This window comes from Coccinella septempunctata, chromosome X (genome assembly GCF_907165205.1).
Source record: "Coccinella septempunctata chromosome X, icCocSept1.1, whole genome shotgun sequence".
Classification (NCBI taxonomy): domain Eukaryota; kingdom Metazoa; phylum Arthropoda; class Insecta; order Coleoptera; family Coccinellidae; genus Coccinella; species Coccinella septempunctata.
This window is the reverse complement of record NC_058198.1, coordinates 714,317-995,675: the sequence shown is the minus strand read 5'-3', so window position 1 is coordinate 995,675 and position 281,359 is coordinate 714,317. Positions and strand designations below refer to the sequence as shown.

The window sequence follows — 281,359 nt, the reverse complement described above, 5'->3', positions numbered from 1 at the left end:
GTTCCTCCGGACATTCTGATAACTGATGGTGAGTTACCTATACATTAAAAACCGATAAATGATTGTATCTTGGAAATGGCTATCGCAGAATGCGAACGGATAATCCAAGAACGCCTAATAACTTCTTGAAACTTGTTCTGTTTTATCTGTCTAATGATTACTCTTTTTCCACTTTGGTTTTACCTGGCCGAATTCTTCCGAAGTTCCTCATCGTTGAATTTCATTTTTCCCAGAATTATAGAGTGCAAAATTCGCCGGTTTGTGTTAGTCCCCCTCGATCGATACTCTTTTTAGATATTCATAGGTAGAACGAATGCAAGCGATCTTAGGGAAATTCCAGGAAAATAAAAAAAAATTGTTGAATTGACTTCAAAATCGTATAGCAACTCTAATAGGGTAAAAAATTAATAATCAGCCGAAGGCCCATTAAAAATAAAACATAATTTTAAAATCGTCTCTGTATGCAATAATCGTAATAAAATTCAGAGTCTATATATTCAATAATTTCGTTGAAATTGAATAATTCTTCTCATGTCTAGAAAATAACATAATGCGTCAGAAAATTATCGGAAAATTGCAAACAATTATACGGATTTAGTGTCGTGTTGTCCAGTTTATCTTTATTCCTGAAATGTAATTGTAGAAAATTGTGCCTGAAGTGATTAAACGAGAAAATGAATTACTTTCAATTTAATTATTACTGACTTGGTGCGGTCGAAATCACTATTTGATCGGTCGATGCGAGGCCCACACAGATTTTTCACCAATTGCAAAACAAATTTTAAACAATTTAACGCGAATTTTTCAAGTCGAAATCTATTGTGCGAGTATCACACTGATTTTCTCATCTAAAAAATATCGCCTTCGCTCGTGGGAATTGAATCTCAGGTGAATACAAGGGAAATCCATTGTTTTTCACGAAAACGCTCAACGAAATTTAAATCTTTATGTGTGGTATGGATGAACGAATCAAGTTTGTCGTTACAATAAAATTTTTTTGCAAAATATGAGGACAACTTATCCACTTGATTCTACTTTGTGGTGTGGGTTGCAATCATTCTCACAAAATACTTCAGTATGGATTCTATGTAACCATCTTCAAATATTTTGGCGGGGTGTATTCGAAAGTGAACCAACAAAGCTTGACTAATTTTTTTTTATTTGCTATCATAAAAAAAAATGAAGCGGAAAATTTTAATTTTTGTGAACTACTGATATAATTGGAAGGGGTTGAAAATGAAGGGTGTTATAGCAATGATTGAAATGAGTGCGATCGGGTTGAATGAAAAAAATGATTGAAATATGAGAGTGGGAAAAAAATTTTGATGTGGTTGTTACCTGTGACGAAATGTCTGAAATGGAATGGCCCTTGGCAGCGACCCATGCTTCGGCGAACGTTTCCATGGCACTTTGAAAGTCCATGTTTCGGAAAATTGAAACTTGACACGAACGAAATTAATATGGCATTATCGTAACGTGAACGTAAACAACGTGACTGAGGCTATCTGGTGAGGAGCGTCACAGACCCTGCCCGTGCAAGGACGCGTTTCAAACTGACGCTGAGCCGAATGAATCTCGCCGCGACGACTTTGCGCCACCCCCTCATGCGCTGATCGTGCAAAACTCTCTTTGGGACTTTAAAAAACCATCATCTGCACACTTTTTCTTAATGACTTTGGCCAGCCCACTGGCCAACCAGATCTGCACCGAATCTTGCTCATCAATATTTCGGAATAAATCTAACCTGGCCGAACTCTTCCTCGGCCACCCCTCTATCCTCCCGCAACCCCTAACATCGATCCCTACTCCGGGATCTCTGAGAGCTATCTCATAAAATCTACTTTTTTCGCTATATAGGTCAATTATTTCCAAGCTCCGGAGGATTTCTTAAAAGTTTAAGTTATTTAGGCGCTTGCGCTCGCCCGACGGAGACGTCTGGACGCTCAAATGAATTGAACTGGAGGCGGAGCTGCAACGTCTTTATAGGCGTTACTCCTGTCGGTATGTCCCACGCAGAACAAAGGGTTCAAGAAAATTATTCATCCCCGCAGATTTCCTCATAAAACGAAATAAACCCTGCCCAGACAAACGTGTTAACTATTTTTCCCCATCTGTGTCTTCCAGGTATTTTTCACATTGCACCATCGCCCAAACGAAGAACTCAACAATTTTCTTCAGAAACCCACGAAAAATGAACCCAACGATTAGGTTTTGCGAGAATTGAATGAAAAAGTTTCCTTCCTCTTCTTTCCCTTCATGTTATCCTTTCCAATACGCCCCCGATAAAGTAACTGTCACCAGACAGATCAGAACAACTTTCGATCTCAGAAGGAACAATTTGCCTCTTACATCTTTTTGTTTCTTGGACTCTTCTAGAGAGGCTCTGGTTCAAATGCTAACCAGCACCTTCAAGGTATTTCTGACAAGGCGTTTACAATCTGCTCTTAGGATCCTTGTAGTTCATGTATTCAGATGATGAACCCCAGGTGATCATAAGTCTTTGCTTTTGCCTCTTCTCATATATCTGATTCTCGACCATTCAACAAGATCTCTGCATGGTTTCCACCTAGTTTTTGAGAAAATGCTGTCCAATGTTCACAATCTGCTCTTAGGATCCTTGTAGTTCATGTATTCAGATGATGAACCCCAGGTGATCATAAGTCTTTGCTTTTGCCTCTTCTCATATATCTGATTCTCGACCATTCAACAAGATCTCTGCATGGTTTCCACCTAGTTTTTGAGAAAATGCTGTCCAATGTTCACAATCTGCTCTTAGGATCCTTGTAGTTCATGTATTCAGATGATGAACCCCAGGTGATCATAAGTCTTTGCTTTTGCCTCTTCTCATATATCTGATTCTCGACCATTCAACAAGATCTCTGCATGGTTTCCACCTAGTTTTTGAGAAAATGCTGTCCAATGTTCACAATCTGCTCTTAGGATCCTTGTAGTTCATGTATTCAGATGATGAACCCCAGGTGATCATAAGTCTTTGCTTTTGCCTCTTCTCATATATCTGATTCTCGACCATTCAACAAGATCTCTGCATGGTTTCCACCTAGTTTTTGAGAAAATGCTGTCCAATGTTCACAATCTGCTCTTAGGATCCTTGTAGTTCATGTATTCAGATGATGAACCCCAGGTGATCATAAGTCTTTGCTTTTGCCTCTTCTCATATATCTGATTCTCGACCATTCAACAAGATCTCTGCATGGTTTCCACCTAGTTTTTGAGAAAATGCTGTCCAATGTTCACAATCTGCTCTTAGGATCCTTGTAGTTCATGTATTCAGATGATGAACCCCAGGTGATCATAAGTCTTTGCTTTTGCCTCTTCTCATATATCTGATTCTCGACCATTCAACAAGATCTCTGCATGGTTTCCACCTAGTTTTTGAGAAAATGCTGTCCAATGTTCACAATCTGCTCTTAGGATCCTTGTAGTTCATGTATTCAGATGATGAACCCCAGGTGATCATAAGTCTTTGCTTTTGCCTCTTCTCATATATCTGATTCTCGACCATTCAACAAGATCTCTGCATGGTTTCCACCTAGTTTTTGAGAAAATGCTGTCCAATGTTCACAATCTGCTCTTAGGATCCTTGTAGTTCATGTATTCAGATGATGAACCCCAGGTGATCATAAGTCTTTGCTTTTGCCTCTTCTCATATATCTGATTCTCGACCATTCAACAAGATCTCTGCATGGTTTCCACCTAGTTTTTGAGAAAATGCTGTCCAATGTTCACAATCTGCTCTTAGGATCCTTGTAGTTCATGTATTCAGATGATGAACCCCAGGTGATCATAAGTCTTTGCTTTTGCCTCTTTTCATATATCTGATTCTCGACCATTCAACAAGATCTCTGCATGGTTTCCACCTAGTTTTTGAGAAAATGCTGTCCAATGTTCACAATCTGCTCTTAGGATCCTTGTAGTTCATGTATTCAGATGATGAACCTCAGGTGATCATAAGTCTTTGCTTTTGCCTCTTCTCATATATCTGATTCTCGACCATTCAACAAGATCTCTGCATGGTTTCCACCTAGTTTTTGAGAAAATGCTGTCCAATGTTCACAATCTGCTCTTATAGGATCCTTGTAGTTCATGTATTCAGATGATGAACCCCAGGTGGTCATAAGTCTTTGATTTTGCCTCTTCTCATATATCTGATTCTGGACCATTCAACAAGATCTCTGCATGGTTTCCACCTAGTTTTTGAGAAAATGCTGTCCAATGTTATGACAAAAGATCTTGGAGCTGTTGAACCCTATCTGGCACTGGTTTTTGGGCATAAGAGGCCCTTCGTCTCTCCAGTGTACCTGCTTCATTGCCCAATCTAGCCTTTGAGTGAGTGTAACACTTCTCTACTAGTGTTTCTGACATTTTCTGACTGTGCAGAAACACCTGCAGCATCTCCAAGACGTTGACCTGCCTTTCTGCTGAGTGGCTTCCTTTTCACCGAAAGGGTGAAACTGGCTTTGTATCCCATGGTTTATCGAGGGCATTTTGTGCGAGAATTCAACAAAAAAAGAAAGAAAATAGACATTTTTTCATGAACACATGATCCATCAGTGCTCTATTCTCCGAATTTGAGAAATCATTTCGATTTATCAGAGAAAAATTTGCCATTCATACAATGGGTATCTGAATTGAATACAAGAAATGACGAAGCTTATCCGAAGCAGTTTCTTAAACGTGATAAATGAGGCATTTTCTGCATACACGAGTGACAAGTAATTCATTGAATTCGATTCCAGACTTTTATTTCCATTCGGAAAAAAACACATATCGATTCACAGTATTCGCATGTGGTAGCTGTCAGGTGCAGTGGACTTAAGATAGTATTGGGTAGGAAAAGTATTGTACTCTATGAGTACAATCTGTTCGTTCAATATTTCGTACAGAATGAGATATGTCGATTATTTCTGATTGGTGTTCCTCGAAATCTTGAAAAGTTGAATGAAGTTCTCAAAACGAGGGCAGATTTCTTTACATCTTGGGAATAATAATAATTATAATTGAATTATTGACTTAAGTCCTTCAGCCAAAAAAACTCATTTCACCTAGTGTATCAAATTACAGAAAATTTGGAATAAAATTCGATAATTCAACATAATTTATAGGCGAAATTGATCGAAAACACAAAAAACTAGAATTGCCTTAAATTACATGTACGTCTGGGTGCAAAACTTGTTTTATTAGACAGAGAACTCCGTAGAAATGATTAATACCAATCTAATTGAAAACAATTCGTGAAAATGACTAAAAAAATCTTCGTTAATTATACGAGTTATAAATTTATAATGCTTGAAAACTAGTACGTTTATCTGTGAGAAGAATCCAATTTGGATTCATTTAATGCGTCGTGTTAAAAGATGAATGAACATTTCTAAGTACTGATATATTTTCGATACTTAATACCGAAGCCAATCAGGAATTTGTAGAACTGTTTTGAGATCCTTAACAGTGAACAGTCAAGGTCGAAATATTCACTGTCGGTATATATCAAGTAATGAAAATTTGAAAAAATTATTTTTTTTTTGGGTAAACACAGAATTCCCCGAACTTGTTGTTCACATTTTTATTTTTCGTCGTAGAAGATCTTTTGTGAATTGTAAGAATCCCACAAGGTGAATTAATTTTGCTCTATTTAGAAGATGCATAATTGAAATTCATATTGAATTGATTTGATGCAAAAAAGAATCCATTTACACTTCCTCTTTTGTCAGATCATATCTACCGTCACAGAATTTCTAAAGAAGGTATTTGGAATAGTACATAAATCTGCTATAAATCTATCTAGTTGGGAACAAAGCAGCGGATCAACTCATCATATTCATTTAGGAGGAATTAGTCCATAGTCAGTACTTTGCGGAAAAATATCGTTCTATATTATTTCGTTCACATAATCGACAATCAAACATCGTAAAACAATAGAAATCCGTTTGGTATGATCCCGCTTTTGAACAATTTGTCTACCATCATGTCCTCCACAGTGTACGATATTACCAAAATAAATATTTGTCGAGTTTATCCGTCCCTCCAATTGAATAATTGTATTTAAATCGACATTTAACGCTGTGATTTCAGATCTGGACGATTATTTCTTTTGATCTATCCCGTATCATATCTGATTGAGAGCTAAGCTAAAGATTTAAATGAAAAAACGCCAGAATCGATGGATTTATCTATCGTAATTTCTATTTATTTATCTATAATTCGCAGATAATTACTTATGATATAGATCGGAATCTCCAGCATTGTTCGCGTAATCAGAGTTTCCATTTCTATCATTCATTTGGGCAAGACTAATACAGCTAATTTCGTCAGTGAATTCTGTACGTTTATATCATTCTGGGCATCACTCGGTAATATACCCAAGGGTCCTTGGAAACAGAAAAACATAAACACAAGAACCAAACAATTATTCATCATTTTCTGACAAATAGAAGACGTTCAAATACTTAATGGAAGACTATAAAAACCCCTTATGGGCTATACGAACGGCAGTTATTAATCTTGTTGGCTACCATTCGAAACATGACGGTAAAGTCAAAGTATCTTTCTGATTACCAATCGGTCGATTGTGTTATTGGTACCTTCACAATTATCCATCCAGTTTTGCAAACAAAGATTATCAAATTGTCGGCATATCGATAATCTTCACAGGAAATTCGATATACAATCGGTAAACAACTGGATATAGTAGTAGTTCTGTAATTAAGGTAATCACGAAAGCATGTTTTTCAGATTCGATAATATTCTAAATGTAGATAAGTATTTTTCTTCTCTCTGATGATTCTGATTTTGTACTCGAATGATACTTCTATAGTATGGATAATATTTTATCGGTTCACGCTTCAATACAGATTACAGAGTGGATATATATATTCGTGAAATGACGCCAAAACAACAAATGTACTCAGATCAAATCTATCAATACACATACAAGGCGGAGTTAGAAATAAAGCTTCCCTTCTGTCAGGAATCCTTTCGACGCCTATGGTCGGATCGATTTGATAAGGCGAAATCAAAAGCTACGGCAAGGTATATTCGAGAGATCGGAAACTGGCCCCCAACTGTCATCAAGAAGTGAAGACACAAGTCAACCCTTCTTAAAATCCATTAGCCCTCAATAATAATGTCCAAGTCTCACAAAGAGCGATTCGAACCTTCTAAGAGCTATAGCGGGACTTATTATCGTTATATGCTATGCAACAATTAGTTTCGAAAGCTAAGTATATTACCCACTACTTACCTTAGAGCTTTAACTCTAAACTCAATTTGCGTATCCTGCTTCGAAACTTCGACCTGCCCTTTGCACGGACAATTTACCTTTTTCGTATCAACAATGCATTTCGAGAAGGACTAAGGACTGTGAAATAATACAACTCGATGATTCGTTTATCCTTGTATTGAACCGGTCAATATAAATCGTGAAGGTAACGGTTGTTTTGAATTGTTTCAAATTATCATATATTTTAATTGATAATTTTTCAGTTATTCCTTTTTAGAAAATTCAATTCGGTATTTCAGAAAAATCTCAATATCCAGTAAGAGTAATGTCTAAAATCGAGATGTACAAGCCTTGTTTTTAGATCTAATGATCCAATTCGAATATTGAGAATTTCTTATCGAGAATATTGGGAATATGATAAAAAATCGATGGGGGATGTTGCAAGAGAAGTATTTCGAGCTTCGGAGGACAAGAAAGTGGAGCCAGTTAGGGGGCACAATCTGCATTAGCGTTCAATTATGTGGCATTCATAACGCTCGAAACGCTCATGAGGTTTGACAGTTATATTTACTTAAACCATTAGGCAGTCAGTATATCAGACGATAAGGTTGTTGCATCTGAAAACGAGATATACACAGATCTGCAGGGACATTTGGGAAAGCAAACTTAATTAGACGGAGGAGTATACTGGATGATGTCTTGAGTAAATAGGCCGTTAGGATTTGGAAAACGGCAATTTTATTGATTTATGTCTTACAAAGAAGCGAATCGATGTTTGGGTATGTTTGTGTACTTAAGGATATCGTGGCCCCTTTTACTTTTCATCATACGGCTTGGCATCCCTCGAATGTGATTCAATTAGCCAAAATTGATATTGACCATATCTCTCTGCGTCCAGGTGCGTGAAGTCAGGATGCTTCTCTGATGCTTTTAGCGCTCTAATTAATAACCTGAAACTTTCCTAAATTTTGTCAATAAAATTACAAAACTGATATAGCAGTAGCGTAGAGCTGATGAGTGTCTTGTATCACAACTTCGAAATGCTGTAATTTGTCATATAGAAACACCTTTTTGTTCATTTGAAAATGCCTTTTCAGTTAGATATAACGCGTTTTTCAGTAATTTCGAATCTTTAAATTATTTGTTGATTGTTTTATAGCCGTATAATGAATGAATCAACAGGGAAATTCATACAGTAAACAATCAGGAATATGGTTGAGCTTTTCAAAACCTTAAGATATGCTTGGAATTCAAAATATCGTTTTTGTAGGAGATTCTTTTCAAAGTTTCCTTCAAATGACGTCTCCAGTGTCTCCTAGTTTGAAACATTTGAACATTAGCGCATTCGCCTTTTTGCAATTCTCATCTGATTGTTATTATTTATTGCAATTTTATCTTCGAAATTTTTCACTTCAACGCACGAAAAACGTGAAACTATTTAAATCCAAGTCAATAGTGAAATTGATGAGAAATATTTCATCACCAACGTGGAGTTGAGTGTTAGGACGCCTATGGTTAACGTTTCCCTAACCCTTTAAAAACCATCCTCCTACAGCCTATCACCCTACAACTGCCACTTCTTTGATATACTGACAAATCCATTATATTAATTTGCTGAAAGTTTATTCACCGTACCACTAATGCAATTATCCGTCCCAAAAAATAAACACATGTAGAAGCTACTTGCTCACTCAATAAATCAATTATTGTAAAAAGCCTTAAAACATCTTGCTTCACGTGGAATATGAAAGGAAAGACGGAGATAATAACGAATTTTCGTTCACCCTCTCGTGCGATGCTCAAATTATTGTAACTGTGACAGTCTATAGGAGTATTCTGCATATACATTCAGTATTTAATGGGTGGTTCAAAAATTTTTGAAACATTCATCTTGATGGTTTTCGTTTTTTTCCCATTTCTTCGGAAATATACTTCTTTGAATAGTTTTTATGATATTGAAATTATACCATTCGGAATGCTATCGTTATTCTGTGTGCTTTTTCTAACGCAACTTTCAAATCTTTTGACCAACTGTACAATAAATTCTCTAACCGGTGCATTCGCCACTTTGCAATACATTTCAAAGTAAATTTTCAACTTGTCCAAATGAAATTTATACTCACCTTTAAATCGAATTATGCATTCATCCAGTAGTAGATTCGATCCAAGATACAAAAATGTTGTAGTTCCTATTTGAATTCATGCCGTAAAGGTGGAATTTTTTCATTTATCTCTATTTTCCCGATATTCACGTTCAGTTCTTAGGGTATGAGCAGTAAATAAAGCAACTGATGTAGAATTAGATCAATTGAAATTCAATGTGTACTTGTAGGAGCCATAACCATATTTCAAACATTTAGCGATACGTGGAGTAAGATTATGTGGGATCGAAATGATTTGTTGGTTCGAAGTATTATTGCCTTTCTTAGATAGAAGATCTAGCACCCCTGGGCCCAATTTCGTCAGTCCTATTTACATTTTATTATATTTTGTCCTTCGAACACGAAGTCCTGAAGAAACATATGCAGTGTCACCCCCCTCCGCTGTACTATAAGGAAATAAAAGGGGTCGTTATTTGTCAGACTGTATTCGAAACAATGCTGAACTTGCATTGAAGTATATTACTGTTATTTTCATATTAGTTCCGAATCTTTTTTCAGTTCCGATGTCTTATCAGGTGAAACAAGGAATGTAAATTGTATGAAGGCTGTCATAATTGATGAATTTATTCGAAGCCACCGAAGAGTTTTTAGGTATCGTCTATTTGTAGGATTTCCCTTTTTAAAATATCTAATTAAGGAACCGTGACTGGTTTCTGGAGAATTTTCATTCCCTGCGGTCTTACTTTTGCCGTATTTTACTAAGCTAAGCCTCGGAACCTTCTGAGGTGAATGGGGGGAGGGTGATCAGGAAATTCTTTATGAAGATCAAATAGGTAATTACTCATTATAGAAATGTATCGAAAGATTAGGGCTTCTTTCAAGGTATGAATATATTTTTTCGAGCAAATCGGATTTGTTATAATACGAATTAGGAATGCTAAATGGCGCGAAGCACTGAACTGAAATCTTAGCAATTAGTTCTTTGAAGAGAATTCGGTTCACGCTTTGTGAGTGCGCTTCGTTGTCGTCGGATTTTTCTGATTCACGGGCATATCATTAGTAAGGTTTATCGGTGATTATTTGTGACGCTTTGAACTTCTGAGGAAAGCATTATGCAGCAGTAGAGCTTCTCGGGCTCGGATGAAACTGCACGATGAAGAAACGTTGAATTACTGCTTAGACGCAATTAATACTGGTGCATCGCTCTACTACCTATATGATACCAATGCATTCTAGATTGTTCGGGGAATATTTGAACATTGAACTCGACGAAAATTTTAAAATTGTTCATTTTCATCGGAATCCAGCTAATTAGGTCGGAACAAAATAAAAAATGTTAGGAAACAAAGGTCGATTTTTAATTTATAGATCGTCACCTTAGAGGACTCCGGAAATCTGAAATTCTTCTTGTTTCTTCAAAATTGATATAAGCTTTTATCGATTTTTCCATTTGCTTGTTAAGAGAGGTTTGTAGAAGTACAAAATCCAGAAAAAGGATGAAATTGTTAGGAAGACACAAGGTGCAAAAAGAACGGATGCAGTTTGATAACGATATAACCGAGAGAGGGGGCAAAACAACGGGCAAGAGGGTTATTTATTAAATCGCGCGTATGAAAGATTCCGGCATCTCCAGAAGCGGAGTATGGCTCAACTCTTAAGACTTTCGACTTAAATATTGCAGCAATTATTCTAAATACGGCTTTAAAACCATCAAGATGGTTATTCTTTCCAGGCCACGGCCCCGGTAATGCCGTATTTCGGGTTGGAAATAAGGCGAGTACAAAAGATCTGCCAGACGACACGGAAAGAACTCTTCTGATGAGGATGAACGCAAAGTCCTCGCTCCAAACAGGTGGTGATTTCGAGCGACTCCCGCTTTGCATAACAATCGCCGGTTAAGTTGAGTCGATCAACGTCAACTCCGCTTCTTTTTGGGCTATTTACGCGGGAATATTAGAAAGCACTAAAACTGTCACAATGGAACGACTTTTTAATCTCTCGCCGCCCTGTCCTCGTCTCAGGATTAATCTCGCGGACGCAAAATAAATGAATTCCAAGAATGACTTTCTCTTTCTCCCGTCCACCCTCTGCCGTTATTTACGCCCTAAACTTTAACCTTAGATTCGAGCCGAACGACCAGTTACGCTATGGAACACACCAACTCATATTTGTATTTGTATATTCCAACATAAAAATGGAAAAATCTCATTTGAGATAAAAATCATCATTATTCTGGATATATCTAAGGAATTTCGATTCACTTAGGACTACCCTCTTGACTTCACCCTCTCCAGCCTACTATTTACAGGGGCTTTTGTATTTGTACGAATATCAAACTGAGGTTCGACATATTGAGCTTATTTTTAATGAGGTTTTCAAAACTTTCAATCAAAATCCCCCTCCTAAACCATGTTCTCTGATCCAAGCATCTTTTATCGACAGCTTAAACACTCCTTTCATTTTGAAATGACTGTGAATCTTTCAGTAAAGCTGGAGAGTCCACAGATCATGTGGACTAAGCTTTAAATCCGTTTCCTTGCTTGTCTTTGGCTTCATCTATAGGGCACCTCTAAAAGTTAAATCGAAATTATCAGAAGGATGAGGAACGATGTATTGAAAATATAAAAATATTTTTCTTCTCCATATTCACACTAGAGTGTAGATCAGTTTTTTCGAGGTACAATATATCGTCAGAAAGTTCCGACTATCGTGATAGGATAATAAGAAAATATGATATTGAGCCGCTTCTGCAACCCCTCCGCAACGCCTTTTGGATCCGCAATAATAAAACCACATAAATTCGAAAATATTCGTTGGAAATGAGGAAAGTTTTTATGTGCACGTGTTATTCTCAAAACAACACTCCGAATATGTAAAAATATCTGATAAATGTTACCCAATAAATTGAATTATGACTCGGATAATGAAGCAATTCATTAGATATGTTGTCCATATATGTCCAATATTGATTCTTATTCTTTTCATAATATTTCCTCACATTTTGAATGATCGTCCTCTCAAATGCAGAAGACTGTACTCAAAGGCAGGGTAGAATATCAATCCAATAGCATATATTGAAATATCTCCTGAATCATGTCCAGGTACATCTCCCAAATTCATGAATAAGCTAGGTTACAGGCTCAATACTTCTAGTTTCCCTGAGGGACGCTTTATGCTTTGAGGGGATTATTTAATTTCTGAAACACTTAATACGATAGTTAGACATGCGGCATAAAGGATCCTCTCCTACCCTTATTTTCAACCCATTATCATGTAATATTTCCTTACCAGACAGCTATTTGATGTTCGATTCCTGACTATGAACTCTCAATTCGAAGATCCTCCAAGACGATCCACGCATACCATCTTCGAGATTAAACAGAAAAATTGTGTTTTTAGTCTTTTAAGAACGAGGACTCATCCAGCTAGTGACGTGGACGATCAGATAGTTCGAGTACCAGGAGGATTGTATAAATAAACCATACATATTTCAACGATATCTTGCGGGAATAATGTTCGCGACCCTAGTTTTATCGCTTGTTAACTGACATATGCTGATTTACTGAAAAAGTATATTCTAACTTCATCCCTATATCAATATTATCGCATAATATTCATACGAGATATATGGAAGCGGGATTCCAGCTGATGCTATAGAAGCAGTATAAGATTGTGTGATTATAGAGAAAGACGAAAAAAGCTCTGTTGGAATAATGGTTCTGAATTTTGTATTCGGGCATATAAAAACAATTTTTTCAATTTATTCATAATGTTGATCATAATTCTGAATGATTCATCAATTGAAATTACAGATCATTATTTCTCCATAATGTGAGTCCCACATCATATCATTATCTTAGAGGATAACCCCCCTTACCCCATGAAAAATAGCTGTTTCCGCCCTTAACCCAACGATAGTCGGTTTTTCCTTCACCACTTTCGACATAGGTACCATCATACATTCAAATATTGGGCATTATTCTTCTTCGAATTCCCTCAGGGTAGTTTTCAAGGGCCGGGTATCAAGATACCCTTGTCTGCAGCTTTTTTTCGGAAAAAGTTTGATTTCTAGTGTCGAAATCCTCTCCCTCGATATGGGATGGGATTCTCGCACCTCGCAGAAATTCTAAAGGGTGAACGGGAGTGTTTCAAAATTAAGCAGCACACAATGGCTGAGCCGCAGTTCGACCTGATCTGCATCCATTCGATAATCCGCTTGTGGCATCCGCTGAACCGCTTTCTAAGACGCAGGACGACACGCAAGGAAGTGGGTTAAGACATTCCTACTGTTCCAGACAAGGTATGAACATGCTAATGCTTTTGCTCTGCTCCCGCACCGCAACGAGGCTAGAATTAATGCAGCTGAGCTGCGTATTATGTGTAATATGCGAAAACACATTTGGCTTATTCCAAAAAGACATGCGATATCAGCAAAGACGTAGACATCAGGGGTTAGAGTAATGCGAAGGGTAATCAAACCACTCTCTCGCTGATACCCTATTTGCACTTTTATGATTGCTGCGAGACGGAATTCCCCCCTGCACTGCGAAGATGTGAACAAATCTATCAACTGGAATAACATTCCTTATAGAAAGGACTGACAGACTGGAGGATTTCCACGCATAAGTTCATTAATTTGAAACATTTCGAACACGAAGAGGTTGTTGTCGGAATGACAATACTATTTTTACTCAAAATGGGAATAGAAGGATATGGATGTAGGAAAATTCTCATAAACGACTGAGTTTTCCTGAAGACACTTCCGAATCTAGAAAAGGTTCTGGGAAAACACGTCGATGGGTGTGTTCTCTTGGTGAACTTCTTGCTAGGCCAGGTTCTAAGTTCTTCTTATCATATAACATATTCTTCATTGCATTATGGTAGTTATTTGGGTAGTTAGGTAAAATACCTGATAATCACCAGACTCTTTCTGAGGTTTGTGGCACCTTGAGGGGTGATTCAATCTATAATACCTAGAAATATTGTTCCGATTCAACTCGTATAGAAAGTAATATCCCAATGGATGGAGATGAATGTATATTTGTTTCGGAGAAATAACCCCGCGCGCCACTGTCGATTTTGCAGCCGCATTGGATTTTCCGGGTGCCGGAAAAGCGGCTGACTATTAAATTAAAACACTCGTCTGTTCTGCTTTATACGTAAATGTTCTTAGCGTGAAGAATTCACGGAGCTCTCAGTTCATTATCAAATGCCGCCGAACTGAGGCACAAGAATGAGGTTATGCAGAGTTAATAAGAACGGAATGATGTGCGTTAATAAGCATCGTATTTATCAGTGATTACTTGGGAGTATAAATGATCATTTGAATATTTTCGAAGACACTCGTTATTTCTGTGGAGAAATGAAGGTGTTCGAATATTTTCAGATGTTCAAAAGGTTTCTCCTTGATAATTGACGATGCAATTTTCCGCCGAGTATCATAGTGACATGCAGGCGGCTCTCGAAGCTATAAATATTAATTCAGAAATTCGACCAGACAAGGTGGGGTAAAAGAAGGTTTCCGAGTTGATCTAGGGAGACCTCATTAACAGATCGTCTCACCTTTTCGAAACGAACTACCATCCTTCATTACGTGCCGAGATCAAGCTGCGCACGTGATCAGATTTCCTCCGAGTCGATACGGTGGCCAAATGGGGTGGGCCAGCAGCATTCTGCAGTTATTTCACAGCCCCATTATAATTTTTAAGCCCCAATCTACACCATTATACATTTAGCTCTAGTTTCTGAATCGCAATTTTTACCGTTAGAGCACGTCTTAGCAAGCTCAATATCTGGGGAATGCTTAAATCAACACGAAAAATAAGTTATTCAAATTAAAAATGTAATTTCAGCGTTATTACATTTTAATCCTCGACCCCTGATTCGCCGTCTAAATGCGAGCCTGTTAAAAATACTAAGCAACCGGAACTAATCGGCCCACCAAGAAAATACTCCCTGAATACATTAGACGATCCAGAAGGAGAAAGAGTTGCCAGATCCCGGCCTTCGGTAGAATTATACAACCATTATACGAGGATTACGCCAAATCACGGAGCATCCTTTCCGTTCTTTTGCTCTCCGCATTGTCTCGGACAGAATCGTTCGGAAAAACAAATAAATATAACAGACACCAGCCTCCAGGGCCCTCTCTTTACGTCTTACCCTTTCTCCTCCCGCTCTGCAGACTTAATCGCCCGTTTTTATTTCATTTGGCCTAAGCCCCGTCTGAATTTATGATTACATTCGCTTTTGACTCAATGCTCGTTGCATTTCAAGGGCTGGTCATAGCCTTCCTAACCACCCATTCTACATTATATATATTTATAAATAATAATGGTGTAATGCACTTATTCATAATGTCGAAGCCCATTTGGGGTTTTTGTTTTATACTTATGAAACTCGTAATTCCAAGTTTAATTGAATGAAAAAAATGAATCCATTCTACGTCTCCTTGATGAAAATACTTCGTCACTCCACTAACTCCACAAATAATTCCCTCAACTGAGATATTCCATATTTTTATTCATCTTCGAATTACCAACATTTTGACGGCTCTAAATACATATCAAGATATCTGAAATCTCCTTCCCTTCTATAAACACAATTCCAGAAAACGATATTGTATTTCCAACAAAACTTGGAAATGGAAAGAAAAACCTCCAATCTCCTATAGCCTATCCGGTTGAACGCAACAGTTCCCATTTATTTTTAATTCCATTCCTTTATTGAAAGTGCTCTCTTTCTCCGCACTCTCCTCTTTCTGTCTGTACAGATTTGCAGCTTATGTTTTATAAAAACAGGAAGGAATCAGATAATTGAAACTGCACTGAGAATAAGATCGTTATAATCCTAGTTTATGCTTTTATCTTTTAGTAATAATAAGATCGTCAACAAATTTCATTTTATTCTCAATTTTCTTACCTTAGTAACCAAACTCTTCCATAAAACTAAGTCACATTATTTTTAAATAATTTATTTCTTGAAGTAGGTTCCAAACATATTTCTGTTCATGTTGACATGAAGAATGCAGTCATTTCGTTTTCTTCTTCACAAATGAGTCTCTATTGATTTAGGATTATGCATGATTATCGAGTTATCTGTATCACGGGTGTCCTCTGTCAGATCCAAATGTTGAGAGTCTTGATCGCCATCAAAATAATCAGAACTCTCACTCGCATCGGTTTCCAAATGGACAGAAGCAGCTCTCTTCGATGAAATATCGCTATTCTTTCTGTTTTTTCTTATTCGTGAAGGTTTTTCGGGTCCATCCATTTTCGTGGCTAGCAGAATCATCTGTGTTACAGTTCCTATGAGCATCAGCAGAATAGTTGCATTGAAAATGAACGAACTTAGCTGTGGGGAGTATATTCTGCATTTTCCAAGATACCAATGACGACAAAGTTTCTCTATTAATGGAACAAAAAAAGAATAATTGAGAAAAACTGACAAACGATCGATCTAGGGGACATACCAGCGACAATGTGATACACCCATTTCACCGGTAAAAATGGTACCAAGCTCAGAAGTGACATTTCTAATCCTAGAGTGACGGATTGATCAGTTACTCTTACTATGCTCAAAACAATGACTATATTTGTGATAACTGTGGTTGCTAATAGTCCCCGAATAACAATATTGTTCATTTGCCACATCTGGTACTGAAATCCACAACTGTAGAAATGACAGGAACCTTCTGTTGCCGTTCCTTCGAATGATCCACAAGTGCAGTTTCTATAAATCTGAAAGATTCAGTCGAAGTGGCATCTGATGAAACAAATAATATTAGTTTTCTACCTGGTATTCCTCTAACCTCTCTATTGTCCGACAGCCAGCATGACAAGGCGAATAGTATGTTCTTCCCTTCAGACAAACAGGATTGAAAGTTTCATCGAGGGTACAATTACAGTCAACACTACATGAAGGTACCAATTGCGAAATATCTTCGTATTCACACTTGGTGAATAAGTTTCCAACAAACAGTATGCTGGCAACGGAATAAATGGCAATGTTCCATAGGATTAAGTATTTCACCTTAGCTTTTTTTCGAGAAATCACCAATCCAGCTATGATCAAACATGAAATAGTGAGTGGTTCTTCCATTATATTTGCGAGAAAATTCAGAGAGAATGAACTGGTGAATCCGAAGTTGTCGAAATTGTCTGATATAAAGAATCTGGATTGTTTGAAATAATTCTCGAAAATGTCGAAATTTATCAGAGCGGATTCCATAGCAACTGCTGACACGATGCTCAGTAAAATGATCCTGTTGCGTACTATTCTTCTTATAGTTGAAAAAAATCCTACAAAGGGTCCTGGATAATCAAATGGAATTATACCCCCACGCACTTCCAATTTCGTAGATTTCACATCCTAAAATCTTACCATCTTCCTGAGGCATCACCTCTTCGCTGGTGGATATTCCGCTGGCAATTTCTAGTAGGGAAGCTGCTAATTTTTTTATAAGTAACGACGGTAAAACTTTCGGAAACATCGCTATTCCAACAGTTAGTAGAAGGTAGAAGACACAACATGATTGCCAAACTGAAATAATTATTGATCGGTTAATATTCGTTCTAATTATTTTTAATAATATCGATTGTACTGTGGATTACTCACCGAAGCTCTTGAATATTAGAGAATTGTTGAACCAATTCGGCAGCCAAGCAGCGTAAACACCAAATTGTTGACCTGACAACTTTGACGCTAAAGCAATCGCTGGAATAATATGGCATCATCTTTTTGTCGTAGAAAATTATGTGGGTACTCTCTATCTGAGAGCATTTTTATTCACCTAAAATTGTCGGCTTATTCCTAATAATATTATCATTCATATATACCAATCCTAGAGAATAAAATGCCACAGAAGCTGTAGCACCAAGAAGCTGATAAATAATTATATAGCTCAAAGCTGCAAGATTAGTGTCTTCATGCGTTTTTTGGTATCCATCACCGCAGAGTAATACTGTAATCAAAACACAACTTACATTCATTGTTGCTATTTAACGATATTGTTGTAAAATAGAGTTAATTATTTTAATCTTGTGTAAATTTATACTTACCACTTGAATTTGGAACAATCATCGCCTTGGCAAATATTCTTTCCGGTATGAACATAAAAATAGAGAATGTTCCATGACAGAACGTAATAAGGGAAATCCACTTAATTTTATGCGTTATGGAGGCCCAATAAGAGATTGGTAGAGCAACCAAACCAATGAAGAATTCATTCACGTATATAATCCATTCTGAAAATCAAAATTGAACCTCAGTATCCGGGAAACCTGAAGATTTCTTATTTGGCATTTGAGCTCAATAATTTTCACCTATATAATTAATTCTCACCTGTGGTTCCCTTAGATATTCCATACTGTCTGGACCATATTTCTGAAGTATTCCTGAAATAAAACAGCAAAAAGCCTTGAACGAATCCAATCAAGGATAAGATTGTGGTAAACAGCCATGGTCTGGCAAAAGTTTTCCAATTAAACAGTTTAGCCAAACAGGGGAAAATATATATACCCCAATCATTATCACTTTGTCCCTGCAAATTTAGTGGTGCAGTAAACTGCTTTGATCGTGAGTCAGATCTCAACAAATCACTCGGATGGATCATTAAAGAGAATTGAAAGTCATGTCTAAACCGAATCACCACTCTGTCTATATTTTCTTATTTCGTAGGAAAGATTACTGCAACGAATTTAAAAATAACAAACTTGTATATCTATAAAATGAGTAACAGAAGATAAGCTGATCTGATTAGATTAGTCCCAATTTCATAACCTGAAATATGAGAATCTGCGATACCCATGTATAGTATTTCCCTTACTTTTTATTTTTTCAATAATCTAGTACATAGTATAACGTAAAAAGGCAATAGGGAAAGCTTGTGCAGTATTTTGTTCACACTTAATTTCATCGAAACAAAATTGTTTCATACGAACATCTCACAGAACAGCTTCATTCATATTCACCTTGTATTCATGAACATTTCATTTCATTGTTTTCCCGATGAGCATTATCCATATGATTTTCCAGTCAGATTGCTATTTACGAAGTGTTAGGTTTTTCCTAATACAATCAATCAATAATTAAAAACAATGATATAAGTGTCCATATATGATTTCGCCATTGTGTAAGGACAACATTTGTCTTGTCCTTATACTACGGTTCAACCACCGTATAAGGATGAGTATTTTATTGTCCTTATACAAGGAATATACATGCTTGAACAGACCTCTCACATTTATATTTGTGATGTCGGTAACAGAGGGCAGCAGGCAAAAACTGTAGGATTTAAACTTCGTTAGGAAGCCATTCGAGAAATGGGCAAGAGATGTCGCAGCTTTTGCTATCCCAAATAGATTTTTTAGTTTGAAAAACGAGCAATATTTGATTAATGAAAAAATTTTTATTTTATTTCTACGTAATAAAGTTCCTGAGAAATAATCCACTATTTGTTTTACCAGATCGACGTTCAATTTCATCATAAACAATTTCGGACTTCTAAACAAGTAACGGGTTATGAATAACTGCTAAATCGATACTGTTTTCCAAACTTTCATCATTTTCCGAGTGGTATCATAAAATTATTGTGGTGGTCGTATAAGATAAAACCATCATGCTTACTCAACTTTCTATTTTCAATAAGTTTTGGTTTCATTCGCTCTCGAATCAGTTTCATTCCGGTGTTAGTTATGAAGAATTTGAGTGTTTTTGTTAATTTTACACAAGGAGGCTCATACAATTGTGAGTAGTACCAGATGGTTCTTTATTGAGTTCAAAATTATTGTATATATTCGAATTCAAATTGTTACCAATTTCTTTTTCATTTGGTCAGATATTTTTCTTGAATCTTATTCAAAAAAGGGATATTGGTGATTCGAATATATTGAATATGACTTCTTTCTTGCTTGAAACTGGTTGATTTGGTCAAGCATTTTCGAATAAAAGTATCGAATAATCCCTCGTGGTTCTAAAACCAGCCCTTCCATTTCAGTTCATCAATCACCACCCCTCGAGCATGGTAACCGTCAGGGTCGTACTTATGGACCACTTTTGAATTTCCTTCTAGCGACTTTTCTAACGAAGGTGGTTGCAAAATATGCCGCTTCCAGTCTTCTTCCTATATCCCATCAACCCTGGTTCTCTAATAAACCCGTGAACTATCTTTCATTCAATCAAATTCACCAACCGAATCAAATCTGGAAACCAGCTAGTCCTTATCTTCATGGGCTCACAGCATTCGCAGCAGAAAGCTACCCCGACCGATATTCACCACCCGATCCTTTACAAACTGATGATCATCATTTAATTGGCAATGGAGGGATACACGAAACTCCAACAACTATCGATGGACATTCACATCCAACGGAATATCATATGGTTGACACAACTATTGAAACTCCTGAAACTGTCGATCAATTTCCATCCCAATCGCAATACAGTTTTAGAAGACAACCACCGCCACACAGGTGGCCTTATCCTTCCAGAAGGAATTACCCACCACCAAGGAGAAACTATCCGAATAGATATCCTAACGATCAAAGGAATAGAAACCCTTCACATCGCTTCGGAACGACAGCATCCTATTACGACTATTATGATAATTATGATGATTTGGCTACCTGGCGAACGCCTCACAGAACGAAGCGACCACTGATAAGAAGAAGGCCCACAACAGAAAGTTACGATTATTATCCTCATGATAACTCGGAATACGATGACTCGTCGTATGATGATTATTTCGATAAAACCACTAAATTCTATGAGGCAACAACAAACATATATAAAAGAAGAAGGAAGCCAACCAAAAAAACTAAAATCCGAAAGAGAACCGATGAGATCGAAGAGGATATTGGCAGTAATGAATCTGCGGAGGAGCTGGATGAAAAGAGCGCAGAAGAGAAGCCGACAACAAAAGAAAAGGAATTCAAACCTAAGCAAAGACAACAGGCATCCACAACAACTACAGAGTCCACTACAACAGAAAGTACAGAATCAACAACAACTGAATCTTCTACAACTATGACTACAACAAAATCCAGTACATCAAATCCAGTTCAAAATGTCACTCAGCCCAATGGATATGGCCAAGGAGGAAATTATGACCACATAAGGTTCACGTATGAACCACCTAATATTGTGCAGCAAAATTATGGCCCACCATATGCTCATCACACCGGGTATGGGCCATCCAGTATTAACGAGAGGATTAGCATCACCCAAAAACCGTCAACATTCCCTTTATTCTATCATAATTTTCCATACGCTAACCTATTTCCTCAAGAGTTCACCAAGAACGCCATCGTTCAGAAAGTTCAAGATATTGTAGGATTTGGTCATGATTACCTTCACAGGGAATAAAATTGTATTCAAAACGATGAAAATCTCTTGCGTTATGATATATAAATAAATCATTCATCAGTTGAATTCGATTTCCATACCTCCATTCGTTTTATAACATTGCAAACGGGCAAATTTAAAAGTCCACACAATCAATCATATTAATTTCACAATCCTAGGCACACTCGAATATATATGTGAAAAAAGAGTTAGATATTTTTGAGCATTCGTGCTGTAGTTGTTCCTGAGGGACGGTTTTATTGCTTCGCGAGTTTTGTTTTCCTTTCAAACAATGTGACAGCTGGCTGTAATGAGTTCGATTTTATTTTTAAGCACAGGAAGAAGACGGAGGACCCGTTTTTAGATTGTCAATGCGCATTCCAACCAATAGGATCTCGTTTTAAAAGAAACGAACGCTCTGAAAAATATCTCACCTATCCTTGGCTAGACGCGGTGTCGAAATAACTTTTTTGTCATTAATTAATGGACTTGATCCCAAAGAGATTGTTCACTCTCGGGAAGAAGTGTGTTAACTCGGTCCACCATGAAGAAATAATCCCCTATTCTTATGTCACTTAGTATATCTAATAATGTAATGTGTCATTTCAATATTTTTCTGGAGATTTTATAAATTATGCACTCCTAAATGATCTACCAACAAGAAAAACCAAGCGAATAACGAGTCTCATAGATAACTGTTCTCAACGCCTCAGAATCAACACGCAAAACATTAAGTATTGAGGGGGTTGCACGAAACAACCCCAACAGTTACACTTAAGGCGGGTCGTTTATGGTTTTTTCATTAGTTCGAGAAATGCCTACCATTTAAAAGGCAATTATGAAGAATCGAATTTTTTGCTTTCACGAGAGCTTCAATTTGTACAATGGCGTCTGAAAGAAGTGAGATGAAGGATTTTTTTCCGACTGAAAAAGTGAAATAAAAAGAATATTCGACCCCATATTTTCCATATCTGAAAAGTTCACTTTTTCTGTCATTATCGAATTTTCAAAACCGAAATATCTCTGATAACTTTTATTCCCCACGTTTTGAAACATTGCTTTGATAAATTTGGACAAGAAATTTTAATTGTATCTGGAGAATAACAGTTAGGGAATAAAAGTTCATTGTTGTGGATCACTTTCGTCTTCTTTTTCAAGGAAATTCAATTAACCAAAGTTAGTACCTATGAGCACAACACGAGTGGTTCTCCTATTTTGTAACATGTGTTCTGTATTTCGATATACCTACCCCACGTGAAGATCTGACACTTGCTCAAGATGAAGAATGATCATTTTTCGTCGAGATACAACGCAGGAGGTTTAGTTTCAACTATTCTTTGAATTACTTAATATTTAAATGAAACATTTTATTCAGTTTGAATCTGTAGTTGCATATGCGTATAAAAATTGGTATATACCTGTAATTTTTTCTAGATATTTACAATCTGTTATAGATTTCTGAAAATGTCGCGTAATATATAGATGAGAATAAACGAACGAATACTCAATCTCAAAAGTCATTTGGCACGACGTGATATGCTAAGAAAAATTCATGCACGCATCTTTGATTTATATTTAGGTAATTAATGGACTTTACAGCGCTAAAATCTGTTCCAACTATCGCAGACGAGTTAATATATAAGTTTTCACATTTCCAGTGGATATTTGTTGGTAGAAATTTGTAGGTTGCTATTCAATTGTCAGGTCCTAGACACACGGATGTCATTGAATTAACCGATAACGTATATTCAATAATATGTGGTGAAGTATATAAACTAAGCTTGATCATCTAAAATTCATACATAATGATGGTATTGGGAATAATTTATTTCGAAAATGAAAATTAATGTGTATTGAAGACAAAAAAAGGGACAGAACATTGAAAGGGTCGTATATTTAATACTAGATTTTCATAGCGGAATTAAACTGTTTTGATTTAAAAATCGATTATCATCACATCAATAGACAACCCATTCGTCCCATTCAATAGCTCAATGACAGTCCACCGATTTATCGAACATGAAAATATTCATTTCTGGGATAGAATTCGATGAAAAATCGCGAAATTGGGATATGAGCAATAACTACGCTTCACGTGAATATGACTTGATATAGGGGTAACGAACTCATCAGAAATCGTTGGCTTTTTCCTGATACTATCCTGTTAACTAAAACGCGTGCTATGTTACTTGCTCACAGCTCACATCTGTCTCCGGTATGTTACTCCTCCCTATGGTTCATTGCTTGAAACCATCAACACTGATAGCAAAATGGAATTTCATTTTGATATGTAGCCTTGTCCGTAATATAGGTACATATAAAATAAATAGGTAAGGTTGGCTAGAAGGAGAACAAAATCTCATTTTATTTGTCTATTCAGCCAACAAGCAAGAAAAGCTACGGAGAAGATCTTGCATATTTTATTATTACCACTAAAATTTTTCTCATCGTTATAATTGTATCGAACCATTTTGAAATTAAATTCATAATATAGGTCGAAACAGTGTCTTTCGAATGAATTGAATATTACCATTATGAAAAATCGTACCAATGAAAGAACACGCCATAGTAGGTACTAACAGAGAGGGTGCGTTCATTTGGTGAGAGGGTGCCCCTTACCCTTGCCAGGTGTGCGACACAGCGAGGCGTACTTGGTAGACTATTGTATTGAGGGTACCCATGAACAGGAGTGGACTAGTGGTAAATTCATCAGAGGGGAGAAAAATGTCAGCTGTGTGAAGAATGACTTTTTTTTGATATTTTTTTTATCATATCAAGATGCAAGGTTTATCAGACTTTAAACGATTGTTGTTTTCTAAAGAAGATGAATCTTACATAAATAATTCTTAGGTCTGGATAAAAATCAATTGAATTATTTCCCTATTATCAAAAATAATTCCATCTTAATAATGTTTGCAGTCAAGGCCCAAATAAATTTTATATCTCATTGGGGGATTGAACAAGAATTTATCATTAGATCAAACTTATATACCGTTTACTTATATTCACAAAATAGCTGGGATCTAATCTCAATAGATAAATCGATTATGTCATTCTTGGATGATTTTTGGTTTAAAAAACTCCTTCCCTCTTTTAATCGAGTAAATAATCGAGAATTTTGCTTCAATGATATAATAATAGGTCCAACTCGATAAACATGTATATTCAAAGCCCATGCGTTCAATATTTAATCCGTAAGGGACTTCTGTTGAAAATATTGTACACACATTTGAATTTTTTTGTTTCCTGATGAATTTTCGTACTGATCAAGCTCTTTCAAGCAAACTGCGGAAGGCAAATGACTCCATTTCAGCTTCAATTGGAATAAAAAGGAAAAATCTATTATGATGCATTAAGCCGATCCTGCACAACGTCTTTAGTCCCGTGTCCAGAATAGATGAGAAGCTATACCGTTAAAATCGCAAAGCTCTGCGTAAGTTTGGGGTCTAAACAAATGGATACCATATGATCATCCCCTCCACGCGGTTAGCATACAGCAAGGCAGGGGTCGAGCAGTGTGGTATGTGTCATAAAATTCGACAGAAGAAAGCTGAGCGCAAAGTTGAACGTTCATAATCCGAGTACGACGCGTGTGGAGCAGGGAGTTATTCCGTATACTTGCTGGAATCATTGTCAGTAGTTGACATTCACATGTGTGATATTACGCGTTACTCTAGTCGGTTTCAGTTAACCCTTGGTGGTGAATCGGCATTCCCTTCAGTGCGTAATTGAGTTCAGACGTCGTGGACGACAGCTGCGTCCACAATCTAAAATTAGTGTTCTTACACCGCGAGAGCTGAACAGACGCTTTAAACCAACGCACGATAACTCTGATAATCGGTTGTGCTGAAAATCGAATTTTCTAAAACTTTATGTTCAATTCCGCTTACCTATGCGAGATCGTAGAAGTACCTTCACCAAAGAGTATATAAACACTATTGTTAACCCCTTAGGAACCCGTCCACCAAGACAGATAGAAAGCCACATCCATAGAGACCGCGCGGCACTACAAGAGCCCGCAGAAGAAAAAACCCAAAAAACCATGTTGATGCCTACTGCAGGCCTTGGTGCTTCCGCTGAAACAGAGAGCCTGGTTGGAAGCCTGAGCTCTTTGGGCGTCCTCAGCGCCGGAAGCCTGAATGGCACCTCGGTACAGAATAAAGATACTACCTGGACTAAATTATTTGTCGGCGGTTTACCCTATCACACAACAGATAAATCCCTGAGGGATCATTTTGCCGTCTATGGCGAAATTGAAGAAGCCGTTGTGATAACCGACCGGCAAACTGGAAAAAGCCGAGGTTACGGATTTGTGAGTATATTTGGAAGTTCATCAATCTGTCCGTTTTTTATTATCGATATGTCTCATCTATTTCTTCGGCGAGTTTCGAACACAAGACCTGAAAGCGTGATACTAACTTACTTAGTGATAACAATTACATATTCAAACTCTCGCAGTCAACAAATTTATATTTCTCATTCTATAACATTAAGCTTATTATACATGCACAGTTTCTTTGAAAGTTTTTTCTCAAATTTCATCCTTTACCAATTGAGGTATAGTGGACCAAATTTCATCTCCAGCATTTGGGCGATGAAAAATGGGACAATGCTTCTCCCGAAATATAAACTGGTTCAATTTTTATTCATGCTTCTTTTTCGAAGGTATATACCGAAATCGTCACACGTAAAATGCTGAACATAAGAAACTAAGGCGTGTTACTCCGGCAATAATAATGTTTCTAGTCTCAAAATAGAACTGATACGCGTTTCCGATTTATTGCATAACGAGCAAAAGAGTTTTTTGCTAAAAGGAACTCAAGAATAGTAAACATTGCATCTACTGATTCCAACTGATGGTAAACTCATGTTCAATAAGGTACAGAAGTTAGCCATTGACATCTTAATAAATACGTTGTCATGACTTACATTTTTTATGATAATTAACCTTCATTATTCAACGCGGAAAAACATAACTCATGAAATTTCCACAATTCACGTTTTACCCACAAAATATGATCGAAATAATAATGGCTGAAAATTTTCTTAAGTTTATTACCTATCTCCTCGGTATCTTTGATATTTTAGCTTAAATTTGCCATAACATTCCATTTCAGATTATGAAAATATATCTGAAATAGTTGCAGCTTTAATTTCCTACGAATAGGAATCTGTTATTATATTTGCGGAGCTTGAAGCATATATCGTTTCGTTTCATTGCATCCCTTCGATCACTATCTTCCGAACAAGGACTAACCGAGGGTTAGAAATGGGGGATGTAGTTCATTCATTTTTAGGGGACGATGCACCCTCTGCCCTGGTCTTTATGCATCATAATACAACAGGCTGCTGCCCTGCTATCCGAATACATTTCATTTGAACCATTTCTAATGCAGGGTTGGACTGACCTGATATTCTGTAGATATACTCTCTCAATTGTTAACATAGGTAATGGAAGAATGATGCTAAAATAAAAGTCGAACAACCGCGAAACTGAATGTTTGAAATAATTGTAAAATTATGAAAATGACTTCAACAAATCGGTACGAATTTGGATGTACACACGTTTTATTTTTAGTTGCCATATCATGTCAGTGAAGAAACTGAAGTAAATTATAAAAGAAGTCTAACAACCCAACGTAAACATTAACAACAGTTCTGACGCAAATTGTACGTTCAGATCTCCAACTAGATCAACGAATACAACTCTTTGTCAGTTCATTGTTTGCGAGAACGAGAAACATTCACATGAAATCTGGGAAAATATATCACAAGGACGTTACAAATTAGTTTTCGCTATTGGAATTTGTAAATACATTGTTTCTCATTAAAAGTTTGGCTAGGATCTTTTTCAATAATTATCAAAAATGCTATGAATACTCAAACATCGTAGCGAGGATATCAATGACGAACATAACCGATGAGACTTATCTATAAATGTTACCATTTTTTGTGAAAATTTGTTCGCAACAAAAAGTGCACGGAAGAAATATTAATAAATACTTCATCTCATAGGTTGTCCAATAGATTCCGATTTTTTCAGGTGATAATGGGAGATAGAACCTCAGCCGAGAGGGCATGTAAAGATCCGAATCCCATTATTGATGGTCGTAAAGCGAACGTCAATTTGGCTATTCTAGGTGCGAAGCCTAGAGGAAATGTACAGGCTGGTGAGTGTTGTTAATCATTTTCCCTATGAACCTTGTACAAGAATTGTATTATACAAAAATTTACAGATCCGGAAGCTAAATATCCCAAGTATGAACCGTCCAGCTTTTTCTTGCGAAAAATTATCTTCGTTGCTGAAACTATGCTATTTTATTCTTGTCACCTGCTTATATAAAAAATTATTTGATAAGGAAATACATTATTCATTCGATAAGAGACTATTTACGACTGTCAGGGTCGGATAAACTTACCTACTTTGAAAGAAAATATTCATGAATTTGTTATCGGATTGTTTTCAAAGTCTGTTTACCAGAAATACTATTACTGGCTTGGTATATTTTGCAGTACTCGACAAAAAAAAAGAAAATGAATGGAATTTTCAGAATATTCAAAAATTGATCGATATTGAATCGCGTGAAATTGGAATTTTAACAAATAGTCCAAATGCTAGAAAGTAATTTCATCGAATTATCAAACTGGATTGTATAGGAACCATGGTTGTTGGTTTCACCAGGTGTCCCAGCCATCAGCTACCAAGTGGTTTACCGGAAAGCAATGACCATAACTTGGATTCTCCACCCCCTTGTAACTGTTTCCGGCTTTAGTTTTCCACGCTTCCGGACAAGTTGCACGACCAACAATTCGTTTACCCATATCGGATGTGGTAATTTACCAGAATGAGGTTTCAGTGAGAAGCACGCTCCTTAACCTCCTCTGACCGAATTACAGGGGTTACAGAAAAACAATTTCGTAATGAAACTGCGAACGTTTCCATCAGAATCTCGGAGAATTCATTATCATCCCTGAAAATACTTGGAATATAATTTGCAAGCTTTTAATAATAATTGAAGGTTTGTCCCTTTCCAGTGAAAATAAATTTAATATTTGTTTGCAGGCTTTCCGTTCCCTGGAATAAGAACGGGATATCCGACACTTTTACCCAGTCAATACGGGTAAGTAGACGACCTGATTTAAAGAAAAAAAAAGACAACAAGCACGTTCAGTACGTACTTTCAGTGTTGTTAATACCGCCAACTGAATATTTCGTTATTTTTCTAGCTAATGTCACGAAGGCACTGCTGGCGTATCATTAAACCGTGCAATTGCCGATTTGAATTTGGCAGTCTTGAACCAGCATTATACAAAGCCTCGATACAAAAATACAGTAAACAGTTAGTTATTTCGATGAGTGTTTGTTGTGTGTGTGAATTTTATTTTATTAGTATTGAACTTCACCTATTAAAAAAAGACACATTTATGGTCCTCCTCTGTCTTCCCCCATCCTTCAAAATTTTTCGCTTTACGTTTTGAATTTGAAAACAATATATATCTTAAGATGTCAAATGGTCAAAATAAAAAGCGAAGAATTTAAGCAAATACCTTTGATTCCTTCCTATCAGATCAGAGTACCATATGTGTCATTTGCACGAGTCCAAGTAAAAAAGTATTTTACTGAAGTAAGATCGGTAGTTAGTGATTTGGAAGGATTCATCCTTTTTGTCTTATGGAAATCTGGTAGTTCAAGATTTATTCTAAGAAAAACACTTATGTGTTACGTCCCGGAGTTACAAATTCTACTGCATAAGTATTGTAAAAATTCACCACACTTCAGCCCTTGAACTTGAAAACGTTCATCAACATGGCAGTATTTTTATTGATCTTATTTTGGTAAAGTGTTTTGAGTACCCCTCAGTTTTCTGTCTATTGAAGATTGAACATTTTCCGGTGAGCTGAGAATTTGCAATTTATTTTTTTTTCAATAATTTTTTAAATTTGAAGACGAGGGGTGTTTATTCGGACGCTCTTTTATTGTTTTGCTATTGTTGATTTAGTTTCTCGATGGGCTGATTGTTCCATAAATGATCCTACGAAAGTTTAACAGAGTTTATGGTGTTTTTTGAGCGCTAACTTTCACTTTACAGAAAAAAGATATTTTTAGTGATTCATTAAAAAAAATCTGGGAAATTTTCATATGCACACCGCGTGAAAACATTGCTAGAATTCAGAACGACTCGTTTGAAACAAGTAACACTATGTGAAAAAGCGTTTCATACTTGAACAGTGAATACCAGTATCTTCTTGCTGTAACTTTGATACGCTTTGGTAGGACATCTTGTAACTCACGACTGCAGTGTAACACTAACGTAACACTAACCTCTCAAATGATCGATGTTGCTTGATTGTTATATTTACTGTGGATGTGTTAGTGTGCAAAGGATTTTCATTCTGAAGTTCAGTCGACAATGGTTTCCTACAATGTATACAATCAAAAGTTCTCAATTTCACCATAAAAATATATATTGTAGAAAACCCATGAACTGAATTTGGATTGAAAATCCTTAGGCGTGTTACAATGCAGCCAGTGGTGATGGGTATTGTGTGAGTGAGTGTCTGCTTGAGCGGAAGCACAAAAAAGCTCTTTGAAGGGATGGTACTTTTTGAAACAAATCGATTTCCGTGTAGGTAAAATGAAAAAAACGCTATTAATACGGGATGTGGGAAAATTGAGGTTTTGTTTCCGAAATTTTTGTCGACATAAATTTTTTTTAGACTGCTTATTTGGGTTCTTAAATCCACCATTTGGCACTGGGATATTTCGTAATATTAAAAAAAGGCACGAAATATCATCAATTCGAACTCGAGAAAGTTTCCACGTAAATTCGAATGCGTCAGAAACATCTGAAAATAATCTTTCGGCATATATTGGAATTGCTTACTTTTGAACCGTTTTCAGTAGTCTCTTCGACACGAGGTCTTAAAAATAAAAGTACCCTACTGTTTCCAAGGTAATACTTCTTTGCAGCAGCTGTCGTTAGTTCGTTTTCCTGTCAACATTGGTGCGACACCTACGCTATTAGAGCGGTGCCAAATATCTTCACGGCCTAAAAATATCTAATGAATAAACGCAGGGTCACCTCGTGTACAGGATAATTAACAATAGTATAGAGAAACGCTAGAATATTCTGTCGGAAACATAAAAATTATTGAAGATTACGCATGTCATCTGTTAGGGACAAGCATCAATTGCATTTCGTTGAAAGTATATACCATCGGGTTCAGTTACATACTGTAGGCATTGTATACAGACTATACATATATACGATGCTTACAACTAGAAGGGCTGCGACTTGAAATTGGATTTCTTGTTAAGAGGACTTTTGGTGGGCTACTGACTCTTGTAGACGATCACCAAGACAGCCTTTCACGCGTCTCTTTGAACTCGGAAATCCATTTTTTACCGTAGCCATTCTATTTAGCGGATTTGCATCAAGTCGACCATGTGTAGGATATGATGGGAGGGAGACTGGCCACTTTTCAAAATTCTCCAAAGACTCTTGCACAGTCAATCAGCCAAGTTTCTTGAGCAGGCATCGAACCTTTGTTCACTTAGCTTCGGACACATCATTATTTTTTTCGGATTTCATTCTTAATGTGAACTTTTGAAGTTGAAGAAGTTATTCTTGCCAGGGTGAGACCTGTTGTCACTGAGTTCAATTGTATCAGCTTTGCAATTTTGAATATTTCTCGACCGATGAGTTTACGATTGTTAATTGAAATCAATATTTGCTGTATCTAAAAAAAATAGTGTTCAGGTGGTGCTATTGTTGTTTCCTAGCCGATCCTCGATTTGTCGAGGTTCGAAGGAAAGGTTCGCGTGGGAGGAAGTCCACGGGTCAATAGCGGTCCCGGAGTCCGTACTCCGGGACGATGGCATGCAGCGCAAACGTTATCAACCGGAGACTTAGCCCGGATTTGCGCGCCAGATTATCCAATGGCACGCTCTTATCCGCCTTGGTTCCCGCCCTTTCTTTCCGCAAAATTGTTTTCACACACGTTCTTGTTTTATCTAATAGGTGGACTGGTCTGATAAGGAGCTGCAATTGTGTATCCGGTTCCTTCACCCTAACCAATCGCTGTACATACCCGAACAATTGGTTCGCACCAGGTCTCAATAACAACAAACACGATTTTCGACAAAAATCTCTAATCAGAGTGCCAAAAAATATATCAACTGCCTTGTATAAAGCCGCTGTCAAAAATTCTGGAAGCGTTCACAACCATATTCAGCAGCGATAAAATTGTCTGTTCTCTCGATCTTCAATAAATTTCATACCACACCAATCGTTGTACTTGGAACTAGAAGAGTTAAAGGGTTCATACACGAAGGCGGTTCGTTAAAAAAGGATATTATCAATTAAATGCACAATTATCCAGCATATCGAACGTACGCCAGTAAATGTACATGCGACCTTTTCCGAATGGCGATAAAAACCTCATATAGAATTCATGATATTTTCTAATTATTTCTGTTGTATAGATAGTAATGGAAACAAAAGATAATGCATCTATATTTTTCACATGAACTTTTGACGATAATAGAAAATGGACACTGTATATACAATAATAACTTCAAGCTTCTTTCTTTTTGTCATTTAGCTTAGGATAATACGAACCTAAGGCTGCGCATACTGAAAAATGTCCGTCAATTGTCCACACAGTGCACGATCAAGTCCGGTGAAAATATTCGTAGATAAAAAAATCATTTCGGTCATATTCGAAATCAGAAATTAATGATGATAATGTTAACATTGCCATAGGATGAATTAAAATTGAACCTTGCGGCCGATCAAATCTAAATTGCCTGCGATTATTCCGGTTCGAATTATCTTTCATTCAAAATATGTATTTATTAAAATATAGCTGCTATATAGAGTGAGATTTTATCGGATTATTGTATACTTTGAAATTGTACATGAAATGCTATCAAAGACTTCATCCATACGAATGTTCCTGTCGACCATTTTTGACAATCTTTCTATGTCCGCAAGGCGTGGAAAATTGCTCCATACACGTGAAGGTGTATAAAATATTCATTGTAGCACATTCGGAGGTATGTTTGACGAGCATGTTGCGAGGTATCGATTGACGGGTCCAACTTAAACTACTCCTCATTATACACCCCAGTGGGACTAGTTTTATTCGACCATAATATTTTGACATGATTCTCATCATATAACGATAATGACCAAAGGGTAATATCGGAAGAATTAGAACATATTTTAGGCGGTATCATAACATATGGACTACTTCCTTATCATATCTCTAGTTTGGGAATCGAAATAATACATGAACATCTAATTATAATATAATTAGGTATGGTGGAATAGAAAACATTTTGCTAGAACTTCTTCTCAATCAACATTCTATTTCTAAATCGAAATACGACAATTATTAATAAATACCGCTAGGAAAATATGTCATCTTCTTCAATTATCATATCTTTTGAACGAACACTTCAATAAATATTCCACTCTGACTTCGACATATTGCCTTCCACATGGAATGAATCGGCATTATGGTAATTGTTCATTTTCTATACTGGATTATCGATCCAAATTGGAATATTAAAGACCAATTTAGAGTAAAGCAATTGTACAAAGTGTTTATGCGAACGCAAAGGGTGAAACGTTTGTCCCATTAAGGGCAACTTACGGAACATTAGTGATAAGTAATTTTGTTTTTCGAAAACTTCGACAGCGATCATCCAATATGCATATCGGAATTATACTGAATAAGCTCGACGTTGAAGAGCAGGAAACTTTGAAAAATGAACTTGAGTGCTAATCCACCATTTCGTTTAGAATTCAGGTTGATGTGCAACGAAGCAATTTTCCACCTATTATTATCGTTAGAACTCGTTCATAATTTTGAATAATTCTTTGAACGCTCACATACGACTTTTGTTGAAAAAAAATACATATATGTATCACAATCATTTTTTAAAATAACCAAGACCATCTACACTGTTTTGAATGAAGTACTATAGATCTATAAAATTCATTTTTGGAAACATTTCTTTCTCTTCAAAATTGAGTTCTAACTTATTCATTAGTAAAAACTAGTATTAGGTACATGGCGAGGATTCTCAATATGCTATTTGGATCCCTTTGATCTTTCGAATTTTTTGGCCAGTGTCCTCGAAAATTGTCAACATAACTAATGATTTGAATTAGTTCGACTCTTTCTGATTGGTTGGCTCATTGTACGTTGACTATTTCCAAGTAACAGATAAAGAAAATGGAGAAGATACCGCGGAAGCTTTTATTTTTGGACAGATTCTCGTCGGCTGGAGACAGTGCCAAGTCTATTTCAGTCGCCCTATTTATCGTCATGGCGCATTTTGACTACTACGTTATTTTTAAATGAACATTCGACATGACGGTCCAGGCACATTTCGCATGGCGCATGGGATATAAGGCCGAAAATACATATTATTGAGGTTTCTATCTGGCTACATATAATCGAACCATTAACTGGATCGATATCAGAATATTAGTTGTGAAAATGAATGTAGTCCCCTTAAAAAATTTCCTTACTTCAATATAAACATATACATATATCTTGTACAAACCCCCATAATATGAAAACTACTAAAAATCATGATACGGAATAAATGTATCCAAGCATTTGTCGCAAAAAAAAGCGTTCAGGAAATAATTGAGTAGGTCCGGTCAGGAAGTCCATTATTTGTAATAATTCAATCGGAATAATCGGTCATACAGTCCGATCCTGGATGCATTACCGTCGACTATCATTTGGAGCGACATACAAACCGTTGTCTGAGTGAAATATTTTTCATATAAAATCAATTTTAGGTATCATGCAAATGACTCCAACACTGCTCGTACGTGTATTACTAGCCCATTTGTGTGACATATTCCGGTACGCCAATTATGTATTAGGGTTCAGGGTAGGTTCAAGCTATCGATTGGAATATATGCCTATAGAATGAAATTCTTCACTGGTTCATTAGTTTCTCGAAGATTTGACATTCATAAAAAACTCGATGTTGTTTTGACGAGTTATATATGGGATGTGAGAAAATTTATATTTGACAATGGAAAACACAATACACATTTTTTAATCGAAAAATATAATATACCTCTGTCGATCAATCAAGATTAAAGGTTTTTGAAGACAACGAATGTTCCAATTTCCAATACAAAATTTCAGCATCTAATAAATCTAACAATAAGAAATTATTTGTTGATTAAAATGATTCAATCGAATTTAAAGCATTCCTCTTAGTTCGGAATTCAACTATTGCTCATACCTAATATGAAAAAAGTGACATTTTTACGTATTTATATTTGATTGCGGTTAATAATGGCTCAAGTTTTCTGGTATAGGTACCTACTGATTTCGTTTGCTGTGTTATGAAAGAACTTCACTAAAATAACAATGTTATTCCTAGAAATAACTGTTTTGATGCTAAGAGTTGGGGAATTTAGTTTGTCTGTTTTCGTTGTAGAAAATTTATAATTTATGTCTGCTTCTTCTCTAATAATCTCACTTTTCCTTCCAGTGTACCACCAGGATATGTTTATCAGTCTCCCTATTTAGCTGCGACTGCGCCAGGTAGTTTAATGCCTTTGCCAACATCTCCTTTGTCGCATGCGGCTGCAGTAGCTGCAGCTGCAACGTCACAATTTTATGAATATCAGAACGCAGCCGCAGTAGCGGCTGCTGCTGCAGCTCCTTACACAGGACAGTACACAAATGGATTTGATGCATACACTCCTTATACTGCTGCTGCAGGTAAATATTTTATCTGTAGAATTCATCTTCATTGATTAAATGATGCATATTTATGATTTATCCATTTGCATCAGTTAGTTATTGGGCTAAACATATTTGTCAATTTTTGGCTTCATCAGTAAACCTATGTAATTGGGCTTAGAATATTAATAGCTTTGATTTATAATTCACCTATGCTTGAATATGGCCCGATGTGCGTAATGAAAAAATTATGTTCTAAAAAAAAATTGAAATAAATGATTAACATTCATAATGGATAATCTGCGATTGAAAGCGACTTAGTTGGAAAATTAATTTTTTTTTACAGGGACTGCTAGTTATATGCCTTACACTTACGCAGCATTACCACAGACACCTGGCTTACCAACTGCAACAGCCGGTGCTTTCCCAGCAATCCCTTACCAAACAGCAGCTCAAGCGCCTGCTTTGCAAGAGGCTAGACTCCAATAGGGCACAGTGAAATCTGCCGATCTATTTTGTTTAATGACCAAAATTCCCAATCGTGTCGGAAGATAAGAATATCATGACAAAGCAGATTATTGCTAATAATGTCCATAATCCATATCCTTCTTAGAAAATTTCAGAATACACTCACTGACGCATCACCAAATCTTATTTTCTTTACGTTTTTCTCGAATGATAATAAAGAAAAATGTGGCAAATTTTCAACAAATTCCTAGCATAAAGTCATTCGAATAAGCTGATAAAACTAACGTCACACGAGGCTTTCTCAAGTTCCTGCATATAATTAACGTGTCCAAAAAAATTTGCATTATTTAAAGCTCTTATACTTTTTGAGGATAAGAGACAGGCATTACTAGTTAATAGTCATGAATTACATGCATGAATTCTCTTCAGAAGCCATTTCAGTTAACACAAAAATTCCACATTATTCTTAGTTACCAAGATGAGTATATTTTTGCTCAATATATAAAACAGACTTTAGTTGCTCCTACTTTTGCAGATAGTTTTTGTTGTACTGCAAAAGAAGTGCAATAAAATTCTATAAGGTAGTAAATTATGAATCTGATAAATAAATAAGTCTAGTCTTGTATAAAAGTACTTAAAAATTAGTGTTTACATCTATATCTTTTAATGTAAAGCAATACGAAAATCTTTTTTTAAGTTGTTAATATTTCGGATTCAGTACGAAATACTTAAAAAAAGAATTATTTATTTATGTTTCTCACGAGAACATTCAGTTTTTGAGGAAAAATCATGAAGCCGAAGAGGAAACCAAAAGATTTTTACTCAACTAGGAGAATAAGTAGGTGATTTATGTTATCCACACAATATACATATTATTTATTCGTGAAATTGTTGTTCCTTCTGGTGCAAGCAGTAATGAGATGTTTTTTCAATATTTCAGGAGATCCTTCGCGATGAAGTTGAACATTTCAAAAATCCTCCCAGAATGTTTAGATATCATCGCATAATAAACTTTATGTAAATGGATTGAAGACTAAAAAATTTGCGAGGAGGTTCCTTCAAAATATTGCGCATAGAAAATGTCTAGTCATAAACGGTTTTTGTAATTCCGTCCAATCAAATTGTGCCTTCGTAAATTGATAGAATGTTGTCGGGATCTTCTCGATGAAAATATCGATGTTCGTATTTTTTTTTTTGTTTTTTTAAATAGAGAATAATAATTTGTGTTACAGCTAAGGAAAATCTTCAATCGCAGCTGCTCATTACATAAAATGATTATCTTTTATCATATCTATGAAGTGAAAACCGCCCTGATAAAGACACAAAATATCGAAGCTACACTTGAATATGCTGAGGTACACACATTTTTTTATCTTATTATTTGTATAGTATTCTATAAGCTATCACTGAAACGAAAACAAAGGGTTTGATCAATCCATTTTTCAATTGGGAAAATCCAATCGCCGAACTATGCTGAAATATTTACTTCGGGCCAATTTATCGGATAGGCACAACATTCTTTCCAGCTTGACTGGATCTCTGTTGATGTGTGAACTCATGCATCTTGTCTGTTTCAAACAGCAACTAAATAGTGAATGTAGTCATTAGAATAAGTGTTTATAATTTCCTCCTTTTTAATATTACAGTTCGAGAGACTATCAATTACTGGTGTTATGTCCAAAAAGCCAGTATTGTCACTTGAATAGTGAATATTGTTATTATTCTAACTTAATTTATTTTGTACTTATACAATTTATATTGTATAATATGTCATACGGTTAAAATAAATATTTCTATATAAATTCTATTGTGATTAATTTGATATACATTCTTCAGTCCTAACAGGTAAACAGAGTTTCCATTAACATCGAACTAAAGTGGAGAAAATTTTCAAACACTAGGATTTAAAATGCAAACAGTGAAGAATTCAGGTATCCCAAAACGTAAACTGAAAACTGCGTGTATTACCTACTGCCATTATTCTGTCGATTTGTTGTGTAAGTGTAATAAATTTCTGTTTTTATAGTCTTAAATGTGACACTCATCTCCACGCTTCTGTTTGATCTGAATATACATATATTGCGCGGCCTAACCATCTCTCTTAGCAATGGGAAATGTTAATTGCGATTCAATGAAATGGTGATTAATTAAATAACCTAAAGTTGATAAATTCTTTATTCAGAATTGATAGGTATGTCACGAAAAATATCTAGAATATAAAGCTGCATTCACTTTAGAAGCTGTTGGTCGGTTAATAGCAGTTGAAATGAAATTTCCAACCGCAATTAGTTTTTTCAAATCTACCCCAGTATTCACTTCCAAACCATGAAGCATATAAACCAAATCTTCTGTAGCCACGTTTCCGGTAGCCCCTTTTGCGTATGGACATCCACCTAAACCAGAAACCGAAGAATCAATCACAGATACACCTAACTCAAGGGCGGTACAAATATTCGTAAGGGCTTGCCCGTAAGTGTCGTGGCAATGAATAGCCAAATTTTTCGGTTCTGTAGTATTCAAAATATCCTGTATCATGTTGTAAATAGTTTTTTTTGTGCCAACTCCTATAGTGTCCCCCAAAGATATTTCGTAACAGCCTAGCTCGAGCAAGGCATTCACCGCTTTAGTTACAGCCAAAGGCTTTATGAAACCATCGTAAGGGCAACCCACCACACACGATATGTAACCCCTGATTTTCAAATTATGTTTTTTTGCCACATCAACAATTTTTTTTATCCGGTCTATACCCTCCTGTGCTGAACAGTTGGTATTTTTTCTTGAGAAGGACTCGGAAGCCGATGCAAATACTGCTATTTCCTTAACACCTGCCTTTAGCTGGAAAAGAATTTTTTATTGAACAAAAACCATTGATGAATATTTCAAGTTTATTTGAAATATTTATGTCCACGATTTCCACTGAATGCTTACAACTTACTGCTGATTCGAGTCCAACGACATTAGGTACTAAGACAGGGTAACTGATATTATCTTTTTTTAAAATTCCTGTGTATACTTTGGTATTATCCGCCATCTGTGGAATCCACTTCGGACTAACGAAGCTAGAAATCGTTTTAGTGAACTAACCAATAAAGTGGGAAATCTTGAAAGTCTCACCTAGTCACTTCAATGGCCCTTAATCCCGTTTCTGATAATTTGTTTATAAAATCGATTTTTACTTCTGTTGGTAAGTTAACTGGTTCATTCTGTAAACCATCTCTTGGACCGACTTCCACAATTTTCACAGCAGTTGGCATATCCTAAATAAATCCTTATTACTAATTACTATTTACAGAATAGAATTAGGGACTAAATTACCTTATTCCAAGTTCTCATCTCTTTCCCTTTTCCTAAAATTTTTAGAAAACTACACGGTAAAGATAAACGCACCATGGTTATTTAAAACTGTATTATACCTATAAAGATAATGTGGTGAACAATCAACATTAGGTACAAGTATGATCAGCTATATTATGCATTGACCTTGTGTTATCACTGGAGATGATCTTAGGCAGTTCAAATCAATCTGTATTCGGTTTTTATTTCACAACCTTTTCTATCTACCGCTATTCGTGAACTATGATTTTTTAATTAGAATGAAATATTTCGTAGAGAATCTTCGAAACGTTTAAACACATAATAATATAAGAAGAAATTAATTTTTCTCTCGAAGAATCTCTGAGAGTTGAGTCTAATTTTAAATATCCGCGTTTAGGATTCAGTTTTTCATACTCTCTTTTTGGTTCATAGCAATTCAACTTGCCATTGTTCTGTACTATCCATATTTATCGATTTCATATAAAATAATAAATATCAGATGAAACAGAAGTTGAAGAATCCATTATACCTACTAGATACATTTTTTCCTAATTTTATAATAATTCTTTTGGAATTATGTGATTTATTTGTGTTCATTTTGTTTACCAGCAAGTCCTCTTTTGAATCAAAAATGAAGTAGTTAATTGAATTATGCGTTTTATCGCGACTTTTAATTAATATTGATTCAATATATAAATCAGTTTTCTATCAAATATACATCCGCATTATTCCATTCATACTTACATTTATAGATCCTAGAGGGCGCTCCTTGTTTCATCTCGAAAGAGGGCAGTGTGTCACAGGTAGCAACGCACTGAACCGAGCCACTGAAGAGGCACTGCGCAGTTGCCGATGCAGTATACATAAGATACGTTTTCAAAATTCTGCTTTGGAAAAATCATGAAAGGGAGCAAGTTATTGAACAAAACTGAGTAAAAATATTTCAGTGAACACGGAACACGATGGGGAGATATGAGTGAGAGATTTCGCACTCTCGATATTGATCACCCTCTGGAGCTCTCTAATGCCCTAATCTATTGATATTTGTTGGGAAACAATGACCAAGATCATCGAACTGTCAAAACCAAGGGGAAAAAAAAGGATCTTATATTTTGCTCAAAAATTGGAGAGTAACAATGTCCTTTCCTTGGAGGAATCTGTTACTAGATAATATGAATTCTATTATCATGAACTGAAAATCTGTTTTTTGTAGTTTGAAGACGAAATACGTGAGTTGATCTGGTGATTTCAAAACTTTCAGTCTAATCTTAGGATTTTAGGTTCAAAATGAGGATCAATTCTACTAAAATGACTACACCTATAGAAGAAAAAGTGGACCAAAAACTAAAAGTGAGAACAGGAATGGTATCTGTCAGCGATGGTAAAAGTAGACCTATTCCAGTTAGACTGCATTTGTCCATGGAAGTTCTGAGGCTACAAAAAGAAGAACTTGTGCCTCCAGAGAAGCCTTTAACTTCAAAAGTAACTATTACCTTCTCCTTTCAGACATTTATTAATTTCCATATTTACTTCTAGGAGCGTATGGTACAAGTTCATAGACAGAAAATAGGCGGATTAGGTCTTAGTATCAAAGGAGGTGCTGAGCATAAACTTCCTATCTTAATTTCGAGAATATATAAAAATCAAGCAGCAGAACAGACTGGGGAATTATTTGTAGGGGATGCAATTATTAAAGGTAACTAATCTTTCCAACCATTAAACTTTCAATTTATATAGTCTCCATATTTTAGTTAATGGTGAATACATTACTGCTTGTCCTCATGATGACGCTGTGAATATATTGAGAAATGCTGGGGATTTAGTTGTTCTCACTGTCAAACATTATAAAGCTGCTACACCATTTTTACAGAAACAAGGTACATTTTCATTTTATGTATTTCTTTCTGAATGATATAATACAGCTTTTCGAATTACCTACTGCTTGAATCTGATTTTCAGAAGGAAAAGAGCAGCAAGACAGTAGTGAAGAAAAAGAGGTGTTAGAGAAAAGTCTTGAAGTTACAAACAGTTCAGAAAACAAACCTCTTTCGCTATATTCTGAATCAGAGCAGGAACCATTAACACGATGGATAGATGTTGTAACTTTGCCTCTCATGATGGCATATGTAACTAGATATATTTTTGGAACTGATAAATTAAGACCAAATTCATTTGAGGTTAGAGGTCTGAACGGAATTAGTACTGGAATTATTCACTGTGATGATACAGCAATACTATCCCAATGGCTCAAATATATCACTGACAATATAATTGGACTCACAAATTTACAAGTAAGAATATGTAAAATATCTGTGATTAGGATTGCATCACTTTATCAAGTAGATGATGAGCAGTTTTTTTTTTGGTATATTTTGTATGTATGTTTTTTGTATGTGTATGTAGTGAAGAATGAGAAGTTATAGTTCAAAGAGAGAGGAAAGGATTCATCTCTTCAGAAAATTGTTTTTTCCCATTATAAAACAGCTGGGTATAATGTTTGAATACTACATTCGTATGGTTTCAATTCTTTGAACCAAAATTATAGTATTATGAAAGGGCGTTAAGTATTCCATTGAAGCCAAGAGGAAGCAGTGTTTCATAAAACAATTCTAGGAATTTTTTTCCAGATGAAACTTTATAATAGGAACTTCATTGTATCAGACAAAATAGAATATATGGGATGGGTAAATGAAGGTGTACTTAACAATAATCAGCCTTGGCAGAATTATAAACCTAGATTTTTTGCTCTCAAAGGCACTGACTTGATGTTATTTGATACTCCACCAGTAAGTGCATAATTGTATAAAAGCCATTAAAAAATATAATCATCTTATATTTTAGTTGAGTACAGTGGATTGGGGAAAATGTACATTAATGTTCAAAGTATATCAAACTATGTTCAGAGTCATCAAAGATTCAGAAAATGTTGATGAAAGACAACATTGTTTCCTTGTACAAACGTCTGGACAAGACTCAAGATATTTCTCTGTAGAAACAAGACAAGAACTGCTAAGAATAGAAAATGCTTGGCACTGCTCTGTTGTTACAGCTGTTATGAAGTTGAGTGTATGTTGTTTCCAAATAATCTCTGCATATTTTGAATCTGAATTGAAAATTTCTTTCAGAATAAAACTTTCACAGTAAGCTGCAATGGAAAGACAGCTGGACTAACATTAGATTGGAATTTGGGATTTTCTCTTTATGAAGGTGACTCAAAAACTCCAGCTTGGCAATATAAATTTTCACAATTAAGAGGTTCATCAGATGACGGTAAATCAAAATTGAAATTGCATTTTCAAGACTGTGAAACCAGAGCTATTGAAACTAAGGTGAGTCTTACTACAGGAAAATTCGAATTGTCAAGGGAATTTTTTTGCAGGAATTAGAATGTTCTATACTTCAAAGTTTACTATTTTGCATGCATGCTTTTCTCACAGCTAAAGTTGCTTCAGTGGATCCTGGATTTTTGTGTTCAATGATACCGTAACCTCTACTGGAGTTTTATTAAGTATACAGAGCAAAATATAAAAATCCTCAATGATTTGGTGACATTTTATTGAAATTTGAAATATGAGGATATTTATCAGGAGTTGAATGATTGTGCAATTAGAGACAGAATATTGTAATTCTTCATTCGACGAGATTCATGAAAATTGAGCCTTTCCAAAAATTATTAAGGTATGTTCAGATTCTTTTTGCTCATATTTCCCAAGATTTTTCACTTGATGATATAAAATGAAACATATTTCAAGTCGAAAAAAATTAATCAGTGTTAATTGATTTGTAAAATAATTTTAAAAAAAGTCAAAATTTGACATGACTGATATAAGAATTGGAATATAAATCTATTAAGTTCGAATCTGCGATGATAATTTTTAATTTCTTAGAAACTGTACAGTCAATGTGTAGTATCAAATACCTGGAATAGAGTCGTCGTGCGTTACCGTTTTTCTTCAAAAGTCAACAATGCATGAATAAACCTTACCCTCTTTTATACTCATTGAATTACTTAGCTAGACATTAAATCCTAAACTTTTCTCTTCAAAGAATTTCACGTAATGTATGAATTAAGTAAAAAGCACAATATCTACCCTACACATGTAGATAAAAAGTAGTGACCATGTCTCAGTCAAATAATTTGAAAAACACACCATAGCTGGGTTATTATATATTAGTATAAATACCACAGCTCGTTTTTAAAATTGACCACATCTGGTCCTTACAAATCCGAGCCAAAGTACATGATCTATTTCTTCAGAAGATGAGAACAGATATTTCTCATCCTGTTTTTCAATACTACATTGGCTCGAATTGATATATATATATATGTGTCAAAGGCCCACTTGAAGAAGTTGAAGATTTTTATTGTAGGTACAGAATTTCTTATTATTATTATTATTATTTTTCGAATACTTTAGATCACTTCATTGTTCTTCATGCGAAAAACGAACGAACATAAAGAGATTTCTTGTTTGAATTTTGAAAGAAATGATATAAACTCAAATTTTTATTCCAATCACAATGAGAAATAGGAAGATGTGTAAAAGGGTAGCCTCTCAAGAAATATATATGTATGGGGTGTGAGGCAAATGATTTGATTTCACAGTTAGTTACAAATTGTTTGGAATAAACCATTCAATGATCACTGCCCTGACATAAGAAGAAACAGTGATCATTGAATGGTTTATTCCAAACAATTTGTAACTAAATGTGAAATCAAATCATTTGCCTCACACCCCATACATATATATTTCTTGGGAGGCTACCCTTTTACACATCTTCTCAATGTGATTGAAAAAAAATATTAGAGTTTATATCATTTCTTTCAAAATTCAAACAAAAAATCCCTTTTTTTTTTTTTCGCATGAAGAACAATGAAGTGATCCAAAGTATTCGAAAAATAACCTTCGCTGTTATAACCACTGTTAATACTATTCTTCAAATTTTAGTAGGACCAGTTGACTACTTACTTGTTACTTAGTTCATTGTTGAAGATTTAAAGGAAAATATTGAATTATAAGTTTCATATACATGTGTATATATTGAATTTCAGATATGAGTTTATCTGTGTATAAAATGTATTTGCAAATGGTTGTGAACCTATTTTGTTTTCATGATGCTAGTTCGTGTTCTATTTCAGACCAATATGCAGCATATCTTAGAAAAGTATAATTTATTATTATTGACAATACGATTAAATTTATCTGTTGGGATATTTCCCTTAAATTTATGGTTTTTTTTTGAACCTCACTCCTCATTGGAAAAACTGTCCCACTTTGAATATACCTAATAACCTACAAATCCATCAAATACTAGTATCACAACAATCAAGTTTAATTTCCTTTAAAGATTCCTCAGTTGCAACTTGTTGACAATCAGTTCAGGAAGAATGCCAATAAAATATACAAAAATTAAAAAACTGTATTCAAAAATACTGACAGTTCATTGAATCCAAAACAATGTTTGAAATATTGAGGACGGACATCATTATAATAATTATTCTTAAAAGTATAAAAATTCATCAAAAAATACATAACAGTACATAATATAAGATCAAATCTCTATAATCCTAATATTTTTCATAATAATTAAGGCCACAATAATTCGATATTTGGTGATTGCATTTCTTCAAATACCTGATATTGCGAATACACAACCAGCCAACAATAAATCTGAAAAAATGAAAAGGCAATAAGGATTGGCGATGCAAGATGAAATTTGACTACTCACATTATAGGCCATCCAGATCCAATCAATAAAGGCATAGAATGTTGCATCCAGCTGAAGAAGTCAGTTTCATATTAAGATTCCATAAAACCTCATGTTTTCAAGCGTTTAATGTAGAAACAGTAAAAGTTCTTGAATTATTTGGAACTGGGAATTTTGTTAATGATTCAATCATGTCAAATACGTTATTTGAAAATTAGGGTTGTAAAAGCAAGAAATTTTACTGTTAGTGTTCATATCGAAAGCTTGAACTAAAACTAAAATTTTCCTAAAGAGAGCATAATAAAATACTTACGTAAATATAGTATCCATAGATGAGCCAAATGCCGAAAAGTAATTGGAATAAGATAGCTATTCCGAATAATATCAACCATGGTAAGAACAATCCTCTAGTCATTCTTCTAAGTCCTACCACAAGAAGTGCAGCAGAAGATATTAATCCTAACAGATATACCAGCATCAGTACACCATAAAATATCATAGCTGTAAAGAGACTTATATTGAATACTGTAGTTAACTGATAAACTTTCTGTCAAATGGAGATTATGCTTCCCTAGAGAGATGTTAATACATATACCGATAAAAGTTGTGACTACAAAATTGGATACTCACAGCTTCTAACATCTGTTTCGAATAATGGATTGTACAGCTGAGTAGAATCACCTCCAGCCATATCGAAACTAATAAAAGTCATAAGGACCACGGACATGGCCCCTGTATAGAAAGCAATAGCTTTGCATCCTGTCTTCAAACTATCCGTCCATATACATGGAGACCAACAAGAAGTCAATATTGCCATTTCAAGGGTTTGAAATTGGAGAAGTTATTTTGAACTTATTGAAACTAACCGATTATCGTTTCATTTTGTTGATAAACATTGACACACCCTCACGTCTCTCTTAAAAGAAATTGATCCAATTATTAACACTATTAACAGCGAAACTGACAGTGACTAATTAATTATTAAATATGACGTTATTCACATTAGGAACTTAAGTTCTTATAAAGATGTCTTTAAAATCAATGAACTGAGTATTAGCTTCGTACATTCATTCATAGGTGGCCGTCAGATGGCGGCAACTGTATTACTGATTGCCTGCCTCGACTGAATAATTAAGCCTTTCGCCATTTTGTCCCCCTTTAGAGTTTCATTCCTTTGAAGAACGGTTTTTCAAGTGATTATCTTCCTTTTTACAAGCTTTTCGTACCGGAAAAATTCGTGACTTTTGAAATTTTTCGCGTTTTCCGTGTCGCATAATACTCAACAGTTATTCCGACTCATCGTTTATAAAGAAGGTGAAAATATAGAATTATTGGGATCACAAAGTTGGGCCGGTGGAAGAGGCCACTTCGATGGGGTTATTTTGTTATTGCTTATTTGCATTGGCAAAGTAAGTCCATCGATGAAATCATAGATAAATTACTACGGATCTTAGATCGAATTTATCTATTGATTGCGACTTTGTGGTCCCCCTTATAGGGGGGTTTTTTCCCCCTATAGGGTATTACCCATGCATGTTTCTCTGACATATTAAGCCTACATTACAGTAATAACCATAAATTATAATATTATAATTCTAGAACAATTAAGCTGCCATTACACAATGCAGATGTGAGTTGTTTATCATAAGATATGAACACCTGCAAAAAGTAGTGCGCAATTAGACTATTGAATTAATTCTTTTGTAGTTTCAACGGAAGGACGTGAAAACTGAAGTTGAACGGAAGAAAAATCAAGATTGTTTTCAAGTGAGTGTGAATAAATTCATTTGTGAGGTTCAATTGAATAATTAACTCTTTTCTTTTTTTGCAGTTTCAACATGAAGTCGTGAAGAAATGTAAAATAGTGGAAACTGTTGTTCATCACATCCGGTATGGATTGCAACGAAAACAGATTTGAGTTTCTTCAATGTAAGTAAATTCATATGTAACGTGTAAAAATATTTCGAGATTCCAAAAATTTGATGGTTATGTTTGAACATATGCTGTAGAGAATTCAGTACGTACATAAAATATGGTAATGAAATAAGTAATGAGCCAGGTCAGTGAAAAAAATCTTTACTCTCCAGTGATCTGATTTCACTTACAAACTCTGAAACACGTGAAGGAATTTTCAAAATTGATGTATTCATATGAAAACAAAAGAACTAAAAACTCATTGAATTGCTTTGATTGTAGAAGACTGACAAGAAAGAAAATGAAGATGATCAGGATCGATGAGTGATTCAGGTGAAGAATTCGAAGATGTAGGAAAATTCAATAGCGGTGAGTTGAAGGTTTGCATGAGAGCTGCAAGTTTCTTATGATATTAATATCTTAAATAAATGTTGATTCATGTCATTCTCTGTTGTAAATTGGGTAATATTTTTCAAATACTTTACAAAGTCAGATGTCATTCTCTTTCGTTCATTCGGTAATATTTACAATGAATATTTACAATGTCAGATGATTGAAGAAAAAGCATTAATGAGTAGGATTTATATTGGAATTGCTCTTTGATTCAACCAAAGATTCATATTTCTTAGCAATGTATTTATATGAAAATAGGAGAACTACAAACTCATTGAGTTGTTTTCATTGTAGGAAACTGGTGAGAAGAAAATGCAGATGATAATCAGAAGGGTAAGAATACATAATCAATGAATGTTAGGTGAAGAATTTGAATTTGAAATTTGTTATGAATAGGTGACCACCAGGAAGGTGAAGATGTAGAAAGAGTCCATAGCGGTGAGTTGAAAGTTTACGTAAACTGGTGAGTTTCTTATGAAATTAATATTTTAAATGAATGTTGATTTGTCATTCTTCGGTAATATTTTTCAAATACTTCACAATGTGGTATGAAGAAAAAGCATTAATGAGTGAATGAGTCATTGGCCAATATTCTAAATTCTCGAATTACTCTCGGCATCATCCAAAGATTTTTACTTCATAGAGTAAAAAATCTTTGGTCCAGAGACCATAGCATACTATGGTCTCTGGTTATACTGTCATTTCTGTTTCTGTTGTGTTGATTTGTTTGCTCTAACTTATTTCTTGTGTTAAAACTAGTGCTGTGTGAGTACATATTTTGATGTTAGGAATAAGGCCTTGTTTATGCTTGCCGGTAACTCATTCCCTAATCTCTTAAACACCTGTTTACACCAACTTATTCAATATTGATTTCTATTGATAAAACTAGTGCAGTGCAAGTATATATTTTTTGATGTCTACTATAATCATTCCAAAAAATATGTCAGTAATGGAATTCACTGTAATAGAAAATTTAATTTGTGGATATTAAGTGCACATTATAAAAACTGAGCAATAATTTCTAGATATGCTAATTATTCAAATTTTATGTAGAAATTGGAGGACCAAATAGGCCTTAACGTTAAGTCTGTTGCAGAACGGGAATTATTGAAAAGAAAAACAACAATTTCATTTTTTTTTTTGCAGTAAGTTGGATAATATAGACTGAATCAAGTTGGATGAATGGATTGAAGATAGGCTACAATGAAATTTAATGTCCACCCTCTGGCATCATCTGGGTAAGAATACTGTTTCAAGCATAAGACAAATCTCTCTTATGAGAACTGCAGGAACTCAACATTGCATCTTCGAATCCTTCAATCTTCATCATTAAAGGTTCATTAGGCAATCCAATCACCTGTCAAAATATTTCAATATGGCGGTTGGTTGGCAAACAACGTTTTCCTTTCCTAATTTGGAACTTTCGGAAGCTTTTTCTGAATATTTGACATTGATTGGTGTTAAATATCGTTTAGTTTTTTTGATATATATAGTGAATAGTGAGAACTAAGTTTTATTCCGAAAGAAAAATGCCTGTAACAAGTATTATGGTTAATTGTGGAAGTCGTGCAGATCGGTACCATAAGGATTTTTTCGTATACCTACTGTGACAAAATCTGTGCATTACCTACATATTAACGAAGAAGTGATATGATATGTGGTTAGCAGCTCAAGAGAGAAGATCATTTCATAACGGGTAGGTACCTAAGAAGAATATCTATGTGTCTGTATTCATATACCTATAAGTGAAACTGAATATACAGTGATTTATTTCGAATACGATTTTATAAAAGTATAACTTACTAAAAATATGTAAAATTTTCTATTCATTTTTTAGTTTAACGAAGGAAGTGATCTGGGTGATACAGAGCAAGCACAGCAAAGCAGATTGAGAGGCTGTGCTAAACAAACAGACTTGACAATGACCATGTTGAGTACACAAGTTGAGCAGCTCAAATTTGCCAGCAGAAAAATAGAAGACTTAGAAAAGAAAGTTGAAAACACTCCTCGGTGACTAATGGACAATATCAATAATGTATTTTTGTGGAAGTATTATTGTGGGTTTGATCATAAATTCATTAAAGCAGCTATTTTTCCAGAAATAGAACCTCACATTTCATCAACATCAACAACAGTACTGAGTCCTATCAATAAAATGTTACTCACATTAGTAAAATTGATGTATGTTTGAATAATAAAAATATTTGAGAGAAACTCAATTGTGTTGATCTGCATTTATTTACTATACTAAAAACATATACATAGATATATAAATTTTATTGTACTTCAGTAATTAATGAATACAGTGCGTGCAAGTTTGCATGATTTATTTCCATTAATCAAATCGAACGATACCAAAATGGTAACATTCAATGAAGAAATTATAGAGAGAAATATTTTGATTATTCGACAGAAGGTCCTACATAATGAAAAGGATCAAACAGCGAAGAGCATTAGGTGAAAAAACACCAATGATGTTTTGCTCTGATCTCATGAAACCGATAAAATTATTGAATTTCAATTCATGCAAGACAAAAAAACCTTTTCTAAATTATATATTGAATGAATAAGAACGTGACCTTAGTGTATATACATTATCTATAATAACCATTAAGAAATTTAAGTGAAACACAAATCTCTGTTTGCCAACCAGGCGCCAAAGTCACATGGTCTGGATTCCCTAATTTACATGAGGCTATTTTATCGCCTGTTTCTGAATCATGCAGGATAAATACATAAGATTCTCGCTTTTACTAAATCTAACACTATCGTATTCCTTTTCTTCAATTATGGATAAATTGTCTCGGGATTGGAATAAGTTTAAATGAGAGTTTCGCAATTTTATTATTTCACTCCCAAGACAATTTATCCATATTATTGTATAAATAAATTAAATAAAATAAATAAGCTTCTTTATTTCTAAGAGTTACATGAAACTGCAAGAAATTGTGTCAAAAAGAAAAACATAGATCTTTAATTTAATTTGAATTCTTGTATTGTATAGGGTTCTAAGTCGATAAAGTACTTCCTGAGCTCTCGTTTGAAGGTTTTGTGTGATCTTAGTCTTTGTAGCCTGTAGATTATTGAAAAACTTGATGCATCTATAGTGTGTTCCCTTTTCTGAGAGTGTAAGTCTATGAATTGGGTACATGATGTCGTTGGTTCTCGTTGGATAGCTATGGCTTTTTTCGGTTTGGAATTCGCTGGTATTTTGTGAGACAAATATCAAGCACTCATAGATGTATAAACCGTATATGGTGAGGATTTTGTGTTTCTTGAAGACTCCCCTATAACTTTCTTTAGCTTTCATTTTTGTAATGGATCTTATTGCTCGCTTTTGAATCACAAAAATATGCTGGATATCTGAGCTGGACCCCCAAAATACGATACCATATTTTGCTATGGCTTCAAAGCAGGCATAGTAAAAGGTCTTTGTTGTTGCCTCATTCATGTGAGTGGATATACTTCTTAGAGCATATGTTGTTGAGTTTAATTTTCCTGACACATACAAGTGTTCCCCCCAATCTAGGAACTTGTCCAGGTAAACTCCAAGGAATTTTGATGATCTTTCTAGCTTTTGTATGCCGTATCCTAGGGTAATCTGTTCTGGTATTTCCGCCTTTATTTGTTTTGTCCTGAAAAGAATAGCTGTTGTCTTTTCCTTGTTTAGGATGAGTTGATTTGTGTTGAACCATTTTTCAATCTTGATGAGATGTTGGCTTGCCTTGTTCTTTTCCCAGGATAAGATGTCATCGGCATATTGAGTTAGGAGGGATTCTATATTCTCTTCTGTGTTGATTATTTGTAAGTTTATTGGGATTCCCTTCGTATTTCAGTTCTTCCATTTCTGTAATATCTTCCGTGTTGATTATCTGTAAGTTATTGGGATCGAATTCCAGTTCCTTCATTTCACGTTGTTCTGTTAGATAGTTCTCCAAGTCATTTACATAAGTTATGAACAAGAAAGGGCCCAATATACCTCCTGCTCTATACCTAGTTGTTTCCTTCAGATAAGTTTCCAGCCATTTATATGCTTGACCTCTTATTCCGTACATCCAGAGTTTGTATTCCAAAAGATCTGAAGCTAGTTCTTCCAGTGCTGCTAGTGGTTATTCAGTAGTTATTCATTGAAAAAACGAGAAAGAAATTCAAAAAACTTCTGACAATTATGACTACAATGACAATCGTATAAAGAAGCCATTAGAACATTTATTAGTAGACGTCTTTAAAATCAATGAACTGGTATTAGCTTCGTACATTCATTCATAGGTGGCCGCACTGCCGCAACTGTATTACCGATTGCCTGCCTCGACTGAATAATTAATCCTTTCGCCATTTTGGCCCCCTTTCGGGTTTCATTCCTTTGAAGAACGATTTTTCAAGTGATTATCTTCCTTTTTACAAGCTTTTCGTACCGGAAAAATTCGTGACTTTTGAAATTTTTCGCGTTTTCCGTGTCGCATAATACTCAACAGTTATTCCGACTCATCGTTTATAAAGAAGGTGAAAGTATAGAATTATTGGGATCACAAAGTTGGGCCGGTGGAAGAGGCCACTTCGATGGGGTTATTTTGTTATTGCTTATTTGCATTGGCAAAGTAAGTCCATCGATGAAATCATAGATAAATTACTACGGATCTTTGATCGAATTTATCTATTGATTGCGACTTTGTGGTCCCCCTTATAGGGGGGTTTTTTCCCCCTATAGGGTATTACCCATGCATGTTTCTGTGACATATTAAGCCTACATTACAGTAATAACCATAAATTATAATATTATAATTCTAGAACAATTAAGCTGCCATTACACAATGCAGATGTGAGTTGTTTATCATAAGATATGAACACCTGCAAAAAGTAGTGCGCAATTATGACTATTGAATTAATTCTTTTGTAGTTTCAACGGAAGGAAAGTACGTGAAAACTGAAGTTGAACGGAAGAAAAATCAAGATTGTTTTCAAGTGAGTGTGAATAAATTCATTTGTGAGGTTCAATTGAATAATTAACTCTTTTCTTTTTTTGCAGTTTCAACATGAAGTCGTGAAGAAATGTAAAGTAGTGGAAACTGTTGTTCATCACATCCGGTATGGATTGCACCGAAAACAGATTTGAGTTTCTTCAATGTAAGTAAATTCATATGTAACGTGTAAAAATATTTCGAGATTCCAAAAATTTGATGGTTATGTTTGAACTTATGACAAATATGCTGTAGAGAATTCAGTACGTACATGAAAAATATGGTAATGAAATAAGTAATAAGCCAGGTCAGTGAAAAAAATCTTTACTCTCCAATGTTTTGATCTGATTTCACTTACAATCTACAAAATTCATATTTCTTCGCAATCATGTATGGGCAAGTGTGACAATATGATAAAATACACTCTGAAACACGTGAAGGAATATTCAAAATTGATGTATTGATATGAAAACAAAAAAACTAAAAACTCATTGAATTGTTTTGATTGTAGAAGACTGACAAGAAAGAAAATGAAGATGATGACGATCAGGATCGATGAGTGATTCAGATGAGGAATTCGAAGATGTAGGAAAAGTCAATAGCGGTGAGTTGAAGGTTTGCATGAGAGCTGCAAGTTTCTTATGATATTAATATCTTAAATAAATGCTGATTCATGTCATTCTCTGTCGTTCATTCGGTAATATTTTTCAAATACCAATGTCAGATGTCATTCTCTTTCGTTCATTCGGTAATATTTACAATGTCAGATGATGAAAAAGCATGAATGAGTAGGATTTATATTGGAATTGCTCTTTGCTTCAACCAAAGATTCATATTTCTTAGCAATGTATTTATATGAAAATAGGAGAACTACAAACTCATTGAGTTGTTTTCATTGTAGGAAACTGGCAAGAAGAAAATGCAGATGATGATAATCAGAAGGGTAAGAAAAACATAATCAATGAATGTTAGGTGAAGAATTTGAAATTTGTTATGAATAGGTGACCACCAGGAAGGTGAAGATGTAGAAAGAGTCCATAGCGGTGAGTTGAAAGTTTGCTTAAACTGGTGAGTTTCTTATGAAATTAATATTTTAAATGAATGTTGATTTGTCATTCTTCGGTAATATTTTTCAAATACTTCACAATGTGGTATGAAGAAAAAGCATTAATGAGTGAATGAGTCATTGGCCAATATTCTAAATTCTCGAATTACTCTCGGCATCATCCAAAGATTTTTACTTCATAGAGTAAAAAATCTTTGCTCCAGAGACCATAGCATACTATGGTCTCTGGTTATACTGTCATTTCTGTTTCTGTTGTGTTGATTTGTTTGCTCTAACTTATTTCTTGTGTTAAAACTAGTGCTGTGTGAGTACATATTTTGATGTTTAGGAATAAGGCCTTGTTTATGCTTGCCGGTAACTCATTCCCTAATCTCTTAAACACCTGTTTACACCAACTTATTCAATATTGATTTCTATTGATAAAACTAGTGCAGTGCAAGTATATATTTTTTGATGTCTACTATAATCATTCCAAAAGGAATTCCAATGGAATTCACTGTAATAAAAAATTTAATTTGTGGATATTAAGTGCACATTATAAAAACTGAGCAATAATTTCTAGATATGCTAACTATTCAAATTTTATGTTCTGTAAACCAGTGCAGCTCTAGAAATTGGAGGACCAAATAGGCCTTAACGTTAAGTCTGTTGCAGAATGGGAATTATTGAAAAGAAAAACAATTTCATTTTTTTTTTGCAGTAAGTTGGATAATATAGACTGAATCAAGTTGGATGAATGGATTGAAGATAGGCTACAATGAAATTTAATGTCCACCCTCTGGCATCATCTGGGTAAGAATACTGTTTCAAGCATAAGACAAATCTCTCTTATGAGAACTGCAGGAACTCAACATTGCATCTTCGAATCCTTCAATCTTCATCATTAAAGGTTCATTAGGCAATCCAATCACCTGTCAAAATATTTCAATATGGCGGTTGGTTGGCAAACAACGTTTTCCTTTCCTAATTTGGAACTTTCGGAAGCTTTTTCTGAATATTTGACATTGATTGGTGTTAAATATCGTTTAGTTTTTTTGATATATATAGTGAATAGTGAGAACTAAGTTTTATTCCGAAAGAAAAATGCCTGTAACAAGTATTATGGTTAATTGTGGAAGTCGTGCAGATCGGTACCATAAGGATTTTTTTGTATACCTACTGTGACAAAATCTGTGCATTACCTACATATTAACGAAGAAGTGATATGATATGTGGTTAGCAGCTCAAGAGAGAAGATTTAACTGAATCAGTTATTAGGAACCAAGGAGTATGTAGCAGACATTTCATAACGGGTAGGTACCTAAGTAGAATAACTATGTGTCTGTATTCATATACCTATAAGTGAAACTGAATATACAGTGATTTCTTTCGAATACGATTTTATAAAAGTATAACTTACTAAAAATATGTAAAATTTTCTATTCATTTTTTAGTTTAACGAAGGAAGTGATCTGGGTGATACAGAGCAAGCACAGCAAAGCAGATTGAGAGGCTGTGCTAAACAAACAGACTTGACAATGACCATGTACACAAGTTGAGCAGCTCAAATTTGCCACCAGAAAAATAGAAGACTTAGAAAAGAAAGTTGAAAACACTCCTCGGTGACTAATGGACAATATCAATAATGTATTTTTGTGGAAGTATTATTGTGATCATAAATTCATTAAAGCAGCTATTTTTCCAGAAATAGAACCTCACATTTCATCAACATCAACAACAGTACTGAGTCCTATCAATAAAATGTTACTCACATTAGTAAAATTGATGTATGTTTGAATAATAAAAATATTTGAGAGAAACTCAATTGTGTTGATCTGCATTTATTTACTTTACTAAAATCATATACATAGATATATAAATTTTATTGTACTTCAGTAATTAATGAATACCAATGAAGAAATTATAGAGAGAAATATTTTGATTATTCGACAGAAGGTCCTACATAATGAAAAGGATCAAACAGCGAAGAGAATTAGGTGAAAAAACATCAATGATGTTATGCTCTGATCTCATGAAACCGATAAAATTATTGAATTTCAATTCATGCAAGACAAAAAAAACTTTTCTAAATTATATATTGAATGAATAAGAACGTGACCTTAGTGTATATACATTATCTATAATGACCATTTTTTTAAGAAATTTAAGTGAAACACAAATCTCTGTTTGCCAACCAGGCGCCAAAGTCACATGGTCTGGATTCCCTAATTTACAGGAGGCTATTTTATCGCCTGTTTCTGAATCATGCGGGATAAATACATAAGATTCTCGCTTTTACTAAATCTAACACTATCGTATTCCTTTTCTTCAATTGTGGATAAATTGTCTCGGGATTGGAATAAGTTTAAATGAGAGTTTCGCAATTTTATTATTTCACTCCCAAGACAATTTATCCATATTATTGTATAAATAAATTAAATAAAATAAATAAGCTTCTTTATTTCTAAGAGTTACATGAAACTGCAAGAAATTGTGTCAAAAAGAAAAACATAGATCTTTAATTTAATTTGAATTCTTGTATTGTATAGGGTTCTAAGTCGATAAAGTACTTCCTGAGCTCTCGTTTGAAGGTTTTGTGTGATCTTAGTCTTTGTAGCCTGTAGATTATTGAAAAACTTGATGCATCTATAGTGTGTTCCCTTTTCTGAGAGTGTAAGTCTATGAATTGGGTACATGATGTCGTTGGTTCTCGTTGGATAGCTATGGCTTTTTTCGGTTTGGAATTCGCTGGTATTTTGTGAGACAAATATCAAGCACTCATAGATGTATAAACCGTATATGGTGAGGATTTTGTGTTTCTTGAAGACTCCCCTATAACTTTCTTTAGCTTTCATTTTTGTAATGGATCTTATTGCTCGCTTTTGAATCACAAAAATATGCTGGATATCTGAGCTGGACCCCCAAAATACGATACCATATTTTGCTATGGCTTCAAAGCAGGAATTTTGAAGATCTTTCTAGCTTTTGTATGCCGTATCCTAGGGTAATCTGTTCTGGTATTTCCGCCTTAATTTGTTTTGTCCTGAAAAGAATAGCTGTTGTCTTTTCCTTGTTTAGGATGAGTTGATTTGTGTTGAACCATTTTTCAATCTTGATGAGATGTTGTCTTGCCTTGTTCTTTTCCCAGGATAAGATGTTTGTGTCATCGGCATATTGAGTTAGGAGGGATTCTATATTCTCTTCTGTGTTGATTATTTGTAAGTTTATATTGGGATTCCCTTCGTATTTCAGTTCTTCCATTTCTGTAATCTCTTCCGTGTTGATTATCTGTAAGTTATTGGGATCGAATTCCAGTTCCTTCATTTCACGTTGTTCTGTTAGATAGTTCTCCAAGTCATTTACATAAGTTATGAACAAGAAAGGGCCCAATATACCTCCTGCTCTATACCTAGTTGTTTCATAGCTATTTGTGAGAAACCTTTTATTCCATCTTTCTCAACTGCTACATATTGTCTTCTTTCCTTCAGATAAGTTTCCAGCCATTTATATGCTTGCTTGACCTCTTATTCCGTACATCCAGAGTTTGTATTCCAAAAGATCTGAAGCTAGTTCTTCCAGTGCTGCTAGTGGTTATTCAGTAGTTATTCATTGAAAAAACGAGAAAGAAATTCAAAAAACTTCTGACAATTATGACTACAATGACAATCGTATAAAGAAGCCATTAGAACATTTATTAGTAGACGTCTTTAAAATCAATGAACTGAGTATTAGCTTCGTACATTCATTCATAGGTGGCCGCACTGCCGCAACTGTATTACCGATTGCCTGCCTCGACTGAATAATTAATCCTTTCGCCATTTTGGCCCCCTTTCGGGTTTCATTCCTTTGAAGAACGGTTTTTCAAGTGATTATCTTCCTTTTTACAAGCTTTTCGTACCGGAAAAATTCGTGACTTTTGAAATTTTTCGCGTTTTCCGTGTCGCATAATACTCAACAGTTATTCCGACTCATCGTTTATAAAGAAGGTGAAAGTATAGAATTATTGGGATCACAAAGTTGGGCCGGTGGAAGAGGCCACTTCGATGGGGTTATTTTGTTATTGCTTATTTGCATTGGCAAAGTAAGTCCATCGATGAAATCATAGATAAATTACTACGGATCTTAGATCGAATTTATCTATTGATTGCGACTTTGTGGTCCCCCTTATAGGGGGGTTTTTTCCCCCTATAGGGTATTACCCATGCATGTTTCTGTGACATATTAAGCCTACATTACAGTAATAACCATAAATTATAATATTATAATTCTAGAACAATTAAGCTGCCATTACACAATGCAGATGTGAGTTGTTTATCATAAGATATGAACACCTGCAAAAAGTAGTGCGCAATTATGACTAATAAATTAATTCTTTTGTAGTTTCAACGGAAGGAAAGTACGCTGGGACTGAAATTGAATCAAGGAATTGTTTTCAAGTGAGGTGTGAAATTCATTTTGTGAGGTTCAATTGAATAATTAACTCTTTTTTTTGCAGTTTCAACATGAAGTCGTGAAGGGAATGACTTCAAAAATGTAAAATAGTGGAAACTGTTGTTCATCACGTATGGATTGCAACGAAAACAGAATCGAGTTTTTCTTCAATGTGAGTAAATTCATACATGTAACGTGTAAAAATATTTCGAGATTCCAAAAATTTGATGGTTATGTTTGAACATTGAGAATTCAGTACGTACTGTTTGAACTTATGACAAATATGCTGTAGAGAATTCAGTACGTACATTAAATATGGTAATGAAATAAGTAATAAGCCAGGTCAGTGAAAAAAATCTTTACTCTCCAATGTTTTGATCTGATTTCACTTACAATCTACAAAATTCATATTTCTTCGCAATCATGTATGGGCAAGTGTGACAATATGATAAAATACACTCTGAAACACGTGAAGGAATATTCAAAATTGATGTATTGATATGAAAACAAAAAAACTAAAAACTCATTGAATTGTTTTGATTGTAGAAGACTGACAAGAAAGAAAAGGTGAAGAATTCGAAGATGTAGGAAAAGTCAATAGCGGTGAGTTGAAGGTTTGCATGAGAGCTGCAAGTTTCTTATGATATTAATATCTTAAATAAATGTTGATTCATGTCATTCTCTTTCGTTAATTCAGTAATATTTTTCAAATACTTTACAATGTCAGATGTCATTCTCTTTCGTTCATTCGGTAATATTTACAATGTCAGATGATGAAAAAGCATGAATGAGTAGGATTTATATTGGAATTGCTCTTTGCTTCAACCAAAGATTCATATTTCTTAGCAATGTATTTATATGAAAATAGGAGAACTACAAACTCATTGAGTTGTTTTCATTGTAGGAAACTGGTGAGAAGAAAATGCAGATGATAATCAGAAGGGTAAGAATACATAATCAATGAATGTTAGGTGAAGAATTTGAATTTGAAATTTGTTATGAATAGGTGACCACCAGGAAGGTGAAGATGTAGAAAGAGTCCATAGCGGTGAGTTGAAAGTTTACGTAAACTGGTGAGTTTCTTATGAAATTAATATTTTAAATGAATGTTGATTTGTCATTCTTCGGTTATATTTTTTAGATAATTCACAATGTGGTATGAAGAAAAAGCATTAATGAGTGAATGAGTCATTGGCCATTCTAAATTCTCGAATTACTCTCAGCATCATCCAAAGATTTTTTACTTCATAGAGTAAAAAATCTTTGGTCCAGAGACCATAGCATACTATGGTCTCTGGTTATACTGTCATTTCTGTTTCTGTTGTGTTGATTTGTTTGCTCTAACTTATTTCTAGTGTTAAAACTAGTGCTGTGTGAGTACATATTTTGATGTTTAGGAATAAGGCCTTGTTTATGCTTGCCGGTAACTCATTCCCTAATCTCTTAAACACCTGTTTACACCAACTTATTCAATATTGATTTCTATTGATAAAACTAGTGCAGTACAAGTATATATTTTTGATGTCTACTATAATCATTCCAAAAGGAATTCCAATGGAATTCACTGTAATAAAAAATTTAATTTGTGGATATTAAGTGCACATTATAAAAACTGAGCAATAATTTCTAGATATGCTAATTATTCAAATTTTAATTTTTGTAAACCAGTGCAGCTTTAGAGGACCAAATAAGCCTTAACGTTAAGTCTGTGCAAACAGGCATAAGAGTCATATTTGTTTTTTTCAATTGCAGAATGGGAATTATTGAAAAGAAAAACAACAGTTTCATTGTTTTTTTGCAGTAAGTTCCTGGATAATATAGACTGAATCAAGTTGGATGAATGGATTGAAGATGGCTACAATGAAATTTAATGTCCACCCTCTGGCATCTGGGTAAGAATACTGTTTCAAGCATAAGACAAATCTCTCTTATGAGAACTGCACGGATTCAACATTGCATCTTTGAATCCTTCAATATTTCATCATTAAATTGAAGGTTCATAAATACATAAGATTTGCTTTTACTAAAACTAACACTATCGTATTTATCGTATTCCTCATCTTCAATATGGATAAATTGATTGGAATAAGTTTAAATGAGAGACGTTAAGTCATTCCTTTAAGCGACGTTTCGCAATTTTATTATTCCACTCCCAAGACAATTTATCCATATTATTGTATATTTTTTTTTGCTTTGATGTCAACTATAATCATTCCAAAAAATCTGAAGCTAGTTCTCCCAGTGATGTTATAAACTGGTGCACTGCATATTATAAAAGCAGCAATGATTTCTAGATACCCTAATTATTCATATTTGATGTTCTGTAATCCATGTCAGTATTATACATCTACGATAAATAAGGCCTCATTTGTAGAGTTGTAATGGAACAGGTAAATTCAGGGAACATTTCCGACCTGTTCTGTTCTGTAACGCGAACCTTCCCTTTTGATGATGGGAACAGGTTCCGTTCTTCGAAAAGAACAGGTTTGCGAAGCGGTTTGTTCTAACAAGTTCTAAAGGATCTGTTCTGTTCTTTTCATAACATTTGTGTTCTGTGGTTATGGGACTGACACTTGACGCTCTCTGTCTCTTTATTAATCTTTATGGAGATGCAGTGAATAGTTTGAATTGGATTTTGAGAAAACTTGAATATTTTTGCTAAGAGCTTACATTTTATTGACCGATTTATTTTTCTACTTTGACTTGATGACATTTAGGTGCTCATATGAATCGAGGAACCAATTTGTAAGTTGATTGATTTTGCAATTTTTTGATCATGTAACAAAATACTTGGGGAATCTTCAAAAGTGATATATCTATATGAAGACAGAAGAAATGCAAACTCATTGAATTGTTTTATTTCTAGATGACTGGCAAGAAAGAAAATGAAGATGATGACAATCAGAAGGGTGAAGAATTTGAAAATTTGTTATGAATGGGTTCATGACTACCAGGAAGGTGAAGATGTAGAATAAGTCGATAGCCGTGAGTTAAAAAGTTTGAAGTTTGCATGAGAGCGGTGAGTTGATATTGATTCATGTTGTGATTTTTCTATGCGAGATGAAGAAAAAGCATTAATGAGTCATGCATTTCAATGAGTCATTGGCAATATTCTAAATTCTTCAATTCATTCAATGGCATTTGCTGTAGTAGAAAAGTAAAACTGGTGCACTGCATATTATAAAAACAGAGCAATAATTTCTAGATTTCCTAATTATTCAAATTTTATGTTCCGTAAACCAGTGCAGCTTTAGGAATTGGAGGACCAAATAAGCCTTAACGTTAAGTCAGTGCAAACAGGCATTAGAGTCATATTTGTTTTTTCATTTGCAGAATGGTAATTATTGAAGTGAAGAACAACGATTTCATTCCAGTAAGTTTGTACATGTGGAGTTTCTGGACTGAATCAATTTAAATGAATGGATTGAGGATCGGCCCAAATGAAATGTTTTGTCCACCTTTTGCATGTGGCCATATGGGTAAGAATATCTTTCATTTTAATCATTAGATGAAAGGCTCATTTACATTAGGTTTCTCGCCTGCTATAGCATTCTATTCTTGCTTTGGGATCTGAAATTCAACTATGATTATGTTATGCGATATTCACGATGTTTCTTCTTTTTGCAAAGAGAACTCATAGTATAGTTGAGTTGACAATCATACTTGACAAATCTTCTTTCAATTTTATTAGTAGAGTCAATTCTCTCCTGTGTTCTTGAAGACGCAAGGGTTGAGACAAAAGGGATTTTTTCCTCGAACTTACCACACCTAACCATAGCATACCATAGTTAACTACTATTTCTTCGCCGAGTAGTTATTAATGACGTTAAATTTTACCACACCAATTAACACCAAACTATAGCCCAGATAATGGTTACCTAAGTAACCTAAGTGATGAACTTTGACTACTCGGCGAAGAAATAGTAGTTAACTATGGTAAGATGTGGTAAGCTCGAGTAAAAATCCCTTTAGTTAGGATCATGTTTTAATGAAGGTTATTTCTGAAACTAACATACAGGGTGTTTTATGAGTAAACAGACAAAGAGGGCATTGGTCTGAGTTCAAAAACACCTCATATGCAATATATTATTATCCTGATTCTCCTTATGTACCGAAGACAAGCATCCGTTGTACACGGGGGTTTACAGACATTTCGTTTGGCCATAACATAACATAAATTATTCCCATAACTTATGAATTATTCGAGGGAAATTTTTCATTAAGCTTGAAACATTCGAGAAAAATCAGGACTGGACTCAGTGAGCCTTCATTTAACTAACATATAACACATAAAAAAACACCCTGTTTGTAGTTTTTCAGAATTTTCGTTATCTTGCATGTATGAATAAAGTTTTGTGGTCAGGCGCCTCTAAGAATAAGATTAATTCTTAATTACTGTTGAATGTATTATATATCATACCATATTCGGTCATTCAAAATGTTTTTTAAATGATAATATACAAATATGGAAGGATCAAAACTTGATCTTCAGAATAAATCTTATCTATGGATAACTTGGCTCATAACTGCTCGTTTTATTACATGAGGATTTCGTAAGCATTGTTCCCTTATCAGGATATCTGTTTAATAGAACTTATTAGCCAAATAACCCTATGGAATTAAATCGAGGGGTTCGTCCATCTGCATATTTTCTATTATTAAGTTTTAGGGGCATTCTGAGAATTTTTAAACACTTGACTTGATAAGGGGACCTGAAATACTGTGAATATTCGCATTTTCAATTACAACCCTAAACTAAAAGGGCGAATGGGTGAAACTTCGAAAAAGTGCTAGAAATAGCGATTCATTCTGAAGATATCAAGTTAAAATTATTTTTTTATTCTACCTTTGTTCATCTACAATAATGAATTATCAAAAACTCAACAAGCCAAATTATGAGAGCGAAAAAAGTTTTCGAATCCATTTTTATGCAGGGCTGTTTTCCAAGAGGCGTTTTGACCATAAAACAATTATTCATTAAATATGTATATTGTGAAAAAATCTTTAATCTGTCGTTTAGAATCAAATAACAATCCTGAAAAATTTCCAAATTTTTATTGACGAGGTTCTGCGTTTTGACCCTCGATGTGTGATGATCCATTGATTTGATTTTTATATTCATTTTTGAATGAGGTAGTTCTGAGTAACAACTTTTTTGAGATTCGCCTGTCTCGCGCCTGTCTCGCCCTTTGAATTTTTTTTTGGACTTCTTCGCATTTGTCACTTGCCGCACCATTCTTTTTCCATATGGAGGTCAAAACGCAGGACTTTATGCTAAGATAGATAATGTTCAGTTCAAAATTTTAGCGGCAAAACGCAAAAAACATGCCTCTTGTTTACATTCCAATTTTACAAGCATACCTCGTAAATGTAATTATTTCATGAAGAGAAAAAAATAGGACTTCTATAATTAGAATTCACAAAAAAATCTTCACCTGTCGTTTAGAATCAAAATAAAACAATTTTGTTTTGGTCAATAATTTTATTGGTCTGCTGTACAATTTTGTTATTTACAAGTTACTGGTGGAAATTTATGATACCTATGTAAATGAGCCTCAGGGTACCAGCAATGAACATTTTTAATGAATATTTTTATTTATATTTCGTGATTAATTGTATTTGAAAAATAAAAAACAATAAGAGTGGGTGCACTCGGGCGATTTTTCTCAGCGAGCTCACCGCGATTTAGCAGACCAAGGATTCCAATGATACGATTCACACGTGAACAACTCTGCTGCGTGTGAATCGTATCATTGGAATCCTTGGTCTGCTAAATCGCGCGAGCTCGCTGAGAAAAATCGCCCGTGTGCCACCCAGTCTACACATTGGACAATAAACGTTGGACTTAGAAAAAATTAAATACTGACAGAGAGAGACAGAGAATGACAGACAAAGAACGCTGGACTTAGAAAAATACTTAGAAAAAATTAAATACTGATAGAGAGAGACAGAGAATGACAGACAAAGAACGCTGAACTTAGAAAAAATTAAATGAGAGAGACAGAGAACGCTGGACTTAGAAAAAATTAAATGAGAGAGACAGAGAATGACAGACAAAGAACACTGAACTTAGAAAAAATTAAATACTGATAGAGGGAGACAGAGAATGACAGACAAAGAACACTGAACTTAGAAAAAATTAAATACTGATAGAGGGAGACAGAGAATGACAGACAAAGAACACTGAACTTAGAAAAAATTAAATACTGATAGAGGGAGACAGAGAATGACAGACAAAGAACGCTGAACTTAGAAAAAATTAAATGAGAGAGACAGAGAATGACAGACAAAGAACACTGAACTTAGAAAAAATTAAATACTGATAGAGGGAGACAGAGAATGACAGACAAAGAACACTGAACTTAGAAAAAATTAAATACTGATAGAGGGAGACAGAGAATGACAGACAAAGAACACTGAACTTAGAAAAAATTAAATACTGATAGAGAGAGACAGAGAATGACAGACAAAGAACGCTGAACTTAGAAAAATACTTAGAAAAAATTAAATACTGATAGAGAGAGACAGAGAATGACAGACAAAGAACGCTGAACTTAGAAAAAATTAAATGAGAGAGACAGAGAACGCTGGACTTAGAAAAAATTAAATGAGAGAGACAGAGAATGACAGACAAAGAACGCTGAACTTAGAAAAAATTAAATGAGAGAGACAGAGAATGACAGACAAAGAACGCTGAACTTAGAAAAAAACTTAAATACTGATAGAGAGAGACAGAGAATGACAGACAAAGAACGCTGGACTTAGAAAAATACTTAGAAAAAAACTTAAATACTGATAGAGAGAGACAGAGAATGACAGACAAAGAACGCTGGACTTAGAAAAATACTTAGAAAAAAACTTAAATACTGATAGAGAGAGACAGAGAATGACAGACAAAGAACGCTGAACTTAGAAAAAAAACTTAAATACTGATAGAGAGAGACAGAGAATGACAGACAAAGAACGCTGAACTTAGAAAAAAACTTAAATACTGATAGAGAGAGACAGAGAATGACAGACAAAGAACGCTGAACTTAGAAAAAAACTTAAATACTGATAGAGAGAGACAGAGAATGACAGACAAAGAACGCTGAACTTAGAAAAAAAACTTAAATACTGATAGAGAGAGACAGAGAATGACAGACAAAGAACGCTGGACTTAGAAAAAAACTTAAATACTGATAGAGAGAGACAGAGAATGACAGACAAAGAACGCTGAACTTAGAAAAATACTTAGAAAAAAACTTAAATACTGATAGAGAGAGACAGAGAATGACAGACAAAGAACGCTGAACTTAGAAAAAAACTTAAATTCTGATAGAGAGAGACAGAGAATGACAGACAAAGAACGCTGGACTTAGAAAAAAAACTTAAATACTGATAGAGAGAGACAGAGAATGACAGACAAAGAACGCTGAACTTAGAAAAAATTAAATGAGAGAGACAGAGAACGCTGGACTTAGAAAAAATTAAATGAGAGAGACAGAGAATGACAGACAAAGAACGCTGAACTTAGAAAAAATTAAATGAGAGAGACAGAGAATGACAGACAAAGAACGCTGAACTTAGAAAAAAACTTAAATACTGATAGAGAGAGACAGAGAATGACAGACAAAGAACGCTGGACTTAGAAAAATACTTAGAAAAAAACTTAAATACTGATAGAGAGAGACAGAGAATGACAGACAAAGAACGCTGGACTTAGAAAAATACTTAGAAAAAAACTTAAATACTGATAGAGAGAGACAGAGAATGACAGACAAAGAACGCTGAACTTAGAAAAAAAACTTAAATACTGATAGAGAGAGACAGAGAATGACAGACAAAGAACGCTGAACTTAGAAAAAAACTTAAATACTGATAGAGAGAGACAGAGAATGACAGACAAAGAACGCTGAACTTAGAAAAAAACTTAAATACTGATAGAGAGAGACAGAGAATGACAGACAAAGAACGCTGAACTTAGAAAAAAAACTTAAATACTGATAGAGAGAGACAGAGAATGACAGACAAAGAACGCTGGACTTAGAAAAAAACTTAAATACTGATAGAGAGAGACAGAGAATGACAGACAAAGAACGCTGAACTTAGAAAAATACTTAGAAAAAAACTTAAATACTGATAGAGAGAGACAGAGAATGACAGACAAAGAACGCTGAACTTAGAAAAAAACTTAAATTCTGATAGAGAGAGACAGAGAATGACAGACAAAGAACGCTGGACTTAGAAAAAAAACTTAAATACTGATAGAGAGAGACAGAGAATGACAGACAAAGAACGCTGAACTTAGAAAAAAACTTAAATACTGATAGAGAGAGACAGAGAATGACAGACAAAGAACGCTGGACTTAGAAAAATACTTAGAAAAAAACTTAAATACTGATAGAGAGAGACAGAGAATGACAGACAAAGAACGCTGGACTTAGAAAAATACTTAGAAAAAAACTTAAATACTGATAGAGAGAGACAGAGAATGACAGACAAAGAACGCTGAACTTAGAAAAAAACTTAAATACTGATAGAGAGAGACAGAGAATGACAGACAAAGAACGCTGAACTTAGAAAAATACTTAGAAAAAAACTTAAATACTGATAGAGAGAGACAGAGAATGACAGACAAAGAACGCTGAACTTAGAAAAAAACTTAAATACTGATAGAGAGAGACAGAGAATGACAGACAAAGAACGCTGGACTTAGAAAAATACTTAGAAAAAAACTTAAATACTGATAGAGAGAGACAGAGAATGACAGACAAAGAACGCTGAACTTAGAAAAAAACTTAAATACTGATAGAGAGAGACAGAGAATGACAGACAAAGAACGCTGGACTTAGAAAAATACTTAGAAAAAAACTTAAATACTGATAGAGAGAGACAGAGAATGACAGACAAAGAACGCTGGACTTAGAAAAAAACTTAAATACTGATAGAGAGAGACAGAGAATGACAGACAAAGAACGCTGGACTTAGAAAAAAACTTAAATACTGATAGAGAGAGACAGAGAATGACAGACAAAGAACGCTGGACTTAGAAAAATACTTAGAAAAAAACTTAAATACTGATAGAGAGAGACAGAGAATGACAGACAAAGAACGCTGGACTTAGAAAAATACTTAGAAAAAAACTTAAATACTGATAGAGAGAGACAGAGAATGACAGACAAAGAACGCTGGACTTAGAAAAATACTTAAATACTGATAGAGAGAGACAGAGAATGACAAACAAAGAACGCTGAACTTAGAAAAAAACTTAAATACTGATAGAGAGAGACAGAGAATGACAGACAAAGAACGCTGAACTTAGAAAAAAACTTAAATACTGATAGAGAGAGACAGAGAATGACAGACAAAGAACGCTGAACTTAGAAAAAAACTTAAATACTGATAGAGAGAGACAGAGAATGACAGACAAAGAACGCTGGACTTAGAAAAATACTTAGAAAAAAACTTAAATACTGATAGAGAGAGACAGAGAATGACAGACAAAGAACGCTGGACTTAGAAAAATACTTAGAAAAAAACTTAAATACTAATAGAGAGAGACAGAGAATGACAGACAAAGAACGCTGGACTTAGAAAAATACTTAGAAAAAAACTTAAATACTGATAGAGAGAGACAGAGAATGACAGACAAAGAACGCTGGACTTAGAAAAATACTTAAATACTGATAGAGAGAGACAGAGAATGACAGACAAAGAACGCTGAACTTAGAAAAAAACTTAAATACTGATAGAGAGAGACAGAGAATGACAGACAAAGAACGCTGAACTTAGAAAAAAACTTAAATACTGATAGAGAGAGACAGAGAATGACAGACAAAGAACGCTGGACTTAGAAAAAAACTTAAATACTGATAGAGAGAGACAGAGAATGACAGACAAAGAACGCTGAACTTAGAAAAAAACTTAAATACTGATAGAGAGAGACAGAGAATGACAGACAAAGAACGCTGGACTTAGAAAAATACTTAGAAAAAAACTTAAATACTGATAGAGAGAGACAGAGAATGACAGACAAAGAACGCTGGACTTAGAAAAATACTTAGAAAAAAACTTAAATACTGATAGAGAGAGACAGAGAATGACAGACAAAGAACACTGGACTTAGAAAAAAACTTAGAAAAAAACTTAAATACTGATAGAGAGAGACAGAGAATTACAGACAAAGAACGCTGGACTTAGAAAAATACTTAAATACTGATAGAGAGAGACAGAGAATGACAGACAAAGAACGCTGAACTTAGAAAAAAACTTAAATACTGATAGAGAGAGACAGAGAATGACAGACAAAGAACGCTGAACTTAGAAAAAAACTTAAATACTGATAGAGAGAGACAGAGAATGACAGACAAAGAACGCTGAACTTAGAAAAAAACTTAAATACTGATAGAGAGAGACAGAGAATGACAGACAAAGAACGCTGAACTTAGAAAAAAACTTAAATACTGATAGAGAGAGACAGAGAATGACAGACAAAGAACGCTGGACTTAGAAAAATACTTAGAAAAAAACTTAAATACTGATAGAGAGAGACAGAGAATGACAGACAAAGAACGCTGGACTTAGAAAAAAACTTAAATACTGATAGAGAGAGACAGAGAATGACAGACAAAGAACGCTGGACTTAGAAAAATACTTAGAAAAAAACTTAAATACTGATAGAGAGAGACAGAGAATGACAGACAAAGAACGCTGGACTTAGAAAAATACTTAGAAAAAAACTTAAATACTGATAGAGAGAGACAGAGAATGACAGACAAAGAACGCTGGACTTAGAAAAATACTTAAATACTGATAGAGAGAGACAGAGAATGACAAACAAAGAACGCTGAACTTAGAAAAAAACTTAAATACTGATAGAGAGAGACAGAGAATGACAGACAAAGAACGCTGAACTTAGAAAAAAACTTAAATACTGATAGAGAGAGACAGAGAATGACAGACAAAGAACGCTGAACTTAGAAAAAAACTTAAATACTGATAGAGAGAGACAGAGAATGACAGACAAAGAACGCTGGACTTAGAAAAATACTTAGAAAAAAACTTAAATACTGATAGAGAGAGACAGAGAATGACAGACAAAGAACGCTGGACTTAGAAAAATACTTAGAAAAAAACTTAAATACTGATAGAGAGAGACAGAGAATGACAGACAAAGAACGCTGAACTTAGAAAAATACTTAGAAAAAAACTTAAATACTGATAGAGAGAGACAGAGAATGACAGACAAAGAACGCTGGACTTAGAAAAAAACTTAAATACTGATAGAGAGAGACAGAGAATGACAGACAAAGAACGCTGGACTTAGAAAAAAACTTAAATACTGATAGAGAGAGACAGAGAATGACAGACAAAGAACGCTGAACTTAGAAAAAAACTTAAATACTGATAGAGAGAGACAGAGAATGACAGAAAAAGAACGCTGAACTTAGAAAAAAACTTAAATACTGATAGAGAGAGACAGAGAATGACAGACAAAGAACGCTGAACTTAGAAAAAACTTAAATACTGATAGAGAGAGACAGAGAATGACAGACAAAGAACGCTGGACTTAGAAAAATACTTAAAAAAAAACTTAAATACTGATAGAGAGAGACAGAGAATGACAGACAAAGAACGCTGGAGAAAAATACTTAAATACTGATAGAGAGAGACAGAGAATGACAGAAAAAAAACTTAGAAAAAATTTGAATTCTGAAAAAGAGAGAGAAAGAATGACAAAAAAGAACTTAGAAAAAAATTAAATTCTGAAAGAATGACAAAAAAGAACTTAGAAAAAATTTAAATTCTGAAAGAAAGAGAGAGAGAGAAAGAATGACAAAAAAGAACTTAGAAAAAATTTAAATTCTGAAAGAAAGAGAGAGAGAGAAAAAATGACAAAAAAGAACTTAGAAAAAATTTAAATTCTGAAAGAAAGAGAGAGAGACAGAGAATGACAGACAAAGAACGCTGAACTTAGAAAAAAACTTAAATACTGATAGAGAGAGACAGAGAATGACAGACAAAGAACGCTGAACTTAGAAAAAAACTTAAATACTGATAGAGAGAGACAGAGAATGACAGACAAAGAACGCTGGACTTAGAAAAATACTTAGAAAAAAACTTAAATACTGATAGAGAGAGACAGAGAATGACAGACAAAGAACGCTGGACTTAGAAAAATACTTAGAAAAAAACTTAAATACTGATAGAGAGAGACAGAGAATGACAGACAAAGAACGCTGGACTTAGAAAAATACTTAGAAAAAAACTTAAATACTGATAGAGAGAGACAGAGAATGACAGACAAAGAACGCTGGACTTAGAAAAATACTTAGAAAAAAACTTAAATACTGATAGAGAGAGACAGAGAATGACAGACAAAGAACGCTGGACTTAGAAAAATACTTAGAAAAAAACTTAAATACTGATAGAGAGAGACAGAGAATGACAGACAAAGAACGCTGGACTTAGAAAAATACTTAAATACTGATAGAGAGAGACAGAGAATGACAGACAAAGAACGCTGAACTTAGAAAAAAACTTAAATACTGATAGAGAGAGACAGAGAATGACAGACAAAGAACGCTGAACTTAGAAAAAAACTTAAATACTGATAGAGAGAGACAGAGAATGACAGACAAAGAACGCTGAACTTAGAAAAAAACTTAAATACTGATAGAGAGAGACAGAGAATGACAGACAAAGAACGCTGAACTTAGAAAAAAACTTAAATACTGATAGAGAGAGACAGAGAATGACAGACAAAGAACGCTGGACTTAGAAAAATACTTAGAAAAAAACTTAAATACTGATAGAGAGAGACAGAGAATGACAGACAAAGAACGCTGAACTTAGAAAAAAACTTAAATACTGATAGAGAGAGACAGAGAATGACAGACAAAGAACGCTGAACTTAGAAAAAAACTTAAATACTGATAGAGAGAGACAGAGAATGACAGACAAAGAACGCTGGACTTAGAAAAATACTTAGAAAAAAACTTAAATACTGATAGAGAGAGACAGAGAATGACAGACAAAGAACGCTGGACTTAGAAAAATACTTAGAAAAAAACTTAAATACTGATAGAGAGAGACAGAGAATGACAGACAAAGAACGCTGAACTTAGAAAAATACTTAGAAAAAAACTTAAATACTGATAGAGAGAGACAGAGAATGACAGACAAAGAACGCTGGACTTAGAAAAAAACTTAAATACTGATAGAGAGAGACAGAGAATGACAGACAAAGAACGCTGGACTTAGAAAAAAACTTAAATACTGATAGAGAGAGACAGAGAATGACAGACAAAGAACGCTGAACTTAGAAAAAAACTTAAATACTGATAGAGAGAGACAGAGAATGACAGAAAAAGAACGCTGAACTTAGAAAAAAACTTAAATACTGATAGAGAGAGACAGAGAATGACAGACAAAGAACGCTGAACTTAGAAAAAACTTAAATACTGATAGAGAGAGACAGAGAATGACAGACAAAGAACGCTGGACTTAGAAAAATACTTAAAAAAAAACTTAAATACTGATAGAGAGAGACAGAGAATGACAGACAAAGAACGCTGGAGAAAAATACTTAAATACTGATAGAGAGAGACAGAGAATGACAGAAAAAAAACTTAGAAAAAATTTGAATTCTGAAAAAGAGAGAGAGAGAAAAAATGACAAAAAAGAACTTAGAAAAAATTTAAATTCTGAAAGAAAGAGAGAGAGAGAGAAAGAATGACAAAAAAGAACTTAGAAAAAATTTAAATTCTGAAAGAAAGAGAGAGAGAGAGAAAAAATGACAAAAAAGAACTTAGAAAAAATTTAAATTCTGAAAGAAAGAGAGAGAGAGAAAAAATGACAAAAAAGAACTTAGAAAAAATTTAAATTCTGAAAAGAGAGAGAGAGAAAAAATGACAAAAAAGAACTTAGAAAAAATTTAAATTCTGAAAGAAAGAGAGAGAGAGAAAAAATGACAAAAAAGAACTTAGAAAAAATTTAAATTCTGAAAGAAAGAGAGAGAGAGAGAAAGAATGACAAAAAAGAACTTAGAAAAAATTTAAATTCTGAAAGAAAGAGAGAGAAAAAATGACAAAAAAGAACTTAGAAAAAATTTAAATTCTGAAAGAAAGAGAGAGAGAGAGAAAGAATGACAAAAAAGAACTTAGAAAAAATTTAAATTCTGAAAGAAAGAGAGAGAAAAAATGACAAAAAAGAACTTAGAAAAAATTTAAATTCTGAAAGAAAGAGAGAGAGAGAGAAAGAATGACAAAAAAGAACTTAGAAAAAATTTAAATTCTGAAAGAAAGAGAGAGAGAGAAAAAATGACAAAAAAGAACTTAGAAAAAATTTAAATTCTGAAAAGAGAGAGAGAGAAAAAATGACAAAAAAGAACTTAGAAAAAATTTAAATTCTGAAAGAAAGAGAGAGAGAGAAAAAATGACAAAAAAGAACTTAGAAAAAATTTAAATTCTGAAAGAAAGAGAGAGAGAGAGAAAGAATGACAAAAAAGAACTTAGAAAAAATTTAAATTCTGAAAGAAAGAGAGAGAAAAAATGACAAAAAAGAACTTAGAAAAAATTTAAATTCTGAAAGAGAGAGAGAGAGAGAGAAAGAATGACAAAAAAGAACTTAGAAAAAATTTAAATTCTGAAAGAAAGAGAGAGAAAAAATGACAAAAAAGAACTTAGAAAAAATTTAAATTCTGAAAGAAAGAGAGAGAGAGAGAAAGAATGACAAAAAAGAACTTAGAAAAAATTTAAATTCTGAAAGAAAGAGAGAGAGAGAAAAAATGACAAAAAAGAACTTAGAAAAAATTTAAATTCTGAAAGAAAGAGAGAGAAAAAATGACAAAAAAGAACTTAGAAAAAATTTAAATTCTGAAAGAAAGAGAGAGAGAGAGAAAGAATGACAAAAAAGAACTTAGAAAAAATTTAAATTCTGAAAGAAAAAGAGAGAGAGAGAAAAAAGAACTTAGAAAAAATTTAAATTCTGAAAAAGAGAGAGAGAGAGAAAGAATGACAAAAAAGAACTTAGAAAAAATTTAAATTCTGAAAAGAGAGAGAGAGAAAAAATGACAAAAAAGAACTTAGAAAAAATTTAAATTCTGAAAGAAAGAGAGAGAGAGAAAGAATGACAAAAAAGAACTTAGAAAAAATTTAAATTCTGAAAGAAAGAGAGAGAGAGAGAAAGAATGACAAAAAAGAACTTAGAAAAAATTTAAATTCTGAAAGAAAGAGAGAGAGAGAAAAAATGACAAAAAAGAACTTAGAAAAAATTTAAATTCTGAAAAAGAGAGAGAGAGAAAAAATGACAAAAAAGAACTTAGAAAAAATTTCTGAAAGAAAGAGAGAGAGAGAGAAAGAATGACAAAAAAGAACTTAGAAAAAATTTAAATTCTGAAAGAAAGAGAGAGAGAGAAAAAATGACAAAAAAGAACTTAGAAAAAATTTAAATTCTGAAAAAGAGAGAGAGAGAGAAAGAATGACAAAAAAGAACTTAGAAAAAATTTAAATTCTGAAAAAGAGAGAGAGAGAAAGAATGACAAAAAAGAACTTAGAAAAAAAGAGAGAGAGAAAGAATGACGAAAAAGAACTTAGAAAAAATTTAAAAGAGAGAGAGAGAAAGAATGACAAAAAAAGAACTTAGAAAAAATTTAAATTCTGAAAAAGAGAGAGAGAAAGAATGACGAAAAAGAACTTAGAAAAAATTTAAATTCTGAAAGAAAGAGAGAGAGAGAATGACAAAAAAGAACTTAGAAAAAATTTAAATTCTGAAAAAGAGAGAGAAAGAATGACGAAAAAGAACTTAGAAAAAATTTAAATTCTGAAAGAGAGAGAGAGAGAAAGAATGACGAAAAAGAACTTAGAAAAAATTTAAATTCTGAAAGAGAGAGAGAGAGAGAAAGAATGACGAAAAAGAACTTAGAAAAAATTTAAATTCTGAAAGAAAGAGAGAAAGAGAGAGAGAAAGAATGACAAAAAAGAACTTAGAAAAAATTTAAATTCTGAAAGAAAGAGAGAGAGAGAGAAAGAATGACGAAAAAGAACTTAGAAAAAATTTAAATTCTGAAAGAAAGAGAGAGAGAGAAAGAATGACAAAAAAGAACTTAGAAAAAATTTAAATTCTGAAAAAGAGAGAGAGAAAGAATGACGAAAAAGAACTTAGAAAAAATTTAAATTCTGAAAAAGAGAGAGAGAAAGAATGACGAAAAAGAACTTAGAAAAAAAGAGAGAGAGAGAAAGAATGACAAAAAAGAACTTAGAAAAAAAGAGAGAGAGAGAAAGAATGACGAAAAAGAACTTAGAAAAAATTTAAATTCTGAAAAAGAGAGAGAGAGAAAGAATGACAAAAAAGAACTTAGAAAAAAAGAGAGAGAGAGAAAGAATGACAAAAAAGAACTTAGAAAAAAAGAGAGAGAGAAAGAATGACGAAAAAGAACTTAGAAAAAATTTAAAAGAGAGAGAGAGAAAGAATGACAAAAAAAGAACTTAGAAAAAATTTAAATTCTGAAAAAGAGAGAGAGAAAGAATGACGAAAAAGAACTTAGAAAAAATTTAAATTCTGAAAGAAAGAGAGAGAGAGAATGACAAAAAAGAACTTAGAAAAAATTTAAATTCTGAAAAAGAGAGAGAAAGAATGACGAAAAAGAACTTAGAAAAAATTTAAATTCTGAAAGAGAGAGAGAGAGAAAGAATGACGAAAAAGAACTTAGAAAAAATTTAAATTCTGAAAGAGAGAGAGAGAGAGAAAGAATGACGAAAAAGAACTTAGAAAAAATTTAAATTCTGAAAGAAAGAGAGAAAGAGAGAGAGAAAGAATGACAAAAAAGAACTTAGAAAAAATTTAAATTCTGAAAGAAAGAGAGAGAGAGAGAAAGAATGACGAAAAAGAACTTAGAAAAAATTTAAATTCTGAAAGAAAGAGAGAGAGAGAAAGAATGACAAAAAAGAACTTAGAAAAAATTTAAATTCTGAAAAAGAGAGAGAGAAAGAATGACGAAAAAGAACTTAGAAAAAATTTAAATTCTGAAAAAGAGAGAGAGAAAGAATGACGAAAAAGAACTTAGAAAAAATTTAAATTCTGAAAAAGAGAGAGAGAAAGAATGACAAAAAAGAACTTAGAAAAAAAGAGAGAGAGAGAAAGAATGACAAAAAAGAACTTAGAAAAAAAGAGAGAGAGAGAGAAAGAATGACGAAAAAGAACTTAGAAAAAATTTAAATTCTGAAAAAGAGAGAGAGAGAAAGAATGACAAAAAAGAACTTAGAAAAAAAGAGAGAGAGAGAGAAAGAATGACGAAAAAGAACTTAGAAAAAATTTAAATTCTGAAAAAGAGAGAGAGAGAAAGAATGACAAAAAAGAACTTAGAAAAAAAGAGAGAGAGAGAAAGAATGACAAAAAAGAACTTAGAAAAAAAGAGAGAGAGAAAGAATGACGAAAAAGAACTTAGAAAAAATTTAAAAGAGAGAGAGAGAAAGAATGACAAAAAAAGAACTTAGAAAAAATTTAAATTCTGAAAAAGAGAGAGAGAAAGAATGACGAAAAAGAACTTAGAAAAAATTTAAATTCTGAAAGAAAGAGAGAGAGAGAATGACAAAAAAGAACTTAGAAAAAAATTTAAATTCTGAAAGAGAGAGAGAGAAAAAATTTAAATTCTGAAAGAAAGAGAGAGAGAGAAAGAATGACAAAAAAGAACTTAGAAAAAATTTAAATTCTGAAAAAGAGAGAGAGAGAAAGAATGACAAAAAAGAACTTAGAAAAAATTTAAATTCTGAAAAAGAGAGAGAGAGAGAGAAAGAATGACGAAAAAGAACTTAGAAAAAATTTAAATTCTGAAAGAAAGAGAGAGAGAGAGAGAAAGAATGACGAAAAAGAACTTAGAAAAAATTTAAAAGAGAGAGAGAAAGAATGACAAAAAAGAACTTAGAAAAAAATTTAAATTCTGAAAGAGAGAGAGAGAGAGAAAGAATGACAAAAAAAGAACTAAGAAAAAATTAAATTCTGAAAAAGAGAGAGAGAGAAAGAATGACAAAAAAAGAACTTAGAAAAAATTTAAATTCTGAAAGAAAGAGAGAGAGAAAGAATGACAAAAAAGAACTTAGAAAAAATTTAAATTCTGAAAGAGAGAGACAGAATGACTGACAAAGAACTTAAAGAGAGAGAGAGAGAAAGAATGACGAATAAAAACGAAGAATTAGAAAAAAAATTGAATTCTGAAAGAAAGAGAGAGAGAGAGAAAGAATGACGAAAAAGAACTTAGAAAAAATTTAAAAGAGAGAGAGAAAGAATGACAAAAAAGAACTTAGAAAAAAATTTAAATTCTGAAAGAGAGAGAGAGAAAAAATTTAAATTCTGAAAGAAAGAGAGAGAGAGAAAGAATGACAAAAAAGAACTTAGAAAAAATTTAAATTCTGAAAGAAAGAGAGAGAGAGAGAAAGAATGACAAAAAAGAACTTAGAAAAAATTTAAAAGAGAGAGAGAAAGAATGACAAAAAAAGAACTTAGAAAAAATTTAAATTCTGAAAAAGAGAGAGAGAGAAAGAATGACAAAAAAGAACTTAGAAAAGAACTTAGAAAAAATTTAAAAGAGAGAGAGAAAGAATGACAAAAAAAGAACTTAGAAAAAATTTAAATTCTGAAAAAGAGAGAGAGAGAAAGAATGACAAAAAAGAACTTAGAAAAGAACTTAGAAAAAATTTAAATTCTGAAAGAGAGAGAGAGAAAGAATGACGAAAAAGAACTTAGAAAAAATTTAAATTCTGAAAGAAAGAGAGAGAGAAAGAATGACAAAAAAGAACTTAGAAAAAATTTAAATTCTGAAAGAAAGAGACAGAGAGAAAGAATGACAAAAAAGAACTTAGAAAAAATTTAAATTCTGAAAGAAAGAGAGAGAGAAAGAATGACAAAAAAGAACTTAGAAAAAATTTAAATTCTGAAAAAGAGAGAGAGAAAGAATGACAAAAAAGAACTTAGAAAAAATTTAAATTCTGAAAGAAAGAGAGAGAGAAAGAATGACAAAAAAGAACTTAGAAAAAAAGAGAGAGAGAGAGAAAGAATGACGAAAAAGAACTTAGAAAAAATTTAAATTCTGAAAAAGAGAGAGAGAGAAAGAATGACGAAAAAGAACTTAGAAAAAATTTAAATTCTGAAAAAGAGAGAGAGAAAGAATGACGAAAAAGAACTTAGAAAAAATTTAAATTCTGAGAAAGAGAGAGAGAAAGAATGACAAAAAAGAACTTAAAAAATTTAAATTCTGAGAAAGAGAGAGAGAGAGAAAGAATGACAAAAAAGAACTTAGAAAAAATTTAAATTCTGAAAAGAGAAAGAGAGAGAGAAAGAATGACAAAAAAGAACTTAAAAAATTAAATTCTGAAAAAGAGAGAGAATGAATGGAAAAAATTTAAATTCTTAAAGAAAGAGGGAGAGAATGAATGAATAATGAAAATTAAATTACAGTAATTCTTGACATTTCTCTTCTTATTACGGCTTGAACCATTTTTTCATACCGTTTATTATAACAGCAACTACACATTTCTCTTCTTATTACAGATACAACCAACCACAACTCTGCAGAAGAAACAACAAAACAGAGCTTCTTGAACCACCACCTGGAAAGAGAATACTAGCAATAATTAATTAAATTACAATATATATATATATATGAACACCACATCCTCAGATAAATATAAAAATAAACCAAAAAAACACTACCACCGTATCTTTCATTTCACCTTAAAATCAAGAACCGTACCCCAATAGGGGGGGGGGGGGGGGGGGGGGGAATACAACCATTACCACCACCGTATCTTTCATTTCACCTAAAAGACCCGAATCATCAAAGAAAAAAGAAACCATCCCATAAAGCGTATAAAGCAGCTCTACAAAAAGGCAGCAATGTTGCAAACGGGCTTAAAACAATAAGAAACATAATTCATAATTGGGCAAATACACCCATAAACCAACCATTACCACCACTGAATCTTTCATGTCTGAACCGTAACACGAATCACCAACGAAAAAAAAACTATTCATAATTTGGGAAATACACTGTTCAACCATCCCGTGAAGCCCGTTTGCAACAACGGAGAATTCTCTACAAAAAAACAGCAGCAATTACTTTGTACGCAACTGAACAGAGAATTCTCGGCTGTTGCAAACGGGCTTAAAACAATAAGAAACATAATTAACAATTTAGAGGAGTTTATAACCTTATCGCAAATGAATAAACCCCTCTAAATTGGACCTGATGGATTTAAATGAAAGTCAAAAACTCACCTAATCCATTTCCTCCTTCTGTCATCTTCCTCTCAGGTTCAGATATATCATGTCTGAAATTAAAATAAATTTAGATCATGACATGTTTCAAAGAATCAGAAGATGAACAGATTCAGGACAGAAATTGCAAACCAGTTGCTTGAATCTACAGTTACCACGTGAAAATGAAGGTAATATCCAGTCGCCCCAGTTAAGACTGTAGTCTTAAGAAAGTAAACATAGGGGAATAAATAAATATATATAATGATTTATCCCCCTATATTTACTTTCCTCTTGCCATAAGGAATAGCAAAAGTGACCTAAGCTACAATTCTTCTAAAAGTAAAAATGCGATAAAGGATATATATATATATACAGTAGAATCCGATTATAATGACATTGAGGGGAAATGAAAAGGGGTGAGGCGGCTTGAGAAAACGATCGAGATGTCACAATAACGGGAGAAATTTTCTACAAATAATGTTGTTGTATCTGAAATCATGTCATTATAAGCGAATTCATTAAATCCGAATACTGTTGATAGGAGTTTTGAATGAAACCAAACTTAACAGTACAATTGCGTCATCATAAGCGATTGGTCAATATAGCCGGCGTCATAATAATCGGATTCTACTGTATTGTCAAAGAGTAACAAATGGTGCGTATATACACTTTCCTTACCTTTGAATAACACAGTCCAAATCTAACTCTTCCATGAATAGAACTACCAACACTGTCCTCCTCCGTACACCTTTTTGCTATGTAACACCAGACCTAAATCAAAGTTATCTTTTGAATTAACAAAATTTATAAATTCGATTGCATTCTAACAAAAAACACCCAAAAAAAAAAAAAAATTTCTATGCTTGACCATGGAGGTACTGCCCATTCACATGATGATAATGGTTAGCTAGCTTAAATAATATAGCTACTATAATACTGTTCACATTAATTCCATCAAAAATAAATTTTTATTGTTTAAGCGTTAACATCACTGTGAATGAACAGGTAATCCAACGTGAGTCCAAAAATATGAAAATTTTAACGGCAAAAACAAGGCCTAATATGGATAACCCCAGTGGCAGGTTTGGTTTGTCTGTCCAACACACCCAGCAATCAGTAAAAACTATGGATAACCCAAGTCAAAACTTACCTTCTTAATTACCGATGCAATACTCATGGCCCATATGTCAAAGGTGTCATTGAAGCCGATCCTCAATCCATTCATCGCTTGATTCAGTCTATATTATCGCAACAAAAAAAAAATTAATATGTTGTAATACATTCAGCAAATGAAAAAACAAAAAAAATGCCTGTCTTTTTGCACCGACTTGATTCTCTGATTTCTAAAGCAATCACCATAGCAATCAATGAAATAAATACTTACAGCGTTTTCTATTGGTGAAGCTAGTGCTACAATTGATTACGGAACATCAAATATGAATAATTCGGAAATCTAGAAATTATTTATAATATGCAGTGCACCAGTTTTACTAATGGAATTTTTCTACTACAGCAAATGCCATTGAAAGATTTAGGCTTCAGATCTTTTTGAATGATTAAAGTTGACATACAAAAAAAATTCTTGCACCATGTTTTAAAAATTCAACAACTACAGAGACAGAAAATCAAATGACACTATGACAGATTGATTGAAGCAAAGAGCAATTGGAGAATTTAGAATATTGCCAATGACTCATTGAAATGCATGACTCATTAATGCTTTTTCTTCAATCTCGCATAGAAAAATAACAACATGAATCAATATCAACTCACCGCTCTCGTGCAAACTTCTTTAACTCGCTATCGACTTATTCTACATCTTCACCTTCCTGGTAGTCATGAACTCATTCATAACAAATTATCAAATTCTTCACCCATTCAAGTATTTCCTACCCTTCTGATTGTCATCATCTTCATTTTCTTTCTTGCCAGTCATCTAGAAATAAAACAATTCAATGAGTTTGCATATCTTCTGTTTTCATTCTTCAAAGTGGTGTATATAGATACACCACTTTTAAGAATTCTCCCCTCTAGTATTTTAGCACATTATCAAAAAATTGCAAAATCAATCAACTTACAAATTGGTTCTCCGATTCATATGACCCTCCCCCCCCCCCCACAAATGTCATCAAGTCAAAGTCGAGAAAAAAAAACGGTCAATAAAATGTAAGCTCTGAGCAAAACTATTCAAGGTTTTTCAAAATCCAAGCCAGACTATTCACTACATTGGTGTAAACAGGCCATGATTTAAAAATTCAGAACTACAGAAACAGAAAATCAAATGACAACATTACTATGATAGATTGTAGCAAAGAAAAAATAGAGAATTTAGAATATTGCCAATGACTCACTAATGCATGACTCATCTCACTTGAAAAATAACGACATGAATCAATATCATGAACCCATTCATAACAAATTTTCATATAGATATATCTATTTCTCCTGTCTTCATATAGATATATCACTTTTGAAGATTCCCCAAGTATTTTGTGACATGATCAAAAAATTGCAAAATCAATCAACTTACAAATTGGTTCTTCGATTCATATGACCACATAATTGTCATCAAGTCAAAGTAGAGATAAAAATCGGTCAATAAAATGTAAGCTCTTAGCAAAAATATTCAAGTTTTCTCAAAATCCAATTCAAACTATTCACTGCATCTCCATAAAGATTAATAAAGAGACAGAGAAAGCGTCAAGTGTCAGTCCCATAACCACAGAACACAAATGTTATGAAAAGAACAGATTCTTTAGAACTTGTTAGCACAAACCTCTTCGCAAACCTGTTCTTTTCGAAGAACGGAACCTGTTCCCATCAGCAGAAGGGAAGGTTCGCGTTAAAGAACAGAGCAGGTCGGAACTGTTCCATTACAACTCTACAAATGAGGGTTTATCGTAGATGTATAATACTAACATGGATTACAGAACATCAAATATGAATAATTAGGGTATCTAGAAATAATTGCTGCCTTTATAATATGCAGTGCACCAGTTTATAACAGCATTGAAAGAACTAGCTTCAGATCTTTTGGAATGATTTTAGTTGACATCAAAACAAAAAAATATACAATAATATGGATAAATTGTCTTGGGAGTGGAATGAAAAAGTTGCGAAACGTCGCTTAAAGGAATGACTTAACGTTTCTCATTTAAACTTATTCCACTCCAAGACAATTTATCCATATTGATGAAGATAAAGAATACGATAGTGTTAAATTTAGTAAAAGCAAGAATCTTATTCCATCGCGCATGATTCAGAAACAGAATGAAAATTGAAGGATTCGAAGATGCAATGTTGAGTCCCTTCAGTTCTCATAAAAGAGATTTGTCTTATGCTTGAAACAATATTCTTACCCAGATGCCTGAGGGTGGACAATAAATTTCATTGTAGCCTATCTTCAATCCATTCATCCAACTTGATTCAGTATATATTATCCAGGAACTTACTGCAAAAAAAAATGAAATTGTTGTTTTTCTTTTCAATAATTCCCATTCTGCAATTGAAAAAACAAATATGACTTTTATGCCTGTTTGCACAGACGCACCTGCACTAGTTTTATCAATAGAAATCAATATTGAATAAGTTGGTGTAAACAGGTGTTTAAGGGATTAGGGATCAAGTTACCGTCCAACATGAACAAGGCCTTATTCCTTATCCCTTAAACGGTTTTTGGCTACTCAAATAATATAAAACCTTTTTTATGTTTTCTCTGAGCACCAGCCGCTGTTCTCCGAGAACAGTTTATTTGACATAACCTGATACGAAAAGGAAGTAGTTTTGGAATCTACCTCTAAAATCTCTTATTATTATACGAAATATCACTATCATTAACACCTTACAAATAAAAAACACACCTTTGAATAATATCAAATTAACGGTAGAAGTCTGTATGAACTGCAAATTGAAACTGTTTTTAACTGACGACAACAAAGAAAACTTGGAACTCACAGAACAGAACACTAATATCACTGGAACTGTACGAAACTGCACAAGCAACAATAAATTAGCCTCTAACAGGGTTCCTTCGAAAGTTAGAGCGGGACATAAGCTTTGGTGATAGATTGGTTCTTTGCGAATAGAAAAAAACAACTTTCATTCATCTACCACGAACAGTTTAGATTTTATGATTTTTTCCGCGAAAGTCCATGTGAAATATACTGTGAAAAATTATCATGATTTTATACAAAAATATCTTATAAGTGAAAATATTCCGCTCCATGAGTAAACAATATTTTTAACTTATTTCAATATAACCAAGGACCATGAAACTCAAATTCTCTTCAGACTTTTCTTTTAATTTCCAGTCGTGACAAAATTTACGTATGATCTTCAATTCACTTTTCATATGATTAAGGATCATGAAAGCAAATACTCTCTCCTCAGACTATTCGAAAACATTTCGTCATGACTAGAGGAGAAGATATCGCTTGATGATCTTCAATCCTTTTCCATGTGACCGAAGATCACGAAATCTTAGACTTGATGACTAGACACAATGTTACTATTTTTTGATCTTCCATCCAATCTCCATATGACAAGGATCAAGGTAAGTAAATATGCTATCAGACTTTTTTGAAAATATTTTATCAGGACTAGAGAGTTCTTCCCGATCTTTGATCCAATTGCAACCTAATCTTTATATATAACTTATACACTTAAAGACGAAGAATTAATCAATAAGATTTCCTTGTTAATAAGGTTTCTAAGATTCTCGTGAATCCCATGCATTTAGAATAATCTCCTATTACGCACTTTCCCTGTGCAATTGAAATAAGTTATTTCAATTAGCTAGGGCGTCGAAACAAAAAGCAAGCTTGTAACATGTAACTTGTGTTTAAATGGATTAGGGAGAAGTTACTGGTCCCACCAAAAAACCAGGTTCTTTCCCGTTCGCTACAATCGTGAGAAAAATTATTAAGTCAATAGAGTACGAGGTACAATGATGATGGAGTAAGTATACCTATCACGCAATTTGAATTATTCGTTTTTACATGCGAAAAGATTCGTTCCTAGAAAATGTTGAATGCATGGGCTACATGCAACAGATTACTCTCTACGGCGCACCCTTTGGGAACCCCTAGATTAGGATTAGGCTCTGATTAGGCTAGTATAAACCAGGCCTAAGGTGGACAAATTATCGATTGCTATCCGACATACTCGTATAAAAGGGAATGGAAATTTCGTCATATCTGCAATGGATAGATCCTTAAAATCTTTAGGTACCGCGTGAGTGATATTGATTATATACAATCTAGCACTTTTTAGGGACCGTGCTGGAACCACAGATCCGCTGATATGTATATGTATGGTATCTTTTCCCCACCAACTGATAAATTAGGTACATGCGTATTCTACAAGATTGCTGTATTTTGTTGTCATGCCTAAACATTTTAATATCCAGGAAAAGTTGTGTGATAAATCTCTTGAAAAGTTTCAGGAGCCATATTGCTCGTCAGTGTTTTGAAGTGATATCAATTAAGACAATAAATTCATATTACATTATTTATGAAAATCGAAGAATGTCTTCTCCAAGAGCTGGAAAGAGACGTCTGGACACAGATGTTATCAAGCTGTATCCTTTGTGTTATTATTGTATATGATGTTTCTTTGTATCAGCTGATCCTTGATTGGCATTTAGCAGATGATTTCATCTTGATCATTGTGTATGACATTGCGACGCTGACACTGTTGTCTTTCAAATAAATTATTTTCATTAATAGTAAATGAATATGAATCAATTTTCATTAGTTTTATTTGTAATTAAAGAAAAATTCTCAGAATCGCTACAAATACCTTCCACAGTGAGAATGTATAATAAATTCTTCTTTTTCCATATGTACTAATTTTGAAATGCTTTGATTTGGAAAATGCTTCATTTGCGACGTTTTCAAGTTTTAATTTTCCACCTTTTCACCGCCTTCCCCTCTACCCATGTATGATTCTACTCGTTATTGCGTCAAATCTTTTCACCTAATTATTTATAGAAATAGAATGAGATATTTATTTACCTATTTGAATTCTTATACACTTCTCCAGATAATGACCTAAATGAATATTCCACTGACTGTAGGTTGTTGAATAATAATAATTGCAATTACTTGAAAATATACCTTGAACTATTATTGTTCTAATCTATTATTATGATTCACTTATGTTGTCATTCGATTCTAAGAAAACAAGGTCATTAATTTTCAATGAAATTCATCCTGGATTAGTATTGATTCCCAAAATTTATCCATTTTTTTCCTTAATTTTGTGAACATTTAAAAGGAGAGTCAAATGTATTCAAATAAAAATTCCAAGAAACTTTCACAAAACTTTTTCCTTAATAAATTAAAAGTATCGAAAGCAAGCATGAAGTTACCATATTGGGTGGATTGAATGAATTTTGTGTGAAATTTCATGGACCTAGAGGAAGTAAGCCTATTATTATATGCAAACTTCGCTTTTTCTTAAAACAATTTTTTTACAGCACCATATGAAGGAGGTGTTTGGAAAGTGAGGGTGCATTTGCCAGAACACTATCCTTTTAAATCTCCAAGCATTGGATTTATGAACAGAGTGTATCATCCTAATATTGATGAAGTGTCTGGCACTGTCTGTTTAGATGTTATTAACCAAGCGTGGACTGCTTTATATGGTAAGTTTGAATTAAAAAACTAAATTTACCTTTGGAACATTCAACCACAACATTGCTTTTTGGTCAATTACTGTTTGCTTTTTTAATGTCCAAATAATGTAATCAGCATTAATATAGAGCTTATTTTACAAATGCATATTTTTTCAGTTTTTCAAAACAGGAAATTTTTTTTATTTTTAATATTTCTGCTCTTAAAATTGGATTTGCGTTGACCTTTTTACTTATTCTCTTGTTGACTAGCAACGTTTTGGCCACACAGTTAACTAATCAATAATCAATTGTCTCAATTGAATTGAATAAATTTTTTTAACCGGATCGGGTACCGAATACGCGAATATTATAAATATAAAAACATTACTATGTGCTTTTTTAATTTTCCTATTCATTTTTTGAGACAAAGTGTGTCATTCGGAAAATTATTGATTTAAATTAGGGGTGTTTGGAATATTTTTTAGGGCAAAACTCCAATGAGAGTCTACGAGTTTATCTGCATCTGGTTTGTCATTAACTGATCCATAAACTCTATATTATTATTATTATTATTATTATATGTATTTATTGAGATCATGGGTGTTTCGCCTATTTCTTAGGGCAAGACTCCAGATCTAATGATAGTCAAATTGTATTGCTCTTTAAAAAAATGAAATTTCACTTACAGATTTGTCGAATATCTTTGAATCATTTCTTCCTCAATTATTAACCTATCCTAACCCAATTGATCCCTTGAATGGAGATGCTGCCGCCATGTATCTTCATAAACCTGAGGATTATAAGAAGAAAGTTTCAGGTGGGTAAATGAAAAAAATTTTATTGATATTTTTGTTATTATTTGATATAAAACAGCAGAGACTGAAATCCTCATAACGGGAAATATTTGATTCATTGAAGGTAATTATTTTCTTTGTTTCTTTAATTTATATATAATTTTACTTGGTAAATGTTTTTTAGTATTTATATTTTTGTGAGAGTTTTCAAATTTATTTATGTATACTGACATCCAGGTCATTAACGAATAATGCACTGAACAATTTGATCAGTGATCAAATTCTTTTTTCCGGGTACTAAATCGATTTCAAATCAAATCTATTCAATCTATTATGGAGTACTTTTTTTTCCAAGCAAATTTTGATATCTATTTAATTGCACTTTTCCAGAATATGTGCGGAAATATGCAACAGAGGAAGCATTGAGAGGACAAGAAAATGTTAGTTCAGACAGTGAATCAAGTATGTCAGATTTTTCTGAAAATGAAGCGGAAGATATGGAGTTATAACGTATGCTCCTCAGGAGAAAACTGTTCGCTCAATATCTCCACATAGATTTATATTTTCAGATTACATGTGATGTGCTTACGAGAGTGTATTTTGGGTGTCCATATTCTTTTGCATTTTAAGAGTTTTCTTGAATGATATTAGTACTGATTTCAAATTATATTTATATTTTCATTAAAATTTATTGTTTAAATAGTCAGGTGTAAGTTACATAGCTTTTATCGATATTTCAATGATTCTTTTAATTTTATTCTTTGACAACAAAAATGTCAAAAGATTGTTACAGGTTTTCGGAAATTAAATTGATAGAACCCAAAAAATCGTCAGCTTAATTTTTATATATTACATAAAACTTTTCTACCAATGAAGATTTAAGCCATAATAGTTTATATAAAAGAGGGTTGTATCCATTATTTTCATTTCCCAATATGCTTAAAATGTTGACGATATAGTTGTATATTTTGTTTTCAATTTTAATTTAATTCGTTGAGGCCATTATGATCTCAACACACTATTGTATTCAATTCACTATATTGCGTTTAGCATTTTCACTATTTTTGATCTTGATAGTTCTCAAAAAATATATGGATTTTCAAAAATATCAAAATCCATTTCACTATCTGCTATATTTCATGTTTTTTTCTTCTTCCTTAACTGACTTTTCTGATGATCAAGTGCAAGACGCAAAAAATTGTAGCGAATGCACCTGTAAAATTTTAGGTTTATATATTTAATGCTGTATTTTCAGATGAATGGGTTTATGAATAATTGAAGAAATTCTTAATTTAATTGGGGTTAAACGATATTTTCTTTAATCATTGGTTCAATTCTAATACCCCGTATTTGCATAAATTTGTAATTTCACATGAGAAAATTTTTTACTGTAGAAGCTTTAAATGACAGACAGAAAGATCTAGACACTCTGCTAATATATCGATTTATGCAGTTGTGGGACGTTTGGAAGTCAATGTAAATCTAGAAATTAATTCGAAGATCTATGATTTACTGTTCAAATTCACCTTTTTGAAAAATCATTGTTTTTATAGAAGTATTGAAGTGAACAAACATACAGCTCTGCCTATATTGGCTGACATGAACTATAATTAATTCCCTATATGATGAAAGTAAGATAATATGGCACATTCTAATGTTTGTGAAGGAATTATATGCAATTCTTAGCTTTCTGAAGAAAAAAATGCATGTTGTTTGTATATCTGATACATTTTAGTCAGGATGACGATTATACCAACGGCTTTCTCTGTGAAGAGTATGAATTTATTTTAAAGGAACTGAATTCTTATTTTCACGAGATGATTTTATTGTGATCAATATAATGTGTTTGACATAAGTGTTCAGCCTCATACATAGTTTAGTCTAAAGCTATATTTTGAGAAGCGAAAAATTTTACTAATGTTCAATACTGCAAAAAGGCAATTTGATCAATCAATTTGATGTTTTGTGAGTAGCTAGTTCTCCTAGCAGCTCTTTCAAATAAACACTTTTCAAAATTATAGCCAAAAGGCATTATTCAATAGATAAATGCCTTTTCCATCCGAAAATGATTGAGGTATGAAATAGTTCAAATGATTTCAAAGATGTACAAATATTAGATCATCATTAGTTGGTCGATAAATCTCATTTGAATACATTTTATTTTGCTTCAACATAGATTTGATTTTAACATTGGTTATGTTGTAAATCGACTATTTATATAATCTACGTCGTGAATTAAATGAGCTGAAAAAGTTATGCAGTCTAGATGGAACAGGGTCCTATTTTTCATTACCTGTTCAAAATGGATTGTTCCTCAAATAATTCAATCGTTTTCTATAAAATTTTGCATCACATAACGACGTCATCAGATCGTCATTCATAGACAAAAATATCGAATCAAAATACTCAATCAATTCTTCACTTACAGAAAAGTGGTTGAATCATGCATAAATAGGTATGTTCAACACTTGTTGATAAAATATGCAAACTATTTTAATTTTGAAATTGGATACACTGCATTATTTTACAAATTATTTCTGAACAGGTGAGATTTTGAATTATGTATTTGATTTAAAATTTTAGAAATTTGTACAAAGTAATTTAACAGTTTATACAATTAATGTTATGTTAAGTCATTAATATAATTGTAGTTTTAAATGATAGGATTTTATTTCCAGTTAAATACCTTTCCTTATATTATCATCCTCGTTATTTATAATTCATCTATTGCACCCTCATTTGGGATTTTAATATAGGCGAAGAATTTCGCAGATTATTTATTTTCTCAAAAATGTTTCGTAAAGCGAGGTACACGCATTTAAACAATTTCGAAACCTAGGTACTTTCTGACGGAAAAATTCTAAATTATTTGTTTGCTCTCCAATTTATGCTGCGATGGCAAATAAAAATATCATCAATGATATAAAACGTGCTACTATATATAATATAATAATACAATCACGCATTGGTACTGCGTTGATCTATATGCTGTAATGAGTGGGATTATGTGCCGCTTCTGATTAGAAGATTTGTACCTTGAACTAAATATCGTAGAATCTTTAAATTACACCTATATAAGACACTCTTTTTAATCCATTTTAATTCCGAAATAATTAATAGAAGCGCACTACTATGATGACAACGTTTCTGTATTTGACTTCCAAGGACGAAGAACAAAAAGTTTCTACTACTGTGTGAATAGATTTTCTCAACAATTAAGAACATAATTAGTCCATCTTCTGCCCTTCGTCCAGAAAATCTATTAAACAGTGAACAGATGAGGCGTAGAAAGGTAGGGGCAGATAGGTTGTCTCTGGGTAGTCACGACCTTCCCTCCCCAAAATTCGCGGTTGCCTCAGTGCCCCGCCGACCAGACAACCGACACTTGAAATTGATATAATTTTTAAGCAACAACTGTTATTAATCCGATAAAACTACATGAAGCTTCATATAGACCTACCTAAAAAAATTCTTGCTACAACGCCAGCCAGTTGAGAGAAGTAAAGCAAAAATTTATATTTTGCGTAATAAAAGCTGGACTGGTGAATTTCTGTACACTATACATTAATTATATATTAATTCCGAATGTATAATTTCTGCTCTTTGTCCGTGATAAATATTGATTAGTTATAACACCCGCTGCACCAGATAATCTTTGAGTCAACGAACTCATATATGTTTCAAAAACTTCAACGAAATACGAAAAATTATAAGAATATAAAGTTTCAAAAAATGAGGCTGTGGTCAAAGATTATAGTGTTATCTATAATCTTTGGCTCTGGACATGGGCTGTTGGTTGGCGTATGGTCCGTATATACCATTGAACTCTTTGAGTTCAATGTTATACACACATTTGGTAACCGAAAGTTACCAGAGGTGTTACTCTGGTGACAAATATTGAACCGAATTGTCAGGAATTCGACATATACGGATCGCTCATTTACTAACCAGAAGAAAGTAAGTAAGTGGGCGGTTCGTAATTCGTATATGTCGAATTCCTGACAATTGGGTTCAATTGCTGTATTCGGGTTCTGCTTTCGGACAGTCCGAGAATGGTTCTAGAACTGCGCAGAGGATTCGATACCAGAGATATAGAAGGGTAACCGAAAGTTACCAGAGCGGTTACTCTGGTGACTGATATTGAACCGAATTGTCAGGAATTCGACATATACGGACCGCCCACTTACTAACCAGAAGAAACCAAAGTGTATATACGGACCACAGCCATAGTTAGAAGGGGATATAGATATATCTCTGTGTTTTTCTCACCCCTACTGCAAAGTGTTCTGTGCTGCAAAGGTAGTCATGAACACAGAAAACACCCTTGATTTACTTTATGGTCATGAACAGAGACAACAAACAGAGACCACAGTGTTTTCTGTGGTCTATGTCTATGTTATTAACCATCACAGATTACAGATGTAATCTGTGTTAACCATAAGTTTCATACCCAAAATTTTATGAAAATCTTGATTTGATCCTATTTGATGTAATAAATTTATGTTTACATTTTTGTTTATTCCTTGGTTGTAATAAATAATAACACCATGAGTAAAGTTGTGATACCACCAATGGCTCGCATTCCTAAAAAGACACCGATTACAGATGATTATGAAATTACAAAAAGTGTCTTGGGTCTTGGTATCAATGGAAAAGTTGTTGAATGTTATTCGAAAACGACTAGAGAAAAATATGCGCTTAAGGTGGGATTATTAGCTATTAATTCACTCTGAGCATTATGCTTGTAACTTTACCAAATAATAAAATTTCTAGATATTGAATGATAATGTTAAGGCACGACGGGAAGTTGAATTGCACTGGAAAGCTAGTGGTTGTAAGCACATTGTAAATGTTATTGATGTTTATGAGAACAAACATAAAAATACTACCTGTCTTTTAATGGTCATGGAATGGTAAGTGTTTTAGAGGATGAACCATGATAGCCTATTGATCACATTGTTTTAGTATGGAGGGAGGAGAACTTTTTCAGAGAATCCAGGATAGAACTGATGGTGCCTTTACTGAAAGAGGTACGTTAATATTAGTACTGCAAAAAATATATATGTATATCTCACTTAAAAGAAAGAAAAACAAAGATTTTGATCATTTTCAGAGGCTGCTCAGATAATGCATGAAATATGTATTGCTGTGAAGTATCTTCATGATAATAATATTGCGCACAGAGACTTAAAACCAGAGAACCTCCTTTACTCTAAAAAGGGTACTTATGGTATACTTAAATTAACAGATTTCGGATTTGCAAAGGAAACCCTTAGTCAAGATACTTTACAAACTCCATGTTATACTCCATACTATGTTGGTAAGTTTTTTTCCACGAATGGACCCTACTGAAAGACCTTATAATTTGTGGATTCATCAAGTTACAATAATTATGGGAAGACAAAATAATTCATAATTAATTTCTGTTAATTTTCAGCTCCTGAGGTTCTGGGTTCTGACAAATATGACAAGAGCTGTGATATATGGTCCCTTGGTGTCATAATGTATATCCTGTGAGTATATATATTACCGAGTCCTATCAGAGAAAGATCTAAGGGTTAATAAGCTTACATGATTGCTTTGTATCCACAAAATCAACTTGTAACGTAATCCTTTGGTGTATACAAATACAATTGACACTTGAGTTATTTTCAGGTTGTGTGGTTTTCCGCCTTTTTATAGCAATCATGGAATGGCAATCTCTCCTGGAATGAAAAAAAGGATAAGAATGGGTCAGTTTACATTTCCAGATCCTGAATGGAAGAATGTCAGCCAAAATGCCAAAGATCTCATAAAGGGCATGCTTAACATTGAACCAACCAGCCGTTTGACAATATCACAAGTGATGAGTAATTGGTGGATAGCAGTGAGTATTTCTGTCCGGAAAGTGAACTAAAAAGAAAAATAGAACCATTTATTCTTTCACCATGAGGTTTGAGTGCTCTAAATTTCTTTCAGCAATATACAACTGTACCACAAACGCCTCTCCACACTAACAAGATGTTAAAAGAAGGAGAAGAAATGTGGCCTGAAGTACAAGAAGAAATGACTAGATCTTTGGCAACCATGCGAGTTGACTATGACCAAGTGCATATTAAATCAATTGAGGATTCAAGTAACCCTCTTTTGAATAAACGTCGTAAGAGATCAATAGTAAACAATCAAAGTGGTAAATAGTAGGACAGTATTGAATTGAATGGTGTTACATAACACAAATTTTCATTGAACAATTTGCTAATGTCCTGTTTCAGAAATCAACTTCAATGTGCAATATAATATTTTTATTCAGTCAAAATATTTTATATTATATATATCTTTTCTGTCTTTGAATTGATCACCAGCTTTTTTCTTGAGTTCATCTGCAAGACTCCCGAGATTTTTTTTTCATTTCATTCTTCTGAACTGCTTATACACACTGCATCTTACACTTCAGTTGTTTTTTAGACAACTTTTTGCCAGTACTCATGCAGTACATTATTTTGTACACCGTTTGCAACAAACACTAACTGAATGTTTTGTAAGTCTCATATCAACTTGGGAGTTCTTCAAAAGAATAAAAAAATTAAATAAATTATTTTAATAATGATTATAAACGAATTAATGGACCTGTTCAATCAAATATTTAGTGAACTAGAACTCGTTTATAAAGTCATTATCAAAAGGTTAGTACAGAACTGAAGTTGTGGATAGGTTGGTGGTGAAATTACAACCAAGTGAATGAACTTTTAATTATAAACATATATAATATATATATATACAAACAAAATCTTTTGTGTCCAAGATTAATTTCGAAATTTGACAATTCAACTGACCTGGCTAGGAGAAGAATACTAAGACCTATGCTTTATATTTAGCACAGACGTGATACTAGAATTATTCAGTTTCCAGACTGTTAGAACTTGAAATTTTGACTGGATATTTGTTCATTTGACAACTGAATTTGTAATTTGAGATGTTGGTAATATTTTATCATCATAAATAAAATTCTTGTTTTTGTAAAACTATCATGTTACGATTTGTTAGATTCTTCTTTTTAGAAAGTAGGGGATATCTAGTTCGCGAAAATAGAAATTAACCAATTTGCAATGTATTGGAATATTATTATGATTAACTTCTTCGAGTTTTTCTGAAGAAAGAATGAGAATAAACATGTTACTGAAATAATAGTGTTTATTATTATGGAAAACCAACAATATGAAAGAAACGGCAATTTTATTAAAACAGAACATTTATTTCAAAGTGTTGAGGTGAACCCTAGCAACAATTAATAAAAACATAGCACGAAAAATCGTGAATTGAACGTCAGTTCTAACAATACTAATATATTGGAAGGAAATGCAATTCCCACTGAAAAAATTCAAGAAAGATATTATGAAGTAGCTTCGTTTACCCCGGATTTCTAATTGAAATTGTGTGGACACACTTCTTTGTTTGCGATTAATATATTTTGTATGTCTTCTTTAACTTGACGATGAATCACAAACCTTGGAACAATAATTTCATTTTGGAAATTTCAACACGACGCTTCTGGCTTCAAAACATGAATGAAAATACCGACGTTTCCGAGTAATTCGTTCCTTTCTCAAGGCTTATTTTAAATTTAGTTCGAACTTTGAATAGCATTAATTTGAAACTAATATTTTCCTTGCCAATCTGGAATGTTTTTACTGTTGGCAATTTTTAAATAAACATTATTAACCCAAAACCGTATTTTGGCCAAATTCCAATAATAAAAGCCTAATTTAACGATGGACGTTAACACCAACGAGAATAATTACTATGTTAGGAAGAATTTAAAAAAAATTAATTCTGCTTCTATTCAAAAAACTTAATCAATAGAAGATAATAAACTAGAGATTTATATTAGGCACTTATACTCAATTGAAAAATCAAAATTTCAAACTTCTTGTGGCACCTTCAATTTTCAAATACTGTGAACAAATTTCAATATAAAAACCGGTCATACAGATGAGAAATTATGTTATGAATTTCATAGATGAGCATGAATTCAGTATAGTACTATTCACTTTTTTAGTCAGTATCTTTGAGATCTGGAGTAGCCTTTTTTTTCAAGCTTAAATGTAAGTTAGATGCTGATTTTTAAAAAAGTGCAAAATAATTGTACTATTACAAAAAAGATGATTTTTTTTCAAAGGGGACCAGATCATCACTGCAAAGAATCAAATTACTTATATAAGAGATCACCACTAATTCAGGATGCCTTCATCAATGCACCATAGACTTGGCACACTCTGTATACAACACCAAACATTTTCATATGTTCAAACTGTTTTCCACTTCCGAGTGCGTTCTTCTGACTAACCTAAATGGTAACAATTGCAAAAAACCATGTTGGTTGGCATATATTAGAATATAATAACAATACCTTCTTGTAATAAGTACAAGTAGATATCAGAAAAAAATTAAGTATATTTATTTTTTCGCTGCCCTCGTTTTCTTTGCTCTTTCTCATCAAAACAAAGTTGTATGATTTTCTGCATCTGGACAACATAGAAAGCAGAAACGAAACGAATCAATCCAAGTATGGCTGATTCAAAGATAACCTGACGGAAAGACTTGAATGGGCTGAATCCCTTGCATAATGTTGTAAGAATGAAACCATTGAATCCAATATAACTGAAAAAATTTCCATCCTAAAAAAATATAAAATCTATTAGTGTTATGAGCCTGGAATGCACTCTCAGAAAAGAACCAGGTAATCATAATATCAGGAACGTATTATCAGTACGGTAAGTATTTATTGAATGAATATACTAAATTGTTCATGATAAAACTTATATTGTTATGACTATGGTTTAGTTCATGAATAGAATGATAAGAACACAAGTATAATAAGTCAATTATGATAATGATGGATTATCAGGTAGGATACTCACACAAATATGAGACAAATCAATTAAATTAAATATCGTTGATTGAAGTATTGTTTTGTATCAAATACTTCAATCAACGTTAATACAAAAACTGAGTAACGTCGAACTGCCATGGGTTTGACTGCTCACAATATTTGATCAATAATTTAAATTTTAGATTTCATCTGCATAGAAAATTTTACTGTAATTATAATTTTACTGATCAAATATTTTTTTAAATTTTTTATTGAGCTAGGTTAACGTATGAAACTGGTTAGTTGAATTCAATACGGTATTATTTTTTGCTGGTTGGTTAAAATTTATTGTATATAGTAGATAAATCTGTAGAGAAGATCAAATAACTGAATTTTTTTACCAGAGCATCTCGTAAAATTTTCTCAGCTACTTCATCAGGTTTATAAAGAGTGCCCATTGTCGATATTTTTGATGTTTCTATTGGTTTGGATTTATTTTCCTGGTGAAAACCGGGAGTGTCTGTATCCGGAGGTAAAGCTAATGTAACAGTTACACCAAATGGTTTCAATTCCATATGAATGGCTTCAGCAAGACCCCTCAGTGCAAATTTGCAGCTGGAATATATTGAATATCCATACATTCCGAAAAGTGATACCAACGATCCAGTTAACACAATTATACCTTCTCTTCTTTGTTTGAATTTTGGGATTATTGCTTTGACGGGGTAGATACTTCCCAAGATATTTATGTTTATTAGAGATTTAATTTCATGTACTGAAAATCTTTCCATTTCGCCACAAATGGCAAATCCGGCACAGTTGACAAGCATATATATGGGGCCTATGGTCTCTTCAATTTCACATAAATTGTTTTCAATATCTTCAAAGTTTGTTACATCTACTGACACATAACTGATTCTCTGTTCAGCTGGATTCACGGAACACTTTCGTATGTCTTCTATTGCCTGAGCCAGTTTGTCAATATTTCTTGCAATTATCGTCACATGAGCATTCTTCCTTGCTGCCAATTCTGCGATGGATTTGCCAATACCGCTAGATCCTCCAATAACAACTATGTGCTTATTGGCTATATTTTTCACTTCCTTTCTAACTAAAAACTTTCGCACAAGCATAAAAATAATAAACGGAATCAAGAGAAAAATAACCATTGTGGACGTTTGGTCACAACAGAGTTTCACTTGATGAGAAAATAAAAATATTTAAAACCGGCAGAATAATCGCAACCACTTGATCATAACACTAATTTAATAGGAATCAAAGAATTACACACTCACAAGGGGTTCAATAGAAATTTCATGATAGAAAACGAATTTGTTTACTTTTAACGGTAGACATCTATCGGATAGTTGACAAACATTGAATTCACAGATGGAAGAGGTCTTTGAGCACAGAACAGAACTACAGAACACTATACTTCCATTTTTAGCATTCCAGTCAGGGGCGTACTACCATTGTTTAAAGGTCTTTTTACAATGGTACTACCACCACACGTACTACACTGTACAGTGACTCTAACAAGACAGTGGCGACAATTATTGTGGTCTCGTTTTTCCGTAGATAGAGTACCGGTTTCGCTCTTGTTTGAGTTCGTCTTTTGGTTGAGTTATGCGATACCAAACAGAAAGTTTGTCTCTGCCAAAGATTAAGTTCCTCTTTGGCGATACTGACGAGCTCAAACAAGAGCGAAACCGGTCTATCGTAATTCACTTCCGATGTCGGCAAGTTCTCCATGGTATACTGAAAGATTAATGTAGATTTCTGTCAGCCCGATTTATTCAGTTCAATTTCGTTACTTACCTTTGGGCCCTTGGGCCCCGGTTGACTAGGGTACGCGGGGTCGTCACTGCCCGATAGCATTGAGCTACCCTGCGTATAAATGTATGTACCTTATGAGTTTTTTAAGCGTAATACAAAATTTTACAATATAAAAACAATTAAGAAGATGTAAAGATTTATCGACTCGAAACAGATCCTAGAACTTGCCCCCTATTCCAGACCTGAGTGTAAGCAGAGACTGGAGAGAGAGGCAAAATGTCAACGGGGTACCATGTATAATACATATCTCCGAATTATAAAGGAAAACATTGCTAAGAATTGGATATTTTGCATGGACGATTATTAGAATGATTCATATTAATGAGTTCAGAAAAAAAGAAACGGTATGTTGTTTAATGGCACGATGGCATAACACACATAACAAAACAATATACATAATATTCATATTCTTTATTCATTTTTTGGGAAAAGTTCTACATTGAAAAATATATGTTTGCGTTCATCACGAACGTTATGGTCTCTAATACGTATAAAGAAGTAGATTCTATTATTTGATTAACGTGCCATTGAGTATTAACTCATGAAATATAAAAAAATGGCCTTCGGAACGTTTCAACAAAGGGTAACAACTGTTACTCTAAGGTTTCAACTAAGGTCTAGATTAGCTTTCGAAGTACACTGCTGCCCATTTTTTTCAATCGCCCTGAAATCTGTAGATCCTGAACCTGGCTTTGAGACGGTGACGACAGATTGAAATATACGAAACAGTTTAGAATAAGCCGATCGATACTGACGGTTGCTTGCTGCGTAAATGAAAGGGTTGACGACGCTTGATGCCCAAGCCAGAATTGATGCCAAAACGTGGAGCGACGGGTAAGCAACATCATCATCAAATACGTTCATCATCATAAGTGGTAAAAAACAGCACAAGAAACAAACAAATATTATAAGCATTAGCTTCGTCAGTCTATTATCATCTTTTTCTCTCTTCTGAGTCATCCTGTCTTTTTTATTTACGGACCTGGAACATTAATTTTGAATAAAGGACTATCTTAGTTTAACTGAATTCACTTACTGGTGCTTCAACAAATTTAATCTCGACATTCTAACTTTCCAATATATACAAGAATAAGAAATTATTATAACTACGCAAGGCAGAACGAAACCAATGAGGAATAGTACTTTCTTTGGTGAACTTCCATCCTTTTCTAGAATTGTACACGAAAAAGTCGAAGGGTTCAGTCCCAACCTACCCCAAATTTCCAATGAAGGAGGTAACTAAAAGAAAGAAAATAAGTAGGTATATTTCAGCCAACTTTTTGTGACTATCATAACGCAGCAGTTTCTGCAGGAAATTCTATACTCCTACAACCTATGCCATGATAGAAAAAAGTGTACATTTTCCATCATGTGTAAAATGAAATAGACAACATTTGGACGATTTCATTTTCAAAAAATCGATTTAGCACTCACCATTATAAGGATTGCAATTCCCCAAACAGCTATAATTTGAACCCATATTGCAGTCTTGGAATACAGTTGCTCATAGTATTTAGAATAAGCTATAAGAATGTATCTGAAACAAGTTTTCGTTGAAAATAGAAATTTTTGGTAAAAAGTAATAGATTCTTTACCTGCTTAAAGTGATAGCCACCATGTTAAGAAGCGATACAGCAACATTCCCATAAAACAAAACTGGAAATAGTTTGCAGAGAGCATCTCCAAGTGTCCATTCTTCATTGATATACCTAACTGTTGTAAGTGGAAGATTTACAGAACAAAACAGTAAATCCGATATGCATAATGATAATACGAATGCAGTGGTTGCATGCGACCTTAGTTTGGGACATCTGCATAAAGCCAATATGGTGACAGAGTTTCCTGAAATGTATAACCATTCAATATAGATGAAGATTTATGTACATAAAAATAATATAAATAATAATGAGAACGGATTTAATAAACATAATCTAGCCGCACATTTGCGATTTCTTTATATTCTTTCAGACCATATATAATATCTAAGGAAATATGAAGAAGAGTTCTGCGCTATTTTTATGAAATAGAGAAAAAATGATCTGGAAAATAAACCTAAGTACTTGGAAGAGATCGAAAAAGTACGAATTATTTGAGGGGTTTTATTCAAGTATAATTGGATTTTAACAATGAATTATAAAAAAACGTAACTACATATAGGTATAGGTAACTCCTGATGCTTCATTCTGCGAATTCTTTTCAATGAACATCGTATAATTCTACTTTTTTCAGTTTCGATTCCCACCCGTGTGTATTCTGCTTGCTTATCGAAACACCTTCCCGTCATTGAATACCTGATAAGTTCTCACCTAAAATTACCTACTTATCACTTGAACAAAGCCCATAGCAAATAAGACTTTATCAATTTTCAAGAATTTATTTCAACCAGCTGCCAATTCGAACGTCCGCAGTATTCTCACATAGTTATAATCGGTGTGTACTTTGTATTGTCATTGTATAATGTCCTTATACAATGACGCTTGAAAAACATATGTTTCGACAACTTGATTCCAGAGACATGTTAAATATGAATATCTAGGGTTACAAATCGTTCCAGAAAGTATATAAGATCCAAAATGTATCAATGCAATTCGAACTCATCCTCTCAAGCTTCTATTTTAAGAGAGACAGAGAGTCAATGCACTCGTTATCATCGGATCATTAAGAAATAATAAGGGGTCAAATGATCAAAAATCAGCAACAAGAAGTAGGCCTTGTCCATAAAGAATATCATAATAATTCATCAATAATAATTGAACCGGAATAAAATTCTTCTAAATATGAATTTTCGTTATTCATGAGTTAATTTCAAATCGAAATTTTCGAAAGATTGAAATATTGTTTCGTTTTACATTGAAAGCATAAGGTTCTCCTGTATAATTTCGTAAAAATATATTCCCTAAAATCCTAAAATTCCGATCAATTCAATCACACATGAATGAACCGCACACAGTTCACATTCATTCATATCATAAACGATATACAGGATAATTACATAGGTTGCGATGATTTGACTTCCTAATTTTTTTCACCTATCCGTAAATGGGTAATTGGATTTGATTAAGTAGAACAGGATAATTAAATAATGCGATAATAATTCATTTCATAGAACCATTCCCAAAGAAGAAGCACAATCAATAAAATAATCATAACTAAATAAAAGCAATACATGGAAAATAAACTTACCTATAACACCAACAACACAAAAAAGAATGGAGCAAATTGAGGCAACCACTGTAGCAAATTTGGGATACTTGATAACAGTTATGTCGTCAGTAACATTGAACATGCTTGATTTTTCGCGATTATACCATCATTCTCGAATGAATTTAAAAAACACTGTTAACTAGAGGTTTATAGGTCCCATTTATGACAGGCACGATAAAAAAGATTCCCATGATAAGTATTGATCAAAACAAATTCATTTAGTAAATAAAGTGACTAAATGCACCTATCTTGCCGATGAGTCAGTACCATACGTTAATAAATACTCAGATGCGATCCGTAATGTTCTTCGTATTATTCAAAACATCAACAAAAAACACTCATTCAAAGAAATCGCTCCAGTGGTCGATTTGAAGATATTTCTCGCGGTTGTAGATTGCAACTGCATACTGCATCTGTGTAGTTTCTTTTGAGGCAATATTCCTTCCAACTTTCGAACGTTCTCTTTGACAGTAAATCCATTCATCCCATGTACTTTATTCGATTTATCGTGAGATGAAATACAAAGAGAGCTTGCCTGGAGGCCTGGACCATTCCACCTAGCCCTATGAAACGACAATGCTATTGGGTGAATGTAGGGGGAATATTTGTTTATTTGGGTCGGTGTCAACAACACCCGGTGTTGTCGAGCTGTTTCTTTTTTAGTTTTATTGCTTGTGGAATAGTTTTCAAATGTTGTTAAAAAAAATTATTGAGAATTGAATAAAACGCGTTTTATCTGAGAATCGATAAGTTAGGAAAATATTACGATACCTAGGTACCGTAAGTTTGGTTTTACCAGTTAGTATTCCGAGTTTTCGTAATCAAATACGCAGTTTTTTCAAATTCTGAAAACTAACCTCCAGAAAAGAATTTTTTTGAATATAGAGGCTATCAAATATTGAATATGATATACTCTCCAGAAAGTTATATAAGAGATACGAGAACTACAAATCAAGAATCTTCATTGGTAACCTGAAAATAAAGAAAATGGAACAAAAATGTTTTTGGGTTAATGATAATAATAAATTTTATAGAATTTTTTCCCACTAGGAGAAATTTTTTCTGAAATATTTACTGAATTTGATTTCGAGTAAATATATAATTAATGAATAAAAATGTAGCAGGGGAGTTTTAATTCTTGAATTGCATAAATATCTGATATGATTGCTTTTAGACCAATAAGATGTTTTTATCCTCTTCTTGATTCAAAAATGTGGTCCGATATGAATTTCCAGAGAGAATATTAAAAAAAAAAACAGATCTTCTGCAATAAAATTCATTGGTTACATGATCTTAAATCATTCATGATATATGCTAGTTGATCAGACGAGGATTTTCCCGAACACTCGACAACAATGTAGACTAGAGTTCTTTAATAGTGAGATGCTACTTAAAAAAGCATCGAGGTACAGACTTATTGAACCCCTCGTATATTTAGGTTTTTTCTGTTCCTCATTGCTCGAAATTCGTTATTTTACGAATATAAAACTTACGGAAAATTTTATCAAATAATATTGACATATTGGATTAGGTGAGCATATCTGCTAGGACACAGGCATCTAAAATGTACAAAACAAAGGCTCCTAGAATTCTGGGGAAATATCTGCCATATTATCTATTAGCTTTTATTTGACGTCGAAATATTATAATATTATTGGGATCCATAAAAAAATATGATAATTAATCCAAGTTAGCCTTGGCATAGAAATAAGGAATATGATTGTGGAGCATGAATGCAATAACCGAGACTGGTGCGTTACTCTAAACGTCTAAACGAGCACTTGTTGTCCTTATAAAATGGCTGAGCAGTACATAAAAGATTTCCATCATTACATTTCGGAATGAAGAAGAAAAAATGTAACTAGTTCTTTTGATCTTTAAAAATTATTCCACTTCCAGATAACGAGTTCAATCGATTATTCTTCAGAAGTACCGATTATAAAAAAAAAGGAAAGTTGATATGTTTTCTTAGGTACCAATATATACATACACCTTTATGTCTTCATCGACAGAGACGGAAAACCACCCTTTTATAATGCCGATTAAATAATGTATATGATTTTCACTAATTACTTACAGCTTAGAAAGTAACTACTATAATTACTGAGTTGAGTAAACCGTTACCCTATGAAAGTTTATCGCAAAGAATTGTGAAAATTTCTTCGTGTTCTACCGCAAAATTTTTTATTTTTATCTATGCATGAAGAATTATAATTATTCATTTGAATATAAGACAATTGGGTAGTTTCAAAAATTCATTATGCATATATGTACCGTTTAAGTTTCACTGCTGTTATTTGAGAGCAGGTGCAACTTTTGCAGATGTTGAAGCAGCTGCGTTACTTTTGAGAGATTGCCGAACAAAAAGATTTTCCCACCCTCGAGGTTCTTCACAATACTATTGTTGGTTCAGTTTTGCAAATAATAAACCTACGTAACCAGCACGAAAAGAAAATAACATAAAATATAATAGTTAAGTAAGGATTTGGAACATTCCGAAAAACACAACCCATGCGTCTGGGAAGGAAACATTGTGTGTGCCTTCCAGAAGAAGTGGATACAATATCGAATATTTTGAATATTGTAAATTGGAAAACATGAAAAACATTCATATCAGAAACAGAATTTAATTCTTCACATGGGTGTAGATAGGTAGGGGCCAGGGTGGGCAAGTCCCTCCCCCTTCTTTTCTAAAATGTGCCTATGACAAGAACTGAAATTTTTTCTGTGGTGCGAGAGAGATTCCCTTAAACCCTTGTTCATTTAAAATTAATGCACTTTTCTCATTGACTTTTGTCCGAAGACGCTTATCAAGGGTTCTACAACCCTTAAAAAGGACTTTACGATAATCGGTTTTTCTTATACATAACGTCTTAAAACCGAAAAGGGTAGCATGCTTTCACATGATTAATACTCATACTTAATGTTCAGAAATCAGAAACCCACATTCTTCGAAAAATACCCTAAATGTTACGCAAATAAATCGTTATTTTTTATTGTATTCCGAAAGTTATGTAGGAAAACCTAAAAACTTATTTTCGTTAGGCTCTACCTGAGGTTGTACGACTCTCAATAAACGGTTTCGGACATAAATTCTCAACATTGGTTGAGAAAAACTCGATCGATCCGAATTATATATTGTAGCGGCTAATACTAAAAACTAGTTGATTAACTGCATTCCCGATAATCATAGTTTTTCCTTTTTTGAATTTGCAGATTTTTTTTAAGAATGGAAACGCATAAGTCTATTCCAAACCTTTCAAATAAGTTTGTTTTTCTGTCCACCTTGCTGCGGTTTACTTATTCACTGCAGTGAAATGCCACTTCCTATGCGGTGGGACATACGAGCAGACGCGCGATCCGCTTCAATATAGTTCAAACAAAGCTTTCGCAGCTACCGCATCCCTCCCTTATTAAATTTTTGTTCATTATACATATCAAATAGAGAACATTTATTTTTTGAAAAATATGAAATTGCTTATATTTACCTCATACAGTTTATTCGCACTCACGAAATTTGCAGGTGAGTTTCATTATACAAGAGAAAAATATTCAAATTCATCCACATCATTGCATGTTTACCACTTATTAACTTTTCTTCGACGGGAAACTATAGACATTGAAATAAACAAAAAGTTTCTGTTATCCTTAAAAACTATGAAAATTTGATCTTCCGGCAATTTCTGGTAGTTGAAAAAGAATTATTCTCTTCTGAATTATATATACATAAAACTAACTGTTGACACATTAAATTACAGAGGAATTGGTCCCCATATTTTATTACTTTCATAAACCCTGAATTTATAATACATCGAAGAATCGAATTAATTCAATAAATTTTCAGGTTTTTCCAACGCGCTTCTTTTCTCCCTCAATAATTCCAACTGATGTGTGGTTTTCTTATTGAGTCTATGACATAACAACTTCATCCGATTATTAGCCAATTGAAACATGCTGCTTTCGGACTGATTACACTATTAAGTTATTGAAGTTGAAAGGCAATCAAATATACGATCATAATTGATGAAAAATTTGAGCAAATGAGACAAGAAACTAAATTACATTATTCCCAACCACAAAAGTATCTTTTTTCACCAAAAAAGTATCGTCGGCATCAATTCAAAATTGAAACTGAACTGAAAGTGTCCTTGTAATTGTCACAACTGGGATCGAATCCAGCTTTATTTTGAAGGATTACATTATTTCTTTTATTACTTCACACATATAACCCGAACAGCTTAGGAAGTCAATTAGACATCGTAATAAAAACAACAATAAAAAATAAATGATTGATGGAAGATGTTCATGATCACCATTTTATATTCGATATTATCGAATTATTATATGCGGCCATATTCGCGATGAAATTTTCATACATTCGAATCGATTATTCCAGAATTAAAATTTTCGATTAATTTTTTTTACCGATTGTATTGAATTTCATCGTATTCACTTCAGACATGGATTCGTCTAATTCTTTCATCTTTTTTGATATCACGAAATATCCTGAGCCTTGTTTTATGAAGCAGGACAAACGTCATGCACATTTTTCAATTACGTACGCGATAATAATTCTTGTTCAATGAGTGAAAAACAGAAAAATAAAGAACTACTACATCAAGAGAAAAAAGTATTCAATTCATGCAAACGTTACAGCCCGTATTTTTATTCCTTCTGATCCCTGAAAATAATTTTCCACACCCTTCACCAGCTGCAGTAATTAACAGAAAGTAATACATCTAACATTGCGTGTTTGCGGCAAGCGAAAATTGATTTTTGAAGCGTGTTTCGAAACGCAGATTTTTCAACTTCAGCGGCATGGTTGATGAGTAAGCATAATAAGTTATGTTTGAGCGAAAATAAAACAATTGATGATCGAACCAGAATTATATTTTCAATAAAAAAATTAATGATCAATAATACAGAGATTATTTGTTGACCCTTTTTAGACTAGAAACATCGGCCCACATATCATGTTTTTTTGGACGCCTGAAAAATAACATGACGGCTTCTAGGTGCTGTTGAAGAGGACTGCACAGACTTTCAAGGGAACACTATAGCTCATGGGTTATACTATGTACCGGGACCAGCTGTATGCACTATGTGCGTATGTTATCACTCAGAACCAATGTGGTGTAGAGCCATTTATTGCGATCCTCCCTATGTGAGTCCCATTTCGTTATCATATTACAGTTTCATATTTTTTCCTACGGTAAAAATTGGAGATAAAACTATGCTTAATTTTCACCCTCAACAATTTCTAGAAAAAAAAAAAAACAAGAAAAATATTTTTGAGTAACCTTGAATTCTCAAATGATAACTTCCATCGCCAGTTTTCTTGAATGAAAACTTTCATGGAGCTGAAAACTAAAAAAATTAAAACTCTCTTGATGACTTAGCGTAACTCTGACCAGTTACTTCAATACCATACCGTTATTCATTTGGCGTGAAGGTTTCAATTTTTGCTTCTTCTGAAAACGTTATATAAGGGATATTTACTTCTAGACCATCATTATCATTCATAATCATTATTAATATAACGCAACTAGCACTGTAGTTTGGATGCTACATTCAGCTAATATATTTTATAAGCATGGCATAAATATATGCAATGACTAAAGATGTAATTATTATTCAATAGAAATCAAAAGAATTAATTGATTTTTTCAGTTTTGTAAAAAATTCCGAGTTGGAGAAACATGCTGCGAGTTCATTTGTTTGGAACCTCCAGGCGACGAAGCTGCTAAAGCATTAGAAAAATACAGGCGGAACCTGCAAATGAATGCCCAGGAAATGATCAAATCATCTGCCTTGATATTATATATCACTCTTTTGCAGGTTCTACTCACACTAAACCAGTAATGAAACGTTTGCAGATACATTCAAGAAACTATTTTGAATAAAGAAACTATTTGACGTGAATTAAAAAAAAAAAAAGATTCTCAGAGAATTTCAGCCTAAATAAAAGATGCAATAAACAAATTTCAGCCATGTCTAGCTTTCTATTGAGAATAATCATATGAAGATAACTGTACTGAAAGAATGAGCTTTGGCTTGAAAAATATCCTACTGAAAATTGAGCTTATATTTTATATGGCAAAATTGAATTTGCCATCCAAGTTTGTGGTCAATTTACACTCTATTAAAATTTTTGAATGTAAACTTGTTTTATTTCTGAAGAATTAAATCATAACTGGAAAATTAACCAGCTTAATCAAAAACACAGAAGATATGTATGTAACAACCAAACTTAATATCGTTTGGTGTTTGATCAGGGATGTGGTTTATACCAACTACATCACATTCGTTCTTATAAAAAATTTCCATTCATACCAGACTGAATTTGTAATTACTGAAAACGTTAAGAGATCCACAAACGGACGGACAAACGTATCGTCTAGCTTGAATTCCTGTAGCTCTTTAATTAGAACGAACTGAGTATTCAATTTGAAGCTTCTTCAAAAAAACCGTCAGATGATATAGTTAACTTGAATGTTGATTCACAAGTAACTTTTATTTTTTCTAGTCTGGAAATGTAGATCTGCCTTTTTTTTTTTTGAACAGACAGTGAAATTTATAAGAATTTAATAGTAGTCTGATGAGTAAGAAGTATATTTTACGACTTAAACTATATTCTTAATCCGGTTTGAAGATTTGAGCAGTACATCGAAAAAATATATTTCTGATTTGAAACGATATAATAGAGGTTACAATAATATAGCGATAAATATTTTCGACCAGCAATTCGATGTAACTCATCTCAAATTGGTATTGAACTGTCACGTACCTACGCATTAATTTAAGAAAAAAAAAATATATATATATATATCCAGTTACGATATTCGTATACCTATATATATATATATATATATATTGTTATCAAAATCACAATAACCATGAAGAAGATTCACAAGTAACAGAGTGGGCCAATTCCTTAATTGAACCGATATAGAGGTTGTTAAAACCACAAAGAACTTTATGTTTTTCACAATATTACAAAAAACAGACGTCAATAAGTGATACAGCAAGATATACAGAAAACAAGCACAAAAACTTTCAGTCTTCAGCTGAGAAAAAAAGAGAATTATCTTCCAAAAAAAATAGCTACTGTCTCAAGCTTTCATATAACAATTGATTATTATATTCAACTCATTGTATAGTGTATTATTAACATCAAATTGTTTATCAAAGAATATGGATTTTTCATTGCCATGTAGCATCTAAATATTCATAAAATTTCATTCAAATCAAGGGCTCAGTCAAAAATTTTCAAATTCTCATGGGGAATAACATTAGAAAACAGTCAACCAGGTGGAGGTTTTAGAGCATACATAATTGGCTTTGAATAAAATTTCCAAACAATTTGCAAGATAAAACCGAATGGTGAACATATGTGGAGAATGCTACCATTGTCGATTTCAATATTATAATTCTATAGCAGGTTGAACTAATAAAAAATCATCATCACCAACATCTGCCCCACTAGTAAATTTGTGTAACTGAAGCAAATCAATAAGAAATTATGAAAAATGATACACAATCCATATTCTTCCCTAAATGAGATATATTTATACATTAATATGGAATCACAGCCACCCCTCATTCACGCCCAATAAAAAGAGTTCAGATCACAGTAATTCACAATCGATTGCAAGGCACTGGCTATTAGTTAGTCTCGTAGCTAGTAAGTAAAGCAGCATCTACAGGTTCCATGCAGCTGGGACAAGTGAGACTCCTCATGAGCCAGTCATCGATACATCTCATGTGGTATGTATGCATGCATGGTAGGTAACGCAAAGCGTCACCTACCATGAACTCCCCCATACAAATAACACATTCTCTGGTCTTCTTGCAGCCATCGTATGTACCTAAAAAATTGGTGCCTCTAGGTTTATCTTAAAAATATGCAATCAATATTAAGTCAATTGAAGTCAAACTTCTTTTTCTGGTTCATATAAGGATTCTTCGCACAAGCTTTGTATCATTCTCACTAAACTCACCAGTGGGAAGATGTTGAATCAATCCAATGCGTTTAGCTATCTTAATTTGTTCCTCTTCGGTCAGTTGAGCTACCGACCTTGTGACGCTAGGAGATGGATGATAAACTGGAAGAATTGCTGGCTGAGACGATAAAACTTCCTGTAGAAAAGAGTATTAAAAAATGATGGGAACATATTCTTCCATAAGTATGTTGAAGAATTCAAGAATGACTTCCTTTCAAGGTCTCAGCATGAATATAAGGAAATTTCCCATATTTTGGTAGGAGTGGGATGAATTGATTGGATGAAAGCTTGTTGATTTATTGCCTGTCCATAAAGGGAACAGGGCATAATTTTAAATGTCATTTGTGCCACTCAGATAAAGTTTTATCTCCTTCATGAATAACAGAATATTAAAAAAAAGGAATCTCTGTAATTAACAGTGTTTCCAACAAGAAAGCTAGGTCTAATTATAAAAAAGATAAAAACCATCAAATTGAAAAGGGAGTTGTTTGGAGCTTTATATTTCTTCTGTGAATCTTATACTCTTGTGAGGATTCCAACTAGCTGTGAAGACATATCACAACTTCCGATATGTAATATCTTGTTTATAGGTTGATTCTTGAATTGAATAACTTGTCAGGGGCCAATAATGGAACCCTGACATAAAGCAATTAGTAGTTTTCTAGATCAATGGTAGAAGGAGCATACCAAAGCATTATGAATATTTGCATTTGAATTGGTTTCGCTCAATGAATAAATGAATAAAAATAAAAAGTTATGCTCCCAAAACCAGCAGTGAAACAAACTAAACTGTGGGTTTTACTTTTATCATATTATCAAATATAACATTCTGAAGGTCATTCACACTTCATTTTGTTTATATTTCACAATCACAGTTTTAATAAGAAAATCATTAACAAATCCTTAAGACTGGAAATGAAATCATTTATTTCCGTTTATTAGGGGGTGACTTTCATGATTTATATTCATAAGAAATAATAAGCGAAAGGAAAAATATATTAGAATGATCATTTTTGATTCTGTTTCTACAGATACCATAGTTGAATGAACATTGGAAATGAAATAGTAATTAACAGGTAATCATTTTGAAGATTTCCCAATAAACAAGGACTACTATCATCATCAATCACTCTGTCTGCATGCAATTCGGAATTATATTGAATAAAAAAGAATCCTTGAATTAAGTTGAGGCATTGAAATCGTAATCAGGAAAGTAAACGTCAAAATATGAGTACAAATAATTATTTTCACTCACTTGGTAATTCGGTGGAGTAAGTTGGTCCGACGATGATTCTCTAACACTGTCGTTACCCCTCAATAGAGAAATATCATCAGTGGTGGATCTCTTCAAACAATTTCCCATATTTACCCTTTTCAATCAAATCACAGCAGCAACTTTTTCGGATATACCTCTCATAACAATAGAAATATTTTATTTCAAACATTAATTTTTAGAAGTCCACGATAATAAACAATTGGAGATACGATACTATTGCTGAAAGAAAATATAGCAATTACTTTATAAGTAACTCAGATTTTCGAAGAATATTGAACAGTTTCTACTTTATTATTTGCATTTTCTTAATCCGAGATGTCACTGTCACAATAACATGTCAAAATTCTCGATTCAGGAACTGACATGAGGAGTAGAAAACAAGAAGCATTTTAATCAACAATTTCAATTACCACAACATTCATGTGATGATAGATACTAATTTTGAATCAACGTTAACCAAAATAATTCAACACTTATATAAAACAGTTTCAGCGCTGTTCTAAAACGGTATCACAGAAAACATAATGACTTTTTATGCACTGCTGCCATTGAACACAATGACTGGTGCATAGGCACAGTTGTTGGAGTTAGGTTAGGTCAGAGACAACTGTCAGTTTGACAGTGTGCAGCAGGGATAGTAGGATTGTCACTTTAATTCAAATTAGTCATAATAATAATTAATATTAAGGAGATACATTTATTTGGCACATTCTGAAGAGCAAGTTACGCGTGAAATATGGCAGGTGTTAGAATTCAAGATGATATACCTTTAGCCGATGACGACCCCCAGGGTATATTGGCGACGAATTATTGCTTTGTTCTTATTGAATTATTGATGCTTTTGCAGTTATTATCAATGACGAACCAGAGCAAAATTCAATTTCTGAAGGCAACTACTCTTCTAGTCTGATGCATGGAAGAAGTATGGATTCTATTCAGTCAGCATTCACCAATGGTAGTTCCAGTCCACAACCAAATAGTTTAGAACCAGACACTAGTCCTGATGAGCAGGAAGAAAAAGCACGTCTTATATCTCAAGTTTTAGAACTACAAAATACCTTGGATGATCTATCTCAAAGGGTTGACAGTGTTAAAGAAGAAAATTTGAAGTTACGTTCAGAGAATCAGGTTCTTGGTCAGTATATAGAAAACCTGATGTCTGCATCTAGTGTATTCCAGTCCACCTCACCTAAAATAAAGAAGAAGTAAAGTTTCTTACCTTTTGCTTTTATTATTTATAAACTTAGTTTTTCAGCAGCATTTAAATTAGAAGGGTTATTGAACTGATCTAGATAATAACAAAGTAAAAGATTGAGTTGAAGATTGGAAAGTTATAATAATAGCATTTGATTTATCTACTTTCTAGAACTTGAATCACTTTAACTTTGCTAGTTGAATTTTTATCTATAAGCTCACCTGTAGTGATGGGCTTAATCACCTGATAAGTATCTTCAGTCATACCAAAGAATATTGAATTTTTAGTGTATCAAGAATGAAATGTTCTTCACCAAAAGTATGTTGTTTTCTCAACTTGATCCCTATGAATAGTGTGATACAAAATAATGCATTTAACATTTGTAACAGTTTGTGATAGATACAAATACTATGATTATAAAAAAATTTTCAAGCTGTATATGATGTAATGTTAAATGTTTAGCACCTTATCGATTCTGAAACTAAATGTAAAATGAGTGAAACAGTATAAGCAAGCATTTTGTTACATGAATTATTGAGTAGGTTTCATTATATTATCAATATTGGTCTGCAACCTTTCTTGAATATGAAGATTTTCTCAATATCAAAAAGCCTTTCACCATAACCATGGCCTGCCTAAATGTTGCTTTCCAAAATGCACACTTGAATGCTTTATACATATTTTCATATACTTTTCTCTTTTGTAAAAAAAAACATTAGTTCCCAATAAATTCAAGCAAGAAATTTGGCCTTCTCACTGAGATTGACACATGTCCCTAATTTATGAGAAACATTTTTTAATATAAAATACCGAATTATGCCTTGTCTAACTTGCAAATAGAGGGGATGAAATTAATGAGAATGATGATATCAATATATGCATAGACAATAGCTTTATTTGCGTTTGTTCTGCTGGTCCTAATATCAGTGGGAATTCTGAATTTCCACTGATGCAAAAAATTCATACCAGCCAACATAAGATTATTTGTTGTCAATTCATATTACAGCAATTCCAAAAATACAATCACCATCGACAATTAAAATTCAGGTACACGTAATGTAATGACGTTACGAGGAAGGTTCAAGCCGTTAACTCAATTAACCAATCTTTGGTCGAATCGAATTTTGAGGAATTGGCCGCAACGCAAATACACCAACAGAACAAAAAATTGGAAAAAATAAACAGTATTGGATAAATTTGTACATCATGTATTTCCAAGTCTGTTCAATATGAACAACATAAATATTCAAAATAAAACTTTCAGTTATAAAATATTTGGTTACAAATATGCACATGTATAAAAGTACATAAAATATAATACATAAAAATAACAGTTTCAAAGTCAACAACATAATATTATACTATCAGTTTGAGTCTTATTGTTAATATTTTTCGTATTTCCCGTTTAGTATACCATAACTGTACCATGTGAGTAAAATGCAATATACTAGTTCTTAGATATAGGTACCAAAATAATTGCACCATTTCGATAAAATAAAATATCAACTGTGAAGTTACCTCAGATTTAAACATGAAACTAATAGAAAAATAAAATCTTCCTAAAACTACTTAATTGTTTTCAGAAATCGTTTAAGTAGGTATATTCGACATGATTTCAAGCTGAAATTTTTGTTGGCTCCCTATTCAGTCATAATAGGACTTATCGTCACTTAAAAAGTCTTGCTTATGATGTATATTAGCAAAAACATGATTGCCCCGTTTAACCGTGTCATAATCGTAACACTTTGAAGATTTTATCGTTCCACTATGGACGTTATTGAGTAAATTGTTTGAGGTAGATGCACTATTTTTTTTCGATCTATTGTGTAATGGCACTGTAACGTAGGGATTTTGTTTGGCGTTAATGTAGTGAGGAGAGCTAGGAATTTTTGTTTTCTTTTTCCTCAAATGAATATGAACACATATCACACCACAAGTTACACCTAGGATAGCCCCAATTATAAGATAGGCAATGGCTAGACCAATAGGTATGGATGCTGATTGGAGTTGTAACTCGCTTTGGCCACAATCTGTAATTCGTTTAAACATTGGAGACATTTAATTCATTAAGACATTTTGAAAATCATTATAAATGCACATACATAATAATGAATGGAATGAGATAATTGGTCAACTCACCGTTTGGTCCACGTGTCACACATATTCTAGTTTCGAACGAACTACCCTGACAAACACCTATAGCAGGATTTGTCGTCCTGCATTTTCTCTTCCGATGTTGTTCATAATTTTCATCACACAGCGACCACGCAGACCAATTTTCCCAACCTAATAGAGCTGCAACATATTTGTATAGAAAAAAAAATACAAAATAAGATGAGGGATAGCTTACATTCACATGGTACTTGTTCACAAGGCTGCATCTCTTTATTAATACCTTTACAGTTTTGTGTCAAACACGATCTCGTTCTAGTCTGAACACCCCAACCGCAAGAAACGTTACAAGGCGACCATTCGGACCAACAACTCCATTCTCCTGAACATGGGGGTCGTGTGCACTGTCTTATTTCAATACTAGAACCTTGACAAGCTCTGCCATCACAATACCTGGTACGGTTTTGGGTTCCGCTACCACATTCTACAGAACATTCATTCCATGGAGACCAAGCACTCCATTTTTGTTTTTGTATTATTTCCGATTGGTAGCATTTGTCTCTGCTGTCGCAAATCTGAACTTCTTCCTTGAAGTTCAGACGGATATCACTCACTTGACCAACATTTGCTCTACATACAAACCTGAAATATAACTCAATCAATTGGAGTACTTCATGAACGATCCATTTAGAACCTCACTTATATCTCTTTTGGATGTAGCTTCCTTTTCCAGTGTTTTTATCTTTGATCCACTCTGTAACATGATGTTTCCTATGTTCCTCACATTGATCTCCTATACATTCCTCATATTCGATGTCATTTCCTACACAATGTTGACCTCCGTCCTTCGGCCTAGGATTGTTACATCTTCTTCTCCTCTTTCTGAATCCAATGCCACAAGATACAGAACAAGTGTTCCAAGGCTCCCATTCGCTCCATCCTCCATTCTTAGGTTGTATTGGACAAGGTAGAAGCTCTGAACAGTAAGCTTCCATCGTGGATTGACCAACGCACACCCTACCACCAAACACTGGCGCAGGATTTGTGCAACTTCTCGTTTTGATTTTTGTTGCTTGGCCGCAGGTGGCAGAACAAGCAGACCAAGATGACCAGTCGGACCAACCGCCGTGGACTGTGCAGTTTGTTACAGCCAGCGATATGCCTGTACAGTGTTTACCTCCGTTTGCTGGTGCTGGGTTATTGCAATATCTCTGTTGGCACAAACATGTGTCTGATGGATCCTCTGTTCCTTTCTGAAGACAGTAGTTCCAAGGCCCCCAACTACTCCATCCTAAAGCAAGAAACGAAAAATTATTTTTGATATTATTGTCTTATATAGTAGAGAGTACTCACCTCCATCCACTGGTGAATCTAGTACAGGACATGACACAACTGATTGCTCCCAATATTTGTCGAGGGGATTGCCATCCGGCGGTAAGGAGCAGGTCTCGTCTCTTTCGTTCCACCCGCAGTAAGGATCCATGGCGTTTAGACAGCTGTTTTTCGAAATATGTCTCTTGCACTGATCAACAAGTATTCGAAATATTTTTTCGTCTGTTGTGAAATAAACCGAATTGGTTTGCTTAACGAATCTCATATTTCGCACTGGAGTCCGTACGTTTGAAGAAGTTTCCCACACTTCAACTGTACAAGCTTGCAAAGTTCTTGGTAGCACAGCGATTTTCTTCACCAATCCATCCGAGGTTACCACATATAATACGTGGACACTTTTGTGTAATTTCGTAGACACTATGTCTGTAGTGATATGAGTATACCTATCTTTCTCGGCAATATGTACAGGATCTAACGTCAAGGGCTGGACTGCTGAGTCCATTAACTGGTATTTGGTAGTCTCTATGAGATGCCTGCTGGTAGACGACTTGCATTCCAAATGTTCTCTATGGGGAGTAGATGATGCGTGCCAAGCTGCCTCCATGCCTTCTTGGTACTTGAAGGGTCCGTTAAAAGCGTCGTTGATAGCAGTTAAATTAAAAGCGCAAATGGCTGACCCCCCAATGCCGTTATTTGGTGTGGTAAAAACTGCATACATCAAATTTTCCGCTGCTTCATAGGAAATGCTCTGTACTTCGTTAAAATAGAAGGGATAATCTCCGCTTATTGAACAATTCAGTCTTGCCTTGATGAAAGTAGTCCATATATCGCCGTACAAATTATGAGCACCCATGTCGTTTTTACACACTCTGGCTATCCTGGAATATATTATCTTTCCGCAATTCATATATTCCACAGCGGCTTCTCTAAAGACGAAATACACAAAGTCATTAGTCTCGAACGAACCAACGAACTGAGGCTGGTTAAGCCACAAGGGGTTATATTGTCTGGTTTTAACCGTGTGGTGAACTTCCGTTGTTTTCGACAGCAAGGATTCGGAACCAGAGAAATCGGTCGGTCCGCCATAGTAATAGTCACCGTTTTCCAGAATAATGCTTGTGTGGCTCGACAGAGGACTATAAGGACATTTGGCGACGCCACTCATCCATTCAGTAACGAGCGAAATATTGTCAGTCTGGAAATAAATCATTGAAAAAATAAGGACCTGCAATTCTAAAAGCATGCAAATTGAGAAAAAGCCGCGACTTCGAAATATTATCCCAACTCGGACCTAGTAAAATTGGAATTGAACTGAACTGAATATTTATCGAATGCAATATAATTACAAATATAATATTGTAAATGAACAGAAACATCTTATTCCACAATATAGGTACTGTAAAAAATAATTATCTACCCACCTTTCTCCAAGTACACTGTGGAAGGAAAGCATGGGTTCCACAAGCTAATAGCTTGTTTCCTTTCTTATGCAAAATTTGAATATAGTTCTGACAAGAATTTTCCGATTGACCTTTGGCAATACATTGAGAGATATTTTTAGGGGAAGCTTTCCATGATTCTTTTTCCAGTAAATCTAGCTCTTGAAGTGTCAGGCGAAATATGGAATTCCTAAAAAAAAACTAATTAACATTACCTACGTTGAAACTTAATGCTTTTCTATGAAAATGCGAGAAAACGAATCGAACGACATATGATTTACTCACTTGGCACTCACGATGACTTCATTGCTCGAGATATCAAATAACATTTGAAAGAAATTGGTGGTCCCTGAATCAATAAATGTTGTAATCGTAGGCTCCAAATCTACAAAAATTCAATTATTGAATTTTATTCTAATGAAATCTCAATTAAATCCTTAAAACAAAAAATAATCTCATATCAGGAATTCCTTTATAAGCAGTTAATATTCAGAATGAAACAATTTGGTACCGAGATTGTGAATCGTGGTTCTGTCCAACGGAATGGAAATAAAATCAATTCTATAGAGGTACCCCTTCTGAAATTGCTCGGGGCGGAAACAATTTTTGCTCTCATATTCCTAGGAACGAGAGCCTCAGATATTGAACTGTTCATGTTTTCAATATTTCAATGAAGCGTTATCATATAGGCCAAATGTCCAAAAAGTATTCTTTTTTCACGAAAATCGAACGTATATTTTTTTCCGTGCGTACGTGATCTCAAACCTATACTTGTAATCTATTTATGATGATTCTTCAACTTGATTCCACCTTGTATAGTGAAAAAAATAAAAATATTTACTCGCTGATAAGTAGAGTTCAGGTAATATTTATTTTACACTTGTAAAATTCATGAAACGGTGTACTCAAGGTGAAAAAATAGATTATTTCAAGTATCTCGTTTCATTTATGTCTATCCAAATTGAGTTCAACCATGTTTGAAGAAATACGAAAAGTAACTTAAATTTATGTAATTATTTTTCGCCTTTCAATATTGAAACACACCCTACACCAATGAATTGAAAAAATGATATGATTATTAATAATTTTCATTATTAAATTGAAAAATTGCAACAATGTACGATTTATTTTTCATGAATGTAAACCCTTTCAACTGAAAGTGTCGTGACTTGAAAAAGAGGGCAATGCCTTCGAATTTACAGATTGTCCGACTGCTTTTTTTATTTGTCCTTAGTTTTTGTTCCATCACCATTTATGTAAACACGTTGGTTCTCTTGTCGATAGGTTACAACTTACCACTCTCGAAATGTTGATGTAGGAATTATAAATACTCCTGTTTCCCGTCCGAAAAACTTATAATATATGGGGGAAAAATCCCGCTGGTCTTGCACGAATCACCCTGTGTTTTTAAATGTATGCTTCAAAAGGACAACATTGAATTTGCGTTTTTCATAATTTTCCAACATAAGGCACAGAAAATATTATTCCACAAGTGATTTCCACAGTGTATGTGTAGATTGCTACATTTCTAACTTACCCTGTCGAGATATGAAGCGAAAATCGTGATGTGATGAGTGCACTATTCTTACGAGCTGAAATAGCATAAAGATGCATAGGTAGACTGAAGCCATTCTTCCATTTCCTGTACGATAAAAAATCGGTTTAGATTTGAGCGAGTTTAACCATTATCATCAATACAAATACACAAAATAAAAATGTAAAGGGTTACGGAAAATTTGAGAAGAAGAAAGAATGACTTAAATTGCCTCTACCTGTTTCGACTTCTTAAATTCTTCAATCAAAATCCCGTTGATTTCCAAGTATTTTGAATTTGAGGCAGTGGAGGCTGTTTTGAATAACATCGAAATATCTTCATTCATTCTAGATTATAGCCGAACAAAGAGTCATATTTTCCAACTTAACACCCTACATGTAGTGGCCAGTTTCCTGACAGGGCTGTACAATACCTGAGTATAGGGAAATGATTTTTATTGTTCGAGGGAAGAAAATTCTAGTATTCAGAGAATGGCGTCTCCTAGGCTTTAAAAAAAAAAGTGATTTAAAGGCACCGTTTCCCCATTACATTTGTAAATTTTTCAGCTGGTTTTCTCTCTCTCTCTCTCTCAAAGCATCTCCTACCTATTACAAGGGATTTACGGAAGATCGACTACCTGCTCGAAAACGATTAGGATGAGTTTTGTTTTCTGACCTAAAGCGACTTTTTGCCTTCTTCTATACAATGGTGGTACTTTCACACTTAACATTCTTTCGAGAAATCATTGTATTCGAATAAATTTTAGGTATTCTTCACAAAAATATGCAATCTTCTAATCAGTACAGTATGTTTGAAAATATACGGTCAGAGAAAGAATGTTAATAGCGTAGCAACCCATGCAGGTTATGACTTCGGAAAAAAGATAATTATGATCGCAAATAAAATAAGTAGCGCTAGTAGTATGTGGTAATAGATATCTTATAAAATTCGCACAAATTTCAAAAGATGAAAAATTATAATGTGGACTGAAGCACTCATAAATGAAGAAATAATTCACATTCTCTGAAAAATTATTCGGAAACTAGCTCCTGATAATAGAAATGCAATATGTAACTTCCAATAACCGAAGAGAAAAAATCATCTCAAAAAAAACTAGAATCAGTGAGAATTTCTAAATCGCAACAAGACAAGTGTCTGAAAATACTATGTATATGTATAAGTACATAGGCAAAAGTTGCAAAGCTGTGTTATCCGTATTGTCGTTCTTATGAGATTTTTTAAGATAGATCCAAAAGGAAATAGAAGCATTTAGAAAGCTTATGAAAGGCGTACTAATTATTGGCGCTTCATTTCATATGCGTACTAATCATTAAGGAGGAATATTTTAACACAAACTACAATAAATCTTTACTAAATTGACCAATAGATAATCTGAACGATTTCAAAATATTGTGTGGGCACTTAGATTTTCAATTAACCGGTCTCAAAGACTTATTCTCTCGTTACGACTGTCGCTATTCAGTAAGCAGAAGAATTTTTATATAGAAAATCCCACATAGAATATCTATTCGAAAACGAGTTATTAACTTTTCATGTACTTGTTGTATAGTAACCGATCGCAATTTGAATCATGCATTCGAATATTTTTGAACAGTAAATTTTTTTAGTTCATTTTTCCAGTTTCGAGACAAGCAGACTCATTCATTTGTTTATGTTATCACATTTGACCGAAAAAAATCTTTATTATAGTTAAGACATTCGTTTTTTTCTGGTAAAATATTCGATAACAAAAAATCGTACAAGTTTGATTATCTTATCGGGCCTGGAGAAAAAAAGAGAAAAATTGTGTTCTCTATAAATATCCGAATATGTTACAGATTGTGATTGGCTCAGTTTGACACGGTACTGAAGAAATGGGTATTAATTTGAATATTTGAAGATCAATATTGCCGACTATTCAAATAAGATATAAAATTTTCATGTAACTTAATGAAAAATGAAATGTAAAATATCGATTGATAATATAGAACACTTAATTCTTCAATAAAACTCACAGTTGCTAATTTCTAGGAACTTCATTCTTGTTTACGTCGAGGAGCGGCCAAACTTGCTTCAGCTTTCCACTTGTTTTAAAATCTGTCGATATTATTGCTAACATCTCGTTGATTTTCCATTTTCAGACACAAACACATCCATAGTCACTTAAAATTGCCAAAAATTAATCGTCACTGTTTTGAAAACCAGTCGGATGCAACTTGTTAGATTGGATTTCTAAACGACCTTGACTACGGATCTATAAGGTTGTTGTGATGTAAACATTCATCTCAAGTTCTGAAGTAAAACGCCTCAAGGGTCACGGCATAGGCGCACGCGAGAATGAAGTACCACTCAGTACGCGTTCAATCTCTAGGAACGTAGGTAGGAGATATACATATTAAAATTGTGTAATGAAACAAATGTTACGGGACTAGTTCTGGTCTATAAATGTCCACTAAACCCAGATCAGAGACAAACTTGTCTCAGATGATAGAACTCGCGGCCTGTATCGCGCAAGTCCATCTTAGAGTACCGATAGTATTTGCATTCAAAATGACGGCATTTTGGCGTTAAGTTGATGGATCCCAGGATTACAAAATTCTCTCTATAATCTTTCACCCAAATTTCATTACAATTTCAAATAAGTAAACTCAAGTAAACGGATTTCCAAAAAAAAACTTATGGTGAGATGCACGGGTGGAATCTGCATGCGTGGGTGGAATATGAATGCGTGGGTTGAATATAGATGCGTGGGTGGAATATGAATGCGTGGGTTGAATATAGATGCGTGGGTGGAATATAGATGCGCGGGTAGAAACTGCATGCGCGAGTAGAATCTGCATGCGTGGGTGGAATGTGGATGCGTGGGTGGAATGTGGATGCGTGGGTGGAATATAGATGCGCGAGTGGGATATAGACGCGCGGGTAGAATCTTGATGCGCGAGTAGAATCTGCATGCGTGGGTGGAATGTGGATGCGTGGGTGGAATATAGATGCGCGGGTAGAATCTTGATGCGCGAGTAGAATCTGCATGCGTGGGTGGAATGTGGATGCGTGGGTGGAATGTGGATGCGTGAGTGGAATATATATGCGCGAGTAGAATCTGCATGCATGGGTGGAATGTGGATGCGCGAGTAGAATCTGCATGCGTGGGTGGAATGTAGATGCGTGGGTGGAATATAGATGCGCGGGTAGAATCTGCATGCGTGGGTGGAATATGAACGCGTGGGATTATAGAGTTCTCTCTATAATCTTTGGATAGATTCTTTCTATCTCAAGTACTTTCACCCGTATCTATATAGCACCTTACCGAAACTGTCTGACATATACATCAGCCAGGTACCACCTGTTCTCGGAACGATTTATGGGTTATAAATTTTGTTTTTCATGTTATGCGATTATTAAATTGAATACATTCTCGGATCTAATTTTTCAGGGAGAAAATCCTCAAAGATATATTTACGTTTAGTACTTCTACATAGGGAACGTATTAGCTCACGGCTATAGATTGTCTATAGTTTTTCGAAATTATTCCCATTGCTTTATTATATTTTGTGAAAAATTGTTACATAAGGGCTATCACGATATTCACTATTGTTTTCTGGTTTATGCTGGTAGTAACTTGTTCGCTAATCCCTAATCCTGAACGGTTTCTGGTCTGTAGGAAAAAAATTAAAATTTAAGATTTTAAGGCTGGTTAATGCTGGGGTTAATGCTGGCCGTAACTTTATCTTTTATATGCTACAATAGACCGTTGGTCGCGGTGGCAGGTTTGGGTTAGTCCGTCCAACACACCCAGCAATCAGTAATCAGTAATCAGTAGGTAGTTTTACATCTAAAAACATGCAAATTTCAAGTTGACTTTAGGGATAGGGAATAAGTTACCGGCCAGCATAAACAAGGCCTTAAATGGAATCGTAATAAAACGTCGATAACTTTAAACCTAGTCTCAAACTGAAGACGAATAAATAAGTTTCTAAAATAAACAAGAATTGTTGTATCTTATGCCATCTTGATTAAAGGACCCCACACAAAACATTATTGAATGAGTTGGCTGGGAATGAGAGGATGTTGACTTATATTTACTACCAAATGTGTTTACGTTGAACTGAATGCGGCGAATTCAACGATAAGAGCTGAGAATATTGTTTATGCATCATTAGGCTTCAAAATAAATGCAGTCTCATAACATTTTTTCTAAGAATGCAAATCAATATCTTGTTCTTTCCTTTGAGATAAGACATAAAACTCATTATTTCATTCTCAAGACTACATTTAACATAAATAATTTTGACGGAGTATTATGGTCATAAAAAGACGAAATACATACCCCACCTGGAATTCAATAGTGATAGATTAATAAAAATCTTACCATTTCGAATTAATGCTTACTTGTTTTGAGATTCTTGGCATTATTTCATCCTTATTCACTTTCCCAAGTGGAAATTTGTGCTGTAAAAAGAAGTTTTATGAACTGCTTCAGCATCTAAAACATGAAAATTGTGAAAGCAAGAACTTATTAATCAAATGAAATAGCAGGTTATGCAAAAGAATAAACCATATCCAGAAACAAAACTTTCCATGTATTATACTCATTTTTTCCTTGCTAAGCCGATAAAATCCTCAATGTTTCGAAATATAACTTGTAAAGAATTTCTTCATAAACTTTTTAGGGTTTTCACTTCCAATCTCTGAAACAAAATCAATTAAAAATGAAATCAACTATTTGCTCCTGCGTAAATTCTTGCACTAATTTGTCAGGAGCAAATTAACTAGAAAAAATTGTTGCCTGACAATGAACTGAAAATAAATAACGTTGAAATTATAATTCCCATTGAAAAAAAAAATTTCAAGGTATTTCAAAAACAGCACCTGGTGAATTATTCCTTCCAAATCAATTAACGAGAATCTGATTGCAACCTGCGATTAAAATTGAATGTAGCTGTGAAAAATAGAATAAATGTACTTAATGAATTTTAAAAGTTTATTCAGTCACATATATAAAAAAAAAATCAGTACAATTCACTTAGTCACCCATACTTTCATTCAGTCACATAAAAAATGGTATATATTTATATATATCACAAAAATTACTCATGTCATTAATGGTTGAGATAACATGCTAGTATGAATGGCAGTCAGAGACTGATGTATAGCTCTGAAACTAGGTCTGTCGTTAGGTTTCTGAGCCCAACATTGTTTCATAACATCATAAACAGCAGTGGGTGTGTTTTCAGGGCTAAGAAGAACTTCTCCAGCTTTCAAGAATTTCACCACTTCTTCATGTGTCATTCCGAAATAGGGCTGTAAGGCAAAAGAAAAGATTTCCCATAAGCATACTCCAAAAGCCCATACATCTGATTCAGGTGTGTACTTATTGTATAAAATACTTTCTAATGGCATCCATCGCACTGGAATTGCATCTCTTTCACTACCCTTGTAGTAATCCTACAAACATAACATAATAAAAAACATTCCTATTTCTCTTCTTTGTATTAGCAAATCAGTAAACTTTGTGTGTATGGCTGAGGAAATAATGTCATATTTCCAGTAGCAATACTAATACTTGTGGAATGCAAACCAGTTGAGAATTGAAAAATGAAAGTAAGTTGTCACCTGTAAGTAAATTTTTTGTGAGAGTCCGAAATCAGCAATTTTAACCACCATATTGTCATTTATCAAACAATTTCTTGTTGCCAAATCTCGATGTACGAATTTTCTATCAGAAAGGTATACCATGCCAGATGCTATCTGAAGAGCAATGTTGAGCAGATCTAAGTGTGACAACTGATTGTCCTTGAATATTTCCCTGTTTTCAAATTCAGTATCTACAGCATTTCTCATCATATACTTAGTTGGTGAACACTGCCTAATAAAGGAGAGAAACTATCATTATTCATTGACAATTACATTGAACTTAAACTTCACCTCAAAAATTCATTCAGATCTCCTTTACCCATATATTCGAATAATAAGCACATTGGTCTTCCCATAGCACATACTCCAAGAAGTTTAACTATATTAGGGTGATCAAATTCAGCCAGTAAACAAGCTTCTTTTTCAAAATCATCTTGCATATCTTCTGAGGCATCATCCTTCAACATTTTCACTGCTACCACTGTGAAGTCTTCGCCAGATACCAAACCAGGTGCTTTAGCTTGGAATACTCTCCCAAATGCACCTTGACCCAGATCCCTTATGTATATAATATCGTTTCGTGGAAATTCTAGTCGTTCCAATTTGGGATTCAGTGTAGTCCCATGCCTGTGATAAGCCATATTGCTAGGTAACTTATTGAGGTCAATATTAACTTCTGTGACCACAGCAGGGTTATAACCAAGAAACCGTTTATGCATACGATGGCATAGAAGGACCAAAAGCATTATTACCAGTATAACCAATAATCCACTAACAGAAATAATGATAAGTTTAGTTGGAGTCAAGTTATCCATCATTATACTTATATCCTCTTTATCAATAGCAGCTGAGTTTGGACATCGTGGTATATCACAATACTCCCATCTTTTGAATTGGTGTGAAGTATAACACCATGGTCTCACTTCTTCACCACCTGCATTTCTACAGTAATTTTCAGAGTTTTCCATCTCTGGAAACACATTTGGAGGAGATATGTGGGAATGAGGAACCTGGGAATCCCATCTTTGACAAAATACTCCACTCTCAGTAACATTCACTTTCCCTTGATAAAAACGACCCCTTCCTTTTACACAATCATCTGAAAAATATTATGAATGGATGTTCAAAAGAATGAATTCGTACATTTACTCACAAGTAATTTCATCCTTTTTCATTTCGATAAGACCTGTGTAAGCACAAGTTTTGGTATCGTTCATAACTCTATATTTTGGCAATTTTTGGCAGTCTGGTAATCTAAAGTGTCCTCTGGACTGGAAAAATACTCCTTTTTCCTTCTTATCCTCAATTATTGCCCATTCTTTGTAACAGAATAGTTTCTTTACAGCAATACAATCTTCGTAACATAATGGAAGAGGTTTTGAAATGCCACATTCTGGGAATGCATACGCACAGATGAAGACCTGCAATACAATTATGTGAGAGAATTTTGATACAACATTCATATTCAACTCTCACCTCTGCCGCACTTCGGCAAGGTTCTTTGAACGTTATTATCATTTCATCCCAAAGTCCAACAGTAATTTCTTCATTGTACATGGAAGTGTTGTAATAGACCATTTTATGGTCATCAATGTATTTCTTACATATTTTTCCATAATAAAAGCCACAATGACCATCGTACTTCTCAGAGGAAGTCACAGTGAATACTACGATCAAAACGACAGCAATATACCTAATATCCATTGAGGTACATTCCAATTTTCAATAACGTCTTCGAAGATCTGCTTCATCAAAGGCAATTGCTACTATTTGATCATGCCGTGAAAGCAATTATAGTAAGTGAGATTGAATTAATATATCATGTTAGTGATGAAGATAACGAAGCAGAGGTTTGTCAGGAGAAAACATTTTATTGACAAACAATATCAGAAGAGCGAGGTAGTGAGCAACAATCCACATTAATGATAGTGACGCAGTTTGATCAAAGAGATAATCTTTGGTTGGGTGTAGGTAGTAGCAAGTAGTAGGTTGTAGTGTTCTGTGGGTGTAGGGTGTTAAACCAAAGACCAGTTAAACAACTGTATTCAGATGTCTCTGACTGTATTTTTGTTCTCCTATAGTGGCTAAACTGGCAGAAGGGGGACATGTTCCAACCGCGAATGACATAAATAAGAGACAACACATAAATGAAAAAGGAACTCAACATATTGATATTAGATCACACCACCCATAGACAAACTACACCACCTACACCAATGCATCATCAATTCAATGAAAATTCCCATTAAAATTTTGCATTTGAAACCATGTTTGTGAGTCGATAATCATTTTATGTATTAAACACTGATATCAAAAAAAAATTAAATCTACCAGTACTAACCTGAAAATAATTTTTAGAATCCTGGTGCAGGGGGTTTTCCTGTCCAAGTAAACACAGATACCTTTCCAGCTCTACCTACTGAACAACCCTTCACCTATGCTGCAGTTCCCCAAGTTTATGGAACTGCTACAAGCCCTCAACCAGGGATAAGTCCCCAAGTTCAACAGTGGTTTCAAGCAGTAGATAGAGATCATTCTGGAAAAATTAACTGGCAAGAATTGCAATCGGCTCTTGTGAATGCTCAAGGACAAAACTTTTCTGAAACAGCATGTCGATTAATGATTGGAATGTTTGATAGAGACAAAAGTGGCTCTATTGATATCACTGAATTTTCCCAGCTCTATATATATATCACCCAATGGCTAAGCGTTTTCAGAAATTATGATAGAGATCAATCTGGGAATATTGAGGAAGCTGAACTTACTCAAGGTGATATCTATTGAATTATTATTTCTGGTAAAATATTACATGATCGTACCAATAAAACATCATTTCTCTTGTTGCCTAGGTAAATGATATTCTCCTAAATAGTTCACGATTTTTTGGTCATCAACATTCAACTCAACTCAAGATTATAGGTCTCAATATTATATATTATTCATCTTAACATTTATACATACAGCAATTTTTTATCTAGTTTTCGCACCACCAATTCAATGATATAATTACATTTTTTTTACAGCCTTCCAACAGATGGGATTCCGATTTACACCGCAATTCATCAGATTCCTCATTGAACGAAGCGATCCTAAAACCCACAACAGAATGTCAGTTGATCAATTCATTGTTGTGTGTGTGCAGATACAACGTTTTACTGAAGCATTTAGATCACGTGATTTAAATCAACAGGGACAAATTACAATCCAATTTGAAGATTTTCTCAATGTTGCTTTAAGTTGTTCAGTTTAAGCAGAGCTGCAAGCAGCAAGTTCTTCTCGATACTTCAAGCTTGATGTTTTCGTAACAATGAGGAATATTTGCATGAAGTTAGTGATAATAACTCAACTGGACTTGATACATAATTTGCTAGATGTTCAATTATTCCAATTTAAAATATGTATCCAAGATTTTATAATTTTGGAAAGTTTTCCATAATCTGGTGTACATGTAACAATCTATTAAAATCATATTTCTCTTAAGCTTTAATATTTTTAGACATTTTCTATGGTAGGCAATAAATAATGGTGAATTATAATTGCTCTGTTATTTCACTTTTACCTTGAAAACTTTCCTTATAAGATTTTAAGTTAATCTGGCAGTTCAAGTGAAGGCTTGATTGGCAACATTGCATTGATAAATGGGGAAAATCTCAAAGCACTAGATTTTATAACCAAGATGAAGGGTAGTAACAAGAGGGGTCTGAGGTAGGGGTTTCCTTATTGGTAGAAAAGGACCAAGAAGAATCTTCTAGAGGACCACCAAGAATTTTCACCTTTCATATCAATGAAGCTTAAAGTTTCAATCTTGGTAAAAAATTTGTTAATCAATATACAGCTATAATTTTATGAATGATAACAGAGAAGGAATGGAAAATTCTCCTACAGATGTCCATAGCAGGTCTAGTAAAGGTAGTATAGAATTCCATGGTGGAGTAGCACCTAATATTAGAAGCTTGGACAAGTGTAGAAGCAGTGCAAGTCTTAGAGTTGAGAGGAATGTAAATCATGCAAAGGAAGAACATGATAATCAAAGAGGCTCCATAGATAGTACTTCAAAAGTGCCTAATAAAATCATATCCAATTGGAAACATGCTTGTGATAAGACCAAAGATAAAACGAAAGACCTCCTTAAACGATGGAGAACTTTGCCTGAGATCGAGACCGAGCCATTAAAAGCTCTTGAAAATGGAGGACCAGAAAAAGTTCACACAGACAGTGGTTGGAGCGTACATGTTTGGAGTAAGTTATGCATAATGCTTATCATTTCGAAAGGGCTACAAATTACTGGTTTTTAGCTACTTGGGTAGACCGGTATAGTATTGATTCTACAGAGGTAGCAGAGAAGGATAGCAGCTATCAGTTAACACCGACACAGAACAATAAATTTTCTCATTTCTTTTCTACCTTGTTGGATCGGGACAGAGATGATCTCATTTGGAAGCAAGATTTCGAAACTCTTATTGAAGTAAGTTTCAATAGATCAATGTTAATTTCCTACGAAGAGCAATCAGAGTATGTATAATTCTCTCTCATCCCAAACATATTGAAATGTATTCTTTTTCACCAATCAATATCTTCTTTCATGCTTTCCTGGAAATAGAGATTCAGGCATTTCGCTGACTGGTCAATGAATTCAGCGGAGTTCAATACACTTAGAGAAGTAGAACGTGGTTTCATTGAGACTTTCTTAGTTGATATCTCAAATGAAAGATGGGGTAAATTACTAAGTATTTTGATAAGCACTCATTTCCCTACAATTATTAACCTTTTGAATAGAAACTAATACCCAAGCATCCAAATAGCATTATCTTAAATTCAATTTCCGTATTTTCACCCAACCTTTGTGTGCCTAATTGTAATATTTCTCCTATGTGTTTCATATTGCAACAGATACACATTTAGTATAATCGATCAATATATCAAAAAATTTAATAGCATTGATTCAACTTTAATTCACAAATCCTTCTCCTATAAGGTAACCAGGGTTTCCAGTGGAACAGTACAGTTTATATATTCATATATGTTTATTGTCTGAAGTAGTTCATCTTATCTGAAAAATTTGAGAAGTAAGATTCATTAATCTTGTTTTAAGGTTTTCAGTTAAATAATGAAATCTATTTAACGAAAGAAGGATGGCTTCAAAAATGGGGTGAATTGATTTGCGGATCTAAAAATCTCAACGACTTTCCTGTGTGGTTACAAGTATTCTCAAAAGTTCTGTTTCAAGTCATGAACAGGAGCGGTTAGTAAAATTTTTTTGAAAATAATTCAATTTTTCATTCAACTTTTTTAGGTAGTGGCATAGTTACTAGAGATGAACTGGGCTCATTTTATTCTTCAGTTTTATGTTTGAATACTCTTGAAGTTGGTAGAATTCTGGACATCTCATATCGAGCGATGACTTCTGTGAGTAGCTGAAATATAATGTACAGTAGTTCAAAATTTGCTTGCTTATTGAAAACTCACCTTTACAGAAGAATACGGATACAAGCACTTATCACCAATACTTATCTAAATAGAATGAGAGGCCATTTGTATCATGCAAGAAATGCCCTAAAAAAAAAAAATATGAATAGGTCTTACAATTGACTGAAATATTGAGTTTTTCTTCTCTAGAATGGAGATCATCCTCTGATGTATGAAGCATATCGTCTATGTTTCGCAAACTATTTGTTGGGTAGGTTTCCCAACGGACCTGGTCAACACCTACTTGGAGCGCCACCCAATGAAATGTCATCTGCCTTGTTTCCTATCGACTACTCTGCCTTAAACTCACAACCCGAAGATTTGGAACAATACACTCTTGACCAGGATTCCAACAGATGGAGTGTTGTAGTTTAATCTTTTTCTGATATAATGATGGCTAGACTATCAATTAGAAATTTTTTACCAATGAGATGCACTACTGTATGATGCTGTAAAGCCAGAGGACAACCATTGATAAATTACATTTGGTTGAAATTATTCTCAACATTATCAGTCAATATAGAGTTAGCTGCATCACAAATCAGCACACTGTTTCGAGAATATGGTCCAAAACTGAGTGGATATTCAGCTCAAATATTGTGCACGGCTTATTATTAGTTTCACACAAGTGCACAGACAAATATTTCATTCTAAAATATGTGATATTAGGTGTTTTTTTAAAAACTGTTGCACAGTATTATTGTCTCATGACTATTTGCCCATGGTTGAAATACTTCTGAATATTCAAGATTGTGAAAAATTACTCATCATAAAATCCATAGTTTCTTCACATGATGGATTTGTTTCAAAATAAATTTAATAGTTGTTATTTACATTTCACATATTGTTGTTCATTCTTTCAATAGCAAGAAATTGTCGGCCAATGAAATTTTGCCCACACTATTAACATATCTGCTTGAAGAAATATCATAATATAAATTATACAAAATGCTACACTAGACCGCACAAAAAAGAATAAAATAAAAGATTTGATTATATTGTTGGTTTTATTGAAACAAAAAAATGTGGAAAAAAGATTCCTAAGTGTGAACGTAGCTTCTGAGGCATGAATATTCTTCAATACAAGAGATATTTTCAAAAGTAATATATTGTCGGAATGGTGGAATATCTTTCAGTTCCATTGTGGACAACATAAGACATGACTAAGTTGGATATCCATATTGTGTCACACTGCAGCTGAAACAGTAGAAATAATAAATATTTCGAAATTTTGAAATAGAACTCCATAAAGGAAAGGAATACCTGTTTTGTGTACCAAAACACGAATATGAAAGCTCTGTAGATATATTTGTACATTTAATCATAAAAAGCATGTATATTTATTCATAATAAAAGAATTTCTAATTGTGAATCGCGGTGTTTTTCGCGAGAAGACCTAGATATATGAGAACTAAATGGGTAACATTGTGAAGAATAAATGAACAAACATATTTTTTCCTCATCATGCAACAATAAAACAGTATACTTACCACATCAGATTTTATCAGAAAAGGAATAGATATTGATCGAAGAAGCTAATTCCAATAATATGAAAAGAAATTCTATGCAGACAGTCCTTTGACACCCAGGAAAAACCTTGAAATTCAGAATCCCATATAAAAAAGTGGACAATGAAATAATCTGGAGCAAATGCGATGGAACCCAGTATTATTAGGGAAGGATTCGAAAAGTTGGCTTGGGTTTTGTTGACTCCAACTCAATGTAAACGTAGCTTTTATACTTTATTATTATCGAGTTTTCAACATGGAAAAGTACAAATATTGCATTACATCGACTTTTAGCCTGGAATACACAACAGTATCTTGTTATTCGTTCTAGGTTTTCGCAACAAGACCATTGGTTATTGATTGTTGCATTTAAAAATTGGCTAGTTTCTAGGGTTATTTTTCTTGACTGAGCCAAGACTTTAACCTCTAGAGCTTAACTGGTAACCATCCACAGTAAACTCCAACGTTCACTATCCATCCACAATAAAGTAAATCTGAATTTGAATTTTTTATAGAAAATTGCTCATAATATAGTTGAATTTTTGAATCATTGCGCCTGCAGAATCCATGAAGATTATTTTTGGTGTTCTGAAAAGTGACTTGCTTCTTTAATCCTCAGGGAACAATTTGCTGCAATTTTGTTCAACTTGGGGCAAACAAGGATTTTTTTTTTTTGGAAAAAATTAATATTTGAGATTTTATGAAATATTTCCATTATGTACAATTCTTGTGATTCGGAGTAGAAAAGTATTCTTGAGCAGACTTTTCACCTGATTAAATTACAGAATGAACTTTGGGGTCTACCTGAATAGGAGCTTTACACCAGTTTATCGGTATGTACCAGTTTCTAGCTTCTAGATTAAATGAACTCGTTAACAGAACAGTAACCGATCTTCACAATCCAACAAGCTGATATCCAGCTTACACAGCCTTTCCAAACTAGAGCAGACATCTTTCACATGAAACTCAAGAATCTGAACTAAATAATGTGATCAGTCTACTATCAGATACATATATACTTAAATCATAAGCATCGCTACACCCGTAACTGTAAAAACTGATCAATTTCACTTCAACACATGGACATTATTTTAACAACACTGGGGCTCAATCACTGACAAAAAAAAAACCGTAACGAAGTTTTGAATATCATACACTCATTATTTATATTACCTAGCTTTAATGAAGTGAATATCGTGCAAGCACATATTTTACAAATAATAACTTTATCTAATGCTGGTAGGAAATTGAACTTTGCTTTTTGTGTGTTGATCATTAATTCAGCCAAACATGATTTATGCATGATAATATCGACAATGGGTGCATAACTGCAATAGCAAAAAAATTTCAAACATTATTATTCAGTTCAGTTTCCTCGATTGAATATACCGCTCGCGCCTTGAACATCACCTAAGAAGCATAAGCTGATATGGTAACTGCTTTAAGAGGTTCAAAACACGAGTTAACGATACGGAGATATGTGCAACTGTCTACTTTGACTTAGTTTCCTATTCACTGCCATAATTTGTGAGATATCCCATTTCAATTAGAATAGCTTAAAAAAAGTAATATATCCGATATGGTTCAAACATTTCTACAATAGGCAAGAAACAAAATTTCTATTGTCATATTTCTTGATAATGCAAGAGCTTTGTGAAAAGGGGATATCCCACGTTGTTCAATGAGAGTTGAAGAAAAGGTGGCATTAAATCCAAAGAAATTCTTTTCCCTACAAGGTACTGTCAGAGGTCGTCACTGTACAAACCTTGCCCATAAAGTTTTTTCAATTATTCTAAAGCTAGGACTTTTGTTAATAAGAAATTTCTTATAATAAGTTATTGCATGAATTACAGTTGAGGTACTGTACTTCCTAATATATAACCTCTGTACATACACATTTTGCATTTGTATTAATAAGTTAAAAGTATAATAACCACGGTGCACTATCCAATTAAACGTTCTGCCCAAAATTTGGATGTCCACTTGAAAACATGACAAATCCACCTATATAATGAAGAATTAAGAATTTGCATTATTGCCTTTTTCTTATTTCTCTGGTCACAGCCACAGGCAGGTGAGATTTATAAAAAAAAAACAAAAATTTAGCAACAGCAAAGCAAAACTTTGATTATACTCGTGCTTACCGATTGTAACTGAATCGAAAATATGAATCTGTGATCAATATGAAAAAGATTAATGCAATAATGCTGCGATAAACAAGTGAAACTTCCATGTGGATACTGACAATTTTGGCCAGCACGATCTTAAAGTGGTTGGCGCATACAATGCCGCCATTGATGAGTTTCCTTAAATAATGGAATGCATATCTCGTCACAACGATATTTTGAGCTATGGGCCTCTTGGGCACCAGGAGTGGACTGAGCTGAATAGCACCGTCCAAAGCAGGAGAACCGAAGGAGCTCCCTGAGAGTATCAGTTCCCTTGCCCGCAACACAACAGCTACACACATGTAGAAAGTATTTAACCGAAGAAAATATATATGTTTGTAATGTAACATAGGTACTGAACTATCTTACATTTATACTATAGATCTACACAATACACAAAGAGATATTCCTTATGTCGAAAAATACGTAATACTTGTACGTAATCATTATAATACATCTGAATTGTATCAATTAATATCATATACATATCAAAAGAGACAAAAGCATTTATCTGAAAGCGTAATAACGGCTATTAATTAGTTTAAATAGAAGCCTAGATGTTAAAACAAGCAATGTAGTGATGCCCACATATTTGGTAATTAATAATTATCATTTTTATAGATCGTTGTTCTGTAAAATGGAGTTACACTATATTTTTACCATTAGGCCAATTTCACCTTTCCACCATTAATTATAAACAATTCATTTAATAAACTGTTACCTAACAAATAAATATCAAACAGCAAAAAATGACGATGTTCATATGGGTGACTTCCGCTTTGTCAAGAAATGACCTCTCGTGTCTTGCATGTGTCTTTTACAATTTCTGGATGCTTTTAAGATTATTCTTCAAACAGAATCCACAATATTCCTTTAACTTTTGATATGGGCTAACTTTTTCCAAAATTGCACGTTTTATGACTGAAAAATCAAAGATATTCACTCCAGCGGAATTTTCATTCTACTCGTTCCTTGTTTATACCATTTACTCTTTTTTTTATTGTAGTCTTTTTGTGCTTTCCATTTCCTCATTGATTTTACACCACAATAGCTGCATTTGTATATCTTATCTGTAGATTCGTATTGAACCTATGAATACTACTGAGAAATTTTAATCCAACAATCTCCATTCAACAATAATGTGAAAATGATCTGAAGATAATAATAACACAATATCCGATAATTTTTGTTCAGGTTTTGTATCATCACAGTTCTAATCGTTAGGAGATAATCTCTAACAATGCAAATGTTGCACATTAACGGTTAGTGGAAAACTCTTGGTCCAATCGTGTAGAAATTGGACGGTCATTCTAACTTCTTCAGATACAAGGATTATGTACGCATATCACTTCACTTTCGATCCACCATTTTCTTTCACAATTGAGCTGTTGCAAAATGATTATAAAAATTCGGAGTTCGGGAGGTCTTCTTCCAATTTTTTGTAATATTGTAAAATCGAGAATACTTTTAAAGATGCGTAATTAACCAATACGAGTTTGAGAATATCTATAGAGAATCTTTGTTTATAACGTTTCTGTGTAGGGGATTCTGATATAAAATAATTTCTGTAGATCAGGAAAATGTGCGTATCATTTGTGCATGCACAATAGCGCCGATATCAATAAACAAATTGCGAGCCAACGCCTGGAAAAATAATTTCGTTAAAGGTATAACTGGAAAAAACAAGAAAAATCAAATCATAAAAAACTTTAATAATTACGAGTTGAAATAATAAACCAAACATAGTTTCTATTAAGTTAAATAAATAATGAAAAAAAAAATACAAATCCTGCAAATTAAATTTAAAAAAAAGTGCGATATGACGATCGAAATAAAACAAAAACTTTGAATCAAAATGAAATAATAAATAAAGATGATCGGTCGTACGTTTGGTAAAAAATAATGTAGTTTTCAACTGATCCTGATGAGAATTGAATAGTTCAGTATACGCCTTGGCCTCATCGAAGCTTTGTTAATTATTCCATAACATATATCGAACGAAACCGCAGGTATAAGCAAGTGAAATCAAGAAAAATCACAAACACACTAAGAGGGTAATAGAAACACGATTCATTGTAACATAAGGATTATTTCGATTGATCTGTTTTTGAGTGAGAATATTTCAACTCCGGTTCATTTTTCTCTGATTTAAAGAATTGACATCTAGGATGAAATTTCAGAGATCCTGCTTTATTAAAAAAAAATAGCCCTGCATTGGGTAGCAATACCAGCATCGCGATCTATGAAAAATAATCCGTAGTATCAAATATAAATATATATTTATTCATATATGTATATATATTAATCTATATATATATATATATATATATTTTCCCTTATCATGGACTGACTATAATCTTTGGTAGTTTGAAACATTGGCAATTTCAAATCACATTAGTATTTCATTATTTCTTGAAATAAATGTTAAGTTTTCAAAATTTTAAATCGACCTGAGTATTTTCCTAACACATTCCGTGGTAATATGACAGATATGGAATCCATTGTGTTACAATGTCCGTCCACAAAGCGAACACAATAAGACTTGAGTGACAACATGGCTCAGCCCATCAAGCTTGATAAAGAATAGAACATTTGAGGGTTCAGCATGAAGTCACACTACGACTAGCTCATTTTGTAAATACTCGTTAAATTCCACAATTCACTACATATAAATACATAAATTATACTAAACTGATTATAAGTAATACACCATGATCTTACACAGAGTGCAGTTATAATAATAAATACTATACGAATAATTAAATGTTTATATGTATATAATAATACTTAGTTTTCTTTGGGTAGTTTTCGAAAAATGACAAAAATCGAATGGTGATGGCACAATGATTACAAATCAGATCTAATAACGTTTTGCTATAGGAAATGCGAATGCACTTTTGACTAGTTTCGTAGGTAAGTACTTAACTTAAGAGTAGGGATGCGTTGGAGATCGTCGCGCTTTCTCGTTTTAATTATATTTACTATTTATGACATTTCATTTTTTTTGTGCCGATCTGAAAAACTAGAAATGCTCGGATTAAACTGTACATATCAAATCCGAGTTGAACATTTGATCAAATGCTAAAAAATATGAGAATGCCTGGGGTCTAAGAGTGACATCCAAGTCCCCATTGGAAACATGATCACAATTTTTCAATAACATTCTAGCTGCAACAGTAAAACATGCTAGGATATCAATAAACAGCTGAGCTATAATTGTCGCATAGATTTTAGCACTGGACAACTCAAGTTAATGGGTTTTCTCGAGAATACGCAACGATTAAAAACGCATTGGAGACGGCCTGACATTTCTTTATTGGCCAATCTATGTTGTCTTGGTCTTGTTCGTTTTGAAGCTAACCTGTAACACACGGTTACCAAGCGTGTATCCATTCAACGACTGAATGGCAACTACTGCTTCATCGTAGTTTGTCATTGTAACAAAGCCGAATCCTTTACATTTGTTGGTTTGTAAATCGCGGATGACTTTTACGCTTTGTACGGCTCCGAATGGGCCAAATAATTGCCAGAGGACATTTTCCTCTGTTTCAGGGGCTAAATTATATACGAAAATACACCACCCTGAGCCATTCATGGCATTGCCGGGCAACATTGAATTGGTTAAGAGATCACCCGCCAAAGGAGAATATCTGGAATGGAAAAACAAATTAAGTGGCCATCCCATTTGAGCCAACAGTGAACAAGCACTAACGAGTTAAAACTCCTACTATCCTAAGAAGCCAGTAAAATAAACACCCTTGCAGACATAAAAATTGACATCGACAAAAGAACATGCTGGAAATCTGTGTGAAAAACAAATTCAAATACCAATGTAGGCCAGTTAAATGAAGGAAGAGCTGTGGTGGTGATTTTCAATGCGACTATTTTTTCCCAGTATACTTAATATTAAATTGAACTTTCTAACATGTACATACTGTTATCAATAGGCTGTACGTAAGTTTCGCACACAGTATGTAAACTTGCAATTTATTGACCAAGCTTCAGATCTGCGAAGACCAATGTGAGATTATGTTACTATTTTGAAAAATCATGAAAGTTCATTCAATATTTCCCCTTTATCCTAATATAAACCATCTAAAACGTTGGAAAAGTGCATTTTTTAGAATTCACGCTAAACTATCGAGGCGATATCCATTTTATTGAAGTGTTTCACATTAAAAGCCACAAAAAACCGACTCAACATAGAAACCTCCTCAAACTAATCAATAACGATTTCTTAGACTACACCTTTTCAATTTTAAGAACTTAAATGTAACATCAAATTCCCACATGAAGTTTAGCTTTGTTTATAATAAGGCTACAGAGAAAGGAAAGAATTGCATTACAATTTGTTGACTAAGTCACATGCAAAAAAATATCCAGTTACCTGAATCGTCCGGTAGGATGATGGATGGGACCGGCGAAACGTCTTGTGGTTTGTGGAGTTAGGTATGCTGCTAATGGCGGAATTGATTTGTTATTGTTGCTAGGGTTATTTGCAAATTTAACAGTTATTGGTTCGGTGGAACCTTTAGGTATTGTACCGTTCAGTTCCTGGATTGCACGTTCAGCTTCTAGACGTTGATCAAACCTTATGAATCCAACCCCTTTCGAAAGACCTGGATGAAAACAAACATTAGAATAAGAGCTAGAAATGGCCCCAAAACCATTGCTTCTCATATGCTCTAAAATTAAGTGTCCTTATTTCAAATGTGAAATCATGGTAGTGATCACTGTTAGCAGTAGAGCATTCAAAAAGCATGTAGAAAAACAAGGCTACATTTTTCCAGAAGAGATTTTCCATCTCTCTGCCACCACAAAATAACTGAGAATAAATATATTTTATCAAGACAATGAGCAAACTACACAGGACTTGTCGCCCCAATCTACATTTAATGTATATTTGAACATTTTATTCTCAATTGAGCTAATACAAGCTTTCAAATGTCTAGTTTGAAACTTTTAATGTATGTGTAGGAATGTAAGGTGATTGCTCTGCTCTTTTAACTGAAAAAAAATTAGCAAATGAAAATGACATGCTATGATGCAAATCGCAGATCGTGTATTAAATTAATAAAAGCCAATGTAAAACTGAACGAAACAAATAAAAAGACAATAAAATATACAAATTCAATAAGAAACAATAGGATAAAATCTTACGAAAACAAAATTTTCGTCACTTTATTATTGGGGGTATAGGAGTGCATATTTCAATGTTCGAATGTTCAGCTGGTCAAAAAATTTCAATTTTGAATATAGTATAAAATGAAGTTATTTTGACACTGAACATCTTATAATGCACTGGATTTTGCGTTCAGCCTTAACACTTCCTTTTATTAATTTTCCAGAAACTAATTTTTTTTATTGGCCTGTTTTCTTGCAATCTTTACCAATTTTTCTCAAGAAGTTCTGCTTGAAGGAAAACATTTTTCAGAAATCCAATGGCAACAATCCTAATTATGACATTTCACGAAAAAGAAATTACGAAAATAAGTTTTCAGCAACAGATTGCTAAAGGTCAATACATATCTACACAAATGTCCAAAAAAATCTCCATTCATTCTGATACCTTCTTATTAGAGTACATATCTTAATTTTGGGATTTCAAATTTATGACCGAAATATTATTAGCCCACAATTTTTTATCAAGGTTGTTTCACTTTCGATTCCTTGGAAAGCAAAAGTAGGCTCCAAATTTGTCTTTTACATTCATCCATTAATAACCGATTATTAAAAGTAGTGAATGGGAAATTTATACGTTAAAAATATATACTTTCATAACTATTATGGCTATTTCAATCAAATTTTCGGTGAAAAATATAAATGAATATTACAAAATGTCACCATTTGATTTTCTCCACAATAAAGGAACTTTCTTGAGAAATACTGAACTGGCCTTACGAATTTAGCTTCCAAAACAGAACAACCAGAGTGATTGGTGAAAATGAGTGGTGTTGAATTTTAAGTAAATGTGTTAATTAAATTGTAGAATTATGGGTACGTACCAGGCAAATTTTCTCCGTCCCCCATGACAAACTGACGTACTAGGAAAAAGAAGAAAAAACGAAAAATATAGGTACAGTTGACAAAAAAATGAAACGACTCCAAATACCTTGGTGAAAAAAAACACACCTAGTGTTCAGAGTCGCTATTTAAATTTGCAATAATAAGAACAACATCAAATTAAAACTATGCATGTAGAAAAATATAAAACAAGAAATTAATTTACTTGTGAGACTGGACAATGTTATGTTTACTGTATGTATGTTACTTGGAAGTGAAAATCTTGAGGCTCAAATTTTGAGCAATAAATTGCACCTTGAATTATTGAATAAGTTTTTGATTCGTTAAAGACTGAGAAACTTTATTACCCAAAAGTTTAGCCTCAGCTCTTTATGTATAGCTTCAAGTGGTAACATAGATTCTTACCAGTGATATTATCACACAATATACGAGAAGTGATTATGCGACCATAAGGGCTGAACAAAGTTTCTAGATCTTGCTGGGTCATATTCTTTGGCAGACCTGATACATACAAATTTGCACCTTTGATTGCTTCCGAACTGGGCCTTGCAAAGGAAACCTAGAAACGAAACTGACGTTAGCAGGAGGGCTATAACCCATATATAAATCCAAAACAAGATCGAAATACGTATATAATCAAATTACAGCCGCCTGTCTTCGCCAGGTTCAGAAATTCGAAGATCCATGGTTTATACGTAATCAAAATCTTTTGAAGGCTTGAGTAAGTACAATGCTAAGTCACTTTGAAATGAGAAGAAAACTAATTTATACATATAACAATGAAAAACCTGAAGTGTCTTGGAGAAGAGCGTAAATTGAGATGATGTTGAAAAATAGTTAGTGCGGGAAAATATATGAAGAATAAATATACCACAATTCTATTAAATATTAACGAAATACGTTGTTATTATAAGATGCCCTTTACCGTTGATTTTTATGACCAACGAAAAGGTTCATTACTTCATCTCTGAACTAATGAGTGAATATCGGTCTATGAAATAGAGAAAGGCATTATTTATTGATATTCATCATTCTAAATTTGGCTAAACTTGCTTTCCCAACGCAAAAGAGTATCTATGTGTCGTTATGCATATTCATAAATTTATTGTCAAGAAGATCCAACATGAAATTTTTATAGAATGCCTTCGACGAACAATTCATCATCAAGGTTTCATTTCAAAAAATTGGTTTTCCGCAAATAATTTGGTTCAGGCAATCCTCGCAACAATGAGTGAAATCAGGCAGTCAGGACATGTAACTTTTTTATAAGTGGGGGACGAATTATAAGAAAGAAATAAAAAGATCGATTGTCAAGTCTGTACAGATTTCACCGACGTTCAAACAAACCTGACAGAATTAATCGGGGGAATATAATATATAAACTTCAATACGCAATCAGAACATTTACCGGTATTATGGCTCAGTTGACCGCCATTTTGTCAAAATAATAACAAATTATATAACCAACGGAATAAACACTAAACAAAGGTGATAAGAATTAAAAAATATTCAATTCATATTACAAAATATTCATAATCCATAAATTATCAGTAAGTAATGAAAATCAGTGTCTTGAAAAATAAAACAATAAGTAATAATAAAATAGAAGTCTATACAAGGTACTCTCGTATTGCATTATGCTTGAACAGACTTACATAAATAATTTTAAAAAAAAGTAATATGGCGGTACTTGCCTTGATGGTTTTGTTTTGCAATCTCAAACCGTTCAGGGTATTGATAGCTTTTTCTGCATCTTCAGGTCTATGGTAATTCACAAATCCATAACCAAGTGATTGTCCTGCAAAGTACAGGTCGTAACTTCAGACAGGTTTCAAGTTACGAAAACCAGTGGATCATGTATAAAGATCAATGTGTCCGGAAATAATAGGAAGAATTGAAACATTTCAAATCATATGTGGTTATAAAGATCCTGATAAATAAATTCTCGATCCATTTAACTCAACGTCGATTTGAATAAATTATAGTAATCGGCGATCATTCGAATTAGGGAAAAGCATTGGCAGAAAAGACAAAAAGAATTGAATTTGTGATTTCTATCTCTGTATTTTCCGAAAAAAATTAACCTCCAAAGCTCCCACGCCAAGTCGATTCCGTCTCAAAGTTTCATATTTTATAGAGCGAAAAATAAGAAATGGTAACAATTCGAACGAGCATTACTGATCAGGTATTTCTAGTTCTAAGTTCACATTTCCTAGACTGCTGTTCCTGAGGCGAAATAAATCGAAACGTTTTTATTTATAGACATTATAATGTATACTGATCGTCTGCCAAAAATGTTTTCTCTATGGATTTTGCGACTTCTATCAGAAAGTAACTTACTATGAATTTCTATTGCCAATTGCTACAAAAAAAAAACAATAGTTTCGTCCTATCGACCCTTTAGGAATGTTCTCAAGTGATTTAATGAAAATATTCAGAATTCCATCGAAAGAAGTATAAATAAAAAAAAGTAAAATTGCTGACCGATTGAGAAAAGACATCGGATGGATAACATAACATGTATTAACTAGATGATCATTATAATGCATTATTCACGTTTGTTTTGTCATCGCCGTGTGTGCACCCTAATGTGATTCCTGGAGAATCTATATTTTTTGTGAGACTTCTTTGTTTGACATCAAAAGTAAGATAGAACTCTCAGCAAAATCTGTCTCTCACTCAGATATTCAAATGAAAGATGCTATGTTATAATATATGTTGAGGTTGAGTTGAGGTACCTAGAAAAAAAAACACTCACCAGTAACTTTGTCCCTAATCAATTTACAGCTTTCTACTTCTCCTATACTTGCGAATAACGATCTGATTTCTTCTTGTGTCATGGTTTGCGGAAGGTAGTTGACTATAAGATTGGTTTTAGATTCTTCTTGACTTCCGACTTGATTAACATTGCCACCATTTTGTTGACCAACCACGTTGGAATCCAAGCCGTTTGACATCATTTTGCACTAATTTATTTAAACAGTCGCACTTTTAAATAAGTACACCTCAGAAGTTGGCTGCCTTCGTTCCTTTCGTTAAAACTCCCCTTCTTTATATCCAATGAAGCGAGCTTTCTGTGTATACTTCTTTCAAAATTCTAAATTTATGGTTCTTCCTTTATTCTTCGTTTGTATATAAAAATCAGGTTTTTTTAAAGCTTTCGTTTCTCTTGTTTAATTTAATCACGACTTGTTCGCTTTGATTACAGAAAATAACCTGGAACAAAAAACAACACTGTTAAAACAATTCGAAAATATTCCACTTTGAAATTGGGCAAATCCTGTGGAATTGAATTTTCCAGATGAAAGCAGCTCGAACAATAAAATGACGCCTTCATTTCCAAAAAATAATAATAAGTTTTTTAGAAGTAGGTAATCCTGTTTTATCTGGGTTTTGGTTTTCTAATGGATCCTTATTACACATCTCATTCATTCAAACATGTTGAAAATTGGGTTGATGTTGATATACAAAAATGGAATATCTCTTGGAACATTCATCATCATGATCAGTTTGAAAAACCAGTAAGAATAGTTGTTTCCGTCAAAAACAAATTCGCCAACCTTGGATTCAATTAACCATTCATTCTGAATGCAGAGGAAACCATACCTTTATCCAAGTGTTCTCAAACTCAGTTTCGCAAAACGGAAAAAATTGCCTGCAAAAAGTTCACATTCAAAAGTAAAGAATATGCAAAATTTCCCGGCCAATAACGAATAAACGGGATCCTTTCGAATAATTAATCGTGTTTTAAAATTCATTCAAGTCCAGTTTATTTGATGATAATATCGCATTACGTGCATGTTTTATCCCAACGCAGAACAAAGGATCAATTTAATCATTTCACTTCACATAATATATCGGAAAAGGCATCCCAAAAATGACATTCTGAAAATGATTTTCGATGCTAGAACAGGAAGTTCAACAAAACTATGTAACACTTCATTCATCAATACTTCGAAACCTGAAGGCTTGGAGTTGGAAAACAGCCAAGTTTTGTGCAACGTGCATAATGAGCGAGATGTTCGAGGATATAATTGATTTATAGCAATACCAGAACGACACGAGGAAAAAATTGGAAAACTTTAGTTCGAATAAAACGACCTTTAGAAAGAAATGGCAAAATTGTCATCATGGAAATATCTCAAACTACTGAAATAAATGTCGGACCACTTGCCTGGTTCTTCCTCACAAACTAGGAAAGACCCCCATTTTAAAAGAAATGGCTTTGATTAGATGTACTGGCTAGAATGTCTAGACAATGGACTTGGCTGAATGTACAGACACAAAGGTGATACCTAACTGTACTGTATTCATACTTGCATGGTACCCTAGTACCATGCCCTAGCTAGAACACCGTTTCGCCATACCACCCCATCCGTGTGTAAAAAATTGCATGAAAAATAATTGAGAAACTGGATATATAGAAACATTCTGTTGCTGAAAATACCATTGCAACGTGAAGGTCGTGAAAATGATACTAAAATGAATAATTTCTTATTCATTTCAATGGTACGGCCGAAGATAAGTGTATGGTCACTTATCAGGTGCGATAAAACTGCTGAGCATACAGTGTACAAAATATTGTATGTTCAATGCACGTGTTATAGTACAAAAGCCACGGCCAATAATTATAAATCTGAAAGATTAATTAATATTAGCCACGATAGTGCGGTAATATTTAAAGCACTGTTCGGAATCCAACAAAATAATTTGTGCCAATAATGTATACGTTTAATCACAACCGAAACCTTTCAATGTTAATAGTTATGAACATTCTTCCTTCATGATTAGTTATTCATATCATAGATAGATGCTAACATATAAATAGTTAATGCAATAGGGGAAAAATGAAAGTGAATATTGACTTTGCGACGTACTGATATACCTGTCGATAAATATTGAACAGTGTGAGGCAAAATAAGAAAACAATATATAGTCATTTTAGGTCCATTTCCATGGGTTAATTCATAAAGCATCTATTGATTGGGGTAGGGTGTCTTTAGTTCAATGATTCGGTAGTTACATTCTTCGTCAATATCATTAAATAAAAGCCTCTTGCTAATCAGCTTCTTCCCACCTTTTCCAACTAGTCATTTCCTAAATGCTCTGAGACCTTCTGAGTAAAATGAGTTAATATAATATGAAAAGTAACTTAACTTAAGTAATGCTTTTTATGTACTATTCCACCAAGATAATTTTAATTTCCTAATTACATTTGCTTTGTCTTATCGTGTCAAAGAACAGGTGAAACTACTGATATGATAAAAAATAAGCTTCTGCATATATCGAGTGAAGAAAGAGTATTTGGGCAATTTCACTTCCTCATTTCCATCGATAGATAGATATAATAGTGAAATCGTTCCTTATCTCAAGCTGTGCTTCAGCTATCGCCTTTTTACTGATTCTTCAATTCTTTACGGAACACGAAAAATATTTGATTGAAGATTATTCTTCAAATATATACAATTATCCTAATGGGGCTAATCATACAATTCCACTAAATACTGCGGAGACAAGGCAGACGAAATCAATTCTGATAAAATTCAAATTTAGAAGAAGGAAAAAGATTTCAGGTAACAAACATTATTTCGAGAATTATAACAGAATTTTTTTTATCGAAATGAAGAAATTCAGAAATTGTTACTTCCGTAAACACTCATACTCATAAATAACTCATACTTTGGAGCCAAGAAAGGAAACAAGGTTGGGGATTGGCCTTTTATCTCGCCTTTTATTATTGTATTCTGCAAGAAGTAAATCGTGAAATTTGCCTATCCGAGAATATCCGGCTAATTTAATTTGTTGGGTAATTTTCATTGGTACGCCAAAATTCAAAGTTCCTTTCCTAGTATCATTTTATGTAGAAAATTACAATGCAATGCAAAAACAGTGAAGAGATGAAACATCACTGGCAATGATGATTAGTGAACTACAGAGTGAGTGCAGATCTAGTTTATTTTGGAAGTTGGTTCAACTTCAGGATCAGATTTCCAAATATCGAATAGTTCCTTCGATTCCCGAATGTAATGTTATCCAATGAAATAAAGAAGAGATTTCAATATATTCCAACCATTTCCTTGGCCCCTTATATAAAAATATGTATGAAAATTTTCGGAATTCTAAAAAATGAAATAATTACGAAAGTAGTAATTTCATTAATAGCGTCCGTCATTGTTTGAAATCGATCAAGATAGATTGAAACCGATTATACCTTTGGTTTGGTGGATCTATGTTCTATTTGAAATCATATACCGAATTTTGTATCCCGAAATGTGGAATGTTGGAGATTGTAGGGGAAGAATCAATACCCTAAAAGTTAATACGACCAACCTGATAATATCTCAGTGTTTAGTACACATCAATACGATAATAAAGTTTTGTGAGATAGGTAAACTACGGAAAATACGAAAACTGTGTATGATAGGTTATACCTACTATTGTATCATCCTCATTTCAGGTCAAAGTATACACACTCTATTTCTGAAGAAAACATCACCGGCACTGTTCTAACGCCCTATATAGTCTAAAAATATACTGACTGCTCAAATTATGTATAGGAAAATCAGGAAGTCGACTTTCAAAACTTAGACGCTTCGTATGTTTACAACACAAAATGAAGTACAGGTTAACATCTGATACCATTGAATAATGAATTCATTCTTTATTCAATGTCTGATTCACCACATATCAAATAATTTATGTTGAATATGAAGCTTTATTCGAAAATAAGGATCATTCGGAACCTATTTTTGATCTAAAGCAATAAAAAGATTGCATTTGTATTTATTTAACGTTGACCAAAACATTTACTAGTCGTATATACGGAAAACTATTGTCACGCAGGAGTTGAGCAATAAAGTTAGTAATCAGCTCAACTTTTTTTGGACTACACGAGTTTTAGAAATATTTAGTTCCATAGAAAACATAGAAAAATAATATGGAGGATAAGGATGTAAACACTTACCCAAAATTTGACATAAATGAACCATATGATACAACACAAGGAATGAAGCAATATAAAGAACGAACTGAAAAAATAAACTAAACAAAATGAAAATAAAAAGAAAAGAAAAAAACACCGGCACGCACCGTCAGTATCAAGTTCTAGTCCACTACTAACGCTACATACTCGATCGTTATATTAAATTACGCATCTCTGAAACACAAACACGAGTAGACCGAGACCCAGTCGCGTCGGGTCGACGTAAATACTCGAGCTGGGGTCGCGATCAGGCAAATTTCCACATCCGTCAATTGTCGGGAGAAAGCGGCTTGCGGTAGCAGGAGTCGGAACCGGGAACGTCATGGCAAACTCTGGTATAAAGTTCTGTGATGATGATACATGGGGTTAAATTATTATACGTTTTATCCGGAAAATATGTGTATAAATTATCTCTGGCCAAATTTCACAGAGTGAATCTACAGGCAACAAAAAAGGTCCTTTAGAATATGGTCCATTCTTTACCGTTGTGAAGTCATTCCAGATTCAAATATTGCAATGTTTTACAATTTTTCCACCAACAACATAGCATAACATGAAGACTATCATCTTGATCAAAATTTATCTTACACCGCAGAAAGGATTTCCGATTAGGATTATGGTTTTCAAGATATGCCCTGTTTGAGTGAAAATATTGTGAAATGTTATAAAATATTAGAATTTGGAATAACTTTCAAACAGAAGGATAATTGGACTATACTGTATAGGAACTTTTTTGTTGCAAACGACTGAAATTTTGCCATAGGTACCTAACACAACCTGTATATTTAAACCATGAAAATGAGTCTGTCGGAGCCCAAATCTAGAACGAACGTCGCAATTTTCGTACTGAATTTCATCGAGTTACCTCTAGCCGTTTGGGAGGAATAGTCCGGAAGCAGAAGGCACTTTTTTTTTCGTTTCGGCGGGTTGACTTTTTCTCGATACCGAAGGGTTATTATTAGAAATAATAGATAGATAGATGATGAATCATCAATGAAAATGAACACGAGAAAAAAGAAACTTTCATGTTCAGATAGATACACATAGATCTCGTTCTGAGAAAAAACGCGTAAATATTAAATAAATTGACACAGGATTATCATTCCGATATCGTACATAATCATGGAAGCACAGTGCAGAACACACTTAAAAAATAAAACCGGTACTGAATTCAGAAAAACCACAGCGTTTATTTTGAAACCTTGCTCCCCTTCCGAACAGAAGCAGCTGATCCCTTTTCGATCACAATAGTATCCTTTTTTCGCTGGCGCGTGTCCTTCCATGAAGGATTGCAATTTCTCGTTTGTATTCAAATTCGACCTCCCGACTGGAATGGACAGGCAGGAGAAACGATTGAAACCCTCCATTCAATACAAGTAACAGTGAATCCCTTCAGTTAAAGGATGATATATAGATTAAGATTGAAGAGATTTTTTCTATTTCAAATTATTCACACTATTTGAACACAATGTTACCCCATTTGTCTTAATTACAAATCCAACTAAGAAGTTGAACTTTTTTACGAGAAAACTTGATTCACAACAAAACTGCATTACTTTTCTAGCTATATTCATATGGTGAAAACTGCCAGATGAAGTATCATCTTAAGAATTTTAAGTGTCAAGTGTCCATCATTCACACTTACGGAAATACGAGAATATTTCAGGGGGAGTGACATTTGCACTTACGAAAAAAGGTTTCAATTTTGTGTTCTCGAAGCCTACTGAGCTGCGGCTTCCAAATGATTCATAAATACAATAGAAATCCATCCACCTACTAATTTCCTACTATTTCCGTCTGTCTTCAAAAGATCCCTGTCATCAACAAAGTAATTTGCATTCTGCATGAAAAAATCAAGCAATTTTTTGAAAGGGGGATGTTAGCACGTGATAATTTCGGCAACGCCGCAGCAATATGAGAGGGTGAATATCTAATTTAGCCAACTGCTGTTTAGATAGAATCATAGGGACTAGGTTCAACTAACACCTGGACAATTTCTAGCCAGATGCAGTGGAGGCCATTCACCCTGTCTCCTCTTTTGTGTGTTATTTCAATTTTCGGACCTCTCAGACTAGACCGATAAAACACTTGTACGTCTAAAATCAGGATAATAAATGAAGGATATGGATTTTTTTGTCTTGTGCTTTCGATGATCATATTTCGAAATGTTATGAAATAAAATCTAAATCGACAAACTCTCTTCTGAATCATTTCCATTTACGGAAAACTGAGGATAATGGCTATTGCTAATGAGCAATTTATTTCTGCCTGATTGATATAACAGAAATTATATATTGCCAAGATTTCCGAATTACGAAAGAAATCCCAAAGGCATTTACTGTCTTAGGTGAATGCATTTCTTGACTGTAGTAATATTTTTAGAAGAAATATCGAGAAATAAAGACATTTATTATTATTATTATTATTATTATTATTAAATTTTGTCTGAAAAGAAACTCATTCTATGAACAATAATTCGATAAAACTGGCTGCTCCCCTTATTATTTGTAGAAATTAGGCAAAAAATTTATGTTTCGAATAAATTCACAATGGAAGCCGATAAAAACACATGAAAATTTTCCTAATAATGGTTTCAATAATGTTCGTGTCATCCTCTAATTTCTTTAAAGATAAAACAATGATAAATAACCCCCCGACACAGAAGACCAACATGAAAATTTAGAGAGTGGTGGTATCTGATATCATTAAATCTAACAAAGGGGTATAAAATTACAAAAATGAACTATGTAAATAATGGAAAGGATATATGTTTCAAGCGGAAGCCAGGTGAATATTCGTTACGCTGCTGATTCTCACCCTCCAGTGGCGTGTAGTGGAGTAAATACGTCTGGAGGGCATGAATGTGAGCCACATTTCTAGGGGTCTACCCTTTCCTGGTGGATGCAATTGTGAAGCTGTTAGCTGACGATTTTTGCATGAAGCAGGCTGGGATTCATGCAGGATTCATCATGTAACATATCTTTATTGATTATTTGCAGTAACGAATCTTCGAAATACAGGAAAAAATTTCAGATTATATTTTGCTCGGGTAAGAAAATTGTGTAGTGAAACATAAGAAGAATTGCCTATATCAGTGAAAATGTAGAAGCTAGAAATTATCAGGGAGAAAAACTCGAAGGCCTTGATCGTTTCTAATTGAAAAGCCTGTATTTTAAAAGATAATGGAAGATGGATTGAATGACTCAGACCTGAAACATACATTGGCGTGACACTTCCAAATGGATCCCTACTCCCTACTCTATTTGGTATGTCAATTTGTGATATAATATGGAATTTATCCTGGAGTAAGTTTTGACTGTGGAAATCATTTGAGATGATAATGGTTCCGTTTCAAAACCAATTCTGGAAAGACGTCAATCCCAAGGAAACTGGAATGAAGACCGAGATTTACATAGAGAATATAACTTCAATGAATACCCTCGTTAAAATTTTGCAGGTACATACATATATGTCATGCATACGAGATAAAAGAGCAGCCATTATTGTTTTATCTCTGTGGGCCTTAATGTTTTCATTATCCACAGGTAATAATTACTAAGCAAACCAGCATTATAGATCATAATTGAATAAATAGTTTCACCAATAGATTCATGAATTCTGATCTCATAGTGAATACAGCTTCATTCATGTTTGACCGATCGATACCGATGAATGGAACCGGATCACATTCGGGAAGAAAAAAAATGAGAAAATTCGGTCGAGGTTTTCCAGGGATTTCTCTTCATTGATGACAAAAGGTTAAGGAAGCTGCATTATACCATGAAGCAAGCAGGAACGAACGAACTAGGTTGGTACGCATCCTGGACGGCGAAAGTATTGATCCACAACCCACTACAGTGCTCCCACCACAATTTCCAACCCTCGCTTATATCTGAACTCCTCGTGTTGTGAATTAAAAACCCCGAAATCTCATCTAAACAATGAACCTTGCAGGATAATCAGCTCAGAATGTCATCAAATCATCTATACATCTTCGACCTGAATTTGATAAAAATCCAAGCAATTTGCTTTCCTGCAGGAATGATGAATCGAAAATTATAAAAGGGAAGGCTATGAAGAGAATAAATAAAAATTGCGTTTGAGCATACGGAAAAATGAAGGACACCATAGGCAGCAGGATTTGTTTAAAATCAAAATGGCGATAATGCATTGAGTGTGGAACTGAATGAGTGGGTTTAATCGGTACGAAATGTTAATTGATCAGTTTTTTGACCCTAGATGTGGATTTGTCTGAAACAGGAAGGACTAAGGAAGTAGGTCGATCAGATATGCGGAATTGGAAAATGATCAAAGGTGTGATTAATAGAGAGTGTGTAGAGGTACTTACCAAAGCTAAACTGAATCCAAACCTGAGATAACTGAGTTAAAGAACGATGAATGAAACTGCACGTACCACAATAAGTGCTTGACGAAAAATTCGATAAACCGGAAAAAGTACTCAAGCGAGATTGCACTTAGTTTTAAATATCGTATTTAAGTAATATAACTTCTAACAATGCAGGATTATCAAGCAAACCTAAATTACGACAAACGAAAACAGAAAATAATCTGTTAATGAATTTCAAAATTATTTCAATATTATAGTACTGGATTAAATACAGTAGCAAGAATTATCAGTAATAAGTAATTATGCAAGGAATGATATTATTACATAACGTACACTACCAAACGTAACACAAGTGTTATTCAGAGAGTGCAATAACTAAATGGCGTTTTCAGGCGCTGGATCGGAGGGTGTAGGCTGGCTAGGGGTTGCTTGGTGTTGCCGCCGGTCGATAAACGCTGCGCAAGGTCCACCCTGCCCTGGAACGACGCTTACACACACGCTGTCAGTGGTCGCTCACCCCGTGTATCAGCTCACGTGTTTCGTTCAGGAAAAATCATACAAGGGAAAACTAGAATGAGGAGACACTCGCGAATATTCAAGGGATACTTTTATCTGAATAGACACACTTCATTCAGTCCTCATTTATGATAAACGATTTCTCTTCGAATTTTCCGGTGTTCGCACGTTTTTCCAGTGTTCCTGCGGGCGTTTTTGGCAGTAGAGGGGGTGGGATCGGCCTGATTCCAATGTTTAGGAAGTGAAGTTTTGGGTGGCCTATAATCCGAGAACAGTCAGGGCTAGCTGAATGCGATTTTGTCGCAACGGTATCGTCCAATCCGTGCACGGATTCAGCGGCGCCGGAAGATTCAATTTCCACCATATGAATTTAACCCTTCAGTTCCAGTGAAATCATTATTATTCGAATGATGTTTCATTCAGTGGGAAATATTTTTTATTTAAATAGTGAAACACCAAATTCGAATAGGAACAGGAAAAATCGAATGCAAATTCAGGATCTGTTCATTCTAGAGTTTTTCCGCTTTATTCAATTGACCCGATCTCGCAATGATTTCAGAATATAGAATAAAGCCATATCATCATTATTAATATTTTAAGCATTAAAATAACTGAAACGCAGTGAAATTATCGAGTTGATGTGGCCCATACTTGATGAAAATTCATAATTGAACTAAATAAAGCACAATTTTTACTAACATGTGTTGGGGTGTGGGCGAAGTTTACCTTCACCCACCTGAAGATGCTATTGTGATGGCGAAACATATGTGTCGTGGTTTACAAACTCATGTTTTAGTGAAAATCATTCTTTTTTTAGTGCAGGGAAATGCCATATAAATATATTATTTCCTTCGGGCATACCAGAAATAAAACACCTGATTTATGTGGATACATTTATGTGTAAGGTATTTCGCGTAAAAAAGAATCAGTTCCAACCAACAATTTGACGCAGTATTCCTTCAACACAGAGGATTCTTCAAACTTCATTCATTTCACACTTGACACTGTGAAAGATTAAACTTAATATCGAAGGATTTAAGGCGCATATTTCTCATTATGAAAATATTGTTCTAGATTTGCATTGAGTTGAATTGGGTATACAAGAAAGAAGTGACTGATCTGAGATCCTATACCTAATGCCTAATGAAAAATGAAATGATAATTAACGACTCATTATTCGATGACCATTTCAAGATTATACAATCGAAAGAAATTGTACGAAATGTAATCCTCAGAAATCCTGAATACTCTAGAAATCGAGAATGTATGAATGAAATCTTCTACAATCAAAACCTGTATCGAAGAATGACTGCCATCTATAAATTGCGTTCGTAAACGAACTTGTGCTTGTAATATTATGGAGAAGGAATAAATAGATAACATCTTCGGTAGAAGCAAAACCCCTTATACCAAGGACAACAACGTACCTATACGGTGCTAATTGTAGAAGTATATAATGAAAATGATGAAGAACAACTACATAAATGTAGAGTAATGTCCGAGAAGGGAGAGTTTCAAATGAATTCAGAATGGCGAATAATCTTTAATATAAATATTAGATCACCAAAACTAGTTTCTCCGAATCCTCGTCGATTGATCCTCATCAAAATAAGGTGAATCATAATGATATTTTCTTTTGACATCAGAATAGATTCTTTTTTCTGGATTTTTGGTCACGTCCCTCACATTTATATCTGCTGAAACTATCATGGGGTGTTGGAGTTCTTCGTTTCTGGGATCCCTGTAGAATGCTCTTTGATGTTTACTCCCAAAGTAACTCTCCTCGACTGGATCTTTGAATCTTCCCATTTCTCTGAATCTGGGTGGGTTTCTCGTTATTTCTGGAAGATTTGCGTAATAAATTATTCTTCTATCTCTATTTCTCGGATAAATTCCTAGTGATCTAGAATCTGGCCTTTGTTCTACCAAATCTCTCTCATAATATCTTCCTCTTGGAAATCGATACGGATATTCTATTGGACCATCGAAATTTCTCGGGATGAACATTTCTTTTCCCCTTCTTACATCCATTTCTATCTTTTCTACCCTTGATTGATCTCTAGACAGTGTAGGCTGATCATCAACTCTACCTTGTCTCGAGTTCGAGGAACCTATTGATGGGTTATCAACGGCAAACTGTTTCTGAGTGATGAAATGAACCCTTCTCGGTTTATTGAAGACACTCGAAGTAGCGAAAGAGTCCTCAGATTTCTGGGTTCTCTGAACTGGATACGGGAATTTCACCCACTCTTGTGTACTCAAACCACGTGGTCCCCTATTATTTTGCACATCGAAATTTTCATTCTCCAGATCGAAACGTTGGGATCTACTGTTGCTGCAAAAAAAAACGTGGATAATATTTGAAATTTGCAGAATAAATATTAATTCATCTGTAATTTTCAATCAAACAAAATAAAAGGAAAAAAAATTCAGTAAGGATATGGTGTAACATGAATCACTACTGAACAGCGCATCCACCTAATTCTCAATAGTGAATTAATACTGAATTTTCCTCATAACTCTCACCGCCTTGTATAGAGTTATTCGAAGGTAAAACTAAATGAAAATCACCTTTTAGATTCATTTTCGCCATTCTCAGTGTCCTCGTGCGCCTCCTGAATCAGTTCTCGTCTGAATCTTATGAAATCGTTGATTGGTATGAAATTGGTTTTAGCATGATTATCTTCCATTCTTATTGCAGTTGTTGGAGGAATACTTTCAGTTGATACTTTAAGAGTTTCTTGAGTACTGACTTCTTGTTGCTGAGTGCTAATTTCTTTTGCTATATCCGTATTAATTATAACAGTTCCCGCATCGATGTTTTCTTCATCTATTTGTCTTCTATTTCTATCCGATAGTTTCCCTTCAAGAGAGGATCTAACTATATCATCTGTAAGAAACGCTTACTAGAAAATTCAATTTTTTTATCATTTATGTATTCACCTGGCAGTTCTATCCTTGAAAAGAATTCCTTTTTTGGGTCATTTAAATCTTCATATCTAACAGTTCTCCAAAACGATCCTTGTATATTTTGGCGATCAATGGTGTCGCCGCTAAGGTCTTCAGCATGATCCTTTTCTAATGCTTTTTCTTGTTCAGATAAAGTATAGTTTATATTTAGCATTAAAAAAAAGCATAATGAAATTGCAGTCCACATCTTATCTGAAATAATTGTTAACAGTACATTTTGAACCCATATTTGAAATATACACGGTGTATGCTCAATTGAAAATTGTAAAAGAAAATCAATGAATCTATTATGAATGGAATTCTAAAACAAAAAAAGGCAATGTGGCCAAAGGAATGATTTTTCTTTTTTTACTTTCTTTGCTGAACATTCAGGGTATATATTTTGAATTGGGAAGTTGCTTTTTGACTTACCATTCTTCATACTCATCACTTTGGGACATACAGAAAAACAATACTGACTATGATGGGTCACTGATCTGGTCTGAATTGTTATGTTATGTGTATTGAACTCCCAGAAGTCGATCTACCTTTATTTAATACATTTCCACGGTGGGGTGAGTTAACACAAAGAGACGGATGGATGAGGTCGTACAGCATTTGTACCACAATAATCAATTTTCTATCTCTATGTTATATCCACAAGTAGGTTGTATTTTTTTGTCTCTGTCGAAATCGACTAGATTAGGTGTGGATAAATTTTAATGAGGTGGAGCTCATTTCGAAATGTGACGAATTTGAGCTAAGAGATGAAGAGGCTATTGGAACTATATTCGCTGAAACCTGTATCTGACTTTTTGCCTTCACAGACTACTGATTTGAATTTAAGAGAAGGAGGTTTTTTGTCAGTGCAGTCAAGTTCGTCAAAATAAAATATGTTCCACTATTTATCCGAACGTATATTGAGATCAGGTTGTTATAGACCAACAAAAGAACAATGTGAGGGGAATTGAATAATGAAATACTCGGACCATTCAATCTCGAAGAAAGAAACCAGGGGAATGAACAATAATAATATCTGACAGCCTTTTGAGAAAGATTTTCTTTGATACAAAAACATTAATTGACTTACAGGAAGTAGAGAAATAAAAGAATAGAAAACAAAGATGGAAGGGATAAGGAATATACGGATATACTGAAAAAATTTTGGGTCTAGATGGTCAAAGGAAGTGGAAGTTGCTGGGAAAGTTGATTTAAAATATGAATTGCAAGAAAATCGAGAATTACCTCTCTGACAACAACCGATTGGTGTGTCAGCTTGTAATAGGTCTGTTGAATGAGATGCTCAATCGTCATTTCGATGGATATTAATGGTAGTATCTCCGATAACGAACTCATGATTATCTATATGCTGACGTACTTCAGCTTTAATACGAGATATGTATGGAATTCTTCCTCTGAAATGTGCGCTAGACAATATTCAAATATACATTTTATAATAAGAGGAAATCCGAAAAAATGAGATATTCGATAAGAACTTAAAATGAAAAACAGCACCAGCTTCATTAACTCGGGAAAAACATCGCAATGCCTCGCTGAATGTAAAGTCGATAAAATGCGCATTCTTGCATTTTAAATGGCATGAAGATTCCTCTTTTTAATTTTAAACGTTGATAACAGAAGATAGCATTTTCAGAAATATTGAACTAAAGCGATTCTACGAATGATCAGCATTACCAGAACAGCTGAAATTCAATAGGGACCGAAAGGGCTGGATATGTTGATTGTTGAACCTTATTTCCGTCTCCTGGGAATATGCTGTGGAACTTATGGGCAGAAAAATAAATAAAAATGAAATGAGTTCGAAAATCGATCTCATCGTGCACAATGGGCTGGGAGGTGCGTTCGTGTACTGAGTAAAAGTATTATGATTTTGTATCTATCCTTAGTAATTATGACAGAAAAAAGGGAGCAGTGACTTTTTATGCTTTTTCAGGGTTTCCTGAGGGCCAGATGATTTTGTTTTGCCTATGTTTTGTTCATCATTGAGTTCAACCAAATCATTCGAGAACATTTCCCTTCAAAAATAGAAAGTAACAGGCAATTGAACAAAATAATAACGCTCTCGTTCTTATATAGGAACAAGGGCGCAAAAATTATATCAGAAAAGATTGATGGAAAAAGTAATAGATTCATCATCTTGCATATTATATACAACGGATAGATAAGAGCTGATGTTTTGGAGGCTCTGGTTAATTGAGATTCTGAAAATTCACAATCATCCTCGAGGGACGAAACATTATATCGGATATACAGAAAACAAACTTGTGCTAAGCAGCAAGTGACACCACCGATGTTAAATCATACAATTCCAGAAAAGGTCCCTTGGGTATTGGTCCTAATGTTATAAATGGAGCCGAAGCGATCCATTCAAGTATTATCAGTTAATTGAGCGACTTGACGACTTCTACCATGTGCTGTTGGTGCGCTGTCGAAGCTTGAATAAGAGGTTTTCATCAAGTGAAAATTCACGTAAGTCTATAGTGTTTTTCGAGCATCATTTTTTTCAACATTGCCATGACAAGTTCAAAAATTGTTCGTTTGTGAAGAAGAATTTAGAGTTCTTATTCCTTAGGTGTTTTTCCCAAAAAATTGAATTTTTTCACTAGATAGTTGTCTTTATATAATAGTGCAGCTAAAATGTGAAAAATTTTGAAATCCGAAAAAGCATCTGAATGGTAACTGTTCAGTTTAATCTGAACTCCCACGTCTTCCTGTAGAAAGCAATGCAAAACCATTCCCCCCTAATTTGATTCTGTAGTAGATTTATCTAGACGTTCATCTTGTATCACTTGTGCCATTGACAATGGTATTCAATGAATAATGTTGAGATAAATGTTAAAATCATGTCGAACAATCATTTTTAGTGCTGACTGATAGAAAAACAAATGCATTCAATTTATTCTGAGCTCTGTGATAAGCTGACGAGGGGCTTCTATTCCCACAAAAATTCTGGACAAAAACTATAGGCAAGTCAAAATAATATAATTCTCAACAAATAGAAATCTTCGACAGGAAAAATCATACTCTGGTTATTATATCTGATTATGATTTCACCAATGTTTAAAGAATTCAACATGAAATTAAAAGATTTTGTTGCTTATTACGTAAAAAAAGGCTTTTTCTTGTGCGTTCTGCTTGAAATGTTTCATATTCGAAATTCACCTCATTTCTGCAATACATTATGATTCGTAATAAGAATTTCAGATGGAAACAATGATTTATTATGAACTTTTTTCAACCCATGTTTATTTAATGGTATCATATTTTTATAAGGAAAGTTATAAAGTAATGATATCATTATATAAAAATTTACGTTTTGAATCAAAATTTAGAACCATTTATGGACTTTTATAATAGGTAAATCACGCTCCACCCACAAATGTGATTGTCAACTTTAGAAAATCCTGAAATTGTATCTTTGTTATTACCATTCATAAGTATTCAAAATTTAATTCAAGAAAGGTCTAACGCGTTGAAAAATTCAAAGCGAGCAAAGCCGCATGTAGAAGGTATTATTATTAGGAGAACATCAGTTATTTTTCATGAACATCCTGTTTGGCTGTCTATGCAGAGCCACGTTCAGGTATAACTCATGATTTTCTCTCCTTTCGGTTATCTCAGTAGATCCATTTTCCACAATCCGTTACTATACTCTATTTTATGTCTGGCGAAAAGCATTTCACACTTGCAAAATCGACTTCACTACATATTATGAAACACAATCGCCTTGTTTTGGAATCATTTTCAACGGAGTGAAATGAAAAAATATGTGATGCTTCTCACCATAGGCTGACTAAAGAATTGCAGTCATTTCTTAACAATTTTGGCGGATAAATTCCCTGACCTATTTCAATGACTTTCAAATTTACTCTTATTTCATTCGCAGGTCGGAGATGTCACCTGGGGAATTCAAGGAGGTTAATTATGGAAACATTGACCTATCATCTTTATCCAACTTATCATCACCAGCAGAAGATCACACAACAGCAACCAAGGATATTTTCAACGATTTTGGAGGAGATACATTGAGCGAATTTATAATATTGGAAAACGCAAACACACTCAGATTCCAATATGAAGATATAAACGAAAGCAATTTCTGCATAGATAACTTCATTCAAATAATAGATGCTCAAAACGATGCTTTTTTGCCAAATTTGCACGAAATTTCAGATAACCGACATGACAAAACATTCCTGCCCAACTCAACCACCTCATCGGATTCTGATGAAAACAACTCCAGTTTCTTTCATGGTAATATCTCAGTTCTCGGTGTAGATTTGGATTTGTATAATGATTGTCTTGATTCGAATACGGAAAGTGTTCTTAGTCCCGAGTTGGATAACTTAATAAACCAAACTGTGATGGATTTGGGACTGAAAGATTTCAATTCGAGAGTAGAGGATCTATTCGAAAATAATCACTTGGAACTGTTGGAAGGCGATGTACCAGCTGAATCTTTCATAAAGCAGCCATCCAAGGAAACAGGCACTGCTCAGGCACTACCTATTTTTGAGATGTTTCCCCACATTAAAGACGAAAAAAATAGGAGGAGAAGATCTCTCCTGTACGAGAGCTGCTACAGAACCGACAGTTTGAATCTGAAGAAAATGAAGACTGAAGAGGTGAAGTCCTTGCCGAAGAAGAATACAGCACTGCTCAACCACGATTACGCTCAGATAAACTCGGAAGACACCAACTGCTTTCCTTGTCCGATCAGCAATTGTAATAAATTCTATACAAAATTATCTCATCTGAAGGCTCATTTACGGAGGCATTCTGGTGAAAAACCCTTCGCATGTAACTGGATGAACTGCAAATGGAGATTTTCTAGGTCCGATGAACTTGCCAGACATAAGAGATCACACTCTGGAATTAAACCTTATAAGTGCGACCTATGCGAGAAAGCATTCGCAAGATCTGATCACTTGGCGAAACATAGAAAAGTCCACAAGAAAAAAATGGCCTTATATGGTAGCCACAACATCAAGAGAAGAGTCAAGTATAGCTGAAATTGAATTGAGATTTGACAATGGAAGTGAAAAGTTTTAATGGAATTTTACATATTTATATTTTGATTTAAGCTGATGAAAATATGTATAAATGCTCCCGAATAAAGCGTTCAGACATTAATTTGGCATCGACTTTCTTATAGACTCAATATAATAACTGACATCGTCGATAAGCCTAGAAGAAATTTTTTTTTTCAATTTTACACCGATGGGAATCACCCATTAGAAATGGCGGAGGTGTCAATGAAATAATGAATTCCTAAATATTCATTGCCCAAACAAATTTTTCTATTTTAATGAAGTTAGTTGTCAGGTATCTTTTCGAACACTCGAATTTTATAGCTAGAAGATCAGGCTCAACAAGTATATACCAAGCAAAAAAAAATTTGGATAATACATCGTCAAAGATATTCAGAATGCACATGATTCATTCGTTCCTCCCACATTGTACGCCTATGCCTTCTTTACAACTGAGCACACTGTTTTAACACCTTTCATTTCGTTCATAACGCGCATGCTCCAGTGGGTATATCTCACTCAGATACAGGTTTGAGACAGGTAAAATAGGTATTATCCACTATCTATCAGTTTTGGTTCAGTTCAACCAACTCGACTACTTGTGTACAATACAGTTGTGTTGTTAAATATTCATTCGAGGCACTGATAGTGTTTTCCTTTTCCAATATAATCCCGTTTAAGAATTTCGCGTTTGAGGGACGTTACGTGCGAAGTGTTTAGACTTAAGTGGATTTGTGGAAAATAGGTATGTCGAAATTTTCGCTATTTCCGCAAATAACTCTTTGACCGGTTGGAATATCGATGCTAGTTTGGTAGACACCAAATGGTGATGGCCACGGTGGCTTCTACGTATTCTGGTTTACTTAGACTAGAAGTTTTTTATGTTTTGCCAATAATGAAGATGTTCCACTTGAAAAGTGACGATGATAAATAATCTTTCCGTTTTCTCATCTGATATCTACCATAAATTTTCATTGTCATTCCTTGTTAAAATAGGAATCAGAGAGGAGAGATCTTTGTTCCACCCCTTTTTCGATGACAAAATATTGAAATTTTCCAATATTTTACCTTCGAATGAGGCGATAACAGTAATTTTGTGACAAACATTTCATAAAAAAAAATTATTTTCTCTAATCCCAATTTGTTTGATTCTTTGCCTTTTCATATGGCTATATAAAAGTAAAGATAATCACCCCGAATAAACAAAAACAATAAGAAACAAAAAGTAGGTACATGGAGCTGAATGCAATGTTACATTCCTTGCATTCCATCACATAGAGTAAGGTGTGGCTAGCCACGCATTATCATAAGCAAACTCAGAATTTATAATTAATGAAATCTATGGCCAGAAAAATAATGACCAGAATGAAGTCAATTATGGGTTATGCATAAGCTTATTTGCTTATATATATATGTATTCAGAAAAGGCTGAGATGGTAGTCATATGCAACGAAATTTTCATTTGGCACCATCATTATGTTTTTATTCATCATCTATTGCTTCATTATATTACGATTTCACATCGAATAAGCAATGTGTAGATTTGCCTCAAAATTCTTATGCTGTCTGTTGATTCTACCTACATCTGTTGATAATTTATACATTCGCTGAATAGAATCTTTATAACGTATTTGAATTCTGTAATTGCAATATCGGAATAATTCTACATTAACAAACGCAACTTCAATTTATTCATCGATTTTTGACGAAAACATCATATATTCCGCACTCATGATCTCAAGATAAAAGATAATTTATAAAAAATGGAAAGAATGCAGGATGGATGGATGGAATAAACCATTGTTTCAGCATGATGAAACTAAAAGATAAAAGCAGCCGGACAATTTGAATTTCTGATAATTGATAATTTCTGTAGGTGTATAAAACGAGATATTTCCACCTACTTTCACCTAGGATATTCTAACTTCTAGAAGAAAAATAGAAACTGTGTGTATCATGCTTGTTAAAAGGTAGAATTTTATCCCTCTCACAAAATCACGTACTTTGCTGTTAAGGTACAGACGCACTACTACCCTTATACCTGTAGTAACAAATGTTCCTTATGTTATTCCCGGCACATTTTTTCCCTCTATTATTTACGATGGCGATGGCATACTATCTGAGTATACTCAGAAATAGTTCTGAAAGGGTCTATTCAATCCCCAAACAAATATTATAGAGTCTTCAATCTTTGTCCCCAAATTCTTGAATTCTTAATCGGGAGTGGCCAAATGCCTCTATATTTATTGGGCCCAATAAGATATAACTATGACTCTCTGCTTTTGTTGGGCATTTGGCTACCTTATTAAGGAGTGTCATAGTTACATTGCCCATCAAAGTATAGAGAGTAGTTACATTTGTTGGCATTTGGCTACCTTAGGGCTGAGGAGAGTCATAGTTACTTTTTATAACTATGACTCTTGAGGTAGCCAAATGCCCAACAAAGTATAGAGAGAAGTTATATTTTATTTTATATTTTATTAAGCTTTTGTTTACCGCAACTCGAAGGCAGGAAATAAATTTACCCTAACACTTGGACTATTGAACAGAAATGAACCTGATTCTCGGTTATATTGCTATTACTTCCTACTCAATTAGCTTGATTTGTAGTTTTACTATTTGCCCACTATCTCGGAGTTCAAATTCTCAAAATTTGTTCCACACGGGTATGGCAGATCTGAAAAATATGAAAAAATTTGATACCATTCCAGTGTTGATTCGAAATTCCGATGTGAAGTAACCAGAAGGTATATCGAAAGTTATTGAAGGAAATCACACTTTTCCTTTTAACGTTTTTTTAATTAGCGGCGAAAATTAGATTATAATTGGTTTCGTAATTTGCTGCTTCATATTTCGATAACTAGATTCGGCATTCCTCCGTAAATCATTCTTTTTTGTGAGGTTACTTCCTTTCATTTTGCCATAAGTTTCAATAAAATTATGCATTTTGTTTAGTTGGAGAAAGAGCAGAATAATTATTCATTCTTTTCCAACTGTTGGTAGAGGGAGAATTACTGCGCAACAACTGATTGCATTGTTGAGGAACCTGATAAAATTGATTGATCTAGGGTTCGATAATGTTTCTATGTGCTCGAGATTCAAATAATAGTTTTCCTATTTCCGTTGAAGCACCTGAATAATAATGTAAGCAATATCAGACCATTAATCCGCCCACGAGGAAATGAACCCGTTTTCCAAAATTTACGATCTTTATTGAATGCGACATAAAATATTAAAAGAAATTAGATATTGCAACCCAATATCCCCTCAAAGTGCATAAGTCATAATTAAAGGTATTGTGAACTGTTAATTATCTTGAAAATATAAAATCTTGTCAATATTTCGCACTTTTGGGTTGTTAACCTGTGAATATTAATCTGCATTTCCTTATTTCATTTCTGATAAAGATAACAATTCAATCTTGCATATTATTCGTTCTGAACACTTGCCAGGTGTTAGGGTATAATATATTATTGTGGCATTGCCTTAATTATAGCCTGATTCAAATTGAAATGCTAGACAAGCCCTACAGAATATTCAGATTGATGTTACAAATTTGATACATTTCATTATGTTATTCTTTTCTGTCAGAGTTCAGCTCAACGAGTTATATCAAGGGATAAAATTACATATTACGAATATGAAATGCCCGGATAATTTAGTGACAGTGAATGTACAGGCCTCGAGCTTTTGAAATAATGAACCTTCATTTAAAATTTCAAACGATTTTTTTTCAGTTTACTCACGATGATGAAGATTTAATAGCGTTTATCTATTGATGCACGAAATTTTTCAATAATGGCGTACCGTTCAGAATTTCCTGAAGACATGGATCGCGAGGAAAGGACGGCGGAGGGGGTCGAAAAACCCACCCATATAATGGAACATTTAGCGACGTTCACTGTAACCAAAGAAACTGGAATCATCTACCCAGCAGATGGTATGAGAAGATTACTTCAACTGGAGAAAACCAACGGGATTTGGTCGCAGAAAATGCAACTGTGCCTGGACCGCTCCTGGGTTCTCATCATGGACTATGAGACAGGGGTGAGTGAACATCATGTATTTCTTCATTTCATCAATTCCTGTTTGTTGTGAAAGTAAGAGTCATCATCCAAGTGAGTCCGATAATCTAAGTGGCGTGGAAAATAATTTTTAGTCTACGCCCTTTCATTTATATACCTTCCCCCCTCACAATAATCTGAACAACTAAATATTTTCCAGACCATCATGGAGAGGTTTCCAGTTAATTCGATTCAAGAACCTACTGCCTTTACTAGTCACGACCCTATGGAGATGTACAACAACATTCTGGTTTTCATAGTGGCGGACTCAAATCAGACACATCCGCCAGAAATGCACATTTTCCAGGTGAGTCGCTCGTCTAATAAGTCAAGCAAAGTGCACTAAAAAATATTTGATTTCAGTGCCAAAGTATCTCAGCTCAGGATCTCGTAGAAGATTTGAAGCAAGTCCGATTGGGAAAGTCCATAACGAAAAGTAGGAGATCAAATGTCCCTCCGCCCTCGCTCAAAAGTCCTCCAAACATAATCAACCCCGTACGCGATCATCAACGCGACTATGTAGGATCAGATTCCGAGCAAGTCAACGATGATGCTAGCTCCACAGCAAGCGAAAAATACGAAAGAGACGTCACCATTTTAAATCACTGTTTTGACGATATCGAAAAGTTCATAGCGAGACTTCAACACGCCGCCGCAGCTGCTAGAGAGCTTGAGAGAAGAAGAAGAAATAGAAAATCTAAGAAGAGGGACATGGGAGATGGCATGTTGACCATGAGGACAAAACCACCACCAGAGAGAGAGTTTATTGATATCTTCCAAAAGTTCAAGCTCTCATTCAACTTGCTAGCGAAACTAAAGGCTCATATACACGATCCAAATGCTCCAGAATTGGTTCATTTTCTTTTCACGCCGTTGGCTCTTATAGTGGAAGCTGCGCATGATACTTATTTCGACGCACACCTGCCTCATAAAGTTGTTTCACCACTTTTGACTAGAGAAGCCATAAATCTTCTCATGAATTGTGTTACTAGTAAAGAAACAGAATTGTGGCATTCGCTAGGTAATGCTTGGTTGATTCCTAGAGATCAATGGAAGAGTCACGTTCCGCCTTACCATCCAGTTTTCATGGATAAATGGTCTCCAGAATATCCTGTCAGCGATGAAATTGAAGAAAAACATTACAGGGAGTCGCACAGTGAACCACAATACAGTACCGAATACAATGACTACGATCAGGATAACATGTTTGATAGAGGCTATGAACCTCCACTTGAAAGAGAATCGAAAAGGGAACCGCAAAGGGAAATACCCCCTATCAGAGATACAAGGAGCGAAATCTCCGTTGACTCCATTGAGAGAACTGGGGAAGAATTGAGTTTCACGAGAAGTCAAGAATTATTTTTGGATGAACTTCAAGCCAAAGGGGCTCATATTGTACAAGTGACCTATCCCAGGACTGCCAACAATGACAAAGAGATGACTGTTGTTCGTGGGGAATTCCTAGAGGTTAGTCAGATAATTAATCGAATTCACGTTTCACCTTAATTGAATTTATTCATTAACCATATCTCTCGCAGATATTAGACGATAGTAGGAAGTGGTGGCGTGCCAGAAACAGTAGAGGACAAGTTGCATATGTTCCTCACACCATAGTCAGTCGTTATCAAGGCACTAATGATGTTTTTAGCAATCCATTATACACACATAACAGCAGTTTCAGTAAAAACTCCAACAGGGCTGTGAGTATAATTGTACCAACTAGATATAGTTGTTAAGATACTTCTAATATTAACCTATTTTAACATATTAAAAATTTCTCTAGGATTCACCCTCTGATCAATTCACGATGAGCAAGGTTACCAATCATAGTGCAGCACCATCAATTTCAACATCTGCCGACTGGGTTAGAAACGAAAGAATCGGTAAAAAGGGAGAATTTCGCTACTTCTGAATGTTGTTGTCCATGTTTGCAATTGCTTCCTGTTGTTGACTATTTTGTTTTGTTTTTATCAGTTAATTTTCTCCCTAATATATGTGGGAATAATTTAAGGACACAAAAGTTAGTCTTAAAACTATATGATCATATATACTAAATTTATTAAATATGAAGAATGGACATGTGACTTCGGTAATGAATTAAAGAGAGTATATTTATACAATGTATGTAATTTAGAAATGTTAGGTGCTGTATATTGATTCCATGATTGATAAGTCTTACCTAAAGTGAAGTTTTCAAAAGAGCATAATCGCTAATTCATATTTACATCGCGAAAATATGTCCTATTTTCAAGATTCTGTATCGAATATAAAACTGTTGTTTTAATTGTGTGTTTCATTTATGTTGTGTACGTCTTTGGGGCTTTTGTGTTGTAAGATTGAAGTGTCAAGTGTCTTATTTGTCCTCCGAAAATTTTGCAGGGAAATGCTAGAGGCATTGTATAAGTTGTCCTTATACAATGCTAAAGATGATGGAATTCGACTAAGAGCCAGATGTATCGCATATTAAGTTCCTTTTAGTAGTGGTTGCACGACAAAAATAATTACAGATTACACTATTCAACACACACTCTTATGATTCATTATTTTTAATAATGAACGTTATGAAATTCGAAATATCTATCGCCGCAATATAGTAGGCATAGCTCAACTGGCCATTGAGTAATGGAAATTCGAATTTCGCGTTCGAAGAGAACTTTGTTATATATGTTTCAATTCAAGACTTACGAATAATTGTTGGACTAGACTCGCTGAGCAGGCTCTTACCTAGTCGAAGCTTTGACTATTCCAGGATTAGTGAAGCGTAAAGACTACAATGATGTCAGTGGCTCCCAGTCATACCTAACGAAAGACATTATCAGTTATTCTAACAATAATCTACATAACTAAAAAAATCTCACTTTCTTCACGCTTCCCATTCAGGTCCTAGCATTCCACCGCCTCCACCCCCGCCATGTTTCATTAATACAGAAAGACAGGCATCTCTTCCGGACCAAAGGGCATCACCTGAAAACGACAGAGAAAGAATTCGTGAGGAACTTTTCAGAAAGTTGAACTTACAAAATCCTAACAAGAAAAAAATGGGTATTAGAAAGACGGAAGAATCCTTCATAAATCAAAACAGTAGCCCTATGGATTTGCAGGAATGGTTGAAAGCGAAATGTTTCGGAGTTGAAATTCGCGAAAGACTCGAGGGTATTAATGGACATTCGTTATTCACCGCCACAAAAGCTGATTTGGAGAGTATTTGTGGGGAAAAAGAAGGAAGGAGATTATTTTCTCAATTGAATCTACAAAAGAGCTTCAGCGGCGTGAGTTGACGAAATATGGTAATTACAATAAGTTTCATTACAGGAGATTTTTTATTTCAGTTCAAGACCGTGCGTTCAACAGAATTACAGAGTGTACTAGCCAGGGCAAGGCAGAAGGTGGAATATGCAGACAAAGAAAGTTGAATTTTATTTTTATATGAAAAAAATTATAAATTTTCTACCCATTTCACATTCATATGTATTCCATTATCAATTGAATATTAGTTTTTTGGGAAAATAAAAAAATTATTCATGAAATGATTATTTATTCTTTATTTTTATTCATTTTTGGGATGCTCCTTATAATTTATACAAAGTAGCCCAAACCATTCAAGAAGATTGACATGTTTGGGGTATTTCTAATTGAACAGTTTTGGTGACTGATTTCTCGCTGAAGTCAGGACTTGCACCATTGTCGATCTGAGTTTTCCACAAAGATGCCACATTTCGGCTTTGAACACAGTGAACTTCGATGTCCTTGTAAATGGATCCCTGTTTTCTACAATGAGGTTTGCAAACAGTCAAAGGTCTAATTGTGAAACAGATTTGCCCGTTCTCAACCACGTAGCGAGTCTGGAATTTGGTACATGATGTACTGGTTGAAGATGTATATTCTTCATTTTGACTGATGTAATTGACGTAGATTGGAACTCTCTTGTAACTGCAGTGGTTCTTCTGTGAGCGACTCTTGAGATCCATGATATGGGAGTTGTGTTCGCCTTCTTTCAATACGGTGTAGCTTGCGATGAATTCTTGAGGATCACGAACTACACAATTGTTCGGGGTTGTAAAATCGTCAGATTTCTGACCATCGAAAGTTCCACAGAGTCCACGAATCCTGTTCCTTAAATTCATGCTGAGAGAAGTGACCTTCACACGGGTTCCGTCATAAATAACGTAGAAGGCATTGTGGACCTTGACGTAGATTTCTCTGTTTGGAAGACCAAGGATGGATACTTGGCTCTTATAAGTTTCAGAATCTCCATTTTCCCTGACACTGATTTGTTGGCCATCAACGTATACTTGAGGGTAACTGCCACTTGCTGGTTTCAGGGTGACTTCAACTATTCTTCCTTGAGTTGCTGGGGTGGAAACCACAATTTTAACGTCCTTGTTGTTTGATCCTTTGCTGCTTTGACGAGCAAGTATCACGTAATTCTCGAGTTCGTGTTTGAGTTGTTCTTCAACAGAAGTTTGCGAGTCGTCAGATGATCTAAATGGTATGTATTGTAAAACAACAGTCCAGAAGTTGTTCAATGTTAAGGGATATTCACTTCCGTCGAAAGAGTATGCTGCGGTCTTATCCATGGTGCAAATTGCTATAACAAAAAACATATCTTTCTCATTTCATATTTCGAAAACAAATAGGTAATGAAATTTAAGAAACCACGTATCAATAGAACACTTACGTTTGTATGTTTTTTGTCCATATAATTTTCCTTCCAAACGGTCCATAGCATCGAACACTGGATGAAGAACAAGCACGCGCTGTGCCCATTCGTGGACCTTAGTGTTTTTCAAACGAAGTTGGGCGTCTTTGCTGGCAACTGTGGCATTCACATAATGAAGATCGGGAGAGAATCGCACCTTTGCATTGAATTCTCCTTGCTTGAGTTTGGATTGTCTTGTATGTTCAACTTCTACGCGGCCAAAGTATTTCTGACAGAAACTCATAATGTTCTGCATGTCCTTTGAGTGCATGTTGTGGTAATTGACCTTGATGTCGACTGAGTCGAGGAGACCTGCCATTTGTGTGACATTTGCACAGGCAAGGAGTTGTTTGTTACCTTGTTGCATCTCATTGTAACATTTGTGATAGGAAGGTTGCTCCATCAGGTAAGATTTACGAGCATCACTCCTCTTGAATTGGGCATGGAATTCAATTTGGTTGTCGCTTGGGAGTTTATCGTCGAAGGCAATATCTACATAAGCGTGGGAAGTAAGATCTGTCTTCATGACGTAGTTCATGTCAAGCCCAGAGTATCTCGCCTTATCGTACTGACCACATGCAGCAGCTTGGAATGGTTTGCTTCCTGAGATTTTGCTCTGTTTTTGGACGTATGCCAACATACGAGACTTCGAGTTTTCCTGATTTCTTGCATATGCCCAGGATACTACGTAATCAACGTTCTGATTTCCAGAAAACTGAATTTTAGAATCAAAAACATCAACATCGGCATTCTTAATACCAAATGGAGCATATTTCATGAGTTCAGCAACGCGGGCGTTCTTATCAGTTGGCAATTTAGCCAAATAGTTCAACATTGTCTTCCTGTCAATTGATTGGTATTCTTTCTGTTGGCCCCTCATGTAAGTGAATGTTCCCTTCAGCTTCTTGTTTTTGGAAAGTTCAGGAACGTATTCAACATCGAGGAACTCATGTTGGGTTCTATCTTCGTATAATCCTTTGAACATAGATTGAATATTAAGACGGGAGTCATCATTTTCGTATTTGACACGGAAAGCCATTCCTACTGCTTTGTCACCGAACACTGCTTCGAATCTCTTCTGAACAGGCCTGTGAACTTGTTCAAGAGTGTTCCTCCTTACAGTAGATTTCAAATCGAGTATGTCGAATACAGAAATGTGTGGCCAGGAGCTCAAATGGAATACTTTAACTTCTTCCTCATTTTCCAAAGGTTCAACTTCGTATTCAACATTTTTGCTCTTAACGTCGATTGTTACTTTGGCTCTGACAGGTAGATACACCTGAACGTTCTTGTCGTATCCTGCAGAGTATTGACGATGATTGAATGGAGCGAAGAATCCAAACTCGTCTCTTTCTTTAGCTGAAAGAGTGATTTTCAAGTTAGCTTCCATTTGAACGGTATCGGGAATAGTCAGTTTGTTGCCGGACGAAATTTTCGGTTCAGAAGAGGTTTTCACTGATCCTTCGATATTGATGAGAATTGGCAAATCATGAGCTGCGACGAATGGAATACCAATTTCAGTAGGGAAAGCGAGTGCCCAATCACCATTGTTGATCAGAGTTGTGTATTTAATGTTTTTCCCGTTTTCGAGGGTTCTCAGAGCCTCTTCCAGAATTTGGGGTAATCTCTCGATCGAACGGTTATTGAAGATAAAATGCTTTCTCAATTCACCAAGATGTACGAACAGACCTCCTTCAAGCTGTTCCAGTTCAGGAGTTTGGAAATTCAATAAGCGAGCAATATTGTAACTTCCCCATGAACAACTTTCTGATTGTTGAGAAGATTTTTGTTGGCTCTGTTGTTGGTCGTACCATGTTGTTTGTTTTTGCAAGACGTAGAAGAGGTTGCGGATGTCGGAAACGACAGATTGAAGACTGAACGAATTGTATTTCAAACCATTTCCTTTTCCGCTGAAGCTGTAGTAGAAAGATGATGGAATTCCGGATTCTTCGGAAACAACTGTTTGAAGCACGTGTTTGTAGTAAGATTCCCAGCTATGGAAAGCTTGACTATATGAGAACTCTTGAGAATCCTGTACTCCAAAGTCTTTCTCGGTGAGGAAGTGAGTAGCAGACTCTGCGGCTGATCTCCTGAAAAGAAAAAAAGCCAGTTATATAGAAGTATTTTTTTATAATAATATAAAACTTACAAGCTGGCGAAATCATCTCCTTCCAAATGAGCAGCGGACAGTATAGCCGATTTAACAGCTGCGCACACTCTGTGGTTGGATTCAATTTTAGTGTATTTAGCAATGCGTTGGAGCATTTCTGCGGAGGGTGATGTATACATTAACATGTACACTGAAGCAACTCGGATTTCAGTGGTTTCACCAATATTCTGATAGATGCGGTACAACACAGATCTCGCTAATTTGGGTTCAACGATAGACACTCTGTATAATGACAAGACCATCAATAATCTTTGGAATTGGGAGCAAGGTGTTTTTCCTTCAAGATATGGTTCGAATGATTTGAATATGTCAGGATGTCCAATTTCTCCCAATGCGTGGATGTATGCATAAATTTTCTGGGAGTCTCCATCCTTGACAGCATCTCGTAAGCTCTTGGTGAAGTATGGTACAACTTCATTCTTGACGAATTCTTGTCCTGACTGAGTATCGAATCTTCCAAAGCTATGAGTTGGGTACTCTCTGTGTGAGTATTCCGAATTAACATATACTTTATGAACAAGACTGGAAAAGGTGAAAAGCATAGTTTCATTCAACGATGAGTGGTCATTTGGTTTTTCGAGTTGATTCTTGACCAGTTCATAGAATGCTCTGATATATTCTTCGGATGGTACTCTGGTAGATTCCGCCATACTTATAATAACCATGGCAGCTTCGTTTCCATGTATTTTCTTAGATTCAATGAAATATTTGATGACCATGAAAGCTGGTCCAGTACCAGTCTCAGCAATAGAGTCCCTGAAAACAACCCAGGCATTGTATTTGGGTCCTTGGGTTTCTTGTGTGTACAATCTTTGAGCAGCTTGTTTAAGTTCATCTTCATTCATTGTACGGAGTACTGCAGTCAGTATGGCATATTTGGACAGAGTTTGTTTCTTAGGCAGTTCTTGGGGAGTCTCAATATCTTGTCCAATTTCCTGAGAAATGCTGTAAACGTAATCTACGATTCTGATCTTTGGTGATTTCACAATGGATTCTCCCTTGTTTCCAACGAAGTATGGCAATAGGGGGAATCTGGGAGAGTCGCTCAAATGGGATTTGGGTTCAGTCCATTGTTCTTGAGATTCAATGGAGTTGTCAGAGTCATACTGACGAACCAGAGATCTGGGGTGTCTTTTGTGGAAGTTGCTGTAATATTGATCCCTAGATTCAGATGAACTCTCGAAACCTGATTGATATTCTGAGGCTCGGTACATTTTTCCCTCTGTAACTTTGTTACCGCTCTTTTGTTTTTCGTATGAGTAAACTAGGCTGCCAACATGGACTGGGCTTGAGATTTCTGGAAATTGGCTGTTTTGCTGTTCAGCATTCACCAATTTTATTCTCATCATACTGTTGACTGATCCACGTTCAACACCTTTGACAGAGAGAATAACTTCGTTGACGGTTTCGGAGAACTGAATGGTGAATCTTTGGAGTGTTCCAGTTATAACTGTCCTTCCCATGGAATTCCTATGTACGAGTTGCCCCATTTTATTACTTTGAGGTTCGTAATGACCAGCTTTTCCAAAACGGAAATAGTAAGATGGCAAATCGTGTCCTCCAGTGAAGTTCTTGTTTTTGACGATCTCAATGATAGATCCATCTCCCTTTAGATGGGGGTAAGGAGCCAAGTAGGGTTTGGATTGAAGCATATACTCGGGCATTGGGTGAATGTCGTAGTTGGTTTCAGTAATACCAGTCACGGTATCTTCCAGAGTTTTGAATACAGCATTGTTTGATCCCTCTTTCGGGAGAATGTTGTTCTCACAAGGTTTCACATTTTCTGCTCTAGTATCCAACTGAAGCTGACTGACGAAACTCTTGATGATATTGGCTTCCCATTGCTCTACATCATGTTCCATGACGAGATCCTTGACCACTCCATTTTTCAGTATAACATCGAAGGGTTTCTGAGATATTTCCAATGGCTGATAGCTAACTTTGCTATCAGAGATATTCGACATCCATCCTTCTGGCATATGAGACTGAATTTCGGCATATTCAGGATTAGAGATCTTACATCTGAGGTTACCGTTATCCTGTGTTTGAACGATGAATTTCGCTTTCAGTAGAATTCCAGTGTATTTGTCGGAAATTTTCAAGCTAGATAGGGATCTTCCGTAAACCTCATATGTGTATTCGGTATTTTCTTTCCATGCTGGGCTGTCTTGACGGGCGAAAGAAAGCCCCACTAAAAAAGATAATCAGTTGGTAAGGACTGATTTATTTACAAATCGAAGTTTTATTCCGTGTGTATAAAATCGAATATTCTCAAAATGACCCATGGAATATTTTTATAAAAGTACAATATTTCTCGGAGAAATCAACTAGCAAAAAATTACTTTAGTTTGTACATTATCAAAGGGTTTTATTTCTACATAAAAAAATTCAAACTCACCTAAGAAGCACAACAGAAACTTCTTCAACATTTTGAAACCGATTGCGAATTTGATCGGCTCGACAAGTGTGCTGATCCTCCTGCATCTTCGAGCTTATATATTCGAAAAATTCAGACCTCAGCAGAAAAATTGATAAGTCTATTGAAACACTATCGAAAGGTTATCCATTTTCGTGAATTGGGTTAAAAATTGAGGATGTGTTGTTACAGATAGCGAATGCTGCATTTTTTGAAGATTTTCATGACTAGAGAGAATGAATGAATTGCGCAACATCAGTTGAGTGAATGGAAATTGCATTGATAGTTTCTCATTTCCGAATTTAGTTAGTTGAGATATGTGTGTTTCTAGTGAAACATTCCGTAAGTGTGAAATGGATTTATTACATTTATTTCGCAGTATTCGATTGGAGTCGCTGAGAAGAGATATTCAATTCAGAAGAATTTTCACCCAATATACTCCAAAATATTGGAGAATATAGGAAAAATCCAACACCACCTTATAGGAAAATGGGCATATTTGTAGAATATTTGGAAGCTAAATGAAGAGTAGGTAGGTATTGTTCACAGATGCTTGAAGAGTAAAATTTAACTCCTCATTTACTCATCAATTAATTCAATTCGTGCATTAATCATATTATTAAGTCAATTGAATAATTATTTTTGTGAGTGTTATAATTGAGCATTAAAACTTTACAATACCCAATGTTATTATTAATAGTTGACTCACAATGTGAAAAAAATTAAACAATTTATTGTGGAAGTACTTATGGTGACCATATTTTAAAAAATGGATTTCATGGAGAAAGTATGAAGCCCGAACAATTTTGTATGTGTATCTGAGGAAATATCAATTCATCAGTTATTAGTTTAGATGGAAAAAGTATTGATTTGATATCAATATGAAGGCATCTTTTTCGAATATGAGGAAAATATGTCATAGGTTCTCGATAGAATAATGGTTAGAAATAAGAAGATAGAAACAGACGAACGAACAAAAAATGAGGAAATCTGTTATTTATGTTAAATTGTACTGAATAAATTAAGATATAAAGAAAATTTATATGCTTGATTTCTTTCCCTACCACCCTTTTACGATATCAAGACACTGAAGAATTTATGAAATATAGTCCATTTTTGATGATTAAAAGTAAGTACTTTGATTTCCTTTTCATCTATTCTCTCCCTTTCATAGTTTCATGTCGGATGAAGAAGCAAATTGAGGCACATAATGATTTATCAATATTTCTCAGACTGAGTCGATTTGAAATGCTTCAATTGTCATAATTCAACGTATTCTCAAACCCAGCACACCATACAGTCACTGTTGTTCATTCTTTCAACATGAATGGGTTGTCAACCCATGGCAATGCCATTCCTCTATATTCTGCCTCTGGAAGATGAAGTTCGCTCTGTTCAACCATACTTCCACAACTCCAATTTTCTTTTTCGGATCCTAGAGTAGCAGTTAAAACATAGTCTCCTTATCTTCCTTGGTTTCTTTTTCTTTGTGCTTGTCCAAAAATCGAGTTTTTTTTGAAGGACCTGCGTAGCTCATAATCGAAGTACTCAACTCGCTGAGAATTTGGTACATCTCCTAATCATCACACGCCGTATCAAAGAATTGATACTTATTGGCATTTGAGACGATAATCCTCCAAATCCAAATTGCATTGTGTAGGCTTTCCTATAATGAGAGTACTCAAATCTTCGACACTACTGTTTAATCACGTGTCCGTGAATGTAGCACGAATATTTCAGTGTCATTGCATTGCATGGCAGTGAGTTTTCCCCCAATCCCCTAACATGAGAAAATATAACTGCAATTACTCTCCGTTGACACTTCATTGCAGTATCTACTGCCACTTGATTAATCGATAAAAATCACCTTTATTGGACCTTCTGAACCTGTTCTATAACTTCCTGTGTTTAATATTCCTGTTCCATCCAACCTCAATTATTTTCAATTTCAATTATCTCCACCTCAACTTCGTTCTTTATTTACTCTGTATTTTTGTCACGTCACCTCTCCGATTATTTTTTCCGCCAAATTTTTCCTCTCATACTTTTGCACCTTGTAGCTTTGATTCCACCTAAATTCCAATGGAACCCATTTTGAATATATGTTCTTATAGTCGTTTGATGAAGAGTTTCATTTATTTCGAATCCCCACCAAAGCTTCCAAAGTATATTGAAATTGTTGGATTCTTCGATGAACTGAAACTGGTAAAATCAAAATGGCAGTATACAGAGTATCAAACAATCAATATCAACCAAACATATCTTGAATGCTCCTTATCTCAAAGCTCAAAGCAAACTGAAATAAACGCATCTTTTTCTAAAGAGAATATAAGTGCGAGAAGAATTGTCTTCATTCAGATATGTCGCTATTGTAGTTATTGTTATAACACTATTTTTCATTCCTAAATTTCGCTATTTGAAATAGTCGATCGATTTCTTGAATCAAGGACATATTTTTTAATGATTGTTTCCCATTCTGGACGTTTGGAATTGAACTCCTCGAATTCTATAATCGGAAAAATATCAGGAAAATAATTTTTCGATTATAAAGTTATCTGTTCGAAGAAGTCGAACAGAAAAATGTTCAAGGATAGAATAATTAAATAAAGAAGATATTGCAATAAAAAATTTTATTTATTTTTTTAGCATTTTTGGGATGTTCGTCGATTTTCTATCTATGGTCATAAAAATTAAGCTGATCTACAGGAGTGGGGTACTCGGAGTTGAACACTCTTGGTGACGGGCTTCTGACTGAACTCAGGACTTGCTCCCTTGTCTATTTGAGATTTCCATAAGGTAGCAACATTCCTGTTCTGTACACAATGCACATCAACGCTCTTGTAGACGGTGTTTTCTTCGGTACATTCAGGTCTGCAGACATTCAGAGGCCTGATGGTGAAGCAAATCTGTCCATTTTCTACAACGTAGCGTGTTTGGTACTTCATACAGGATTGTTCGGATTGCGATTGGTGATGCGATGAATCCATGCTTTCTTCCTGACTGTTGATGTAGTTGACGTAAAGAGGAACTTTTTTGTGGACACATCTGTTCTTCTGAGTATTCTTCTTGTACTCAGTTACTTCTGGGCTGTATTCTCCGTCTTTCAATACCGTATAACTGGCAATGAATTCTTTGGGGTCGCGGACGACACAGTTGCTGGAAGTGGTGAAATCGTCAGAGCTGAAACTGTTGAAGTTTCCACAGAGACCGCGAACTCTGTTACGCAATTTTATACCAAGCGAAGTAATTTTAACACGGCTTCCATCGTAGATCACATAGAAATCATCATGCACCCTTACGTAAACCTCTCCGTTGGGCAGGCCAAGGATGGTCACTTGTTTGTAGTAGGTATCGGAATCGCCATTTTGTCTAACGGTTACCTGTTTGCCGTTTACGAATACTTGAGGGTATTCACCACTACTCTTTGGTTTCAAAGTGATTTCGACTGTTTTTCCTTGAGTGTGGGGTGTAGATACAATTATTTTAACATCTTTGTTGTGAGATCCTTGGCTGCTACGTTTGGCGAGAACAACGAAGTTTTCGATTTCGTGTTTCAGCTGTTCCTCTACCGACGAGTAAGAGTCGTCAGATGAACGTAGGGGAACATATTGCATGAGGACGGTCCAGTAGTCATTCAAAGTGAGAGAATATTCAGAGCCATCGAAAGTGTATGCCTCACTATTATCCATAGAACATATTGCTGTAGAAATAAAATATGAAAATTAGATATCAGGGAAAAGATTCTAATCTGAATTCTACTTACGTTTGTATGTTTGAAGACCGTACATCTTTCCTGCTACGCGGTCGAATACGTTGAAGATCGGGTGAGCAATAACAATTGGTCTTGTCCAGGGGTCAATTTCCTTATTTTTCATGTAAGCTTGAGTATCTCTGCTAGAAACAGAAATATTGGCTCTTTCCAAATCGGGAGAGTATTGTACATCAACGCTTATTTCTCCTTGCTTATGTTTGTGTTGTTTCGATTCAATTTCGAATTGATGTTGGGATACAATAGAGTTGTATGTACTCAAAACGGTGTATACGTCCTTGGAACTCATTTTTGGATATTTCATCTTGATGGAGATGGAATCGAGAAGACCAGCCATTTGGGTCATGTTAGCACAAGCCAAAAGTTGTTTGTTTCCTTGTTGAGTTTCACTTTGACACCTGTGATAGAAGGGTTGTTCCATCAAATATTGCTTACGAGCATTGCTCCTCTTTAGTTTAGCCTGGATTTCAAATTGGTTGTCAGTTGGGAGTTTTTCAGAGAATGCTCCATCAATATAAACAGATGATTTCAGGTCAGTGTTCAAGACGTAATCCATATCGAGTCCAGTAACGCGTGCCATGTCGAATTTCACAGATAAAGCCCCTGCAAATGGCCTGCTGTTAGACGAGTGTTTCTTAACGTATGCCAACATGCGTGATTTGGAATCCTCTTGGTTCCTGGCATAGGACAATGTCAGTGTGTATTCGACGCTTTGGTCCCCTGAGAAATGAACTCTAGTATCGAGCATCTGCATTCTAGAATTCTGTATACCAGCTGATGCGTATTTCACAATTTCAGAAACACGTTGATCCTGTTGGCTTGGGAGTTTCGACATTTTTTCAAGCATGGCTTTTCCATCCTGCTCTTCGCAATCCTTCTGGTTCTCTTCTTTATATATGAAATCAGTAGTCAATTTCTTGTTGCGAGAGAGTTCAGGGACGTACTGAATTTTGAAATGCCTGTAAAGGGCATCGATTTCGAACAATTCTTCAATCACACCTTTCAATGTGGGTACCTCATCATCACTTTCGTACTTGACGCGGAAAGCCATTCCAACAGATTTATCACCAATAACTTTTTCCCAGTGTTCTGGATATTTCTTTCTGATAATATGTACGTTCTTTCTTTCTGCTTCAGCATCCAGGTCCAAAATATCTTGCTTACATATATATGGAGTGGTAGTGATTTGGAAAATGTCGATGTCTCTTTCAGTTTCGAGGGGTTCAGTTTCAAAGTGGAGTTTCTGGTTTTTGAAATCAATAGTTACTTCAGTCTTGATTGGCAAATATACTTGCATATCGTCATCACGTCCTGCGAAGTATTGCTGGTGATTGAATGGTGTGAAGAAGCCGTATTTCAATTGCTGTTTGGCTGAAAGTGTAACTCTAAATTCTCCATCCATTTCCATTTTTTCCGGAAGTGTGAATTCCCCATTGGAAACGAGGTGTGGTTGAGATTTGGCTTTCAAGTTTCCTTTAACATTCACTAAAACTGGGACATCGTACTTAATGAGGAAAGGTAAACCAATCTCAGTAGGGTAAGCTATTGTTCCATCCTTATTGTTGATCATTTTGGTGTATTCGAATTTCTTTCCATGCTCCAAGTCAGACAGGAGTCGTTCAACAGCTTCTGGCAAGCTCTCGATGGTGTGATTGTCGAATATGAAGTGTTTCTTCAATTCGCCCAAGTGTAATGAAATACTACCCTCAAGTTGTTCGAGTTCCTCAGTTTGCAAATTCAAGAGACGTGCGATGTTTGAACTAGTCCAGGTAGACTGCTCTGATTGTTGGGCTGATTGTTGTTTCTTCTGTTCTTGCCTGTACCAGTGAGTCTTTTTCTGGAAGACTTGAACAAAGTTTCGTATATCAGAAACGACTGATTCAAAAGTGAAAGACTTGTATTTGAGACCATTTCCACGACCTTCGAAAGCGAGATAGAAAGAAGTGGGCATTCCTGATTCTTCAGAGACGATAGTTTGGAGAGCGTGTTTGTAGTAGGAATCCCAGCTGTGGAAAGTGTAACTCTTCAAGAAGTCTTGCGAATCTTGTACACCAAAATCTTTCTCGATCAAGTAATGACTGGCGGATTCAGCAGCAGATCTCCTGGAAAAAAAAAGAAATTCAGTTAATTTTACAGTTTTGTACACATCGTTTTGAACTCACAATTCCGAAAATTCACGTCCCTCAAGACTGGCGGCAGATTTGATTGCTGATTTAACTGCAGCGCACACACGGTGGTTAGATTCGATTTTGGTGTATTTGGCAATACGTTGAAGCATGTCAGCGGAAGGTGATGTGTGCATTAACATGTAAACGGCTGCAACTCTCATTTCGGTGGTTTCCCCGATGTTCTGGTAAATTTTGTATAGCACTGCTCCAACAGTTTTGGGGTGAACTCTAGCCACTTGTCTCAATGACAAGACCATAAGCAACCTTTGGAATTGGGAGCATGGCACCTTTCCTTCCAAGAAGGGTTCGTAAGAGTAGATGATCTGGCGATCTCCAATTTGTCCTAAGGCACGGATGTAAGCATTTATTTTGCGGGAATCACCGTTGGTAATCGATTCTTTCAATTGTTCAGTGAAATATGGAATAACTTCGTCTTGAACGAATTTTCTGCCAGCTGTTGTGTAGAATTTTCCGTAAATATGGGTCGGATATTGCCTGTGAGAGAAGTTCCTGTTTACGTAAACATCGTGGACAAGTTCACTGAAAGTGAAGAGCATAGTTTCATTCAACATTGACGTATCCTTTTGGTTAACAAGTTGTTTTTTGACCAATTCATAAAAGGCTCTCATGTATTCTTCGGACGGTTGTCTGACAGCTCCACCCACGGTTGAAATAACTTCAGCAGCTTCATTACCTCGGATCTTGTCGGACTCGATGTAGTATTTGATCAACATGAAAGCTGGTCCAGTGCCGGTTTCAGCAACAGAGTCACGGAAGACAACCCAGGAATTATATTTATGTCCTTGAGTTTCTTTGGTGTACAACCTTTGGGCAGCCTGTTTCAATTCTTGATCGTCCATGATACGAAGAATTGATGTCAGAGTGATGAATCTAACCAAAGTTTGTTTTTTAGGCATTTCCTGAGGTTTGTCAAGGTCTGATGCGATTTTTTCGGCGATACTACAAGCTTTGTCAACAAGTTGCATTCCAGGAGCATGTCTGATAGAAAGACCCTTGTATCCAATAGACAAAGGAAGCATCGGGGCATAAGAATAATGGTTCAGTTTAGCTTTGGTGACGGTCCAGTCTTCCTGGGATTCAACAGAATTTTCAGATGATTCGATGTCCTTCGAAAGAGATCGTGGATGTCTCTTGTGTTGGTAGTACTCTTGGCTATATTCGGAGTTTTCCATTTTTTCCATGTACTTCGAAGGTTCGAAGGTGTTTCCTTCGCTGACGCGACCGTTATATTCTTCTTTTTGGTATTTGTATACAAGGCTTCCAGTGTGGACTGGAGAAGACAGGGTAGGCAATGGAGAACTTTGCTGTTCAGCGTTAACTAATTTTATTCTCATCATGCTGTTCACTGATCCTTTAGTGAGATGTTTCAGAGGAATGACAATTTCATTCGATGTTTCGGAATACTGGATTGTGAATCTCTGTAGGGTACCTGTTATTACAGCTCGAGAGAGAGAGTTTCTATGTAAGACACCAAATTGGTTAGCAGTTGGCCTCCATTTTCCGGCTTTTCCAAGATTTGCGAAATATGCAGGAAGCTTGTGTCCTTCAGTGTAATTCTTATTTTTGATTATCTCAATAATGTTACCATCTCCTTTAAGGTGAGGGAAGGGTGCAAGATGAGGCTCGGACTGCAATATGTACTCTGGCATTGGGTGAATGTCGTAGCTAGTTTCAGTAACTCCAGTCACTGTATCTTCGACTGTTTTGAACACAGCGTTGTTAGATCCATGTTTAGGAAGAACGTTGAAATGCGATGGGACGGCATTTTCTGCTTTAGTGTCCAATTGGAATTGACTTACTAGACTCTTAATGATGTTAGCCTCCCATTGTGGAACTTCCTTTTCTACGATCAGGTCTCTGACAACACCGTTTTTGAGCACTATTTCGAAGGGTTTGTCTGTCATCTTCAGAGGCCTGTAGCTGAGTTTGCCTTCAGGAAGTTTAGACATCCATCCTTCCGGAAGGGTAGTCTGAATTTCGGCATATTCAGGTTGGCTTACTTGACATCTGAGTTTGTCGCTGCCGTGAGGTTGAACCAAGAGTTTTGCACGTAAAACTATTCCGGTATAATCGTCAGAAATTCCATTGAAACTAGCCAAAGATCTTCCATAAACTTCATAAGTATATTCTGTGTTTCCTTTCCATGCCGGATTGTTTTGTTGAGCAAGGGCCAAGCCCACTGGAAATTATTAGAAAATCTCGATGAATTTTCGTCCAATGAAGTGTGAACTAGTCAATAATATTAAGAAAAATTAAATTCAAAGTGATGAGAGGTAGACATGTTATATTTTTTAAGTCTTGAATTAATTAATAAAATATTATTTTTGTACTCACCCAAGAAACAGATTAAATATTGTGACCGCATATTGAAACCGACCATCCCAATCGGTTGAAGTGTGGATTGGAAAGAATTGTTCCAGCTTATATAGACCAGAAATTTGGAAACTCAGCGAAAACTATACGGAAAGATCAAAAGTTTGCACGAGGTTATCATCTTGCATTAATTCGAAAAATCAGATGATTCGCTATTGGCATTCAGTTTTTAATTCAGTATGCTTCTAGAAATATCACTATGGATTTTTACACGTCAGTGTTCCATCAGATTATACATTATTCGATTAAACAAAAAATTCCCTACTCCGTGTCGCGATTTTTTTCAAACCACTCTACGAAAGATAGATTCTATCTATAATTTAGGATTCACATAACCGAAAAATGACATCCAACACATTTGTTGGTTTTACCAACATTTGTATACCCATATCAAGCACTTCAATGGGTACCTATTGAACATGTCACATTAGATTTTCAATAGGTGTGGATTTTTTTTAATAAAGAATAATATGGTTAACATAACGTCCAACTTATTTTCATTCTGTTTGCACACATATTTTATTATTGACCGATATTCATTTTGGAAAGTGTTCGAAAATTGAAATTGGAATTTTGTATTGCTCAATCGTCACTTTATATAACACTTTTTTCTTGATAGCTCAGCTTTAGTATTTTCGGCGTAATGGAAATTCGAAAAACGTTGTATGGTATATCACAGCTAACCATTAGGGTAACTATGAATAATAACATGGCTCGTTTGGCTTATAGATATAGCCTTAAAAAAATTACAGGAAAACGGTTGTCATTTCATATTTTATACAACATTTTCTCATGAGGAAAATAATATAGAAATTCCTTTCAATGAAAGAAAATTTGTTCAATTATCACAGAGAATCGACAGAAAATCTTCCATCTGCCTATCAATATAATTTTTCAATTATGAACAGGTAACATTAGATATAAGTATCTAATGAATCCAAACAGCTATAATTTCTATTAAACAGGACTTGTGAAATCAAGATTCAACAGTACTGTTGCGATGGTAACGTCTTGCATGTAAGGATAATGAAGAACGCTGTATTAGCAGTTTTGAGATGATATTGTTTCATCACAATAAGTGGTCTGATCTTCGTGTATCGAACTGATAATATCATACAGGATATTACTAGGGAGTGAGAAAATAAAACGATCATATATTCAGAGTTTTATAGTTGAGTGCTCAACTCTGTATCAAATATAAGAATAATAATAAGCAGAAAATCCATGAGAATATATGTTTCTTTTGAGCACACAATTCGTACTACTAATTATTATTGACAAGATTCTTGGCCTTCCCTCATGTGAATTAATTCTTCACCATACGCTTTGTATTATTTCGAGGGGAAACGAAAATTCCCCAAATGAGTGTTAATGATGACATAACATGGAAACGAACATGGATAATAGCGGATATGATAATTAAAAATCAATCTAACTGATTGATTAATCAATAAAACTGCTTAAATCGATTCAACTTTGACCCGCATTACGATTATATTCATTCATCAATTTTAGTCAATGAAAGATACATATCGTCCTAGTCTGCAACATTGTATGAAGTGAACCCGTTGCAAATTTGCTCATATCTTCAGGCGATTACTTCTAATTATTGCCAAATGTTCATATATTTTATCGGAAATATTTCTCAATCTCAATTTCAAACGGAAGTTTCAGGGCAAGTTTTTTTCCACGGTAACTATGTGTAAACGAGAAGCGAACTTAACTAGGATAATGGATAATGATCCTTGGGACAAATTACCAAGTTTTTAATTATTCCGATCGAAAGACTAGATGAAACAATCGAAATGTTTTGACTGTCCCCGAGAAAAATAGATAAAAAATTCATATAATGCTCCCAAATTAACTGAAAATTATCAAAGTCTGTCCTGGTGATACCAATTTTCGTGGGTTTTCGATTGTTATAATTTGACTCCATTAGAATAGATAATTTAGCGAAGATATTGTCGCCCCCGTAAAAGATTATATGTGAGTAATATTCGCTGCGACTTTCGCGTCACATTGATGTGAGAACAATCTAGTGTTCAACATGAATTTTTGGCTGACAACTTTCGCGACATTCTTGTTTTTCTATTGTACTTTGGGAATTTCAATAAGGCCAGGTGAGAAGAATTGCTCAAAATAAAGCTTCTATTATCGAAAAAATTCTACGACATCCAAAATTTTCTGGCAAAATTATAAAGTGAAATAGTCACCGTGATGAATTTCGAGAAAAAGCCAGGGATATTTCAGTTTGAATTTTTGGGAGATACCAATGAAATACTCCTTTTCTTGATTAAATAAAATTTTCTGCAGGTTCGAAAATAGATGATGATCGTATTCTTATAAATCGACCTAAACCAGTGCTGAACGACGACGAAATCATAAACAGAGATTATGTTAGAAGGAAGAGATATTTGGGCTTGAGTAAAACATATAAGGTATGTCCCCGTCTTTATACCAGGTACATCATACGAAAAAAGCTGACGAATATTCTTAATTTAGCTAAATAGAAGGTATCAAGAATGTGTAGCTATTGGTGATGCTAAAGGACACTGTAAACATATAGATTTCTGTCCGATGAAGGTCCTGAGCAACGCACCTAATGTTCTGAACTATCTTTGTGTTATAGAAAAAACGTGAGTGACGTAAAATTATGAAAAGTCCGGCTAGCGAAACATTGTTCAAATTTTAGGCATGTTGGTGTTTGCTGCCCCGACGATATTGCTTTGAAGGGTTACGAAGGATCTCAAATTATACAGGATTTACCAGGCGGTGGAGATGACTATGAAAATGAAAATACCACAGGTGAAGTTGAATATATACTTTATTTTAGTAGCACATTGCATTATCTCAGTTGAAATGGTTAATTTTAATCCATTTCAAATCAGCACTTCTCTTTCTTTCTCTTCTCTTGTATCTTCTGCTTTCCCTCTTTCCGCTTGTTTTTCCTCCTTATATTTAGTTTTCTTTCAACACTTTTCTGCCACTGGCATTCAAAATCATCAAATTGGTCTGAATGATATCTAATCATCGGAATTATATCCATAACCGTTGTCTCCGTCTCCTTGTCTGCCCCTTTCATGGCATTTTTTTGTTAAAACTGATTTCTTCTCGAATTGAGAAAATATCATAATATAAACGACCATTTCATTCGAAAAACACGTAAACAGAGCATTATAAAATGTTCGATTCAGGCTGCGGCATTCCGGGGGACAGAAGAATAGTTGGAGAACACCCAGTCCAACGTGCTTCAGTGCCAGAATGGCCTTGGCTCGCTGCCATCTACATGCCAGGAGATCCGAGTGGACAGCAAATATGCGGAGGATCGCTAATAACCGATCAACATATATTAACTGCCTCACATTGTACCGAAGGGTAAGGCTGCGCTTGAAATTCGAAAGAGAGTTGACTCATACATCTCGAAATGATTTTTCCAGACTGAAAGAGCACGAAATTCGCGTACGACTTGGAGAGTACAACTTCAGAACGAAAAATGAGACCAGAACTGCAGATTTTGCTGTAAAAAAAATAATTATGCATGAGGAATTCATACTGGCAAGTTATACCAATGACATAGCTATACTGAAGTTGGATCGACCGACTAGTTTCAATACTTACATTTGGCCAATATGTCTTCCTCCAAGAGACCTAACATACGAGGGAAAAAATGCGGTAGTAGCTGGTTGGGGAAGGCAGTCTTACGAAGGGGAACTGAGCCCTGTTCTTCTCGAGGTAACCGTGCCACTTTGGACCCATAAGGAATGTGTTGATGCATTTTTAGAGGCTGTCACCGAAAATAATATCTGCGCCGCTGCCTATGAGGGAGGAAAAGATTCATGTACCGTAAGTATGAATACGACGTTTCGAATGGCCGTTCGTTTCTGAAGAAAAATGTATTTGATCTAGGGTGATTCTGGTGGACCCTTGAATTATAGGCTGGAAAATGGAAGATGGGTTATTATTGGAATTGTCTCTTGGGGTGTCGGGTGTGCAGCTAAAGGAAGTCCAGGAGTTTACACCAAGGTCGCAAACTATCTACCATGGATCATCAAGAATACCATAGCAGAATGAATGAGTTTGAATCGTATATCTTTATTAGTTTTTGAAATTACATTCTTCTGAATAAAATTATTTTATATCTATCAACATATCATAAAATTTATAATCGAATGATGAAAAAATCAATAAACGAAAGGATTCAAATTTTCGTTATTGTTCGTTTTTCTCGTGAAGAAAATGACTTATGATACATCATTTTCACAGCAGAATGGGCGAACATACAAAACGCTGTATTTTTCCAAATGATGACATCATTGTTTAATATAATATAACAAGAAATAAGTTAACATTTATGTAGATCTTGGTACATTTACACAACTATCAGTTTGAATATACTCAACAAAACAGTAGCATATGGCATATATTGGGTCAAGTAATATGGCGTTCAAGAAATCAATAGAATCGAAAGGTTAATCTGTTTCTATGGGTAAGGCGAATTTTCCTACAATTCTAATGAATATCTTTTCTCTGATGATGAGGATTCGAGAAATCCTGTCATATGAAATAAAAAGGAAAGTTATCTAACCGAGCTCCGAAGAGTGCCAAATTTTCTCTGGTGTGAATGAAAAATTGAAGAAAATTTATAAAAATGGTCCATTAAGGGTCTTCAACAACACTTCAACTAATTAGATTTCGAGGAAAATAGTTTTTATTTGTTTCGACTCTAGATTAAGACTAGGTTGGAACAAATAATGCAGGTGAAATTTCCCTTGAAATCGTATGATGATCGATGACTAAGGATACAGTTGTTCCCATTGACGTTTAGGTAACAATTATCAGCTTTCTTATGCTATCAACACATAACAGCAGGTTTGCCAGGATCATACATCTGTGAAAAAAAGATCAGTTATTGTTATACTCAGAACATTAGAAAAATAGCCAGATGATCCAAGTTGAAATAATAGTTGTTGCTTTTCTTCACATCCAATGAGCTGAAAAATAATTTGAAAACAATCCAATTCAAAATTGGATTGCTACAAAACCAGTTAATGGCATATGCGATAAATTAACTTCCCTTACCAATCTGATTTTGAGGTGGTTATAGGTTTTTTGCTAAATATTCAAACGTGAGAGGCATCGTGGCTGGATAGAAGTGGAACACTAGGTCCATCATCATGTATTTCCAGGTCCGCCACGTTTCTTATATCTTTAATACTGTTGGGTCGATTCAAGAAATCAGGGTCAGAAGAAGATTTCTTCAGTGGAAATTGTTGTTCCCTAGATTTTTCACCCACTAGCCAGTAGGTCACCATTGTACCTTTACCCTGCGAAGAAGAACATATGCATGTAGTGTTCCAATTTCAGACTGGAAAGAGCGTTTGTGAAAATCGATTATCAAACTAGTCACTATAAAGGCAGGGTAAACTGTTCCACATTTAATAGGATTATGAGATGAAACGAACAGATTCGTAAAAAGATCAACCTTGTTTTTTCCATTGAAAAGAGGATCGGTCGGAATCAACGCGGAATTTTGTATATTTGAATTCAAAATTTAATTCTTAATGGGTATCTACCGAGTCGAGAGAATGACTGAAGCATTAACTAACATGTCAATTAGTTCGAGACATAATAATTCTATCTCTCTACCACATTGTTCTGATTTCATTGACGTCAACCGTGGCAGTTAAGGCACATTTAATCCAAATGAAGATTATAGAGTCTGCTATGAGGAGAAGATATGCCGGCAGCTAGCTAAAAATTAAATTAAAGGAATATCAACGTCTGTTGCCTTCGGTGGCATGTTTGTTCACATGTTATGCATACATTCCTTCTTAGCTGGTATACGTGATTTGTGGGTTGAGCAAGGCATTGAATGCCATTAGTTTAAGCTTCTATAAATTCGAAACATGCTGATAATTTCTGATGATGGATTTACCGGAAACCTACTCTTTCTTTCGAAGATGTTTTTCACGATTAAGTGGCTAAAATACTTTGAAAATTGATCTCATCGGAAACTGAGTTTAAATTTTCATAAGATTTAATTTGTTATGTCTAATTTTTTTTTAATTATTCGCCATTCTCCGGCAAGGTATGCGGTATTCGACATCAACCACAATTTCTACTGATATCTGCCGTGTATGTTCGTGCATTCAAAGGAATTCCAAATTTCAACACACGAACTTCGCGGATTCATCTTTCCGTACTAATTGTTTTATTAACGCATGCCGGTTTCGTCCTAAAGCGGAACCCTACATCAGCATGAACTCATGAAGTAATGAATTTCGGTGATAGTGGAAACGTCGGAACTTCTTGAAATATCAACGAAATCTGCGGCTCTAGCAGAAAGTTCAATATCAATAACGGGAAGTTCGATGAAACTTCCGCACAAGTCCGGCAACCATCGCTTTCACGCCTAAATTGAATCTTCTCAGCCACCCCGAAAAATTAGGACTGTTTTTCACCGAGACAAGATTATTTCGGGAGAACGTACGTAGTTCGGTGGAACAGATTCATTAGTCTGTATTATTTACTATTGTAAAGTTTTCCCTCGAGTGCTCGCATTTCATTATGTTCGGTAGGGAGCACCAGTCATGATTTCGCTTGCGTGGTTCGGGCAACTCCACCAACGGAGCAAGAATGTTTGGTTTGGCTGTCGATGTAGCAATTTCTGGCCTTTCATTCATTTCTCGATTTGGATAAAGTGGAGGATATATTTTGGGATCGATTGTAAAGGTTTATTTTTCGAAATAATGAACCAAAACAATCTTCAGTACCAGAAATACATCAGGCTTGTATTCACCGTTTCATACCACCCTACATATGTATTTCTAATCACTCAAAATCGAAGTGAATCCAGTCTAATGGTGCACGAAATAGACCATTAAATGAATCGGCTATGAAAACAACCCGGAATATTGATTTTACAAAGCTTTTCCAATCTGAATCTAGATTACCTCCAATGGTTCACCGTGTAACTCCTTGATAGACGAACGTTGAATTAAATTTATGTTAGTTTTGGACCGGATTTTCAAAAAAAAAGCAGTCATTCTTAGAAATTGCGCTGATGATGTAAACTTTCACATACTGACCTTCATTTCAACCTTCCCCCTGCAAACCAGATCGAAGGTATTGAAATAATCCAGAATCGCCTTCGTGACATGGCTGACGTGAATTTTCGAGGGTTCCCCTGTCGATTCCATCCTGGACGCTGTGCAAACCGTGTCGCCGAAGAGACAGTATCTCGGCATCTTGAGTCCAACCACGCCGGCAGCACAAGGCCCGGAATGCAGGCCAATTCTAAGCCTGAGCTGATCGTTCGGACGATGCTTTATCTTAAACTTGCGGACTTCGTCCAGCATCGCGAGCGACATTCTGGCTATTTCACGGGCGTGATTGTTGCCGTTACGCTCCGGCAAGCCGGAAACCACCATGTAAGCATCTCCGATTGTCTCAACCTGAAAAAAACAAGTCGACACCATTGTCACCGATCGATAAAAAGATGAGTAGGCCCGGCGAAATGATTTATTCGAAGCAATAGGACCGTACCTTGTAAACGTCAAAATTCTCGATGATGGAATCGAAACAAGTGTACAAATCGTTGAGGAATTCGACAAGTTCAAAGGGGGTACTTTGAGCTGCCAACGTAGTGAAGCCAACGATATCGCTGAAGTAGATGGTAACACTGTCGAAATTCTCGGCCTGTACTTCGTGACCAGTAATAAGTTGTTGTGCTACACTTTTTGGTAGCAACTGATAGAGCACCTCCTCGCATCGTCTTTTTTCCTCCATATAGTCTACGGTACGTTCTTCGACGAGCACCTCCAAATTATTGGCATATTGTTCCATGCGCTGCAGAAGGTTATTCACAAAATTGCCGTCGCAATCCCTGGAATAAAGAGCGCATTTTGTTTGACATACATATTAACCGATCTTCTAGAGCAATTAAACTGTCACATACACATATGTGACCTATGATATCTGGTAGAAAATCGAATGACGTGCATGTACCAATTGAATATACCTGATAAATAAAAAAAAAATAGAAATAGAGAAGAACAAGAGCAAAAAGGCAAACGTACAGCGGCAGAGCAAAATAAATTATCCGATTGGATGTACCTCAAATTGGAATCCGAGGAATTTCGAGGGTTTTTCGAAACGCTATCCCGAATCGATTTCGATTTATATTGATAGATGGAATCAACTGAACTGGAATTTTCCCCAAAGTCATTTTCGTTTTCACATAACCACCATTTTCTATTTCGAACGGAATAATAATGTTTGATTATTACTGAATGAAAAACGTTCATTTTTCCTCAATTAAAACTGAAATTTGATGTTGCACATCGAATTTTAGGCGTTATCGAATTCCAACTGGATATTTGGTGAAATGGTTATTGATATTCGGCGTTTGTCTATAATAAAGTTAAAATTAATTTGTAAGAATTATTGCTTATTTCAGGAGAGCGCAGCTATAACTATGGAATGAAATGGAGAAATTCGATGTGGATGATTTGAAATGAGGGATATCTATCATGTTTTCCCTTAGATCAAATTCAGCCTAGTGTAGTCAAATCAATAGTCGATAGGTAATTTTTTTCACATTCGAGATAAACAACTTTTCCTTAAATTCAGATATCGAGTTGTTTTTGGAATGACAGAAAGCTTCCTCGGTTATTTTCAGGTGGATATTAGAATCAGGAAAGAATATCAAGATGGAATGTCACGCGTCTCTTGACGTGGAAAACATAAATTGCTAAATATTGTCCTGAGCGATTCTCTAAGAGAACAGAGAAAGTAACACGTGCAGATATTCACTCACTTGTTCATCGTTTTCAGTCTATTTTTGATATTAGTGAAGTTTGGTCTATCTCCAGGGTCCTCATTCCAACATTTCCTCATCAACTGTGCAACTTCATCGTCACACTGGGCACTCTCCAGAGATGGTCTTAAAAGTTCTCCATTATTGTTGCTGCTTGAACCCTTGCGTACATTCTCAACGATTTCTAAAAATCATGAAATTGAGTTATCGAAATGAAATTCAGTGGAACGAACGATGGCACTTATATTTTCATTCCAAGAAACGACTCTCAATATTTTAAATGTGAGCAAAACTTTTTTGAACATCTAACAAAGAAAGCGTGAGTATGAGATGAAAATTTTTAGCAAAGTAGTGTAATGAGTGTTTTTTAAGTGTATAACACATTATAATGATCCAGATTTACGAGCCCATAAAATCTATAAATCACTGTTCAGCGTCGTTTCGTGAATATTCGGCGCCAGAAATCACCATGAATACTTAACATTATCTCTCACATTATTCGTAATTACTTTCATTTAGGCTATTAGCACATTCATTTTTCCGACAGATATTACCACACCACAGTCGCTTTGTTGAAACGACATCGAAAATAAGTGCTAATCAGAATTATCATAATATAACGAAGACTGAATTCTCGACTCTTGTTTGAGTATGTGAAGAATATTCTGATCTGAAATTACCAGAATTATCTTATTGAACATGGAAAAAACGATAATAGATTACACAAGAACAAAAAAGGACATTGAGATTAAAAAAAAAATATGCCTTCAAAGGCAAGAATTTCAATGAGAGCCAATAGAATATTTATGTTAGGAATGCGTGCAGAACAAATGATCCCCTGATGAGTTTCGACTCGAATTCCAGTCATGCAAATTCATTTGATAACCGTACTCTCTTATTCATACTTTTAAGACTTCATCAGAGGCTATTTCCCATTCTCACAAAAGCTGAGAATAAAGTGTCGGAAAAATTTCTTGGGAAGCGGAAAATTCCAAAGTTAATGCTATCACGTGTTCCTGCGACATTCCGCGAATGTATATTGTTCCAACGAAAGAATTTCTCCTGCTGCTGACGTGAATCCCATTATCCTTTTCAAAAGAACTCCTTTTGATTAAAGCACTTGCTGGAACATCACATCACAAACAATGCAAAATTTTCATGAATCATGTTAAGTGAGGAAGCGATGTTCAATGATTTCTCCAGAGAATAATGATGGGAATTTCTCACCTCTGTCACAAAATGAATGTAAACGAGGGGATGAACCTGCTCTGTGTACTGTTTCTTTCTCGAAATCAATGAAAAGAAGGAACTGATATGTCGTACGAATCACGCCAGGAAAAAATGTGCAAAAATTCATATTCAAGGAATAAAATGTGATTGGAATGAGCAGAACGTTTCGTGATCCCAATAAAGGTTCAGTTTAAAGTCAATGTTTTGTTCCAGAGTTCGAACCATTCCTAAGGTAATGGTATGGAGATTACATGATTACGAATTACTCAACAACTTGAATTTAGTGAGAAATGTGGGAATTATTAACGTTCCTATGGGGCGAACTACATATTGCATTCGATCCCAGTAATTATACGGTCGGGGTGTAATCGTATTACCTAACTAGTTTTCAAATATTCATCATCGCTGCATCGCACCAAGCAAAAATAATTTCGTGCAAGAACAACCTCGCATTTTCAATTCAACTACCTATTTCGTCTTTCGCAAATCGTACCAGGGTTTACTCGAAATGAAAATTCATTCCTCGAATTTGTATTTGTGTAATCTGATATGATCATTCGGCAAACGAAAATACAATTTTGAAAAAGATTTTACGAAATCGTGCTTCAGCTCAAAAAAGGACCAAAAGTACAATCGCACTTTTCTTCCCAAGTGTTGAACTATCGAGTTCAAAAAGTCGATCACTATGCATTTTTTACAATTAACGTCATAAAGTTCGTGCAATCAGAAAACGAATACCAATCAGCATCGATCAATCAAGTTCATAAAATGGGAAGTTTCAATCGCTACATTTTTTATGAATTCAATACAGTCATTGGACTCGATGCATGAAGGGTGAAGGGATATAGATTGAAATATCGAGAGGATCTTTCTTGATACCCAGATTGACGTATAGGGTATGTTCAATCGAATTCTCATTATATTTAACTCAGCATTTGCATGAGAATTACAATTTGATTACCGATGCGATTTGTATGGTATTCCATGGGAATATACAGAAGGCTTTCTGATACGTAGAATCCTCATGGTAGATTAGGGTGGAAACTACTGTTTTACGACGTTGGAAGAATAAAATGAAAATTTCAACTAATGTTAGTGAACAAAACAAAGTTATAAACAGAATTTCACGTGTAGTTTTTGAACTTCTGATAAATGAATATCAAGAAGCAGCATCCTTTGGGATAATTCAGTTATGTCATTGGAGACTGTGGGAGGCGATCAGACTTAGGAGCACTCAATTAGAACACAAATTCTCATATATTTTGTTTATTCCGAGTTAATACGGTTTATTCGGACAGTCGACATCTGACTCGACTTTATTCGATCTAATTAGCTTCGGTCCTAAACCTTCTAAGAGGATTGATGCATTTATAGTTAGTGAAGATTATTTATTATCGAAAAACTCAGGATATTGTTGCTTCTGGGTTGCAAACTGGCGAATGCGTCGCTTAAAAATTTCTGTGCAAATTAGGAAATTACAACGTTCGATCGATAGCAAGAACAACTGATCAATAATTTCTTAAAATAATTCATATTGTATACATATGAATTCATTAATTCTCCTTTGCGATTATGAGTTCGGCATCTTATTCCATCAAGAAATTGCCCGATTTATGAACTTGATGATCTCTCAGGCAGCACGAAGGGAGCCTGAGTCCTCAGGAAGGATGAAAATTAGATGAGATGAAGGGTTTCAAATATTGATTTCCTTCTGACATAGGCAGCGTGACGTCTTTGTCGAAGTTCTATGATTCAAATTTCATGAAAATTAGATTTCTGAGCGGGGCTTATATACGAGTGAACCCACAGAACGATCTCCGATGCCTGTATAATGACGGATATCGGCATTGTCTTCGACAGAGATACCTACTGGGAAAAACTGATGCGAGAACTGAGAAGCCGCATATTCAGTCAGTCGAGATATCTGGAAAACGGGATTGTTGTAAACTGCACGTTTCCTGCAGTTCACTTATCAATTTAGATTTCTACACTTCGTTGTTATTGTTGTAAACTTTGTCGGGCGTAGGATGTCATGCTTTAATTTAGAATGGAAGCTTTAGAATGTTTATTCGGTATCATGTCACTGCTCAATTATCGAAATTTCATATGAATTTATGGTATTTCTAAATTCTGGAAAATACGAACTACACACCGTTTTCGAATCACAAGGAATAAAAACGAATCGGAAAATTTGTTCTCCTTTTATTTTCCAGAGTTCTGTATACGATAGAAATTTAACATAGAATTAATTATCGAAAATGCGTTCAGTATCATCATATGAACTAAAGATGTTTGTGAAGTTCAGTGACTCCTTCACCATTTTGTAACATCCCGAGCGGTTTCACGATTGAATTCGCGCGATATTGTGAGAAGGTTCGTGAATTTCATGAGAATTCTTATTTTCATAATCATACTTCTACCAAAAATTCGAAATTCCATTACTTGAAAACTACTTTAGCTAGACTCCAGAAAAGTATTGTCCATACATTCATCAAATTTCGAGATATCAGTAGTAAGTAACATTTTTGAAAATATTCCATCAATATTTTCCGACAGATAGCCGTTTTTTCAATTCGTTTTCTGAAATTTATATGTCTCAAAACAAAAAATTCGAAATTTCAGGTGAGGTGAAAATTCTATCCCCGATGCTCGATTCCAAAGGTTCATTGTTGTTGATTTTCGTAATAAGATGGAGGAATTGGAATTGTAGAATAATATTACATTCATTCAATCAAGAAAAATGATCACAAGTTGTATTTTTTTCACCCAACAATTGCCAGAGTTCTCTCATTCCAATTAATCCATTGGATTCTTGAAACTTGAATGTTATTTGGCAGACTTTGCCACTGCACCACCCGAGAGTTTCAGATTTGTTGGAAAGAAGCTAAATTTCACTGTTATGAGAAATTTAAATTTCATCACCAACGAGTTGAACGATTTGGAAGTGCGCAAACAATAAAAAAGCAAGTTGGTAACTGAAAAAAAAGATTCAACGAATATTTGTACTGTTGCGAACGTTTCTTACATGAAAACGCTTCGTAGCACGCTTCATCCATCATGATTGGCTGTTGGATACGTGCGACAATGCAGCATAAGCACGTGCTACAGGTACACATCTAACCTCAATCTAAACGAAATGAAAATTTTCATGCATTCGAATATTAGTGAACATTACTTATGTGCTTGAATCTTTCCTCCAAAATTGCATTACAGTTGTCGCAATTCAGGGTGCAGTGAGGTCTTCGAACTTCCAATAAAGGGCTGACGGCCCTTCTGGGAGACGCTGAAGTTCCCACATCCTTCCCCCCTGAAGTGTCGGAAGGAAGGCACAGAGATATGGGGCTAACTGAAGACATGGCACGACAAGCTCAGAGCATTGCTCCCGAAACTCGAGGAGATGAGGGAGAGCCGCCCTAGCGCACAGAAGGGTGAACGAAGACTGAACCGTCGACTGAACTGGAAGCGAATATGTTTCCAATGTTGCCGTAGTACGGCTCAAATATTTGGCCTCCTCCATATACGCGCGTACCAATCGCAGGCCCTATTCATTATAAAAAATTAATACACTTCTATTCTGAGCGAAAATTGCTTCACATTTTCCGACCCGTCCACCCGATGTATCGTGCATGGAAAATAATTTTGTATAAATCGAGCGATTTTTTTGTACCTCGCATATCGACACTGACGGTTGTCAAATCACCTCGGTCAAACAAAGTAGTCCAGGGAAGAATTGGACAGCAGAAGGTCAGCAGTTAAGATAAAATAAAAGCTGTTACTACTTTCAGCATGTTGTAGCCATATGCGTTCATATTACCTCTTAATAAAAGCAAATGAAGCATGCAACCATAAGACACCACACTATAATTTCAACAGTGTGGTTCAAATGCCTTTCCACACAAAATAGAGGACTCAGTTTTCCTCTGTGCTTTCCACAACAATCATACATTCCCCATACAGGATCGTGCCCAAAGCTTTGTGGATTGCTTTCATACTGATCACCATCTGCCCATTAGTTCCGATCCTTTCTAAGGTCTTGGTTCTAAACAACGCTGCATGAACCCACTCTTAGTATATTCTGCGATATGCATACGTATATAAATGGGCCATTGTCTGTTAATAATGGATCCTCATCCTCTATCCATCTCGAAAGTATGCTTGACAAGCATAACGTAAACTGACTTCTCTCAAAGCCATTATTGGACATCTATCGAACCACTGAGTATTCAACAATACTCAAGGATCGAACTCTCCGAAATGTCCCCTTGTTTAACGCGACGTTATAAAAAAGCCAACAGACGACAACCTACATTTGAAAATGACGAAAATGGTCAAAATATTCCAACTTTCACCTAGTGTTAGGTGACCCATTAAGATAGGTTACGATAATTAGAATTTTCAGGCAAAAACAGTGGTTAATTCATCTCATTCATCAATATCGGATTAACTGGTGTTCCCTTTCAATTTACTCTTTCTCGTATGTTGATTTACGCTTGTTCATTCTCCGCAAATTCGATCACTGAATTGGTAATCAAATTTCTGTTTGGAAAATACACCGGAGGAACGAACACACATTTTTTTTAGAGTTGAACTAAGGTTCTGATTAAGAACAGCAAATTCGGTTCATTCGTCCATCGTAGGAAAATATTACGGTTACTTTTTTTCCGAATGGGAATTATCTTCATTTACAAAACGTCTAAGTCTGTTGTTAGTACACCCTTAATCCCTAGATAATCATAGATCATCAACCGATCAAATGGTTCACAGTCAGAATTCAATTAAACGGAGACTTGTCCAATTAGGCAAATCATACGCAACGGTAGGCATGCAATTGCGACGTAATTGTAAACTGACCAATACTGTACTTAGTAGTACGTATAGATTGAAAACTTCAAAGCATCTCATTTCCCGTATATGGAAATTTTATTCTCATATATCGACATTATGTCATCTTATTTATCACGATGAATTTATTGGTAATTTTTCAGCAGTACACGCGTCTCAAATCCTATTCGATATTCAATTATTTCAGAGGAATCTCTCTCTCAATCCTGAATAAATAAGCTTGTTCCATTTTCTGTAGAATTAGCGGAGATTGGAGCTTATCATAAGAATTTCTCAATTCTAGACTGGCTAGCCAGTGAAATTTCTCCACTGCAACCTTCATGTTTGAAAGCTCAATTATACAGGCTTTCACGGAATCCGGAATCAATAGAAAATCCTGAAACACCTCATGGAAGAGCTATCGAGCACTTTTTTGTTCAAAATAACGATTTTTTTCAACACCGACTTACGTTTCTGGGCACCACGGGCGGGGACTGAGGGGAATCTAGTTTCTAGACACTTTGTATACCCCAAATCGAACGAGTTTGTGTTTTGTAAAACAAAATACGATCAGTAATCAACGGAGCAGCCAGTAAAAAAGAAGAAGAGGAAAGTAAAACCGCGACTCTCAGCGATCATATTATATGCTTGTAATCAAAATATGATTGGGCTTCGAGCTGTGGGCTCAAGTGAAATCGGTTGATCTCAGAATTAATGAACTTGTCGGATATCAAAATCGTTTGTTTTCCCGGATAATTATTGAGAGAATTGACCCATTTAACTGGAACGACAACAGTGTTTTTAAAATAGGATACTCTTGAAGCCTTGACCGCAAATTACGGGATATTCTCAATTGGATTCTGGGAGAACTAGAAAATTGATGAAATTTTTCGTACGTTGAGAACTTGTGCAACTTCTAGAGCGGATAAGAAGATTCGCGAAGGTAGGTATAGGAAAAGTGTGAAATCCATAATTCACCGCTAGAATTAGGAGAAGGATAATTCGAAGGGCTGTAATTGCCTAGAGAAAATGGAACCAAGTAGATAAATGTGGAAAGCGAAGAAAATATGAATCGTCTATTCGGAAAGTCCGATCGACCTTCTCGAATTCCACGCTTGTTCTGCACCAATTTGCTCATTATTTGTCCGTTTCTATCGCTACGAAGGGATAATAATATGGTGGAGATGTCTAATGCTCAACAGAACGGATGATAAGGCCGTTTCAGGCCAGTGACTTCTCTAGAGAAAAACATGTCGATTCTGGTTGAGCAGGGGGAAGGTGGCGCTCTTTATTTATTGCCCAAGATCAGACAACTATCAGAAAGCAATTTTTGAACACGTAATGTATACAAAAATTTCAAAAACTCTTTCAAAGAGCCTTTGATACTATAATGTACTAATGTACCACATCTTAACATCACAAATTATAGAGTTAACGTAACTCTATTATCTTTGATTAACATATATGTCGAAGAGGTTGGACCATCCCAAAGTTTTTCCGTTCCTTCTGATACGAGTGGTGAGTGGTAGACTGATATTTTACGGAAAACAACCTCGTTAAAACGAGATTAAGAGGGAGAAAAAAAATCTTTCCGTCCAATATGAAGTTGCTTCTGACGAGCTTACAACTAAAAAGGAAATCTCAAAGAAATCTTATGTGCTATCAACATGAAAGGAGAACGATGAAAGAGACAACGTTTATCCGTGATAAGCTGGAGGAATTTCGCCTTTCTGAAGTTTGTCGGACTACCGATCAGAGAGATGTTTCAATATTCCATGTAATTTATAGATATAGGTAGAGAGGGCATTATTGTTTTTTATTCGAAACAAAAAACCAAAGTTAATTAATTATCAACCACATATTCTTGAAATTAGAATCAGATTTTATCCAAACCTAGAATTATCGAATTTTCTGAAATTAATCATCAAAATTGAGAGATATTTTCGACTTGTTCGTACTTGACTTACGTGTTATTCAAAAAAAAAAAAACAACGAAAGTGCAGAACTACCTCTGAAAGTAACAAACGCGATTCATTTTGCTTATTCATTTATGCAGTCCCTAAAGTCGGAACCTTCAACCCCGCTGTATATAATATTTCATATTTCTGGAGTACAAAGCCCACAGTTTAATTCAGGGGACCCTTTGTTTTCTCAACTTCCAATTAGTTGGAAAACAAACTTCTGAAAATTCAGGAATACGGAATTATCTGAAAGGAAACTATGCAAAAGTCGAGATTAGAAAAATAATTTTCAAATGCCTTGTTCAAGTTGTTTTTCGTTTTATCGAATAAGTGATATTACGGAATTTCTGAAAGAGGGCAAAAGCTAACACGGAAACCACGATGGATGTTAGATAGGAAACAATCCTTCGGCTTGCGCAAGCACATCGATTTTTCAACAGCATAGTTAGATTTTTCTTCGAGCGTGACAGCCGTTCACTACGAAAAGAGGATGTTATTTTATTCAGATGAACGGAAATATTGTAAGTGGATCACTCTAAATCCATAAAAATAGGAACATTTTACTTACTCGATCCTTCATCGCTTTAGTGGCCGAGGCCATCGTTTAGTCGAACGACGTGATGAAAATTATAAAAGAATTCAAATGACACCATCCCACCTCCTGCGACAAGCATACGGAAGATAAAATCGGTTTAAGATCTCGCATTGGTGAGAATTATATGGTCATATAAGGAAATATCCCCAAGATAACTAAGAAATTGTACTGCAGTGGTAGCTGACTCATACAACGTAAAATTAACTTCAAGAAAATAACCTTATCCCAAATAGAAACCATTAATCTCACCTCTCACAGAAATATTATTATCTTCCTCCAGGTAGAAGGGCTCCTTTCCCGTCACTATTTCATGCATTATTATGGAGAAGGAGTAAATGTCCCCCTGTTGAGTACCTCTTTCTCTGGGAGCCCTGAGCAACTCAGGAGCGGTCCATAGAAGACCTGAAATTAATCATTCATACGGTTTATGAATAATTTCCTTACGAGACCGTTATTGCTAAGAAGTCAAGTGTGTGCTTTCCAATTTCAAGTTAAGGTGGTTTTGATAGTTTAGTAAAAATAATCAAGTTATTCTAATGAGAGTAGTTTCCGAGTTCCCCCAAGATTAAGTGACATGGAGATTGAAACACCCAGTAGTTTTTGGAATATTTTAGTCATATCAGTCAGGAATCGATCGATAATCCCATAAGAAGTAAGCTCAAGACATGATTGGTATTCTTCAGCTCTTTGATATTTGCCTTAGAAACTTGCATAGCAAAAATTATCAAGAAAATTCAGGTGTTCTCCTCTCGATGTTACCTATTATATTTACGTTCGGGGTATATAGAAATGGGGATGGAAAAAAAATTCCATTAGACGAAACTCACGAAACAGAGGAAAATGGAATACTTACTTACTTTTCCAGTATGAATGGTGGGTATCGTCTTGCGAATTGTTATCATCAGCATAATTTTCCAGACTCCTGAGCCCGTAATCAGATATTTTAACGCTGAATCTATTGTCGACCAGACAATGGGTTGAGCTCAACGTGCCGTGTGACTTCAGGGATGACGAGTGTAGGTACAGCATCCCTCTGACTATATCCATCAGAAGTGATATGCGAAAAGATAAGTCATTCAGTCTGATATTCTCGTCATGAATGACATCGTAGAGGGTACCCTTCGAACAATATTCGTATAAAACACAATTATGTCTAGGATCCTCGAAGCAACCGCCATAAAATTTTACTACGTTTTCATTCGATAAGTCGTGCATGGCTTTCAGCTCCTTCAAATGACATTTATTCAACTCCATTTTGATGTTTTTGTACCGTTTCATGTAGGCCTTTTGCGACTTGTAAATTACGAAACCTTCCTTGCCGTATAGCTCCCCCGCTATGCTTATACCTTCCAGAGCCTAAAATGAAGCATGATTTCAACGAAATATTTAAGAATCTAATTGAAGATTGTAAATTTCAATTCATAATTTGCAGTTTCAAAGAAATCCAACATTTCATTCGTGTTTTGAGTTACAGTGGCTAAACAGGTGCATTCCAAACAGTTTTCCCGTCATACACGATGCAATTCGATCTGGTACATAACTCAGAAATGCGTACAGAGTTAATTTATTGAAATATATGTACGATTAATTAGGACAATTTTGCACTTGCATACAATCAATTAATCGACGTATGTATATAACTTCTTGCGAATTACATGATCTTCTCATTAACGAATTTTATGAACGTATCAAGGTTTATGAAACTCGTTGTAGTGTAAATAATTCAATTTGGCCGATTATGAAGTGTCGGACACATTCATTCAATCCTAAACGGTGTAACTTCTACTCACCATTCACGAAAGACGTATGATATCAGACCTATTACAATTACAATTTCCGTTTTGAGACATGTGGAGCAATAAAAAAACTAAGAAAACCTCCTCGCGAATAATGAAATCAACATTTTCCTACCCAATAGACATGAAACCTATTCATCATATTCCATCAATACTCCCCAGCAGTTATAATGAAGCTTGTTATGCAGTTATTCATCAGTTTCAAGTAGAGCCAGGGATAGATAATTTGAAAGGAACAAATTCCCGTAGGATGCACTATTCACGACCCCTTAAATGTGGTGTAACAGAAGTATCCGTAGGCGATTTGAAGAAATAACCGAGTTGATGGAAATTTTCATTGATTTCACCTCAAATTTGAGGTTGTTTTATACGTATTCCGTCGAGTTCAATAATTCTGCTTCATCGAGCACAAAGAAACACAAATACATTCCCTGAAATTTTCAGTTAACTTTTGATTGACAGAACGACAAATTTTCACTCACCAGCAAACTTGCTTTTCTCATTGAGAAAGCGGACTGAAAGCTGAATCTTGGCATTTCTGGTACAACAATGTCATCGTAATTTATTTTCCAGGCCAAAGAATGGATTTCTTTTTTGAATTTGAAATGTCTGCAATTATAAACGTTATATGAAAATCATAAAGGATCGTTCCATGACGTTACCTATAAGCAATCCCTCCAATAAGAACAATTCCAAGGCACAATACCGAAACCAAACTCAACGCCAGGACGCTGACAGGATCAACTTCTGTAAAAGGAATCTGGTGATTTATACACGATGCGTAAATTTTGTTATTGGAAAGGCAGAATAAAAAAGGTGGAGTTCTTAAGTAAGCTCCCTGTAAGGTATGAAAGAGCCACATACAGAGAATTAAAAAAATTTTACTCACGCGGGCATAGTGACTTATCATATCCACATTTTGGAGTGTCTGATGGTATTTCGTCGCCCGAAGGCCATTTCACGTTCCAATTCGAGATCTTTTTTTTTGACGCATCGTATATTGCAACAGTCTCGTACTGGCCAGTCTCGTTCACGTTCAACAAGGCGAAATGATTGATCCTCTGACCATTACAATTCGTTCTCTCCGTTCCATGTCTTCCTAGAAACATGGTAATGAAGTAACTCTAATTACCTCAATCATTATCAGTATACTAAGTGAAAAAATTATGGCGGAACACGAAGCATTGAGAGAGGAAAACTTAAAGGAAGACGCGGTAAACAATTTCCTCAGTTTAACACATCCTCCATTTACTCCAAAATCAGAGCCGACTAGGTTTGATGGGATATTTTTATTTATTTACCTGAATAAGAAACCCCTATCATGTTTTCGAAAATTTCGTATCCTTTAACCCCTTCTCTCATGTCGCCAAAACGGTATTTATTCAAGAGAGAACTGTTCAATGCTTGGCTATAGAGCATCATCCCATCGTACAAACCGTCGATATAGATAGATCCTCTGTTTGATTGGTTTTTGACCATATCAAAGTTGGTATGCATAAGTGGAGTGAATGTGAACATCGATCTGTAAGCAGCCCTAGCTATTTCGTTGTTTTCAGCTGTATCATTAGATTCGAACCATGGTTCCATTGGATATTCTGCACTGGAAAAAAGGTAGCATCAATGGAATCGGTAACAGCCAAAAATTATTCAAATCATTATTTTCTTTTTACGTTCAACTTACTCGTTGTACATTTCGAAATTGAAGAATATGTATTCTCCCAATTCCATCATATTCAGCTTATAGGCTTCCATGATTATCTTCCTAGCCTTCTGCTGATTGGTGCAAATAAGAATAACTGGAAAAAGGAACGAATATTATGATTAGCATGGCAGTTTCCTGAATAAACTCCACGAATTCGTACATCTGCTAAGGAGTTTTCCGCTAGGCAAAGACAAGTGCCCCGTTCAAAAAACATTACGTAATCATGAAATCTATATCGGGGCGACAACGCTATTACTTATTCATGAATTCGAAGAAGAATATGAATTGAGTTTTCTTCTCATTTCAATAATATGTACTGGAAATTCAACATTTCCTCATTCTAGTTCAGTTTACATTATGTATTCATTGCTATATAGGCGCCTTCGAAAAGGAGTCAGAAAATGAATGTTGCACAGATCTTAAAATTTCAGTTCGTAAACAATGCAGGTATACACCCACATATTTACATCTAGACAATCAGTATATTGAATAGAGGAAACTCGACTGCTCTGAACTGATAAAAGATATAATTAATTAAATCACGTTTTTCCCGCTTGGAATGTACAACTAAGTTTCCTAGCTCATTCTGCGGAACGAAGAGAGCAGGTTAAAACATTTTTCAACTTCAATATCGATTTGGAATGAATTGAAGTAGAATATTTTTAAAGTTTTGGATTTTTGGAGAAATCCCTTGTATAGATTCAAAGTATTCATTTTAATTTTATTTATGTCACCCACTTCCATATTTGACGCCGACGATGTTCTGGAAGAATTCCGTATAGTTCATCTGTGTAAGATCGAGATCTCCATCGTAAAAGTCCAGTTGCGGAGTTTCCCTGAGTTCGATGATGATGGATTTCATCAAGAGTTGACAGCCATCGTCGCCTGATAATTCGTTCTGTTCAGTTTTCTCATACATAAGAGCTATTTTTCCCCATTTGTATCTGTAACGAAGATCTACACAACTATTGCGAATTTTTGAAACAAAACAATATCATTCAATATTAGAAAAATGCATTCATTTTGAGAAATGCATCAAGTGAAAGAAATTCAGGAGAACAAATTCTGAAAATGTTAATCCTAAAACTAATTCTTAACACTGTTGGAAAGATACTGCACTGAAAGTTATTCCGAAATTCAAAACTCTAACGAAAGGTGAAATGGAACGAGCTGATGCGTCCATGAGAGAGATAGACGTTGGATCCACTCGATATATCCCAGATTGAAAATTAACGTACCGAAATTTCTCACCAAATGAAGGTGCAAATTCGAAAAAAATCGAGCGACACTCGATTACTTCCTCAATATCGATTTCCGCACCTATCTGCGATATATCGTTTTTCAACATGCCAGCCAAATTTATCTCCTTTCCATTCAACTAAGTGAGAATTCGAACTGATATATCGGTGTTTCATTTTCGCGTTTGCTTCTTCCAAAGAAACGGATATCAACTCAACGAAATTCATTAGAATTCTTCTCTGACACGGATATATATTTGTTGCAATAAATTTAACGAAACTCTCCCGAAAGGCTGGAATATAGGGTTCGAGATTTCATCGAATAGGAGATAAACTTCGACCGACTTTGATGTTAATTCTCAAGAGTTACATTTTTGACTTCTCACAACAAGGGCAAAAAACCAGGTCAGTGTCATAAATTCCTGTTCTTCTTCTAAATATTTTTCGTTGAATTATTCTGTTAAATATTTACCTATCCAGTATAAGATGAAAGAACTCTGCAAATGATGCAAAATCTGCCGGACCAGAATTCACCAACATGTAGAATTCATCTTTGCAAGTTGTTTTTTTCTTCGTGAAATCAAAGCTAAACCCTCCGGGTGTTATGACGGGCGTTCCATAATTGCCAATATATTTTGCCACCCTTCCAACACTCGCTAAAAAGTTTGTATCACGATAATATTAAAATACGAAAAATACTACTCTGTTTCAATCTAATTGAATGGATAAAAAAAATCGTTACTCGAAAATACATACTTACCAAGGCAATAATCGCATATCGGCCCAAAAATTACATTCGCACAAAAAACTGCAGTAGCTTGGAACACTTTGATCGTGGCATATTCTTGGGTACAGTTGTCATCGAAAGTTTTGTATTCCATTTTAATTCCATCATGCAAAATACTATGTTTTCTTGCATCATTTACTGCTGATTCAAGCACGCTGACAGCCTTTAAAGAATTTAGGCATCATGTATATTAGCATTAAATTCACCATTATCTTATATTCAAATAGAAACTTCGAAAGATCGAGGATGTTATACATCAGGATTATTTAGAAAATAAATCTGGCATATATAAGCCAAGGGGTTTTTGGAAAATTTAGGGCTAAGAACCTTCAGCGATAACTTTCGACTCGATGAAAATAATAGGGATGGAGAGGCCAGGATCCAGAACTATAATTTCAGTAATATCATTAGAACCGAAACGAGAAAATGTGTTTATCACATCAATAATAATATCGAATCATGAAATAATCACTTGAAATCGGATATTTTTATAGATCTCCAGAGTTACCATCTGTGATGTGTCGTTCCTCATACCAACCTCGTTCAAATTCACGATGTAATTCGTAGATTTGGGTAGAATGATTGCAACTTTGATGGTACAATTCATTCCATCGGAACACATATCTACATCACAATAATCGTCTTTTTCCTTTCTACAAACTTCAGTTCTGTGATGGCAGTTGTCAGTTTCGAAGCTGGGCGTGTTTAAAACGCTCAAATTCCAATTAAATTCGTCGTAACATCTCACTAAACCGAAATACAGGATGAAGAGCTTCAGCAACATCATAAAGTGTAGGGGTTGAAGGTTTTACACCGTTGCTCTCATTTTCTAGACGTTTACTGGAGATATTCACACTGTACTAATTCAATATCTCGCCCTTGGAGATAAGACTATTACTACTAATCAATGTGAAAATAGATATTATACGACATCGATTTTACTGTGTCAGATGAAGATCAGATAAGTGAATTCGATGTAATCGACTACTTGCACTTTCTCTGTACCTAATGAGGCGAAATCTGTCCTGATTATCTAATACATTTGTTTACATATCTCTTTCCAGGGTGCCGGAACATGTTCAAAAAGAGTCTTGTTCGATGTTTCATCAGAAAAACACAATCAGAAAGGGAAAGAATTTAGTAATAACAGACGAAAACGTATTCCGCGAGAGGGATTATATTTCTAGAATATTGAAACCCCAGTGAGGAATCTTTCATTCTTCGGAATTATCCACAGAATTTTAATAGATCTTTAACGTTAATCAAGCAATAATCTAATCTAATTTCCTCCATGGCACGTGGCTGTGAAAAATAAATGGTTCTGAGATTTATACCTTATCGGTTCTTGATATTATGACCCAAATGACCTTTTAAATTTCAAAAGAATTTTCTACCTTCAACGAAGTGATATAAAGGATTTGGATTGAAGGTTTGAATTACATAATACAGATATTTCTGAGTCTACACATTTAATATCAATCAACACTTTCCTTAGCTGTATGTTCCTACACTTCGTCTCCAGCTATCACAGCCTCATTGACGTAACCATCACATCTTGGAGAACTAGAATTTAATTCAATACTCTTTCGGCGACCTAACTTTTTGTGCACCCTCTTTTTGAGCAAATACATGAGGAAAAAAAATGTTTGTAGAGCGAAGATAAATATCCCAACTCCAGCACAAACTAGGAGAGTTCGGAACGGCAACTCCCATTTCAAAATAGGGTATATGTAGTCGGTTCCATCTCTGGAAAAAAGGTTCGAAAGTTCAGTCGGTTATTATGATGGAGAAATGAAAAAAACAATGAATATACTGACCTACTTGTACCTCCTGCTAAGTAGTAGATGACAGAGAATATTGCATAAACAGTTACAAACATCATGGGATAAATACAATGAGCAATCCTTGTTGGGTGCGAAACAAGCCAAAAATCAAATAACATTAACACCGTGTTCATACCGTGAAGGATAAAATTCATAACATCCAAAGGATTTTTTGCAGCTGAAAATATAAGAATCTTAATCGGAATAATATATCACAGTAAAACTCCATAATTGAGAGGAAAATTCAAAGAATTCCTATTATTAGATATGCCGAGATAGAATTAGAGCAATACTCACGATTGTATATAAATGACCAATATACAATAGTAATCACACAAGCTAACACAGTAGCAATGGTGTTGAAAGCCCAATAAAGCTTATAACAAGTGAATGCCCCATCTTTAGAAGGCTTGTATGGTTTCTTCTTGTGTGCTAATACACAGGAGGTTAGCATAAATGCAGCCAAAAGGGCCTGGAATGTACAGGTTGTGTAGCCCCAATGGGTAAGATATATAAGCCATTTCAATTGATAACTATCAGTCTTAGTTTTCACGATTAATATTGATAATAGCCATGTTGTGATGAAATATATCACTACCAGCCATCTGTAAAGCAAGTACCATATACTCGGGGTGTTTTTATGTTGCCACTGAAACAAAAATATTTATTCAAAAACAGAACAAACTTAAAACAGCTGTCAAATGCTAATAGCCGAAACGTTGGTGATAATATATTATTATGCTTTCACTTCCTTCGCAGACATTTCAATTTTTTTTCAATTATTACAGAAGCACAAATTGAATGTAACTGTTATTTATTTTTTTGGTATCTAGAAAGCGTCTGGTAAAATTATAATAACTAATCAACTACCTTCAAGCCTAAAATTCATAGAAATCTGGTTGAGTAGCCCAATTTGAATATTTCCCCCATATCCAGCGATTTACAATGCTATTATTGTGTTGATACGACACTGAGTTTGATATTGAAACTTTGTTTACTCATTTTTCTTTCGTCCTGAACTATTTACGTGGGTAGGTAGTAATTTTAGCTCCTTTGCGAAAAGTTCACAAAATAATCAACCGGTCAACCGATAAATATTATTCAAGTTTTGCAGGAAATCTGAGAAGGATTTGAAATTGACGTTATTCCATTCAACAAAAATAGTTTCTTGGCAAATCAAAATATGCACAGATGCATTCAAATCGCTTTTAACTTTCTTCATTATATAATGATACGAGACAGTTCAAAATATAACCGACTGAGGTTAAAAAAACACTACAACACTCAAAAAAATTCACATACTCACTTGACATATCACAAATATCTCAGGATCCTTATGAGTTAATCCGAATTCTTGCGAAGTGAATTTGTTTTTCCATTTACTCAGCATACCGTCTGACGATATTTTCGAGATCTCGCTGTCGATCCTAAGTTTTTGACCCTTTTTTCAAATCTAGAAATGTAATAATTAAACTGACATAAAATTTACATCGAATATCATCGAATATGAACAGCCAATTCATAAAAACAAATTAAGACCGAGACAATGGAGAAAAATTTTGCAAGGTAAAACTTATTCTCGAATACCACAGTTAAGTTATATTTTTAGTACTAGCGACGAATGTAAATCAGCTTAGCATCTGATTTGCATCCCGAAAAATAAACCAGAATCTTGACAGACCGACTGGCGGGCCACATAATAATTAAATCAACATCACTACTCACGTTACATACACTGAACTAGAATGAGAGTGTATTCACGAATCAATTTTTTTTCGTGCAGTTAAAATACTCGTAACCAGCGAATAGTAGAACTCGATTGCAGTCGATAACTGAATTGACTGTAAACATACTTACACATTTACGAGCGAAAATAATCTTCTTAAAACGCTCCTGATACTATGAGGTTGCTGAAAGGGAAAGAATGAGATCAAATAGATGGAAAATCACTCAATCTTTTCTTTGGTTTTCACGCGTAAAGCCAGATTAGATTTATTCTATTGTAAGTAATTATAACGATCGGTGTGATGAAATACTGGGAAAAACTTAATATGTATCGATATTGATTCTTTTTGTTTGTGACGTGGATACATCATATTATTGCATTGTGTTCTACCAAAGGTTGACTGATTTATGGCTATGTTATTAAGTGCACATGAGTTTTATCGAATTCCCGTGCCAATGTATCTTTGACAATAAATAATTATCGCAGGAGCCTTTCGACGACATGCAATGGGATGAATGATTTTTGACAATAAACGTTGCATTTTCAGTTAGTGAGAATCAAATAATATTCACCAAAAGCAGAGTACGTTTGTTGTTGTTATAAAAAAAAGTTCGCCTAACTCAACTCAGCTGAATCAAAGCACATAACTCTTTGTTTGAGTGTTGAAAAAACTACGGCATCGCATACACTCAAACTATACTCACTAGAGTTGCCGTTCGGTATTTCATCAAGACCATATATATGAACTAACTCTAATTAGTTAGAACCGTGGCAATCAGTTTTGCGTGATTAGAAAAGCATGAGGATAACAAATAACTTCGGTTGAATAGCTTCTGTATCTTTCAATTCCTAATTCGCTTACTCTGTAATTAGCAGTGTTAATTTTGAGTTCTTAAAGTGGAAATATCTATTCTACGCTAAAGTATAGTTACATCATTACGAGGAAGTTCAAAACACTTGTTATGCGAATGGATATTAATATCAATAACCGCCAGTTTAAATAAATATGTCAGTGCGAACGCCATAATACATAATAAACATAGAAGTTACGTGAATAACGCAGAGGAAATCATCAAAAACAAATAATTAACCGAATATTTCGAAATCAACATCCATAATGATGATTATGAAGCCTTTATATATTTTTGATGAATGAGCAGAAAAATCTAAAAATTTAAACATTTGCAATTCACCTGATTTCAGATTTTGATGTGAAATTTCAGTAACTTTTTTTGTTTATTGTGGGATATTCATTATGCTATTTCGATCAATTGGCATTAGCCAGCCAAAAAAGTCCTTCAACACCTTTTATTATTGAAAGGATAGTTTTGGATACCAGAGTAATGCCGATCATTATTGAACCATATTTCACATGGGACTCCTGATATTCTTTCCGACCGAAAACCTCCAAAAAAAGTGTTGGAAATCGCAAGATACACGGGCTTTTTCTGACATTCAACAGTCAATACATGATATAGACTAACAATAAGATGATTTTCCCTGAAGATACGAGAACAGAGGTCATTCGTATTATTAAGTATTAAATTATTTATACTCAATGATGGTATATAACTCCTCTGGTTAATATATAATATATGGGTACTTATTCCATCATAGAATTTTCGAAGTGAAGTAAAGGGAAATTATGCAAAACGCATATTCCTTGAAATAAAACGTAATCAACAGGGTAAAACTAATATATATATATATATATCAATAAATATCATTTCTTTCGTTTAACGGCTATATATTCAAGGCTGAATTTCGTTCCAAGAATTGCATTGGGAAATATTTGTTTTGATATGATCGAAGACCGCAATATTCGATAAGAAATATTCCGATATACGACAATGCAAACAACTAGATCCCACATCGGGATAAATTTCTCAAAAAATTAACAAATTATTTTTACGGTGAACTGAACCATGGAGTTGTTTTGGGTTATTATTTCGAGCCGGACATCGAGTATAAATCTTCAGTACAAAATGCAGCAACTGATAGAAAGGATAATTACATGGTATTGGTTCACAGCTTATTGGATGAAAAAATGATGGGGGTAATAATATAAATCCCATCATTGAGTATATTATTTTCCATTTTCAAAAAATACACGAATTTGCTCTGTTTCTCACTCTTATTTCCTTCTAACAATAACAAAAATTAAAAATAAATTTTGTGAATGAAACAACTGATATTTTTATTTCTAACTGCTATAGGTATCATTATTAGTAAAGGTAATAATAGTAAAAACGATAATATTGTTTTCTACTATGCAACTTACCAACATTAAAAGGACAAATGTGCATCTGGAGCACTGTTTGTTTTTGTTTGGCGAAAAATGTAAACAGAACCGCTTAATACATACATACACATAACAAGCAGTTAACGAATACCTATGTTCACCACCGTTCAGTTATGTTATATAAGAATAACGAAAGCGGCTACTCAAAATTCTTTCACCATCATACTAGAAGTCCATGTATTGAATGTCTTGTCTAATCAGATCATTCTGGTAGTCAGATTGAAACGAGACTCAGGTTAGGAACTATATGTTTAAATTTGCGGCAAACAAATTACACAGCCTGGCCTGCCACTATTTGTGGTAGGGCTTGTGTCCATGAACCAAATTTATATTTCATACACTCTCGAGGAAAGCCAAACCGAAACACAGCAGTGGATTCAAAATTAAAGGGATATTGGCCGGTTATTATCTTTGGAAGGAAATAATTGGAATCGCGTTATTATCGTGTTGATTCTTTCAGAGTTCAATAAAATCAAGAAATGCAGTTCTAGTGAGGGTAATTCAACGTGATACTGAAAGTTGTCAAGCTGTGTGAAAGGCAGAAAGTAACAAGAAATTGTTAATCTTTAGAAAAGATGTGCTGCAAATTTCCAGTTGTTCGTTTTCTGGAGCACGGTGAATTATTTACTTCGTATCTATTTTTGGAGTCATCTTCACAGAAAACACCCTTGATTTACTTTATAGTCCTCATAGCTTATGCTACTATCGAAGACTTATTTAGAGCTTAGGAGACGTAGGAGGGGAACATAAAAAAATCATGATTCCGAAAATGTTATTGTGCTCTTGAAATTCGAAATACTTTCATTACTTAATAAAAACTTTTTGCCGCATGAGATTAGCTCAGTTAGTTTTCCGGTGATGAAAATCCAAATTTTTTTTTCGCGAAATATTATTGGAACAATTTTGATAGTTCTAAGTCGAAAAGATTGATTGGAAAGAATGCTGAAGGATATCACTATAATATTGAGTCGATAAAATTATTTCAATATTATGAGTAAGCAAATGTTCAGCTTGAGTGGTTGTCCAGACCTCACTATAAACATTATGAAGCACCTGGCAAAGTTCGAAGCTTTTTAAAATTGTGATTTCAAAGACTGGAGTTGGAAAATTTCGATAATTTCGAGAATTAGCAACTTCGGAATGAAATTTTCAGTTCTTTATTCATCAATCTAAGCTTACGATGAACGGATAAAACACGCAGAAACTGTAAAGTACATTTAAATAATCCTAAACTGTCAAAATCCATATAGAGATAGAGAACACACATCTAGGGAATGGTTAGAAGAAAAACTACCTACTTCCAGCAAAGAGTATCATTAATCTTTGCTCTTATTGACCACCGAATTTTCAAAATAAACGTATGTAAATCCCCATTCCCAGTTTTATTCCTCAGACATTCGTATTATTGAATTAAGAATTCTTCAGGTCGTTTAGTCGAATCAAGGATGATATAATAAAAATTGGAAGCATAACACATTACTCTAAATTGGCAAAGAATGAAATAGTCGATTAATCTAAAGAGTAGACCTCAATTACGGAAGTAGGTTTTTTTTTAACTTTGAATTGAATATATTGAAGTTTATGATACACCACAAATAGATACTAAATTGATCGTAATGGCCGTAAATAATCATCAATAAATCATTATTGGCGTACTGAATGGAATTTTATTAACATACCAGCTTCATTCACTCTTCCTTAAGATAGGGAATAATTAAGTCGAGCGCTAAATTCTTGAATGTGTCCGACATAAGGAATCTCCAAAAACAAAACAAAATCTAATTTTTTGAGGTAATTATATTTTCATTCGAGCTCTCGTTGCATTCATTCTTGAATCGTGGTTAGGAAAATCCAATAACAAGGATAACAGGTTCGAAAAAGGTTCATCATAGCAAGAAGATATGAAACGTAATATATATTTTCGAAGAAAACTAAAAAGGCAAATTTTCTAATTATTTATTTTAAAAGCTGTTCCTCATATATCATCAGAAAAATCATTTCATATAAATAATATTCTATTGCACAAAAATCAATAAGTAAAATCATATATGATACAAGCTTGTTCTGAAAAGTAGAGTATTAAAAACCACAAGCAATCAGATACAAAATATCAATTGAACACTTCAAATATCTTTCAAAAACTGTTACAAATTATGGAATGGCATACACGATAATTCTTCAATACTTCAAAAAATTGTTTTCGATAAAATTCAACACATTGGGAAATAGTATAGTACACTAGACAATTCACTGTATAAGTAGATATAACTTCAATTATTATCAAATCTTTGATTATCAATGAACCTATCAATAAATTCACTATCATCATCTAGGTTATAGAAAATTATGATTATCTGATTGGCAACGTATATGTAGCTACACATACTCTAGGAGTGTAGTAACCACGAATAGGAACTAATTCAGACCAAAACTCAAGGGGATATCACCAAGGTGATCTCAACACATGAAGTTTTCGAATATTGTTACCTTCAAACATTAATTTAATTATTGATTTAACTAATACTTTAAGATGAATTAGACTCATCAACAAGAAGAAATCTATCTATCCAATGTTATCAAGATAAAATAACAGTAGGAGTACTCCGGCAGTACACCATTATTATAAACTGAACTGATAAGCTCCACTATAGTAAGAAACAAAAATATGCACATCAATTTTCCAACTGGTCAAATATTGAAACATTCTCTCCTCAATTACAAAATGAAAAAAAAATGCCACCTTCACAGATATGAAATTATTAAGGCATCTTTATTTTAGATTATTACATCTCATGCCCAGAAAAAATTTGCATACTGAAAAAACTCAAAATCACCTGAGCTTGAGATGAAATAAAAACTTCTATTTTATTACCCAAAGTATAGATTGAATATATATATTATTTGAAAATAGTCATCATGACAATGCAATAAGAAGTGTCAAAAAACACTCCTTCTACCTAAAAATAGTATGCTCAATCATAAAAATAAATTCAAATCTTTAGAGAGAACATAAAACAATAAGTAATGGTACAAAAACATCATTCCATTGAAATTTTTCTCCCAAATAACTTTGAAACCATCTTTTCCATGTACATGTAAGATTCCTGCATCAAACTCAAGCAATGTCAATTTTACCGAAAACAATTTTTTAAGAATACCATAAAGAAAATCCACTCAGTTATTACATAACTTGAAGACTTTGGCTTGCTTCAAAAGCAGTACCTGGTTGAAGTACTATAGGATGTGTCACTCTACCTGCCTCCACACATAACATGTTTGGCCACTCTTCAGGTCCAAAATCAGGCAGTTCTTTTGCCTTCTCAGCCCAAGGATTCCAAACTACTGTGTCTGGAAAATTATATTTTTGTATGCGCATTTTACGCCCAGATACCACATTCGTAATAATATGCTCTTGTGATGTATTCCTGTAGATCCTGTCTGTTTGCTCAGTTACAACTACAGCATCACGGTTTTCATGGTAAATGTTACAGTCACGCAATTTGTCGACGTATGTGCAACCAGAAAGTCCAGTTATCTGGCAACGACGCACATCAGGAACTTTAAAGTACGTGTGTAATAAGAGGGTAAAATAAAATGAAGCCTCTTTGTTAGTATTGAATACATTTACATTAAAATGAAGCTCTTTTTCTCTCAAAATCAACCTATATGTAAGCCGAAATCTGAAAAATTAATAATGATGTTCAAAAATTTTTGTGTCAAGTAAAAACACTCACTGATAATTCCACATATTCCTTGTAAATGGGCTGTCTGATAGTGAAAATACCACTTCTATATCTCCACTAGCCATTCTCTCTGGGGCTTTCTCCAAATTCCAGCGCATAATTCTCCCAAAGCCATGTTGAGGTCCCAAGGGCCATTCCCCAAATTGTGCTGTATGTTATGAAAACCATCAAAATACATTGGTATATCTTTTGAGTTATTTTTATAGTTTAAAAGTTTTTCAATTAGAAATCGGATAACTTAGTGAGGAATAACTTGAAGGCTTAGACCTAACAAATATGATGAAAATGGGAAATACTCACGGAAAACAAATGGTATACCACCTCTGATAGCTTTTTTGCCATCAAATATGGCTTCTTTACTGAAAAAATTCAGGAATTCTGTGAAATTTATCTAAAGATAGGCTGAGAACATGTGATATAACATAAAAAGCAAATAAGGGAAAAATATTTCATTTTCTGCAATATAATCTACGAAGAGAAAAATTTATTCTGACTCCACGAGTATGAATTGAATTAGATTTATTGGTTCATTTTTGCATTCAATTCCTTATTTTCTTGATAAATTCTAACAATAGACTTTGAGGTCATGGTGTATTGAAACTACCTGACAAATATCAACTATTTCATAATGAAAATATGCGCTCCAGAATAAATGCAAGTAATTGAAGAGAGCATTTAAATTATATAACTTCAGAGAATCCCAAGCAATCAGATAATTAAAACGAATTATCGTAAATGTACTTGAATATCTGGTTATCAAACAGTGATTTTGATTAGAAATTCGACCATGGACGTAAGACGTAACACAGGTACATGCTGGCAGAAATTCCAGAGATCTAATGATATTTAGAAGTTCGAACTCACCTCACAAAAAGTTGCTCTTGATTGTTCACTCTCCAAGAGACTACAGTGGCACCTATAAATAAAAACGTAAACAAAAAAGATAGGTTATGTAATTTTTTTAAGGTTAGGCTTTTTCAATCACTTTTATAAACACCAATGAAAAGAGATAAATTATTACCAACTTACCGTGCAAATTTATTGTACATGTCGTATTATTACCTCTATCCATCAAAACGCAGCTTGTAGCCGCCATTGTAAATTCTTCGGTCTTTGACCGGTTTGTTTATCTTTGAAGAACAAAATGTTTTCTTCTCGTGCTTTGGATCGATCTACCGTATTCTCACTTTACCTGCGCGGTAAACCGCAAGTACAAATTCCTCCTGTAGATCTTGTAGTTGATCAACACTTATCTATAGATAACTATTCGATAATTATTTCTGATAAATTTTGTTAACTTATACTACATTCAATAGCAGCAACAACGTAGAAACAGGTAACAAGCGGATCTAAGCCACGGATAACTGGGATTCTGAATTTCATAAAAAAATTGAAATATGCTATAAGAGCTGCCATCTATCCAGGATATCGCAAACTTCGATTTTATTATTTAGGGGAAGAGTTTATTTACCGTCATGAAAATAAATCTGATTTTTTTTTTAAATGGGCGAATATTTACTTGAGTTATACTGTATATATAACTTCTTGGAAAAGCATTATTTTTTTAAGTCGGTTGAAAATCTATACTTGAGGCCCATTAGGTAAAAGTAGGTTCTAGGTACCTATCCTATCGTGCTATCGTTCAATATTCTGTGTTCTCGACTGATTTTCATGAATTTACGATCTAAAAATACGGAAAGTTAAACTGTTATTAAATTGTGCATCACTCATTTTGCTTAAATAAAGGGCATTGTAGATAATAATTGAATGTTCCACGAATTTGATTTGTGTAATAATCTTATTTTTCAAACTTGTTGCTTGCAATCTACAAATATTGCATTCATGACTATGATGAAGAATTGAATTTGTTTACTGTTTGGACAGCTCAACCCTTCTTTACATTTCACCATGTTTTCAAATTTAAATAAGAGTACCTTTGGTACATCTGCTCCTAGTACTTCATTTGGTGAGTCAATATACCATTTTTTCGTATACCTGAAAACATTTCTTCATATTTCCTTTATAGGCCTTGGAGCTTCAACGTCAAATACTACTAGTCCTTGGGGTAGTACAGGGAATAATCAACTTTTTGGTAAACCAGCTACACCAGCTTTTGGTCAGCCAGCGTCTACTTCATTTGGTCAACCCTCTACGTCTTCCAATTCAATGTTCCCCTTTTTCTCTCAGTCAAATACTTCAGGTTTTGGATCTGGCACTTCTAATCAGTCAACTTTCGGTGAGTAGAATCCTGATTTTATTCCACTTAATATAATAGCACCAGAAACGTTCATGAATGAGTGAAAAGTTCATCATGACCAAGGTCAATGTTACAGATATATTATTATGATGTTAATAGGCCATTATAGAGAAAGATTGAAAAATTATTAATATTCTTTGCTATTATACTCATCCATTCATCTATTATCAAAGCCAACAGTTGCCTATAACCTTTATTCTATAATCAAATGATAATCCAAAGAAAAATTGAAAAATTTCATGAACTGACTCCTAAGAAATAGAATATATCTTAACAAATTAAAGAAATAGAGTTCCCTGAGCTTTTACTAAAAGAGGTCTTTTGATGAAGGGTCAAATGTGTTTGGCCAACAACCTGCCACCACCAACTTATTTGGTTCCAACACCTTTGGACAGCAAAAACCCACTGGTTTTGGGTTTGGCACTCAGAATCAACAACAGCCGAATCTTTTTGGACAATCTGCCCAGCCTCAAAGTTCTCTTTTCCAAACATCAGGCACCTCCAACCTCTTCAGTGGAGGTGGTGCCTTTGGTTCTACCTCAACCACCATGGGTACAGGTACCACTATTAAGTTCACTCCAGTAACTGGCACTGATACCATGCAAAAGGGTGGTGTCACCACTAGTATTAATACTAAACATCATTGTATTACTTGTATGAAAGAATACGAAAACAAATCTTTCGAAGAACTCAGACTGGAGGATTATCAGGCTAACAGAAAAGGTAGGTTTAGTAGTTTGGGTTGGTTATTACCAAATACATATTTTGTAGGTAACTCTTGTTACTAGCCATCTTCTCTGTCTGAAATTTGGTTCCATTTTTATTTTTTACTTATTATTTTTAACTTAGGTCCCCAGTCACAATTCACCTCTACTCCATTTGGAGGCACCTCGTCAATGTTTGGTCAGACAACTGAAAACAAACCAGCATTCGCTCAGCCTACTGGTTTTGGGCAAATAGGTGGTGGAACTACCTTTGGTCAGCAAACAACTGGTTTTGGTTTGAATACTCAGCCATCAACATCTAATAGCATATTTGGAAAACCCCCAGCTTTTGGTGCTACCAGCTCTACCACCACAACCTTTGGAGGATTCAATACTCCTGCCACTACTAGTGCATTTGGAACAAATCAGAATAAAACCTTTGGTGGCACTGGCACAACCTCATTATTTGGTACCACCCAGACACAACAGCAATCTACACCATTTGGGAGCAATATGTTTGGGCAAAATAATCAGGTAATCATACAATTCCCTTACTGTACAATGCTATATCCCAAATGAAAACAACTGGTGGAAATAGTGTTTATCAATAATTTTCACACTAGAAGAGAGAACTTTCCATTTCATATATACTCAAAACGGTCCAGAAGTGAATTTGTATTTCTATACAAAAATTTGGTGTGAAATTTGTTGAACCAATACTACTTACTCTGGTTGCTTAGCGACTCAGTATTATTCAGCTTTAGATGTTTATGATTCAAATTTAATTTTCTGTTTTGGAGTAGCAATTGGTGTATTATTCCAATTTTTTTTATTTATTTCTGTATTTGACCATGACATTTTATCAGAAGTCAATACCTAGTTTGCGGAGTTACAGTACAATCATCTTTGATGATATGTGCCAGTTTAAAATAGAAGGTAGAATGGTGCATGGGAATAGGCTGACTTATATGTACATCAATGCACTCTCTTCTTTCCAATACTAGTCGAAATACTTCCCAATATTGCATTTGCAGAATACTACTGGGAGCTTCTTCAATAAACCTGCACTTACGACAGGTGGCTCTTCTGGGGGATTTACTTTTAACCAGACCCCTGCCACTACTCCAAGTAATCTATTTCAGCTATCGAAACCTGTGTTCGGAGGTTTAGGTCAAACAAGTACAGCCAGCACTTTTGGACAAACACCAGCATTTGGTCAGAACACCCAGCAAAACAATTTTGGAAGTAATACATTTGGAAAGCCTTTAACTTTTGGGCAGAATCAGAATACATTTCAGCTAGGTAAATTATTTGTTAACATAAATAAATTGGAGCAGTATCAATACAGCAAATTTTGCAGGAGGACAACCGAATTTATTTGCTAATAATCAGCAAAAATCAGGGTCTCTTTTAGGTAGCGGTGGAGGACTTTTTGGCAATAACATTTTCGGATCTAATACTTCCTCAAATTTTCCTCTTCTACAAACAAGCACCCAAGCAGCTGGTCAAGGGTAAAGCAGACAATATCACAAACATTTTTATCGATGTTGATTTAATGTTTCTCGTTTCTCTTCAGATTATCGACGGATAGTAATCAAGAGCCAAAAGCTTTACCTTTGTTTGCTACTAATCAGTTCGGTCATACACCTTTCTTGAAGGGTTTGTTACCTGTTGACAAGCCCTCTTCTCCTACATTGTACACAACAAATCCTATAGAAATAAAAAAGATGCTCGAGAATAATAAAAAAGTAGATGAAAACACAAGTATTAAGGTCAAATTGAAACTTGGACCACCTAAAACTCAAAAAGTAAGTACATACCTACTGTTTTTTGTATATACCTTTATCTAGTAAAGAGGAAAATATTTTCAATTATACACTATTTCTGCTTTCAGAATAACCTGTTTGAGGAAGGTACTGATGAGGATAGTAATAAGCTTTACAAGACATCTTGTAAACGTTTAGTGTTAAAGAAAAAACAAGACGACTCTAAACACAGCATTTTCGAGAACAATTCTCTTTGTAATGATTTGTCTCTCAAAGAATCAGACCTTTCACAAGGAAATGATGTTTCAAACCTGAATGGGGTAAATAATAGCAATTTAGAAGGTGATAGAAGTTTCGTATTGGGATTGACTGAAAAACAGAAAACAGAATTGAAAAATATTAATGATAAATTTGCATTAAGGAAGAATTTTGATTGGTCACTCAATATGAATGGTTCTGTGAATGAATCTATCAATACCATCTATAGCAATAAAAATGATGGTAGTATGGGTGATGTATCCAATGGATTTGAAGTTCCTAGAAAGAATACATCTGACATCGACCTAACTACCAATGAAGCTGAAAATGAAAACACAAGAAGTAAGATTGAATAATTGGTGTGTAGCCTAGAATTAATGAAATTCACTCAATTTCAGGTCCTCTTTCATTGCGGATTACGTCAGAAATTTCACCTAATGACACTCCACTTGACCAAGCAACAAAAAAAGTTGGTCCATGTGGCATAATCTTAAATAGATCTGAATATTATACTTTGCCTTCCATTGAAGATCTGGATAATATGGTTGGTGAAGATGGACGTTGTATGATTAGAGGTTTCACAATAGGACGTCGGGGCTACGGAAATGTCTATTTCCCAGATGAAATAAATGTAATGAATATGAATTTGGATGAAATAGTGCATTTCAGATACAAAGAAATCCATATGTACCCTGATGAAACCAAAAAGCCACCTGTGGGTGAAGGTTTAAATAGACGTGCTCAAGTTACCCTAGATAGGGTTTATCCCAGAATGAAAGAAACTAAAGAAATTATAGATAATGTTGACCAAGTTTTGGCAGCAAAATTCCCTGAACAACTTGTTGAAATATCTGCTAAACATGGTTTGAAATTTGTGGATTATAGACCAGAAACTGGGTCCTGGGTTTTCATGGTTGAACATTTTTCTAAGTATGCTTTCACAGAAAGTGATGAAGAAGACTGTGAGTTGATTGTTTCTAACCAAAATAAAACACTCACTGCAAAGGATAGATTGAATGTCTTCTCAGAGAAAAAAGGACTACAATCAACTGATAAAACTCAAATGGAAACTGATGTAAGTATTGAATATATATGAAAAAACTGAAAAAAAATCTTTGTTTTGGTGAAACTTTTGAATAATACTTCCTTTTTTTTTTAATGGGATTTTCAGCTTGTGGGTGACAGTATGAATGGCGATTTGGCCTCTGAATATACTGATGAAGGAGATCAAAGACAAGGTGATCTTCTACACAAATCGATGACTATAGACATGGAGGGGCAAGAAGAAGACTTTCTCAATCCGATTTATGAACCAAGCGATACAGATATTTTCTATCATAATTCCCACATTCAGGTGCTGAAAGCTGCATTTTTTTCAGAATCTGAATGTGCCTCTACTATTTCATCAGTTGATAATTACTCTCCATACAAAACTGATATTTTGGAAGTTAAGGCAAAGCCACTTCACCGTAAACCACCTCAAAGACCTAAAGTTTGGAAAATTTATTTGAGCATAGGTACTCATATCTGATCAATAAAAAAACATGGATTTGATAATTTTTTTTTTAGCATCTCGTCCTAATGATTCTGTACTTCTGAATGCAAGCAGATGCTATAGTGATTTTGGTTTGTACAAAGGAAAATCTTACAAAGTTGGTTGGTGTAATGGTTTCAAAAATTATACTGTAAAATTACCGAGACCTTCAGAATTCGAAGCATCTTTGTCATTAACATTAAATACCATTTCAACAACTTCAATTGATGAGAGTCTTATGGTAATTCTATAATTTTATATTATTAAAATATGATTATAACATCCAGAGTGCTCAATTTATTTTATGATTTCAGGATGCCATTACAGATTGCATGAAAATTGCTCAAAACTGCAGCAGTATGACTATGGAAGGGGAAGAAGGAATTCCAACATTCCAAATTATCAAAGATAGAACTTATTTAATATCATGCCATGAAATATTTCAGAAGGCATCTAATGCTAGTGGGAAATCCCATTTTTTATATAAAGATGTTTGGTCATTGTGCCATGCCTTATGGGGTCCTGGAAGAACAACTGCTCCTTTTGTTAAAAGTAGATTGAGCTCATGGTTAGTCACAACCTATAAATCTATTCAAACATTTTCTAATAGCATAGGTATCAAATAAATTCAAGTTCTTTCATATAAACATTTCAGGCTTCAAACCTCAATTGAAGATAAAGTGCCTAAGAATAAATTGAACCAAGACAACACTACAGAAAATAAGTTAGATATCATATTCAACCAGCTGTCCTGCTTTGATATTGTGGAAGCTTCAAAAATTGCAATGGAAGCAGATATGCCTATTCTTGCTTTGATAATTTCTCAAATAAATCTGACAAAGAGACTCAAGGCCCAAATAAGACACCAGGTCCAATGTTGGTACAAGGATATGTTTGTTGATCATATTAACCCCGAAATAATGAAGATATATTTGTTACTATCTGGTGATACCTCAAGTCAGGATATAGATATTTTCGAAGGATTGGAATGGAAAAGAGCTTTTGGGTTATATCTATGGTACTTAACCAGTGATGGATGTCCATTGCAAGAAGCTATTGCTGCATATACAAATGGTTTGTTTTGAAATAATTGCAGTATCTCAGAAATTGATGTAATGACCTTTTCAGGTTTCTCCAAAGGAAATGGTGCAGTTGAACCAAAGCCATCATATAATTGTGGGGAAGATAATATATGTTATGACATACTCTATCATATACTTCTGCTTTATAAAAACAACACTTACAGATTAGTGAAAGCTCTACATCCTGAAACTCATACCCCAGTTAAAACAGATTTTAGACTTTCGTAAGTTACTTAATTTCCTCAGAATAATCCACAATATAAATTTGAAGTCATACTACTATTAAACTGCTCCATATTTTTTTTACAGGTGGTTGTTGATGCTGTTTTTCCAATCAATAAATGTGGGCCTTATTGACGATTTTGAAGTAACTCATTTACACATAAGTTTTTCATCACAACTAGAAGAAAATGGTTTGTGGGACTTTGCAATTTTACCATTGCTATATCTCAAGAATAACTCATTGAAGAAAAATTTAATTATGGGCATCTTAAACAGAAATTTATCTATAGATAATGATGCAGAAATTGAAAAGAAATTGGTAGAACATTTACATGTTCCAGCTGTGTGGATTGATAATGTAAAATCTTGGAAGAGTAATTCCAGTGTTGTGAGCAGATAACTTTATAATTACCCTAATTGTTGATAATCAAGATAATAATTTTTTTTGCCTTTTATGTAAATGTAACTATTAAAGTTTACTTAATAAAATTATGTAATTTTTCTGTTTGTTATTTATTATATTCCTAGGACTCACTCATACCACTATAAATCAGGCGAACCCTGTTGATATGCATCTAGAACATTTCTGAATATTCTTCTAGCATACATTTTCTCAGAGATATAGAAAGTTGGAATGAGTGTCAACAAAATATGAACATTCCATCTTTCCATCAAAAAGCAACAACTTTACCCTTTTGAAGCATAAAAGAGTAACATTGCACCACCACTATCATATATTGAATGGCTTTAATTTTTTATTTAAAAAAAGAATTCTTGCTTAATTTCACGTTTAAACAATCACATACACATCAAATTTTCAACTAATTGAATTAAAATACGTAAAAAATTAACTGTGCCTCATTCAGAATCATATAAAAGTCATTAATGCCTGTTCATTTAAAAGAACCTTGTCTTTTCTCAAAATCAAATTTTGCATGAAAATATTTCTCAGGGGAGAGAAATCTTCGGATGAATTGTTCATATTTACTTTCAAGTGGCATAAAACACTGTTGATTTTTTGTCTTTCAAACAAACTGGTTAAAGGCTGAGGTTTCAAAAATGTTAAAAACTGCTGAAAAAGGGGAAACGTGAAAATTTCGAATGGAGATCAGTAACGTCACAATACCATTTTTTTTTTAATACGAGTTCTTAGAAAGAAAATATTTGTGGATAATTTAAAGTAAGCAAAATCGGTAATTTTATCACACTGATTTTTTAGAGAAAAAGAAAAATTTATAAGAAGCCCTTGCAAAAATTAATGAAAAAGATTAACGCTTGCGGACTAAAAGTATGTTTTTGCGCATGATTACACACTTGGCGCATGGCGCTTGTATTCAAGAATCGAAGACTGGATTGTATTGACAAAGGCAAGCGTGCAGAAGGAAAACGGGGTCGAGACTTAGAGAAAAAGTGTAGAATATTATATATAAAACATTCATCAGATGAACTATTCATTTTGAATGAAATCAAGTAAAGTATTTAAGTAATAACTGTGATAGTTTCGCCGTAACCGACCAAGTGATTAGTGCTTCTAGAAGCCATTTTTATGACGTACTCACGTTTTTAATTGATACTTTAAGATGGACAGAATGAGAGAACGCGATTATTCCCCTTATGGTCGCAGAAGTATGTCTATATCACCTGATTACAGAAGGGATTCGCCGGATTATAGACCAAGTAGATCGTCTTCCCGATCACCGCACCAAAGGAGGCACAATGGATACAGAAATTCACCCTATCACCCAGTAAAGAAAAATTGTGAGTTTAATGAAGGTATATTTTATAAAAAATTATGTCATGTGCGTTTTTGAATTAATTTCCACATATAAAGATTTTCGTTTTTAAATGAAATATGCAAATTACTTTTCTGTTAAGTAAAATATATTTATGATGATCTAATCACTGTATTTCTACCAGTTTATCAGATTTCTATTGCCCATCACTGAAATTTAGTTGAAGTGGAATGACTAAATAGCATAAATATTTAAGACAAAACTGGCTTATTTATACAGAATGAGTGTTTGACTTGTACATATATTTTAATAGTAGATTATTGACGTCAAAACAAAGACCTTTTTCCCCTAGCAATTTTTTTCGATTCGGCCTAGATAACAAAATAGCCAAGGTTCTATAATGAGCTATGCCACCCCTGGAAAAACAAAATTCCCTTCTGCTCAATCCATGACATTCACATTTGAGGATCTTTCAAACAGGGATGCATTCAGCCAAAGTACCCAATTTTTTAAATTTAAAGATATTTTTTATTTTTGAATATGAAATTACTAAGAAAGTCTTATTTTTTGCTGAATATTCATTAGTGAGTGCAGAACTTACTTTTAGGAGTTGGGTTCCTTGAATCTCTGGTAATTTTATGGTATATAATGGCCTAATGAAGAAATTTGAAGATGTGGGTGGAATTTTGTGTTCGGAGAATATTCATCACATACCTATATGAAAACTTCATTTCTAAAAAAATCATCTCTTTCAATAAAATCGTTCAGAAGATATAACTCAAAATTATATTTGCTATAATAGCCTATATTATACCGAGCCGTATTGGAAGAATAGTCAAGGGAAAAAAATGTTTCTTTTGAGCACAGAAATCTTCTGTTAAAGATATATGTAGCATTTGAATACCTACTGAAGGTGGATGTTTTTATCAGCATATCGAAACGATAATATCATACCTTCTAGAACTTGTTATTTACTTCAAACTTATTCATGCGATATGAATTTCCAGAAGTACAATTCAATTGTTGTGTAATAGTTGCACAAACTGTTTTTTTTTTATCCCCAAGTACTAGAATCACCTAATTCGCAGTTTAAAAGCATTCTTACGAATATTTGAAAATAAAAAACGGTCAAAACCCATGATATCGATAAATACTGGAAATTAAGCTGGGCAGCAAACCAAAATCTCTGGCAGCACAGAAAACAGAAGACTAAGCAGTCTCGTCACGCCTAAACGTGTAGACAAAACGTATGCTCCCTAGTCAGTAGTTGAAATATCCTCACGTTTCTCTATATATATATATATATATATATACAGCCATACGCCATACACCATAGATTAACCACATACCTACATAATACAAACATACAACATACACCCAAAATATTATCAAGGAGAGATAACTCTATTAGCTGAGTAATAATATTTAATTAGAGCTGTGGACTAATGTCATCTCAGATGTAACTTAGCTAGGGGTATTTTACTCTTTAATTAGGATGGTATTCTTCAGAATATTGCAGAAAAATGCTCTAAACAAGAAATATCGTAATTATAGTAAACGGATATTCAGATGGTTGACATCATTGAAAGAAAACGAGACTTCGACATTGAGAACACATAAGCGGTGTAAATGTAAGGCCAACATCTCAAATAGATTATAGGATTCCCCATTTTTTCCGATAACACATTTCCAAAATTAACCTTATCCCGAATGAAACCTGTCCTCAAGAGTAATCTATTGGTAAGAAATATATCTTTCTATATATATATCCGAAATTGGCTTTATGGTAGTTTTCTTCATTGAATTATAATTTTTCAGATCATGATCACAATGAAGGCAGATCAAGGGGTAGCGACTACGAAAGCGATAGGGAATATAGGAGAGAAAGAGAATCTTCTTATGAAGAAAGAAGTCATTCTAGAAGCCCAGACGGGAGAGACAGTCGCAGTAGGTACCATAGGAACAGAGAACATCGCAGGGGAAGAAACAGGAGGTCTAGAAGCGACTCAAGATGGGAAAGAAAATCAGAGGAAGGCAAAAACCGAGACAGAGACAGATCTTATAGAGACGATGATAGCGACAGGTAATGCAAATTCTGAAAATTCAAAGGCTTAGAGGCCTCTTGAAAAATTATTTGTATGAATAAATTTCTTTGTAATCAGCGAGAGGAGCCCCAATGGAGCTGTATTAGGGGCTAGTGGTGCAGAAATAATTGGATATAAAAGTCAGCCACCAAATAACACAATCATGATAAGAGGCCTTGCACAACATATTACAGAGAACGATGTGCGTAAGCAATAATCATTTTTTTTTTAATTCTCACAGATTTGATGTTTCAATTAAATGTCATGAATTTTTCAGATTCGACAGGACATAATGTTGTGTGGTCTGATGCCGAAAGATATAAGGCTGATTCGTAAAAAAGATACAGGTATGTACCCGGTATTAGTTGATTAAGTAAGGTTGTCCTTAGGCCGTTTATTGTGCATTGTAAAGGTGAAATTAGGGTAATACCATTGGTGTCTATTGTGCTGTTTAGGTGCCTCTAGAGGTTTCGCCTTTGTCGAGTTTACAACACTTGCTGAAGCCACAAGATGGATGGACATGAAACAGGTATCTTACTATAAAGAAGAGTCATTGTAAAAAAAAGCAAAATTTTTAATCCAGTTTGATAAGTATAATTTATACTTCATTTTTTTTGTGACAAAAATTGGTATTCATCGTTTCGTCAAGTTACACACTAGGAGATATGTGAACCTTTTTGGGCATCTTGAAAATTGAAAAAAACCGTCTTATATTCATTACATTTCATCAATTAGTTGCATGAATTTTCGTGGTTCACTTATCATTTTTTTTTGAGAAGCTTCAATCGTTGATGTTTTACTTTTATAAAACCAATTCTCTAGACAACGAAGGTCTCTTCTTAAGAGGGGTTGTTGGTTTTCTGTCCATTCTTTAATTTGTGTTTTTTTCTCCTTTTTTACAGGGAGTGCTGATGCTACAAGATCAATATAGAGCAATAATGCAGTATAGCATACCCAAAGATATGAGTTTTGGGTATGAAAAGCCTCCGAATCATAAAGCATCTGCTGACTGGTTCTGTATCAAAGTGAGTATCAGTTCGATTTATGGTGGAATAATAAAGCTAACATTGATTTTTTACAGTGTGGGGCACAAAATTTCAGAAGACGTGACAATTGTTTTAAATGTCATGCTTCTAGAATGGAAAGTGAAGAGGGGGGTAGTGGCAGTGATGAAATTTGCACCTATGCTACTAAGAGTGAGTCATATAAAATGTGTATGAGCCCAGAGATATAAATATTTTTTTGCAGCCATAATGTTACGAAACCTAGATGCTTTAACCACAGAAGATTCTGTAATGGGTGTACTGAAAAGTGTTGTACCAGATTTGGTGAACAGTATTGCAGCTGTTACAATAGGAAGAGATCCTCTTACTTCCACCTCTAGAGGTATATGCTATTTAGGTCTAGAGAGCACAATAGACTCTCTCACACTTTATGGTGCCCTTAGCAATTTATCAAGCCCTCTTGTAATTGACGGAAAGACAGGTAGGTTTTCAGGATATTTGGTTCTATGAAGTTTCAATTTTGCTCAATTTTTTTAGTGATATTATCATACTGCAAATACCAAATGGGGGACAACAAAAGAGCTTATTCTGAAGCTGAAAATGTTGCTTTTCCAAATGCTGCCATTCCAAGCACTTATGCAATGACTGATGTGGATAGTTTAGCAGAATATGCAGCTAATCGATACGCTAAAACACCTCAAGAGTACATTCACTATGTCATGTACTACAAAGAATATTTTACCCAACAGATAAGTGCTGGTAACTCAATAACCCTGCATCAGGATAATCAAATGGATGCTGCAAATGCTGCTGCTGCAGTAGCACAGTCAGCCATCCAACAAGTGAATGCAACCAAATCAATGTATGATACATCCCAAAGGACCATACCTACTGGAGTTGATGGCAAAAGATACCGTAAGTCCCCCTTTTCAACAAAAATTCATATTTGAGTGTTAGAAGACTCTGTTTCAACTCCTGAATCATTACAGCAATACCTGACATTTCCAAGTATGTCTTGGACAAAACAAGCAATTACCAATTTGACCCAAGTACAGGCTTATACTTTGATTCTCAAACTGGCTACTATTGGAATCCTCTTCTACAAATTTATCTATATTGGGATCCAGAGAAACAAACCTATGTTAGAGCAGACAGTATGGAGCAATATTCAACTCAGCAGGTATCAGTACAAAATTCAACTGTGCAAACTTCTACATCAGGGGAGCCAGAGAATAAAAAGCAAAAACCAGAAAAGCAGGATAAAGTTAAAGTAGCCAAAAAAATTGCTAAAGATATGGAAAGATGGGCGAAAACTTTGAATCAGAAAAAGGAAATTTGTGCATCTAAAGCAAATTATGATATGCACAACAACAACGGCTCCAGTGCTTCAGCAGATATTGGATTCTCAGTGTTGGAGAAGAAAGGTTAGTTATTGTGTTAGGTTAGTTTATTGTGATGAATTTCCAAACTAGGTACTGAAGAATTCCAACAGTACATTTCATTTCCTAATCAGTTGAAATTCAGGAACTTTTATAATTCCTTTCAACTTTGAGGATTGAACATTCTAACAATTTTTTTTAGTTAACATGAACACAACTGTGTATCAAAAGGAAGTACCAGAAGAAGCAGAACCTATACCTCATGGTCCTCTGGTTGCTGCTTATGGAGGAGAAAGTGAATCATCAGGTGATGAAGAGCATTTCGATGAAAATGAACTACTAGACTTCAAAAAACTCATCTGCAATTTGTGTAAAAGACAACTTGGTTCAACTGAAGCACTTGCCAAACATGCTCAGCTTTCCAATCTGCATAAACAGAATTTGGAAGCTATAAGAAAATTGAGAAAATCAGAAGCCTCAGAGAAAATTGTTTATAGAGATAGAGCAAAAGAAAGAAGAATGAAGTATGGAAATCCAGATGAACCCCGTCCTAGTAAGCTCAAGGAGAAATTTTTAAAATCAAAGGAATTGACAGATATTCCAGTTGCTGCTTCTGTACTTGAACCAATTGGTGCGGAAAATGTTGGCAACAAACTTTTACAGAAAATGGGTTGGACCGAAGGCCAAGGTTTAGGAAAATTAAATCAAGGAAGGACAACAATCATTCAGGTAAAAAAATTTCCTGATTCTTTCTGACACAATGATGTAATGGCAAATAATATATGAAATATATTTTCTCACTGTTTTCAAACTGAATTTTGATTCCAGGCTGAACATCGAAGTAACTCTGCAGGATTAGGGAATACGTTACCAGGTTACAATGCTGTTGCAGGAGAGTCTTACAAAGATTGTGTTAAAAAAATGATGTATGCTAGGTACCAAGAATTGACAGAAAAAGAAAATTCAACATAGTCCATTTCGGTTTCTACATTGTAAATAATTTGTGGCAGTTCCATATTAATGCAGAAAAACAATGGAATGAATTCTCAATATGATCAATCATCAAGATTGAAAGTTGAGAAGAATCCCTTGAAAACTTTTGTTCATTTTGTTGTTCTGTTAATGATTGGTTTTCAATAATTAGTTAGCTTTATCAATTTATGTAATCATTTTTTATAATTAATTTTTCATAATTTTCTTCATCTTGGAAATAAATCGAAATTTCATTAATTTATTGGAATTATTTCAAATTGTAGCATTCAATAATTAAGTTGCATGTGCCAAACTTGTTTACACCATTCTAAGAAATGAATTAATTATTAATTCATGTTACATATTTGAACAGATACATCATTGTTCCGGTTTTTTTTTTGTAAATACCATAAATTATATGTGTAAATGTTAAGCTTATTTTATAAATATTTGGAATAAGAAATGAGTATTTTCTCCTGATTTATATACTATAATTTTTGAAAAATATAATTTAATTTAATATCGTATTTCATTCACCACCATTCCAACAATTTAATTAGGTCCTCTCTAGTATTCAACTACACACTACTAGGAAGGTATTGCGTTCTAGGGGTTCTGTTGAGGAAAAATTATTTTTCTAGTAGAGAAAAATTTCAGCGCGGATAATAGTCAATTATCATTGTCTTTGGTATTAGGTTGGTGTCATAAGTGATGGTTGGTGGTCATAAGTGATTAGTGTATTTTAAATGATATTTTCAATATTTTGGCAACCCAGTCAGTCAGTTCTTCTTCTTACCGAACTGTCAGATGGAAAGAGCAGAGACTGATATTAGTCATACTTATAAATAAGGATATTGATAATAGTCTCATAACTCTCATTTATAATATATCTCTATTGAAAAAGTAAGACAAACCTTTTCGAAAATGTGTGCAAAAATGGCATTTCAACATCAAGCTGGTACAGCAATGGAATGCTTGAGTGTAAGTATTTAGGTTTTAGAATAAATGAAAGATGAAAAAAGGAGTATAACAATTTTGTTGGAGATGTTTTAGTTTTTCTTCAGTTTCTTATATATTTAGTTCTACGTATGAATTCCTAGATCCCAATAACCCTCCACAAAGAAGTTGATGGTGATACAATGCGTTGTGGCTTCAAAATAGGTGGAGGCATTGATCAAGATTATCATAAGAGCCCACAGGGATATACAGATAACGTAAGTTGGTCTGGACATTGGTTAAAGGTATGTAATAGAACCTTCAAGATTATTTTTTATGCAGGGTATTTATGTAACTGAAGTTCACGAATCAAGCCCTGCGTCAAAGAGTGGATTGAGAGTACACGACAAAATTTTGCAATGTAATGGTTATGATTTCACGATGGTTACACATAAAAAGGCTGTGAGTTATATAAAGAAACATCCTGTCCTAAATCTCTTGGTAGCACGTAAAGGAGTTACTTCGACATAAAATCGGTACATCAAAACAAACCCTATACTCTTAGCCAAAGTTGAAAATTTAATTGTTTGCTATGTCGCTTTACATCTAGAAACACTCATATTCTGTTCCATTATATTGCTTCATCCTCGTCATGTGGAAATTGTTATTTCACTTAGATTATTTTCCCAGGGAGAACTCTCAGTTGCAACAATTCATCAATTTCTTATTCGAGTATATTTTATTTCATTAACCTTAAATGGGGAACTTGATGAAAGGTTATACTCAGCCCAAGTGATTCCATTTTTTGACACAATTTCGATTCGCGTTAATTTCATACATTATTATCGTAATCTTAAATTTAAGGAACAGCAACAGTATTAATTTTTATAATTCATATGAAATATTGATTTAATTTATTTCATAAAATATATCTTTCAAAAGTAAGAATAATGTAATCAATATAACACGTTTTTGTTTCAAACACGTATGAACTAAGAATACACAACATCAACTGAGCAAATTTAAATATCCATATAAACTGAAAAATTTATTGATTTGGCTAATACTACTGCTCTGAGAAGTGAAAATTTTCAAACAATATCCTAATTTGTATTGGTTCACAAGTGTTTCTACAGGTTTTCATAAATTTCTTGTGTATGTCGCCTTTTCTGAATTAATTGAGTGAGAATTGATGTAATTGTAAATGTAGTTGAATTGTAGAATTGTGTATATTGAAATATTGTATTTAGCTAAGAACTTGGCATTTTTCAGAGTGAATTTGAATAAATTATTTCTTGCAACATTGAATCAGATAAGAAGGAAAACAAACTCGTATCTGTTCATTTGAATTTACACCAAAAAAATATTAGTACTATTCATATTTTCAGAATGTATCATCTCTATCATATTGTATAATTCCGATTTTCCATTCCAAAGTTCGAATTTGTATATTTTAAAAATGTATATAATGAAAGTAATAAAGACTATGTGATATTGTAGCATGTGTTGCTTTCCTCCATTTTTTTTTATTTTGTTTGATATAAAAAAGTGTCGAATTTTCCCTATGAGATAAATTGAAGTTATATACCAACCATAAATTAGATCAACGTTAATGTTTTTTCTCGAAAAACTAGAGAGTAGGGATCGAACGTTTGCGAATTGAATTTAAACTCTTTCTCGTCAAAGTACATACTATTATCCACCGTCCCATTTTATTCACGAATGAGTTAGGGCCTAATCAATTGGGATAATTAGAAAAAAATGCAGATGGAGTACATACAAAATGAGGATTCCTGGTAGTATCAGAAGGCTGAATATAAAATTTGACGAGGTCCGTGGAGAATTCCAAAAGAAAATAAGCGAGCAAACATTCTAACCAAATATTTGTTCAAGTACCTACTCGATTCGTTGAACTTCCATCTGCCGAATCCGCATTTTTCGGTCATTAGGAAAAATGCAATTTATTTCATTTTGTTTTTGAAGCTTAAAGTATTTAAAAGTGCAAACGTGGTTCGTTGAACTTGCGTCTGAATTGAACAAAATCTTATGCTTTCCGGCTTCATTCTTCGAAAGTTAAAAGCATCGAAACTTTCCGAAACTCCTCAAAGACGCGCTCTTTCGCAATTTCTGTCAAATTAGCACATGCAAGTTCGAGTGAAAAATATTACTCTAAACCACCGAAGCTCATTACATATGATTGTGAAATTTCCAATGGCGGAAACGGTCAAGATCCTACGGATTAATTTGATTCAAGAACTGCATGATGGCTTTCATATGATCTTCCAGATTGTATCTTTTCTTGGTTTTTAGGAACCCACCATTATTCTGGAATTCTATATATCACCGGAACCGAACTCAGAGAAACCACTCATGTAAGGCCGGGAGTTATATCATAGAGCTGATAACACTCCATAATAACTCGAAGAATCCACTTGATTTCAAAGGCCAATTATCGGAAATATCAAACCATTCAAAATTTATATACTTAGGGGAAATATTTGATAGCGAATTTTAGGGTGTAGAATCGTCTCAAAGAGGTGTGGCAAAACTCATGAGAATCCTATAGTTGTTGAAAGGTTCCTCTGAAGGAATTTAGAAAACGAATTGAACTACCTACAGAAAAATTACTCCCTGGGGACAATCGACTTAAAAGTGGTGAGAAATAGATCATTCTGAACAAGCAATCCTAACGAATACTGTTGCACTATCTATGCAAATATTATTATTGTGGACAGTACTGCACTGGAGCTCCTATAGACAGAGGCCTGTAGAATATAGCCACCTTTCACCCACATGTAGTGCTAAGTTCATCATATTATGGTCACTTTTTCTGAGAGAGTTATGAGAACAGCCAGCTTGATGATCATGATCGCCTTGCGGCAATACATCAGTTACATCTTTCGCACAAAAATCACCCAGATCACAGGCACTTCCTCCACTTGCTCCTACAGTTCGATCAACTTACTCCAGTTCCTGATACCAACTGCATTGACCGCCCATTCTATACGGACACATATAGCGTTATATAATTACTGGCTATCTTCATAATTATCTAGACGTGAATACTTCACAAATCTCGATTAGAATCATGCCTTTGTTGTTTCTCTTCCAAAACGAATCCTACCTACTTGATTTAATGAGGCTGCGTACGGGACTATACGATTTACAGGCTAGTTGAAGAGTTTGTGAAACTAATAACCACTGTCCTCAAACATTTTAGATTAATCTAATAATTGGGAAAAAAGGTTTTTCTACGTTCATATCGTTCTTAACAAATGTGATTTTATTGAATATTTCAATATTGATATATTCATTATTGATTTTCAGATTCCAACCATCTGGAACGCTTAGTATATATTACCCAACCCTTGCCCAAATGATACATTCCTTCTAATTATATTCAGCACCAAGACATTAAAAGTATGCACTAGAGGACTTCAAAACCGCTCCGATGTTATTTTATAGTACTGCGTTCAACGAGCATTCCATAAGACGAATCTTTGTGTATATAATGGCATACTTCGAAGAAGAGCAAAGTCAAAGCAGCATCATTCATAAATTCCTCTTCTCTTCAAAGAAAATTGAAAACTTGGCAGAGGAAAAATCCCCCTAGCCATGCGACAATAAAATGTCCCTGCTAATTCTAACTTTTACACAGCGATATCCCGTCAACATTTCAAAGAATAGTTGGGTGGAGTTGGTCAGAAAGAGAGAGCGCAATAGCGCTTTCGGCATTAATTAGAACGTGTTGCGATAATATTGCAAAATTCAATATTTTCAATCACAAAATCGCGCGTCCTCAGGTTTAACACTTTAAGTAGATATCAACTTATTATTCTGAATGTATACGTAGCAACAATTATTGATTTCATTTTGATAATTTCATCTGAAAATCCATAATTGAACTAAAAAAATTAATTACATACATGATTTTCACTAGGATGAGTTTGGTGGTGATAAAATCATAAAATTACCTCTTTAGTCTGATCAGTTTTCTTTTGAAATTTAGTAATGTTAATTTAGCATAAATTCTATCGAATATGGGAGCGTTGAATCATCTTCAGCTTATTCAGCAGAACATGAGTTATTCACAAGCGACAAGCTTTGAATGCCGAGGGTAGGAAAGTTACCGCGAAATATAATCGCAAACATACTCCTCTGTTCTTTCTTTGTCGTGAAACTGAGAAAGCATTAATCATTAGATATTCGACAAGTATAAAGAATACGCTCAAGGGCCATAAAGTTATGAATTCCGAGTCTCTGGTCTGACTCAAAGTCAACGGCGGGCATCAACTTTTAATTAAACCTAACTCGGAAGGAATAGATCAAAGATGCGGCAAAACCTTATTTATAAAAAATTTAAGCCAGTACAGTGGGGAATTAATTTCATATTCCACAGGCTCAATAGTGCAATTACGTTAATCTTTTAGCTTTAATCAGGCATTCATGACAGTTGATTTGATCTTATAAAATAAGGACTAGTTGTCATTGTCACCGTTATATTATATATAACCTGAAAGGAGCGAATGAAAAAATATTGAACTAAGAAAATCTAAGGAGCATGATCTAGCGAAAATTTTTCATGAAGGAATAAACTGTATTTTCTTCGACTCTATGAAGCACCATCAGAATTGTCGTTACAAGAACCAGCCGAGAAAAAAATTCGCTAAGTACGTAGATGAAGATTTATCTGCGTTAAAGTCTAATTTAAAAATCTCCTCACGAAAAAGTTAGTCGAAATAACCGCATCGTAAAAAGTTTTCAACTAAAAATTCCCTTCTGATATAAAATGCATGGAGCCAGGGCTGTGTCATTATGAGGTAGTCCCTGCCCTATAAAACCGCAGGGGCTGGTTACTTAGTGTCTCATATCTAACCATATAATATGTAATGCGCCTTAAAACGTCTTTTAAATTGAGACTCATGGCCTTTACCGGCAATATTAAATGTATTAAGGATGATTTTATTTTCTTCACCATATATATGTATCTTTGAAGCTAGGCCTCAGATAGAACTAATGAAAATTTATTGGTCAATGGCTGCGGCTAATTTGAAATCAAAATTAACGATTCTATGTCAACCATTCATGGTCTTTTTGAAGATTTGGGGGGTGTTCTCCTCTGGAAACACTTCAGAGAGGTGTGCATTCTATAATTTCATAGTAGAAGAAGATATTCGATTTAAATAAGACAAGGATAATCGCTCTTGAAAATATTTTTTGCGTGAACATACGAATGGGATTACCATTAGGGTTAAGCTAATGTTAATCAAGGGAATCAATTTCTCTCGAGTAATTCCAAGGGGGCGAAACAGAAAGGGACGATGAAAAATATAACTGAAGTTATTCAAATGATATATTCCGAAAGTGGATGTCAACGAGGGTTGTCATGTCGAAGTTTAAGCATCAAAGGGGATCGGGATTAATTCTAAGTTCAAAGGATCGCTTGGGATGTAGGCCTGTAGGCCTCATTTGCTGATTATTTTTATTGACTAAATCGGTACCGGGAGTCGGGCAACTGAACTGGGTGAGCGTTTGTAACGTCCGGTTTCAAAAGAAAAATAGATGAGGAAGGGCCCGAAGGAGACTATATAAACAGGAATTCTTGTAATTAGGATACCAATAGCGGAGAACATTCGTATCGAGCATGATGATTACTTTTTGATATTCGAACACTATGTTCCTACAAAAAATGCATAATTATCCCTTTTCAGAAGAATTTTCCATGGGACAGAATCATTCTGTCATTCAATCAAAATATTCTGTTAATTAAATGATATTGATGTTTGTGAGGATGTAAAATTATACGTAATATAGATTGCAGTTGAAAAATAGATATTCTTTGCCAGTTTGGGAATAGAAAAATTCTTGTTTAGATACTTTTTCGTGGATCCTATTCAGGGGATGATCAAATAAATTCCTCGTGCTGTAAATTAGTTCTGAACGGAAATTTTCTCATCAAATATGTGGGGAGACTTCTCGATGCCATAACCAAGATTAATATAATCCTCGTTTGCATCCGAATTCATCATAGGACGGGTCCGTTGACTAATTTAGAAGCTAAAAAGCCCCCATCTTAAAAATGAAACTGTTGGAAGGGCGAATTTCACTTCTTAAATTAGGATCCATAAGGACCTCTTTCCGGAGGATGGCTAGGCCCATTAAGGCGAGAACATCTATTTATCTTTTTATGTGTAATTACAGGATTCATAAATGACTAATTACCCAGCCACAACTGTTTTAAGGATAAAAAGTTTTCGCAACCCCTTAGCGGCAATTTATTGCCATCTTCCGATGAAAGTTCGGATTGTAATTTACATGAAAAATGTATTTATTTCTCACAAACTCCTATATTAGTTATTCCACCGAAAGTCCCTATAGCGCGGAAAGTTTTTACTTATTGTAGCAGTATTTCAAGGAACAACAGCGAACTAAGAAGTTGAGCCAACAGCTTAAGAAGATAGATTTTGTAAGGAGCGGGAAAATGTTTAAGTTTGTCTTTTTGCGTGATTTTCATTCAATTTTTCTATCCAATCATTGAAAATTTCAAATATTTCATTTTGAAACATGTCGATTTCTACAAATGAACTTCGGGTTATTTTGACATATAGCTTCTTTCATTATCTTTGAATTTGAATAATTCTACGTGAAATGTGTTGAATGGGAGATGAATGCCCAGTTGTTTTATAGTTGGAAGTGATTCCTTCGCCACAATTTTGAGTGGAAAACGCTTTGTGTGCATCTTTTAAAACATTAAAAAGAGAAAAACAATAAAGTCGTTTTAATCGCCGCGAATTCAGGTATAGTCGGGGATGTTAAACTGGCAGCGCCACTGGGGAGTAATGAACACGTAGCAGTAGGGCCTTGGCTATTCTATACACCATATTTATCGCGTTTCATGTTCGAGAAGACCCTCTAGAAACGGCCAAGTTATGGACGCCTTTGAGGGTATGAATCAAACCTCCACAAAGTCTCCCCCAGGTATCATTCAGTCTTACGACAAGGCTTCAATATTATGAGGGCGTACGAGTTCATCATGACAAGTTTATAGCTTATCGAAAAAATTCCGGATTGAAATATCTCATGTTTTATTATTTATCTGTTGGCCTCCTTGAGGGGAACCTCCGCTTTCACTCATCTCAATCCGAATTACTTTTGAATTTCTGCTGCCCGTACGACTTTTCTCGTGTTTCGGAACTTTTTTTTTGACAATACACATGATGTGCGTTGTAAGACAGAAGAAGAAGAAATTGAATGAATCGCTGAACTCAGAAATCCGAATCAGCCTGTACGTTCCAGGCAGTTTTATCTAGAAATAGAAACACTGGTAAGTTTTCCGCATTTAAATTTTGCGGTTTGAAAACGATACCTAGAAACTCGAGGGGAATCTGGTTCTTGCAATAAAATACGATCGGTCGTATATTGCAAAGGCATAAGTTACGAAGCTTTTATCTGTAATAGATCTTGTAGGGCGCATCACGTTCCTCACTGGCCACTTCTCAGCACCCTCCTTGGGTCGGCCTTTGGTCCTGTGAGTTAAGGCGGCAGTCGACAGTTTCTGAGGGCGGCAAGATACGTGAGTGCACTGTTTTATTCTGACACTGGTGACCCGAATAACACAAGCTCTGTCGGACCGGAGAAAGAAAAACGCAAAAATACGAATCGAAAGATCTTCACTGTTATCTTACGTTTGAAGGAAATTGTATCATTGATACTATTTCTTATTTGGCTCAAATTCACAATGATTAAACAATACAAGTTGTGAGATTTTCTGAATGACTACAAGTTCGACATGATGGTCGACACCTGCCATATCTTCTCCATGAGCACATATGGAACAGATTCTTGGCTCACCCTAAGGGCCACCCATCCGATATTAGTAACCGTTTACCGCAAAAGAAGCAGTTAAAAATACACGGTTTTATTATCGACAGCTGTCAACGTTTGGTCACCGTGCGATAATTCACATACCGAAAACGGGTATTTTGGTTTTATTGGCTTTTTAGGTTGTCCTGATGAGAGAGAACCACGAAGGAGAGAAACGAACGGACTCATAAACGCCCAGGTTCAATCGACGATTATTGCCCGGAATCCAATTGAGCTTTCAGTTCGCAATAGTTCATTATTATTATACTTGAAATAGATGTTTCTAGGTTATGCATGGTCCCGCATGAGATGAGGACGAAAAATATTTTGCGTTTTCAGGCCAATGTCAAATCGATTTTGGCGTGAATCTTCATACAAGAATACTTCAAATTTCTTGAATTTCGGTCTTTAACAAGGTTCTTCGTTTTCCACGACAACTTTTAGTCGGGTATCAACAAAATGCTCGAATATTGTTATGGAGCGACAAGGTAGGTAATCCAGAGGAAGCATAAGTGAGGGGAAAAGCTTAAGGAGGCTGTAGAAGATGAAAAGGCAGCAGAATCTGCCAGCTGCTACCGTTGTCAATAATAAGAATCGATGGAACTCACCGGACAAATTCCACTACGGAGTTCATTAAAGTTCACCAAAGTACGTGACTTACCTCCAGGTAATAACAGGTAGGGTAATTGTGGAATTAAAGTGCCGGCTGATGCCGTATTCCCATCTATGCGCAGGTTGTCATTCAAAATTCGTGATAGACACCGGCTACTATAAGAAACGTGATCGTGTTGTAATGATGTAAAAATACACTATTCTACTGGTGTATATTCACGTTGATATCCCCATTTCTTTCTCCCGTATCTCCCAGTTAAATGGTCGTCTTCTTTGTCCGTTCTCTCAAAAAAAATTTAAGATGCACTATTTCGTATCGGGTTATTCTTGATGAAAAATCAATCATTTTCAAATGATCTGGAATAATGCATTTGAATAACACGAAAAAAATTGAAACTATAATAATTATTTTCTCACATTCCACGTAATATAGTATTGATAGTTCCTATATACCTCTTTGCATGTATGATCTGTGTTCAAAAAATATCTGGGTGATATCAGATTCCTTATTATAATAGAAAACCGCGAAGAAATGAAGAATTGCGGTTTGACCAATCAAGTTTATTTTAGTTCGGCCAACTCCTTCAAATTGAGTATTATAAAATACAGTACTCGAACTGATACAATAAATTATAGGCTCTACAAAAATGCACGAGAATCATCTCATGTGATGCTTTTGAAAATTGTGATTATATAGATGGTTGTTATAGTGGTGAAGAAATATCTTTAGCAAAGTTATATGTTGGTCACGTTTTTTATTTGTTTCGTCGTGGAACGAAGAAAAACAGAACGTATTTCTATCTAATGTTCTACTATTCACTTTTCCAACTAGTTAATCCTAGTTTGAACAAAACCGAGTCGATTTGTGGACACGGCCACCCCGATCTCCGTATCTATAATAATATAATGTATAGGAGATTACTCAAGTATAACTACCTCCTCTTAATCGAAGAGTCGCATTACTGAAGATATCATACTTCGGTTTTATAGTTGATTTTAGTAGCTCCTAAAGTAATCAAAATCATTTCAATAATCTAGGGAAGATATTCATTTCGAAAAGAATTATTGTTCTGATGCTTAATGTAATTGCACGCCAATGGTTTGCACGACGATACAGTCGGTAACCGACTTTGTCTGTTAGTGGAATCTAGACATGGTAACCATTAATAAAACAGTGGGATTCTGAATTAAACGGCTCCTTGCCAATTCGATCGTGCGCTCCTAACACAAATAAATCAATTAGCGTATTATTGATGAATAATTTCGTGATCGGTGGAAAATACGTATGTAGGTACAAATCATCCATAAACACCTGCATTCATGTCATGAATCCTCGATAGACAAAACAAAGATATGATATATTTTCCACGTCAACTGCAAAACGCTTTTTGCCTCAATTGTAACATATATGCGTGCTAATGTGGAATATTCGACAGAGATGGTTGATCATTTGTGAGAATTAGTCCCTCTAAATTATTGGCTCAATCGAGATATTGGTCCAAATTCAGAATTATGCGGGATTCAATCAACACTTCTTTGGAGAGTGACTTAGAGAAGAAACCGTAGGACACCGCTGTGAAAATGGGATATTAATAAATATGAAATTATGTTTGGTATGGTCAGACAAAATCCGGATTACACAGGAGACCCTCTTGAATTTTTAATGGCATATTATATCATCCGGTTTATGTCAAATTCACGATTTAGCTTAACTTGTAGGGAGATTCTGAATAAATATTGACCATTTAGTTGCAAGTATAGCTATTTCCGTTCATTCATTATGTATATTCAATTTGTTCTCTATTGTGATCTTCCTAGTGTCTGGATTTAGTAATTCTGTTCATAACGAAGAGGAAGGTCTTCCAGAGACCATCGCTCCGGTTCTCCTTTCTAATCAACGAATGATATCTACGAGTTATCCGAGCGACTTCATATTATATGCATGCATTCGTGAGGATATTGCCTTGTTACTGAATTTTCAGCGTTCTGACTGGAGTATAGATTTCCATGCAGTGAAATTTTGTGGAAAATCGTCATCGAAAGCGCATTTCCACACGGATCCCAAACAACGAAATGAAAATCGATAGACGGCAACCCTTCCAAGTTGTTTAATGTCGAGAAATTTGAACCCCCGTCGGCCCGTTTTCGGCAGTTAGGTGATTGTCGGATTTATCAGGAACCGTAGTCGAAAGCTGCGGCCACATGTTACAACAATTATAATATTTCAACGATAAATTTCCACAAGTCACCGTAATATCTTTTGCTAACGACAGCTCCGTCCATCGGGCTAAATTGGCCAAGAATGACTTTCTGTTTCCAGCATTTCTTTCTACAAAATGTGTTTATGATGACTTACGTCTCTCTTTTCTCTCGCCCACCATAACACCATCGGTGACAACTCGTTATATGTTGATTGATTTTATTATTTCCTCTTTGATGAATGAGATGACAGGCTTTCGGCACAAAATTAACTTGAGATTCCGGCCGTCACCAAAACATTTTCAGATCTTATGAGATATCTAGCCGCTAGTTTTTCATAATCCTGAATATATTTTTTTCTAAAACCCTGTTGACTAGAAATTAGGTAGACAGCACATGGTATGCTCTTCATTTACTCATATTGTAAAAAGAAGCCCAGTAAAATAGAACGAATGAAGTAGAAGACTATAGGTTGCATCGAATGAAGAAAGCCAAGAAGCATTTTTCACATTTTAACTCATCGAAGGTCCGAATGTGTCGAAAAAAGAAGGGACATTCGTTTCCTCGCCCTTAATAAATGTGGTAGATCAGCGTCATAAAGAGGCTCACGTGTCTTGTAGGTAATTTAGAGGAGAGGAGCGTGAGAAACAAACTACCATTTGCAGCAGGAAGCTTGACGAGTCCTTAAGGACGTCACTGTAATGTGTTGTCATCAGGTCGCTCGTTTCCGTAATTAGGTTTTTGTTTCTTCCTGCTGGCACGTTCCTATTCCTTGAAAAATAATTAGTTTTGCCCTGACACAGGGAAACTGAATTACGGACTGTTCTATTCGTCACGACCACTAACATCGCCAAATTGTAGCACCAACCTACGGTTTTATTGCGTGAAACTTTTCATTTCGGATTGAACCATTCTAAGAAGAATTAGCCAATCGTCTAATGCATCCAGAGTGGAAATAAATGATCGATAATTCCAAAGATGGGGAAAACTTTGAAAGGTGTCATAGTGACAGGGACAGATCCTCATTATTTCAATGATGAAAACTGAAAGGCCTGAATCGATGAATATCACATGTCAGAAATATCATCTTCATCTTCAAAGGGAGGCCACTTTGAGTGAATTTTTGTGGAAGGATAGATACATGATTGTTTTTATCGATTCGATATCGCCGTAAACCTCTACGTAAGGCCAGACCCATAAACATTCTCTTGCAAACGGCACTGAAACAACAACAAACTCCGAGGAATGATGTTTACAAATTGGCGAAAGGATTTAAGTAGGTGGGTGGGAATAAATAGCATTTCGTTCATTACATTGTGTGAACTTTCTCAATCGAGGAGAATCGTAAATTATCCCCAGTTTCATTGAATAATTTGTCGCTTCATGCCTGTTCTTCTCTATTTAACGAGGTTTTTTTTTTATCGTTATGGTGTGAAAATATACGATTGCGGACGAGGAATGAAACTTCTTACACCGACGATGGAAATACGTGGAATTTATACACAAACTTCGTTGTCATTTCATTCTTGAAATGTTTATCGTTTAGATTTAACCATTGAACTTTTTTTCAGTTTAGTTCGAATCATTATTATCAACGGTAAATTGAAATTTTTACTGCCACGTTTAGAAACATGCACACTTCGGAAGAGTGTTTTTTTGACCGTGTATGAAGATTTCCGATTGATATCCGAGAAGGCTCCGTAAATTGGATTATATAGGGACAATTTCCAAGCCCCTTCCTACCGACTCGCAATATGAAATAATTACAAACTTCCACTGCTGATTCACAGTCGCATTCAATATTTAATTATAATTTGTGTTCAATGCCGCAGGATTGCACAGGGATTTCCTTTAACCCTGCCGTACAAGCAATTTCAAAGTGTCCCCTAAAACAAGCTTGACATGTCAGACGTTCAGCCCTCGGGATGCTAGTCTCGTGGCAGCTAAATCGACTGGAAAATGACAAATATTAACCGTTTCCTCCCTTTAAAGCCGTGTTCTTTGGGGGACCTCGAATTGGCCTGATGATGTAATTGCTCTCAAACAATGCTTATCAATTCTGGCAGATAGGTGTTTCGTCAAGGTGAAATGCCTTCACGAATTATATTTTGAATCGCCCGATTAATTGGGCCGAGTCTGTTAGAATTTTTTTCACTTGCTTTCATTCACAGCTGTCACTAGTTACCCAGAGCATTTTGCTAGAAAACATTCAATCGATATTATACTATTTTGTTTCGAATTCCAAACATGAGGACAGTATTCGGATCTAGACCTGTTTTGAGCCTTATAAAGAATCAGTTGTAAAACACTTTCTGGCCTTAGACAGATGCAGAAGAAGAAAGACAATAAAGAGTTGTTATTTGCTGTGTACGAATTCAAACTGCTATTACTGAGGCCCCTTGACCATGTGATCGATCCTATTGGCTAGTAAAATTTTCATACACAAGCATAAACAAGCTTATTCGTGTGTGATCCTTCACACAATTGAATAAAATCCTTCGATATACCCAAAGAGGCAGCGATGGAAGGCATTTTCAAGCCCCTTTAGAACCAGTTTTTTTTTTAATTATGGGTAAACCCAGAGAAGAATTATTCAGCTGTGGTTTTTGCAATCAATGTAATTTTTTTTGGAAACTCCACGATATAATCCAACCGAATTCAAAGAACATCTGGTGTTGAAAAGGAAAGTAGGTAATACAATTCGAGTAGGTATATTCGGAGCCAAAAACGGGCGATAACTTATCGTTACATACGTACCGATATAAATCCAACGGCAGAAACGCGGGTAGCAATAAGAGAATTAAATTTTTATTAAATTAGGAGGCAGAAATAAGGCTGCTTGTGAAGAGTGGTGACAAAGGCACGTCAGCCAAAGATTAAGCGGGGAATGTAAACATAAGGGAAATAAAGAAACCGTAATACCCCGGTTCTTTACTGTTTTTCCGGGATATAAAACGCTAATTTAATCCGGATCCCTGTTTATAATACGAATTTCATGTCAAAGCGTCCCTACTTGTTGCCAGAATTTGCCGCCAGCTCGGGGTCCCCCAGGTCTCTAGAGCCGGATGCCTCAAAATGTTCGTCCGCCCCAAGACTTTGCTCCTTTTTTTATTAATCACTTCACGGTTTCGAGACATCCTATAGCGTCCCTTGTTTTCCTCTCGCGGATGGCAAATTATTTTATCAAGTATACGTGACAACTTTCGGAAAAAATGAATATTTCAGGAGTAATGAAGAGATTTCCGCTGACAGGGTGACAGCCCGCCAGAACAGACATCTTGAAGAATTGGTTGACGGAAAAAAAGTAAATATTCATCAATCAATTATATGTCGACATTTTAAAAACAGACATTCGCAGAAGAAAAAATTATCTACGATATTCGAGAAGAATGAAATATTTGATATAATGTTTTTAATAATATAATCTGTACAAGCCCCAGTTTTTGGTGAATCAATTGTCCCATTATAACTGAACGATTCTGCACAAAATTCAAAACCATTTATAGAAATAACTTCAGCTTCAGTAGAACGTTTTTTCTTTTATTCCTTGTGTTTCAGATGTTGGGAGGAAAACACCATAAAAAGTTCAAATAAACTCAAGAATATAAATAAAAATATGGCTTTCTTCAGAAAATTGATTGGAAAATTAAAATAGAAATGGGTATCCAATGTTTGATAGATCGGAATTCGGATAAGTCCCACTCTCATCCCCTATTTTTCACCATGAAAAGTCCCAAAGAATTCTTCCAGTAATTGGTTCAAGAAGACGTAATTTTTATGCACCTCAAAACGGCGATTCCTACCCTAAAAAGATTGATGCCCTCCTCTGCGGTGTCGAGGAAAAAGAGAAACACTCATTTGGAATATTAATCCGAAGACTGGTTGCTCCTTATTTTTTCTTGAATTAATTGTCTGAACAAATTGCCCCCGGACGAGATTTTAATGACAAAAATTCAAGTTGTCGCAGATGCGGTTATACAAATTCATAATTACCAGGATATACGGCCCTGCTTGAACAATGTGCTTTAATTACAGCGAGGGTTAGCTAGAAGATGAATTAGAAACTGTACATCACGAGGAAATAACTCCCGTATAAAATAGGTTGGAAGAAAAGCCCTTGTCGTCATTTAAGTGTGGGACATTAACAACTATGGCACTTTATACAGGGTGAGGATTCGACGATTTCCGATGAATCAAAGAATGTTCATACTTTACAGTTGGGAGAAAACCGATTGTTCACAATTTTGTCGGTTTCTCCTTTAAATATGAACCCCTTTGACGTATTTTTATGGAATTCTCAATAAAATACATATTTTGGTCGGGTTTTCAACATTCGTTTTACATTTTCAACACATACTTTTCGATTTTCGATCGAAATAACAGTGAATTAATTATCCGAAAATGATGTGACCAACTGAATCGAACAACATCTGTATGTGACCCTTCGCAAGTTGTAAAGCAAGCTGAATACACGCTTGAGGCCGTCGTACATTACTAGGAGAAGTCGGATGTAGTTTTAAATGTCTCCGGGCATGATTCAAGACCAAGAAGTCGATTTGGAATAGAACTTCCCTTTTGCGAGGCGAGGACATGTCTCTTCGCAGTTTCCAAGGTAATTACATAAAGTGAATAATGCTCCGACTGTACTGTGCCAATTACCTTCTCGCTGCCACCCCTAGTGAAGCATTGCTCTACCTTGCTTCTATTAACAAGAAAGATACACTACCGCAAGTGGCAACTGGCAATTATTTGCTCTCTGATTCATTTATCATTCTAGATTAATGAACAGTTAGATGCTTCTTGAGACGAATTTCTCTTCCACATTAGCAAGATATATCAAAATCATTTTCACAAGGGTTCGAAACAACTAAAAAATACTATAACTAGCTGCAGCATGCGGATTCACCAGCGTAAAAAGTATTCCTGAATATATTGAAGGAGAAGCTATTGGTAATTTGATGAAAATGAAAAAATCGACGTTGATCCGCAAATCAGTAGATGATTCCTCAATCAGGCTTTGTGAAAAATTTTTGGGGATACAGTGTTAAACGATTTAACTGAAAAGAAAGTCTCTTTTTTCGAATTCACGCTTTCGCCATTGTTTAACAGATAAATATATAAACAAATTGGCGGGCAATTGTTCCAAGATTAATGTCCATATCCCACAGGACCCCAACACAGATGGCAACGCCGAGTGGGGCAGGCACAAGTAATACCCTGTCAGAAATATCGATCCGGAATGACGACAAGTTGAAGTTGCAAGATGTATGGAATCAATTAAGCGTAAAGGGGAAGTTTGGGCTAGTTGCCGATAAGGTTATTCTGAAATCAGAATCGGGACTACTTTTCGGTGTCGCGCGTCAGTATGTCCATCACGTAGACAAGTGAGCAGACGTCCATTTCGGCGGCCCTTCACGTACAAAACCTACAGATACAAGCCGTGATACAAGCCCCCTGCCTTGACCCCATCCTCCTTCTCGCTGTCCTCAAATGCCTTTTCATTTCACTCCCTGTCGGATTGCCAACTGCTCCTTTGCCATTGAGGAGAGAGAAAACGGAGAAGTCGGTGAAAATACCGCGCGGAAAGGATCGCAATCAAAATTTGTTTTATTCAAGGATGAATTTCGACAAGATACCTTAGAGAATATTTTTCAATAATAATTTGTCTGTTACCAGTGACTTTCACTGGTAACTAGGGCATTTTATTACAATTCTAGGAAATGAAAAGAATATGGGCTGTTCCAGAATTTAGAAAAAATCGAAAAATCATTAATATGATCATGAAGTTCAGGGTTCATTGTCATTTCAATGAGCCATTCACATTAAATTTTGAATCATTTGAAGCTAGCTATAAAATCCGAGTGAATTTACCACCGATAATTAGGGATGTGTGCTTCAAATTGAATATCATAATTATCTGCTCTTCAAAACCAGTGCCAAACAAACGAGAGTTATCGAAATATCACTTCAGTCGGGAGCCTCCGATTATTTTCATAAATTCCGATAAGAACGAAAATGATTGCTAAGCTTTTATATCAAGGGGACTATTTCTAGACATCACGGATCTGGAGCTGGGCAGAGAGAGTATTTTAAACCTTGTTACTGATCAGTTTCTAAAAGCACCTACAAATTGACGTTCGCAAGCGACATGTGTGTTCTTCCGATAAAAGCAATCGAGAATTGACAAGAGCCAGGAATCAATTCCCTGGTTCGGATCCAATTAAAGTTAGGTGTCTCCCTGACAACAAGACTTTTAGACAATACATTCTATAAATTTAGTTCGGATTTACCGAAACCTATGAATCACTTTGTAGGAACCAAATTTTGACCGAGGAATCGATAAAAGATTTGATTTTGAATTGCGTGAACCATTCTCGTCTTGATCATGATAACCGAACCGATTTTTCGCAATCGAATCATTACTCAATATGATATGTCTCTACGTTCTTCATACAGGCACGATATTATCATAAACATTATCTGTTTCTCATAAGAAAGACCGGCTAAACACACCTTTTCAGATTCTAATTCCATCTCCTTATACAGAACAAATATCTTACATAATATCGGACTCCTATTTCAATATCAGACTACGCCATGGATAACTAAGGGGAAAAAGATTGAAAGGGAGGCTGGAAAAATTGATATTGAAATTTATTTAGTTAGTTTCCCGATTTATAAGGTATTCAACAGAGGCTCAAGCAATTTTGTTGAGCATTAATCGATCAGTTCAAGGTGGCAATTCAAATTAAATCCCCAGGAAGGGCCTTCGGGGTAAACCGTGCGGAAGAATGGCAATTTTTCGTTGGAGAATCAGTGTTATAGATCACAGTTGTCACAAGTCGTTAATACGTGCGGCGAATGTAGAGAGATATAGGTGGGTGGATTTCCCGCGACAACCATCCATCTTCAGGGACAACCCAAACGCTTAGGCTCGGTCTTTATCGCGCTTCTAGCATGCTTATCACGAGCGGCAGAAAAGAAGGACCAGGAGCTCCTTATCAGGATCACTGTTGATTCCTAAGACACGTTCCCGGCACAGGGCAGACCCGATGTCTGCGACTCCTTAGGGATCACATTAACACTTTATTGTTATCGCTGAATGTCGCATGAATTGCTAATGTCCCCTAGTTTTCAGGACCGCAAACGTTACGAGCCATTGTTAACGACTTAGAGCAGGAAAATTGAAAATTTTGCCGTTTTTATAGCCCTACTTGAGATTCCATAGCAGTACAACGTATATTCACATTGAAAATGCTAGTTTTCATCCACCAAATTATGATTGAAGTTTCGAAAATACATTTACAGTTGAATTTCAATATAATCAATCAATTCTTTTACTGGAAAGCTGCGGCAGATAAGGATAATTTACGAATATTAGTTTCCGAGGTCTAGGAATCCAATTATACATAAAAAGGTTTCTCATAGTTCTTGAGATGATGTTTTATGTGTTAGTTCAAGTTACAATCCATCGTATCCAACCATTTTTCAACGTTTTCTCACAAAAAGGCTGCTAATGAAGTGGGTTTTCTGTATTCACGATCCTATCGGTGAAATTATTTTCGTTATTTGTGATCGAGACCATCATCTTACATTTCGATGAGCTACTTCTATGTTTCCGCCTTCAGGAGAAGGTAGTCCGGAAAAGGAGGTGGTGACTAAGCTGAGGATCCACTTACCCATAACGGTTTTTCCCGTAAGAAAACTGTCGAGGGTCGTGCGGGTCGTATTGTGTGTTATGATGTGTTCGGGCATTAACTGGCAATAATTAATCAGTTCCCAGTAGGATACTAGACGAAGGAAAGCGACCAGGCCGGCCTCATGAGATAGCGAAGGGGCAGCTAGACCCTCCCCTACCACGATCCCAACAGGGATACGAATAGCTCACGGTCAAACTAAGAGCTGGCCACTTAATGTGACGCTCGGGAATCTGGTCCTTGCTTGAGCTGGTCCACGTCTTTTGCAGACGTTACTCAGCTTTCCACTAAACTTCAATCTGAAGTAGCACCTGAGGAAATCAAGTCCGCGGTCGGTCGGTCCGTTTATAAATATTCCGAGTCGGACGAATTAGTTTCCACAGAATGGATTATCCGGTCTCTTAGAGAGATCGCCGGATACGATGGGAGAATAAGTCTCTTTTCTATCAGAAGAATTAGTTTTTGTACGTCCAAATATTGTCTACCATTTTGGAATGTTGCTGCCAATATTCTTTCCGAAAATCCATGCCAAATTTCTTCCATGGGTTAATGCTCCACGATGAAACGTTCTGATTCTGGAGCTATGAGAGTCATAATAACCTAATGCGTTTACCTCGGGCTAAATGCCTAAGATCATCCAAGATTGTACAACCATCAACTCTCTCTAATTATGTCAATTCCATTCCAGTGATGAGATTCATGGGGAATAATCTATTTGGATATTAAGCGTTTCCATTGTTTCCTAGTTGTTCGAGGTTTTTCAAAAATCGTAATGAGGTATAATGAACTATGTTGTTCATTTCAATTTATATTCGATTCCTCGAAATATTATATATATTATTCCAAAACGTACAAAAAAGATCCCATTGCATTATGCCCAATATTTCCTCAGGTACAGCCCATTTGAAGGATTGAAAAAATATAGAACTGACCATTGTACAGCCTGTTGCAAAATGGCTACACGATATTTTCTTTTCTATACACGTGATATAGGGTTGTTAGTGCAAACATGTAATCCCAAGACATCGACGCACTCTTATTTCATTATTTTCTTAATATCGTAGTTATTCTACACACATAACCCTTCAGAAAAACAATCTAATTATCTTGATTGAATGACAGGCGATTCATTAGGTGTCATTCTCGAAAGGGGAGACCATCTTCGAAGCAAGGAAACATGAAAGGGTTACACAGATGTTCCTAACATCCCTTAATGTTTGATATTTCAGCAAGATATTGGTAAAAAGTTTTCCTTAACTTCCCTTGGGGATAAAATGATCTTCCGTCAAAGAACATAAAGACGATTCGAATATCGTTTTGAGCTACTTCCTTTTCGGACGATTCCAAACTGTGAACAAGGTTTTCTGCATAACTGGATGGATATTCAAGGAAAGAAAATGTACCACATGAAAGAGATTTTGAAATAATCCTTTCAAAAACTCTTCCATTTATTTTAAAAGTTATTAAGCATATTTATGTGGATAGTGAACGTAATGTATCCGAAGGTTCGATAATATTTTGACGAGATATTGGGACTGGGTCTACAATACGCGTCGAATCAAGGAGCAGTGTTAGTCGAAGTATATGCGACATATGAGAAAATATTGACATTTTTCCGCCTATTTATCGTAAGGTAAACTGAGAGCGAAGAGGCCCAATACTTGTTAGTGACAAGTTGGCATGTTGAGGGGAAGGGTCTGGAAGGGTTATGAAGATAAAGGGCGACTGTAAATGAGTTGCCGGTGGTTGTATAGCCTCTGGTCACTTTCATTAACTGCCCACTTGACAAATGATAATTGGTACAGCCATTGGTTAGTTCCAATGCTGTCACTTACCTTTGGCTCGCCAGTTCCTCATTTACCAAGTCGATTTAGCAGGCATTCTAAGTTGGCGTTTACTAATTGCCCATGATTTATTTTGTTTATACAATGAAGTATACCGATCCAATTCTTCTCGCTCCCCCGAAACTCAAAACTTCAGGAATTTCACTGTCGGAAATAATTGATGATGGTTCCCCATATATCGTTGTCACAAGAAGGTTTCAATAGGCGATTTTATCCGAGGGAATTACACAGATGGATTTCTCTTCTTCACAAACAGGTGATGATCAATGTTCATATGAAGCTTCACATCTTCATTTCGACAGTTTTCGATGACAGATAATATCCTATGACATGAGCGACACATCTCGGCCAGTCTCAGCTCGGCTAATTTTCGAGTATCGTTTGAATGATTACGGTTGCAGAGGTAGAAATGTTGAGAAATGATACTCGGCAGTTTATTCACGTTATAAATAACGTTTTCGGGTAATTCGCGAAAAGAGGAGGCCATAAAATATAGCTAATTAACGGCTTTCATGACGCCCCGGACAATCGACCTTCTTTCCGAAGTCTCCCAACAAATTAGTTCCAAACTTCCTCCCTAATTAACGTTTGTATCGACCGATAAGATTCCTCCAAGACCGAAATGAGACTTCCAGATCACACCTAGGAAAGAGGAGCCAAATTCAGGACATACATCTATTCGACTCCATTCTACTAACGCTCGAAGTTTTTGAAAAGATGATGGCGAAAAGTGATTCTAGATTTCTAGACTTTAAAGTGGGCTGCGTTGCACTGCGACTTCAAGATGTTTTGGGCCCCCCATCAGTGCTCTTTTCCAGAGTCCAGTATCCAGGATGGTTTCAAGGAGATGACCTCCTAATTCCTCAAAGTTTCTCGTCCAAAGCGTCTGTCACCAGGTGATTTAGAGTTTCATCCTCCTCTACAAAGAATCTGCTCTCGTCAGTTTCAGCTAAACCCTTATTTCCATAAGGTGCTTCCTGGGGAGACAATTCCCTGTAAGGAATACAGTTCCCAACAAACTTTTTGGAGTGTTCTAGTCTAGGAAGATTCCTCCAGAGTAATTCTCTTTAGGTTTTCCCTTCTCCAAAAACTCTTTCTTGTAGGTACATTTTTCTATACCACATGAAAGGAGTTGCGTCTAGTAATATATCATTTTATATTACTTTTCAAGCTCACATAGTATGGTCCTGAAGGTTCTTCCATATTTTATTACATGTGATCGTTTTCCACTAGAATTTTCCACACTTATCTGTTGTGATCCAGTTTCCCATTGATAAATCCCAATGTCTAAATTCCTTCAAACCTCTTCGAAGGGAAGGAACAAAAAAAGGACAATATTTCTAGGTACAAGTAATTGGATTTCAGTCGGTCGTCAATAACAATGATAGTTCTCCTTCTGGCGATGATTGTGCCGAATCAAATGGAGAATCTATCAGGAATGAGAAAGACTACTTAGGATCACTCCAGTTTCCCCCCTTTCAAGACAATATAGCAAGAAACCCTTCCATCTGTCTGACGTCAAGTGTCAAGTAGGAAATTCTCGAACTGCATGGCTTTTATAGCTGTCAACTTGGACAATATCAAGAATGTGGCACCGAGTTAGGTCGAATCTCCTCCGTCTAATTTTAATGTGGAATGTGACATCTCAGCGATGTATCCACCTAAACTGGACATAGAAATAATTAATGCAATTATTCTGATGTGTTGTACATCATGATTAAACCAGTTAGGTGTGGGAGATTAGATGTCCGATCTAATGAAAACAAGAAAGGATTCATTCATTAATTATTCATGCGTCCTCCACAGAAACTGTGTCCCTGAGCGAGCCGAACTTTCTCAGGACTTTAAAAGTATAGCACCAGAACGAATTTATTTCAACAACTTAATAACGTGCAGGATGTACTGGAAATTCCCTGTCTATTCCTTATTGATCTCAAACGATATATCATGACTGTAGTAATATCGAATGAAAGTTGTTTTCAATTTGACAGAAATATAACTAATATTCAATATTGAAGGTATTAATTGAACATAATCTCAAATGGGAGCCAATGCAATATGAATATCCTATTAAGTTTTATGAGTAATGAATATCATTATCGGTATGTATGATGGGAAGAAGTCGTGACATGTTTTCTGATTGCGGAAACTACAAGAAAAACTTCGCAGATATGAGCAGTGGTATACTTATTATTTTCTCCAGTATATGCTGCTTTATTAACACGACATTACTGTTACGGTACCTTATTGGTATTTACATCTGAAGACGCGAATAAAATTTATGAAATACTGTCTATAAATGTCCCGTCCCTTTCGATTCTAATGTGAAGTAGTTAAATGATTTTAATAAGCGGAATAATTGATCTTTTTCTTGATTCGCGATGATGAAAAATAAAATCTCTTGCCATTATTCAAGATAGCCATGGGAGTGGTAAGCTGAAATGGGAATAAAAAATGAATCTTTAAAATTGTGAAGCATTCTGAACAATGCTTCTACCAGTTCCAAACCCCTTTTTCCACGTGGTGGGTTGTTTGTATCGTTGTATGTTTCCTCCATTCAAATCATTGTGCATGTCGAAGGAGATCTCTGGCGAATAAATATAACGTGAAAGTATTTTTTTATACAGACATTGCACAGCCATTTAGGTTGTTTGGATGATTTTTATCCCATCAGTAATTATCTAGTGTAAGTTAGATTTCCCCTAATAAAGTGGCGTTCCCCACATAATTCTTCTTGAGACAGTTTCGGAAAGAGAACAAACACAATGAAATGGATTTCTGGTTCGTCCCATGTAATAGATTAAAGATCAATACCCAATTATCCCTAGTTGATAAGACGGCGCACCGATGTTGATGGCCAGCTAATGCCACATGGTGGTCGTTAGCCACCCCCTATCACCCACACGTTCGTCTTTTCTCGTCTTCCGGCACAATCGCCTTTATTACGAGCTTTTCCCTGGACGCTTTAATGGCACCTTCCAGCGAAAACTGCCATTCCAAGTATATTACAGCTGCGCATTTCTCGAGGAATATCAGAGTTTCATTTGCTATGGGAAACCAGAAACGAATCTGATGGGAACAGTCTGCGAACTTATGATTTCAATAGGTTATGGCAGCTGGACTAAAAATGGAAGAAAATCATTGCTCTCATCCTCTTTCTGAAAATCAGGGTCTTCTATTACTGTCCTAGGATATGGAGTGCATAGAATTTGTTTTGAAGATTCTAGAAAACCAAATAGTTGATGATTCAATAGAGAATTGCACTCCAGAGAGCTCTTCGAAGTCAACTCGAAAATGACTTGAATGTCAGATATTGGAAAGCTTGGTATGAAAATATAGGTTTTCAAACACACTGTATCTATTGCGAGCAATTCCGAAAGCCTATCTCCCTTGCTTAGGAGGGCGTGCATCTGTACGTTCATCCACAATCTATAAATTTCTTCAAATCATCGTGTGCTATTCAATCGATTAGCATAAAACTCGTGAACTTTTCACTTGTTGGATTCATGTCCATGTAGGTACTCGTACTCAGAGAATGAACTATCGACATATACAGTCGTGGAAGTCTAAAGACAGGGTGTTGTCAGTTCAGAGTCATTAATTTCATCTGAATCACGACAGTCGTTCAGTCACGTAGGTTGAAACACTTAGCGGTTTTTTAAGTTGTGTCGTAGCCCGAACGTTCCGTTGACGGGGGGGCTGCGTTCTCAAATAATTACCGGATTTAATTAAAACTAAGCTCAAACGTTGTCTGGTGGGAGCCATCTATCACTGAACGTGTCTCTCAGTCGCGAACATTCTTCCCGCATTCGTTTGCATACCGCTGTTACTTTTACTTTTGCCCCCTTTCAGAACTATTTCCTCTTTTATTACCTAGCCGAGCACGGCTCGTTGCGCCCTAAACAAATAGAATTCCCATCTCTAATTGCTGGATATTGGGCTGGAAATTCCGAAAGGCTTTCATTTTCCCTCTTCGACCTTATTCTCTTTTACAGGTGGTTCGACAATTCGATTATATATCAAAGTTACTCCCTGGTACAGAGTTCGATGAGATGCAAAATTGTGGAATAAGTTAGGTTTTCGAAAACAGCAACAGTCTTTCTTCTCCTCAGAAGCATGGAACAAGATGATGACTGAGAATAGACTTATTGGTAAATGTCTATTTGTCGTAGGTATTCGTTCTCAATTGAAGTCATTATTTTGATATTTGAACTAAATTCCACAAGAAAATTCAGATTTTATAGGAAGAAAACGCGAGTTATTTCCACAAAGGCAGCCATGTACAATGTTAATCGGATGAACGACTTCAAAAGGCACATTTTCCGAATTGTCTAGTTCAAATCGATCCAGAATACCTGTGGCCGTAGATCCAGTTCAACGGTGACTGAGACGACCCTCAGGAGTACTACAGTGATCGAAATGATGGAATCTCTTAACCGCCAAACGTGCAACTGGGGGAAAATAGCCATGATTGAGGGCACGTCCCGGCACTGTACGAAGGCACCCTTATCCAGAAGCAGCATGATCTACCAAATGCATTATGAAACACTTTGCGGTATTTTTATTGGCATCTAAATACGATATCAATATGTTACGCCGTTTATATGTGACTGAACTGAGGCGGCACTGGAAAATATTGCGACGTGTCAACTGAGGGAGCGAAGATTTACTCTTCAAGAGGGATGGAATCACTAATTTGGCTATAAAAAACGATCTGGCGTGGGATATTGAATTGGGTACATGCTTCCCCTGCGATATCCGGAAGATGTCGATATCGAATTACTACAGTTTTATCACTCATTTGATCGTTATGCCGAGAACGCTTCAAACGTGACACATTTATTTTATACATTATTTTTCCATATTACTGGAAACAATTTCGAATTGGGAAACTACTTTGAAACAAGAAAGAAAAGTGCCAATGAAAATGAAGCTTGACTACTCAATGTACATTTGATTTCGAGTGGTATTATTTTTCATTATCGCATTTCTGATGGATGCGAAAACTTTTTTCACAATTAATGTAAACTACAATCTTAGAAGAATGGTTCATCAAACCTGTTCGGACGTATTCGAAATTAGTTTTACATCACTAACGGATGAAGGATCGTACAGTTGACAGCAACATATATATTAGAATTATTACAATTCAGGACTGACGGTGATTGATATACCATGACAAGGAACCTACTTTCGTATGTGTCTATTTTTTCTCGATCACAATCTTTTCAACTGCTAGAATAACTGAACCAATTTCTAGGAACGTTTCTTCCATTCTGATTTGATTCCATTAATGAGATATCGAAAATAGAAGTCGGCAAAAACAAGATTGATTCGATTTCGGAGGAAAAATATACGAAAATCAATAGTGTTTGGAATTTCTATGGCAAGAATGCGGTTTTGAACAAAATCTTTGCAGGAAATTTCAAGACCACATGAGTATCATATTTATATCGAAGGAGCTCGATTTTCAATCAAATTGCTGAGGGGTTCACGTGAACTGGACAATAATTTCAAAGTAAATCCTGAATTGAGTTCACCTTACCGAGGCTCACTGAATTATTCCGAACCCCAGTTTAACATTTCATGCCTATTCGTTATAAAAATGCTCAGAACTGGTCGAAAATAAAAGATCTCGGTAGAATTGTTTCAAATGAATAGAATTGAGATACTGGGGACGCCGTCCTGTTTATTACTTAATACCCATAAACAAGCCCTGGAAACATTTCGGTGATGAATACGCCTAACAAGAGTATTGTTTTCAATAAATTATCCTGAAATAGTGCACAGGAACAAGGACGATGCTCGTTGCATGCTGGTCGGCCATCCTTTCGGCTGTCGCTAACCGACGTTCAGCAGATTTAGTAGCAGATGGCGTGACCTCTAGTCTGTCTTCTGCCCTCTTTTGTCCGGAGAAGATTTAAAATGTCCCAGGGTTGGTGGTTATCTATTGTCTTCAACTGGTAATTGCTATTGCTAATGGCTTGTTTACTGAGACCGACAATTTTATCTGTTTCTAGGGAGATACGTGAGTGCTACACCGTTGTTATCGAGAGATTCAAATCTACAATTCGACTAATTCATTTGGATTTTTTAATTTCTGTCAATTATTTCAGATCCGGCTGCGATAAGCTTCAGCATTGAATTGTTATAAGGGGAGGGATGAAAATTGAAATTAACTGTTATTTTTGCAGTAGAGAAAGTTATAGCATATGATTTCGGAAAAAAATGTAAGAGATTGATTTACTAATTATATCAATTATAATTTGGAAAACTGTTCTTATCATCCAGTTCTTGGAACTCGAATTTCAAGATTGGGATTGACGCGAGCAGTGATGAGTCTGGGATGAACGTGTTCCTCCTGGAGTTTAGCAAATTTTTCGCTGCAGAAAATAGATGAAATACACCGATGAAGATTAATCAATTGATACAGAAACTGCTATCTGAAGCTCCATCCGATATCGACAGAGTTCAGTCTGCTGAGATTAAACCTTATCTGGAGCATATTCATTTCGCCAGACTGTTCTTCCTCCGAGAGTCGAGAGTCAATAAAAGCAAGGAAAACAGGAACTGGGCAACTTCGATGAGACATTCACATTGTTTAGAATTCCCGTCAGTTCTTAGCGGCTCTCTATTAATTGGCCAAGTTTGTGACCAGGAAGAAAACCGGCAGAGTGCTTTAGTGGCAAGGGGGAGAATGCTTTGATGAACATAGCAATCACAGTTCTATTCTAACACCCGTGCCACTTTGGCCGGAAATCAGAATTAAGGACTATACATTTTTATGTGCGACCAGATTGCTCTGTATCGAGCGTTTCTGAGAGCTTTCCACCACCTATGTCGTTAGCCAATGTTGTTTCGAACCGATCGTTTCTGAATTCCGAGCAGTTTTCAAAAATATGACCGAATGACCCTTCAAATTTCATACAAATGGAAATCCCAGGTTTTTTTCAACGAAAGAAAACTATATTAAGCTTCAATGATATCTGCCCAGGATTAAAAAACCGGCGGATAACTCAAATTCATTTGTGATTTCTCCTGATTGCTGGGCGTTTGTGGTTAGGCCACTGACCGGCCATCAATGGAACCGAAGGAGTAGCATTTACGACCGATATCATTTTATTTGATGTCATGCGTAGGTCCTGTTACATTCAAAAACCCCAATAACCGTAATTCTAGCAAAGTGGTTAATCAATGCCATATCAGGAAGTACTTGCAGCGTAGAAGAGGTGCAGGCTTTGATATTTTGTAGAGTCGGTAATTAAAGAAAGGCGTTCCCTCAGCATATTCCCGGTGGATCGATGAAATCATTGCTGCCATTATCTTAAGAATCCATGAATCCAATAATATCTCATAATAATAATAATAACAGTCGGGTAATTGACGTATCAATCCGCGCCGTGAAATGTCCTTTGAAAACTACACATTCAGTCGTTGTTGCGAGAATCATAAACGGTTGAGAGCAATTGCACGGATCATATGAAAATTGATATGAACAACTATAATTATTTACCAAGATTGGTTCTGTAGTACCTATTGAAAGTACCCACTTCATACCACGATCTCTCTAAGAACATAATTCAGTATTGGTTCATCTCATAATGAGAAATTATCATCTTACTAAACTGATGATTTCTTATATCGCTAAAAGCTCAATTCTTTATGAACACCCGAGTATATTGGCTATTTCACTAAAAAATCACAAGAAGTTTTCTATAAAAGCTGTGAAGAAATGAAATATATATTTTCTCTTCGTGAAAGCATGATATTTTGCATGAAATTGAACCAGAAAAACTATGTTCGAGCAGAAAAAGAAGCAATGTATCCCTGAAAATGATCTACATTGGAAAACTTTCAGTTCGCAAATTGATCGGTCTTGTCCGCTCAATCTATTTTTCAGCAATAATAAAGGAGTTCATTTTTCCTGAGTGGGATTGAAACGTCGAAGAAAATAACAGCGCTTATATCGAATCGAAAGAATTTCCGACACATAGAGGCAGTTAAGTAACGGTATCGAGCAATTTTATGGTGAACCTCATTTATTCCGAAGCTTCAAATGCATAAATCGAAGAGCACGAAGGTTGAATAAAATTGAAAAATCGTATAAACAATAGGAGATGCCACGCCAATGGCCCTTGGGTCATAAAGCCTGATAGAAACACGGGTAGGGTCAGTCGACTTGGCTAACCCTAGGGTACTATAACACGGTATACGCCCGATCTAGTGATATACACCTTCCGTCAACTGCTGTAAATGTCTTCTGGTCATCAGCAAATGGTGACTGCCCAGAAACATTAAAGTTTCGCTTGAACGCCGACCCACCACGGTTACTTGTACAACGATTTGGAAATTTCCCGATAGCTGTTTCGACCTCTGCTTTCTGCCTTCACACATTTCGTCACATATTTCACAGTATAAAGTTAAAGATAGACCTCGGAACAGAATCTTCGATCACGATGTTAGTGCATTCTCAGGTCAGAAAATCTGATCATCGGAACGCCACGCCACCTTCCCATTCCAAATACATGGTGTCTCTTTAACCTGTATAAATATTTTATATTTTGACAAAAGTCTCTTGACTCTTTTTCCATTACCAATTACCGCATTCTAGAACTTAAAAGATCATATCATCGTGAAAATTCTACTCAAAACATGAAATTATACACGTTAAAGATTATCCCACAATGGTGCAGCCTCCATATAAAGGAATTAGCTACGTAAGAAAGTGAAAAACAATTTGCCGACGACAACTTAGTGGCAAGTTCGGATATATTAAAACAATTCATAACGTTGTTCTGCCGCTGACGTGAAGGAAACCGGCCAGGAAAACTTTAATAACACAGCCCTGTGAGCCAGGATGCGAATTAATTTTCAGCGCTGACATTTTGGATAAGTTATGTGCCCTGTCGCCGTAGATTTTTATAAATCCCATTTAAATTTGCCAAGGTCTCTAAATGTTGGGTGTTTAATATCTCTCCGGCTTCCCACCCTCTGGATGGAATAACGTGAAGCATCGAAATTGAGTTGTATGGGGGAACTCCCATCTTCGATGCATGAAATTTGATTAATGTGCCCACGTCCCTTTTTTCTTCCTTATTGTCACTTCTGCAAGACAACGAATCTATTGAGAGTTTTTTTAGCGGGAAACAAAGGAAATCCAAGTAGATTTTTGGAACTCGATAATGGGATCATGAAGAATTGTAACTTGATTTTATAAGTTACTATCCTTTTTTCGACATACAGACGATTATTCTATGAATAATACAACGTCACTGCGACAGCCTTGGATGAGTTTTTCAATATAATAGCACATAATTACCATATATGCAGTACTGTTCAATTGCCATCTTCCTGTTACTCGTGTACTAACCACGACTTCATTTACAGCTTATTTCAATAAAAATGACATATCTGACGTAAATTAGCGTGTTCGATTGGTTTTAAATAATTTTAGACATAAGCCACATTTCATTATTGCCTCATGCTTTACGGAAGTTGATAGTATTACGTCATCTTGTTCTTGGAATATTCTTTTTACTATGAGTAAGTTATAGAAGGACATCGGAATATATCCTGCTCTTTAGGTTGCTCGTTGAAGATGTGAGAGTTAAGGTGAGATTTTTTTCAAATCGAAGCGCTTTCACCAATTTGTACCCGAGAATCGATTTATTTTCTCGTCAAAAACTCAAGTTTTCGATCATTTTATGAAAAAATTAGGCACTCACAGAGAAGGTCGAGAAATTTTCAAACATACTTGGATTAGGGTACTAATGCGGGAAGGGGAGGGGAAAAGAGAAAGATAATGTGGTAAAGGAAGCTGAAAGAGTGAAAAAAAAAGTAGAGAATAAAAATAATTCATGACTGAAGGTGGACTTTTCAGAAATCGACCCTGTATATTATCTTCGGCTCGCGAGAAAAGATTAACACTCCAGTATCATTCGATATTGGGCAAAAACGAAATCAATCACCAGACCGTTTGGCGAGTCACATGTAATTCCTTGATGTTTCTGTCTAAACTTTCAATTACCGATGTTGGTATCTGCTTCCGCAGAGTTGTCTCCCAGTGTGAGGGTGCCAACTTTCCTTCGAAGTGAAACAATGTGCCAAATCAATAGAAACCGTGGCAAAAAATATAAAACACCCTTGGACATACAAAACTGCCGGGGAATTGTTTTTCTACCTACAGATGATATATCGCTTCGTGTTTCAAGAAGGACGGAATGAAATTTGGTTGACTGCGGTTTAGGAACTTACGAATTGTTTAGCATGACTGAAATATGTGAATGGATGAAAATTAATCATTTGAGTCTTGACTCAATATCTCAATTACTTATCATCATCAATGGATATATGCCATTTCTTGGAATAACAATCATATCTTACATAATTCAGAATATGTGAATTTCACTTCACAAATCAGATTTCATTTACAGAAATCTCAAAGATTAGAGAAATCATCGATTCACATTTTGAAACTATAATGATCTCATAATCAAAACATGCTATTGTCAATAGTTCTCATTCAAACCTATGGCTTAATTTTATCAATATTTTTTCAACTATCAGCGTGCAGGATTTGATGTATTATGATCAGGATGCATCATCCCAGTCTGCGAAATTTTAAACTACCCCCCGTTTAGTGCCACTTCATATCGATTTATTCCACTAACCCAAATTTTGGCAAAAATCGTTTGGGCAAAATACGATCCCCTCAACCAACTGTAAGTTCATCTCTTACTGCCCTCAGTAACCTCACCCTCGTGTATATTTCCCTGAGGAATCTTGTTCCCTTCGTATGCTCCCCTCAGATGCAGCTACAATATATCAAAGAATGTGTGAGATCTGTTCTGCGATGTGATAAATAATTTGGGATATCAAGAACAATTCGGAAAATTTCTAAGTCTTCCAAGCTTCAAATCGTTTTTATCAAGCAACTAGAACTGACTTCAACTGAAAATAGATATAAGGACTCTTACAGATTATTTTCTTCGTTATTACCACTGAGTATATTTATTATTCGTATCAACTGTAATACGATGAATCTATATTATAGCGATAAATATTTGAAACAACTCCTCAAGTCGCAGGATGTTTCGTGTATGGGTAAGCTTCCTACTGGGAGAATCCTGAACAACTGGCTTCCTTATTCTTAACGGACTGGAGGTCAACATAATTGAGTAACTAATGCTAGCAACTCCTATTTAACATTTTTCAAGTTGCGTTTACTGACAGTGAAAATAAACCTTCGAAATAAAATTCGTAATTGTCCTTTTAAAAAATGTCAATAGTTACACTTGATTTGAGTAGTAGATTCGAAGCTGAGAGAATAGAAAAATAATCGTGAAGATCGAGGAAGGAGATATATCCATCCCCCTCAATCAGAATTCGGTGTATAACATCGGACGGTACGACATAATTAAGCGTTCGGTAGTAAATCGTTTGTTTTCGTTTGCAGTTTTTAGGAGAACAAATAGAGGGTGTAATAGGGTTGTTGGTAATTGGTAGTGCGTGATACTGCCACGACACTAGCAGTGGCGCTACAATCCATCACTGCGAGGCGCTAATGACACGCTAAACTCACGCAACTTCCACCATTCGCCCCCCAAAGCCCTAGCGCCCCCTGGTCGCACCCAGGACAAGTAATTAATGTATTCGCGAACTGCCACAGCGTGTGAAAGCACACTCAACACTCACAATTACCAGCTGAAAGCTCCATTTCATTACTGATAAAATAAGATTGCATTCTCGAAGTCACCCCCCCTATTTATGAAAAATCTCTTTCTTGGTGTTTACCGATGTCACTGATAAATGCCGAAAGTTGCTAGACGTGGAATTGCAACATTTCTCTGATAAATGATATTATTCCTACCCTATCTGCGCCAGCATTCGCCAATTAGGCCAACTCCTGATTCGTGGATTTCACAATCGGAATAATATTGCTGATTTTGGAATGGTTTCCTCTGCTGATTTTTGCTCGCTATTTTCCCACAGTTCAGTTGAACGTTTTTCATCGGGCTAGGTACGTAGGTACATATTTTCAACCTTGAATTTGGAAAATTATTTCGAAAAAGAATTCAAGACCTGGGTAGTATATTTTTGTACTCCGTCTAACATGTTTCATGAACTCCGAGAAGCACAGTTAAATTCCTCTGAAAATAATTCTTTTATATTGTATAAATGATATTTTTTGAACACCGCAACAATTTTTTTCTATTCCCATTTGCGGAATGCCTTAGAGAAAATTGTTTTGAGCTCAAATTGGAAGTGAAAATCCCAGTCCAGTTCCTACATCGTTTGTAGATTCTATTCATACGATAGTTTACATTGCCGCATTTTGTATGATAATAAACACTCCCTTAACTCCAGTGTATGTTTATAAAAGCATTGTGTTGAATGTCCGAATTAACATCGGGAACCAGATTTATGTAGAAATGGAATTTCTCTCCAAACACAGCGGTCGATTCGCGTAAAAATCGTTGAAAAACACATTTTTGTTATAACTCGAAAAAAATAATATATACACATTCAGAAACTTCTCGTCGTTTGTGGAACGGACAACCAAATTCCACAACGATTCCAGTTAACACTACGAAACAGAAAAAAAATCTTAAAATCAGGTTACGCAATCACACGAACCGATTCTGTCGACATCGTATTTTCTGCTCCATTAGCGAAAAGCGTCGGTCTCCACCAAACCCCCCTCGGACTGACGTGGCTATCCTGCGGAGGGGTGGTAAGGGGAAAAGATCCGGAATCGAGGTTCCGGGGCAGCTTGCAGCATCCGTGTGTACTGGACCAGCTTGATGGATGGTTTCCATCATCTATCAATGACAAATCACAAATCCATACGCTTGTCCGCTCCCACTGTTCTCTTCCAGTTTGATTTTCTATTATTTTATTAATTTGAAACATGACTAAACACTTTCCCTCTGTTATATCGATATTTCGTGGTTGCGTTCCGACACTTCTGGACGAAATATGAGGGCTTGTCAACGACAGAAGACTGTACACGGAAGGGAATCTATTCCGAACTAGTGTTTTCAATATTCATCGCTCAAGCAGAACATTCCGAGGCTACGGCCACGTCAGCTTTATGAAACACGAATATTTTCTTCCCTCTTGGGGAGTATTTTTGGGGAATAATAAATCTACATTAATTTTCGCTATTGAATGTTCCACAAATGGACCTCATATCAAAATACCTATATCCATTGAAAATGTACATGATGATCATTATGATTATGACGCTATATTCTGAAGGCAGAGAAAGCAAACGCCTTTTCTGAAAGAAAGGAAATATAATCGTTTTTTAATTTGGCCAGTGAATAAACAGAAACACTCATGGACAGCTATGAGAGTATTGTGAAGTTTTGATAATACCGAGAGCGTGTAAACGATCAAAATCATGGAAAGGAGCGGAGAGGTGTGGTTGTCTAACGCATGACTCTGATGCAGGAATCGCGTGCTGGGATTTCCTCCTGAAGGCTACTCGTCAAAGGACACCGGGATATTACTTCACTTTATTTCGTTCATATCTCGATAGAGATCGAGAATACATATCTTCAAGACGATAGGTCACACCAGCACAAACTATCACCCACTGAACATTACCATATCGAATTATACTTCAACCAGCAGAAAATTATGGGGAGGAATATATTGGAACACTGAAACTTTGGACACAAGAGCGGAGAATCTGTCGAAAGGATATAAGAAAATCTTTTTGAATGGCCCAACCTCACTGCTTTCATATTCAACAAGAGAGTACTATAAATTTCACCTAAAGGTTCATTATTTTCAAAGTTTTGGTTGTGGACCTTTCGATAGATTTGACTCAAAACCTACCATGAGAAGTACCTAACCGTATAAAATTTCTGTTACATATATAACAGATCTGGTCATCCCGTGGACAAATAATCTTGAATAACAATAATAAATTAGGGGAGAAAAGAATTTATTTCCAACGCGAATAGTGCGAATATTCTGTTGTACAGAGATGGTTCTTCGCTTCTTCTTGCAACGGAACCACATTCTAGTAATAAATTTCAAAATACCTGTCCCAATTATTTTCTCGCACCGATGGTTTGGCGCATATATTAAGAAGATTTAAGTGGATATGATTTGTAATTGTCTCCTTGCTACCAACAGATCCGTAGTCACTAAATTTCAGTGACAATCTGGGGACTTCTTCTTCATCTACTCTATGCTATGTGGAATAGAACAACCCATGAAAGAGGAATCCATTGCTTAGCCAAAGTATGAATGAACAGAGGCTTTGAAAATTGAGAGCCAAGAAATTTGATTCCTATATTCACCTGGGTACTTGAACAAACACAGTTATCTCCAAATATTTAGATATTCAAAATGCCAAGTACATAAACGATTGAAGGACACAACCAAAGTGATGCATTATCACGTCTGCGACAGCTCATCCTTATAAGTATCAATATGTCTGAGTTATACTACCAGCAGTATTATTACTGAATTATAGATGGTCGATAAAATTAAATCGATAATATATTTTTTGAACATTTAACTGTATTTCAGACCAAGTGATAAATACATAGCTTCATGGCCCTTGTTTATTGATTTGGAGAGATATTTATAACTGTCCGTGCTTGATAACATCCGTTACTCTATTTCAAGCCTGATTTATGTGTATGGTGTCCTTTTTTGATCATCCTTTGACAAATGTCGAAAACGACAATTAAGTAACTCGTACATCTCCTGTTTTGTCAGTATCGGAAAAGATTCCGTTAAAGAAATAAGCCTATGCGGGATCCAAATTATCTGAATACTGATCTGACATATGAGCGGCTAGGAGGTTGTCTTTTGTCGGAATTTAGCCTCGCAATCCTGCTTTGAAAGTCCCGGCGAAGCGTGGATCGTAACAGCAAACGGTTTCGGTGACTAGCTGCTTTCTTATCCTGTATACCAGCCACCGACAAGAGGCGATACTCGGACACGCATAGCTGGACACTGGACTTTTTGAAGGAACTCATCACACAATCACATTGGCGTAGATGAGAAACCTAAGCCGGCTTATTTCCGATTATGAAGCTTCCCGTATGGCTGTCATTCAACCTCGGCTAGCACATCAGCGATCTGTGGACATTCCTGATTTTTCGACTAGGTCACTATAGATCAGTTTCGTCATAAGTTTTATTGTGTCCTCCCACCCACAATTATCAATGAGTCACAGTAGTGAAACGTACTTTGCCTCTGTACGAGGAAAGTCTGAGTTAGACTATTTTGAGAGTGAAAACGATGCCTTCAACCACTGTCTATGAGAATTGTTCCTCATGTCCAAGAGTATCATTTCAGCCGATTCTGGTACTCGCGAGTTCTCCACCACACTGGCTATTTTTCGTATGAAAAAAAAATGTGTACAGACTCAGTTGTAGTACCCCATCTAACCATACCAACTTTTGGTATGGCCTTTTTTAGATGCCTTCTGCCCTACGCATTCAGTTAAGCACGTTGTGGGGCCTCTTAATAATAATAGAAGGGCTACACGATGGCACTTTCCTTATATGTTCAGCCCTCTTTCAGTAGAATAGTCGTAGAATGATGTTTCTCCCGACATCATTCACATCAGGTGAAGAGTTGTTATGGAGAGTGTAGACCAGCTCGAGGATACATCTGATAATGAATTCCTACGCCTCTGACTGAGATATCTCTGCATTATCAGTACACGCAATGTTGGCTAGCGGTTATGTCCGAGTAAGAGTGTGAATTTATAAAAGTCTCTGGGATGGAACCGTGTACATTAAAATCACATCCGCGATACCGAAGTCCTTTCTCCACGACGATATAATTGGTCCCTAGATCGTTATGAAAATCGATTAATATCGAAGATGAGGTATTATTATATCTCCACATAGTTCTTCGTCTTGCGTGACCATGTTATATACTAGCCCGATCAGCGCGCATCGGAGCATCGACGTGTAATTTAGGTGGAAATTTTCGACAATTTGTTTCTTATACTTAGAATCGTGAAATAGGTCATCAAACTGAGGCAGCCTCCAAGAGAAAAATATACGCTACAACGGCAGTTTCATCAAATTGGAATGAAATTTCAATTTTCATTGAACTCTAGTACTGATGGCCGAGTTATAGACTTTGAAATGGTTACAACAGCTCTGATGGAGGACACAATAGACCTTGAGGTCGCAGTGCAATGAAACACCCCTTAAATCTATACATAATCTACAATTACCCGCATTTTTGGCCTTATACACTCTCGTGTACTGCCTAGTGTGCAGAAAATTCAAAAGTAACTTCCATTCGCATTTTTTTGATCCATCATCGTTTGAATCAAGTGCGCAGTCAGAGTTGAACGTAGGTACAGGCAGATTCCATTCGGATCATTCCATTTATTGACGCAAAGAAAGCATAAATCAGTAATCAGCAGCCATATACCATTACTGGCACTGGAATGTGACGTTTTCACACGGGGCAATTCATTTCTGCACTAGAAGTCACGATTTTGCCATTGATATGCTAACTATGCTCTAATTGCCCATAGGACATGTAGAAACTGCTTATTTAGAATTATACGAGAATAATCCCAGTACATATACCAGGGTAAAGGGTACATCGGTTCACATCTTTTTCAATTTCAAACGCGGGAACCTAACATAATCACGAAATTCATAATTGTGGAATTGGAAATCTTTTAATTTGTATCTTGGTCTTTCTACAGAAGAAGAAAATAACTAAACCTCGAGTATTCTGACTTTTCCCGATCACGCGACTAGGGGTGTCTAACAGGTAATGTTCAGCGTATTCATGCACACCGGAAATTAAACAATTTCCTACATTGGACGGAAGTTTCAACTGGATTGACACATGTTTTAACAGGTGATAAAAATATCGCATGCAAGAACTGCGATATCGTTGACGGAAACAATAATTAATTGGCTGAGATCTCCAGACAAATTGGTTCATTTTATCTCTATAGAAAGGTATATACCTTCACCCACCTGAAGAAGCTGATTATGTGATAGCGAAACACGTGTAATGGTGGAAAAATCATGTACCTAACTTAGTTCTACAATGAAAATGGGCGACTTCGAATATCTGAATGGAAAACGTGTAATTACACGTTTACATCATACAAAAAGCGGGTATACAGTGGGAGTCCGTAATGTTCTCCATCAAAGCTCCAGTCGAAAGGAAATAAAATGAGCATGTTTGCCCTTTGACTTGAAAAGAATCAGGGTTTTGCATTCGCATTCATTGAAAATTCGACTTTTCTATGTCCGTGAAAATTTCAATTACGCAAATGGACATTTCAACATATGCTATCCATATTAGCTGGGAACGTTTCCGGTTAACTTACGAATGATTTACTTAATTTTCTGAATGCGGCATCAGATTGGAATTAAAGATTTTGGGCACTCTCTCAAATGAGCAACCGGCCGAAAATCTGCCGAATCGACTTTGCCTGCGATAACCGACAATTTGATTCCCGTCCCGTCCACCTTTGATGAAAAACTCCCGATACACAGCGATCCCTTGAATTTCAGTAATCAAAATCTCCCCTTCCTCATTCAACGACAACAATATTGTTTTTTCTTCAGAAGCGACTGGAAAAATAAGGAATTCTCAACTGACTATTCGTTCAAAACTACTAACTACTACTTGATGACGATTTTTCGGACGCGATGTAGTGCGCATTCGCCATTTTGCATCTTAAAACTACAACGCATCTCTGGATCGTAAGAAATAAACGAATCATAACCAAAACTGAATGAACCTTCGCCATGCAGAAGTATCGAAATCTCGATTATCGCGTTTAGTGGGCTGTAAAATATATTAATTAAAGAAAAAATTAATGTCCGTTCTTAAACGAACCATTTTATTATCACTGTTTTATTGCGCTACATTACTGTGACAACTTTAATCTCTAAGGAACGAGATTGCTGAGCAATATCTTGAACTTCCCATCGCATGGAATGTCACACATTTAATTGATGTAAAATACCCACTTCGTAATTTCTTCACGTTAAGATTACAGGTCATGTACCTAATCTAAATAGCGTAGCATGAACATTTGCTTTTAACGCTCACGACTAGGAATCTCTCAGTTGTAACGACATTCTAACGAAGGAAATGCACAGGGCAAAACAAGTTCTCAAGTTATATCGGGATTGTTTGTGCTTGGTTCTACTCTACCAACGGCAAGAAAGTCAAAAAAATATATTTGTGCAAAATTGTTTTTCTGTAATGAGGTTAAGGGATTGGCTGACTCTGTACAGGATCGTTAACATTCGTGGCAGAATATATTTCCGATATGTAGGAACTTCCTTCGGTTATGTCTTGATCAAATGTGAAAAAACCGATTCTTATCTTGGAGAGCAGTAATCCATTATGAGATTAGCCGAATCGTTAGCGAAAAAATACCCGCTTATGTCATGTTTGCCGTCCAGACAGATTATTTCGCCCCGAATGTAATGAATCCCTCCGAATCTGATTTATTGGTCCTATAACGAGTGGATTGCGTTACTATGCGCTGAATAACTGGAACGGAATGAAAAAGGAGATTGCGTTCCAAATAACAAGGAATATCTATGACAATAATGATAATAACTGGGGATCTACCACTAGGTGCTTTTCCTGGAGCAAATATCCTTTTTTCCCTTAATTACATACTGCTCCCACACACGAATCTACCGATTAGGATGATTTGATTAGATCAATTTTCCCTGTGGCCGAGATTCCTGATTTCGAAACTCTATATTTTGTTATACAGGTTGTTCGTTGGATACCTGTGAGTGAGCGATTTCAAACAATCTCGTACTAACTTTCCCAAACGAAAATTACATTCTGTGCATAAATACAAACGAAAGGGATTATAGTAAAAACATAGAGGCGGAAACGCTGAGGACTTTGTGGGTGGTCTCCAAGTCATAAATGCAACTTTGTTGGCACCCCTTCAAAATATTGATATTGAAGTATGCCACATAAAAGCTGACAAAGATTTCTTTCCTTCGAAATATACATCCAAAGAGTTACGCTGTTTCTATAAGTAAACCATCATTCTAAATCTAAAACATTTTCAAAGAAGTCACTTTTGCGCAGGGATTGTTTGATTGAAATGGGCTTGGTTCGAGCTCATTCACAACTGTGACCTATTGATGTAGTTGTCTATCTAGAAAGTCACGGAATGAAATATCTGCAATTAATCACGGTAGTCTTATGCCCACATCGGGTCAATTAATTATACCATATAGTCTTCTACCTTCGACTCTTTTTCGTAATAGCTGTTGGACACTTTGATTGCTCGTATAACATAAAATGTAATACTATGTAAGTGATTAACATTTCAATCGTTAGTGTGCCCGGCTCAGATTGATTATTATTTCGGTTTTGTCTTCGTTTAATTCAACCCTAATTCAAATCGTCAAATTATGCCTGTTTTTTTCCACCACGAATTGATTTTACTGAAAATTCCATCAAAATTAGCAGAATAAGTTGCCACAATTTTGAAAAAAGTCCCCTACTCTTACGAAAATGAAGAAGAGATTTTCATGTCTTCTAAGTAGACAATGAATCAATTTTTGATTTATAACATATCGTAAATCATCGTAAGTCCCGATGAATAACTACAGTGTCCATAATCACAACATAATCGAAGTGGCTGCTTCACAGCTATGAATGATATGGGGACAATGTTGACCGTTTCCTGATCATAGAAGCCTCGTGGTTTATAAAGATACAGCATCTGTTCGGACGATAAAATGTTTATTGTGGAAAAATTGAGCGGTACCTATATTGCAGTACTTTCTCTACTGCAGCACCATTAACCTGTGTATGCATTTCAAACGATTGCACTTTATTAGTCATTCCGTTGCATCCTGTAGTTTAATGATCTCTTTGGTTGTTCATATAAAGCCATGTCCAGCAAGAGCGTCGTGACATGCTATAAATAATCAGTTTAATTTTTCTCCACGAAAATAATTTCGATTCCATTTTTTCCACAATCACCAGATGACGCGGTAACTGCACTATATAATACGCAAAAAGATACCTCGAAAAGTTGCTAAGAAATCTCATCCCCTTGCAACCAGATTCGTTTTATCGCTTTGTCATTTCTTGATTCCTTTCTAGAGACAATTTTTCACATTCTCTGTAGATTGAACGTGCAAGTTACCCAACAACGTATCGGTTATTGGCAGGTAATTGATTCGCATAATTCATCAAATCGAAGATTTTAATTTGAAGCCACTCCGAGTGTTGAAATTCTGTTAATCGCATGTGGGGCAAGTCAAGATCCAAGAAGAAAGATTTGAAAAGACAGAGACAATGCCTGTAATGCGTGAGATGCCCAAGGCATATTTCACTTTCGCAAGTATCTAATGATGTCAAGTTCCAACAGAGAGTGCTGGACTCCCGACTTCACCCACATGCAAGAAAGGCGATACAAGAAATATAGCATCTTGGTCAGTTCATCGGAATTTATTTATACAATAATGGCTTTCTAGATTCAGTTGAACGATAGTGGCCTTCTCTGTTTGTGTGGTATTCTGAAACCATCACAATGACGTTGTGATCAACAATGAGAATGTTGCAAGAATTAATTTCCTCGTGTTTCTATTATTCAAACACAATGCCAGTTTATATCACAAATGAACGAGGTGTGTTCGAATCCAACTACAAAATCACAGTCGTTAATCATTTTCAGGCGAAATGGTTATATTCTGTTGAATTATGTGCGAGATAGTTCGATAGATCGCTTTCATCAGAATGTGTTAACTACCTTCGCTTTCATGTATGTTAGTTACATCGCCTCTGATCTGACCTATCCTACTTAACTCTTTTCAGGAATTCCAATTATTTACATTCACACGCTCGATCTTCCTAGACCTACCCCAATTATTGATCCACTATAAACCGACTAACTCGGTTAGCTTTTGGAAAACACGAAGTCTTCTAAGATTTTATAGAAAGCCTTGAAAAACAGAGGTCATGAAGCTCGTTGAAAAAAGGACCAAAGCTACTGACGAAAAAAAGCAGAACAGAGTCAAAAGAAGATTCCCAAAAAACGAAATGCAGGCTGTAGATAACATCTCCAAGTGAAAGCGCACGTGGAAATATTAATAACCTGCTAAAATTAATTGAATCTGCTACTCTATTACATCGACGAGGAATGAGTTCCTATCATAAGGGTCCCGTTGTGGCAGACACCTACATGACTTGGAAGACCAGACCTGGTTGAAAGTTCTTCAGGGTCGGAGGGCAAGATTCCGAACATTATGAATTTGAATGCATATTTTAAGTTTAAATGGAAGGTTAGGGAGGAAATTGCATTTATTTGAAGATTTCATCCTTCAGAAGAGAAAAATTCCACATACTAAGGACCAAAATCATCTCATTAACGTCACACTAACTACAAGAGCAATTTATCTGGGAACTATAGACTGGGATGATGGTGCAGTGGAAACTTATAATTGAAAGACAGATTGTCGAGTTTCAAGAAGCAGATGAGGAAATGATAAAAGTGGAATAGTTCTGAAATCTAGAAACGTCGTAACAGCAGCCGGTTTGGCTTTGTCGGTATCCTAGGTCCTTAATGAGCTGGCATAAATTCAGCAGGTGAATTCGCAGCACCTATTATTCACAATCAAGTGTATATAGTATCGTCCCATCGCGAACAGTGCGCAATGACAAGTGAAAGCCTGCACGCCTTCTGTGACAGTGCGACAAACCGCGAGCTTAACGGAATTCAGTCTATATTCTGAATCCGTAGGACAACAAACATCAGATTGTCACTGGTTGTCGCCCAAGTTGCGGCGCATTCGCACATCGTACACATTTCAAATAAAACCACGTGTATGAAGAAACGTTTTCGTGCAGCTATCCGCAATTGTTATGTCAGTTTTGACAAATGGCTCCATCGTGGGTTGACGGCACTTTCGCGACCTCAACTACGTGAACCGCGTCCTCTGGATCATTTCTATTTAACGTGCTTTAGTACAGCTGTAGGTGGTGCAACAGGTAAACCCAACAGATTCTCGTTTTCGAGTGAGTACCTCCGATTTTCACCTTGATTACCTGACCTTTTTCCTAGAGGAGGACGAGGAGATTTTGAGAGGTTCAATTATTTCATTCCATTAAGTATTTCCGCAGAAAAACAGTTTTATGACAATGATATTCGAAGGGAATGCCATCATACTGTTCCCTATGCTGGCCTACGTACCTTAATAACACAGTTTATTCTTCAAAACCTTCCAAATCATCAATTATTTTATGAAGTAAGAGGTGTTTCTTCACCTACTCAACTTCATCCCCCTAGCTCACAAAGCAGCCCCCTCAAGAAAAGTCGACTGGAATATTATTTCAATCTCAGTACAATCATTGAAACTTTGCTTAACAGAAAAAATGACTTACTCATATTACAGTTCAATCATTTCATAAAATAACATTTGATGATCACAATGACCTGTCTGGGGAAGCATCTCCAAGGTGTATTGAAGAAAGATCAAATTTTGACATCGTTCAGAAAGGCAACAGATGATAGGTTGACGGAAATTACTCAAAAGAAAGATTCCACAATTATTTCTTCGAATCAATGTATTGAAATAGCTTAATGAAGAAAGTCACAATAAAAAAACAACAACTGGGTAACAAGTTATAAAGAAAAAAGCCTCAAGAGAGACTCCCTAATGATCTCATGAGGGTTATAAGTGCTCGAGCAATTTGAGACATATTTACTTGAAGCTCGACAAACTTCAGAAGACATAGGATATAATTTCCTCACATACACATATCCATTCGATCTTCATTCAACTTTCGACCCATGTAGCAGCATGGTGAATTGAAGATGGCCAATTTCTGTCGAGAAAGTCGAGAGCCGAGATAACCTTGGCGATACAATGGGTCACTATATCGTTGACCGTGATTCCTATTCCTATGCAGTTGCCTCGCGATCTTCGCAAGATAAATAAGATTTTATATAACATGAATCTAAATCGCATAATGAATCATTCTGACAAATTTGAGCGACCAGCGAGAAGATTCGATTCGAATGAAGACAAGTACGCCCGGAGCGGTCACTCTTCGTGAATGTGTAACTGTTCATTGTCGTGTTAGAAAGTCTTGAACTGTGCCCTGTTCGTAATTTGTCCATACTTTGTCCGAAAATCATATTTCTCATATGGAATGGCTTTACATTTCATCTCAGTATGGATAAACTCCCTTTATGAGGTTCTGTCCAAAAAAAAAATTGGATATGCGATTATATCTGACATTTCTATATATGGAAATATTTCCATATGACTGTTCAGGTGGCGTTGTAGTATTAATAACTAAAATCCAATATGCAATCTCGTAGTTTTCCTATCCTACGCCGAGAATTTTCATTTCACTCAAGCCGGTATAAGGAACATCAATAATAGATGCAAAACGTACTTGAGAAGGCACATATTCACTCTTTAGGGATCTAATCGGCGCACCTTCTCTCTTTTAAACATCCACCTACGATGCCATCCAACAATTATGGCTTTTTCATCGAGGAAATTTTTTTCTATAACAAGACCTGAATTTTCAGCTTTTCGCTTTACTTATATCGTGTTCAAGATGTAGCGGATTTGTCTTAGCCAAGGACAGCCAGATATAAAGGCTGGCAAATCATGACAAAAAATTGCTTGATAATAAAAAAAAGTGATTCAAATTACTTATACAGAGTGAGTGAATAGTCCTTCGAAAAGAGGTGGTTTTCCCTAAAAACATTTCCACTCGTTTCGCTACTATCCTTTCTTATCTGAGAGTCGCAGTCTGTACAGCTTGATAAATTAATATCGAATTCTAACGTGTCCTTTTCAAGAATAGATTGATTATTCACACTAATCTCATTGCGATAACATTCTCAAGTTCTCTGGCAAAATAAATTCATACTATAATCAAATGCCATATGTTTCTCCCTACAGTATGTCATTCCTACAACAGTGATATCAGTGCCTTTCGCAGCAATGTCAGATTGATAAACGCTCATGTATTGCGATATTTCTGAAAGAGATTGCATTTTTTCATTTCTTCAGTGCTTATCAAGACCTTGGAGTGATGTAACAGTTATTGTTGTTGTTCTACGTCGAATTTTGACAACATTATTGAATATCTTGAAAATAGGTCGACAACCTGTTCGTTTTTTCCTTGTCGATCTTTCTTTGAGAATGTATAATGCCAGAGAATCGATTCCTCGAACTACTGAAATTTTTCGCTTAAAAAAAAAATCAATCTTCGAGATTTCTACCAGCTAGCATCCAAAAGGTTCATTACTGCGAAACGAAGAAAAACTGTTCGCGTCAAAATAATGGCTAATTGTAGATGGGTGCCACGAGTTTCGAAGCTATAATCAACAACAATGTTCGACTGAAAAAACAGAGCCACCGACAACGAGACGTTTGCTGAAAATACAATGGAAGCAGCACAAATTCGAAGAAAAAGCAGGCTGGCTATTGTATTTCGCTGTGGAAGTTATGGTACACCTATTTTAAATCTCGAACCTACCACACATACGGACCTCGTTCAAGTAAAATACCGTATTTTACGAGTTGTAAATCATCCGTGTGTCGTCTATATAAAATCGAATAAGTACTTCATTTTAAAATAGCATCGCCTAAGTGTCGCGGGATATTTTACTTATTTTCGTACGTACAAAATGTTAGCAATGTTACGATTCTCTAAATATATAGGATAAAAGGCAATACGCTTCCTCCTTCTCTCTCTTCGCAATTTACATCATTGTTACACCCTTCCTTGTTTTCTATGTGGGTCAATGTTCCCCTCGTATGTAGGGCTCTAACCTACTCCTCAGACGTCTGATAGATTTCAAGGTCACCATCTTCGATTATTCGAAATGTATGATACCTTATTTAAATTCTCTGTTATCCTGTTATTTAAAATTCATATAAAAATTCCCCCCTTCCATTTTTTCGACCTGCCAATAGAGATCATCCGATTCCTGCGTCGGTATGACCAATTTGACGATAGCAACAGCCACTAATCTAAAGCAATAAAAATTGTCCCAATCAGAATTCGAAAGCAAAATATCACCGAATTATCACCAATGAAATTTTTTCATGTCGTGACCTGGGTCTCAGATAAAACGACATTTGCGTTCTATCATTGTCGTCTCTGTGAAGGACGAGACCGAGTCGATTATCAGGCATTTATGTTTCGTCGCCCTGTCTACTGAGGAATGATTCATTCTAATTTGTAGGGAAGGTGCTGAAATTGCAATTTTTGGGTAAATGCTGCCGAGTTAAACATAAATCATCCATCAAGTCCGAATTAATCCAGAAAGGAAATCTGATAGATTGGTTTATTTCTAGACGATTACGAAAACATCAGAAAAAATAATCAGAATCGAGCCATTTTACTAACAGAAAGTGGAATCATGAGCCAACATTCTAAAAAAAATGTTAAATCTCAGAAATTTTCATGAAAAATTAAGAAAAGAGTGGAAAGAACTGCCCATCCATTACTGTGGAATTTCGATGGAAAACTATTCGAGGTATTCGATGTTCAATACATGATCATTCACATTTTTCCTATATTCGAGTTGAACTTGGCTTTTTTTCAGTGCAAATCCAATAACTTATTTCAAGTTCAAATAAATCATCATGAATCATTGTTCTCAGCAATTAATTTATTATCTACGAGTAGAGGATTAATTGAAATAGGAATTCTATTCGGAATAATGTTTATGTTCGTCCATTTCATATCGTATCATAGGAGGAAGTAAAAAACTGCAGCTTTATTCATCTCAGTTTGCCGATAATGCAGATTAGCAGGACCCTAAGTAGAGACGTTCGATTCATAGATGTCGACACTGACAGTCAACGGAACCCCTGACTTTTTTCAGCAATTATCTTCAGGTCACTACCACGATTCAGATTAAAAGTAGGGATACAAAATTCGAAAAAGGTTTCCCAACCACGAAATGATCCCATTCCTTTTCCTAATCAGATCTTGATATTGGATCGAAGAATTCTTTGAAACTATTTCTTATAATGTCGAGTTTTTGCACCCCCGTTTAAAAAATATATACGAAGAAGTTCAGATCTAGTGTTATGAACAAACGTGTTACGCGAAAAAAAAACCATAACTTCAAAGACGCAGTATACGGGTACCTGTAAGTCGATCAGATATAGATATATAGCTATTGATCATAAAAATTAGAAATAAGTATAACTGAGCTTGATATATTTTCGACTACTTCCAACAGAACCATACTAATGCATGGTACACCTTACTCATTCCTAACAGAAACAAATTCCATGCTATCTCGACACAGTAGATATCAGATGCTTAGGTTGCATCGAGATTATTGTCAACAAAAGGTTCCAGTGCCTGATGTCTAAAGATATTGTAAGAGCTTAGTGGCTAATTTAACACACCAGGAAGACTGGAGCAACAGTCAACAGCTCCAGAGTTCTAGTGAACTCCAGTATCTGGAATCGCTCCTGCAATTTCACCCCCAAAGCATCTTTTGCTTCGACTAAAGATGCCGAGGCATTCTGTCACCAGGTGATCTGGAGTTTCTTCCCCTTCTCCACAAAATCTGCGCTCGTCAGTTTCTGCTAGACCAATTCTCATAATGAGCCTCCTACAAGGCGGCACTGCCATGTAAGGAATCCAGTAAGGATCTTGCTAAGATCCATATACTTGTTAGATCTCGCAGTGGAACTCTTTGGAGTGTTCCAGTCTAGGAAGATTCCTCCAGAGTAATTCTCTTTCGGTTTTCCCTTCTCAAGAAACTCTTTCTTGTAGGTACATTTTTCTATACCACAGAAAGTTTCCGAGCAAATGCTAATAGATGGAGTTTGCCCTCCTTTCCTGGCAAGTAAGTAGGTACCTATGCCAAGTGGTATCACTATACTGAAACCACTTCTTCAGATCAGGGTCTTCAGACAGGATTATCATAGCATATTAAGTTCACCGTTCAGTACTACTTACTTCCAAAGAGAAACTCCAGACTAATTTCCAGCTGTTCCTTATTGACAGGTCCTGGCAGTCTTGTCTCAGAAACAACCCTTCATTACTCATGGGTTGGCAGTGCTATTTGATGTATCTGGTATCTTTAGTAAAGAGAGCCTGATATGAAGTTTTTATGGCTAATGAAGGGTCTTACAACATTCATAATGTGTTCGGCATAAGACTCTGCTGATAAGAGAGAAGCATCATCCATACAAAATGGGAAAAATTGCTGAAAGTGAAAATGGATATTTCCATGTGACGATCAATATAAGTCGTGAGAACCTTTCAAAGGGTATGGAACGTATGAGTCGTCCATATCGAGAGCTCATACTGGAAGTGAACCTGCCCATCACCTGAGCACCAGGTATACCCTTGACGAGGACGCCGTAATGCATAAATTTGGATAAATAAGTGTTTGTATGACTGCAAGGTATTGGGTGTGTTGGAGCCAATGGCACAGGTGGGTAGGGTGTCGTGATGTCGCCAGCTGGGGGGGATGTCACCAACATTCAAAACGCTTGCGCGAGGCGGACGCAAATGTCACCTGCAGGTCGAATACGCCTTGAGATCTGGTTCCCGTCGTCGGATGCCCTCTGCTGGAGCGGAGGACGCATTAAAACGAGTCGCTCCACGTCCGTGGAACCGAGCGTATGCAGCCGGCGTCAGGCCATGCCCGGAGACGACGTTTTGTTGCTCCTCGTCGCCCGAACCGTCAATCGTTACACCGCTCCTGGAGGGCGATACACTCACTTTACGGATGCAGACGAAATCCATAACGTCGCTCGGTGTGATACCGTCTGAAGATGAGGCCCCACGATCGACATGTATGAAACCGACCAGATATGACTGCCATCGAAAGCTCATGTCTAGGAAGCATACCTTATATGAACTTTTTCTCAATCTGTTCATATATCCCTCGTCCTCCACGTTTGGAAGGACAAGCACTACGTGTAAAAGAACGCAAAGCAAATCTAGTTTTTGTATACAATATTGCGAAGGCTCCATATTGGATATGCTACCATAAGACATAGATATCCAGAGAACTGGATAAAATAGCCATCTTCAGGTCAGGGTATCGAAGATACAAGGAAGGAAGCATCTAGTTAGAAAAGGTTTAGCATAAGGAACTGACGAGTGCTGATTCTGTAGGGGAGGAAAATGAAACTCTAGCCTCGCCATTGCTAGCCAAGGCAAAGAAAGCTTTGGACGCGAAACTTTCAGGGGCAAGGACACAACCACCTTGTGGAGTTCATTAGAACTCTGAAACGGCAAGCTGTAGATGACATAGATGCGAAAATAGCTCTGCTGATGGGCATAATAGATCTTAAGGTGCAACACAACCCCTTTCAAAGTCTAGAAATCTAGTGATCAGGGTATCAAAGGTACGATAAGATCACCTTGAGCCCCTGGACAAATATGGTTTCATATGGAAGCCTAGATTATCCAACGAAGTTCAGTATCGATTGAAATGAAAGAATTATCAAACAAACAGCATGTACAAATAACGAATTCATATCATCCCCTACTATAAGTAGGTAGTCCTTAGCTTTTCTGTACGCTCCTATAACAAAAAACGCGAAAAAAAGAGCAAAAGGTGGAGTTATCCAACTTTGACCATTTCCATTTCAAAAATAGATTTTTTTCCCAAGGAAAATCGAATGATTATCGAAAGAGAAAGAAGTCCAAACGCAAGAATGCACCTCAAGAAAACCTCCATTCGTCAGAAAGTAGATTTCCTATGCTAAAAATGGGAGCCACGATAAGTAAATTGCAATTATCCATGGATTGTATGAAGCACTACGTCTTTAGATGAAATCTAATTGAACTCTTCACCCGAAATCTTGGTCTATTTCTCTTCGATATCGATTGCTTCTGTCTCGCCCTGTCTGAGAATTAAGAAAGTGTTGTGTTTGGTCCTGATTCATTCCTCGAACAGGAAACGTACCCAACATAATACCTACTAAAGAAAGGAAGTGTGGAAATCCAATGATGGAAAGAACGACCAAAAGAATTTCCACTTTCGCGACCTCCAACAGACATATTTCAAAATAGTAATCAGTCAAAAAATAACTTTCTGTCAACCTCGTATCACAAAGTAAGGAAAAATTCACACCAAAATAAACGTATACCAAAGGAACATATTTACATAAATGGAGCTATAACCACGAAATCAAAAGAGTACTAATTTTCTGTATCCTTGATTAAAGTGCATAATTTTTCTCCATTAAATTTCCCTACACCTTTTTTCCCTATGTGAATATCTTGTTATCATTCGAAAGAGTCAACACTTTTATCGTTTTCCCAAACATTTGAAGCGTCCCTTGTGGAAAATCCGCCGAGTTTTCCAGAATTTCCCAGGAAAACGGGCCAATCTGAGGAAAATCGCTATACACCCCTTGAAACGCAACACCCGCGTGAGGCATATAGGGGCGGAGCTATTAAAATTGTCACTGCACGAACGATTGTCACTTGTCGCATGAGCTGCGCACGCGCGTTCCTGAGGGGACCATAGGTCGTGACGACGCCAGTGACACGCCCGGCGTCCAGACGACCCTTGACCCCTGGTGCCCTGTGCCAGTGTCGAACGGTCACCCGTAGTTTCGTGAAGCTCCGTCTGGTAATGCACCCTCGATTGAAATGAAGCTTCACACAGGAAACGCCGCGCTGCTTTGCCGGCTTCCCATCAGCTAATGGTGAGTTTATTCCAAACGTTCCTTCATTTCTTGTGGGAAGATGGGGAGGAATATCATTCCGAACATCTCGATGTACAGTCTGCGTCGCGGGAACGAAATTTTCATTCATCGATTCCCATCCAACAATAAATGGTAGAATGGTAATTTCCTATGACCATCTGCATTTCTGGGAGAACATGTGTAGATATCCCTTTGTCCGAAAGGTTCAGTTCAATATTCCAATTAATTTATTGAGAAAAATAAACGGGATTTTTTCGTCAACCTAGGTTATCGCTGAATTGATTAATTCATTATATGACCGAGACATCGGTTGAAATGCCACCAAAATCATGAGCTACATAGTAACAGATAACACTGAAGGATTTATAGTTCTGGAATAAGATAATTATTGATCATAGCAAATTTTTTAATAAATTCGCAAGAATAACACATTTATTATTCAGATTTCGCGACAGGCCTATCATAGTCACAACAACGTGATTTTTTCTGGCCCCCTTCCTCCCCGATTTATCAGGAAACAGCTCGAATCCAACAAGTCGCACAGGTCACATGCAAATGATTTTATAATGCAAAGGTCGAGACTTAGAGAGAACGAATATAATGAGATGAATGGAATTTGTTAAACAACGTAATTACATGCAAATTCCGAACATATTTTCTGGGTGTTTATTCCCTACGATTCGATCCATACGGTGGGACTGAAATTTTCCATTATCGGATGCATTTTACCATCCTTTGCCGTCATTTATTGGTTGGAGGTTTAATAATAGATATTTAACCGACAAATGAACTATTACTTTGTAACCATTAACTTCAATCGTCGTCGTTCAAGGATCCTTCTTGATCATCTGAACTGCATCCTTATGATCGAGACTTTAAATCATTGGATCTGAGATATCACAAATGACTTCAACATAAAGTAGAAAATAGTGAAAAATCAGCATTCGATTCGAAGGAAAAATCATAACAACCCAAAGGGTGACAGATACAAACTGAAGCCTATTGAGGAAAAAAATAGATCGAGATAAAACGTTCATCTCCAAGATAAGAAGCCAGCAGCGTTAATATCCGATGAACAGTCTCTCGTTCCTCTCCTACTTTATTTCCAACCAAGAGATCCTCCTACCTCGTTCTGCATTATCCCCTCTATAAATGGGAACTGACCATCTCAAGTGATATTTATATTTTCACACCACTTCATTTTTTGGTCAAATTTCGAAAAAAATTCATGTTGTGTTGGTACAAACGTCATAAAATTAAGATGGTGAGGACTGTGTAGTGCCAACTGGAATATAATCGATAATCCTGGTGAAATACCTGGACAGATTCGACACCCCTTCAAGAATTTAGAAATGCGAGAACCCACCAGTACGAACGATGAAAACTCAAAATACTGATAGTGACCACAAAGATATTCATAAAAAATGATATCAGTCATCGCTATTCCTGATAAAAATCGACTGGAGAAGTCCACTACCCTCGTGGGACTGTTGCTCTGTTTTTCTTCAATAGGTCTGATTCCAGAGATCCGAAGAAAAAAATGCTAAGTGTAACCGAAATTAAACTAAACATCGTATCCTAGAAACAAGCTCTTGTGAGACTAATTCATCAGCACAAACGTCCCATACATTTCGATTATTTCAACATTAAGATTCTTCAAGGATGTCTAATGAAATTTTCACATGTCTTCTATGATCGTTCACATACACACAAATTAAATATCCTGGTGGAATAAACGAAATGTACCTCGATTTCGATCACGGAAATCTGAGATTAATAATTCAGCGACACGACAGTCGCCTCAAGTTTTTTTTCCTAGACATATCTGCCCAAAAGCTTTCGAAACACAGCGGAGATCAGCTTTTAAGATAAACGAAAATTTGTTCTCATGCCTGTGTTCGTTACGTGTGACCTTCTCATTGAAGATAGTCGCTGTAATTAACGCTAATCTGAATACGAATATGATGGAAACCTATTTGTGAGGATGTATATATTTTGTTGGAACACGAAATTAGCATGGAGGGTATCTCTAAGCCTGATTTGCATAAAAATTTCCGTTTGTATTGAAACTGATTTCATTGTCGGTTGTCACGGAGTAAACGTAAGTAGTTGCTATTTTCTCACACGGCTTTTCGGATGGGTTGAAGTCAACCCACCCATGGTACTCTCGAACGGTAATAAACGATACCGATTATGATTTTTAGGAACCGAAGTAGTATATCCTAAATTTTGTTTTCATCCAGTTTAGGTCTATTTTGGCTCAGTTCTTCGTTCAGTTTTATTTCTGGAAATGTGCGAAAAAAAGGAGCCACAGAAAAAAGTGTGGGCTGAAGAAAGTCCTAGGGTGTTTGTTGGAATTGCTTCTTAAGTTATATTTTGAAAATTATGGAAATATGCAGTTTTGAAAACCATACCCTAGGGAGGTAATTTAATCTTCTTCTACTTTAATGAGTAGATGAACAGAATGGTGATTTTAGGCCCCTAAGAACAAAGATGAGTTGTCATAGAGTGCAGAGAGGATCGGAAAGCGACTGAAATCGGTTGCGTTCAAAAGATAAACGGTTAAAAACGATAAAACACCTATAGTTCCTTAGGCGCTGATCATTTTCATGTACAACGAGTACGAGGAATTTATTAGCGGATAATCTTGTTGAATAATTTCGTTTTTTGCCGCGGCGGTTCGGTTGGAATCGAACAAGGCAGGCAGAGGGGAGATCCACACTCTACTTTAGTTCTTACTGCCTGCCTGAACGTCGGCAACTGGAACGGACGAACAGAACATCTCACTGTTCAGCAAATTCACGTTTTTCCATGTACATGTGCTTTTAATAAATGAGTGCCAACACCATAGGAGTAAAATACCAATCTCCCCGGACGTGTCGTGTTCTGTTCGAGATTTGACAGTTTGATCTGACCCGCCATGTGACTTACGATTGGAGGATCAGGTGTTGAGTGAAATACAATTCTGACATTTGGCACTTCTCGAACGGACTCCGTAGCATGAACAGTAGCAATTTTTTCGGGGGTTTCATGAACGTGAGTCTTGCATTTAAATCGATTTAACATATTTGGGGTACTTTTTGAAATCTATGAAAATTCTCGAAAGTGAAATGAAAGCTCATCATGCTTGAACGGAATATCATTCAATCAATTTTATTATTTTTAATTATTTTGTCTCTAAAAGTGTATGAGAAAATCAATTTTAGATGAGAAAATGGAGGATAGGTATCTACTGAAAAAATTTTTCGAAGTCGAATTGCTTTGAGTGTTTCAAATTACAGAAATTCATACTACTATTTTCGAATTCTATGTGAATTGCATAAACCTTTTTGTTTCTTATATGTTTTATGCAAAATTATTTCTTTAAATTTCATTCACCCACAAAAAAGTAATAAAATTAACGAAGAGGCGTCCTTGAATAATGTAAAGATAAAAGTTAACTAGCTCTGCTCAACTTTTTGAGAGTTGTTTATAATCGACTTAAAATTTCCACATCTAAAACTTATGAAGGTGAATTGTTTTTGGAATATCAATTTCAAGAGGCGGTGAGGGTTAATTTTTTTGAGGAAAATAATCCCAGTTTCAGATCCGTGAACATTTTTATCCATGAAAATTTTGGTCAATATTCGGGAGCAATTTTTGATTAACGATTATGCCTTGAAATCTGTTCTTTGAAAATTAGCATCGTTTTATCCAAACATTAAGGGCAGTTTTTCGCATCCGAAAGGTACAGTAAATCATTAATAAATTATAGGTCAATTTTTTGACACAAGTCTGCCTCTCGGTCTGCTTGTTAATAAGGTATTTTTGTATAAAAAACCATTTCAGATATTGAATCAATAACCAAGAAATGCACTGGCATTTAAATTTCGATTTTGGTCTTTCCGAAAGTGGAAAATATGGTGAATTTTCACGAAATTATTCTTTCTGGTATACCTCTCCTTCGCATAGTTATCTGTACATAAGGTAATTGTTATCCATTATCCCCAGTATCGAAGATTGTCATTCGAAACATAGTAGTCTTCGAGTTTTTTTTATTTTCCCTCATGTCAAGACGGGATGTAGGCTTCTCCGAAGAAACCGGGATATGTAATTCGATTCATTCAATGAACGATATTAAAACAATTTCAACTTCTTGTAATAGGCGCCCAGACACTATAATAATCTACAAATACTCAATCGGGAGATACTTTTATTGCTCAGTTTTTTATCAACGAAGTATACATTCGAGTCACCTGTAATAAACAACGTTAAATTATCTCTATAAATTATATAGTCCGTTAACGATTTAGTTGTCATTTAATAGAGATTTGCGTGTAAAATAAGAGACGAGCACCAGCAATTACTAGACTTTCGCTTGGCGAAATCAGGGACGGCATCCTATGCCGATCAAGCACAAACTCAACACGCCATTCGGTTACTTTTTTCAACTTTACCCACGAACGAGCAAATCCAGCAATGAAGCGAGCAAGTAGCTACTCGACTTTATCGAAAATAAACCTACGGTGTTCCAAGGGAAAAGTATTCGATATGATGAAAAAAAGATCATTTATGTGGAAGAGGGAGAGAATCATAGATATGGTACATAAATTATTATTCCT

At 35.1% G+C, this 281,359-nt stretch overlaps 32 protein-coding genes and 5 long non-coding RNA genes across 71 annotated transcripts in view; 20 read left to right on the top strand and 17 right to left on the bottom strand.

Moving 5' to 3' along the window:
- The window catches only part of LOC123321769, a 24,785-nt gene extending 23,212 nt beyond the window's left edge, over positions 1-1,573 (bottom strand). Inside the window, exon 1 of the mRNA XM_044909523.1 lies at positions 1,339-1,573. Within this exon, the coding sequence (XP_044765458.1) occupies positions 1,339-1,422 (84 nt within the window). The 5' untranslated portion in view covers positions 1,423-1,573. The remainder of the gene's footprint in view (positions 1-1,338) is intronic.
- Positions 1-37,679, top strand: part of LOC123321787 (RNA-binding protein 24-A-like) — a 41,039-nt gene extending 3,360 nt beyond the window's left edge. The window contains exons 2-6 of one of the 2 annotated variants that reach the window (XM_044909559.1): positions 25,635-25,993; positions 27,725-27,851; positions 28,745-28,802; positions 35,216-35,448; positions 35,756-37,679. In XM_044909559.1, the coding sequence (XP_044765494.1) occupies positions 25,724-25,993; positions 27,725-27,851; positions 28,745-28,802; positions 35,216-35,448; positions 35,756-35,898 (831 nt within the window). In that variant the 5' untranslated portion in view covers positions 25,635-25,723 and the 3' untranslated portion in view covers positions 35,899-37,679. Of the gene's footprint in view, positions 1-25,170; positions 25,994-27,724; positions 27,852-28,744; positions 28,803-35,215; positions 35,449-35,755 lie in introns of those variants that run through there. The other variant, XM_044909558.1, reaches the window with a different exon arrangement.
- On the bottom strand, positions 16,169-19,033 carry LOC123321770 (solute carrier organic anion transporter family member 4C1-like). Of its 4 annotated transcripts, XM_044909527.1 has the most exons (9): positions 18,859-18,997; positions 18,682-18,734; positions 18,399-18,584; positions 18,131-18,301; positions 17,956-18,054; positions 17,722-17,880; positions 17,134-17,651; positions 16,811-17,078; positions 16,169-16,745 (listed from the first exon to the last, which is right to left on the bottom strand). In XM_044909527.1, exons 3-9 carry the CDS (start codon positions 18,451-18,453, stop codon positions 16,387-16,389), a joined length of 1,629 nt encoding a protein of 542 aa, XP_044765462.1. In that variant the 5' UTR covers positions 18,454-18,584; positions 18,682-18,734; positions 18,859-18,997; the 3' UTR covers positions 16,169-16,386. The 4 variants fall into 4 exon arrangements, with proteins under 4 accessions (XP_044765462.1, XP_044765461.1, XP_044765459.1 ...); XM_044909526.1 differs by having other exon boundaries at positions 17,956-18,042; positions 18,682-19,033; XM_044909524.1 differs by having other exon boundaries at positions 18,682-19,032.
- LOC123321774 lies at positions 19,432-21,765 on the top strand. The gene is made up of 2 exons (XM_044909532.1): positions 19,432-20,085; positions 20,336-21,765. The coding sequence occupies exons 1-2, from the start codon at positions 20,034-20,036 to the stop codon at positions 21,700-21,702; spliced, it is 1,419 nt and encodes a 472-aa protein (XP_044765467.1). The 5' UTR covers positions 19,432-20,033; the 3' UTR covers positions 21,703-21,765.
- A 360-nt stretch (positions 37,680-38,039) lies between the features above and the next one.
- Positions 38,040-39,392, bottom strand: LOC123321789 (hydroxymethylglutaryl-CoA lyase, mitochondrial). Its single transcript, XM_044909560.1, has 4 exons — positions 39,193-39,392; positions 38,992-39,134; positions 38,813-38,936; positions 38,040-38,712 (listed from the first exon to the last, which is right to left on the bottom strand). The coding sequence occupies exons 1-4, from the start codon at positions 39,265-39,267 to the stop codon at positions 38,074-38,076; spliced, it is 981 nt and encodes a 326-aa protein (XP_044765495.1). The 5' UTR covers positions 39,268-39,392; the 3' UTR covers positions 38,040-38,073.
- A 552-nt stretch (positions 39,393-39,944) lies between these two features.
- Positions 39,945-44,418, top strand: LOC123321773 (gamma-1-syntrophin). Its single transcript, XM_044909531.1, has 9 exons — positions 39,945-40,421; positions 40,473-40,674; positions 40,729-40,888; positions 40,944-41,069; positions 41,152-41,483; positions 41,820-41,978; positions 42,034-42,258; positions 42,318-42,521; positions 42,572-44,418. Exons 2-9 carry the CDS (start codon positions 40,480-40,482, stop codon positions 42,677-42,679), a joined length of 1,509 nt encoding a protein of 502 aa, XP_044765466.1. The 5' UTR covers positions 39,945-40,421; positions 40,473-40,479; the 3' UTR covers positions 42,680-44,418.
- Positions 44,419-44,599: 181 nt separating this feature from the next.
- Positions 44,600-45,890, bottom strand: LOC123321799. 2 transcript variants are annotated; one of them, XM_044909577.1, is made up of 4 exons: positions 45,532-45,887; positions 45,215-45,402; positions 44,923-44,973; positions 44,600-44,864 (listed from the first exon to the last, which is right to left on the bottom strand). In XM_044909577.1, the coding sequence occupies exons 1-4, from the start codon at positions 45,716-45,718 to the stop codon at positions 44,781-44,783; spliced, it is 510 nt and encodes a 169-aa protein (XP_044765512.1). In that variant the 5' UTR covers positions 45,719-45,887; the 3' UTR covers positions 44,600-44,780. The 2 variants fall into 2 exon arrangements, with proteins under 2 accessions (XP_044765512.1, XP_044765513.1); XM_044909578.1 differs by lacking the exons at positions 44,600-44,864; positions 44,923-44,973 and adding an exon at positions 45,013-45,066 and having other exon boundaries at positions 45,532-45,890.
- Positions 45,891-45,906: 16 nt separating this feature from the next.
- On the top strand, positions 45,907-46,621 carry LOC123321807. The gene is made up of 3 exons (XR_006538926.1): positions 45,907-46,215; positions 46,501-46,531; positions 46,609-46,621. It is a non-coding gene; the product is annotated as an uncharacterized LOC123321807 (long non-coding RNA).
- Positions 46,622-46,653: 32 nt separating this feature from the next.
- On the top strand, positions 46,654-52,043 carry LOC123321806. Of its 2 annotated transcripts, XR_006538925.1 has the most exons (7): positions 46,654-46,668; positions 46,733-46,830; positions 47,098-47,184; positions 47,503-47,541; positions 47,605-47,671; positions 48,355-48,446; positions 51,997-52,043. It is a non-coding gene; the product is annotated as an uncharacterized LOC123321806 (long non-coding RNA). The 2 variants fall into 2 exon arrangements; XR_006538924.1 differs by lacking the exon at positions 51,997-52,043 and having other exon boundaries at positions 48,355-49,427.
- A 4,133-nt stretch (positions 52,044-56,176) lies between these two features.
- Positions 56,177-57,879, top strand: LOC123321808. Its single transcript, XR_006538927.1, has 4 exons — positions 56,177-57,197; positions 57,483-57,513; positions 57,592-57,652; positions 57,707-57,879. It is a non-coding gene; the product is annotated as an uncharacterized LOC123321808 (long non-coding RNA).
- A 25,335-nt stretch (positions 57,880-83,214) lies between these two features.
- Positions 83,215-87,945, top strand: LOC123321793 (ubiquitin-conjugating enzyme E2 H). The gene is made up of 5 exons (XM_044909571.1): positions 83,215-83,455; positions 84,224-84,300; positions 84,356-84,523; positions 85,182-85,310; positions 85,678-87,945. The coding sequence occupies exons 1-5, from the start codon at positions 83,226-83,228 to the stop codon at positions 85,794-85,796; spliced, it is 723 nt and encodes a 240-aa protein (XP_044765506.1). The 5' UTR covers positions 83,215-83,225; the 3' UTR covers positions 85,797-87,945.
- A 1,739-nt stretch (positions 87,946-89,684) lies between these two features.
- Positions 89,685-92,451, top strand: LOC123321782 (MAP kinase-activated protein kinase 2). The gene is made up of 7 exons (XM_044909546.1): positions 89,685-89,990; positions 90,061-90,200; positions 90,253-90,317; positions 90,401-90,607; positions 90,725-90,800; positions 90,943-91,153; positions 91,246-92,451. Exons 1-7 carry the CDS (start codon positions 89,835-89,837, stop codon positions 91,462-91,464), a joined length of 1,074 nt encoding a protein of 357 aa, XP_044765481.1. The 5' UTR covers positions 89,685-89,834; the 3' UTR covers positions 91,465-92,451.
- Positions 92,452-92,497: 46 nt separating this feature from the next.
- On the bottom strand, positions 92,498-96,007 carry LOC123321786 (3-ketodihydrosphingosine reductase). Of its 2 annotated transcripts, XM_044909557.1 has the most exons (3): positions 95,954-96,007; positions 94,537-95,893; positions 92,498-93,941 (listed from the first exon to the last, which is right to left on the bottom strand). In XM_044909557.1, the coding sequence occupies exons 2-3, from the start codon at positions 95,302-95,304 to the stop codon at positions 93,711-93,713; spliced, it is 999 nt and encodes a 332-aa protein (XP_044765492.1). In that variant the 5' UTR covers positions 95,305-95,893; positions 95,954-96,007; the 3' UTR covers positions 92,498-93,710. The 2 variants fall into 2 exon arrangements, with proteins under 2 accessions (XP_044765492.1, XP_044765491.1); XM_044909556.1 differs by having other exon boundaries at positions 94,537-96,000.
- A 360-nt stretch (positions 96,008-96,367) lies between these two features.
- On the bottom strand, positions 96,368-99,757 carry LOC123321783 (protein trapped in endoderm-1-like). 3 transcript variants are annotated; one of them, XM_044909548.1, is made up of 5 exons: positions 99,155-99,757; positions 97,567-97,813; positions 97,406-97,508; positions 97,008-97,210; positions 96,368-96,953 (listed from the first exon to the last, which is right to left on the bottom strand). In XM_044909548.1, the coding sequence occupies exons 1-5, from the start codon at positions 99,255-99,257 to the stop codon at positions 96,578-96,580; spliced, it is 1,032 nt and encodes a 343-aa protein (XP_044765483.1). In that variant the 5' UTR covers positions 99,258-99,757; the 3' UTR covers positions 96,368-96,577. The 3 variants fall into 3 exon arrangements, with proteins under 3 accessions (XP_044765483.1, XP_044765484.1, XP_044765482.1); XM_044909549.1 differs by lacking the exon at positions 99,155-99,757 and adding an exon at positions 98,292-98,442; XM_044909547.1 differs by lacking the exon at positions 99,155-99,757 and adding an exon at positions 98,120-98,233.
- A 2,621-nt stretch (positions 99,758-102,378) lies between these two features.
- On the top strand, positions 102,379-105,634 carry LOC123321802 (integral membrane protein DGCR2/IDD). Of its 2 annotated transcripts, XM_044909581.1 has the most exons (3): positions 102,493-102,698; positions 104,191-104,339; positions 104,846-105,634. In XM_044909581.1, the coding sequence occupies exons 1-3, from the start codon at positions 102,644-102,646 to the stop codon at positions 105,035-105,037; spliced, it is 396 nt and encodes a 131-aa protein (XP_044765516.1). In that variant the 5' UTR covers positions 102,493-102,643; the 3' UTR covers positions 105,038-105,634. The 2 variants fall into 2 exon arrangements, 1 of the variants encoding a protein (XP_044765516.1); XR_006538918.1 differs by having other exon boundaries at positions 102,379-102,698; positions 104,125-104,989.
- Positions 105,635-105,837: 203 nt separating this feature from the next.
- On the bottom strand, positions 105,838-109,003 carry LOC123321800 (RING finger protein 11). Its single transcript, XM_044909579.1, has 4 exons — positions 108,865-109,003; positions 108,434-108,673; positions 107,176-107,314; positions 105,838-107,043 (listed from the first exon to the last, which is right to left on the bottom strand). Exons 2-4 carry the CDS (start codon positions 108,539-108,541, stop codon positions 106,841-106,843), a joined length of 450 nt encoding a protein of 149 aa, XP_044765514.1. The 5' UTR covers positions 108,542-108,673; positions 108,865-109,003; the 3' UTR covers positions 105,838-106,840.
- Positions 109,004-109,044: 41 nt separating this feature from the next.
- Positions 109,045-110,392, top strand: LOC123321801 (short coiled-coil protein homolog). The gene is made up of 2 exons (XM_044909580.1): positions 109,045-109,245; positions 109,302-110,392. Exons 1-2 carry the CDS (start codon positions 109,191-109,193, stop codon positions 109,661-109,663), a joined length of 417 nt encoding a protein of 138 aa, XP_044765515.1. The 5' UTR covers positions 109,045-109,190; the 3' UTR covers positions 109,664-110,392.
- Positions 110,393-110,841: 449 nt separating this feature from the next.
- Positions 110,842-118,524, bottom strand: LOC123321764 (semaphorin-5B). 2 transcript variants are annotated; one of them, XM_044909512.1, is made up of 9 exons: positions 118,082-118,524; positions 116,070-116,174; positions 114,818-114,917; positions 114,515-114,722; positions 113,115-114,288; positions 112,461-113,052; positions 112,000-112,403; positions 111,789-111,944; positions 110,842-111,679 (listed from the first exon to the last, which is right to left on the bottom strand). In XM_044909512.1, exons 2-9 carry the CDS (start codon positions 116,161-116,163, stop codon positions 111,294-111,296), a joined length of 3,114 nt encoding a protein of 1,037 aa, XP_044765447.1. In that variant the 5' UTR covers positions 116,164-116,174; positions 118,082-118,524; the 3' UTR covers positions 110,842-111,293. The 2 variants fall into 2 exon arrangements, with proteins under 2 accessions (XP_044765447.1, XP_044765448.1); XM_044909513.1 differs by lacking the exons at positions 116,070-116,174; positions 118,082-118,524 and having other exon boundaries at positions 114,515-114,733.
- A 2,509-nt stretch (positions 118,525-121,033) lies between these two features.
- Positions 121,034-123,648, bottom strand: LOC123321771 (tyrosine-protein kinase transmembrane receptor Ror2). Its single transcript, XM_044909528.1, has 5 exons — positions 123,177-123,648; positions 122,854-123,121; positions 121,992-122,799; positions 121,680-121,932; positions 121,034-121,511 (listed from the first exon to the last, which is right to left on the bottom strand). Exons 1-5 carry the CDS (start codon positions 123,402-123,404, stop codon positions 121,158-121,160), a joined length of 1,911 nt encoding a protein of 636 aa, XP_044765463.1. The 5' UTR covers positions 123,405-123,648; the 3' UTR covers positions 121,034-121,157.
- A 92-nt stretch (positions 123,649-123,740) lies between these two features.
- On the top strand, positions 123,741-125,236 carry LOC123321795 (peflin-like). Its single transcript, XM_044909572.1, has 3 exons — positions 123,741-123,973; positions 124,059-124,470; positions 124,724-125,236. The coding sequence occupies exons 1-3, from the start codon at positions 123,968-123,970 to the stop codon at positions 124,948-124,950; spliced, it is 645 nt and encodes a 214-aa protein (XP_044765507.1). The 5' UTR covers positions 123,741-123,967; the 3' UTR covers positions 124,951-125,236.
- A 116-nt stretch (positions 125,237-125,352) lies between these two features.
- Positions 125,353-128,164, top strand: LOC123321777. 3 transcript variants are annotated; one of them, XM_044909538.1, is made up of 7 exons: positions 125,353-125,508; positions 125,560-125,939; positions 125,996-126,165; positions 126,301-126,415; positions 126,793-126,942; positions 126,994-127,106; positions 127,317-128,164. In XM_044909538.1, the coding sequence occupies exons 2-7, from the start codon at positions 125,567-125,569 to the stop codon at positions 127,539-127,541; spliced, it is 1,146 nt and encodes a 381-aa protein (XP_044765473.1). In that variant the 5' UTR covers positions 125,353-125,508; positions 125,560-125,566; the 3' UTR covers positions 127,542-128,164. The 3 variants fall into 3 exon arrangements, with proteins under 3 accessions (XP_044765473.1, XP_044765472.1, XP_044765474.1); XM_044909537.1 differs by having other exon boundaries at positions 125,353-125,939; XM_044909539.1 differs by having other exon boundaries at positions 125,353-125,939; positions 127,175-127,460.
- A 725-nt stretch (positions 128,165-128,889) lies between these two features.
- On the bottom strand, positions 128,890-148,461 carry LOC123321784 (ELAV-like protein 3). 4 transcript variants are annotated; one of them, XM_044909550.1, is made up of 8 exons: positions 143,956-144,048; positions 143,831-143,894; positions 139,625-140,082; positions 138,561-138,664; positions 137,272-137,425; positions 136,848-136,886; positions 135,230-135,461; positions 132,535-134,492 (listed from the first exon to the last, which is right to left on the bottom strand). In XM_044909550.1, the coding sequence occupies exons 3-8, from the start codon at positions 139,824-139,826 to the stop codon at positions 134,168-134,170; spliced, it is 1,056 nt and encodes a 351-aa protein (XP_044765485.1). In that variant the 5' UTR covers positions 139,827-140,082; positions 143,831-143,894; positions 143,956-144,048; the 3' UTR covers positions 132,535-134,167. The 4 variants fall into 4 exon arrangements, with proteins under 4 accessions (XP_044765489.1, XP_044765485.1, XP_044765487.1 ...); XM_044909552.1 differs by having other exon boundaries at positions 143,831-143,907; positions 143,956-144,006; XM_044909554.1 differs by lacking the exon at positions 132,535-134,492 and adding an exon at positions 128,890-132,486 and having other exon boundaries at positions 143,831-144,038.
- A 1,130-nt stretch (positions 148,462-149,591) lies between these two features.
- Positions 149,592-152,522, bottom strand: LOC123321775. 2 transcript variants are annotated; one of them, XM_044909534.1, is made up of 4 exons: positions 152,094-152,522; positions 151,656-151,874; positions 151,284-151,602; positions 149,592-151,047 (listed from the first exon to the last, which is right to left on the bottom strand). In XM_044909534.1, exons 1-4 carry the CDS (start codon positions 152,107-152,109, stop codon positions 150,282-150,284), a joined length of 1,320 nt encoding a protein of 439 aa, XP_044765469.1. In that variant the 5' UTR covers positions 152,110-152,522; the 3' UTR covers positions 149,592-150,281. The 2 variants fall into 2 exon arrangements, with proteins under 2 accessions (XP_044765469.1, XP_044765470.1); XM_044909535.1 differs by having other exon boundaries at positions 149,592-151,041.
- Positions 152,523-153,795: 1,273 nt separating this feature from the next.
- LOC123321781 (zinc finger protein 420-like) lies at positions 153,796-156,815 on the top strand. 3 transcript variants are annotated; one of them, XM_044909545.1, is made up of 3 exons: positions 153,796-154,151; positions 154,547-154,648; positions 155,569-156,815. In XM_044909545.1, the coding sequence occupies exon 3, from the start codon at positions 155,576-155,578 to the stop codon at positions 156,692-156,694; it is 1,119 nt and encodes a 372-aa protein (XP_044765480.1). In that variant the 5' UTR covers positions 153,796-154,151; positions 154,547-154,648; positions 155,569-155,575; the 3' UTR covers positions 156,695-156,815. The 3 variants fall into 3 exon arrangements, with proteins under 3 accessions (XP_044765480.1, XP_044765478.1, XP_044765479.1); XM_044909543.1 differs by lacking the exon at positions 154,547-154,648 and having other exon boundaries at positions 153,799-154,151; XM_044909544.1 differs by lacking the exon at positions 153,796-154,151 and having other exon boundaries at positions 154,225-154,648.
- Positions 156,816-157,250: 435 nt separating this feature from the next.
- On the top strand, positions 157,251-164,303 carry LOC123321768 (epidermal growth factor receptor kinase substrate 8-like). Of its 3 annotated transcripts, none has more exons than XM_044909518.1 (8): positions 157,251-157,457; positions 160,450-160,759; positions 160,937-161,083; positions 161,140-162,243; positions 162,315-162,476; positions 162,560-162,659; positions 163,657-164,045; positions 164,106-164,303. In XM_044909518.1, exons 2-8 carry the CDS (start codon positions 160,511-160,513, stop codon positions 164,187-164,189), a joined length of 2,235 nt encoding a protein of 744 aa, XP_044765453.1. In that variant the 5' UTR covers positions 157,251-157,457; positions 160,450-160,510; the 3' UTR covers positions 164,190-164,303. The 3 variants fall into 3 exon arrangements, with proteins under 3 accessions (XP_044765453.1, XP_044765455.1, XP_044765456.1); XM_044909520.1 differs by lacking the exon at positions 157,251-157,457 and adding an exon at positions 159,732-159,856; XM_044909521.1 differs by lacking the exon at positions 157,251-157,457 and adding an exon at positions 159,863-160,005.
- On the bottom strand, positions 162,704-163,772 carry LOC123321821. The gene is made up of 2 exons (XR_006538944.1): positions 163,635-163,772; positions 162,704-163,575 (listed from the first exon to the last, which is right to left on the bottom strand). It is a non-coding gene; the product is annotated as an uncharacterized LOC123321821 (long non-coding RNA).
- LOC123321757 (vitellogenin-like) lies at positions 164,295-170,198 on the bottom strand. Its single transcript, XM_044909499.1, has 4 exons — positions 170,044-170,198; positions 167,625-169,836; positions 165,455-167,565; positions 164,295-165,364 (listed from the first exon to the last, which is right to left on the bottom strand). The coding sequence occupies exons 1-4, from the start codon at positions 170,072-170,074 to the stop codon at positions 164,376-164,378; spliced, it is 5,343 nt and encodes a 1,780-aa protein (XP_044765434.1). The 5' UTR covers positions 170,075-170,198; the 3' UTR covers positions 164,295-164,375.
- Positions 170,199-170,309: 111 nt separating this feature from the next.
- Positions 170,310-171,099, top strand: LOC123321824. The gene is made up of 2 exons (XR_006538947.1): positions 170,310-170,593; positions 170,762-171,099. It is a non-coding gene; the product is annotated as an uncharacterized LOC123321824 (long non-coding RNA).
- Positions 171,100-172,676: 1,577 nt separating this feature from the next.
- Positions 172,677-178,513, bottom strand: LOC123321756 (vitellogenin-like). The gene is made up of 4 exons (XM_044909498.1): positions 178,354-178,513; positions 175,993-178,198; positions 173,825-175,932; positions 172,677-173,761 (listed from the first exon to the last, which is right to left on the bottom strand). The coding sequence occupies exons 1-4, from the start codon at positions 178,397-178,399 to the stop codon at positions 172,752-172,754; spliced, it is 5,370 nt and encodes a 1,789-aa protein (XP_044765433.1). The 5' UTR covers positions 178,400-178,513; the 3' UTR covers positions 172,677-172,751.
- Positions 178,514-180,351: 1,838 nt separating this feature from the next.
- On the top strand, positions 180,352-182,599 carry LOC123321776 (trypsin-1-like). Its single transcript, XM_044909536.1, has 7 exons — positions 180,352-180,512; positions 180,706-180,830; positions 180,895-181,028; positions 181,085-181,197; positions 181,587-181,767; positions 181,830-182,235; positions 182,299-182,599. The coding sequence occupies exons 1-7, from the start codon at positions 180,440-180,442 to the stop codon at positions 182,461-182,463; spliced, it is 1,197 nt and encodes a 398-aa protein (XP_044765471.1). The 5' UTR covers positions 180,352-180,439; the 3' UTR covers positions 182,464-182,599.
- Positions 182,465-202,289, bottom strand: LOC123321763 (atrial natriuretic peptide receptor 1-like). 4 transcript variants are annotated; one of them, XM_044909508.1, is made up of 16 exons: positions 201,849-202,284; positions 201,314-201,503; positions 201,026-201,209; positions 200,054-200,259; positions 199,295-199,409; positions 198,915-199,213; positions 198,503-198,712; positions 198,276-198,360; positions 198,096-198,222; positions 196,675-197,173; positions 196,067-196,219; positions 187,211-187,394; positions 185,938-186,277; positions 185,481-185,846; positions 183,472-183,716; positions 182,465-183,280 (listed from the first exon to the last, which is right to left on the bottom strand). In XM_044909508.1, exons 1-15 carry the CDS (start codon positions 202,125-202,127, stop codon positions 183,513-183,515), a joined length of 3,441 nt encoding a protein of 1,146 aa, XP_044765443.1. In that variant the 5' UTR covers positions 202,128-202,284; the 3' UTR covers positions 182,465-183,280; positions 183,472-183,512. The 4 variants fall into 4 exon arrangements, with proteins under 4 accessions (XP_044765443.1, XP_044765444.1, XP_044765445.1 ...); XM_044909509.1 differs by having other exon boundaries at positions 201,879-202,281; XM_044909510.1 differs by lacking the exon at positions 196,067-196,219 and having other exon boundaries at positions 201,849-202,289.
- A 503-nt stretch (positions 202,290-202,792) lies between these two features.
- LOC123321791 (protein rolling stone-like) lies at positions 202,793-207,569 on the bottom strand. 7 transcript variants are annotated; one of them, XM_044909562.1, is made up of 6 exons: positions 207,171-207,568; positions 205,021-205,073; positions 204,470-204,616; positions 203,461-203,812; positions 203,158-203,341; positions 202,793-203,086 (listed from the first exon to the last, which is right to left on the bottom strand). In XM_044909562.1, the coding sequence occupies exons 3-6, from the start codon at positions 204,551-204,553 to the stop codon at positions 202,846-202,848; spliced, it is 861 nt and encodes a 286-aa protein (XP_044765497.1). In that variant the 5' UTR covers positions 204,554-204,616; positions 205,021-205,073; positions 207,171-207,568; the 3' UTR covers positions 202,793-202,845. The 7 variants fall into 7 exon arrangements, with proteins under 7 accessions (XP_044765497.1, XP_044765500.1, XP_044765504.1 ...); XM_044909565.1 differs by lacking the exon at positions 207,171-207,568 and adding an exon at positions 205,594-205,716; XM_044909569.1 differs by lacking the exon at positions 205,021-205,073 and having other exon boundaries at positions 207,171-207,569.
- Positions 207,570-209,131: 1,562 nt separating this feature from the next.
- On the bottom strand, positions 209,132-212,303 carry LOC123321792 (putative glucose-6-phosphate 1-epimerase). Its single transcript, XM_044909570.1, has 5 exons — positions 211,964-212,303; positions 211,799-211,850; positions 211,235-211,293; positions 210,926-211,082; positions 209,132-210,871 (listed from the first exon to the last, which is right to left on the bottom strand). Exons 1-5 carry the CDS (start codon positions 212,028-212,030, stop codon positions 210,373-210,375), a joined length of 834 nt encoding a protein of 277 aa, XP_044765505.1. The 5' UTR covers positions 212,031-212,303; the 3' UTR covers positions 209,132-210,372.
- Positions 212,304-212,575: 272 nt separating this feature from the next.
- On the top strand, positions 212,576-219,258 carry LOC123321759 (nuclear pore complex protein Nup98-Nup96). Of its 2 annotated transcripts, none has more exons than XM_044909502.1 (15): positions 212,576-212,900; positions 212,961-213,170; positions 213,522-213,914; positions 214,041-214,429; positions 215,038-215,197; positions 215,256-215,406; positions 215,472-215,703; positions 215,790-216,261; positions 216,318-216,994; positions 217,091-217,436; positions 217,489-217,694; positions 217,768-218,021; positions 218,109-218,527; positions 218,582-218,759; positions 218,845-219,258. In XM_044909502.1, the coding sequence occupies exons 1-15, from the start codon at positions 212,843-212,845 to the stop codon at positions 219,155-219,157; spliced, it is 4,458 nt and encodes a 1,485-aa protein (XP_044765437.1). In that variant the 5' UTR covers positions 212,576-212,842; the 3' UTR covers positions 219,158-219,258. The 2 variants fall into 2 exon arrangements, with proteins under 2 accessions (XP_044765437.1, XP_044765436.1); XM_044909501.1 differs by having other exon boundaries at positions 214,930-215,197.
- Positions 219,259-220,088: 830 nt separating this feature from the next.
- On the top strand, positions 220,089-226,449 carry LOC123321765 (RNA-binding protein 5-like). 2 transcript variants are annotated; one of them, XM_044909514.1, is made up of 12 exons: positions 220,089-220,530; positions 222,309-222,573; positions 222,653-222,776; positions 222,852-222,921; positions 223,030-223,103; positions 223,477-223,599; positions 223,656-223,770; positions 223,823-224,059; positions 224,116-224,493; positions 224,568-225,002; positions 225,160-225,686; positions 225,786-226,449. In XM_044909514.1, exons 1-12 carry the CDS (start codon positions 220,338-220,340, stop codon positions 225,927-225,929), a joined length of 2,685 nt encoding a protein of 894 aa, XP_044765449.1. In that variant the 5' UTR covers positions 220,089-220,337; the 3' UTR covers positions 225,930-226,449. The 2 variants fall into 2 exon arrangements, with proteins under 2 accessions (XP_044765449.1, XP_044765450.1); XM_044909515.1 differs by having other exon boundaries at positions 220,090-220,515.
- Positions 226,450-226,718: 269 nt separating this feature from the next.
- On the top strand, positions 226,719-228,364 carry LOC123321803 (tax1-binding protein 3 homolog). Its single transcript, XM_044909582.1, has 3 exons — positions 226,719-226,910; positions 227,030-227,143; positions 227,208-228,364. Exons 1-3 carry the CDS (start codon positions 226,854-226,856, stop codon positions 227,394-227,396), a joined length of 360 nt encoding a protein of 119 aa, XP_044765517.1. The 5' UTR covers positions 226,719-226,853; the 3' UTR covers positions 227,397-228,364.
- Positions 228,365-268,983: 40,619 nt separating this feature from the next.
- Positions 268,984-281,359, top strand: part of LOC123321761 (zinc finger protein basonuclin-2) — a 97,917-nt gene continuing 85,541 nt past the window's right edge. For 2 of the 3 annotated variants that reach the window (XM_044909505.1, XM_044909503.1), the window contains exon 1: positions 279,480-279,794. In XM_044909505.1, coding sequence (XP_044765440.1) covers positions 279,759-279,794 — 36 coding nt within the window. In that variant the 5' untranslated portion in view covers positions 279,480-279,758. Of the gene's footprint in view, positions 269,110-279,479; positions 279,795-281,359 lie in introns of those variants that run through there. The other variant, XM_044909504.1, reaches the window with a different exon arrangement.

Bases quoted from the DNA above. Each gene is read 5' to 3' on its own strand.
- LOC123321781 (XM_044909545.1), top strand. From the start codon at position 155,576: ATGTCACCTGGGGAATTCAAGGAGGTTAATTATGGAAACATTGACCTA.
- LOC123321765 (XM_044909514.1), top strand. From the start codon at position 220,338: ATGGACAGAATGAGAGAACGCGATTATTCCCCTTATGGTCGCAGAAGT. The intron at 224,494-224,567 runs GTAAGTCCCCCT...GAATCATTACAG, and splicing joins AGTTGATGGCAAAAGATACC to CAATACCTGACATTTCCAAG. The intron at 225,003-225,159 runs GTTAGTTATTGT...AATTTTTTTTAG, and splicing joins CTCAGTGTTGGAGAAGAAAG to TTAACATGAACACAACTGTG.
- LOC123321775 (XM_044909534.1), bottom strand. The intron at 151,603-151,655 runs GTGAATACATAA...CGTTTCTTACAG, and splicing joins TTCAAGGATAGAACTGCCAG to ATGATATAGTTAGATCCTCT. The intron at 151,048-151,283 runs GTGATTTTCATT...TTTTTTTTGCAG, and splicing joins GGCGAAAATGAATCTAAAAG to CAACAGTAGATCCCAACGTT.
- LOC123321771 (XM_044909528.1), bottom strand. From the start codon at position 123,404: ATGGATATTAGGTATATTGCTGTCGTTTTGATCGTAGTATTCACTGTG. The intron at 122,800-122,853 runs GTGAGTAAATGT...AATATTTTTCAG, and splicing joins GAAAAAGGATGAAATTACTT to ATGATTGTGTAAAAGGAAGG. The intron at 121,933-121,991 runs GTGAAGTTTAAG...CTCCTTTATTAG, and splicing joins GATCTGAATGAATTTTTGAG to GCAGTGTTCACCAACTAAGT.
- LOC123321783 (XM_044909548.1), bottom strand. From the start codon at position 99,257: ATGTTCAATGTTACTGACGACATAACTGTTATCAAGTATCCCAAATTT. The intron at 97,814-99,154 runs GTAAGTTTATTT...TATACATTTCAG, and splicing joins TTGTGTTGTTGGTGTTATAG to GAAACTCTGTCACCATATTG. The intron at 97,211-97,405 runs GTGAGTGCTAAA...TCTTTCTTTTAG, and splicing joins GAATTGCAATCCTTATAATG to TTACCTCCTTCATTGGAAAT.
- LOC123321802 (XM_044909581.1), top strand. From the start codon at position 102,644: ATGAAATTGCTTATATTTACCTCATACAGTTTATTCGCACTCACGAAA. The intron at 102,699-104,190 runs GTGAGTTTCATT...GACGGCTTCTAG, and splicing joins CGCACTCACGAAATTTGCAG to GTGCTGTTGAAGAGGACTGC. The intron at 104,340-104,845 runs GTGAGTCCCATT...TGATTTTTTCAG, and splicing joins TTTATTGCGATCCTCCCTAT to TTTTGTAAAAAATTCCGAGT.
- LOC123321773 (XM_044909531.1), top strand. From the start codon at position 40,480: ATGAGGATCAATTCTACTAAAATGACTACACCTATAGAAGAAAAAGTG. The intron at 40,675-40,728 runs GTAACTATTACC...ATTTACTTCTAG, and splicing joins AGAAGCCTTTAACTTCAAAA to GAGCGTATGGTACAAGTTCA. The intron at 42,259-42,317 runs GTATGTTGTTTC...AATTTCTTTCAG, and splicing joins CAGCTGTTATGAAGTTGAGT to AATAAAACTTTCACAGTAAG.
- LOC123321791 (XM_044909569.1), bottom strand. From the start codon at position 204,553: ATGCTGAGTAAATGGAAAAACAAATTCACTTCGCAAGAATTCGGATTA. The intron at 203,813-204,469 runs GTGAGTATGTGA...TTTTTGTTTCAG, and splicing joins AGATATTTGTGATATGTCAA to TGGCAACATAAAAACACCCC. The intron at 203,087-203,157 runs GTCAGTATATTC...CCTTTTTTCCAG, and splicing joins TTAGCAGGAGGTACAAGTAG to AGATGGAACCGACTACATAT.
- LOC123321770 (XM_044909524.1), bottom strand. From the start codon at position 18,952: ATGATCCATCCGAGTGATTTGTTGAGATCTGACTCACGATCAAAGCAG. The intron at 17,881-17,955 runs GTGAGTAATCCA...TAATTATTTCAG, and splicing joins TCTAATATTCAAGAGCTTCG to TTTGGCAATCATGTTGTGTC. The intron at 16,746-16,810 runs GTATGTCCCCTA...TTCCATTAATAG, and splicing joins GGTGTATCACATTGTCGCTG to AGAAACTTTGTCGTCATTGG.
- LOC123321764 (XM_044909512.1), bottom strand. From the start codon at position 116,163: ATGGCTTCAGTCTACCTATGCATCTTTATGCTATTTCAGCTCGTAAGA. The intron at 112,404-112,460 runs GTGAGGTTCTAA...GTTATATTTCAG, and splicing joins TACATCCAAAAGAGATATAA to GTTTGTATGTAGAGCAAATG. The intron at 111,945-111,999 runs GTAAGCTATCCC...AATATGTTGCAG, and splicing joins TGAACAAGTACCATGTGAAT to CTCTATTAGGTTGGGAAAAT.
- LOC123321782 (XM_044909546.1), top strand. From the start codon at position 89,835: ATGAGTAAAGTTGTGATACCACCAATGGCTCGCATTCCTAAAAAGACA. The intron at 90,201-90,252 runs GTAAGTGTTTTA...ACATTGTTTTAG, and splicing joins CTTTTAATGGTCATGGAATG to TATGGAGGGAGGAGAACTTT. The intron at 90,318-90,400 runs GTACGTTAATAT...GATCATTTTCAG, and splicing joins TGGTGCCTTTACTGAAAGAG to AGGCTGCTCAGATAATGCAT.
- LOC123321789 (XM_044909560.1), bottom strand. From the start codon at position 39,267: ATGGTGCGTTTATCTTTACCGTGTAGTTTTCTAAAAATTTTAGGAAAA. The intron at 39,135-39,192 runs GTAATTTAGTCC...GGATTTATTTAG, and splicing joins AGATGAGAACTTGGAATAAG to GATATGCCAACTGCTGTGAA. The intron at 38,713-38,812 runs GTAAGTTGTAAG...ATTCTTTTCCAG, and splicing joins TCGTTGGACTCGAATCAGCA to CTAAAGGCAGGTGTTAAGGA.
- LOC123321759 (XM_044909501.1), top strand. From the start codon at position 212,843: ATGTTTTCAAATTTAAATAAGAGTACCTTTGGTACATCTGCTCCTAGT. The intron at 216,262-216,317 runs GTAAGATTGAAT...ACTCAATTTCAG, and splicing joins TGAAAATGAAAACACAAGAA to GTCCTCTTTCATTGCGGATT. The intron at 218,528-218,581 runs GTTTGTTTTGAA...TGACCTTTTCAG, and splicing joins TATTGCTGCATATACAAATG to GTTTCTCCAAAGGAAATGGT.
- LOC123321786 (XM_044909557.1), bottom strand. From the start codon at position 95,304: ATGGTTATTTTTCTCTTGATTCCGTTTATTATTTTTATGCTTGTGCGA. The intron at 93,942-94,536 runs GTAAAAAAATTC...ATATTTTTTTAG, and splicing joins AAATTTTACGAGATGCTCTG to GATGGAAATTTTTTCAGTTA.
- LOC123321757 (XM_044909499.1), bottom strand. From the start codon at position 170,074: ATGTTGAAGAAGTTTCTGTTGTGCTTCTTAG. The intron at 167,566-167,624 runs GTAAGTTTTATA...TTTTCTTTTCAG, and splicing joins GGAGATGATTTCGCCAGCTT to GAGATCAGCCGCAGAGTCTG. The intron at 165,365-165,454 runs GTAAGTGTTCTA...TTTTTGTTATAG, and splicing joins TGGACAAAAAACATACAAAC to CAATTTGCACCATGGATAAG.
- LOC123321763 (XM_044909508.1), bottom strand. From the start codon at position 202,127: ATGATGTTGCTGAAGCTCTTCATCCTGTATTTCGGTTTAGTGAGATGT. The intron at 199,214-199,294 runs GTAAGTTGAACG...CCTTTTTTCCAG, and splicing joins AATTTCGAAATGTACAACGA to TGCAGAATATCCAATGGAAC. The intron at 185,847-185,937 runs GTACGGTCCTAT...TGTTTTTTTCAG, and splicing joins AGAATTTTGACGTTTACAAG to GTTGAGACAATCGGAGATGC.
- LOC123321799 (XM_044909577.1), bottom strand. From the start codon at position 45,718: ATGGCAATATTGACTTCTTGTTGGTCTCCATGTATATGGACGGATAGT. The intron at 44,974-45,214 runs GTAAGTATTTTA...TGACTTCTTCAG, and splicing joins TCTATGGATACTATATTTAC to CTGGATGCAACATTCTATGC. The intron at 44,865-44,922 runs GTGAGTAGTCAA...TCATTTTTTCAG, and splicing joins GGATCTGGATGGCCTATAAT to ATTTATTGTTGGCTGGTTGT.
- LOC123321776 (XM_044909536.1), top strand. From the start codon at position 180,440: ATGAATTTTTGGCTGACAACTTTCGCGACATTCTTGTTTTTCTATTGT. The intron at 180,831-180,894 runs GTATGTCCCCGT...TTCTTAATTTAG, and splicing joins GCTTGAGTAAAACATATAAG to CTAAATAGAAGGTATCAAGA. The intron at 181,198-181,586 runs GTGAAGTTGAAT...TGTTCGATTCAG, and splicing joins TGAAAATGAAAATACCACAG to GCTGCGGCATTCCGGGGGAC.
- LOC123321768 (XM_044909518.1), top strand. From the start codon at position 160,511: ATGGCGTACCGTTCAGAATTTCCTGAAGACATGGATCGCGAGGAAAGG. The intron at 160,760-160,936 runs GTGAGTGAACAT...AATATTTTCCAG, and splicing joins TCATGGACTATGAGACAGGG to ACCATCATGGAGAGGTTTCC. The intron at 162,477-162,559 runs GTGAGTATAATT...AAATTTCTCTAG, and splicing joins GTAAAAACTCCAACAGGGCT to GATTCACCCTCTGATCAATT.
- LOC123321777 (XM_044909537.1), top strand. From the start codon at position 125,546: ATGAATGATAACAGAGAAGGAATGGAAAATTCTCCTACAGATGTCCAT. The intron at 125,940-125,995 runs GTAAGTTATGCA...ACTGGTTTTTAG, and splicing joins TTGGAGCGTACATGTTTGGA to CTACTTGGGTAGACCGGTAT. The intron at 126,943-126,993 runs GTTAGTAAAATT...CAACTTTTTTAG, and splicing joins TCAAGTCATGAACAGGAGCG to GTAGTGGCATAGTTACTAGA.
- LOC123321792 (XM_044909570.1), bottom strand. From the start codon at position 212,030: ATGGCGGCTACAAGCTGCGTTTTGATGGATAGAGGTAATAATACGACA. The intron at 211,294-211,798 runs GTGAGTTCGAAC...GAATTTTTTCAG, and splicing joins CAAGAGCAACTTTTTGTGAG to TAAAGAAGCCATATTTGATG. The intron at 211,083-211,234 runs GTGAGTATTTCC...CATAACATACAG, and splicing joins TGGTATACCATTTGTTTTCC to CACAATTTGGGGAATGGCCC.
- LOC123321800 (XM_044909579.1), bottom strand. From the start codon at position 108,541: ATGGGAAATTGTTTGAAGAGATCCACCACTGATGATATTTCTCTATTG. The intron at 107,315-108,433 runs GTGAGTGAAAAT...TCTTTTCTACAG, and splicing joins TTACTCCACCGAATTACCAA to GAAGTTTTATCGTCTCAGCC. The intron at 107,044-107,175 runs GTGAGTTTAGTG...CCAATTTTTTAG, and splicing joins GATTCAACATCTTCCCACTG to GTACATACGATGGCTGCAAG.
- LOC123321793 (XM_044909571.1), top strand. From the start codon at position 83,226: ATGCGTATTCTACAAGATTGCTGTATTTTGTTGTCATGCCTAAACATT. The intron at 84,524-85,181 runs GTAAGTTTGAAT...TTTCACTTACAG, and splicing joins AGCGTGGACTGCTTTATATG to ATTTGTCGAATATCTTTGAA. The intron at 85,311-85,677 runs GTGGGTAAATGA...GCACTTTTCCAG, and splicing joins TTATAAGAAGAAAGTTTCAG to AATATGTGCGGAAATATGCA.
- LOC123321795 (XM_044909572.1), top strand. The intron at 124,471-124,723 runs GTGATATCTATT...TTTTTTTTACAG, and splicing joins GGAAGCTGAACTTACTCAAG to CCTTCCAACAGATGGGATTC.
- LOC123321803 (XM_044909582.1), top strand. From the start codon at position 226,854: ATGTGTGCAAAAATGGCATTTCAACATCAAGCTGGTACAGCAATGGAA. The intron at 226,911-227,029 runs GTAAGTATTTAG...ATGAATTCCTAG, and splicing joins CAGCAATGGAATGCTTGAGT to ATCCCAATAACCCTCCACAA. The intron at 227,144-227,207 runs GTAAGTTGGTCT...TTTTTTATGCAG, and splicing joins CACAGGGATATACAGATAAC to GGTATTTATGTAACTGAAGT.
- LOC123321801 (XM_044909580.1), top strand. From the start codon at position 109,191: ATGGCAGGTGTTAGAATTCAAGATGATATACCTTTAGCCGATGACGAC. The intron at 109,246-109,301 runs GTATATTGGCGA...ATGCTTTTGCAG, and splicing joins AGCCGATGACGACCCCCAGG to TTATTATCAATGACGAACCA.
- LOC123321756 (XM_044909498.1), bottom strand. From the start codon at position 178,399: ATGGTCGGTTTCAATATGCGGTCACAATATTTAATCTGTTTCTTGG. The intron at 175,933-175,992 runs GTGAGTTCAAAA...TTTTTTTTCCAG, and splicing joins GGACGTGAATTTTCGGAATT to GAGATCTGCTGCTGAATCCG. The intron at 173,762-173,824 runs GTAAGTAGAATT...TTATTTCTACAG, and splicing joins CGGTCTTCAAACATACAAAC to CAATATGTTCTATGGATAAT.
- LOC123321774 (XM_044909532.1), top strand. From the start codon at position 20,034: ATGAAGAATTTGAGTGTTTTTGTTAATTTTACACAAGGAGGCTCATAC. The intron at 20,086-20,335 runs GTGAGTAGTACC...CTTCCATTTCAG, and splicing joins ACAAGGAGGCTCATACAATT to TTCATCAATCACCACCCCTC.
- LOC123321784 (XM_044909553.1), bottom strand. From the start codon at position 139,826: ATGATGTCAAACGGCTTGGATTCCAACGTGGTTGGTCAACAAAATGGT. The intron at 138,665-139,624 runs GTGAGTGTTTTT...TGTACTTTGCAG, and splicing joins GATTAGGGACAAAGTTACTG to GACAATCACTTGGTTATGGA. The intron at 137,426-138,560 runs GCAAGTACCGCC...TTTCGTTTCTAG, and splicing joins TGCAAAACAAAACCATCAAG to GTTTCCTTTGCAAGGCCCAG.